At 45.0% G+C, this 284787-nt stretch overlaps 11 protein-coding genes and 1 long non-coding RNA gene across 31 annotated transcripts in view; 3 read left to right on the top strand and 9 right to left on the bottom strand.

The window, feature by feature from the left end:
• Positions 1–33474, bottom strand: part of EBF1 (EBF transcription factor 1) — a 275131-nt gene extending 241657 nt beyond the window's left edge. For all 8 annotated transcript variants that reach the window (XM_057411920.1, XM_057411925.1, XM_057411921.1 and 5 more), the window contains exons 1-6: positions 33009–33474; positions 31505–31661; positions 31152–31215; positions 30848–30903; positions 21746–21819; positions 14757–14825 (exon numbers count right to left, since the gene is read on the bottom strand). In XM_057411920.1, coding sequence (XP_057267903.1) covers positions 14757–14825; positions 21746–21819; positions 30848–30903; positions 31152–31215; positions 31505–31661; positions 33009–33142 — 554 coding nt within the window. In that variant the 5' untranslated portion in view covers positions 33143–33474. The remainder of the gene's footprint in view (positions 1–14756; positions 14826–21745; positions 21820–30847; positions 30904–31151; positions 31216–31504; positions 31662–33008) is intronic.
• A 17180-nt stretch (positions 33475–50654) lies between these two features.
• RNF145 (ring finger protein 145) lies at positions 50655–96539 on the bottom strand. Of its 4 annotated transcripts, none has more exons than XM_057411910.1 (11): positions 96514–96539; positions 86985–87198; positions 76074–76182; positions 70252–70343; positions 65327–65562; positions 61789–61964; positions 57918–58058; positions 56444–56626; positions 54374–54521; positions 53357–53713; positions 50655–52241 (listed from the first exon to the last, which is right to left on the bottom strand). In XM_057411910.1, the coding sequence occupies exons 2-11, from the start codon at positions 87166–87168 to the stop codon at positions 51816–51818; spliced, it is 2052 nt and encodes a 683-aa protein (XP_057267893.1). In that variant the 5' UTR covers positions 87169–87198; positions 96514–96539; the 3' UTR covers positions 50655–51815. The 4 variants fall into 4 exon arrangements, with proteins under 4 accessions (XP_057267893.1, XP_057267895.1, XP_057267892.1 ...); XM_057411912.1 differs by lacking the exon at positions 96514–96539 and adding an exon at positions 95964–95983; XM_057411909.1 differs by lacking the exon at positions 96514–96539 and adding an exon at positions 95872–95889.
• Positions 96540–103866: 7327 nt separating this feature from the next.
• Positions 103867–116603, top strand: UBLCP1 (ubiquitin like domain containing CTD phosphatase 1). 2 transcript variants are annotated; one of them, XM_057411950.1, is made up of 11 exons: positions 103867–103882; positions 106497–106651; positions 107054–107145; positions 107549–107634; positions 107726–107841; positions 108940–109038; positions 109983–110020; positions 112808–112906; positions 113340–113456; positions 114420–114547; positions 115567–116603. In XM_057411950.1, exons 2-11 carry the CDS (start codon positions 106498–106500, stop codon positions 115592–115594), a joined length of 957 nt encoding a protein of 318 aa, XP_057267933.1. In that variant the 5' UTR covers positions 103867–103882; position 106497; the 3' UTR covers positions 115595–116603. The 2 variants fall into 2 exon arrangements, with proteins under 2 accessions (XP_057267933.1, XP_057267932.1); XM_057411949.1 differs by lacking the exon at positions 103867–103882 and adding an exon at positions 103977–103992.
• Positions 116604–127876: 11273 nt separating this feature from the next.
• LOC130600539 (serine protease inhibitor Kazal-type 6-like) lies at positions 127877–132156 on the bottom strand. Of its 2 annotated transcripts, none has more exons than XM_057411956.1 (4): positions 131870–132156; positions 129704–129777; positions 128809–128921; positions 127877–128036 (listed from the first exon to the last, which is right to left on the bottom strand). In XM_057411956.1, the coding sequence occupies exons 1-4, from the start codon at positions 131925–131927 to the stop codon at positions 127991–127993; spliced, it is 291 nt and encodes a 96-aa protein (XP_057267939.1). In that variant the 5' UTR covers positions 131928–132156; the 3' UTR covers positions 127877–127990. The 2 variants fall into 2 exon arrangements, with proteins under 2 accessions (XP_057267939.1, XP_057267940.1); XM_057411957.1 differs by having other exon boundaries at positions 129752–129777.
• Positions 132157–134993: 2837 nt separating this feature from the next.
• LOC130600538 (double-headed protease inhibitor, submandibular gland-like) lies at positions 134994–140932 on the bottom strand. Of its 2 annotated transcripts, XM_057411955.1 has the most exons (8): positions 140861–140932; positions 139194–139401; positions 138014–138161; positions 137711–137756; positions 136676–136803; positions 136490–136535; positions 135636–135757; positions 134994–135169 (listed from the first exon to the last, which is right to left on the bottom strand). In XM_057411955.1, the coding sequence occupies exons 3-8, from the start codon at positions 138124–138126 to the stop codon at positions 135124–135126; spliced, it is 501 nt and encodes a 166-aa protein (XP_057267938.1). In that variant the 5' UTR covers positions 138127–138161; positions 139194–139401; positions 140861–140932; the 3' UTR covers positions 134994–135123. The 2 variants fall into 2 exon arrangements, with proteins under 2 accessions (XP_057267938.1, XP_057267937.1); XM_057411954.1 differs by lacking the exon at positions 140861–140932 and having other exon boundaries at positions 139194–139513.
• Positions 140933–144559: 3627 nt separating this feature from the next.
• Positions 144560–147700, bottom strand: LOC130600547 (ovomucoid-like). The gene is made up of 3 exons (XM_057411967.1): positions 146530–147700; positions 145187–145319; positions 144560–144752 (listed from the first exon to the last, which is right to left on the bottom strand). Exons 1-3 carry the CDS (start codon positions 146582–146584, stop codon positions 144707–144709), a joined length of 234 nt encoding a protein of 77 aa, XP_057267950.1. The 5' UTR covers positions 146585–147700; the 3' UTR covers positions 144560–144706.
• A 567-nt stretch (positions 147701–148267) lies between these two features.
• On the bottom strand, positions 148268–161678 carry LOC130600564 (ovomucoid-like). 4 transcript variants are annotated; one of them, XM_057411992.1, is made up of 11 exons: positions 161033–161675; positions 160699–160851; positions 156331–156392; positions 153556–153682; positions 152541–152560; positions 151604–151740; positions 151101–151158; positions 150685–150824; positions 150058–150118; positions 148917–149026; positions 148268–148449 (listed from the first exon to the last, which is right to left on the bottom strand). In XM_057411992.1, exons 2-11 carry the CDS (start codon positions 160724–160726, stop codon positions 148404–148406), a joined length of 789 nt encoding a protein of 262 aa, XP_057267975.1. In that variant the 5' UTR covers positions 160727–160851; positions 161033–161675; the 3' UTR covers positions 148268–148403. The 4 variants fall into 4 exon arrangements, with proteins under 4 accessions (XP_057267975.1, XP_057267976.1, XP_057267974.1 ...); XM_057411993.1 differs by having other exon boundaries at positions 150685–150821; positions 160699–161678; XM_057411991.1 differs by having other exon boundaries at positions 160699–161675.
• Positions 161679–165370: 3692 nt separating this feature from the next.
• LOC130600548 (ovoinhibitor-like) lies at positions 165371–176499 on the bottom strand. The gene is made up of 16 exons (XM_057411968.1): positions 176342–176499; positions 175528–175547; positions 174577–174713; positions 174339–174399; positions 173686–173819; positions 173176–173230; positions 172022–172158; positions 171528–171588; positions 170607–170743; positions 170097–170157; positions 168818–168951; positions 168682–168742; positions 166953–167089; positions 166509–166569; positions 166061–166176; positions 165371–165572 (listed from the first exon to the last, which is right to left on the bottom strand). The coding sequence occupies exons 1-16, from the start codon at positions 176481–176483 to the stop codon at positions 165527–165529; spliced, it is 1500 nt and encodes a 499-aa protein (XP_057267951.1). The 5' UTR covers positions 176484–176499; the 3' UTR covers positions 165371–165526.
• Positions 176500–182465: 5966 nt separating this feature from the next.
• Positions 182466–196579, bottom strand: LOC130600525 (serine protease inhibitor Kazal-type 5-like). The gene is made up of 13 exons (XM_057411940.1): positions 196568–196579; positions 196280–196407; positions 195709–195775; positions 193899–194026; positions 193675–193726; positions 191275–191405; positions 190596–190674; positions 190039–190106; positions 189127–189217; positions 186639–186766; positions 186209–186272; positions 183138–183190; positions 182466–182703 (listed from the first exon to the last, which is right to left on the bottom strand). Exons 1-12 carry the CDS (start codon positions 196577–196579, stop codon positions 183185–183187), a joined length of 954 nt encoding a protein of 317 aa, XP_057267923.1. The 3' UTR covers positions 182466–182703; positions 183138–183184.
• An 11760-nt stretch (positions 196580–208339) lies between these two features.
• Positions 208340–256934, bottom strand: LOC130600506 (uncharacterized). 2 transcript variants are annotated; one of them, XR_008972473.1, is made up of 3 exons: positions 256800–256934; positions 231952–232139; positions 208340–208616 (listed from the first exon to the last, which is right to left on the bottom strand). It is a non-coding gene; the product is annotated as an uncharacterized LOC130600506 (long non-coding RNA). The 2 variants fall into 2 exon arrangements; XR_008972474.1 differs by having other exon boundaries at positions 231952–232144; positions 256800–256900.
• On the top strand, positions 236399–241471 carry LOC130600505 (pancreatic secretory trypsin inhibitor-like). The gene is made up of 4 exons (XM_057411902.1): positions 236399–236629; positions 237966–238006; positions 238607–238719; positions 241314–241471. The coding sequence occupies exons 1-4, from the start codon at positions 236518–236520 to the stop codon at positions 241393–241395; spliced, it is 348 nt and encodes a 115-aa protein (XP_057267885.1). The 5' UTR covers positions 236399–236517; the 3' UTR covers positions 241396–241471.
• Positions 256935–272126: 15192 nt separating the features above from the next.
• The window catches only part of HRH2 (histamine receptor H2), a 12807-nt gene continuing 146 nt past the window's right edge, over positions 272127–284787 (top strand). The window contains exons 1-5 of one of the 3 annotated variants that reach the window (XM_057411897.1): positions 272127–272289; positions 277751–279275; positions 281957–282117; positions 282686–282847; positions 284685–284787. The exon at positions 284685–284787 is cut by the window's right edge and continues 146 nt beyond it. In XM_057411897.1, the coding sequence (XP_057267880.1) occupies positions 278173–279275; positions 281957–281996 (1143 nt within the window). In that variant the 5' untranslated portion in view covers positions 272127–272289; positions 277751–278172 and the 3' untranslated portion in view covers positions 281997–282117; positions 282686–282847; positions 284685–284787. Of the gene's footprint in view, positions 272290–277750; positions 279276–281956; positions 282228–282685; positions 282848–284684 lie in introns of those variants that run through there. The other 2 variants (XM_057411899.1, XM_057411898.1) reach the window with 2 other exon arrangements.

Raw genomic sequence — 284787 nt, 5'->3', positions numbered from 1 at the left:
TGAGGATTGTACCTCTAAAAGCCCAGAGTTGCCATTTACATTTTCCCCCAGCTGGGGAAGGAGGGAGGGGATGTCCATCCCTCAGGCTCAGCATACAGGGAGGTGGAAGCCCAATGCCTACCCCAGCTGCAATTCTCCATCTTTGCTCTAAATAAACCCACGGGGGAGCGAAGGGACTTGGATTTTACACTACAGCCCCTCAGGTAATTTGTTTACCCCAGTGCCATATTCTTGCACTGAAAACACATCAATGTGCTCGGAGGTGACAATCACAGGAGGTTTTGCCCTGTAGAATCACAGCATATCAAAATTGTCACCTATACGAACAAATCCATGATGGCTGTAAATATTTCCAAATGATTCTCAGCAGCAATTGGTGCTGATCATGCTGTTTGTGAGAACATAGCACTGATGGTTGCTGGCAAAATAAAGGCTCCCTTTAAGTTTCTTACAATCTGGAAAGAAACCTAGAGCAGCTCCTCAGTCACAGCATTTCCCCTTAACTGTTTACAATTGATCAGAAGAAAAAGATTAAGTATCCCACTGACAATATAGGATTTCCAACAATTATATGTTAAAAACAGCTATCGCTTAGCAGAGGAAAATCACTACATGAGGAAAATTAGTGCTTGTTAGTACATGTAATATTCAGAATCACGAGTAGAATAAAAGCAGCAATGCAGAAACTGTTATCAGCAGAGAGAAAATTATTCAAGTATGCATTTGAGTAATTCTGCATTTTAATTTAACCCTTTGAAACATTAATCAAACCGTGGCTAATTATAGGAATTAAGGAATTAAACGATGGAATCTTCTAAAAGATATTATTTAAAAGGCAGTTTATACAATTACTTGTATAGATGTTTGCTTTAAAGAGGGAAACATTTCTACTGTAATGAAAAGGGTCTTAGAAAATTAAATTAACAAGAGGGGACCAGGCTGATATGAAACTAAATTAGCATCAAATGCAAATTACAGGGTACTTAATGGTAGAAACAGGTGCAGAGCAGGTCCCTAAATGAGATAAATGAATAAAACATCCCTCTGCACAAATGTGGAAGCTGACACAAAGTCAATGATATGAATAATTCAGCAGCCTCAACACTGCTGTTGGGGTCAGCTTTCCTTGACCTTTGAAACAGGAAGTAAAATTCTGTCCAAATTTCAGTGACTGGAAATGCAGCAGTTATTTGTTGGGGGAAAAAATAAAAATGGAAAACCCAGACAATAAAATAAATAAATAAACAATGCAGACCCACAGTATATGGGTGTGTATATACACACATATAAGATGATAAATTGAAACACCAAATAAATGTATCAGCAGAAGAAAATGTGCACAATTGGAAAACCCCTCAGATGTTAGAGCCACAGTGGCTGCAGAGTATTTGTTTCAGCCTAAAATGCTAAAACAACGTGTATGTGAGAGAGATACATGAGAGTATTTAGGACATGGTATGATCTAAGCATGTTCAGAGCTAAATGGTTTCATCTTTCAAAAAATAATTTAGTTGTGCTAAAGGGGATATTAATAGAATCAAAGTCATTATATTTCAGGCATTAAAGAAATCAAATCATATAAAAGGATCTATTCAAAGCTCACCGATAAATTGTTTTCTTTGCTACAAACTTTGTTTAAGAAAGGAGCTGAAAGACTTCTTTTCTGGATGCTTTACTTAAGCTCCAGATTTAGGCACTATTGTTGCCTTAAAACCAGTGGAATATCTCCAGATTTACATCCTTACGACTAAGTTAAGAAGATTTCTGCTCCTTTCCATGTGATAAAATACTCAGCTAAAAACATAGGTCATGTAATTTCTGATTAGATATACAGTCCTAATTTCAAATTGAATTTGGCACTAAAAAAGATTAATAAGGTATGACAAATAAGTAATTTTTTCAAGTTGGAAAGCAAGGAAGAACATCACTGCACACAGCATGTCTTCTAGAGCAACAAAAGATATAAGGTAGCAGAAGTTAGCTCTGTTTGCTGTATTAATCTTTCTTTGCCTGCTTACCCATCACCTGTGGAACACATCTGATATAAGATTATCAAGCTTTGGGGATTCAGTTTGACTTTCTATGCTTTGGGCATGGTAAAGCCCAGGAATGGGACCACAGGGAGCACCTTTGCCTCCGGAAAGTTCCATGAAGAGTTAAATCAAGCTCTGACAGTAGCCACCCTGAAGATGCATATTAAGGAGATAAACAAAAATCAGCCCCAGTATTGCATAATCCCATGTGGCAAATGGAGAACAGGGAATTTGGGGGTTGAGTTCACAACTCCGCTCAGCGCTGGGTTTGTGTGCAAAGTGACTCCCTCCAAAAGCCAGCTCTGAGAACCCAGCTGGTTCTCATTTCCAAACAACCAGTTTCTCTATCCCCAAGTGCTAAAGAAAATAATCCCAGCAATCCATGACTACACGCTTTCACAGGGACAGCAGTGAGAATTTGATTGTAGAGATAATTAAAGTCATTCCTGAAACTTCCAAGGAAAAAAAAAGCCGGAGGGGGGAGGAGGGGGACCAAGGGGGCCAACGATGCTCGTGTTTAAATTGAACTAAGCAACTGGTTTGGCTTGGAAAAGGAGGGTGGATGACAACACTGCTTTCAGGGAATTAGTTCCCCTGAAAATTCTCTCTCCTGCACTCTAATAGTTATAATATTTGCAAAGAGAATGTGATAGACTGTGGAGAGTAGGAAGATTACAGTGAGGTTTGGAGCCTGGATGTTCTTAATTTGGCAAGAGTATCCAGAGGGAAATGCTTTTGCATTCTGGTAAACTTGAATGAAATTATGTACAGCCACTTCGATTAGAAGGTTTTAAAGGGAAATGATGCCATAAAAGCAATAAAACCAACTGCTATCTGCTTCAAACACTGAAAACATCTTTTTAAAATTAATGTTTCCTGCAGCCCTGCCACAAGTTAGGTCTGAAATAATTTTAATATTAACAGGACTCGAGAGCGGGTCAATCCAGAGCCAATTACATGACTGGATTAGTCCTCTATATCTTTCCAGAGCAGTGGAGTAATTTACACCACTCTGGCTGGTGTAAATCATCAGGGTACTCCTGGCATCAGGAGAGCTCTGAGGCTCTGGCCACACTGGAAATAATCATCACCATGGTTAAAAGAAAACTAAACAAAAATGACTTGCTCCCAGCAAAGCTGAACTGTACAACCCCCATGTCACATGTCTACTGTGACCCTCCTCATCCTGAAATCGGTGTGAAATTCAGAGATGGGGAGAAAGAGTTTAAAGCACTTGTAATCTCTCCGTCTGCACTATCTGCCTTGAGCAGGAAGGAGGGATCTGCTCAATGAGAGCTATTCAGGGCCTCTCAATTAACCTGATTAGTTCAGCACGCTGCTCTCATGAATGACACCTTATCTTGGAAATGAAGGAAAAAAACTTCCTTCCTTCTGGAGATAGAGTCAGCCCCTAAAGCCAGAGCAGCAGCGCCCATCGGGGCTGGTTCCCCCATCTCATCTCCCTGGGGAGCTGCTTTTGGGGTGGCAGGGCCAGGCAGCCCAGGTGGCCCAAGCAGGGAGGGGGTCCCCGCTTCTTCAGAGCCAACCAGGCACATGATGGGATTTTCTGCAGGGGTTAACCCTTCCAGCACTGCACAGAGCCCAGTCCGGACACTGCCTGCAGGTAAGAGGTAGAGCAGCCAAGGGGGGGGAACCCCCCCGGGAACACTGCCTTGTTTAAGTGTGTTGTAGTCTGGAACTTGTTTCATATGTGACAGATTAATGAGCGATAACTGGGTTACCATGGCAAAAAGCATTCCCAAAATTCTCTTTTGTTTGCCCAAGAACAGCCTCCCTTTCTTCCCCCCCCATCCCCCAAATCATGCCGCTTTACAATAACAGAAATATTAACTAACAGCATGTTATTCTCTCAAATGTGGATGGCTGTGAATGTCAACAAGGCTGACTGTTACATACAAACTCCAAGAACTAATCAGGGAAAATAGATGTCTCAACTGCAATTCTGAAAACTCAAATTTATGAGTGCCCAGCCAGCTTTGAAGGCATTTATTAGAAAAACTCCAATGACTTTTAAAGTATTAATGCACAAACGACACATTAGGGCATGATGTATTAACGTTCTTGTAATTTCTGACAAATTGAGTTACCATTGTCACAGCGGGGCAATCCCTCAGAAAAAAACAGTTCCTCTCTCCTGCCATGCGGTGTTCAGCAGACGACAATTTGTGTACACATAATGGGGTTCAGCAAGAAGTTTTCCTCCTACACCACACTGCAGTTTATTCTGTTTTTCAGAATGCCAGGGCTATTACACCACTCACTATGCTTTAAGAAAAGAAGGTAGATATAGCCTAGGGATCGTCTTGCCTAAACAGCTCCTTATGATAGAGGCTCTCTCTGTGCCACTGTGCATTCCCGAGAGCCAGGTCAGCCCAATGGAGCCCAGAGACCCCTGGAGCTCAGTAACATCAGACCACAGTGCCAAGAGGAAACCAAAACCCCAGAGATTAAAAAACCCTAAATTTTTCAGAGCTGCTTTTAGCACATAGACTCCAGCTTGAGAAACAAATTCTACCTAGACCCCAGAAGAGCCCAGGATTACCCAGGGTGCTCCTTTGTAACACAGTGGGAGTCCCTTGCTTTTATTTAAAAAGGGCCAAATCCTGATCCCTGCAGGGCAGCTACCACAAAACTTGTGCAGGTCGTTCTCTTCTCCTGCCTGCAGAATCCCCAGCAAAACATGTGATGGGGCATGTTCCCATCTGCAGCTGAATGCTGCTGGACTCTACAAGCGATGCAGAGGCACAAGGAGCAGACTGGAGATCTTACCATCAGATCTTAATAGCCCTGAGTGTGGCTAATTTCCTTCTTCTAGAGCAAAAAACATTTTAATGAATACAGAATACATTTCTTGTGTCATCCTTCTACACAATCTGAACTAGGTAAAGTGGGTTTTAACATCCACTAATCAAAGTGACTTAACAACTGGGAAGTCAGCCAATGGTTATGTAGTGGTGCAGATGCCAAAAAATCCAACTGAAAGATTATATTCAGGGAGATTACAGAGAAGACCTGACTCAACTGGGTGGAAGTGGATAGTTATCCTGGTCAGGAAAGCCTGTCAGTCTCCCTGCAAAATCATGGAGAAAATTAAGGAAAATCATTATGTTTTAAACAGCTTCCTTTTAACCCATTGTAGACATTGGCTGTATCCCATACAGATAACTTTATCCAAAGGCAAATTCTGGAATCAATGGATGAACAGCTTGGCAAAGTCCAAAAGCAGGTGAACGGTCTCTGACAGCCATCGAGAGAACACTAACAAGAGGAAGATCATTTTTTTTTAGTGCTAGATGCTCACAATGAGTTATCAATTCTTTCTAACATTTACTTTATATAAAATTTATCCCTTCCAGGGTCACAGTCGTGATGTCACTTTGGGGATGTCCTTTTTCTTTTTTAATTAATCTTTGAAAAAATGACTTAAACTTTCAGCTGATTGCATGATGCTGAAACAGTTTGCAACTCTGATTAGAAAGTCAAGGTGGGAGGAGAACTGAGAAAATCCAAGCCTACAGCAAACCTTAGGACCCTGGCACTATGTCATTATAGTATCACCTTTTTTTTTAACCCCATTTTTCATCTCTTTCTAGCCCAGCATGGCACTGGAAGAGTTAAAGAAAACAATAAAAGAACAACCGAGTGTACAGGGGAGGATTTACTGGCATTTACTTTTAATTCTATGGTCCTTTGCTCTGTGGCTTATCAGCCCTATGTCAGCCCTTTTTCCTCCTTTATATTTCATGAGGAGACCCACATGCTGGTACTGAGAGACAGAGCCCAAGTGTCTGTAAGCTTTTTGTCAGGTAAAAAGAGAAGAAAAAGGAAAGGAACAAGAGGAAAAGCAAAGCTAAGAGGCATCTATTAGATGTCACTAGGCTTTTGTATTCATGTCAATGATTCAGGATTAGAGTATTTGAAATAATCTTATTGAGAGAACTCAAAAGCCCCACAGAGGGAAAGCCTGCTCGGTAGCATATGGCAGAGCAGCAGACAATATCTTATTAAGGATGTGTTAGCTAACACCATTACTTTTTATATTACATTACTGAACTATTGTGCCTCAGCCGGTTAGCGAGATGGCATAGTTGTGGAATGCCGTTTTGGACATTTTACCACGTCGTTACAAAACCAGAGAGATTTGGCTGGGCATCCAGCCCCAGCCCAGCAGGAGGTGGCAGCAGCGATGCTGCTCTCTCAACCCCCCCGGACCGCTGGGATAAGAAACCACCCTTCTCCAGCAATGGGGAAACGATGTCCTCAAGCCCACTGATGGGCACGCTGCCCTCACACCATCCAGTCCCACCCACTCTTCCCCACCTCACTCCCCCCCAAATTCAGTCATCACCTTTCAGTTCTGGCTGCTCACTACTGCCGAGAAAAGCAGGGGTATAGAGGGTGGCTCCTGCTATATCTCCAGGAAAAAGAAAAAAAACCCAGACTATTGCCAAACTCAGCCTCTTGTCAGATGAAGGGAATTTAATTTTGTTATAGTGAATGCTGTTAGTCTGAAAAATCTTTCTTTGCTCTTGGACAAGAGCTTGTAATTGGAGAAATAGCTCTTTTTAAAGTTATCTTCATCTGCCTACACCTTTAGAGGCAGCAAGAAACCAAAGACAAAACAGTACTGTTCATAGCATTTCAATGATTGCAGTGAAAGGCTCTATATCTGGGTCACCTTATTACTGTCCAGTATATAATTTCAGTGACTTGCTATAAAGCCTTTTAATAACTCATTTCACATAATTCACATATTAACAGCACCAGAAAATTTATTTTCACCTTTCCTATTTCCAAACACTATTTTTAAAAAGTAGGTAGAAAATTATTCATTCTGCTTAAAAAAATAAACTCTAAAATACTGTCCTTAGTAAAAAGAGTAAACACTCATTTGATACAGTAATATATTCTGATCACAAACTACCTATGCAAAGTTGCTAATGCAACACACTGGGAACTCTGTATGGCTTTTCTGTACTTTTCCAGAACTGTTACAGAAAAAAAATACCCCATGATGCTGCAGGGAAAGAGAAAAATTCATACCAGTATTTACCACTATTACTACAGAGACCTGCTGCTGTCCAAGGACAGCAGTAAATCCTTTTCTAGAAAGTCATCTCCATCATGATTTACACAGGAACCTACACTTGTTTCTTATTCTCTTTTAACTTTATTAGTTAGATGTTGTATTAAAATTAAATACATCCAGCAGGCAGAAGTGAATTTGAGTTTAGCACAGTTTTTCTGTAGATGCGGATGATTACTTATAAGAATATATTTCTGTGGCTAGAAGATGCAAACATTTATGACTACTCACAGGAAGAAAACTACTCACACACCCCAGCTTCTGCAGAATAAAGCTTGGGTTATGTTTTTACCCAGTAAATGCTGGGATAGAGCTCAGATACATTTTTCATGTTCGGAACAATTTTAGCTAATCTGCATTAAAACTGAGGGTGATCTTTGCAAATACATTTTCCTATGACTCTTATTCATGTGTGCATTCCTACTGTGACAGGAAATATGGAAATAAATCAGGTGTTAAGATGGGACAGGAAATTTATCTACACCAGAGACTGTGTGTACATATATATTCAAATGAGAAAAAGCCACTAGCTTTTCCCCCCCAAAAAATCATTACTCTTGAGAAAGAGAAGAACTGACACTGAGCTGCATGGAGCCCAGTAACCCACTGCGCCGAGCACGTCCTCCCTGCTGCAGGACACACTTTGAAGTAGGAGTTCATATGAAGAAATCAATAAGTATGAAAAGCACATTTGAAGTTTTGTGACCAGAAACAAAGGACAGATCCCCCTGCCAGGCCCTGGGCTCCTCCTGGAACCAGTCCAGTGCACTTGGAGCTTTCCTGATGCTGCAGGAGGTCACTGTACAGAGGCAGCCAAACTTTTTTAAGCACCTCTAACCTTGGATGCTCAAACCTTGCCATCTGAATGGAGCAGCAGAGTAATCCAGTTATACCTTGGGCTGCTCCTCTGCATAAGAAAACCCATAGGGTCTTCAGGATGGACTTTGAGGACTTAAACCAGTGCAGTCTCCTAAAGCTGTCAACCCCTGCTAACCAAGACTGAGATTTTCAGAAAGAGCCCAAGGGACTTAACCAACTGAAAGCAGTAAGTGCAGAGCTGCACACCTCAGGCTCACCGCCTACCCAAGGCAGATCAGACCTATACAGACACATACTGGTCTTGGAGCAGGAGGTCCATCATACCCCATGTGTGCACTCAAGTCACTTTTCTAGACTGACAAGTGGCCAAGCCTCAAAGGGCTGTGGGTGAACACCAAGATGATAGTCAAATGCCAAAAGCAATAGAGTAGGCTGGTCTTCGCTTTCCTCATCCCCAGGATATTCAATATAAGCCTAAGGTTTTTATTCTTGACAGAAAAATCTCAATCTCCATTTTCAGTCTGTATCAGAAGAACCACTTCTCTTTGGGAACAGGATCATCTACCTACATAGAGTTTACAGAGTACCTAGCACAATACACCTTCTTTGCAAGAGGAGCCTCTGTTTTATCACTGTGATATTAAATAGTGACAATCAGGCATAAGATCACAGTGAAAATAAAGCCCAAAACATTAGCTGCAGATTCAAAAGGCATCACTGAGAGAAGCAAGCAACTATTAGAGTAGTGTGAAATGTTTGCAGTGAAACCCAAAACCACATAAAACTTGCCTGGTTTGGGATTTTATAACACACTGAAAACTCAGAACAGGTTTGCTAAGAAAATCACAAACCTCCTGAGTGAAGCTAAGACCAAATTAAGGTTTTGCATAATAGTTTTGAGATTATACAAAAATTCTTATACTTGGAGCAGAGGGGAGAGAAATCAAACAAACAATAAGCAGAAGCTGTTTGACCCTGACCAAGTTCACTCAACGCCAAGAGCAAAATAAATGAATTTTGAAGCAGCAGAGATATGTGCCAACCCCAGTAGGCTGAAACCAAGAGATTTTTGCAAGAATCCTTGCAAAGTTACCCCCAGCTCTAGTGATTTCATCACCAGAAAGAAAACTGGCACCCCATGTTTGAGGAGTGCTGATAGAGGGTTATGTCTGAAACTCTGTGTGAGAGTCATCTAGTGATCAGAGTCTCCCATTTATCTCACAAGGGCTCAAAATGCCTTTGGCTGCCGAAGTCATGTGGGAAATGTTTCGGGTAATGCTTCTCAGCTGCATCAATCACAACTAAACCCTCAAGGATGTGTGTTTCAGTCTCTCCCCCCTCAGAAATGTATGGGTTCAGAGGCTCTGGGAGCTTGCATGAAATGCTCAAGGCCAACTTCTGGCTGTCTGAATGCCCTGCTTAGAGGCCCAGAGACAGCATGGGAGACATCTCTGTGCAGTGCTGGGGGTAGTCTTCTGTCACCCAGTTTCTGCTCCCTGGACTGCCTCCCTGAGGTAACTCCCATCTGGCTCTGGAAGGAGTAGGTAATTTCCAGCACAAGACTCAAGAGAACAGCTGAATATTCAGGCCCAGGAGTATTCTGCACCTATGTCTTGAGATCTGTTAGAACATGTCATGCCTGCCTGCCTGCCTGCGAAGTCCACCCAAGGATCCAGGACGAATGGGATCCTCAGCCTCCTGCAGCCCTATCTCCAGCATGGGCAAGGGAGGAGCAGGACACCAGCACAGAAACCTTCTGATGACCCCACACAGCAAGGTTCAGGTACCACATATGGCGAGGGGGATCAAGGATATGACCAGGACATGTCAGGAACTGGAGGTCCTGCAGAGGAAGCACTGCCATAATGCCTGGCATCTTCTGCCACTTTGCTGTGACACCAGTGCTACAATGAGCACATGTCCCTTTAGTTTGGCTGGGGATCAGCTGCGGCACTGATCCCATCCCCTGCAGCAAAGCAATCCTCTGCAGCTCCCTCCCAAGCAGAACCAGCCTCACCCTGTTACCAGCACCTCTCCTAAAGCTGGCCAGATCTGCCAGCCAGCCTGCATCTCCATCACTCTCCCTCCAGCCATGGAAATCTACTGCAAAATGCATTAATCACCACATCTGCCTAACAAGTGTATTTGTGGGGAGGACGAAGTGAGTGTGGTACAGTCCTCTGTGTCATTTTTCCACCTGCCTGGTATTTAGGATGAAAAGATGATCAGGCCCGTAGAATACAATCCGCTACCTGATGACTTGTAAAGCAGTAAAACGGAGACATTGAAAGTCATTCACTCCTCTTTTCATGCCATTGCGCAGTGAAATTCTACCCACAAACATAAAGTTTTTCAGGTTAAAGGCTGAAAGATTTCAAAAACATATGCAGGTGAGTTGGCTCCCTCCACAGCCACAGCAGCTGGGTGTGCTGGGGACAGATGACTGAGAGCCTGGCTGAGCACCCCATACAGCAGGTGCCAAAAGCACATAGGCGTTTCAAACACTGGTAGCAGGTCATGTATTAAAATATACCTTGGTGTCATCTGATAATAAAGCTTAGAAGATATTACAGCCTCCAATTCATGAGTCCCCACTCTTGCTCCATAGACAAGAGCTCTGGTTGCGCTGGAAATGCATAAACCACCTCTTCAAAGCCAGAGTGAGCCTCATTGCTCAGAAATTGCATCCGAAACAGCACGTGAAGAACTTCAGTATATTGCCAGGCAAGGGCAAGAAAAGACCCTGCTCATCACCATGCTCACCTACCACCTAAGGGCACACAGTCTCTACCCGGGGGAGCTCCAGCACAAAGCCTGTTGACTTACACCACAACTAAAGTTTCTCTATCCAAAAGATAGACAGAGCTGAGATTTCTTAAGTAGGTCTCATCTGTCTTGGTAAATCTCAGCAAAGCCAATTTCAGGTCACTGTCATCTGCCTGCTTGCATACTCTGGGAAGCAGCAAAAGTTGGGATGAACCAGCAATTGCCAAATGGGCTGGTTTCAGCCCTTCTTCCATGCAAAGTCACAAGTTGGAGGTATATATATATATATATATATATATATATATATATATATATAGGTTCTAAATGCTGAGAGATTTTTCTCCCGCTATATTTGGGATTGCAGTGATTATTCCTATTTTATCAGTCACTAGGACTCCTGTTTACTGGATGCAGCCATAAAAGGTAAAGAAGCCCCAGCAGGCACAAGTAACACCATTAAATATCAGTCCTGCACTGGTAAATTGGGTTTAAAAGTTTGGAGCAGAATGCGGAGAGAGGAGTCTTTTTCCTGAACCAAGGAATAATATAAAGCCCCACTTTCTCCCCTATGTGACTTTTGTCATTATCATCTTTTCCGATTCTTACAAAGCAAACCTAATTAGGAAGCTCTCTCATTAGTCTTCCAGAAAAATTAGCACAGCTTATGCTAATTACTCCTGTAAAATTTAATAAACTCGTTGAAATGGGAATAGTCTAATGAGGTTTTATTTATTGAACTAAGATAACTGTAAGGAAAAAGGTTAGGACACCAGGATATCCAGAGTGGCAATAAAACTACAATTTATTCAATTTCTTCACAGGAATTTTATTGCAAACCTTTTAAATTCAAATATGAGTTACAATTTGAAAGTTAAATCAATCTAGAATTTAATTTAATAACAGGAAGTGCTCTGTGTTTTCTTTAAGCAGGATTACAATACAGCCCTGCCACTGCACTGGTAGGAGGAATTGTGCATTTGTATTGTGACAATAATATCCCTTTTAAAATGAGTTCCTGTTCATCAGATCTTCATCTCAACACATGTAACTGGATTAGTGATAAAATATACAGGCTATGCTAAGAAGATGATTCAGACCCACACAGGTTTCCAAGAAACTTCCCTGAAATGACTGCTCTATAAGCATAATAGGTTTATTTTGTTCTCCAGAGAAAATTTAGATCACTACATGAGTATAAATTTCTCTACGTCCCTTTCACTGCTGTATCTGCTGATACCATAATAGAGCAAAGTATAAAGCAATTTCATAAAGGATAAAGATATCCTGTTTCAAACAGACTTTTTTTTTAAAATCCCACATTTTGAAATGTGCGATTTACTTTTCATATCTAGGGTTTGAAAAAGAATACAACACATGTAACTTTGAAGTTGCCAAACAGCTTCTTTGCCAAGTTCACTAAACCACCACAAAGACAGAGTTCTCTCTACCCCAAGTTTCTCTAACCTCATCAAAGAGAATTAATCAATCCAAAATAGTATTGCAGCATGTAAGAGGAGGATAGCATTTCCATGTAAGTACATATGTCAAAAATCCCATGGACAGATTCTACGTTAAGCTCTATGTTAGGTCAGAGTCTGTGGATTCACAGGATTTGACGCAAGAGTTAGATTAAATCCATAGGCAAGACTTTATCGGAGTGTAAGGCATGTGGGAGTGCTTTAGCCCAAATGGTAAATGAATTCTCTAAGCTCACATGCAAATAAAAATAGCTAAATATGGTTTTGCATATCAATTGACATAATAGTTAAAAATTGCATGCATGGAGAAGTGACAATGGAGTACAATTAAACACATGTTCTGGCTTGTGCAGGCATTTTAAAGTTAGGACAATTCTAAAGGACTCGTTTTAAGGTAAAAAGGCTCCATATAGATCACTTCATCCTTTCCGAACCAAAAGGGAGAAAAAAAATGAATAGGATAAATGTCACAAGAAACATCACTAAAGCCACTAACTGTATAAAGCACATACTTATTTGGCCTAAATTGTTTGAACTAGCCCCAGCCAAGAAAAGGTTTTAAGTACCCTACTGGGACAGATGCGAAGCGGCAACAATAGAAGCCACACTAATGCAATCCAGGTAACACAATCCTGTTTCAAAAACACGGGGAGGGCTAATTACAGTACTGCTGAGTCAAATTTCTTATACCACTGCAACCCACAGGAACAGGTCAAAATCAAATGTTATTCAAACCACAGTCATATCAGCCTTCTGTATCAAAGTCACAATTTAAAACCAAGTGCAGAACTTAAAAGCTTAACCCATTCACAAGCCAAGCATGATTCAGAGCAGGTGGTGAGGTAGGGTTTGTATTATCATCTTCAAATTATGTTTAGCTTGCCTTTTCAAAATAATCTTCAGAATTCATTCCTTTTGCATCAATTTAGGTAAAGACTGAGAAATTGATCACTGCTAGGAGCCTAAATCTGTTTTTTCCATGTAAGAGTTTTCCTCATTTTGCAGAAAGTGTGTAACAGACAGCATCTCTGGCTTTCATAATCTGAAATGATTTGCAACTAGCAGTTTTGCATACTAGATAGTTAAACAAAATATTTCTGTAAACCTGCCATTAGCATCTTAACATCTCACTTTCCAGTACAATGAAAAATTCATGTGAATTTTGTAGCTTTCATGTTGCTCAAAATGCCACTCTAACACCATGTTTATAGTGTTCAGCTCTGTACCATGCTTATAAAACACATCTCCATACAGATTTCACTGTGAATTTTTCCCCACACACACTTTCTCTGCTACTACCTAATGCTCACAGAAGATGAAAATATGCCTAGTTAAAATAGATATACCTTCTGAGATTTAAACACTCTCAGGATCACTTATTATAGCTAATCAAAACACCTGATATAAGCTTCCAATATATGCACTTTCTTACCAAATTCAAACAAGAACTGTAAATCTGGATGAGCACAATGCTAGGCAAGGCTCTGCCCTATCCCTGGGCCATTCTCTGTGTGGGGCACCCAACGCACCAAACCCTCTTCACCTCTACATGGATGCCCTGGCACAGAAAATACTTTAAACTGAGTATAGCAAACCTTAACTCAGACAACAATGCAAGGAGAAGCACACTATTCTATGCTCTTGCCCCTATAAGTATAGGCAGTTTCCCTTCAGGCTCCCTCTATTCACAGATTAGTGCAAGGGTATTGCTTTCCCTTGGTGATGACAGACACTTTCAGTACTTCATGGCCATTTAACTCTTCTAGAGTAATGCTGCATAATAGCCAGGTTATTGCACATGGCTTTGTACAATGAGTTTGGACAATTAAAATGTAAAAATGACTATTTGGCTACCATTTTGCAGAATTTGCAAGCACAGAAACTATGCATGGCTCAGAACAACTAAAACAGATATATTGTACTACAGTGATTTACATGGTGATGTCAGATTAGTAATATGAATCTGTTTAAAAACACGGCAATTAAGACAGGCAAAAATGAATTGATCAGCTGACAATACAGTCAAAACAGTATTCCAACCACAGAAAATAAGAGGAGAAAAACCTTACTTTGCAGATCTATTTTTTAACTGGTTTTATGCATAAATAAAAGCCTTAAAATGTAGATGGATTGCATCCAACAGAACTACTGTAGCTAAGTGATAATGATTCAAACATTTTTCAAATAAAAGTTAAATATTTATAAGCACCCAACCACATTTCATAAATCACAAACTATTATTATTTTATTCCTGAAGCTTCCCTGGCATAGCATGTGAATTGAGCCACAGAAAGTCAGAAAGAAAAATCTCCTCTTTATGCACATGAATCAGTTACAAGAACTGAAGCCCTCCGAAGAGCAGGTCACTCCATTATCCTCCATATGGCCCTTCCATGGCAATCGCAATTGCAAAGCACAACTAATTCAGTATCAAAAACGAAATTTCATCCATACATACTCCTAATTCTTCCCCATTAGCAACACAGGGCAGGTGTTTCATTATAATGAGGAGGGGGGATAAAAAAAATGGAAGGAAACAATAGCAGTCCTTACCTGTCAATTATCACTGGATCTGATGGAGTCTCATTTCTGTTGCCACAGCTTTTCTTGTCACAACAGCGGCTACAGAGCAAAAGCGAAAGGATTTAGTGCAACCATTACACTGTAAAATCATCATTACGAACATGGTAGGTTCAAATTGCCGGCTAGAGTTACCGCTCGGTCCCTGCCTGGAAATCAGTCAAATGTAGTGGGTCACATATGGGTTAATTACTATGTTTAACTTCTTGCACAGCTGGTTAGCAACGGAAAATATAAAAAGAGAGGGGTTTTGGCCCTTTCACAAATAATATTTCAAGGATCACCCGAAACAGGGAGACCTGGCTATTCGTAGCCTCTTTGCCATGGGATTGAACAGTTGTGCCACAGACGCTCGCACACAAAATAAGGCAGCTTTTTCCCTGCTGAGCCTAGTTTTTACATTTGCTTAACACTTACATTACACATCCGCAAGATATTCCTACTTCTACACAATTCTCAGCTACCAGAAAACCTCCCCCCTGAAATCTGAAAACACTTATTCTCCAAGAAACACTGTTGTTAATGGGGGAGCCGAAATGCAAGTGCCATTGGCAGCAGTTCTTTTATGCTCGAGCGTGCCTGTTTCCCCAAGTTTTCTGAGCATGTTAACGATCCCTAATGCCACGGAGAGCACAGCTCCAGTGGCTGGTGCCCTGCGTCAGGTCAGATACAAAGCAGGCATGTGAAAAATAAGCTCCGTCTCCCAAAGCATTGCTCCATTGCTGACCTCGAGGCTGGGATTCTTTTGAAGTAAGGTGGCTCATTGTTTCCTAAGAGAAGTTAAATTGTTGTTTGTGACAATTCCTTGTCAGGGATTACTGTCCATTAGGAGCCACAGATATATTGCAGGTAAACTCACAGGCAGCATATACATTTCTGCTCAGGGTGGAAATCCCTCCTGGTGCATCTAGAGCTGTGGCTGAGTGACATATAGGCTGCCCTGCTCACCCTGTAGCCCATCCAAACCCATGAGACCTTGTCACAGCTACATAGGTGACCAATCCTCAGGCTTCCACCCACCCGAGGGGGGAAACACCCATCTAGCAAGGAAAGCTCTTGTTTGCTGATGCCTCTTGAAACAAAATCCTCCACTGAAGTCAAGGCTTCAAGGAATAAAAAAAAAATTAATCAAGAACTCCTGGTCTTCGCAAGCCCTCCTTGGTCCCCCCCAAAGAGCTTCTGGATCAAACTTGGGCAGCTTCTATGCAGCTGCAGGGACCCCATCCCATGGTGACAGGCAGCAAGGACCACTCTGCTCTCCCTGGCCAGACCTGAGCACATGCCTCCATTCAATAAACTTCCTGGTAAACCTCAACCACACACAACCAGATCTTTGGAAACCACCAAGCTTGTTCCAAATAGTGTTCCAGGGACCTGCGCATCGCTTTCATTTCAGTGGGTGGCTGGCAAGAGCAACTATGGCTCCCACTCAGATGAACTACTTTCTTTTCCCTAGAAGGTGGAAAACATCAGGGCAGGAAGAAGCCCTCAGAAGTGCCACGCTATATAAATAATCCTGTTGGGAATATGACAAAGGTTCTCTTGTGTTGCTGAACAATAGAGTGAATAATATACAGTTACCCACCAAGATTAGCAATAAAGCAAGTAACCACACTAAAGATAACAAAAAAAAAAAAAAGGGGGTGCCTTTTACAAAACCAGCCTGTTTAAACATGGCTTAAAAAAAATAAAAAAAAATTGTTTTCAAAGAGAGGAAAATACATAATTCTTTTCACCGCAAAGAGCTTCAAGGCAACTATTCAGGGCTGAAACTTTTCACAGTTAACACATGTGCGGTATCTTCATTTCGGTGGAAGTTACATTGTCTGGGATTGCCAAAAAAAACTGCTTAATTTTACAGCACAATACCACAATTGATCCACCAGAAAATGCAAGAGTCTTGGCACCCAGAAAGCATTAAAATTTAGGAAGGAATAAAATATGCTGTAGGTAAATAGTCATGTGGACGTTCGGGGGGCTGTTTTGCCTATAAAAGGACTTGTCGTTGGAGTGCAGCTAGAATGTGTGGGGTGAGAAAATTTACCCACAAACAAGGCAATAAAAACTGCTAATCATTTTTAAATGATTAAAATGTAATTAGAAACAGAGTTGGCACAAGTTAAGACAATGCAGTTCTTGTGACTGAAGCAAATCAGGGCTAGTCCTGACATTCTCACAGCAGACTGGAGGGACAGAAATTGCCACATTTACTCAGGCGAGCAAAGGTTCCCAGGCTCCCAGCACGAGATGGGCAGATACCACCATCCACTTACCGCAAGGCTCAGAGCACCTTCCAGGGGCACTAACCTAGAGGGAGAAGTGGCGGCAGGGGCCTGGAGATGGGGACACCTTGGACTCACCTCCTGCTGCAAGCAGGATGGAGTCAGGCACTGGCCAATGGGGACAACCCAGCTTCAAGAACTGAGTAAAGACTGCATTGCTCATCGGATATCCGCCCCATTTGGGCAGGGCTTCCAAAGAGTGCACCCCATAATCCTGAGCAACTGTAGAAGTCCTCACTCCTTGCACTGCAATTTGAGGGTGGTGTGGAAGAGGTGCACGTCTGACACATCCTGCTCTCTGAAAGGAGGCTCCAAATGTTCTTTCATGTTCTAGATAATTACTTTTTAAACTTTAGCTTGTCTTTGTGTTTTCATCTCTCAACAGCGGAATTCAAGGCTTCCTCTACCCTAGTTTTTCTATGCAGAGAATTAAAACATCATGCAAACCCTGAGTCTGAGACCTGCTTGCATGAGAAGTACTTGCCTCAAAAGTTTTAGTGCCTACTTAACACTTGGAAATAAGATCCTAAATATTCAGTGCGCTTTTCCCTGAAGGAATTTAAAAATTCCCAGGAGCTTCTCCAAGTCACCCAGAACCCTCCAGCTCCCAGCAAGGCTCTGAAAAAGCTTAGGAAGAGGTGCTGAGTGCCAGCTCCTTGCAGCCAGGGGGGCAAGGTCTCGTCCTCTCTGTTCTTCCATGACACCTCTCCCCAAGTGGGGCAAGGAGCCAGGTTTCAGGCACAACGCTATGTTGGCCAACAAAAAAAAAGCCTACAAAACTTAGTATGTTTGGGGGCAGCTCACTTTTAAAACAAGTAATTCTAGACAGTAATGCAACCTCTTCCCATCACAACCTCATCCTGCTCCTGCACCCCATCTCTGTCTACCCCACTCCAATTGCCATCCTTGCCATTCACAGGGCTCATGCCCAAGCCTCACACCATCCCCTTCACAGGCCTCCCCATCTGCTGGCTGCCACCACCACTCCCAGTTTTTATTGCTGCCTTTGTCCTCACCCCACATCTCTGGGGACCTGCTGCCTTCCTGCTGTCTTGCTCCCTATCTTCCTCTTCACTTCCCTGTGCTGGACCATCTCTAGCCTGCACTTCTGTGGGCACACAGGAGGTGGCCTGCTCACCCCAATGTCTGGCACCCCCAAATCCTCTCATCCCTACCCTGCTGTGGTGGGCAGGAGCATCACTCGCGAGAGGAGCCCTGCTTTGTGTATCTGTGCTTGGGCTTTCTGTGGGGACAATAAACAATGAGAAATGACGGGGCGATGGCATGTGGCCAGCGCAAATGCGACTTTCCGATCACTCAGCTGCCAGGCTCTAACAAGTCGTTAGCAAGTCCATGTGGGAGATTTTGCAGGAGCTCCCAGTGAGGTGGCTTTCATCCTGAAGATGATGCGGTCGGGACGAGCCCTGCCCCAAAAAGGCTCCTCACCCTGAAGCGTGGAGGTGCAGGAGGTTCTTGCCAAGATGGCTCTAAGACTGTATTTTACACAGACAAAACCCATATTTTACTCCAACCTCATTCTCAGAAATCACTGAACCATTTTAGCTGAAACTTTCCAAAGAAAGTCAGCCTGAGGCTGACACCCTGCAAAGGACGTTTCAGCCAGAACAGTTTAAGTTTGGCAAAGCTGTAAGCCACTGAAGGTTTCATAATGGAAATTGTTGAGGCAATATTAACTATAGATGTCCCTCCCCATGCTGCCTACAATACTAATAAATTCCACTGAGGCTGTGAATTCTCCCCAGCTATTAACATTTTCGCCAACAGTGTTTTATATTTGACAAAACACAATGAAATCCTTCGAAATAAACCACTACCTGAAGCAAACATCAGCCCACTTTCCTACCACAACCAGGATTCTCCTGTACATTTGAATTCTTTGTCTTATCCGTGCCATAGTTGTCGTATACTATAAATACCCAGCTTTGTCACATAAATGCAAAGTTTTATTGTGCAGTTAGCCTTGATAGAGAGCACTGCTGAAAGTTGTTTAGAAATTAAATATCTAAAACAAGCTATTTTAAAATACAGAGCCCTCACTATTTCATGTCTGAAATGAAGAAATTTCATCTTAGGGAGAGCAAGCTGTCTTTCACACCATATGGCTAATGGTAGTGCATAGCAATTAGCTGGGCTGATTAATGGGGAACAGACTCTAATTTTATGCTTATAATTGAGGCTGCATTTGCACCCCTGGTGCAAATTCAGCACATCCCAACTTCCACTTACAACAGGCAAGAAATCAAGAGAAACAGAATGGTGTGGAGAGAGATTTTTTTTTCTCCTTCTAGACCCCTAAAGAGCATCAGATTTGCAATTTAAAAGAGTGTTAGCAGCACAATAGATGACAGATTTGTGCAATAGGGTCAAGCGGCCTGGTAAACAAACAGCACCCTCTTACACATGTATAGGCAGAAAAGGAAATGGGTAATATCTAATATGAGCTATAAGACATTTGAATATATCTCCCCCACCCCATCAGGCATACAACATTTACCTGCTATGGTCAGATTATTATTTCTTTTACTAGTGCTCTGCCTTATGCTTATGAAACGCAAGGCAGCAGCTAGCAGTAAACAAATAGAAGGAGAAGAATAAACCTCCTGATCCAGTCAATTTTAAGAACAAAGGAAGTGTAAAGTGCTTTAATAAAGGGAACGACCGCATATATTTCCACATTCCCAGAATGGAAATAATTTTGTCTCAAAGTATACTGAATGTCCGTAAATCTTTGATGTGGTTATTTGGTCCTCTGGTTAGAACTCAGCCCTCCATAGGAAGTTTTAATTTACTTTTTACTCTTTATGTTTCTAAAGTGTTAGTAAGAAAATTAATACATTGAAGTAGGCAGTCTTTACCCTTGCATGGATGGCTCAGAGCGGCTGGCAGATGTAATTCCTAGCTCAAAAACCTTGTCGTTTAAGTATGAGGAACGAGCAGCAGTTTCAGACCTGACACTGCAGGCACTTGAGCACGTGCTTAGTTTTACTCACATGGACGGCCCCACTGTTTTACTGGTTTACTACTAGAGAAAAGCTAAGCACACACTTCAGCCTTATCAGGTCAGGGGCCTCCTGTAATATTTCCATGAACTGGCCCTAGCTAGGTATCTAGTGTGAAAGTGGTGCTGATTGGGCCAACAAATTTTAGGGCAATTATGACTTGTCAGCAGGACTGGGTTTCCATTGGGAAAGGGAGAACTGGCCCAGAGTCCTCAAGCAAAGCAATACTGCAGCTCCCACCAGCAGCAAGAAGCTCTGGCACCTCTTGGAGATATCCATGCACTCTGATAGTTCTTAGACTGCAATGGGGTATCTCTGGTTTCCTGGAAGAAACCAAATCATGAATGAAGCAGCCTGGAAAAATACAACATGGAAACTGAAATCCCCAAATGCTGCAAGGAATAATTTGGAGGGGCTTTGTGGGGTTTTACCCAGGCTGGCAAAGCAAGCGGAGCAGCTCCTTCTCTGCTGGCATCGCAGGGTATTGCCCTGCAGTAAACTTTTATCAGGGAGGAGCTGCCATGGAGGACAAAATATGGAGATACCCAAGACAGAAAAGAAATAATATAATAATAATTAAAAAAAATAATAAAAATCAACCAACAGAGAAGTTTCCATCTGAATACTTTTTTCTAAGTCTGTCCCCCACCAGGAAACCCTCATCCAAGTTTCTCCTCTTAGAAGTGGGTACTAGTTTTTACCCTCAAGTTACTCCTTTTTAGTAAATGCATTTTGTAAAAGTTACAACGCATGCAATGGCATTTTTACAGTCTTAAAACAACTGATTGTAACAATGAGCTTATGCAAGGACGCCTCATCTTCCACAAGGGAATTCTTTTCTGCCATCGAATAACATGTAACAAATGATTTTTTTCAGACATGCAAAAAATATCCACTAACTTTAATGGGACCATGAGGTCAAGCTCTCCTAGGTGCTAGAAGGTTCTGTGGGAAGATGCTGCCTTCTCTGCAGTAAAAGGGGAGTAGAAAAGGCTTCACCTATTTCAATCGGCCAGAAAAGAGAACAAAGCATCTGCAGAAGTATCGTGTTCAGGAGAGAAGATATTTGGCTGTCCTGAATTCAAGTGACCAACCCCAAGCAGGCATGTTCAGGGGCAGAGAGCACAAGGCAGAGCCAAATCTGCACAGGGCCTTTTATAGAAAACCAACAGGAAGACATCTTTTGCATGGAGGAGTATCACCTGCCCCGCTCCAGCTGAGCAGGGACCTTGCATGAGCGGTAACTGGTTAAGACTGGCCCTCCTGACCTCGAGTCTCATCACATCCAGAGAAAAAAATACAGAAATTACTATTTTGTCATTCTACTGAGGAGGTTCTGTTGGGAACTGGGGGCAGAGACGTTTAGTGCTAGAAGACTATAATCGACTGTTAATTTTGGTGAGGAGACCTTTTATGGGCTACAATGTCTAAATGAAAACCAGTAGTGTTCTGCGAAGAACAACTCTTTATAAATAATTGAAAACTAGTGTGACGGCTGAGACCTTGCTGCTAATTACACAAACTGAACTGGGTTATTTTGGGATTGTTTAATGCAAGAAAGATAAATTTAGGTCCGAAAATAGCTGCAGGTTCAACCTAGATTTTGAGAGACAGATTCATCTTCTCATCACTAATTAACTGGAAGAGGGGTATTTCTTACCTGCACATTATTTCATGCGTGAGCAGAACTCGGCACATTTCTGGGTTCTTGTCTTGGCCTTCGTATACTATCGCCTAGAAGCAAAACACATTTTTAGCTGTGCATCAGGTTGGGTTTGGAGTAAACAAAAACACATCTCTGCAGCCAGTGGCACAGCCCAGAGATGGGAGCCAAGCTGCAGGCTAAAGGGACAGTGCCTCCATCGAACCTGCTCCGAGACCTTCAATTGGAAAACAACAGAGTGCAAGTACAGCTAAATTCCCTCCTCTCCGTGGCACGTCTCTGAAGTGGTGTGTAGGATGGGGTTTTTTAGTAGTCAAGACAACCACAATTTTCTTTTCAATTCAGAATAAAATATAAACCTAATAGCATTAAAAGAAAAAAAAAAAGGCAAAAAAAAAAAGGGCAAGGCTGGGTATACTTTGGGCCCTATTCATTAAAAAAGAAATAAAAATAAGGACAGAAAAGAGAGTGCTCATGTATTTTTAATTACAAAAGCTGCACAGCCCAAGCATTTTCCTGGTAGCTCCTGAGAAAGCGCCTGGGCCTGATTCTCCCCTTGAACCTCATGATCCACCACTTCCCAGAGAGCGGCTCTGGAGTTACAGGGGTATAAATAAGTGAGAAGCAGGCCCTACCAGAGCAGAGGATACCAAAACAAACCGAGGATCAACCAGCTTGAGAAATTTGACTCTGAGACAGCACAGGGAGAATCCTTAAAGTTGAAACTGTGGAAACCCTGCGTTCACATTGCAGGAAGAGTTTACATTTGCAATGCTTCCAGCAGCAGAACCAGCAGAGACAGTGAGGGATCGGCATACACACCAAGTGGATTAAGCACTCACAGCCCGCCCAGTACAGGGTTTCCATCTGATCACGACAGAGTGATATTTTCTAACCACCCCTGGTCCCAAGCACCACACCCCCAGCCACAAAATAAAAGTGTAAAGAAACTGCCTTTACAACACCATCTTTTGATGGCATTGAAGTTCCTAAATCTTTTAGGGTGCCACTGTAGAGATAGGATCAATGGTTAGAGCCCCAGACTTGGAGGGATGACCGACCCTATATTTGAGCATCAGCTTTACCCTGGACCTTTTCAGCGTGTAAAATACAGACTTAAAAAGAAGAAACTGGGGGACAAACTCTGCAAATAAAATTATATCTGATATGGGTATACATAAAGCTAACTATAAACTATATATTGAAAATAAAACCCAAAAGTATGCTATGTGGATGAAATACATTTTATGGAATGAGACCACTGTAAAATGGAAGTGTGGAAAACACTGAGAAAAAATAAGTTATCTTATTCGTGCAATAAATACTGGAGTAATATCATACGAACTGCTTTCCCAGCCCTTACAGATATAACCCACCAAGGGTAAGAGGTGCTGTACCTGCAAAGGAGGCACAGATCTCAGGACATACAAATTTGAGGAAGCATGAGCTGATTCTTAACACCGTTTTAATAGTAACAAGCAATATTAATATTATGCATTATAAATTATTTAATGATTAAAAAACAAAAATCAGGAATGGGGCTGGGTTAGCTTTGCTAGTTTTAATTTTTTTCATTTCTGTTTTGCTAAACCCATTCCCCTAAAGCCTGAGAGCCAGTGGGGTTTCTGTTGATAAAACAGAGGCCAGCGGTGTCATTGCAGCTAATAGGTAAAGAGTCTCATTCGACTTCTACCCCCTCATTCCCACCAGTGAGGCACAAATCCTGTGAACCCAGGACTCATATGAAGGGGACATAAAAATTGTCACAGGACGAATGTAGTCACTGCAGCACAGACACCAGCAAGCCCCCCTGACACCAGCTGGGACCCTATGTCCTTGCTCAATTGCTGGCCCACACCTTGAGGCACTTCCACTTCAGTGCCCAAGACAGTTATAGATGGTTTGCAAGAAGCCCTGGAAGTTCATCCATGTGCTTTCAGCAGGAGGTGGGACAAACTCTAACAATCCTCATTTCCTGCATTAAAGGGGAAGATGGGGAGAAGAACCTTCAGCCAAAACCAGGGAACCAAAGGAACCAGCTGACACTTGACGGGGTTGGTCAGCGGGGACACTGCAAACATTCCAGAAAACCCCAAAATCAGGTCCCTCTTAGCAGTAGGACAGGGCAGGCAAGGGAGAAGCTCATGGCACTTTTCAGACTTAATCAATAATTAAAGAATAATCTGCCTCTGAGAGTGCAGAGCATGGGGGTAAAGAACAGATCTACCCCTGAGGCTATTAGTGGAGACAAACACCTCCAGTGCCCATTCACCTCTAGACAATCACAGCATGAACAGTGCCTCAGAGAGGACTGCTCAACTTGGCCTGCTCTTCTTAAGACTTCAGGAAAATAAAATAAATTTACCCACTATGGGTTATCTTGTTGCCAGTGAAGCCAAGGAAGCGCGAGAAATGACAAACCAGAACACAGCATTTACTTTCTTTTTTTCCCCTCCCCTCTCTCTTCCTGCTGCTGTGCTTACTTAACCTCCAGGTACCCGCTTAAATAACTCAACTAAATAGCAATAATGAACGGGCAGAGTCAACACTGTGGTACATAATCACCTTGTCTATTGTGTTTAGCATCAGTGATCCCTTTCTTTGCGTGCATGACATTCTTCTGCCTTCCTCTAACGTTACGGATTTGCTTTTCACTTTATTTGCATTTAATTACCGATGTTGCACCCATCCACATTGTGTTTTTTCCGCATTAAGCACAGATACTCCCGCATACCCTATTCCTGCTGGAATTCCTAGGACATTCTAGGAAGCAGGAGAAATTGCCGAGCTCATTTCCAAGCAGCTCATCCCCAGTTCCCATTCCTATGTCCTAATTTACTTGCGCGAACGGGTGTGTAAAGCGCCAACTGTTTACTTCCATGAATGGCTGCCTGAGAGCATTGCAGCTACTCTGCCCTCCTGCAAACTGCGTTGCTCTAAAGCACTAATTCTACAATTAGTTTCAAAAAGGAAACAGGAACTGCTAAAGTTTCAGATCATTATAGCTGCCAGGAGTATTTTTACAGGAAGGGTCTACAACGTTGTTGTTGTGAAGATTTTTCACTGCAAAATCTGAAAACTTACCCTATTTAAAAATACATATTTTATTATTATTGTTATTTTTTTAAAGTTCAGGCTTTAAAATGGGCTGGTGGCAGCGGGATTCCTTGTCGTGCTGACACCATCGGGATTTTGTCAAATAGGGATCACATTAATGAGAGATAAAGTGAAAGTTATAGTGTATAAACTTAGACCACAGCAGAGCTAAAAATAAGCCTGCAAATACACACTGGTGTTGCACAACAAAACACCAGCGAAGGAAATGCACGATTGTAGACTTTGCTTTTTTCTTTTTGTTTACTTTGCGTAGTTTAAACTCGGTGTTGTTTCCTACGTGGTGCAAAATAACTTTGCTCCTCATGAACAGCTTAAATATTTCCCCACAAAATTCATCTTCCATTTTGGTAAACCATTAGTCCTCCAAGTAAGCTTTCTACAAGAAGCCCCAGTGAGTAACGATAACTCGGGCACCAACGGACTTAAAAAATGAGACCCCAAAAAATTAATGTCGAAATAGAAGGCTTTTTCACTTCCATTTAAATAAAGCTGCATAAAAAGTTGCATCAAATGCAATTCACTGCTTGCCAGCAAATAAAAATACTAAACTGAGCCCTCCGCAGTCACTTCTAGATGACAAGTGCGTTCAGTGGTTTGCCTAAACTTTACAGCAGTGAAGTTCATTAAAAAAATGTCATAAAATGAAATAAAAGGAAGGGGGATAATATAAAAGTCAAGAGCACAGTTCTCATTTAAGCCACTTTTTCCCCAGTAAAGATGGCAGGATAGAGCAATAAAAGAGTTGATGAATAAGCTGGAAAAATATAAAGCCAGATTTTGTCCTTAACTATTCCTGACTAAATCCAGATTTATGCTGATAGAAGTGAGGGCAGGATCATTTCATGGTGTCAGTTTGCCAGTCAAGCAATCCTGCTTTCTGAACTGGACGAAAAACAATCTTGAAGGAATGAGATCATGGTCATTATATTGTTCAGTTATGGCCTTGATTTTAAGAGAGTAAGAGAAGGAGAGAAATCAGCAACATGCACCGAAATCCACTTGCTTTCAAATTCCTCATCTGTTTCACAAAACAAAAACTATCTTCATTATTGAAATAAAGGAGAGAGAAAAAGTTCTTTAAAATGAGGGTCCTTTCAAAAACAGAACTAGAATGATTTGGAATGACGTATACAGCCATACACACAGAGAGAAAATAAAATCCTGGCCCCACCGAATTCAATAGGAGCTATGCAATTGACTTCAGATGGGCCAGAATTTCACCCAGAGAGGATTAGACTTGTATCCGCTATATATCTACGCAGAAAATACTGTGAAATACATTTATTTGGCTTTGAATACTTAACCCTTAATCACCCAAGCTTTTACTCTTTCCCCAGGCAGAATTTTGACTCATCCTAGTGAGGTTTACCCCAGACAAGTAGCACAGCACTCGGTCCTGGGGCGAAGACAGTTAGTTCTTGCTGTCTCTCTCAATGCACAATTCAGAAGCATCTAATTATTTTATGCAGGCTCCCTCTGCCTTTGATACACAGCCTGCTTATCGACGTATTCACACAAATTAAATAAATTTATCTCTCCTAATATGTTCATTTTTAATGGTTTTCAAACATTCACATGGAAACAGCTCTAGCGTAAATATCCCAGAACAAATGGCTGTATATTATACAGGAGGGAGCAGTTGGGCTGCCAGACTGGGAATGCACCAGGCCATCTGGCTCAGGCAGTCTCTCCAAAATCCTCAGCTTTGTTTTCACCCTCAGACTCCAAACAACACATTTTCCACTGTGATGAGTTTACATTTTCCCAAACACAGGTCCTGATCATGCATGCAAATTCCAAACTTCTCCATTCCTCTCTGTACAAGAAAATTAATATCACCTGCGCTTCTGACATCTCACCAAAGGCACAAGAAAGCTGCTAAAATCTGGCACAACATAAACTTTCCCCGGCACAGGGGTTAGGTTTTGTTTTATGTTTGTGTGAATTTTCTCCGAGTGTGCTGAGGCTCCTCTGAACTTATTGATAACATTTTTTTTTCCATGTGTGTAGCTGCCAAGAAGGGCCGTGCTATGCACAGAATAGAGAGCTGATCAGATGTCTGCAGACATCAGAGAATGATAGAGAAGTCAACAGAAAAAAACATTTGCATCCAGTTAAAGTACTGGGGGGAAAAGCAAAATATAAACAGAGTCGAACTCTGAAGGAAGGATTTTGACTCATGAGGACTCACTGCAATAGACAATAGCTATCGTGCAAAACTTATGATTTTTAAGATGCCTGAGCCATATTAGCATTCGTTATATCTTATGGATGAGAACAGCTGAAGAAAAAATGGGTGGGGAACAAGTATTGCAGATTTATTTCCTCCATCTTTCCTAATAGCGAAATATATCAACTTTATGAAAATACAGCTGAAGAAATAGAAGGCATCTCTTCTCCGTAAATACATTAAAAATCCTTAGACTGGCCTAAAACCTCCGTTTTTATTAGAGCAGACATATTTCACGTTTTGCAGGCAATTTCAAAATGCATCATTGTTAGAGCCAGACCTACTGCGGTAAGAGCTGCTGCTTTACGGAAAGCAACGGCTATAAAGTTTGGGATCCTACAGGGTTTTGAACACATTAGGAATGCGATCCCAACATAAAATGAGGTGCCAAGATAACATAAAAGAAAATGTAATTAAAGCAGTATTGACACTGAATGTTGTTACTGTAACTGAAAAGAACTTCCCTGCAACACTAACGATTTGTGCGTAGTATTCACTAATTTTAAATGACAGGGACACATTCTGGAAATGTAGCGAGACCCCTGAAAGACACGGAATTGCCATCTTACCCAACATTGCTCTGGAACCACCACCCAAAGCTAAGCACATTAGCCCCAGTATAACTCAAAATAATGCACTTTGAGACCGATCCTGCCTGAGTTTCCCATTCAGAAGTCCCACAGCCCAGGCTACCATGGAGCAGACATGCGGCAAGAGCTCATGTTTTGGGATAGCACACACAGGGCTCACACCTAAAGCCCAGGTCTGCCCTGGGATGCGGTTCATAACACAATTCTTGGTCCTTTCAGTCATGCCACTCTCTAGCCCTGCTTCCCACACCGCATCACTGCAGACAGAGAATAGACACGCGCGCACCAGGACACATAGGTCCCTGTGCTCCACCTATGAAAGGACTCTCACCATGAGTTTCTTAGTTGGGTACAGACACACAAACAAGCCCCTGACTTATTCGTATCGGGAGCATCTATACATACACAGCATCTAGCACAGCAAATCCCTGCCTGTCTACCTGCAGTTATAATACATGCTGCTAATGGGGTATTTATGTTAGATCATGAATAGCGATCCTACATACAGAAATCTGGGTCTGATTCGGAGGACGGATTTTATTTTATCTTACCTAACTTAATAATCCACTATACAAAACCTTGCAATTTATAGCTGTGAGACAAAGAGAATACATTTAAACCTGATGTGTCCATATTTAAAAAAAAAAAGCATATTTAATATGAAGAGCCACAGATACTTTCCTGTATGTTCTGAGGAACCTAACTCACACGAGCTTTGCTTCTGTGGGATTTTTAATTTGCCACCAGAAACCTCAGAGTATCTGTAATTTCAGTCTGAGAATTTACAATTATTGAGTGTGTGAATGTGCACGTGAGAGTATCGAGAAGATACTTGCCAGCTGAAACATGTACGCTTCTGCAACAGTTTCATTTAAAAGTAATCATTTCATTATCCAGTTTGTTCTGAGCGTCATGCATTAAAATACTACACCTTCAAGCAGACTGACAATACATTTAACTTTCATTAAAAATTAAAGAATTTTCAGACAGTCTTTGCAATATTTAATTGCAGTTTGATGATTTGAAAGTTACTCAAGATCTTCTGTATAATTCACTGTCGTGAACTATAAATGATATATTCAACGTTTGGGTGAGCTTCTGTCATGTGTTGTACTTCACTTCCTAATAAGCATTCAGCCACCAAAGTGATCCCAAATCAGAAATAATTTCACTTTCCAAAAGGAAGAGTTAAAAAAGAAGAGGGAGAATCCAGCCCCTGGCCCCCCAGAAAATCTGGGAGCCGCACATGCCACAGTTTTGACATGACAATGCCCTGTTTTTCATAAGCAATTATAGTCCTGCCTAATGAAATTATATACATGAAATTACTGCGTAAGCAAATATGTTTGTGGCTAAAATAGCCCTTCACTCCCTGTTTCCTAACCTGAGTTCGAAGAGCTTTTGTTCATAAATCCTTCCTTCTCAACCCCACTGCACTTTCCCCAAAATCTGTAATTTGTACTAACTTTGTTATCCTAAGACTTCCTGAAATCAGACAGACTTTTCCCCCCCACCTCCTTCTTCATTGTGAATGTGCTTTAAAGCTACATGGTAGGTTTTACAAATAAATTGTATCTCGGGTTTTTTTCCCCTTTCTTTCCAAAGACCCTCTGATGACTTGATAATAATGAAAGACCAAGAGGTCAAACAGTGCCTTAGGATGAACTCTTCATATGCAAGATGCCTTTGTTAAGAAAATTATTTTGAATCCGCTGCTCTACATGAGTTCAGGGCTCTGTTTTCAGTAGGGTTATGAGCAGAGGCTTTTGCATTTCCGTAACGATAGGAGAGCTATTTCGAGATGATATTTATTGATAGTCTCTCTCATATGAAAGACATAAGCCTCAAAAGGACTAAGAGTTCATATAGCAGGAAGATTTGTTACTTTTAGCACAAACGAACCATTCCGTGCCTCAAAAACAAGGAATGGCAGCAAATGCTTTCTCAAGATTTGTTATGAAGAAGAGCATGTTGCTGCTGTTTTAATTCCTGCAGGGAATGGGCTGTGTTTAGAAGTGTGTAGTTTAACAGAGTTCAGACACATAGCGGATTGTCTGGTAAAATTCATCCAAGTTCCCTTTTTCCTTTTTTTTTTTTTTTACTGTTGAAAGACAATCTTCAATAGCAGGAAAAGATGTTTTGGGACCATCAAAGAGAGTTTTCTAAAACAAACTCAGCCCTTAGAGCTTTATGTTTTGCTGTAGAGAAAAAATACAAGCCAAGGGTTTTTTCCCTACAGACAACATACAGGAGCTGACTTTTCCTACCGGTACAGAAAAAGCTGGATGTTTTTTCCTAAATAAAATTTAAGAATTTTCTTTAACAAGTACAACAGTTTAGGAGGGGGAAAAACGTATCTTAAGGATTAAAAGACTTAAGAGCACCCCAACTATTTAAAAAAAAAAAAACAGAAGAGGAAAATGTTCTGACAGAAGCAGAATATGCTGGAGTAGCAATGTTTTTGAAAAAGGGAGAATCGATTTCTTTGGATACTCCCTTTGTAAAAATGCTGTTTTCCTACAGGAAAGTATATTGTACAGGTAGGCACACGCCGGGGGCGAAGCTAAAGAGCAACTTACAACTAGGGGTAAGCCACTGCCGGGGTCTGAAGACCCGCAGCCCGACACGCATTTCGGGAGGGGGGGGGGGGGGCTGTTCCGACAGGCGAACGTGCCCCGATCTGATCGCTCCTTTCACCCGGGGCCCGGCGGAGGCGCGAACACAGGACGAGCGGACGGACAGACGGAGCCCCCGCGCCTGGGCAGCGGCTGGCGCTGACGGAGCTCGGTGCGCCGGGGGAGCCCGCAGATTAATGCTTATTAATTAAGCTGTAAACTCGGCCCCAGCCTGAACAAGGGCGGCCGCAGCATCGCCTTTAGGAGCACCATTTTCCGGAGCTCCCTAAGCGCTGCGGTAGGCAGGGTCCAGCGAGGACCCTCTGCACAGCCCCATCACCGGGGTCGGCCCCGCGGCTAGGCCCCGCAGCCCCTGCCGCTACAGAGCAAGGACCCACTTCCCCGCAGCCTTTTCACCGTGGTGGCAGGGCCACTCCGCTCCGGGGGCGGGTTTCGCCTCCGCGGGCCGCCCCACTGCATTCCCTGGGGCCACCCCGACGGCTGCCACCTCCCCAGCACCCCTCCGCGGGCGTTCCGCAACACCTACCTGCTTGGTCATGGAGTCGATGAGTCGGACGTAGAAATCCTGCTCCGTCCTGATCCCTGAAACAAGGCACAGGTGTGAGGAGCGGGGCCGGCTGCCGGCAACGCGCCGGGGCTCGCCAGAGGGCTCGGGCCCGCTGGGGCTCCTGCTCGAGGCTGCCCAGGTCCCAGCAGCGCTTGGCCGAGGCCGCAAGGATGCGCGGGGCGAGGGGAGTAGTGGGAAGCTGCTTCCCAGCCTCTGGTGGGCTCTGCAGCCGAGGAGGCAACAGGAGGTGATGGGGCTGACACCAGGGGCTCCCAGCCCTTACCATTGCTGTAGAGCAGCTGCAGGCGATAGTGGATCCCGTTGTTGGTCTTTTCGCTGTTGGCTTCCTGAAGTCAAAAAGGACACGGGACGCCGGAGGAAAAAGGAAGAAAAAAAAAAAACCAAACATATGAAGCTTCTCCATCACTCACACATCGGGTGTCCCCAGGGGTGGATAGAGCGGCTGTCACCCCCTCTTCCCTGCCCCGGGCATAGCAAGGGATCAAGGAAAACCCCCTCCCTGGCTGTCCTTCGGGACTGGGGAAGAGCCAGGCGCCAGAGACGCGGCCCCGGGGAGCAGAGTGGGGAGGGCCCTGTGAAGGCGGCCGAGCCCCAGCGGGGCGCAAGGCTACTCACCTTCTCCTTCTCCACGAAGCCCACGAAGGCGGTGCGCTCGATCTCCACGGGCTGCCCCTGCCGGTCGTACAGAGCCAGGACGAAGTGGAAAAAGTTGGACTTCCTCAGGTTGGAAGGAGGCTGCTTCTCGAAGTGAGCCCGAGCCAGACCCACTCCGCTGGGACCAGAGGGACGCGGGTTAGCGGCAGCCCCGACGACGCGGCCTCACATCCCCTTCTCCACCCCCACAGCCGGCTCCCGGGCCCGTGCCTTCCCCCGCCGGGCCCGGCTGGGCTCCGCCGGAGCTGAGCATCCCGCACATACACAATGAGTCCCCCCGGGGCTCTTTTCTCCGGGCAAGAGGAAAGCCGTGCTTTGCCACACTGAATCCCTTGTGCGGCCGGGAGCGCGGCTGAGCCCGGAGCCCATCCCGCCCTCCGGTGATCCCCGAGCCGCCCCCCCGGCACCCACCACCCCTCCCCGGGGGCCGTGCCCGCCCGCCGCCGGCCCCGCATGGAGAGGAGCCGCGCTCAGCCCCGCCGGCGCGCTGCCCCGCGGAGCGGCATCGCTCCTGCCACTTCTCAAAGTCGGCTCGGAGCTGTCAGCCCAGCGCCCATGTGCCTGGTCTTTCAGTTTCGGTCCTGCGAGCTTTCCTTCCCCTGGCCGGGCGGTGGGTAAAGAGCCGAGGAGACAACTTGAAATATTTCAGGGTTGTCCCTGCAGAAACTTTCCCTTCCTTAGAGGGCTCCAGAGGGAGGGGTGCGGGGCGAGGTGGGAGACACCGGGAGATGTCAACATTAAACTGCTGCCGGCTCCAGGGCTCAGGCTGCGAATCCGCATCAGGGTTTCCTTCTATTTTTTTCCTTTTTCTTTATTTTTATTTCCTTTATTTTTTTTTTTTCTTTCGAAGGGAAAAAGATGAGGAGAAGGGGAAATGAGAGAGAAAGCGACTCTGGGCACAGCTTCGCCAAACCCACCTCCTCTTTAAAAGGATTTCTTGTTAAAAATCTAAGATAAGTGACAGTGGTTTTACAAAGGGACTTCGAATTAGATTTCTCTCCGACAAAGCTTTGCAAAACTCCAGCTTATCGGAGGAGGAGAAGGGAGGCTGCTGATTCTGGGTAGGATAAGAAAGAGAGGTAGGGAAATATATTTTGGATACCTCCGTGCACAAGTCGCTGCTTATCGGAGGAGAAAAACGTTATTTGGAGATCTTCAGACTAAATCAGCAGCAAACATAGTTTTGGAAACTACTTCCTCCGCGCGAACACAGTGGGTTGGAGAGATTAAAACACACCTATTCTCGCCTAGCGAGGCTGGCTGCCTCCTCTGCTGTCATTATTGTCACTATTTGATAAAAAGTCCTTGCTACGGGACAGGAGGAATAAATATTTAACTGGCCACTTCTACGCGAAGCTCCCTGCTGTTAGCAGAGCTCCAGAGCCGGCTTTTGGGCTGGTGCAGGGGGGAAAGGGCTGCCTGTGGGGAGCCGCGCTGCCGGGGCGCGGGCGCGGAGCCTGCCTACCTCTGAGCGGCCGTGCTAGCGTCCAGGACGCCGGCTCCCTGCATCCACGTCCGCACCGCGTTCATCCCCGCGCCGAGGGGCTCTTCCTTCATGCTGCTCCCACTCCGCTGGATGCTTTCCTGAATCCCAAACATGAATCAGAAACAACAGCGCAAATCTTCCTTCTTTACTCAAAAAACCAAAAAAAAAAGTGATGAAATCGCCAGCGGGCTGTTACACAGGGTTTTTTCTGTCTTTCTCTCTCTCTGCAGCTGATCTCTGGAATCAAAGCAAGTCAGAGAAAGCGAATACAGGCACGCACATTAAGGGGAAAAAAAAAATCCAGAGGCAATCAGAGCCCGGTTTTGTCGCTGCTGTTCGCTGCGTGTGCAGTTTGTTTGGGTGCGTGGAGGGGCTGGCGGGGTGCTGGGGGCTGGTTGCAGCTCTCGCAAGCCGGAGGAGTACTTGAAGTCCCTTTTGTATGAAACCCCCCTTTCGGATGGCAGCAGGAAAAAAAAAAAAGGAAGAAGAAGCAAAAGGAAAAAAAAAATCTCAGATGCAGTTTAAGAAACAATAGGACTAACGGGAGCTGCGGCAGGCTCTGCTACATCAAGTGTCATTTTCCAGTGACAAGAGAGGCAAGTTCCCCCCCTTCCTCCCCTCTCTCTTTTCTTTCTTTTCTCCCTCTTTCTTCTCTTCTCTCCTCTCCTCTCCCAGCCGAAGCGCTCGCTCCTCGCTCCTCTCTCCTCCCTCCTTCAGCAGCGCAGGAAGCGAGTTGCCGTAGCCGGGCGCACGCCGGGAAGGGAACGAGAGGGGCGCACCCGCGGCGGCGGCGCGGACGGACGGCCGGAGGGAGACCCTGGGGCTCCCGGTGCCCCCTCCCTCTCCCGCAGCGCCGGGCGGACTCGCCGTCTCTCCCTATGGGAGCCACTTTGACTGTCCCCGCCGCCGAACACGAGCCCCGCAGCCCCGGCGGGCGGGGGGCGGGGCCGCAGACGCCACGCCCCCTCATTTACATCGCGTCAGCGCTCCACCCCCGCGGCGCAGCAGCCAATGGCTGCCCGCAAAGAGCCAGAGCGGGGGCGAGGCCGCGCCCCTCTCATTAGCATAGCCCCTCCCAGACGGCCCGGGGGAAAGTTGCCCCGAAGCCCCCCCGGGGCGGGGGGTGCCCCGGCACTAACGGGATCGCGCCTTTGTTCATGGACGAGGCGGCGGCGCTGCTCGAGGGACAGCCGGGGCTGGGGGTGCGGACACCCCGCTCCCCGCACCGCATCTCCCCCACAGCCCCCGGGGCCGCCCCTCGCCGGGAGGGCTCCGCGCTCCCACACAGCCGCGGGGACAAGCGGCAGCGCTAACCGCGAGGTGTCCGAGCTCTCTCCGCTCCCTCATCAGCGCCAGGCTGTCCACCAAAGCAGGGGATGCCCCGCGGTCACGTCCCGTACAACGGGTTATCCCCAGCACCGGCGCCTCTGGAAACACGAGTGGAGCCTCCAAATCCCCACTGAATCCATCACCCTGCTCTCCCGTCCCTGCCCCACTCCCGGGCAGCGGTGCGGGGCTCTGCAGGAGCAGCACATTTCCTAACGGGACAGCTCAGGAAGAAAGTCCGGTTGTTTTTATTTCCTAGGGAAAATAATAACACCAGAACCAGCTCCTGCCCTCCCTGGGGAGCCGCTGGGCTGGCGGAGGGGCGACGCAGCGGGCTCAGTGCCCGCATCTCTCCGCGGGCTCCCCGCATCAGCCTCCATTGCCCCTGCGGCACAACTCGCATCCTCGCCAGCGGCTCCAGTAGCCGGGCTCTGGCCACCGCCTCCGGTGCCGGCTCCTGCCGCGGAACGGGTTGCGCTGCGCGGGTTTTATCCCCCCGAACAAGGGCTTGCGAGGAGTTTGCGCATGTAACGAAACAAAACACGGCGCATCCCGGGCTACCCTCCCTCAGCCATGGCGATGTCAAACCGCGGAGGGGTGACGGGGACCCCCGGACTGAGCTTTGGGGCCGGTAACCACTGAAGTGCCTGGGCTATCTCTGCCTGCTTCAGTGCCCCGCCTTTCTCCTCCACTCCGAGGTGCAGAAGATGCTGCCCGGGAGCTGCAGGGGATGGTGGGGCAGGCGGCTGCCGACCGCCCCTTCCAGGGTCCGCGCAGAACCCCGCTGGGCACAGCTAGCCCAGGGACAACACGCTACAAAAGCGTCGGGATACAGCTCCGTAGGCGCCCTAAAAGCAGTCTGACAACTCCCTAGGGCATTCTTCCAGTCACCTGTACATCACTTTGTTTGCAGCGGAATCTGAGCACACAGCCAAACCTCAGCCAGAGATACAAAGATCCCCAAAGCAGGCACACAATCTACTTCCAGCACCTCTCTGGCAAGGCTAAACTGCGGCCGAGCCCCAAAGCCGATGTGGCTTTAGGAGAGTCCACACACGAAACATCCACATCCCAAGTATGCTGCACTCTCACACGGGAACCGTTACAATGAGCAAGTTTTCACATTCCCTGCAGATGATATTTGAATCTTCACATAATGCTACTGTGTCATATCTCAGGGATACGTGGAAGAACACAGCCATACATGAATATTTACGCCATAGGTACTGCATAGAAATAGTTTGGTCCCTGCAGTGCTCTGGCATATTGGTTTTCCTCCGGCTGCTGCTCTATCACTTGTATCATATCCAGCATAAATGCCTCCATGGTGAGATACATTTTGCAATTAAAAGCTATTTGCACCTGCACTGATTGCTCCTTTCCCAGGATCGGGATCTGCCCAGGGAGGAATAATGCATTTGAATCAATATACTAAGCAGTTGGCAGATTTTGCCCTTCAGATCTGTTCAGAGGATCAGGGGACCGTTTCCGTGCCTTTTCCTGGATGCTGCAGGGAACACCATCCCAGGAGCACTCTGACGACAACTCCACCGGGCAGGGACCGCCAGCCACGACAATAAAAGTGACAAGTTCTCCACTGTGTTCCTCCTTGCACACACACATACACGTTCCTCTGTGCTCAACACGCAGCCAGCTCCTGGAGGCTCCTGCTGAGGCTGGGGGGATGCTGCACCTGGGTCTTAGAAAGTCTCAAAGCCACTAATTGCTGCAAGACAGAAAGAGTTAAACACTGCTCGACCCCCACAGGACGAGCGTGAAAGAAAAGCGGGGCTGAAACAAGGAGGGGGTGAGAAAGTCAGGACTTTTTAGGGGAAAAAAAAAGAGAGAAAAAGAAAAATAGGAGCTGGCAGGAGACTTCTGTGCTCCATCCACCCACAGGGGCCAGCCCCAGGACATCGGAGCTGGCATTTTTAAGAATTCCCAGTTGTCTTTAGCACTCTACACTCCTGGGTCCGGTCTCTGGATCAAAACCACCGCACTCTGACTGCAGCAGAGAGGCTGCTGCGTGTGCACCACTGCCGGTGCTGAGGCCGGAGGGTGTTTCATGTGGAAAGCTGGGTTTGTCCTTCCCTCAGCATGGCAAAGGAGCGGGAGGATGCTCGCAGCCTGCCATGGGGGGATCCCTGGTGGGCTGCTGGGGCTTGGCACTGAGCTGGTTTGCTGCAGAAGGACATCGGGCACGTTGCAGAGAGGTTCCCTGCAAGTGAAACGCTCCCAACACACAGTGCAGAATTAAGCACACACAGACTTTGCAGGCTGTGATTTGCTCCCAGGGGTGAGGAAATGCTTCTCTCCCAAAGCAAGCAAGAGCCACACAGCTGAGCTGTGGATTTTACCCCAGCAGTGCAAACCCATAAACTGCAGCTTTGCAGCACAAGCAGGAGCAGTTTATAAACAGGACCAGGACATGGTCCCCAGGCATGACAGATAGCTGGGATGGGGTGACACTGGAAAGGAGGAGGGGAGGAAAGGGCCAGCCCTGGCTTGCATGTCCTATACAGGAGAAAACAGGGCTCCTGGGGACCAGCTGGTTTTGAGGTCTTTGAACAAGGGGCCATGGAAGGAGGCCTAAATCCAGGAGACAAGCACAGCCCCTGTGAGGCTGGAGGCAGAAGTCCCAGAGCACAGGAGTCTCCTGCATGGGGAGAGGCCTCTCCCTTGCCCTGACACAGTTTCAAGTGGGCCCAAGGCCCCTCTCCCCTCTGACCTGGAGTTTATCCAGAACAACTCCCTCCTCCTGCCTCCAGTCCCTGTCCCTGTGCCACGGGGCTCCCAGCACAGTGGGACAAGTCAGGCACTGCTTTGCTCTGCCCAGACCCTAAGGGAGGAAAGAAGTGGTTGGAAATAGGAATTTCCAAGAGAAAAGCCTCTGCTCCCTCCTCCCTGACCTTTGCAGCTGGATGAGACACCCCCAAAGGGACCATGCTCTTTCCTGCTCTTCTCAGAAGGAGGCAGATGAACAACGGAGCTGTGCCGATGAGGGAAAAGGGAAAAGCAGCCTCTCCGCTCAAGGTGGGACCAAAAGCAGAGCACTCTGAGCACATACCTGCACTTTCTGCTGATGCAGAGGTGAAAGGGGCTTGGGGGTTTGGGAGCAGTTCACCGTATCCTCTGCAGCAAAGGCACTTTTCATGACTATTTTCCTTATAGCAAACAAGCTCCTGTTTCAATTCAAAACCTTCCCATCCACAGATGAATCCAATGCCCGCCCTTGCAGGTGATGACACTGCTCAGCTACACAGGGTGTTTTATTCCTTGTTCCCGGCTTGCTCCTGAGGAAAAGGAGAAGAAAAAGGCTCAAAGGACTGAGGGCTGGGATATGATGCTCTGATTAGGAGGAAGGGGCCTGGATGTCTCTGGGGCGAGGCAGAGAGTCTGTCCACAGCACGATAATGACAGAACCCCACTTTTACCCCAGCTGCCTTGAAGAACCAATAGCAGGTGACCAAGATGGAAACGTTTCGAGTATGAGCTTTTATCCTCCTGCCCCCCTGCCCCTTGGGGACTGGGGACCCCGGGTTGCCCTGCCCGGGGTGGGGCTCACCTCTTTGCTGGCCCGAGGCAGGGTTAACTCCCGCGGGTGGGAAGCAGGGGGCACTGAAGGAAATCTCCTCCCGCCTGGCCTGCAAGAGGGGGGAGGAAAGGGGGGACCCCAGCGGGGTGCCCGGGACGGGGTGTGCGGGACCCGGTGATCCCCCCTCGGTGGAACTGAGCGCGTCGGGGCCGTGCGCGGGGGGGGGGCGCGGTGCCGGGGCCGCCGCGCCGTGTGGTCACGGCGCCACCTGGTGGCCACTGGGGGAACTGCTCCCGCCGGCACCGCGACGGGCAGCATCGTGGGGCGGACACGGGGTTGGGGAGCTGCACCCTCAGCGCCTCCCCCGGCCCATGGGGACCCGCGTCTGACACCAAGCCGACCGCTGAGCACCGGCGGGGCGCGGCAGGGCTCGGGGAGGGGGTTGCCATGGGCCACCCCACACACTGCCGGTGCTCACACAGCACGTAGTGCTGCCGGTCCGGGCCACGGGCGTCGGGTCCTGTCCACCTACGAGAGTGTTACTGCCGTTCCGGGGTCAGTAGGGCCGCCGGCTGAGTGTCAGCAACGAGGACACGACGGCCTGTCCACAGAACACACCCTGAGAACTTCCTGGCGGCCCTACAAGCCCCAAAGGGGCAAACCCTCTGCTTTCACTCATCAGAGCAGACGAAACCTGTTTTGTTAGTTTATCAGTGGAAATTGCACTACTCTACAGCCAGGTGAAAATTCCCGCTCCCCACAGTACTCACACAAGCTTGCAGTACGTTCAAGGCTAGCTTGTACTTATTTGCTCATGCTGGCAGCCACTGGGCAGATAATGGTTATTTTATCACACAAAATCTCGCTATGATTTTTTACATTGTCAGTTCAGCAAAGCATGTAAACATCTAATCAACTGCTATTGGCTGCAGGGAGATGTAAGTACGTGTCTCCCATCTAAGAGGGAAGGGAGAAGCCCAAAGACATGTACTCCCTCTGAGAGGATGAGTTTAAGCACATTAAATGGAATGGATTTAAATATCTCCTAAAGTTGTCACATGCTTTGCTGAATCAAGACTGAATATTATCAGAAGTATTTAAGTGACTCAGGAATCCATATCTCCTGTTAAATGCCTACACAAACTCCGAGGACTTTACATATTGGGATTTTGACTTTAAAAGGTGCACAAGCTCTTTTGAAGGGCATCCTCCAAAATCTCAGGCTCTTCGTTCAAATAGGGGTGATAGGAGAGGCAAAATGCTTGCTAATGCAGCAAGGTCAGCTCTCTGTGTGTAGGATCTAAAGGCTCAGGATTTGGCTGTGTTTTTTTTCGCTGGTCATTTTGAAACCTGTTTTCTCTGGCATTCATGGTAACATCAGAAGGTCTTAGTTCTGTTTCTGTTGAAATCACAAGTTCATCATCTGGGCTCAGACATTTTGCCTGGAGCCAGGAGCATACCTCTGACCAGGGAGATTTTGCCAGGGCACAGCACTGAAGCACTTTAGTTGCAATGACATTTAAAATATAAAAGGTACTCACTTTTATACGTACTTTCCAGAGCTTTGGACAACTCAAAGTTCAAGTCTCCACTTTGTGTGATCCACAACAGGGGATTTCTTTGGTTTTATCTTTGTCCAGGATCTGTGTGACTTGAGGAAAACCACTTGGACTTCTCATGCACCTTCTCAGGAACTTTCTTAACTATTCTGCCTGGGTGAAAAAGGAAGGTGAAGAGAAAACCAGAGAACAGCCCATTGAATGAGAAAAAGCACCACGCTCATTAGGAACTTGGGTTATTCTGTGTTAGAAAATCTGTACCTGTTTTAAAGCCTGCATTTTAAGCAGCACTAAAGTGTGCTTAAACACTGTTCCCAATGGAAATTTTGTTGGAAGCTGCTGTTTGCTACCAAGTATTTGTGCAGGGAGTGAGGCATTGCAGTCTTTATTCACACACAGCTTGCTCTGACTTGCTTAGGAAAAGGGCAGCTCGTCTGAGCAGGCATCTGTGTGCATGTGTGCCTCTTCCATATGCACACACATTCATTATGGATGATATACAAATGCTGTTCATGCTTCCTGAGCAGATTGTTATGGAAAGGTTCCCATCCCACTGATCTCACTGCAGGGCTTAGGAAGCATTCAGAAGCCTCCCAAAAAATGTGTTACGATCGATGTTAGAAAGAAATTACTTCCTCCAGCACTGAAACAGAGTCATTGTCATGGTGTGATGAAGGAACTGTTAAACAGACACAGCAACAACACTGGAGCTGGATTCTAGCCAGGGTATTTCAAACAACTTGTAAAAAGTTCACTGATTCTTTAATGACTCCACCTGGTTAGAGCAGGACCTCTGGTTTATGTGCCTTCCAGAAGATGTGTTGCAAGAGAAACGTGTCGTAGATGATATGAATCAAGCCGGTTCCTCTAACATGTTGGTCTGGAATAGCTGTTGACCTGATGGAGTGTTAATGGGAACATTTATTTGTTTCTTTATCACTACAAAGATGTCATATATACTTACCCTGCTGCTGCCACTGTTCCCAAAGGGCTGTCAGCACAAGAGCCATTATAACATGACTGCCGGAGGTAATTCTTTTTTCCCCCTTCTCACACATTATTTCTTAAAATGATTCTGTAAAGAGAGAAAGAACTTGGATACAAAAATTGCTGCTAAAAGAACAGTGTGACGTGAGCCAAAGAAGCTTTTCTATACGCCTGTCTCTGTTTTTATTGCTTATGGAGAGCAGCACACACACACAGCCCGCATCCATCTTGGCACAGGATGTGTGTGAAGCATGGTGAGGATGGGATGGGGTGGGATTTGCCACCAGGATTCTCCACCACTCTCCCCAGTCAGGGGGACAAATGGGTGAAGTTTACATGGCACTGCAGCACCGTGTCACTATCCTTGCAGAGGGCCTGCACTTGGGTGATGTACCCAGCTTTGTACTTCCTACCCTTTCCTTTGTATTTGTGATTCCTTACATGGGAGCATGAAGGCTTCAACACAAAATGTTTTGGTAACACAGTCAGTAAATAAAAACTAGGCAGAAACCCATTGCCCTTACCTGTGGAAAAAAACAAACCTATCACATTTCATTCCTGTTATCCAAAGACTTGACAGTTTAAGGAAATTGCTAATGGGATCTTTTACTGCCAGGTCACTAGTTCAAACCTGGCTCTGTCAGTACTGACCAAGAGTATCTGGTGAATGTTTGATGATGTGAGATTACAATATGGGTCTCAATCCATTTATCAATAGAAAACCCCTTCAACAACTTGAACCCCCTAAAGCTAATGCCTATAGGAAAGCCTACAGGCTGGAGCATGAACGACCTTTCGCAGCCCTACAGTAGATCAAGGTCAGGATGGGGGCATGCAGATGGAAAAGCTTACAGCAGTGATGTCCGGGCAGAACCTTTCTGCGCCTAAACAAATCTACTAGTTAGTGCACTAAAATACTCCAGTAACAGTACAGTATGAAAGTGCCAGATCCGGTATTGTTCTCAAAGGGAAAATGAGAGGAAGATGCAAACATTAGGAAATCCAGGATCAAGAACTGGTTTACACTAGTGCCAAAACCTCAAATTCATAATTTTGCAAGCTGAGAAGCTCTATTTGAATTTCTCAATATTATAACACTACCGTAAAGTTAAAACTCAAATGTCGGGGTAATGGGTAAGGAGTCAAATGTCTTTATTTCTATGAGATTGACAGGAAAATAAGTTACCACCTAATTCACTGCTTCCCAAACTGTCCCTTGCTCTCAAAAAGTATAAAGCATCACTGGCAGCATCTGGCAGCTGCTGACAGCAAAGACCAAGGGCAAGAAGCAGCCACCTGCCCCTGGAGCCCAGCACCTGGGCAAGGTACATGTGTTAGACATGGTCTGTAACCCCCATTGCAGGGTCCAGTTTAGCAACGTTTCCAGCTCTGCACCCTCCTGAAGTCCCCCAGTGCTTCTCCTTCTGTAGGTAGGACTCTACCGTCAGACCCAGGAAAACAGGGGGACCACCGAGAAAGGCGGGGGAAGGAGGCGGGGGTCCGGCCCTGGCAGCGTTCGGGACTCCACACCGCATGCTGCCGAAATGAAGTGACGGGAAGTCTCGCATCCCTCGTGGATTCACCGAGCGCCCGCGGAGCGCTCCCCGGCCGCTTGGAGTGAAATCAAACGCGTGAGGGCCACCTGGCGGGAGCAGGGACGGGATTGACTTCACCTCGTTGCTCCCCGCGTTTCTCCTGCGGGCTACATCCAGCTGTGGAGCCCGCTGGCAGGATGCTGAGAGACTGGGGAATGCTGGAGGGGCCGTGCTGGCATCACCTGCCTCGGTAACGTGCCCCTTCTTTAAGGGAATTAGTCTATGAGGACCCTGACACCGCTGAAAGGCAGCATGCTTCTGACAAGTGCTTCCGTGTAAGCGACCGAGCTGCTGGGGCTGGTGCACAGGGCCTGCAAAAACACATGAGCACTGACTGCAGGCCAGATACCACCAGGGATGGACAGACAGGTGCTGCAGGCAGGGAAAGGCTCTTCTGCACCATTTCCAGGGCTGGAACAGGATTGTTTCTGCTCAGTAAAGCTCAGCACTGACTCACTGAAATCAGCAGCATTTACCTGACCGCTGGATACCCTGAAGGACAAGTGAGAGGTGTCCCTGCCCATGACAGGGAGGTTGGAACTAGATGATCTTAAGGTCCTTTCCAACCCTAACTATTCTATGACTCAGCAGGTACGGTGTGTGCTAAGTGTGAGCATTGGAGCCACAGATCCCGGACTGTAGCCTGCAAACACCAGTCCAACAAGTGTGTTCTCTCACAACTGAAAACAGAACTGGCAGTCACCTTCTTCAGGGTGCACAGAAATTATCTGCCCCTCCTGCGTGCATTTGTTATTCATCGTTCTGAAGTATCATTTCTTGGAGAAACAAACTGTATCGGAGAAACCCAGAGCGTTAACCACCACCTGATGACATCTTGCCAAGGACAAAGAATCAGTGTCACTGAGAAATAACATGAACTGCTACCAGCAGCCCTGATCCTGCTCCACCTGTGCTAGTACTCACTCAATATACTATACAGGCTTTTCGGGCCAGAGATTCAGCACAATGAATCCTGCACCAGAAGATAGCTTTGTAATTCAATATTTGGAGTAGTCATCTTTTTGAACTCAACACCTTCCAGGTGGAAAATGAAAAAGGCAAACCAATTTTCCCTGTTATTCCAGGAGTCTCAGATGTGGTAGGAAAGGGCTGGACAAACCCACAGCATCTGTACTGCACAAATAACCAGCAAACATGCAGCAAGCATCACATCCAATACTGCTGTTCAGCTGCACAAGGTGCACCTCACCCAGATCCCACCCCACCAGTTCCACAGCTTCAGAACAAAACCCAGAGTTAAAAAGGCTCCTACGGCCCTTCAACTAAATCACTTGGCATCAGCAGTCTCCAAGACTTTGGAGTTGCAAGTATAGAGAATTTTATTCCAATTCTAGTATTTTTCCCCAGTTATATATCATTTTATACAGAAGACACAATTCCTGTGCTTCCTTACCAATTTGATCCATATTGATCCACACTGATCTACACACACTTCTTCTAGGATCTTTTAAGGCTACAGAAATGACAATTTCTGCACTAGTTACAAAATAATTACCCATAATAATTTAATAATGAGCTTTCCCTTTAAATTATTAACATGAGTAGCTGAGGAAATTGTCAATTTCAACAAGTTTAAATTCAAATGATAAATGCCAAATCTGTGTTAAATGAGACCAGCAAATTAGCAATTAAAATATTTATGCAAGAAGGCAAAAGATACTGTATTCAAGGAGCTGAAGAGCACTCTCCTATCGGGATGTTTGACAATGGCATGTGTTTGGATATCCCAGCTCCAAAACCCTGTGCAAAGGGAAGACAAAAAAATATCTAACCCCATAATTGAAGCTGAACAGCGTTGACTGGTGCCCAGTGGGATTTCAGTAGAATCCAAGCAGTTCTCAGAATACCCTTGGGTTATACTGAGCAGAAATTCTGACCCCAATCGTATTATTTCTATCATATAAATCTTTATCTGTGGGAAGCTTGGAAGAAAGAAGCTGCTTCATGGCACCTAATTGCTTCGTCACTGAGAACAGAGTTGACCACACTGCTTTTTAAGAAAGAGGAGGGACAACCATCTTTCAAGCTGAAAGTGAAATACCAGTGTCCGGGGAGATCTTGGAACCCTGTAAGTGCAAATCCCACTTTTCCCAGCTAACTTTGCAGACACAAGCCATTCACAGAGCGCCAGCATCACGGGAGCCTGCTGCACCATGGTTTCACTCCAGATTCAACTGGTGGATTTAAATATGGAAATAATTAGTTTTCCCCCTGTTTCAGTGTTCTCTGTGATTTCTACCTGCAGACCCAGTGACAGCACTCCCAACCCCAGCACTTTCCCACCACAGGGGCTGCTGCATCTGGCCCCAGGTTCCCCCTTCCCAACCTGACCTCCTAACTTCATCCTCTTCATCCCACTCCTCTGCCACATTGAAAATGAGAGAAGCGAATCCTTTGGAAAGCAACTCCAGGCTCTTGGGAAGTTTGGAAACCCATTGTACAGGGCTTAATTTCATCTTTTGGACATGTGTTTAAAGGTTTGGATCCCCAGGAGGAGTGAAGCACAGGTTGAGGGATGGTTTTCTGCCCAAGGAAAAGTTTGGGAGCAGCATCACATGAGCATGAACCTGTCATAGCCAGTGCCACCCACTGCCTGCTAAAAGCACAGCACAAATATGGAGCCCATTTGCATCTGAAAGCAGAGGGAACAATTCAGGACTCATCAGAGCACAGGCAGACCCAGCCAACAAAACCACACGAGGGCAAGACTTGTATTTTCTGTTGAGAGCGAGCCTGGGAAGGAGATTGCACAACCCACCAGCAGCTGCACATCAGCCCAGACCTAACACCTGACTCCACGTGAGGCAGTTTTCAGAGCTCAGTTTCTATTCCTTCTCCATACCAAGGGAAAAAGGTGACCCTGCAGCTTCCTTTATCCTCCTCTCCAGCTCCAGCTCCTCAGAATAAAAAGCTGGGGACCTGGAAGCCACCAGAGCCATGTTAAATGCAGCTGTAACTCCGATGAGCAATGGCTGCATGGGCCCAGGTTCTGTGAAAATGCCTCTGAGCACTTCAGTCCATCCCCACTGCCATGTAGTACAGCTGGATACAGACACATGCACAGACCTGGGCCACCAGCTGCACCCATAGAGCTCAGGAAGGGGCTGACACACTTGGCTGCATCTTCTGCAATACTCAAGATTAATATTTGAGCACATCAAAGTGTAATAAAAAATCCTAGTAACAGTCTATGGTTGGGTTTGGGGTTCTCCCACTGATTTCCCACCACCAGTGCAAAGGAAGGTCATGACCAAACCTTTTTCCAGCAAGATGAGCACATCAGCTATAACCAAAACTCCATCACACACGTGCCAAGATTTCCAGCTTGAAAAAGAGATGTGTCTTCACAGGTTACAACTTTTCACTTTAATTCACTTATCCACACGTACTTTCTAATATGGACGGGCCTTTGAGAAATTAATTTCCATCTGAAAACAAACAAGGTCTGAAACAGTTTACAAAGGGACCCATCTTTCAAGGACGTTTCCTTTTAAATTGCACAATGTGGCTCTTAGCAAGGAAAATAAATAAAACTTAATCCCTCTGCATTCCAGCTGGCATTTTTTCCCCGAGCTAAAAGCGAACAATCAATTTAAAGAAAACTCAGCCTATGGTCAATTAAGGAGCTGTATATCATTGCATTTATAAATACCAGGTACCTATTCCATTGATTATTTTGATCCAGTTAAGTCTGTTTTACCTTTTAAATTCCTAAGAATGAAGTCATTTTCCCACATTGCAGTCCTGGGTTTTTCACATCTGTTGCTGCAAAATTCTGCAGATCGGCTGGTCTTTGGCTGTGGTACTTGCCAAAAGGGTTTCAGCTACCAGATTTATTTAAGGATGGGGATTATAAACTGCCAGGAAATGGCAACCACTGGGAAAATTTGTGTCTAATTACTTGTAACACATAGAAATAATTTCCCTTTATTCCCCCTTTTTTAATCTTTTTTTCTTTCTTTCCTCTTTATTATTTTCTCTTTTTTTTTGTTTCTAATTTGGGTTGGTTGCTTATGCCTACAAACTGTTTTCATTTTACATCTTCTCTCTTTAACCAGGATGGGCAGCTTTAGGTTTATGTGTGTGCCAGATGGACTCTCTTAGCACTGTTTAATCCCCTGCCAGCACCACCCAACCTCTGCTTCTCCCCAGGCTTTCCCCCTCCTTTCCAATCTCCCTTTTCCTCGTGACTTCATCCTCTTTATCTTGATCATCTCTGTCACTGAAAAGGAGAAAAGTGAACCCTCTGGAAAGTGAACCCCGTTCTTGGGAAGGTGTAGAGAGCTCACCAAGCTTGCAGGGTACCTTTTTCTCTAAAAGACAGTGCTTGTTCTCAAGGACATAATCAATACCTCAGAGCCACAGAATACATTTGCCAAGCAGTTTATCAAATAAATCATAACTTCATGCAAACAGATGGAATTTCCCTGGGCAGAGTCTCCACATTGGCACTTGGCATTCCCAGGCACAACCACCCGATGGTGCAGCACTCAACAGCACTGACAAGAAGAGTCACCACGCCTCTAGGCATGACTCCAGCAGCACGCTGCTAAGTACAATAGCCATAGTTAGAAGAAACAGGCATTGCCGAAGAGAAGACTGGTACGTCTGGAGTGTGAGGGAGTGAGCTGTGATCCTTGATGTGATTGCACACACACATCACAAAAATGGGGACCAGTTAACTTCTAAACTCAGTATTGTAACACTGAGAAAAATTGAGTTTAAAATTGCATTTATCTTTATATGTGCAAGCAAAGCCAAAGGGATTAGTAGGGAAATGTGTTCGTCAGTCTTTCCCACAAGTGTTTTTGTGGAGTGACACCACAGGCAAGACTTAGAATAAGCAATCCTTTCAGGACAGATCTCACTAATACACAACAGCTCCAGATGCTGTGGAGACTGAGAAGTAGCTCTGGAAAATCATTTAAAGGTCTCTTTGTACACATGTAACATGCAGACGGAAAGAAGTCAGCACCAAACCACCGCCACCTCCACCAGCCTCGGAGCAGAGTGAACCAGCAGTGCTTCCTTCTTGACAGGGTCCAACCCTGTGATCCAGCACAGTGCTGTGACATCCTGCTTGCTCCTAACCAAGCAGCTTCTGCCTCAGCAACAGCAGCTTCACTCTATTTGGTTCCTTTCATTCTGAATGCAGCTGGCTTCCCAACAGCACAACGTGCTTCAAACAGCCAGTTCTCCCTCCCAAGCATGGATTTTTCTTTTTAGACACTGCTATCAACTTTTTATATCTTATTTGATAATTTTAATTCTGACCCAACTGAAATCAAACTCCTTCACTATCCATGCCGGTTAGGAAAAATGTTACAGGTCTGTTCTCAAACATTCAGATACTTTGAGCCCAAACTGGCTGGTTTGAGGGGAAGTATTGAGTTAACTTACAAATTGAATTTAAAATTAACCAAGAAAGAAGGGGACTCAGCATGAAGAGGTTTTCCCATGCTGGAAAACCTTGTGCATTTCAAGAACTCTCTGTCCTGGCATAAAGTGAAGCGCTTCCCTAGGAATGAGGAAGGAAATAGATTCTTCTACTGCAAAATAGCCAAAAACCAAGGGAGCCACAAGCAATGCAATTCAAGCTAAGGCTTTCAAATGAGATTTCCTAGCCACAGACTTGTTTGCTCATCTCATGGAGACATCTCACCTTGCAAATACATTTCCCTGAGCCCAGAGCAATGGACTTGATAAATCAGCAGCCCTGGGATACTCGATAGGACTAGCTAGACACACACTATCATCCCATGCAATGAAGTGCTTCTATTTCCAACAAAAACCACCCCACCGTAAAATTCCAAACTGTTCCCATTATATCACCTAGCTGGAAACATCTTTTTTGAGTCCAGATGTTCGTCAATCACACCACCATCAGAAGGAGTCCACATGAAAATGATTTCAAGCCTCAGCCTACACTTGTACCCTGATCATAAACACTCAAAAAGCATTTTTTCCCCATTTACTCATGCACAGCTGCAGAGAAAAAGAAAATCAACTCAAAGCAAGCAGCGTCCAAGAGGGAGTTCTGCACCAAACAAAGCTCAGAGGTCAGGATCATTCACCCAGATGCTCTAGAGAGCATCAAGACAGAAGGCTCATTTCATTTCATTCCTTACCTCCCTGCTCCCCCAGAGCAGCCTCCCCCTTTTCCTCATTCCCCTTCCGGTTACACAGTTCATTTCTTCTGCAAGATCTAACTTGGCACGAGTTTTGGCAATTCTCACTTCATCCCTGAACTTCCTGACCCATAACATGCAGCCTGCTTGGCTTATCAGTATTTACTTCCCAACCACCCCCATTCCTTGCAGGCTTCTTTTTAAGCTCCTCCCAGAGCTCGCAGTCCCTCGCTTCTCAGAAAATGGTGTTCTGTCAGGATTCCGAGTGGGGAAAGAACACAACCAAAAAGCAGCAAAAAAGAACACACTTGCACATCCCGCCCCTCTTAACTTTGCAGTCCAACAGATTCCAGTACCCGGTGAGCATGAACCATGCACAACATCCACACTCCACCTTGGCTGGCTCTAACAAACAACTCTTTGTAATGGTGTTGGCACCTAATGTAGGGAACTCCCATCTCTCAAGTGAAGTTCTGTTCCTATGAGCTCCCCAAGCCAGCAGCCTCCCCTCCTTTCTCTTCTCTCCCTCTTGAAAATAACCTTCTCAGTAAAGAGGTGCAGCTTTCATCTCCTCCAGCCCCTCTTGCCAGGATGCTCAACTCTGCTGACTGCCGGAGCCCCCACACCTTTGAGCACCTTCTCCAGCATGGAACAGTTGCTTTTGGTTCACTCCAGTGGGAATCTTGCAGCATAATTTCTCCTGAGAGCCAGCACGTACCTTCCTATCCTGTCAGGCTCCTCTCCAGCACCACATCCATGTGTCCAACCCACAGTCCTGGATGACACTGTGGTTGTTGAACCTGCTGTGGGACTGCTGGTTCTCAGTGAGGAGTCTCCAAGTGCACTTACCTCTTACCAGTGGTGGTGTGAATCCAGAGTTCTTTCTTCTAGTTTTTGCATTACCAGTGAGCTATGGACAACTTAGGGTAGAAATGGAAAGGTTCATTGCCAAGGGGTCAGGCTGAGGAACAGCTTCTCAGCAGAAGCCATGAACACAAACCTTATCTTTTTGCTACTTTCTCACCACCACTTCCTGTATTTATGAAAGCGATGATGTGACACAGTGTCGGACATGGAGGAACTGGAGACAATGACCCCTGTGATTCCCTCCTGCCCCACTGCCCGCATGCAAGTCCTGTAGGTGAACACAAGTTCCTCTCCTTCCTTCCCTGCATTCACCCCAAGGTATCTGTAGAGTGGTTACAACCCCTCCAACCTTTATTTCACAAGACAGACCAAGCCTGGCTTTTCTCTCTTCCTCATCATTTGGGCATCACTTGCTCCCTACCATGTGAGGAAGAGAAGGCTGCGTAGAGACCTCATGGCAGCCTTCCAGTATCTGAAGGGAACCTATAGGGATGCTCAGGAGGGACTCTTCATTAGGAACTGTAGTGACAGGACAAGGGATAATGGGTTAAAACTTAAACCAGGGGAAGTTTAGATTGGATATAAGGAGGAAATTCTTTCCTGTTAGGGTGGTGAGGCACTGGAATGGGTTGCCCAGGGAGGTTGTGAATGCTCCATCCCTGGCAGTGTTCAAGACCAGGTTGGATGAGGCCTTGGGTGATAAGATTTAGTGTGAGGTGTCCCTGCCCATGGCAGGGGGGTTGGAACTAGATGATCTTAAGGTCCTTTCCAACCCTAACTATTCTATGATTCTATGATCTTACACAAAGGAAAACCTTCCCATTGCTCGCTTCTGGGATCATTTTCCCGCTCCTAGGGACAGCAAGCAGATTTCACAGGGCATCCTTCAAAAACATGTTCTGTGAATTGAGGGAAAGTCTTTGTTTCAGAATACTTCAGAGCCTCCTGTAACAGTGCTGCCCCCCCAGACCCTCCATTTCCTGCCTCCACAGGCTTTCAAGTATGGCTGGAATGGAAGCAGTCTGAATTAGTAGATTAAAAACTTGGATACATACACATTGCTTTGAGGGGGATTCAATTCCACAGAAATGCAGGTGTGGAAGAGCAGGACCTAAAGCGCTGACTAACAGGAGTGAAAAAGAAGAGCTCAAGAAAAAAGCCTCATCACAATCTTCCCCCCAAACACACCCAAGCTGTTAATAAAAGCTTTGCAGTGAAGTACATGGAAAAGCTACATTTCTGATTAATACACAAGAAAACAAAAATGAGATACAGAATCACAGGATGGTGCAACTGATATTTCCCTCCTATCAGGTGAGAAGGAAATAGGTTTGGGTTTTGCTTGATATTCAGCAGCAGCAGTCACAGCCTCTGGGAGCAAATAGGCCCCAGTGCTCTGTTATTGTGGACAAGATCTGGTGGCAAGGCCTGGGGGAGGCCAGGAGGTATCACCAAGACACACAGCACTGAAATGGAAATGGGAGTAGAGCGTGTGCATCACAAGTTCCACTGAGCTCCAAGGGGAACAGACAGCTGCTGTTGCAGGAGAGCCTCTCCACACATACTTAATCGATGGCATTTCAATGCAAGAATCACATAACCAGGTGTAAAAATCTTCAAATGTAATTTATTAAGACATTCAGCTATGTCTGTCAGTCTACATCCAAATTTACTACTAAAAATAAAATAGTATCACATTTCACATTAGGAATACCGACTTTGAAAAACACTTGAGTCAAGCCTATCGTATAAATAAGTGACTAATTTCTCTTCATATCAAAATTCACATAAAAAAATTGCCTGCTCCCTACTCCCACCTATTCCCCCACCCCAGTTCCTAGTTCTACTTGAAGCCATGATGAATGTAAAAATTTAAGTATGGACATGTCCTTGTCAAAGAAAAAAAGGTGCAAACCTATTAACAGCTTTAAAAGTGGCATTTGCGGAGTCTGATCATACACAATAATGTACTCATTCCCAAAGTGCAAATATCGCCAGAGTTTAATACTGTTTTAATTCAGCTGCAAGAATTAAACATTACACAGCACAGTACTGCAAGGCCTCTATCTGTGCCCTAAAACTCATCCCACTTGCCTCCTGCACACGGTAGCAGAGGTCAAAGCGTTCATTAGAGCTTTAGTTTACTTCACGCAGCCCAGACTGTGCCCATTATTAGCAAAAGTTTCATATACAACAAAATATTTAAGACTCCGTCATAAAAGTCAAGAGTCACTATAGGTTACATAAATTCAAATGCAACTGCCCCACCAAGAACACCCAAAGCATAGACATGACGTATTAAGAGTGCTTCCATCTTCTAGTACAATCACTGCTGTTGTAGCTTTGATTTTTGCTTACGTGCCATAAAAAATTGTCAGCAACCAGGGACTGGTAACTTGCTGCATTTAACATCTCTCAGGTAGCCCGGGACACGGCTGTATGTGATACCCTCTTCCTGTCTGTCAGCAACCTCTCACAGACCTCTCGTTCCTGTTACCCCTCACCTGTGTCTTGAAAACACTTTTTTCACTGCAATTTGTTTCCAGACATCCTTCCTATGCCCACAGTTCAGAGAGCTTCTGGAGTCATTTCTACTACATCTCACTGGAGTTACCACTACCAAGCAGCCCATAAAAATCAGCATGGGAGATTACATTTTGACCAGCATTAATAGCTAAACTTCTTTCACAGCTGTGGAAGGATAGGTTTTCTTCTGAGTCAAACTTGATCTCTGAAATGTGTTTGTTCCTGCGTCATCCTTCGTCACCTTAGAGCTGGACACAAACCCTTGGATCGGGAGCGGGGCACCCCTCTGGAGCTGCCATTAGTTCTGCAGCACAAGCTGCTCCCTGGCTGGCCTCACATGGGCCTGTGTCACTGTCCATGCTTTGAGACCCCTCCAGGCCATCCTGTCCACCAGTAACCTGGCCACTGCTCTTGCTAGGGCTGTCTTTCACATCTGGCCCATTGTCAGGTTCAGCACCAGGTGGCTCAGCTGCATCTCCAGGTCTGGTATTCTGCTCTGCAGTAGGATTTGGCTGTTGAACTGGCTCTGGTCCCAGCCCTGGTAGCTGTGAAGGGCTCTTAAGTTGGCAGTGGCACAGAGGGCAGGTTTCTTGCACATACAGCCATTTCTTAAGACAACCCGCATGAAAAAAATGGCTACATGGTGTGATCACAGCAGTCTTCATATCCTGAAAGACACAAAAAAAGAAGGAAGATCACATTATTTGTAATTCCATTCCTTTCCTCTCACCCAATGTATCTGATGGGTCCATCAGCCACAGAAGAGACTGAAGCAATCTACAGGTAAATAAAAGAATGTTCCTTCCTTCCTACCAACAAGCCTCTACATTCAAATACAAACACAGGCCAGGTCTGGCTGTTTATACCACAGAGATTAGAAATTAGGGAAAACAACTTTGTTTATAAGGTGTTAAGAGTCACAGAATTAGTTGGTTTAAGAAATAATTGCGCATCTCAAAACCTGCACACTTACAGATCCAACACGTAACAACAGCAAGCCAGAAATTAAATAACCCTGAACTCTGTCAGCTGAGACCCACATGTTACTGGTCTGGTGTTTCAAACACCCTCATTCAATCTGGCACCTGTAGTTTTACTCTTCAAAGAGCCTGGAGTATCAAGTTTGGAGTCATTCCAACTGCTCTCCAACTACATGCTGATCTTCAGGTGGTTCTTTCACTGTCATACATAACTACAATTTCTGTCCAAGAGAAAGAGACCTTGGAGCTAGAAGTGTGATAAAGATACTACTTTCAGCATTGACTTCTAAGGTACTTGCATCTGCTGGCTTACATTAGAAAGACTTTGATAATTAGGTTTCTGTTATAAAACAGACATTGCACATGAAGTTGAAGTAGCGATGTCTGTAAATACTGGGCTACTTCTATGGAATAACAACAAATTAGTTCTAGAGTACACATTGTCTTTCACTAACAAAATCTTTCACTAATGAAAAAAGGGCACATTTGCTGTTACTTTTGAGACCAAATCAACCCAAATACAAGAGGTTTCAAGGAAGTTCTTTTGTGTAACTTGATTAAGAAAAAGCAATAAACACTTCCAAACTATCTCTTTATTCATAAAAGACTCTGTGGGTGACAGCACTCCAAATCAATTTACACAAAGCAGAAAACTGGGTAATTCAAGTAATTTACTGAGCACAATATTACTCGTTAAACATGATTCAAGTAACTTATTTTACTTAAACATGATTCAAGTAACTTATTTTGACAGTACAGAGATGTCTAAATTAAAGTCAATCTTCTGACACTTTCATTCTTACCTGGTAGCAGATGGCACAGATATCATTGTGCTGCTCCAACTGCTCTTTTGTGGCAACAGGCAGTGATTTTATCTTATTCACAGCATCTCTACGAAGAAGGAAACTCTTCCATCCCAGTTGGGCCCGCAACCACACATTGTAATAGGAGTGAATGAAGATGATCACAGAACCCATCACAGTCCATTCACCAAAGATTGTCTCCGAGACACCATATGCCACCACACAGAGAGCGACGAGGAATTCCAGCAGCCGGTATGTACCATTCACATAATAAATTACATCATCCATATTTTCTACAGGTTCTTTTCTGAACTCCTCCACCATAAACAAAACATAAATGAAAAGTGTTCCAAGCACCTGTAACAGTGAAAAGACCATGAGCTCAGCATTCAGTTCTGAACCAGAGTTGAAGTCATCCAGCATTGTCCATTGAGCTCTATACAAACCAGATAGAGAGGAGGTGAGCCCCAAAGGAGTAAAACTGTTGCTGAGCTTCAAGACAAATAAAAGTCACTCTTTCTTGCAGAGCATGTAAGCTTGTTCCCAAGTACTTCCCCTTCCGTACTTTTCTCAGTCCAGAAAACAGCTCAGCTGATTCAACAGAAGTGCTGAGCATCATGAGCAGCAGTTTTATAGTGTTACAACAAATATGCTTAGTAGAAAACATCTGCTGTATTTATACTGCTGTGTTATGAACATCAAATCACTTTCACAGAGCCACAGCCAAGTAACAATACATAGATAAGTACTCTGGGAGGCAAAAAAACCCAACTTTTTTTACTATGAGAGTTATGCCTTCAAAAGCCTTCTGGCTTTACAATTTGAAATTACTTTCATTCACCTCTATTCCTAGCCCTTAGCCTCAGTTACAAGCTAATGAAAGAGATTTTATACCTTATCTTGTACTTCTGCCCTTCTGTCATCCCTGGTCTTTCCTCATTGTGCATATCCCCCTCTAGAGTAACAGGATCACAGGTTAATGCAGAGCTTCAGTTACTACAGGGCTAGCATTCTTACCTGAAGAGAGGTTAGAATACTGCTGGAGATAATGATCAACAGCCAGAAATCCATGTGGAAAAATTGACAAATCATGTAGGCCATGTAAGCGGGGAACACAAGTAAGAACAAACAGAGGCTGACTGCTCGGAAGTGCTTCCACAGACTCCTGCAAACACAATAGGGTTTTATTTTTTACGTCAGGTTTAAGTGTCAGGATAAGAATAGGCTGGCCTGCTCAATGTAGGAACGTTAGATGTTTGCTCAAGGCTTTAACTTGTTGAAAGAAGTTTCTATTTGACTCAGGCACACTCTCATTCCAACCATAGGTTGGTAGGCATGCCCACCATGCATGCCTACACCACATAGAGTATGAAAAGTTCCCTCTCATACGGCCTTTTCTGTTTTCAATACAAAGACAAAAACTATGGGCAAAAAATTTCACCCACAGTAATTGCCATAATGGGTCTGATCAGTGGTTGGACAAATGAAGTATCTGAGATACTAACTGCTTCAGATGAAAGACCAGTAAAGAAAATTACTAACTATGCATGTAACTGTTTGTATGCTTTTCCATATAAACAGAGTTTACCCAGATTATATACTTACTACAACTCCTCTGTGTCTTTCTGCTAATACACATGGGGCAAAGGTATTTCCTTTTGTCACTAAGTTTAACCCTGTTGCCTTTAGAAGCGTATTTCTCAATTCAGACATCACAAAAGAAATGTAGCAGGGCTTGAACATCCATCTCTGCCATTCCTTACTCTGCTCCTATCATTTCTTCTTCCTCATCTCCTCCCCAACCTGAATATACCATCAATCTTTTTACACCCACCCGTTTGGAAGGCTTTCAGGATATCTTCAGTAATTTACTATACTACCTCTGCATGTTCCTCAGGTATTTTAACCTCATTTAGGTTAAAATGTGGTACAGGAATAGCAGAAGCTGACTAAGAAACTATCTGAAGAGAACACTGCTATGAGGCATGCAAGTCTGTGTCTGTAGGTGAGGGAGAAAGGCAAAGCTGAAGTGGAATTTGTCCTGATTTTAGCCGATTTAGAACTGTCTGGGAGATTTGGCAGAAGAGAGTTACAACTCAGTATCACCACAGACTGCTTGTTTAAGCTGGGCAGATGCTCATATCCTGGCGCTACTCCCTCTCCCTGTGTTACTATATTTGAAGTTAACATTGCTGCAGGCAGAACATGCTGGCTACAAGTAGCCTCTAAGCTAAACAAAATCTCTATGTCTAAACATCTCTTTCATTTCTTCACTTACAGGTTACAGAAAAAAACACAAACAATTAACAAAGATACAAACAGACTAATACAAGAACACCAGATACCAATACAGCTTTTCAAATCAGAAACTGAAATTAAACAACAATCCCACATCATCAGAACATCTGGTGCACTAATGCAAGCCTTCCACCTCTTATTTTCTGCCAGTAAACCCTCTCATTTTGGGATCAGTCTCACAGAAAAAAGTAAAAGGGTTTACAATATTTAACAGGAGGTCACTTTCAGAAACTTCCCACCCTGTCCGAGATCTTCTCTTCTGAGATCTTCTGACAACTTCTCAGCAGTCTGAGATCACTGCATAAGAGGGAAACCTACCCAACCACAGAGGAGGTTAAGCAAAACCATTCTGCAAAGCCACACAATGGAGGGTGGGTGGGAAGAGCACTGGAGTCCTGGATTTGCTTAACTGAGACCACAGTGCACTGACATTCTTGCTAGGGAGAATAATCACTGAACAGTGCCATGCTCAGGGTGGGCAGCCAGCAGCTACAGAACAGCAAGGCTTTAAAAAGGCTGGATGGATGCAGTCCTGGGCAGGAGCAGGTGACCAAAGTCACCTACTCTTTGCCAGTACTCAGCATGAGGAAAAGTATTATACTATGTGCTCTTGAGAAAACAGGATAGGGAGGGGAAAGCTACAGAATTTAGACTGGAAAAGATATCTGCATACAAAAGACAGGGTAAATTTACAAGCTACTAAAAAGCCAAATCAGGCCATCAATTACTAGTTTATCACCTCCTAAACCAGCATTGAGTAAGTCTCATTTTAGGAAACCAGTCTCTTACTTGTCCCTTGAGGCTCCCAGGGCCAAGACAATGGGATCAGCGATTTCCAGCATGGACTGAAGTATGGATGCCACCACGATGAAAAGAATAATACTGAGCAGGAACGCCCGATGCACAACTTGGAGCTCAATCAAACCTGTCTGCACAGCCAGGATGAGGAGTGTGACGCCTTCAGTCATTCCCCTGCAGATTAACAGAGTCAAAAGAACAATCAATCACATCTTTCTGTGTATCAATGCTGGTTCAAAAATACATCTAGAAACACCAGGAAATAAGCTCTCTCTGCCACAATCCTTCAAATGTCTTGTTTTAGCTTTTACTGATGTCCTTGCTAAGGTTTTAATCAGAGGAGTGTTTTCAGAAACACTGAAGTGCTGGGGGTTAGGAAGCAGACTTCAGACTGCTCCTGCCTCAGTGCATGGGCTACAAGCAACTCAGCAGACATCACCCGAGAGTCCTCCCCCAGCACAAAGCATTGTAAGGATCCACGCTGCGTCTTAAGAGGAGGAACCCACCCACCTCAGTGTTGCCTACGCAAGCCCAAAGCAACCCTGCTATGTCTACATTTGGGCAGCAGTCGGCCTCATTCCTACATCTCCACAAAAACCCCCTCTACCGGTTACATTTCCCCATCAATACCCTCCTGTCTGTCCTTGGCTCAACAACCCATCCAGTGACCAGTTCAGGCAACCAGCAATTTAGCCATTTTTCAGTTTATCCTCTCTGCACCTACACACTGTCCTCTTCTTCTTGGCTTGGAACCTCAGACTGAATACCTCTGAGTTCCACAATTCAGCACCAGTACTTGACACAGTTAAGGAAGAGATCACCCAGAATTGAATTCTTACCCAAAAGATACTTTCAGGCAGACTACTCCTGGGCACCTCCAATTTATACCATTCTCACTTCCACATCACAGAATCCAAAATGTAAAACACTCTTTTGCATATGGTCTCAACTTTCTATAGAGTTAAGGGCTGGAATAACTGAGAAAGGTACTATCATACCTAGGATGCCAATTTCATATTGGACAAGTTGGGACAAGTGTTAAAAAAAGGCAGTTTCCATATTTTGGCTATTTCCCATGGTAATTTACAGGCAGTCTATAAAATGCTGTTTTAAGCCTCACAGATTAGAAATGTTTCACACATGACTACAGGGTAAATGAGGAAATGGAAAGATGAAGTGATTATCCAAGCATGTGAAAATTTTCCAGTGACTCATGAAAATGAAAGCCCTAAAACAATTCAAATCCCAACTAAAAGCCCTGAATTTATCACAGAAAGTAACCATCTCCCAAGAAGTCTGTGACAAGCTGTATTTTCACCTCAAATCCTTCCTATGCACAAAGATTGGCATACAAAAAGCCTGTCAAGGATACCCAATAGTTCGTAAGTTAAAAAACTGCAAAGCAGCCTGCATGTTTCTGTATAAATCCCTTCTTTTTAGACCTCAGGCACAACAAGGCACTTACCTGTTCATAGCAGGATCATTCATGAATGCTCGATAACCCTGCAAGTAAAACTTGCAGAGAGTCAGAACTCCCAAAGCAACAAAAGAGACTGTGAAGACCAAGCCCAGGAGCGAGTACGGAGTGCTACAGCATTCGGCAATACTGGGAGGAGAGAGGGAAAGAAACAAAAAGAAAAGGTCTATCAATTAAAAGCAATGTGCTGAGCTCTCCCCTTGTCCTGTTAACTGTGCAAACTGCTTTGAAAGCAAAATTGGATTGGTTTAATGAATATATTAAAAGCTCTAAACCACCATGAAACGCTTCTATAAAAAGAAAAAGATGAGATGTATTCTGTTACTTCTTCCCAAGACACAATTTCATCTCGGCTAATGCTGCTGTCAGGGCTGGGCTATGGGGTTTCTCTGGTCCCTCTTCAGCGCTGTGCCACACGGTGGCACTGTCCTGCTTGCGCAGGGTTTTCATCACCTAAAGTCAATCTGACAACCACAACGCACCCAGGTTACCTGCTGAAATTTCTGCCAGCTACCAGAAGCAGAGTTAAAAGCAGATGGATTCATTAAGGCGCTTTCCACTCAGATCCACAATAATGCAAACAAACATCAAACTGATAAAATTCACACCAGGTTCAGGAAGGCAATGCCTGTCTTTCATATGGCTGAGCCAGAAGCAGCAAAATAGACAGCAAAGAGTATTCTGCAGGAGGCTTCTTCCTCTTTTGCCACAGCAGTGAAGTCAGACAGACTGAGACCCCAGAATACATCTGCTGATGCTGAGAATAGCTGCATTACTTCAGCTCCCTCACCTTCTGTTGATTCTGGCACTGCAATGTTTGGAACAGCCTAAGCCTCAGAGCATACTCTGGCTTCTGAAACACAATGCTGTCAGAACAAGGAGAATGCAGTGCAGTGCACCACATGCCCCAGCACTACGTAAAGAATCAGCTTACGTAGAAACAGAAATCCCTGTCAACAAGGGATTATACATCTGGAAATCCTCACATATATTATCCAAGGTAATATACACTGACACCCCCATTCACAAACAAAATAATCTCTTGCTCACCAGGACAATAGCCTTGTGAGAGAAAATACGGTGGTCAAAACCATGTCAGGTTAATTAACCAACTGAAGAGTGAACTAGTCCAGGGCTCTGACAAGACGAAAGGACTTTCAAGAAACACATGCCTCAAAAATAAACAAAGCTTGTCCAAGAGACATTTAGTTTGTCTCTTTTAATGACCATTTTAACTGGAAAACTCCTTTGAAAGCCATTCAAAACAGAAAATGTTGATGTGTTTACATATGCTACTTGCAGGGCTTCTGGTAAGCCTTCAAATTCTGCCTGGTTACCAAGCTGGGCAGGGCTGAAAAGGTTTTCAAATATTCCTGCTGCATAACGGCAGTGAGAAATGCAATATTTAGAGCAGCTATTTCTGCAGGATACTTGAGGAACTCTTATGTTTTCCTTCAAAATAAATTACGAGAAACCAGGACTCTGTCTTTTCTGCCTGATTCTTTTTCGTCAATTTTAACACCCTTAAACTTACTTTCAGATGATCTACTAAGCAAGGGTCCCAGAGGAGATTACGAGCTCAAAGAGAAGCCTGGGGAGCTCTGAGTGTTATATTCATGTGTCAAGCACATGTTCATAAATTGTCCCAAATTGCTAAACTCTTCAAGGCTTCTCAAAAATCACAGCAGTTACACACCCACAGAAAGGATTCTTGACAGGAGCAAGGACAATGAAAGGTAGGGAACAGGTTTTAAACAGCAAACATGCAAGCAAGAGCTTTCCAGTCTGGGAAGAACAAACTTATGCTACTCCCAATTTTAAAGAACAGAACTGTTTGGTATATGTTGCTCTCCCACCCCCATACATGAATCGAGGAGCACTGAATGAAACTATATGGATTCAAACAATCAAAACAGATTTTTTTATCATACAGACCAAGCTGAGCTGTGAAACTCCTTGCTCGGGATCTTTCAATGATGCAGGTGTACATGGGTTCAAGGGCAGCAAGCACAAACTGATGGAAGAGAAGTCCTTTAGAGGGTTACTGGATGCATATTAACCATATCCAGCTAATACAGCTTGACAGCTGAAGCTGGATGCAGGACTGGAAGAGTACTAGGAAGTGTCCTGTTTGTCACATTATGAACGGGTGTTTTTCCAGGTATTCATTTACAGCCACTGCTGGAAACTGGATCCTGGGCTAGACAGCATTTGGTCTGAGCCAGCACAGCAATTCTGATATTCCTATGAGAGCTGGACACAGCTGTTCTGCACACCCCAACTGCTCTCACCTGAATTCCAGCTATAATATTTTAAGAAAAGGGAGAAGATGCAGAATTCACTCACTCTCGTGGAAGAATGCATCTTTTCTTCCATTTTGTTGAACAGCCAGAGCTACATTATTAACTGCCCTCACACAATATTTCAGCTCCCTTCTAGGGGTTAAGAGGCTATTAGTGGTATTGGGTTTTTGCTTTTAAGATGAATAAGCATTTATAACCTCTCAACTGCAACAGGGCAGAGAACATCTGCACCGTTTTTCCACGTTTTTCCGTATTTTTCCACTTGCAGGGAGAACTTCACAGATCAACTGGTACTCAGGCACTCACAGATCAAGTCAATGCAATCCTGCAAAGCAAGTTCCCTGTTTTGCCATGAAGTTACCAATTTGGTGTAGGAATAAACTCATTTATAAGGAAAAGAATCACTTTCCCCACCTCTAACAGCAGTACTCTGTTGTAACAAAGCTAAAATTTCAGCAGAGACGAACAGGAGGAAAAACTTCAGAGACCACTGGTTTAGTAAAAAACCAGGTAACATAGTCAGCACTTTTACATAATGCAGTATGACAATGTAAGCAATTATAACACTACATGCAACAAAATCTCTGGCATTTCTCCTTACTGATAGTGAATTTTGACAGCTTACACTATTGCACCACAGATATACACACAGAGAGGCAAGAAAAAGGTAATTGTAAAGTCCAACTGGAAGACTGCAGTGATGAGCAAGTTACTCAATTTGCTGCCCAAATAGCAGAATTAATGGCATATGGTCTCTAAAGAGTATGTCCTGTGTTGCCTTTGTGTTTCGGCAACTATTACCTCTTTACTTCCCATCCCAGTATTACATTATCTAATTTGTGTAACTGATCCTTTGCAACACACCCAGTTCCTCTCTGCCCCACGCTCCCACTCCCTTTTGTATGCTGTCATTTCTAATTAAAGAACAGCCAGCAAAGGCACAGAGGTTCCAGACAGAATCCCCCAAATGCTGCCTTTCTCTCAGAAACAGCATGAACACAGGCCTCTTCTTTATCTCACAGTTTTTACAAAGCTTTTAGGAATTTGGTATCTAAGATCTTTACACCTCTGCCAAATTAACCACTGGACTCAAAAGTACTTTGGGAGTGGAGTACTTTGGCTGCTTGGATGAAGTCAAGAATGTGTCCCACACCAGAATGATGAAACGAGACATACAAGGCTCAGAAAGCAACACAATCACAAATATCACTTGGACTGAAATTCAACTGAAATATCTCAGCCTTAAAACCAATCTCTATACTGAAAACAACTTCTGGACCAAAGCTCTAATTATACGTATTTCCTCATCAAAGGAATATTTTGTTTTCTCTAGGAACTGTCCCACAGTTTTACTAACGTTGTCTCTTCTGAATGGGATCCATGCCTCTGAAAGACAAGCTTAACAGGGTTTACACATGTGGTCGCTGCAATAAAGACAAGTATTCGTTTGGCATCCAAATGCAATAAAGCCAACTTAAATACTCAGTGCCTAAAAACACCACATTCATTTCAGAAGACAGTAACAACAGAAAACCTTTTGCAGACTAGTTAATTACCTTGTCAGGAAGAGAAAGAGGAGCCTCTCTCTTGAGGCAGGCTGGTCCCGTGTACTGAAATAGGAATAGATCTGAAGAGCAAACAAGACAAGCCAAAACACCATGAAAAGAACTGGGACGACCAGCTGGTTCCACAGAGACATTCCCAAAGCCAGGAGACCATACACCTCCACCACCTGGGCAAGACAGAAAAACGCAGTTTGTTACTGGTTCACAGCACCCACGATTTGGTATCAAAAGCACAATCAACAATATAGCCACAAGGAAGCTAAGGATAATTCACATGGCACTAGCCATCCCAAAGAAAAGGAGATATATCAAATTACAGTCTGACAAAGGGAGAACCCAGATTTAGCAGCGAGATATTACCACTATCTAGAAGTAGAGAGAATTACCTGACTATGCAGCAAACTATCAGAGCAGCTGAACAGATCTTCCTACCAAGAACTGGCTGGGAGCTGCTGACTGAAGCCCACTCACAGCCAGAGGGGTGAGGACACAGGCCTCTAGTTAACACACAACCCTTTTGGATCTTTTCGTCCAGCTTAAGTCACAGCAATGTTGTTCTCTCTGTAGGTACTGCCAAGTCACTGCACTCACAGGTATTGAAACAGGAGCCACATCACTTCAGTACAGTAAACCTGCTTTGCTGACCTGTTTTTAGGGAAAAACTTAACGCCTCAGACATTTTAAGTATCTCCAAAAGAACATGTACGAGACTTCTGACTGCTCCTAATCTACCAAGTAGTTTGAAATTAATGCTTAAGAGTTATTTTAGAAGATTCTGCAATACAAAAGAAGTCATTTGAGCTTCAAAGCCTAAATTACAGTGCAGTCATTTCCAAGAAGCTGGAACTTCATATAGCTGGACTTAATACAAAAGCTCAAGAGGAAATCACTCATAATTACTATTTCCTCACCACCTGCTTCCCATAGTGACATACAATCTATAATGGCTAGCAAATTTTAGCTAAACAAAAAGCTGAAAAAGCTGCCTACCTAGTCTTTCATGACAAGCATGAGGGATATTATGTTCATAGGACCTGCTGCAGTATGTACTGTGGCCGATGGACAAGCATATGCTGCTGGCAGGGATATGGTGCCAAGCTCCTGCCTTTAGCTTTGCACACAGACATGTGAAGGAAGTGTACCAGCCCTCAGGAGATCTCCCTGGGCTCTCCCTTGGTGTGGGACCAACACAAGCTATCCTATGCAGCTCCTGGCAGAGTGCTTCACCACATCGGAAAAGGGTCATGCTGTGCTCATAATGTATATTCATAACCATGAAGTATTTCTGGCATCTTCTGCTACAAGTAGGCAGCCAGGGGTTTGGACTTGCTTTTAAATTATACCATTAGGCATAGCCTGAAACACACACAAAGCAGCCCTGCCCCACCTTTTAGGGCTGTCTCAGAAAACACTCCTGGTGATTAACATCCTAATATTCACCAGTTTTGCCACTGGTATCAAAATAGCACATGACTGTATTTGCAATTAAACATTCATAAAACACTGAAGTGTTTTAAGCACAAGTGTCCTATAAAGAAAAATAGATACAATACTCTCAAACCTACAACCAATCTGAATTTGATTTCAGGAAGCTAAATGCTGCATTGTTCATGCACATGAAAACTGAAAGTGCTGGTTCCAACCTGTTGCAAGTGTTACGCTGTACAAAGACATGCAACTGGTTTACCCCAAATGCTGCCACAGTATGTGAAGCATGACTTTCCTATTCTCACTGGAAAACAAAGATACTGAAGCTTTGCCAGTTAGCTCCCAAATTAGCTTTTAATCAGCAAATCTACAAGCCAGTTACGGGTGAGATCAGACCATGGTAGGTGCTGTACAGACAAAGATAATCCTGCTCCAAAGACCAATTACATACAAAATAAATAACCAGACAGTAATGATCAACATGACAGGCTGAGACCTTGGCACACTACACACCTACTGCTGCCAAGTTTTTGTTTGTGGATGACGGATATGACAGCAAAGCAGAGCTTTACAAGAGCTTAACAAGTTAATTTTTCAGATTGCTTAGGGACTGAAAAGCAGAAGTCAGAAAACAGTGTCTTGGTTTGAAAAGAATCCAGCAAGTGGTTCAAGCAAGCATCAAGCTTTATATGTCAAAATACACAGAAATATTCATAGAATCATAGAATAGTTAGGGTTGGAAAGGACCTTAAGATCATCTAGTTCCAACCCCCCTGCCATGGGCAGGGACACCTCACACCAAACCATGTCACCCAAGGCTTCATCCAACCTGGCCTTGAACACTGCCAGGGATGGAGCATTCACAACCTCCCTGGGCAACCCATTCCAGTGCCTCACCACCCTAACAGGAAAGAATTTCTTCTTTATATCCAATCTAACCTCCCCCTGTTTAAGTTTTAACCCATTACCCCTTGTCCTGTCACTACAGTCTCTAATGAAGAGTCCCTCCCCAGCATCCCTATAGGGCCCCTTCAGATACTGGAAGGCTGCTATGAGGTCTCCACGCAGCCTTCTCCTCTCCAGACTGAACAGCCCCAACTTTCTCAGCCTGTCTTCATACGGGAGGTGTTCCAGTCCCCTGATCATCCTTGTGGCCCTCCTCTGGACTTGTTCCAACAGTTGCATGTCCTTTTTATGTTGAGGACACCAGAACTGCACACAATACTCCAGGTGAGGTCTCGTAAGAGCAGAGTAGAGGGGCAGGATCACCTCCTTCGACCTGCTGGTAACACTCCTTTTGATGCAGTCCAGGATACGGTTGGCTTTCTGGGCTGCAAGTGCACACTGACGGCTCATGTTCATTTTCTCATCAACCAACACCCCCAAGTCATATTCACACACATTTTATTTTTATAGAAAAACATGGTGTGATGTTTCTGTACCGTTAACAAAGTGTCTTTTCAACTACATATATATTAGATGTCAAAGTGTTAACAAAATGGATACATGTCAGATCAGTCTCCTCTGTTTCTGCTAACTCTTTTGTTCGCGGTCTCAGCAATGCTGCTGTTCTAAAGAAAATACTACAGACTTTTCAAATCACTGTCTACAAGTTACAGATCACTGACTGTAAGTCAGTGATTATTAGTCAAAATGAGCTTTAGTGTTACTCCCACTTTAACACTACTATAATTATAAACGCTTTTCATACACAAAGCACCTTTTGAAATGAACAGCTACTACAATTAACGCATGGGGATTACTTTGCTCACTTAATGAGGCTTTAAAATCCCATTCTGCCACAACCTTGTCTTTTAGCCTGAATTTGGGCAGGACTAAGCAAAGTCCAAGCAAAATGGACACGCTCAGCTGGCCAGCAGCATAATTCTAAATAACGTCTTAACTGCTCACCCACACAAATTATAAGCTACCATAAATCAAAGAAAGAAGATGCTATAGATAAGAACATATTTGGTTTGCCAAGAAAAAGGAACACACACACACAGTTGCACATAGAAGACAGCCAAAGTACTTTTCTCTTTCTTTTCTGCAAAAAAGGCTCAGGCCAAGGAAAATGAAATAGTTATGTTCACTGTCTTACCTGGACAAGCTCTCTGTATGCAGATTTTGCCAAATTATAGGGCACCAGAAGATTTGATGCCAGAAAGTAGAGAACTTCCAAACCAGTGAAAATCATGGCAAATTTGTTGATGATGACGATGGTTTCCAAAGGGACCAGGCAAAGTCGTGCCAGCAGAGGGAGCATGTGAGCAGAGAAAAGCCAGATCTGTTTCGTTTTCATGACGCAGGAGCAGAGCGTACATACCACCAGCTGACCTGGAAACGCGACACAGTATTTTATAATCAAGCTGATTATCCCCTTCAGAAAAAAAAAAACATTTTTTAATACGTTATCTTTCCATAATGCAGTTATCAACATCCAGCATATTATGACAGTTCTAACTAGGCCATATCTGTTATGAAACCAGGCTCCTCCGCATCCTTTGCTGGCCCACACCATTTTCAACCTACGTGAAGTGCAGCCTTTCACTTTCATGAGATGTAAACCCGAAACACATGCAGAATCATACTCAGATTAATATGAGGTCCCAGGAATAACATTATGCAGAGGAGAACCCTGCAACTCATCCCTGTTCTTCCTTAATACCCCAGTTCGACTTCAATAGTGGTGGAATCTCTATACATGCAGTCGCTTTTCTGAAGCACAGCTATACTACTCTTTCATTCCAATCTGTGCAAAAAAAAGGTAATCAGAGGTCCCAAATGGCTTTTACAGCAACAATATTTCTCCTGTCAAGAGGAATTACTGGCCAAGAAGAGCAACAGGAGGACAGCCAGGTCAGCAGCTGAGACTTCAATAATTTCATAGTGCTTGCGGCAGTTGCACAGACTGAAGCTTGCAAGTGACAGGTAATTAATGATTAAATTCTAGTTAACAGTTGGCAGGGACACCAGCACATCTCCCACACACCCAGATATCTGGAGGCTGGTATTTCCAGAACAGACCACTCCAGTGTAACTGCTCCCATGAGAGTCACTGGAAGTTGTACCCTTTCTCTCAGAGGGAACAGAATGGGAAGAAACCTGGAAAAGAACAATTCTCACTCATCACTTTGCAGTAAGGAAAAAGTTTATTGAATAGTACTTAAAAGCAGAACCTTGTTCACCACCTGTGTTAGCTAACATCTGAAAGCCACAATATGTGGCTCTAAACCCAAGTGCTCATCCTGTTTTGGAGCTACCTCCACCAGTGTTTGTATCTCACAGCTTTTCCCAAAACTGGGAATTAGCCTTAGCAAAACAGAGATTAACAAAATCAAGGCCGTTACCATCTCTACATCACTGCTAACTCCACATGTTCACATAAGCTTACTGACCTTGTAAGCCCTTCTGGATGGGTTGGGGAGGGAAATAGCGAGAGGAGAAATAGCAGTAGCAGGGTTTTGCTTTCGTTCTGCTCAGCTTCCCCACCTAGAAAAGGACTTCTGCTTTCAAAATAACTGCAGCTGAGCTGAAAGCAATCTCTAATCTCTACTATTTAAGCACACAAAATTCTTCCTCCTTCACACTGTCCTCTTTCAAGTTGAAGACCTACCACCAATTTGCTAGATGTACTTCTGAATTAGCAGATTTCATTTCAGAACAAGCACCCTTGCTCTCAGCAAGACACTATCAGCATGCTGGGGCTTGTAAGCCTCAGAGAAAGTTACTCTACTCATCTTTTCAGAAGTTCAGCACACCAGCTCTGAAGCATTCTCTCTCTGCTTTGTTATTCTCTACCCACACACACGTTGCTACAACCCTATTTAAGATACCACCAGCACACTGCTGTGCTGTAATATTCAGGAGCCTGGCACAGTCAGCTTGTGAGGATTTCTGCAACTCATGGTAACTAAGGCAACCCAGGTCCACACACAAAGGGATACAAATCCCAGCATCCAATATGTTCTTGGGTAAGCATGTCATCTTCTGAAAAAGTATTGCAACAACATCACGTTAAACTCAGCACTCTTTGGGACGACTCTGCAGCTCTCCAATCACAAAACAGGACCTCCAAGTTCAGTTTCATCTCACACAACAGCAAAACCTGCTTTCCTCCAGCAGTGATGTGCCAAGTATGCTGGTCATCCCTGCTAAACTCTGACCCTCCCACCTTTTTTAATTCAAACTCTGATCAAATGTTCCCTGTCATGGGAAGGAGAGCTGTACAACATCAAAGGAAATACACGGAGCACTTTCTCTGGAGGTCCCAAAGTTCTTCCTGAAGTCTGCACCTTGTCAATTCTCAGCCCCTTCAGGAAGGGCCTGAAAATGCCTCCAGAGGAGCTTTTAATGACTGGTACTTCCCATTTTAAACTGGGGTAGCAGTACCTTAGTTCAGGACAATCTCTCTCTGCAGTAAATCATAGCTTATCTCCAAGTGGGGCTGTACACTGTCAGTCTTTAATGTAACATCACAGTGTCAGTAGAAATTAGCTTGTACCTCATATCAAATCACAGAAAGATTCTAACACTTCAGCTATCTGCTAAGATCAGCAAATCCAGCTGAATGTTTGCACTCCATAAACTTAAACACCATGGACTGAAAACTGCCAGACACAGGTAATGAGCACAACAGCCAGAATCCTCCTGCAGGACACCACGGTCTTCCGCTAGAGAATGAGGCAATAAGGAAGAAATTTATTGCCTAAGTTTCTGCCCATTCTTTTCCCTTCCCAAAACATCCACAAATACATTAAACATTGTTGACAGGTAGCCAAAGCCCCCCAGCTCATAAGCTAATAGAAAATGTGCAAGAAGAAAGGCTATGTGGTACAGCCACTATTCCAGGCACTCTGACTTATATGGAACTGTATTTCATTCCCAATTTTAAAAAGCTGATGTTAACAAATTCCCTGGCTACATCCTTAAATGCTACTAAAACCCCAGGATATATTATTATATACATATTAAATATCTAATCCCATATTGTGCACTAAGAAAAAGCAAGTCTTCATGGTAGCATCCAAAACCATGCAACTTTACACCATTCACACCCTACTTGCTTACAAAATAGCACACTCATCCAAGGGATGGTCTTCAAAGATATTTATTTCTTCCATCCAGCACTTTGCAATGTTAGTAACTCTAGTCAACAGTCATCAGACTGAATTAGATGCAGGGAAGAAATGACTAGGAGAGCCCGTTCAAAAAGCACTAATGAAGAAAAGCACTAACAAAGATTAAATCTGTGAAGCCGTTGGCATACTGTACATCATCACCTTAATTCTGACCAGGACTTTAAGGAACAAGAGCTGGATCAGCAGCACCATTATTTCCCCAGGTACCTGCCTCACTGCCTTTGTCAACAGTGCTGCAGCGCAACATTGAAGAAAAAGATGGAGCACAGCACTTGTATATTCATTTTGCTGTGAAGATGACAGTTCAGCACAGTACACTCCCGAGACGTGGCAGATTGAACTGGATAAATACCTTTGTATGTAACAAATCTGAGAAAGTATTTCATATTTATACAAAACATTGTCAAGTCTCATAGCCCACTTGCACAGGTCTTCCCCAAAGACAACTGCTTACGTACACATTTGCTAGTATTGCCAAGTACCTACTTTTAAAAAACCATTACAATATGGGGACATTTTAGTCTGACACCCAGTACAACCCAAAACTGTATGGTGTACAAAGAGTATTATCTTTTTCTCAGTTATTCTTAATCCATATTAAAACCTGGATGAAGCATAATGGGCTTGACTCTTGGTTTAGTTTCTGCCTGTGAATGACACACCACCTCCTGACCCCTTCCTGCCTAGGCCTCCCTCATGCCTTGTGAAGCTCTCTGACGGATTCTGCTTTATCACCGGACCCCACATTTCACCCGAGATTCAAAGGGCTAATTACAAACATTTTGTCATAGAAACACATGAAAGGCTTTAGTTGTACTTTAGTGTCATTTGACAAGATGGGAAAATGTATTTAGAAATTCATGAGAGTAAAAAATACATCTGAAGTTTCCCTTTCACTGAAAAATACCAATGTTATTTCTATTAAAAATACTAAAAGCAAAGACAAATGCTACATTTGAAAGTAAGGATGCAGGCAATCAGGAGATGTATATATTCTGGTAGACCTAACACACTAAAGAAGTAAACCCATCTATATCTGCCAGTAGCAGCTGCAAGTAAACAGAAAGCAGATAAGTTTTGCCAACCATACATGGCTGACTAAATCTGTCAATAATCTGATGAAATCCATAGATCTTCCTTAATTCCTCTCAGTAAGATTTTTCTTCCAAGCTTTTCTCAGGCTTAATTTTAAAACACAAATGGAGTATGTGTGTATTCCAATATTCTCTCAGTAGAACATATGGTGTGGTATAGCAACCCTAACACTGAATTTAGTCTCTTCCTGTGAAAGTTCAGAGGGTAAGTAAACAGTCTAGAAAATCCAGTTCTTTGGGATTTATTTAGGATTTTTAGTTAGAGAAGTCATCTTTGCCATTAATCAAACACAATTTAAATGTAGTTTTGACTTGTTACTCCTTACTGTAGTTGCGTGCAGATACCCACAAATATGTATCAGCAGGTTTTTTGTGAGAATGACAGTGCTCACCTATAAGGCAAATGAAGAATACTTATACAACACTTTCATTGACAAAAGCCCTATATATATAAGTTATTGAAATGTCTACAGTACTTTGCACCTAAAGATTATTACAGACAATCTAGTCATCCTGAATCAGATGGCGTGTCTAAGAATGTAGGGGCACAGCATGACAAACAGACCTAGAAAATACTTCAATGCTGCAAGTACAAGAGCATTGCTAAATCAGTGTCATAGAAAAAGCCAGGCAGGATACACCTAGCTTCCCATGCTTCTTGCATATTAATGGCAAACACAGCTACTAAAAGCGATGAGAGATTTGAAACCAAGACGTAAAATGTGCATAAGTTTCAATGAAGAGAATTAGGCAGAACTCTCTCCTGCATCACAGATATTTAGAGCACTTACCTACTAAAGCAGTCATGAAGCGATTCATAGAGAGAGGTTCCAAGTACATTGGCCCTTCATATCCTGATTCCAATTCGCTCCTCACATAATCCCTAAAAAAACCAAACCAAATGCTATTAAGATCCATCCGATCAGACAAGAAGCAATTTATTCATTCTATACATACACAGTTTCAGTGTATGCTACAGTCAACTAAATTACACATAGCAATATTAACACTACTGGCAGCAGCCTCACTGGTGTAAGTCATGCCTCAGTCAGATCCTTAAGTGAGACAAGTATTAGCTGTAATTAGACTCACTAGCATAGCTGCAAAAATCCTTTGGGATATCCAAGCTGTTCTTCAGAGCACGCCTGAAATCGCTTATTGACAAAGCCTCTTAAGCACCATTCCATTTTGAAGTACCCTTATTAAGTGTTTTTCTTCCAAATAATAACTGCTTTTCCCACCAGCTCCACGTTAACAAAAAAAAATTAACTCGAGCTTGACAGACAGGACTTCCAATTTCATGCTTATTGTATTTTGCACCTAACAACCTCTTTGCAACGAATTAAAAAACAGGTATGAAGGAAAGGTGACAGTCATAGACTAGAGTCAGGAACAGAGTTGCTACATAATCCTTTTACCCAACATAATTTAAAAGTTTAGCTCTATCCTGGGAAACCTGAGGGACAAACCAGATACCCTCAAACTGACAGACACAGGAAGGTAGTCTGAAAATCTGACAGGGTATTTGTAATTTCTCTCAGAAGCTGTGTGAGCTCAGGCAACCAAAGAACCTAAAGACACTGGGCATTTTTCTGCTCTTGGTGATTACCCATCAGCTCTGCCTTCAAGCAGGCTAACATATCTAACAGCAATATAACTCAAACATGAACTTCACAGTAGGATCAAGCATTCTACACTTTCAGAAGGAGATCCTGGAAGAGGACCGTAGTAATTGTCCAGCGGCTCCTTAACGCCCTGCCACAACACAGCAGGAAATACTCGTGAACCTTTGCATCATGATCCAATACTCCAGACCCTTTTTCTGCCTTGCCCTGTGACCCTTCCTTCTCCACTCCTAGGACAGCTGCTGCTCCACCCTTACTACTACACGACCAATTCTGCCAGCAGCAGCACAACTAAGCCTGTGCTCCAATCTGGCCGATATTGTCCAGGCACTTATGTGTACACACTTGATCAGATCCTGCATGGAGGTAGCAGACTTTGTTTGCTCAAGGGACACGGTATTTCATTTATTATTTATTTATTTGTATTAGTGAGGCAAGCCACACTGGCTGGGAACAGATGCAGTCAATGTGAGGCAAACAGTACCGGAAACCACAACCAATACAAGAATTGCTCTTTTGAATTCAGTGAAGAAAAAGATTCAACTCAGGGCTCCTAGCAGCATTCATTTCTCCCCAGAAGTGTGGAAATATACCCTTCTAGTTAAGGTATTCACATTTTCATTTGCAAAAAATCTCTGGAATTGAAGACATAAATCTCAAAGTACTAAAACAAACACTTCAAAGCCTGTTCTTCATAGCTGACAGCCTTCCTACTCACTGTAGCTTTTCAAGTGTCATAGTATATGCGAGGTATGTTGAAATGGGTTCTTTAGACTGTAACCTATAATTAAAAACACATGAGGATTGAAAAGCCACTTAAAACAACTGATTCTAGATAGAACTTTCCCCTTATTATCGAGGCGTAGCTAAGCACAAGGGTTTTTTCTCCCTTCCACCATCTGTACAGATGTAATCTTTGGAACAAAGTTGATTTCAAGACCAGGTTGGACGAGGCCTTGGGTGATACGGTTTAGTGTGAGGTGTCCCTGCCCATGGCAGGGGGGTTGGAACTTGATGATCTTAAGGTCCTTTCCAACCCTAACTATTCTATGATTATTTTAGTATTTTTATTTATTTCACATGAACCTGCAGAAAGCACTTCCTGAATGTGCTGGGTTCAGCACTGAAAGCATACCAACAAACACAATAATCAGAGTTACAAAGGGAGAAAACAGTAACACCATTTGCAACATGCTGAAGATGGCTGGATTAGCAGTATTATGCTCCATCCTCAAATTTAGGGTGAAAACAGCGGCTGTTTGTAAACTGCTAGAAGGAAAGCAGTGAAGACATGAAGTTTCTTCTCTATCTGTTAAGAAACAGGTTACAAAATCATCCAGCATTACCAACTGTAGCAAGATGACCTTACACAACTTAGCAAAGACACATCAACAAAGCTGCACTTACAGTTGCTTCTTCAACACCGGGAATGTGCCTGGAGATTACCCAAATTCCTTCAAGCTACATGTCTTGTCATTCTCTAGCTGAATCAGTCACCTGCACAGAGGTCTGTACTTGTCTTAATTCTTTAAGTAACTCTCACTAATTGAGTTTTAGGCTTACCAACTTGGAGAAGCAGTGTTTGAAGGCCTCCTAATTTTTTTTAAACAGTATTTGTAGATGGTGTCTGAATAAAGGAAGTCAAAGCAGTGATTCTCTTATTACCAGTACAAACACAATGATCTTTTGGCACAGACACCAATCAGAAGATGCCTCGAACAGCTGCAGTGCCATACAAGATGCTGAGAAGAGCAAGCGCCTGCACTCAATTTTGATCAACTAAAGCTGTATTAAGCTGCAGCTTTTACATTAGAGAATTGTTCACTCTACTGCAGCAGCGTAAGAAAACAAGAATGCCAAAATCATTATTTACAAGTTAATGAAATGACTGAAACATTACTATTTTAGAAAATTAGGATATAAGTATAAAACTTGGATCAGATTGCCAGCTATTCATTCTGCAGGCAATGCACTGACAGCTTCATATAATCAAACTGCTGGACTGTTAACATAAACTCATGCACAACCAGACTAACATTGCTCTAAAAAGGTGAAGAGATACAGTGCTTCACACACAACCATTTTTTTGTTACTGAAAGTGCAGAAAGGTCTCATGTTGTTAAAAATATGCTTTGTAATTGACTGACATAAAGCACGATGGTTATCTGACCTAATTGACTCATATAGCTGACGTTTACTTTGGCTGATTAATCTCTGCAGTCAACATCAAACACACTCTCATAAGTTTTAAATGTCCAAGACAACCTCAAAATTAAGTGTATTTTAAGATTATCTGTAAGAAACAATTGAGGTTCCTGCTCCCCCCCTCTCATTCTCAGCTGTATGAGACTCGACACTTGGAATACAATCAAAACAAAACTACAAAACTTGAAATAACACCATGATGCAGATTCTTTTTTTTTCCCTTTCTTTAGCATAATTAATTGCATTGTTTCTTTTCTGCATAACTGCATTGTTTATTTCCCCAAGTTTTATTGCTCGAAGTGGGGAAATGTGATCCTTTTAAGCAAGTCGTTTGTACAGCTACACATCAGCTAAAACCAGCATCCATTTTCCTTGTCAGGAGCAGCAGGATTTTGGCTTTTAAAGCTGACTTCTTCTTTTTCCATAAACAGATGGTGTATTATCTCCAAATTGCCAGGTTAACACACTACATACAAATGTAGCATCTTCTCAAACTCTCCAAGCCTTCACAAACATTAGCTAACCAGTCTTTACACACTGAGTTAATTCTCAGTCTTGCAGATAAGGAAACAAACACTTAAGAAATCAGGGGACTTGTCAAGGTCACACAGACCTGGAAATCTGAAGTCAGAGCTTAACTGTAAAATTCAGATCTTCTTATTCCCAGACTTGCAGCTGAACCGCACGCTATTTCTGGGGTGGAAAAAAAAGCACTGAAAGCTGAAGTCTTTCAACAGCTCAGAATTTCCAGGACACTGCAGAGTCACAAGTGCCAGCTGATTCTGGTCTGGTTCTATAATCTGCACTAACCAAACTGGCCTCAATATAAGACCTCTTCATCTGTCTTAAATAGCATCCCAATTGGTAGTGCTTGCAAGGAATCCAACTGGAAGTTTTCAGCTCTAAACACAGTTATTAACAAAACGCATTCAGGAACAGTTTGCACATGTGACTACTGTATGTCTTGTTATGATCAGTCTGCTAAATGAAAACATCAGGGGGAATTGGGTAGCTTTGGCAATAAAAGGAGTAGCTCCATTAGCATTGTTTTTGTGTGTTACACTTCACTATTTTCAACATTAAAACTAATGGGATTCAAACATTCTTTTGAAAATCTAACGCAACCGTCACTCCCCACACTGTGCAAAGGCTGATGCTGAGAACCTCTTGCAAACCAAGTCTAGGTTATGTCTATGGAATTGGTAAGCTCACTCAGAAGTGTTAGCAACTACATTTGCTTTGCAAAATAGCTAGGGAATACTGCTGTACTATTTGAATCCAAGACATCTTTTAATTAAATGTATTTTTTGGTGCCTGTTGATGCAAGATTTAATTGAAGTCTTTATTAACTCGCTCCAGAAATATCAAATAGAAAAAGCTTAGCAAGAATATGCCAAATAGTCCAAGCAATAATTATCTAACATGTTTCAAGAAAGCCTGTAAAAGTCTCAAACTTCACAAAGCACAGAAGTCACAACTCACATTACACAGAAACACAAAGAAAAAAGTTATTAAAAACACAAACACAGTGCTAGCCCATAATGGATCAACCAAAATCCATATCATCTCTCTCTCAAAAAATTTAAAAATCCAGAATAGCATAAAGATCTCTAGAGGGTAAATCCTCTGGACCAAAGCCCTGTATCTGACTGGAATTTGTTACCAGCTTTATTTCAACACAAGTTCTTAAGTAATGTTTAGGTTGCTTTTTCAATAAGTAAGCCTTCAACCCTATAAGAAACACCCCCAAACTATATCTATAAAAACTCAGGACTCTCCTGAGGGTGATAAAAAATCCTCTTTCCTTCCTACCCAGGCAATAAGAGCCCATAATTCCCCTACTGCACCTTCATCCATTCAGGAAATCATTAACTGCAACTCTGACAGCCATAACAGTGACATGCCAAGTCGCCACAAAACCTTCATTAACACTCCCCTGAAGAGCAATATACTAAGAAAGAAAGTCCTGAAAATGCTTTGAAACAACAATTTTGACGAAGAAACAACAAACTTATCGCTTCAATCAAAACCACTTTTTAAGTGTTTCCCATGGGCAGGCACCAAACTACGGCAGGCTCAAGTTTGTATTTTCAAAACTTCCCATGTAAAGCCCTTAATATGATGGCACTCGTTGGTTCCAATTAAGCATCTGTCAGTAAGAGTTTACACTGGCTTTCAACAGATTTAGCTGCAGACAAACAAATGAGGAAGGCCTTGTCTTGCCCAGCCTGGAGTCCTCCACTCTCTTGCTCTGTGTTTTAGATCCACAACACCTGTCTTTGTTTTCATTGTAAAACATATTACACAAACAAAGATGAATTGAAGAATAAACTCCACTATTACTTTACTTTTATGATCTTCCATATCACTATTTGCTTTTATCCTAGGGGCCAGGAAACTAAAAGTAACATCCTGTCCACTTGCAAAACGCTGCAGTGTTGAAAGCATGTTAGTTGAACCACTGACTAACTCAGATTAGTACATCAGAGGCCAGATTTAATCTTGTGGTAAATCCTTTCTCTTCCCAGATGAGTGGACATTATACCCCACAGAAAAGTAGCTACAAATGACTTAAGTCAATGAAAATACACCAGAGCTATCTGACTGCATATTTATTTCCATAAATTTTTTCAAGACAAAGAACAGCAAGACGTATTTATGCGTCTGGCAGAGAAAAAAAGGCCTCCACAAAAACAGACCTACCCCATTTATATCAGATATTAACAAAATATCAGTTATTTTCCTAATCCCCAAACTATCAAAATTAATCAATTTATTCTTACCGGGAAATTTGGTGCCCAGCATAAAGCAGCAGTGCAGTCAAAAAGTACAGGTAAAGCTGAACCAGGTGTTGTCTTGGTAAGGTTAGGAGCACAACACTTAAGATGTAACCTGTAACAAAAAGCAGAGTTGAAATTTCAAAAAATGCTACCTAACCCCAAATTTCTTAAAATACGACTTAACACTCATTCAGATTTCTTTAACCACCTTTATATTTATTTGGTTTTAAAATTCTTGTACCTACATTTTTCTGTCATCAAAACACAGAAAGACCACCACCTTTTCTTTTATTTCCTCCTGAATAGAAATAGCTTTGCCAGCTTCTGTAAAACCACATCTAGAGGTCAAGAAGCAGACTTGATCCACAGTATTTTAAAGAGATTTAATTAATATAACCTACGTAACAACTGGAAAACAGGCCTAAGTCTCCCTCTTCTTCCAAGTGCAAGCAAGTTTCAGTGTAGCAGGGAAAAAAGCCTATCCAACAAACTCAATTGATGTAAAAATCCTTTTCTTGCAGCAAAGGACACACAGAACACTTTTCCATGCTGATGAGCATTATACCTTTTAATTCTTCCCTGTATCTTCATGGGTTAAAGACCCGTAATTAGAGATGAGGACACAAGTGCTATTCTCCATACTAGTAATATTAAAGCACATTCAAGCTTTCAGTGTTGCATAAATCTAGGACAGGACTTGGCACAGCCCAGGATTTGCAGGCATTTACACTGGCAGCTCTTTCACTTCTTGTCAGCATTTAATAAGACTGGAAAAAGACTCGATGCAGATACAGCTTTACTCTCCAAGACCACAGCCTGGGTGCTCAGCAGCCTCTCCCACAAGCAGTATTCCCGTGTTTTTTTTTCATACCTGCTTTCATTAGGATACTTAAAGCACTACTTTGAAGTTCACAAGTGAGTGGTACATGTCCATCTTTTTTCCCAGACAGACTGCAGGTCAAAAACCCAGCACGTGGTGCCCTGAGTAATCACCATTTCTAACCTCTCCCTCACAACGCAGTGCACCCTTCTGCAGGTCTCTACATGTTTTCTGAAGGTCAGCTTACATATCTGGCACTGAAATCCATTTAGGGGAAAAAAACCCACCACAAACAACAAAACAACTGCAACAGCTAACAGCTTCCCTGCAGCTAAGAACAAAACACTACAGAAGAACTTACCATGACACTTAGAGCTATACTAGTCACATTACCTTTAGACTTTCATCCCTCTATTCAGCAACACTAAGCACAGTGTTTTTAAGGGAGTTAATTTATACTTGAAGCTTTAAAAAAAAAACTTAAAAAATAATGTAACTCTACATGAAGCACTCATAAGTAGTGCAACAACCAGCTTGAGAACACAGTATGTTCCAATAGTTGAAAAAGATTTTAGAGTCAGTTGGTATTTATGCAGAAGTATTTCAAGGCTGTCATCCTCAAGAAGCCACCTCTAAAATTCCATCAACAGTCAGGTCTTCAAGGTGGTAACTCACAACATGCTCCTAGAAAAGGCATCAGACCCACAGGATGCCAAGCAAAGATCATTTCGGATATGACAAATCACAGGAGTGATATAGACAAAGCAATCCTGTTTACCTACCTTTTTAAAAATACAAATATACAACATACATGTTTAGCATTAAAGAAGATTTTTTCAAGTACTTTCATAAAGTCTGTGTGACAAGCTGCGTATCTGAGCTTTTTAAAAGGTGTATCCTAAACCAACGGATAGTTTCTTTGATTAGAATGAAGTATCATACAAGTCACAATCACTAATTCCTGTACAGTATCCATGTGATCATTTACAAAAGTGATCAGAGGGATAGAACGCCTCTCCTATGAGGGAAGCCTGGGAGATTTGGGGTTCCTCAGCCTGGACAAGACTTTGAGAAGACCTTATTGCTGCCTTTCAGTACTTAAAGGGGCTTAAGAAAGATGGAGACAGACTTTTTAATGGGACCAGTATCAACAGGGCAAGTGATAATGGTTTCAAACTAAGAGGGTAGATTCAGACTAGACAAAAGGAAGAAATTTTTTACAGTGAGGTTGGTGAAGAACTGGCACAGGTTGTCCAGACAGGGGTGGATGCCCCATCCCTGGAAACCATCAAGGTCAGGCTGGACTGGGCTCTGAGCAATCAGATCTAATTGAAGATATCCCTGCTCATTGCAGAGGGGCTGGCCTAGATGACCTTTAGAGGTCTCTTCCAACCCAAACTATTCTTCAGCTCTGTGATTTTTATTTTGAGCTTTCTGAAGGGGCCTGAAACACAACAGTACAAGTTTCCTTCTAGTAACTGTTTTATATGGAGTAGCACGCTTTAGCTAATACAACACAGATGTTCTACATCATCAGTTTTCTTAGCAAACACATGTGTCTTATCATATTCATCCTCTTTGTTCACCACCTTCCTTCTACCAAATACACAAATGACAAGAGGAGGAACTCCTCAGCAGAACCTCCATGAAGACATTTAACTAATTGGCACCACACCACAGCATCACAAACCAGCTCCAGCAGCTCTCACACCATCTGCAGACATTCTTAACACCTCATCTCTGCTGTACTCACCACCTTCCCTTGATTGCTTACTTAGGGACAATTCTCTCTGGGAACAACCCACGTGGCACAACCATGTATCATTCCAGCACTTGAGTCAAATCTCTAAATCTTTCCTTCTCACTGTAGCCCATGACTCACCTTCAGAGAATTAAATGGAGTTTATTATGCAGTCCTTTATTCCTCTAGTACTCTATAAATAGTCTAAGAATACCTGTTTACTGCATCTGCATTTAAGCTCTGCCATGTTCTTTACCTTATTCTATCACATGAAACTGTGCTCCTTGGCCACATGATGATGTACTTTTTACTGTAAAAGGAAGACATTTTAGAGGGCAGTAACTGCACTCCAACACAGCCACGTTACACATGAGTATTTCAGAAGTGAACTAAAATACATAAGAATTCACTGAAGTAGTGAAAAACAAGGTCTAAATACAGATCACACAATGACAAGATTACTGTCACATCTGTGCCTTTAAAACAGAGGGCTTCCAAACAGCACAGATGGTTATAACACTGCACAGGGAGGCAGCACAAGACAGCCAAGGTTACTGCAGAGGCTTGAGCAATGAGTTCCACTGTTCCTGAGTTTGGGCTGGAATTTAAATGTTCGCTTTGAAGCAGTCGTTTGCTCTAATTGTTGGATTTTGAAGAGAGGGAGAGTGAGAGACATTTGAAGTAGTTCCCTTTCACTCTTATTTACAATTCTCTCTTGTGACTTGAAGAGAGAGATTTCAACATACTTCATACTGCAACATTTGCATTTTTGCTGCAGAGGCCCTATTCCCAAAGTGGTTCCAACCTCATTTTTGTCGACAACACTTCTGCCAAAAAAGAAGGCAAATAATTCATTACCAAACTATCTCATTGCCTAAAAGGAAGACAAAAGCTCAAATCAGACATACCAGCAGTAATAGTCTATTCCCTTTGTTCTTGCCCAAACAAATGATGTAATTAGGGTATGGTATAAGATTCTACTTAAAGAAAAAAAAAAAAAAAAAGACCGGGAAATGAAATTTTTCACAGTGGCTTTCTCATCTAAATCATTACATTCTGTTTTCATTTGCACTTCCTCTGTCAGGAAAAAACATGATGTTGAGAACATACATCCCTCTGGAGAGATCCTCCACACACACTCTTGACAGTCTGAGAAACAGTCATGCTTTTGGGTAGCCTTCAGACGTGGGTTAACAGTAACTAACGCCCACTTCCATCCAAAGCTTTTTGAGCTCTGCACCTACAATAAGCACTCCCCTCTCTTGATTTAGGCTGCACTTGCTATTTTTGTTCTTGGGACTTGGTGTATTGTCCCTTTTGACTCACCAAGTACGTTTCTGCTCAAGTGTAAGCAGAGCAGGCTCAGTGAAGCCCAATTCCTGCCCCAGTAAAGAAACCATTCTAACGGATATTATAAAAAGATACAGACAAGAGAGAATAAACTCCTTCCTGAATACAGTCATAGTGCCCTAATGCCAGGCCACCAATAAACAGAACTGTACCATTATGCTTCAAGCTATAAGGAGCCCAACAGAAGACATTCTGCCAACCTTACAAATATACAGCCCCCACACACAGTACCTATTCAAGAGCACCAGGACACAAAGAACTTCTAGTGCCTTTCGTGTAAGATGTTACAGATTTAGGCCCCACTGAATAAACTGTGAATCACAGAAGCACAGAATGGTTTGGGCTAGAAAGGATACCAAGACCATCCAGTTCCAACACCCTGCCTTGGGCAGGGACAACTCACACTAGACCATGTCGCCCAAGGCTCTGTCCAGCCTGGCCTCAAACACTGCCAGGGATGGGGCATTTACCACTTCTTTGGGTAACCTGTTCGAGTGCCTCACCACCTTCACAGGAAAGAACTTCTTCCTTATATCAAACCTGAACTTCCCCTCTTTTAAGTTTAAACCCATTACCCCTTGTCCTATCACTGCAGTCCCTGACAAAAGGTCCCTCTCCAGTACCCTCTTAGGCCCCCTTCAGATACGGGAAGGCTGCTATGAGGTCTTCACGCAGCTTCTCTTCTTCAGGCTGAACAGCCCAAACTTTCTCAGCCTGCCTTCATATGGGCTATACTGTAAACACAATAATAAGTACAAAAGTTAAGCTAAACATGCTAGAACACATGTATTAACTAGCTCATGACTTCATTTACAACTTGTTGATTCAGCTACATGAAAACCTCTCACTGTGCAATACTCACTGTTACTGTAAGCAGCAACTCAGACTGCTTTTCAGCAATCTCTCTCCATGTATGTACCACCAAGGTGTTTCCCAGCTCCTCTCACCCCGTATTACCTCTTTGCAGATTCAGGTGTCTGAGTTTTATTGACATCCTGCAAACAATGGAGGCTTCTGGAGCATGATCAAAGTTGCAACCCATCCTCTTTATGAAACATTTTAGTGCTCATTTGCATGATTACAGTTTCCTTGTGTCCACTTCACATTATTACTCAGTTTCCTGCAGGTTTAGTCTAAAAATGAGAACTCTGCACATGAAAGAGTTTATAACATTTCTTAATAAAACCACACCATCTCCTGGAGTGCCAGAAAGTAAGAGCACAGTAATTTGGATTCTACCAGGAAATTAATTTGGCAGGCCCTAACTTCCGACTCACCCATATCTTAAAAGGGTAAAGGGTCCAGCTTACAGGAACTTGCAAAGCAACTTGCTGTGAAGCAGCAAGTCGTCATTCACAGAATACCACCAAAACTCCTGTCTCCGTGCAGGATGAATGCATGCCTGAGCCATTCCATCTCAGCCTAACCTTTGGCTGTCCTTATTTCAGTTAATTCAGACAACTATCTGGCCACAACATGAAAATACCAATAACACAGGACAGACTTCTGAAAGACTATTTGATATGGTAGAAGTACTAAAACAACAACTGGCACCTTTATTTTCAGTGTGTTTAATTCTCAGTATAACCAGTCACCAGACTAGTCACACAAGAATTTTCACAGAGATTTAATGTATTGTTTGTCTAAATCATCTGTCCTGAAAGCAGATGATTATTAAGAGATTCACTTTAGAGCTCACTTTAGTTAAAAGACACAATGCAGATGTTACTAGGAAGATTCTGTGGCCTATTCATCAGAGGGCAGCTAAAGCCTAGAAAGAACCCTAACTGCCAGTTATTTTTAAGTCGCGTAAAACAAAGAGACAAAAAGCTCTTGTACATCCTCAATTCATACTAAGCATCCTTTGCAGAATGAGTCAGCTAAAGGCAGTATTCTGAATTAACTGGGACAGCTATGCTGTCCTTCTGAGAGTGAGACTAATTCTTCATCTGCTCTGTTACAAAAGGCAACGTCATGCAGAATGTCTACCACCGGGCAAAATGACCTCTCCTACATCGGAGGTGGCTCCAACACACAGCTCATGCAAAATTCACTCCACTGAAATCAACATAGAAATAAGCCATTCAGAGAGCATTAAGTGTTCTCAGTCTCAAGCAGCCACCGAGGCATTAGTATTACCCCACCATAAAGGGTAGCTTTCATCTAGCTTGTCTCATCACTGCCAACAGATACCTGTTCAAGACAGCATAAGCATAGTAGGTCTTAACATGTATATCATTTTGGGGGAGTGATGTTTTTGCATGGTGATGCCAAGGTACAGCTCTTCCTTACCCTCCCCCTCAGCTATAGCTGATCGAATAAATGTTACTCCAAGTAGTTCTACACTTTGAACTAATGTGCCCTTCAGAAAACATTGAAAAATCAGTTCTGAACTGAGAAAGCACACATCTAAACACACTTACACACAAGGAAATTAGTGTTTACCCAGTCATGGCACCAGGCAACTATAAACAGAGCTCAGAAATCCTGTTACCAACATCTGCACATCTCAGTGAAAATAATGCCAACAAAACAATTTACTCATTACTGTGGTACTGTCATGTCCCAACAGCTGTTTCTTGAATTTTTAAATGCATAACAGATCGGGCACTTTAAAGTATAAATAATCTAAGAACTGAGCTCCTTACAGAGATTTGCAGTATTCTCTAAACAAATCAAATGGACTTCTAGTTCTGCCACATGATTCAGGGAGTGTTCCTGTAACATAGCATACCTAATGATGAGAATTCTGGGCCCCAATTACAGACATGGAGAACTTGAAGAGCTCTGGAAAAGAACACGGAAGCGGAACCATAAAAACATGTCACAATGTACTCTAAATTGCATACACAAATTGCCATGTTGCCATGAGACTGGTACTCAGAGTCCACTGAACCTCAGCATTTAAGTGCCTCCTTTCAAGCAAGCCACTATTGGCTTTTAAAAAAAAGTGATGGAGGTTGCCAAGGAGAGATACCAGCTTAATACAGAAAAGTTACCTGCAAGTATCCATATGCTGAGAAAGCTGTTTAGTAAAAGCTATGACACTAAGGCAGCAGTACATGAAATGGCAGCTCCTAGAGTTGGAAAGAGGAAAGAAAGGGTACACTGTGTTTTAAGCACTGCGGAATCCCTACCCAATTCTGCGTCTACCAACTGCAGTATACACTGCATTTTATCCAAGAAGAGAATATGAAGACATAGAAAGTATTTTTTTAAGAAATGGAGACCAACTCCATGTCATAAAATTGCATTTGATTAAAAATAGCTGCAGTTTAATATAGTAACTCTCAGAAAATAGTCCTGGTAACCATTTATCTAAACATGTTGGCAAGAGGAAGATAGAAGACACGGCAGAGCAAACCCAAAGATGCTGAATCCGAGCAGTATCTCTCTCATCTTTATATGCATTAACTGCATTTACACATCTAGTCATGCATCCTCACAGTTTTGGAAAATTTGCTTCTGGAATGAACTGTGACTGCTTCTTTATTCTCGCACTGAAGCTTCACATGGCACTTCTTACTGTGTTTGTATCAGAGTACTATATCTTTCCTTTTAAGAGAAAAGGCATCCCAGAAAAACCAAAATTCTAATTAATGTACAAGAGCTTAAAGAAAAATGAGCAGACTGAAGCAGAGAACAAATAGCAAACACAGTGGCAATAAGCTCAGGTTTCTCCTCCCTGACCCCCCCCTATATAAAGGCAGCATTCATAATAAGTACTTCACACCCAGCAAGTGATGTGACCAAGCAACTAAGGTATTAACCTCACAGCTCAAGAACAGAGTTGTGAAAGATGACACGCCTTACACCTAGTCCAAGTCTTTAAATAGCCCCTCACTTTTTTCACTGAAAATTCCTTTTTTGTTTGTGTAATGACAAGGAATATAATTCAAGATAAACCGCTCTTATTTTTATTCTTAGGTAGGAAAACACTACGAATTTAGTGCAATTCTGTGCCTCTAGCTTGACAGTGACTTAAATTCTAAATCTGACTATGATTACAGGTTAAGCTTGTGACTCTTCCCATCTAGCCCAGAGTGTTTACCAATTAGTACAAATAGCATTGCTTTGCCCTTCACAGGAGGAAATTACGTGGTTTCAACTGTTTCCACCTTCCTCATCAAAAGAATGGAAAAAAAAAAAAAAACAAATCCCCAAAACAACCAACCAAACAAAAAACCTGTCTTCTCAGAGCCACTCTACAGCACAGAAGAAAACACTCAAGTCTGGCAGTAGAATGGGCTGGTCTACCCTACACAGAGGTTTGACATAAAAGGCATTTTAGTTAGCACAGATCTTTCCTGAAGCAGAGGCTATTCTAAATTTATACAAAATTATTTTACTGAAATCTTAATGAAACCACATTATACCTTTAGCAGCTGTGGACAAAGAAGTTCATTTGCTTTCTAAGCTGCTTTCCCCCCAGATCCTTCTACCTGGTAACAGCATACCAACTAGCAGAATTCTATCTGGTAATACAGCACACTGCTTGCAATTTACTGCATGCTCTACCTGTAGTTTGCTTTGCTTTATACGTATTAAGTTAAATTTCATGCAGTTGAACCCATGGCTGAGTGGTTACCAGCACTGAATAGTTTCTCCTCACTGAAGTAGATAAGGTCTGTTTCATGAAAAGATATGAAAGGGAAAAGCTGTATCAAACGACAAATTGCATCCTAGAGGCTTTTATTATATTCCCAGTACTGCTGGCTGGAATGTGAATCATACTTGCTTAACAAAAACAACTGGCTTTCCAAACTTTAAGTCAAATGGATGGAAGAAAATAAGTGCATTTAAACAGAAAAGATATCCCTGGTAACCCCTCGTGCTGAGCAGATTTCCAACTTTGTATCCTTAGTTCCAGGAAATGGTTCGCTATATCAAACTTGGTACGGTTTATTGATTTTTATGGGTCTCTAATCAAATCGTACCTTGAGCATCTGCCCAAGATAGATGCACCCAATTTCCTAAGGTGCTAGAAGCACTTCTGTGATATGGTATCTTACACTGCCTATATAAGAAATTCAATGATTGTTTGATATTGCAAAGGGCACTTGATGATACTATGTTATATAACTGCAAATACGAACAGAGCATTTTTTTCTCCTAAATAAAACAGACTAGCATGTTGAAACATATCCATGGTAAATTGTTATTAAATTACATACTGGCAGTTATTTTCCCTCAGTATATCTTCAAAGAAGCTTGATTTCCCAAACTCATGAAAAAGTACTTTGTTTTCATTACAAATCAAATTTATATATTTTGATGTCATTTTAATTAAGGTTATACTGTAACCTGACACAATTAAATCTATATAAAATCATGTGTAGGCATGCAAATTGATTTATCCCAGCCTCACACTGACGCAGCTTAAAACCACCTCAACACCCAGGGAACCATAATGAATCAACTTCATTTTAAAAACACTAGCAAAGTTTTGTCACGAAGAATTGCCTGAAAATATTTTAAAACAGGTAACTTGTTTGATGATTTAGAAGCCCTTCTTGATCAGTTGGAGCAGTAAAAGTACAGACACCCAATATCGTAAAAGCAAAAAGTGAAACAACTGTTGATTGTGTACCAGCACAAAAGCACCACTTATATGAGGAGCACAAAGTCAGAATCCACTGGTTTAGTACTAAAATAGCATCCAGGTGAGAAATACTTTATTAACAATACACCCATCAAAAGTGCTATAGAGAGAGTCATTATCTCAATGGAATTAAGGGAGGACAAGGTTGTCAACTGGCTATAAAGAGGGGTTCTGTCACAGCTGGAAATTACCACTGGCATCTTGACAGCCTACTGCACACCTGTTAGTGCTGTGCTAGAAACTGAGCTGATAAACTGATTTCTAGAAGATACTTATGGACCTACAAGCACATGAGAAAGGCAGCCCATCACAGTCTTGTGTCGTACACACCAGCAACAAACAAGTATTCTCTCCACAAACGTATGAAAACGGCACAGAACTGCAACACCAGCTTTTTGCACTAGAAGTACACTTCTATTCCACCATGAGGAAGTGGAGCCATAGCAAAGAAAGCCCCATGCGTTTTTAATGGCAGTAAATAATTTCCAGAATAAAGAGTCACATGCCAACCTGGACAGACCACTTCAAAACCACAGTCCTCCAACTCCTTAAGTAAAGGGTGTTTTCTTTACCTGACTCCAGTACATCTTTATCCTCCAGAGCCATCTACAAGGAAGAAACACCGCAGAGTGGGAAAATTATATGCTAGCCGTTTCTCTCCAAGCTAGGCAGTACTCATGCAGATGTCAGTGGCTATCAACCTCAACAGCCTGGATCCAATCCCTAATTAACCCCATGTGCAGATGAATCACATACACACCTGGAAAGCAGGTCCCAGAACATCAACCCTTTCATCTCCCAAAATCAGATGTCTAGCATTCCAGAGCTAGACTTGCTGGCCACGGTTCAAATCTCAGCTCCCTGAGCTGTGCTAGTAATTTCATCCATTTATCTCCAACACAAGGACTTGTTACCTGCTCTAATCCACTCACAGCATATGTACAGTTCATATAGTTCTAAACTGAAGAGCTGTACCCATGCAGCAGTGAAAGAGAACCTTCTGGTGCTGTGATCACAGTCCAAACCAGGCAACCTTTTCCCTAATCTCTTGTTTGATGACAGTGATATAAATTACAATACTTCTTGCCTGCACAGCATTTCACAGCAGCTGTCTCATCAGATACTGGCCAAAGTCACTGTGCTATTCTTTCAGGGCACAGATCCTGTTTCCAGACACTATTTACATTATCAAGGCTAAACATCAAAGTTGAGTAAAAGACCTTAGACAGGATTTTTACAGCTAATATAAACAGACTCAAGCAGAATTGTAATGAACATATCATCATGCTATTTGTTGTAATCAATATATTATCACACTATTACCAAGTTCTTAAAATTCTTGTAGTAAGCAAACTGGTATTTACTACAGCAGTGTTTTCTCTCAAACACATGTACACTTACCCACATAATGCATATTAAGGGCCAAGTACTTGTACTGGAAGAGAGGGTTGTTGTGCAGGCTACTTCTTTGGATCTGCTGGAAGAATGAGCTGACATCCCATCTGTACAAGACATCCAACAGCATGATGCTTGGGACCCTTAGGGCCACATTTAACACTGCCTCCAGCTTCTCCTTTGCAGCCATTCTCTTCCCTTTACGTGAACTGGCAGCAGACTGTAAATAGCACAAGAGAGAGAAGAGTAATCAGATCAATCTCACTGTACAAACAGCTATTAGGCTTTGTGATCATATGAATGGGGTTTTCCTGTGTGTCCACAAATGACTGAATGAATCAACTGAGTTAAATTCAAATCCAGACAGGACAACTTCTATTTTTGCTATATAAAGGTCAATTTGCTAGCAATTTTTCCATGGTAATACTATAACATGAGGGGAGATTAATTTCATTAACATGGTCAAAGGGTATATACTGAATAAACCTTCATTCTTATTTGCAATAATTTTGCATTCAAAACCTCAGCCGAAAGGCACCAATGTATTAGGTATTACATAAACATGAACACAATAAGCTTTAAAAAGCAAATACCCGATAAGCCTTAGAAAGCAAACGCCAATAAAATTCAGATGCTACCTCTACTTAGCTTAACTTTATGCCTCTCAAATGAAATAACCACTAACTAAAGAGTTCTTAAAACATTTCAGCTTCACTTCCTCAGTGCAAACTAAAATAAATAATTTCCCAATATCTAAGCTTTCAAAAAATAATTTACAGCATTCATTAACATCTAGCTAATATATTTATGGAATTTGAGGGCTGCATGTTTTAAAGATTAGGACCAACAATGCAACAATGATACTCATTTTGACATAATTTATACAAACAAAAGACCATCTCCTCACTCCACAGTACTAGAAGGTAATTTACTTTTGAAGCTTGCTATCAAAGAAGATAGATGATGTAAGACAATGAAGGGTGCCACCTTTTTTTTTTTTTTTTAACAGGAAAAAAATGCTGGTCCACAACAGCATCTCTAAAGAGATCTAGTCACCAACAGGACCATTCTGAAGAGCAAAAGGATCAGTTTCCACATCCTGTCAGGGCACTGCTTTCAGCTGAGACTGACAGTTGTTCCTAAATGAAATGTGCTGTTCTTGCCACATGCCACCTTCCCACCCTAGGAAAAGAATTCACCCCAGGCAGTAGTTGGAAGCCACCAATTATATACATTCTACTACAGAAGTGCAGTTGAAGTATTCAGGGCCAAGGTGGGGATGATCCAGCAAGTTTTTACCCACAAGCAGCCTTTCAAACAAGTAAAAACAACTACTTTCAGCACAATCACTCCCTCAGTGAAATGAGAGTTAAAAGAAGGCTCCTGATCCCAATTATTAGGGGGACAACTGGAGAGAACTGCAACCTGACTAAAGAAATAGAAAAATCTGCACTTGGAAACACACTTTTAAAATAAAGTTTTAAATTACTTTATTCATATTGTCCTTGTGTAAGTTCTAAAAGCTTTTGCAGTTATACAAGTTCTACACTATCAAGCCAATGTGGAAGTTCAGCATGAAATGAAACCATGCTAGCAGACAGAAACAAAACCAAAAATCTTCCTTCTTGTACAGGGACACCCATGCAGTATCCTCATGTGAAGTTTTATTTGTGTTGCTATGGGCAAGATGACACCATAAACTGACCATGTGCACACCTAAGGCCACACTGACACTTACCAAGGCATGATGATGTAAAATTAATTCAGCTCAGGAAGTCAGGACAGATCAAAACTGAGATCTGGCTCAGTAAACCACAGGTTACAGGGCTGCTGCTTATCATTTTTTAGTCCACAGTCTAACCTTTCAAGTTACGTAAATGCACTTTTTTGGAGCTCTTGCAACAGCTCTATAAACCCTAAAGACAGCACTTCCTTCCTCTCACAGAGGAAGTGCGTCCCCACTACATCGGACATCCCACACAGTACCAGCATTCCACAGTGCTTCCCAAAACTAATCAAAGGGTCAGCCAGAGACTACATACATTCAGAATGACCAACCAATACCACTGCCAAGCAGCGACTACAGAATACTCGCATTCATCATTTAGTGTGAATAAAAGATGGGAGTTTAGACGTATGGTATTGTACAAACAAAAGCTGGGAGCTACAGAGATCGTATACACTGTTTTGTCAGGCTGAGTACTGAACTACAAGCCTATGCTCAGCACAGAGTTTAAACAGCTCATATACAAATGTTTTGAATGTCCTGGCATCCTCAAAAATCTTTGGGTTTGCCAAGTTTGCAAACTCATTAAAACTTTGAAATTCAGCTACCTCCTGTTTTTTTGTTAGGGCTCAGGGTGGGTGGGAACTGACTTACAGGTTTTCACTCTGTCATAGAATACCCATGAAAAGTGACAGGCAGCACCTAATCTCAAAATACATTCTCGTAACTGTCAAACCTTTTCCAGTCATCAACAACAACCAAACATGTAGGACAAGAAGGAAATTTTCACTTTCCTTAATTACTCCAAAAGCAGAATACTACGGACAACTTCTAATACTGAAAGGTAATTGAGGTTCAGCACATCCAAATTAGGCTGAAAAATGTTACCTCCCAAATTCACAAGCACATACTTGAGAATGGAAGAGAACTGGAAGGGACAGCATTTATGTATCTAATAAAGCCAACCAAATTTCAAATCCTGTTAAAAGCAAAACAAATTCTGAAAACCACATTATGTCACAATGGATAGGCCATAAGAAGCAGCCACTGCAGCATATTCTGTCACTGACTGACAAAGCATCCAATACAAATAAGGAACCCTTTAAAATTAACTCCACTAGAAATGCGGATGTGTTAAATAAAGCCTCGGTTGTAATTGCTGCCAAGTTCTAACAGAACACAGTACAGGCAAGCAACAAAGTCCATTGCTCTAAGCTCATTATATTGTAAAGAGCTCTCACAATACATTATTTTGATTGGTATAAAAACAAACAAAACCCAAAAAACCCACCACAACATCAAACCTCTAAAACCTGTAGATAAATGATGATGACAGGAGTTGCCGGATGCTCAGACGTTAGGAAAAAATAGGTCACTGCTGTACGTAGCTAAAAAATGCACTTAAGAGCAGGAGTGGGAAGCCACTTATTTGAGTTTCAAAAATGCTTCCCATGTTTTCAAACATCTACCTGTTCCAGATCAGGATAAGAGAAAGAAAAGTCTTAGGAAGAATGTCTTTGTTAACCTCAGCTGCCAACTGAATACCATGGAGCTGGTTGCTCACTTGCACTCCCTCCCCCCCAGTAGAATGGGGAGCAGAATCAGAAAAAAAAAGTAAAACCCAGGGTTGAGACAAGAACATTTTAATGTGTATGTACTAAAATGTACTAAAATATAGTAACTGTAATGAAAAGAGGGGGGGAAGAAAAGCCAAAACCCAAGACAGACAAGTGATGCACAATACAACTGCTCCTGGCCAACTCCCCCCAGTTTCTATACTGAGCACGATGGGCTACAGTATGGAATATCCCTTGGTGTAGTTCAGGTCTGCTGTCCTGTCTCTGGTCATTCCTCACTTCTTGTGCCCCTGCTTACTGGCAGGGCATGAGAGACTGAAAAGTCCTTGAGCAGGGCAAGCACTACACAGCAGCTACTAAAACATCAGTATGTCCAACACCTTGGCTGACATGGTTTAGTGTGAGGTGCCCCGCCCATGGCAGGAGGGTTGGAACTAGATGATGTTAAGGTCCTTTCCAACCCTAACTATTCCATGACTCTATGTTACCAACATTATTCTTAGACTACATCTAAAGCACAGCACTGCATCAGCTACTAGAAAAAAATTAACTCTACCCCAGCCAAAACCAGAACAAAGAACTTCAGGCTTCACATCCCGTGTGAATGCTAGCATAGTTGTGCTATTTGACCAAAATCACCTTTTAAAAACGTCCCATTATAGCTGATTGTTCATAGAAACATTTTTGGTTTTAACAACCTTTACAAAAATCCCTCCCTTACCTGACATAGCCTTTTTGTCAAAACGATACTTCTGATTAAACAGCAGAAGTGGCAAAGCAAAATATTTATAAGTGTGTGTATATATATATGTATATGTTTGCCTAAAACCACCATAAGCCTGTCCCAGCTCATTCCATTAGCAAAACAGATTAGCAGTAAACTCAGAGGAAAAACAACCCAAAACCTCAACGATAACACACGTTTTCCTTTTAACAAAATTTTCTTTCTGAGGATTTGTCATTACATAAAATGTTACCATTTCAGCTGAAGCTGTGAATTATGCCACTTAAACCAGCGTAACTGTTGTTTATGCACCAACATAAATAGAAATCTATTGCATCACAGGCAGAAAATACTCACTGCTAAAGCAGTACAAGAGGCTGCACAAAATCTGCATCCATTTATCCAAGCAGGTGCAAAATTACATTAACAGACTAGAGTTTCTACATTAAGAAAAGCATTACTTGTAAAGTTATTTACTAGTTACAGAAATACACTGGAATATCTGCAAATTTAAGAGTTATTCTAATATTATGATCAGCAAAAATCACCATGTAAAGATGCAGAAATTCCAGTCAGGATAAGAACTTCAAAACAGGACTTGATTCTGCAACTTTCAGCCTAACATCTGTGAACAAAGTGCTCATTCTCCTACAGGACTGGAACCTAAAATACTTGGTAAGACCGACTAGAAACCAAAAGAGACAATTTCAATTTCTGTTCCTCACATCTACGAAATTCTGAGTACTTTGTTACCCAGCAGACTTTGATCTGTAATCCAGTTTCCACTTGGAATTATTTTTCAGTGATACATTCTGAAACTGAAAATGCCCTAGCTAAAGCTTTTTATTTTCCTATAGGATAAACTTTGGTAGACAGATCTTAAAGAGGGTGAAAAAGAAAAAAAAAAATAAATTCAACCCAAAATATATAACTCCTACCTGTAACTACAGAAAAGTTCAGCATCACAGTTCAAAAACTAAAATTAGACCTATCAGGTGGGCTGGATTCATGTACTTCCCAGAGCCCTTCCTTCTATACACCTGTCCTGCTCTTGGAAGCAAATTTAAAGGAATCTGAAGTACAGAAGAATCCCATTCTTCAGAGATGTAGATCTTTGTATCATCAGTTTGGGAGGGAGAAAACAAAGAGAATAAAAGGGAAGGAACAGGATAAAAAGGTCTATCAGTTACGCACTTAGAAAACAATTTCCCTGTGTGAGTCTGTATCAAAAAATCCCCTAGAACTCCAGAGAGTATGTGAGTCATGGAGCCATCAAAACAGCTCCTTTCCATGCAGTCAGCAGCAAGGAAAGCAAAAGATGTCTCGCTCCCATACAATTTAAATTGGCTAACAAGGATAGCTCTCTAAGATTTCTGCTGAGAAGGCCAGATACAGTGAGCGTACCAAGTGCACTAATGAAACAGTGAAACATTGCAGACGTGTGTGGTAGTACTGTCATCAGCATCCAGTCAGCATTTCCAATACTACTCAGGTTCTGTAGTTTACAATAGAGTAGTTCAGTAATTTCAAATAAACAGAAAGTATTTAGCCCTCAATTTAAGGATTTAGAGAGAATCAGGCACCAAAGACTCCTCAATCCTGCTGTGTAAGAAATTAACAAGAATAAACATTTTTTTTTCTCCTTTCTTCCCCCATCAGGTCTAACAATACCGACTGCTGTAGAGCTGCTGCAGTGGTGTGACTAGAGAACTGTTACTTCTACCTAGAAAACAAATTAATTCCTCAATTCCTACTCACCCAAGACCATTCCATTGTGAAGTGTAGCACAGGTAGGGTTAATCACTCCAAACTAATACATACCATACTTTGCGAAAAAACAGCTTTTACTGCAAATCAAATTAGGTCAACCTCTTATCTGCCCATAGGCATTTAAGTGAACATGCATTCACGTTAAAGACATAAGATAATGAACAAAACCAACTCGAAACAGTTAACTGTATCAGAAGGAAAAACTGCATTTCCAACTTTCATTAATTCTAGCAAGTTTTATATGAGAGAGAAGAAAATCAGTTTGGGAAATGAGGATATGTATCACAGACCTGTTAAGCTCAGGTTTTCTTTAAATATTTATTTCTGGGGTACATGGATACGCTGTGAGCAGTTCCAGTACGCTCAATTATATAGCAAATGTATAATTTATAGTCAGCCTATAAAACATCCATTGCCTTTTATTTTTCATAATGAGCAGGTAAGACCAGGGAACTGAACTCATGGGCCGACACATGTTAACAAAGGTTAACAAATCCACCAGGTATGCAGCAAAATCTCTCAGGATTCCTACAGAATTGTCAGTCTGCCTGAATATGATCAGTTCAAATACAGCCACACTAAGGGGGATTGCTTGTCATTTTTTAGATCACAGACTTGCACTGGGCACCTGAATGACAGGAATCCAAGTCATTAAAATAAAAATATAACTAATCATAACTTTAAGTAGAATAAATCTTCAGGAAAAAAAAAAAATCTAGATCAAATCCACAAACTGAAGTGCTCTGAGGTCCTTTTTGACTCTACAGTTTCTGCCCAGTCCCAGGTTTGGTTTATTAACTAGTTATTCAACATTCTTTTTTCTGCCGCCACAGCCATGTTTGCAAGCCTACACCTACAGTCCTGCCTCACCACATTTGTATCAGCACATTCTGAGAAAATCTGGGCAGCAATCCCAAAGTGCCTCTGCAGAGGAGAGAATACCCAGAGGACCTGCACACAGAGCACTAACGACAGCCCAAGATGATGCAGTCTGTGACAACCCATCCCAAAGAATGGATTACAGGAAGACCAGCCATAGAAGTGAAGCTGGCAGACCCCATCAAGCTCACAAAAAACCCTGCAAGCCAAATGTGTTACCAGGATGAACTTACATGACAGGATGAAATATGTTTCATTCTCCACAGTTGCTCATTTAGTTTTTTGCCATTTCAGATACAGACAGAGCCTGTGCTTAGAATCTGCAACGCCAAGACTAGTTACCTCACTGGTAAGAAATTAAAATACAAAATAAGACTTTCAAGATTTTTCTAGGTCAATAACTGGTAAAATTTCCATTGCTGCTGCTGCCTTAGCTAATTGAGGTGTGTAAATAAAGAGCATCAGCTTCCAGGCCTGTGAAACAGGCAGCTTAGCTTCCTGCAGTAACAGGCTCCTGTGACAGAAAGATCAAACAAATAGTAAAAATACTGAGAAAAGTCCCTTTTAACACATTCAAACTGAAGACATAAAACCAAAAAAAATTTCCAGAAAAACTCCATGAGATGAAGTACTCACTTCTGAATGTTCCTTTCAAGTATGCAACTAATTACAAAGCAGCAGGGCTTCTCTGAAGTGAAAGGAAATGTCATAAAAGCAAAGGCAGGGCAACTGGCACAAATCTCTGAATCATACTGAAGGCACTAGACATGAACATGCACTTAAAAAGCAAAACGACAGTAAACTGTCCACTCTATAACCACATCAAATGCTGCCAGGTGTATCTGGAGCTAAAAATGGATTCAGGGAGTAAATAACCATACAAATATAAACAGATCCGGACAACTGGAAGAGAAGCCATCCGCATGTCTGTGTAAAGGAGGAAACCAACTCAAGCTGAGCCAAGAGCTTAGAAAATGTTTTGAGAGCACAACACAAAACACTAAGCAGGCTTATACCGCTTTCCATGGCACACCCATTTGTACACATCTTCTTGGCATGATGTACCCTTCTGCATCTGCATCATGGAGCCCAGCTGTTGAACCAGAGTGAGATACTGATCTCTTTCCACCATCTCCAAAGAAGGAAATCCCCTGTATGTCACTTGGTTCACACCTCCATCAAAATTGAGCTAACATCAGCAGCTCCTGACAAGACTGACATAAACAAGGTGAATCCTGGTTTTGGACAAGCAGCAGCTCTATGTTTTGACAATCCTTCCACATAACAGTGGTCACAAAGACAACTATTTCCTAATGCTAATGAGTTTAGTAATTAAAGCTTTTCATGACATTATGGTTCAAACACCAGCAGCTGAATACAACAGTTACTAAGGCTAACTAGAAAAAAAAAAGAGACAGTTTCTTACACAGCTCCTTATTTAAGGTAACTGGCAAAAATAAGCCAAGGTTACAGATAAGCCAAAGTTACAGGGTGCAATAGCTTAACAGCTCTAACCTTAAATAAATTTCAATATTTAAATCTACATTCATTAACCTAAAAAGTGATCAAAGACAGTAATTAAAAATTATTTCCCTCTTTCCCTCCTAACTTTCGTCTCTAGGGGTGCATTATACATGCAAAAAACCCTAACACAAATTTAACTAAAAGTATCCAAGTCCCAAGTCCACAAAATAAGTTAACAGAAAGTCTTATACTAAAAATTGAAGAAACAAATATAGCAGCACCTTCACAGTTTTTTTAAAAAGGATGTATTTTGAATAAGATCACAAATGGCTAATATTTATTAGTCAAACACGTTACCAGAATCTCCTTTTTCACTGGCAATCTTTTGCCTACAATGCCTGCTATTCTCGCTTATTTACCAATACCTACATGCATTAAACAGAAAACCCTACCTTCTTTTTTTCCACTTTATTCTCCCAATCACATTCTTTATGCACCAGGCCCACACACCCCCCCAAAAAGGGCAGTGCAACCAAGAGATAAGAATCCCTCTAAGCCCAACCATGTCCCAAGTGTACTTAGTGCCCAGAAGTACTCTCGTTCACAGAAATAGAAATGAAAATTCTCATCACAAACCTTATTTTAAAAGACTACAGAAGGTCTCCAAAAAATCGCCTAACATGACATAAGTAGGAATGATAGCACAAGCCCCGTTCTTCAAGCCACGGAGGATGGTTCTTACATAAGCATTACCATATGCTCCAGGGCCCGTCTCCAGCAGGCAATGGCCGGGCCTCCCCACTGCCCGCCCGGCTCCCAGCACACGGCACCGCTCCGCCTCTCACCCGCACGGCGTGCAGCGCCAGGACACCAGGAAAGCGGTGTGGGAATATCGACAGCTGGCTGCGGGAAGCAGAAAGCAAGGCCAGACCCCAGGGAGGGAGGGGAGCACCGCAACATCCACAGCGAAGCGAGCACCTCCGTCACGGCTGCAGCACCGAGCAACTCATCCCCGGGGCCCGAGGCGAGCCGCGCCGCCAGGCCGAGCACACGTATATGCAGGCTCTACGGCCACCCCTCCGACGCCCTCCACACACCCTCCCCAAAGGGCGACTTATTTCCTGTCCGCCGCCAGCGCGGCGAAACCCTCGCGTTCACCCCCGGCGCTGCAGAGTCCCTCGCATCCTCCCCCGGGCCCCGCGCAGCTTCGCCGCCTCTGAACTCTAGTAACCCCCGCACAGCTCGCTGCGAGGCACAGCCGGCGGAGGGAGGGGAGAGAGGATGACGGCGGGCGGTGGTCACTGCGCGCAGGAGAGGCCGGGGTAGCCCCGCACACGCGTGAAGCACCGGGGTGCGTGCAGGGGCGCCCTGAGGGGCGGCGGGTGGGGAAATCACCTGGGCCCGCGGGTTCGCCTCCTTCTCCTCCTACCTCCTCCTCCTCTTGCTCCTGTTCCCCGGTGTCGCGGCGGAGCTCCGCGCCTCACAGCAACGACTGTGGCGGCGGCTCGGTGCCCGGCGGCAGAGCGGCTCCTCGAGGCACCATGGCCGCGCCGCGCACGCCTCAGGGCGCCGACTAGCTCACGGCCCTACAGACAGGCAGCCATTGCCCCGCTGCTTGCTTGCGCGCGCGCGCCCCCTCCGCTCCGCGCATGCGCCCGCCCCGCCCGGGACCGCCGGCTATGGGTCGCGGTGGGGCTGAGAAGGGCGGCTTGCGGGGTCCGTTCATTCCTCGCAAACGTGCGCGGGGAAACGGGGCAGGGGTCGACAGAGCAGAACGTGGTTTTTGAGCGGCAGGCGCCGGTTTGGGCGTAGGAATGTGGTCAGGGAGGCTCCGCGCACGTTAGCTGCCCCTAATGCCGGCTACCCCCGCACCACGCTGTTAAAACACCCCCCGGAAAAGGCAGAGGGTTGGGGTTAAGTTCGGTGGGGAAAGCAGGGTTTGGGTTCTGGGTCCTCCAGGGACGTGAGGACTCGCCAGGCAGCTGCGAGTCTGGAAGATGACTCACAAAGGCCGGTCAGCAAGATCTGAGGTAGCGTCTGGGCAGATGCTTAAAAGGCAGCTCTGTTATTTTAATAATACTCTTCATTGGCCTCATGGAACACAAAGAGCTGCATTGATTTCAAATGCTAAGGTTGTCTCTGTGCTTTTTTCCAGTAGTGTACTGTGGAAGCTATAGTCACCTTTGGTGTGAGATCAAACAGAAAATACCGGGCTTTTTGTCTCTCTGCTCTGACATTTTCAGCTGGAGACCTGTGCTGGGGCAGCTCCAGCAGCTCAGCGCAGCTCAGCTCTGTTTAGGAGCTCACACCTCACACCCTGTGCTCACAGCCCTTGCATGAAAAGTCCCTCTGATGTGGACCCATTCTGTAAAGGCTGTATGGCCACACCACAGCATACTAAGGAAAAATCGCGGCTCGAGAAATAATGTTTTTTACCTTAATATTTGAAAAAATTACAAAGCCACATTGTCTGGGACAAGAAATAAAGCTGCAGTGAGGAATGAGGGAATACACTGAACTGGAAAATCCTGTAGTTCACAAGGGTTGGGCCAGCCAACTTTGTAATTGCTTTTTTCCATCCATCTCTAATGAGAACTGGAACATTCATAGGCGTGGGTATTAACAATGTGTAGCCTCAACACAATGTCTTTAACTGTGTGAAGATACTAAAATAAGGGGGTTGGGTGCCCATCCATGTTCTGCTTTTCAAAATTACCCTTGTCTGAATACCCAAACGTTTTCCAAACACCAGAAGAGAAAAGCAGTTTGAACGTGCCTGTGTTAACTTCTACCAAATCCGGGATTAATCCAGGACCTGTCCTCTGCCTAACTCCAGTCAGGCTGGAGTGCAGCAGAAAGGAGCCCAAATGGCACAACTGATGGAGTTCTCCTAGACATAAACCTTTGCTCCAGCACCATAGGGGAGCTCAGCTTACTGATACAATTCTTCACAAGCTTCAGATTTACGTGTTGTTTTTAAAATAGCAGGCTTTTATATTGTAAAGCTTTTCATTTAAAGCTATCAGTTCATGCATTGATTCCCTGGATTCCCTAAATCAGTAATTCTTCTCTTTAGACAGAACAAATACGCATGTTCAGCCAAACTAAGGACATGCATGTCCATGTGGTTATTGCTCACAAGTACTCTTTGCTCTGGTCAGGCTCATGAGGTTTATGGAGACCCTTCTGCACAGGGCTTCTCTCGCTCTCCTACACAGTTAGCTTCCTCCTTTGTCACTTAACATGTCCCTGCACTACAGGTGCTTCAAGCTATAGTTTTATGCATCTTTTTATTAATAGTGCCACTATCACCTAATTCTTCTGTTGTATCTGGGGTAAACACACTGCTCCAAACCCTGGACTCCTGCAGTCCATGGGAAAACAATGGTTTCATGGCCTCCAGCCACTCCATTGTTCCTGACTCTGCCACAGCACTGCTCACCAGCACCTCCTGGTACTCTGCTTCTTACCACAAGGACTCTGACCCAACTGCCATACCAGGTGTAAGAACTGCAGCTTTATTTCTAGGGCTTGCTTGTCTTCTCATGCCATACATGGAATAAAAAATCATGAGTTGATTATTTTCTGTTCTTTGTGGGCTTGGTTCAATGCCAACTGAGGTCAGGGTGATGGTGCAGGATCTGCAAATTCCACCACCTGTCTGCAGTACTACTTCTCAAAAAAAAAGCAAGTGGGAGAGAAACACAAATTACATATTCACAACTGCAGGCAGCAGCAGGTACTTAGAGGAGATGGACTGGTAACCTCTTGCTATTTTAGAAGTAATTATATAATGAAAATATTGTAGCAAGTCACCAAACTTCCTCGCTTCACTTTGCAAGCAAACAATAAGAAGTGAACCCCACCTTTACTTCATGTTATCATCTCTCAGCATTTAACTGTGAAAATATGTTCCTCCACAAAAGCACAGGTTCTCTATTGGGCAGAGCAGGTATGTGGTGTTACCACTGGCTTGTCAGGCATGTCTTTTGAAAAGCACCTCAACTTTCTGCCTCATTTCTCTGGAATTTTAAAAGCCTTTCCTCCATTTGACACTGGGTGGCTAAGAATTCTGAACTCAATGACTGTTTATTTCTCATTATTAACAGAGGCATTTGGATTCCAAACATTCAGTGATCAGCACCAAAGACTGACAGGGGCTACTGTGGTGACATCTCATTAAAACTCTCAAAAGCCCTTCTCCAAGTTCAGATATTGTGGAAGCTTCATTTGTCCATGTGGATGGACAAATGCCAGCACCCCAAACTGCTTACAAAGAAAATTCCTCATAAGAATTCTCAAAAGCAGGAAAATAGGCTGACATAGGACACTGCATGCCTAAAGTGGACAGTAAGATGGGCAGTTTTATTTGAAGCTTTTTACAAGCCATTGTTTCAAAAACAAAAAATCAGACATACGTATGTATAAGCAAAGGAACATCTTAACAGGTAGGTTACATTACATCAAGTCAGACAAAAGTTAAATAAAGCAAGAATTAAGATTGCCTGCAAAACCTAATCTGGTGCCTCATGCTGATGCCTTACAATGGTGATGGCAGCCAACCCCCAAAGCCTTTGTGCTCTCTTCTTGCAATTTTATCCCATTCACTAAATGAAGGAAAAAATAAACTTTAATTGCTGCAGAAACAAATACCCGGACACAGGCATTGGGACCATTACTGGGTCCCACAAGGGCAAAAGAGCTGGTGCATCTCTTTCTCTGATTTACCTTCTCTCACTCCATAGCCCCATCTCAGAAATTCCCCAGCTTTTCCCTAATCTGTGACCCTATTTCCTAAATTTCTCCCCATCACTTAGCTTCTCATCGACTCTCATTTTGCCTCTCATTCTCGCTGCTTTTCAGAGCTTTTTCTAGCCATTCAGATAGTTTCAGTTTCTCAATTTCATATTTATTTTCACTCTCTTCAGGAAACACTTATGCAGTATCTCTGATAATTACATATCTCATATGATTACATACATTTTTACCACTTTTATAACACTGGAAAGCACTGACTCCAAGCAAATGAACAGCTGCTGTGATTTACAACTTACCTTTAGGAAGCCATACCAATCTCTGTGTTGAGATGCTGGAGAGCTGGGTGGTGATGTAAGGAAAGTGATGAATCAGGTTTTGTTCGGCGAACAAAAGCATCACAGTTCTCTCCCGAGATCCCTTGCCAGTGAGGCATAATCTAAAATACAAAGAACTGAAGTAAATAAAATAAAAATAATTGGGCTGAATAGTGGCAGAAGAATAACAGTTGTATTCAGAAAGTGGAAATCATTTGGTATACTGGTACGAGCATCTAGTATTTACAGCATCTCACAGTGCCAACATTAACTAATCCTGAAAAACCTGCTGTTATGAAACTATATAAATATTATTCTAACCTTCACTTTACTGATAAGGAAACTGACAGAGACTTACTGTATTAGTGATAACTTGAAAACAGGTTTAATTTCAAACTTGAGAGATTGCCATGTCTCTAACAGAGATGCCAGCTGCTAAAGCACACCACATTACTGAACACTGGAAATTCAGCTCTTGGTGTTCACATTCCAAAGCTACATTGCTAGGGCACAGTGATGGCAGTGTCCAGTAAACCATGCTGCCTGGTGTGGAACACTGAAGTGGTTATGAACAGCACAGGCAGCTCGCACATGCATCTGCATTGGGCTGGAACCGCTTGGACACTACTGACTTGAAGAGTCTGACATTCTTGGACATCACTGCTTTTACTGCTTGCTTAGAACAAATTATGAAAGCAGAAGAGAAACTGGGAAAAAAGTAACAAAAGTATTGTAGGAAATAGAACCACAGAATAGTTAGGATTAGAAAGAACTTTAAGAACATCTAGTTCCAAGCCCCTGCCATGGGGATGCCTCACACCAGACCCATATTGCCCAAGGCTCTGTCTAACCTGACTCTGAACACTGCCAGGGATGGAGCATTTACCACTTTCTTAGGCAACCTGTTCCAGTGCCTCACCACCCACTGGAGAGCTGGGTGATATTCTTCCTTATATCTCTCCTGAACTTCCCCTTTTTAAACCCATCACCCCTTGTCCTATATCTACAATCCCTGATGAAAAGTCTACCTCCAGTATACTTGTAAGCCCCCTTTAGATATTGGAAGGCTGCTATAGTAAATAATAGCAAAAACAGTCAAGAGAGGAAACAAAAAAGCATAAAACAGATCAAAATACACTGGTACCGCAGTGTATTTTAAGGATTCTTCTATTCCTAGTGGAGAACATGGCCTCTGCTCTAGATTTTTTCCTAACATGGGTTCAATTTAGAATTGCAGTAGAGACTGGGGTATAGTCAAATAAGTTCTCTGAACAAAAAAGAAATTTGGGGAAAGGAAAAGAAAAAAGGTGCAAAATCTTGAAATCTGGGATGTGGCTCATTCATAGCCTGCATAACGTTAACATCTGCACTGACCCTCCACCATTAAAGTCACAGAATAGAACAAGGCATCTCTCAGCCTGGCAATGCCATCATTGTGTGTTTTCTCACTCATGAGATCCCACAGATGTGACAATCTTTCTCTTAAATCTCAAAGCAACTTTTTGATCTTTCCATACAGTTTTCAACTTTAAATGATGATTTTAAAGGATTCTTACCTAACATCCCCTAGAGCTGCTAGTAGGAAATTTGCTCCTACATGCAGCATGAATAGAAATTTAGGAGATGAGCTCCTGGGCTTCAGCAGTTATGCACAGAAGCATATTCCTCAAAACACTTGCTGTGAACATGAGGTACTGGAAGGGATCCAGAAGGCATCAGTTTGACATGCATTTGACATTTTATTTCACCCTGGAGCATCCCAGGACATAATGCACATCAAGGTGAAAGGCAACATGCATTTGCTTCAAAAGTCCCCCACTGCTTTTCCTTTCTCCTTGCTCTGCTAGTTTACCACAGTGCAAACCCAGAATACCACCATAAAACAAACTCCTGAGCACAAAGAAAAGATGATGCTGTTTGGGCTCTGAACTATAATTACACAGCCTTAGTCAAATTACTGTACCACTTTGCCCTTATTACAGTTGGGATTGAGCACCACCATGCGTTTTCACAGCTAAGTAAAAGGACATATTTGTCTGTGCCACATGAATGTGGGCAGGATCAGAGCACTTTTCAACAGTGCCTAGCACAAGGAAATCCTAGTCATAGCTTGATACTAAAACACCAGTATCATATCAGAAATGAAATATGCATAAATACTTATACTTCTTCATATTACTCCTCAAATAGGAAAAAAAAAACAAGCAAACCCTGCTGCCTCCTCAAGAGAGCTTTTTAAAAGTGAAGCAGAAAGTAATTAAAACATATTTTAAAAAGAGTCAAGGGAAGTGGTAACACTATGTATCATTTTCATAGCTTGAATTTTCAAATAGGCCTGGAGGGCGCATAGTTTTATGACAGGGTGTGACTTTAATTAGGAGTTGTAGCTCTGTAAACTTTCCAGCACTACTGTAATGAGCTGCCTCTGTGCAGAGGACAACTGTGTACCATTAAACGAAAAAGCAAACCCTTCATGACCAAGACACGCACATACTGACTGGTTTTACATGGATTTAAGTGCAGTCAGAAGCTAAACTCGACATGAACAGTCACTGCAGCAGTCTCCAATTTGTACCAGTCATTTGGAACCAATGTGCTTTTATGCTAAAACTGAATATAGAACAGAACTCAAAATGCATATCCAGACAGGAAATGCATTGAATTTGTACCAACTCAGGGAAGAAAGGCTTCTATGCAGTTTTTGTTTATACTGCATTTCTTCACCAAGATTTACTTGCACTAGGAATAGCTCTTAGAAGTTACAGCAGACCTTCTAAAGGAACTTGTACTTGGTGCACAGCTGTTCACCTTTGCTCTTTTGTTCACTTCCCTATTTATCACCAAATGACAGAGAAGAATCATCTAACCTCTCCACAGAGCAAGACGTAAGATGACGGAGGACCTAAACTTTCACTTCCTTCCTCAAATTTAACACTATCTTTACTGATAGCAAGCAAGACTGCAGTCTGCATCATTTCCACTTTATTTCACATCTGGAAGAAAAGACTTCACTGCAGAACATTTTTTTTCTCCTTCAAACTATTTCTGCAAAGCAGAATACCGAGTACAGAAGGTCATCTTTATGCAAAACGTATTTTTCCTTTTTCATGTCCATGCACAAAACTACTGCAGCTGAAGCCCAAGAAGCCCAACACAGCTGAGCAGTGACCCTTGATTCAACAGACCCGGTAAGACAACATGCCTACAGTCAACTTAGGAGGTAAAAGCACACCGAGTCAGGACCCCCAGCTGCAGAGAAATCTTTCAGTTAGGCATGAAAAAACCACACGGAGGAGCAACCGCCGCACACAGCAGCTCCCTCCACAGCCCTCTCCGTGGCCTAGGCCATGCTCTACCAAGCTCCAGCCAGTTCGGCAGCACAGTGGCCGTGACGAGAGAACGGGGGCTCGGCCGCGGTTACCGCGGATTTTACCTCACAAACCCACCATTTCCTGCGTGAGCCAGGCAGGAGCAGCCCGAGGAACTCTCCCCAGGCGGGCATGAGGTGAAACATCCCCCTCGCCTCACAGCCTGCCGCGACAACAGCGACAAGGTCTCTCCTCCCTCCCCACCACCACTCGGTCAGCGGGACACCCGCGCCCATCCGGGCCTCCCCCCTCGCCGCTTCCGGTGGGCGCCAATTCCGCTTCCGGTGCGGCGGATCGCGGGACGGTGCCGGTTCCGTTGCCAGGGTGAGGGGCCGCATCGCGCTGCCGGGGGTGCGGGCAGCGATCGGTCAGCTGCATTGCGACCCGGTGGGCTGCGGGAGCGCCGCCGCGACCTCGATCACCGGGGCGGTCCGGTGGGTCTGCGCCCGAGCCGTCCGTGTGCGGCGGAGGCCGGGCTTTACTGGGCCGGGGTGAGGCAGGGCCGGTCGAGGATAGATGGGGCCAAGTGCGTCTCGGCCGGGTCGATAACCCCATAATGTCTGCGGGGCGGGAGCGGCTTCCCCGGGGCCGTCAGCAGCGTGTGAAGCTCCCCTCTCGCCTCGCACCGTGTCGGTGCCGGGAGAGCTCCGAACCGGGGCCGGGGGCAGCGAACCTCATCTTGTGAATTCGCGGGTGCTGTCCAGGGACGCGGTTGCGGTGGTGGCTGACCCGGTGCAGCTTCGATTCGAAGCCCCGTCTCTCCACCTGTTGCTGGGTGGTAGAAAGGGCTGCGGTCCCGCCAGCAGCATCGCGCATCCTATGTCTGGGGTTGTTACGGTTGTGTTTGATGTTGCTTAGTGAAACTGAAAGATGCGGATGTTTCTCTTTTAAATATTCCAAGACAAGGGGCGTAACGCAACAATTTAACCACAGCAACACAACTTTAGCACTTTCTCTGACCCAGTGACCTTCCAACCCGCAGGCTGTTGGTGGTAAGGGCTCTGAAGATGTAGCTAACCAAACCGAGCTTCAGTTTTGCATTGCATCCAGCCCAGATGGTAGAAACTTTGAAAATCCCTGTGTCTTTCTCTGTTCCTCATCTGTTTTCCTCTAGTCATCGATTCTGGTGATCACACTTAATCCCTTAGCATCTTGACATTGAATAAAGGTATCATTTCTGCTCGGAGTTGCTGATAACGTTCATCCCAATAGGACTGTAATTCAGTAAGGACAGGTGTTGGGCAGGTGGTCACCTTTGGAGGGATGATCTTTTCAATTTAGCACTGGATGGAGACTTGAGAAGTTTTCTCACAGTTCTTGCCCTGTGCATTTTCTTGCAGAATAATTTGAAGTGTGTGGTACCGGTGAGAAAACAGACAGTAAACTCTTCTTGTGTAAACTTAGTCTAAGGATTATGGGGAGGGATAACTTATGAGGATCAACTTGCTTGATGCTATGCAGTCTGAACGTCAGATGAATTTCTTGGTACTTCTAGGACCCCTTTTTCATGAGTCTCTTTTTTCACCGGGTAATACCAGGTCCCTTTCTGAGTTGGGAATATTGGGGGTGAGGGGGACTGAGAAAGAATTTCATTTTTCTGTTACTAGTTTTCCTCTTTAATTTGTTTTCAAGGCTCTTAGAAGCAATAGTGTAGAGTTGTGGCTTATTGTGTCCTCAGCAAGCAGGTTTTATCTAGCTGTCTGTTTCTCATCTGGTCTGAGCTTCATGGATACACCTGAGTTATAACTTGTTCATTTCTAATAGACTGTACTGTGTGAATGAGAAGTATTTTGTCAGAGAGCAGGTAACGTCTGAGAATACAATGCTAGAGAGAGAGAGGAATCAAAATTTTGGATTTGGATTCTGAGATTTTTCAGAATTGCCAGATCTGTATTTCTTGGTCTAATGTATTCGTTGAAGGCTGATAGCCTTGCAGTTTTTTTTCTACAAGTGTGCTCTCTCTAGTTCTTGAATACCAGTCTTTTAAGGACAATCTCACCATTAGTGGTGCAGAGGCCTTTTCTGCATCCCTTGACAGTCTGTAATAGCCTTTTTGTACCTATCTCCTTGATTCTCTGTTTCTAGGCTTTAATAGGAAAAAAAAACACATTCTTTTTTCTTCTGCATAAAGCTAGAAAACTTGGCTTTCTGCTGTGTTTAATGTAGGACTAAACTATTAAATACAGTTTGTATAAACAATGCTGTGTAAGTTAAAGACAGTATAATTATGGTTGTCAGCACTGCAATGAAAGTGCTGTTCTTACAGTGTAATGCATTGTGTAGGTGTGTATTTTGGCTTTGTTTTCAAACTCCTACTTCGATATTGCTACAGTGAGATGTGACCTGGGGTGTGTATTACTGCAGGTATTGCACAGTGAAAGTGATCAGAGAAAACCAGTGCTAAAAATGAACTCTTGGCTTCAGAACTGTGTTTATGGGTTTATATATTTTATGTAGTTCACATTTGCCATTTGTTGTTACACATGTGAGGACAGCCATGACTGGTTCGGTTGCATAATTATTGCAGAGGACATTTCTGAGCTTTGAAATGACTTTTATGATACTGCAGTACTCTGCTTGGGTGCTGGTTATGCAGTGAACATGCTGTACCTGCACAGAACACACAGCAAATGAGCATATGCTGGAGCAAATGGTGAATGTGACATTGCTAAATACATTGAAGTGGAACTCGGAGTCCCAGTTTTAGTGCTGTTCTTTCTCCCTTCGTTTCAGCATTTAATCAACATGTTTATTATCTTCTTATGCAAAACAAACAGCTCTTTGATGTACAACATAATGAAAGATCAAAAATACTTTAAACAGACTGTATGGTTTGTCTCTTGAAAAGAGCAGTTTTCCTGTTTCCTCCTTACATGATCATTGTATTTTCCTCCTGCAGCAGATTTTTCAGAAAATAATACTGAACATATGCTTCCAGGATGTCTCTCCCTCTCATAATAAAATGGGGTGGACAGGAGTATACAATAACCTCTCTATCAGAAGAAGACACAGTGTTGGATCTGAAGCAGTCTCTTAAAGGCCTTACTGGAGTGTTACCAGAGCGTCAGAAACTACTTGGACTTAAAATGAAGGGTAACTATTCATATTTGCTATTCATTGTGGATACGCCTGAAATGTTCAAGGACAAACATCCTTTAAACCTAGCCAGGATGTGTATACTAACAGGTCATCTACCAGAATGAACATGAACATAGAAATGTTATATATCACGGGATGTAGTTTATTATTGATACATCTACCCGGTCATTTTTTGATGGCTGAGATGGAAATGCTGCAAACGTATGTTAAAAAAAGTTAAATTGCTGCAAGCCAGACCAGCAACATATCTGTATATGGAAGAAGATGAAAATAGAGCTTGGGGTGTTCTGGTGTTTAGAGGGGTAGCTTGTTTCAATTAACCATGAAAAGTTTCAACAGTTTTCTAAAATCTTTCTACTCCATTAAAAAAGAAGCAATTATCTGCTTGCATTATAGGCAAACCTGCTGATGATGATGTTAAGCTTGGAGCTCTCAAGTTGAAACCAAATACTAAAATTATGATGATGGGCACTCGTGAAGAGAGTTTGGTAAATATTTTAATTATTAACTTAAACAGGAAAAAATGCCTATAGGTCTCCTAATTATGATTACTGGAATATTCAAAATTTAAAATCAGCTGAAAAATGGTGTTACAGTAGATTTCTGTTGGTGTTTATTTTTCTACATAAAGCTTTTCTGCAGAACTCTGCTGGCAGTGTATTCCTGAAACTCCTGTATTGTCCTGCATTTGAAGTACAAATCTATTATTATGATACTGACTTCTCAAATCTGAACAATCTTTGGTGTATTTCACTAATTCTTTCCACTAATAAAATGAAATAATTGTGGTTAAATAGTACTTTTGTCCTGTAATGTGCAGTAATAGGAACTTGATACCCAATGTTGTTTTCCTTCAGCGATCCTAGTTATCTCTTATTATTATTCCTCTAGGAAGATGTCCTTGGGCCACCTCCTGATAATGATGATGTTGTCAATGACTTTGATATTGAAGAGGAAGTTGTGGAAGTAGAAAACAGGTTAGGAATTGTAGCTGTTAAAAGACAGCCCTGTTATCGAATGTTCAGTATGCATTTTAATTAACTGGAACTTTCTGCACTGTTACATTAGGGAAGAAAATCTACTAAAAATTTCCCGCCGAGTTAAAGAATACAAAGTGGAAATTCTGAACCCTCCTAGAGAAGGAAAAAAGCTGCTGGTGCTAGATGTTGATTATACACTATTTGGTGAGATTTTATGCTACTTGTGGGTTTTGTTTAAGAGCTCAGTTTATTTACCAGTTCACATTCCTTGATTTTTGCTTTACAAATCTACTTCACTAACTTTGATATGTCTTGTACTGTAACATTTCTGTTTTGTAATATTTTGGGGTCTTCTGCTCATATTTTAAAAAACATTGGGCATTTTAAGCATTGCATATTGTTGATTTTAGTGCAGCAACTGTTTACTTTCTGCAAGAAGACTTAAAAAAGTAGCGATTTAATGTTCTATCCAGATAATCTCTCTTGACCAACTTATGTCTTGGACATCACAATGACAGTGAGATATTGTAAACTAACATCTCTGTCTATACTTGATTAAGTCCATTTTGGGGGGGGGGGGGGCGTGGGAGAATAGCTTCAAATTTTATTTCCACATTGTTACTAAATGCACATAAACATGTTTTACTTGAAAATTCTGCCAGACTGGTTTCTTTGGAAGCCAGAATTTTCCTTATGACTTAATTTTCTGGGATGTAGGTATGTCATGGCAGCTTGACTATAAGCAGTAATAAGCTTGTCTTATTCTTCTTCCTTAGCTTTCCTTTTTGATGAGATCTCTTTACAATCTGAGATCAATATTCAATCTATTAGTGAGTTTAACGTTTTTATTTAGAGGTCTTCCGCTAGCAGAATTAGACATCAGTTTTCTAATTGGAACAAGCAATGTTTGCATGTCTGAAATAAGCTTGATATGTGTTCACAAAATTACTGGACTAGGTTTAAAGGAATCCTTTTCATATCTCTTCTAAGTGCATAGATGAACTAGTTGGCTTGACTCTTCAAAGATACTCAGACCCACAGATCTCCAATTTAGTTGTTAGCTGAGCCTTCAGATACCTGTAAGGATCAAAGACCTGCAAGATAAATATGCCCTCTGTTTCTTCTTTCTACCTTTAAAATGTGAATGGTAGTTTGCTATGAGTTCCTTCATAATTTTAAAGTGCCTCAGTGCTTCCTTCATGAAACCTTTAGGTTTCTGGATAGATGAGAAAGTAAGAATGAACTTTCATAACTTAACCTAAACTTTAATAATGGATTGCTTATCTATTACATTCTATTTAGATCACAGATCATGTGCTGAAACTGGGGTAGAACTGATGAGGCCATACCTTCATGAATTCCTGACATCTGCATATGAGGATTATGATATTGTAATTTGGTGTAAGTTTTATATTCAGTACTTAAGATTTTATTGTATTGTCAGAGCAGAGACTCCAGGAGGGAATTTTTTATATTGCTTTTTAGAGTGAATCACAAGATCTGAAACAATACATGTATGTTGAGTATTAACATTCAGCAGGAATGTTCACATAGCTATTAATGCTATTATAGAAAAACAGTAATTTTTATGTAAAAAACCACCACATATTGCTCATATGAATGGCTCTAATCACAGTATAAAGCTCAACATCACACTAAGTGTGACTTTGTACAAACAAACAAGTGCTTGAAGTAGCAGAACTGCATAATCAACATTCAAACACTGTTTGATAGCTATCTTTACAAATACTCTGAATCCAGACAATAAGTAGTGAACTGCCAAATGAACCAAAGTGTCCTGTCTACAGACTTTGCGTACTGTTCCACTTCCTGTCTACAGCTGGAGAGCAGACTTGAACCAGTGCAGAGTTTACACAATGTTGAAATTGTATTACAAAATACAGTTTCTGAGGTCTGAAACAGTGCTTCCACATACCCTTAGATCAGTGGGCAATGTTGACACTTTGTCCTTTCCAGGCCTTGTGTATCCTTTTCACTGCTTCCAGAAGAAAATCCTGCACTGGCAGTATGATTCCTCAAACCAGGTGTAGCCCACTTCTTATGGTCCTGCAGACTGTAGTTAGTTGATCTAGAAAATGGTTTAAATGCATGCAGTGCTTCATCTAGGTTTTCATTTGAAACATAAGCTTTTCCAAATAACAATAAACTTCCATGAAGGAAGTCTGGCTTCAGGGCAATGAACCCTAAAAGCTGTAACAAGGATGAATCTTTCTGAACTAAAATTATATGTAAAAAATTGATATGAACAGCTTCTTGGCTTATTTCTTTTTTCCTGTCAGTGACTTGATTTGATAAAGAGTTCTGTTTTCTCGCTTTTGTTTCAGCTGCCACTAATATGAAGTGGATTGAAGCTAAAATGAAAGTAAGTTGTTCTGGAAATGTATAATTTCTTTCTAGTCTGATTAGCTGTTCATGTAGTTCAACTCATGCACAGTGTTATAGAGCAGGAACTGGTCATATGGATCAAAACCTGAGGGTTTTTAATCTTCAGTCACTTTAAATTATCTCTGTCACAAAACTAGATTAAATCTAATTTTAGAATTCCACACAAACTATCAGCAGTAGGTGCTAAATTTAGCAGAACTAAACACAAGTCACTACCTGGTGAAACTGAGATTAGTCACATAGCATTCACAGTTGTTTTCATCTTTCCTCTAGAGTTCTAATCCTTGAGTGTAACATAATTTTCTTTTTAAAGGAGCAGACAGATGTGGCATGCTGGAATAGGTTATCAAGAGGAAACTCTTTTCATATTTATCTTGTACCTCTTGCAGCTGTGTGGTTCTGTTTCTTCCTCTGTCTTATTAAACATCCGTAAGAACTGCTCTTTCAATCCTAGTTTCTCCGTACCTAAATCGGGCAACTAGCCAGTTTTGCACAGCTGACCCAGTGATAAACATATTTACAATCAGGCTTAGCTGTAAATCTAATGTGCTTACTAAGAATTGCTCTATGTTTGGTTTGTGGGGTTTCTTTAATGCTTATAAATCAAAGTTTGTTTCCATTTCAGGGAAAACTTTTCCAAATCTGAGCTTTTATATCTCTATTCTTCGTTACAGACTAACCTTTTTTTTCAGGTTTTAACAGAGCAAAACATATTTTTGGTGTTTTCTTCCTCAAAATAATTAATTGCTACATTTTTTTCTAAACGGAGGAGAGATCTCAGAAATGAGAACCTTTAATCACCCATGAAGTGGAGCTAGCTCAAGTAAAATTGGTGTTGAGCCTTGCAAACATTGCACTTCTTGTGGCAGTTATATCTCCATTTATGTCGTGGCTGTCAGTATAGTGCTAGAACTCAACCTTGTGGAAAACCATTGTTAAAAATTTCTTCTGCACTGGTTGCCTCTCTAAATTTCTAGGTCACCTTTCCAGCCCTTTCATGTTCTACTGAATCACAACCTTTCTAGGCCTACTCCAGCATCCTGATGAGTTGAGATTCCTACCACTAGAAGCCAGCTGCTATTTCTCTTTAAACTGATACCACCAGGGGTGCTCACCTCAAAAAGTTTCACTTTTTGTCAGAAAGCAATGGTTCCAGCAATACTTGTTTTACACTACAAAGCAGGAACAGCATTAAAAAAGAAAGGATTATCAGATAACCAAGTTTCATCTCTCACCATCTATTTATGTCAGGAATTCAAACAGTCTAGAACAGCGAGCTTTTTCAGTGTAACAGGACACTGACCCAGGTAGGCAGCTCTTTTCATTTGCAAGATTCACTTTTTCATATACAAGCAAATCAGTTAAGTGTGGCTGGATATTTGCAAGAGAGCTGTTGCAGTGGGTATTTTCTCCTTGTTCTGTAGCTTTGCATATTGCTGCTGCTGCACACACCAGAAATTGTCAGCACTATATGTGTTATAACATGTCAGCAGATTTTGCTATTCCTTTTCAGCTTTTGAAAGGATTTGAGATGGAAATGGTTCTCTCTCATCAGAGTTTTTTATTTCTGAAAATTGTGTTTTCCTTGGAGTCTTTATTTCAGGAGCTATCAAATCTTTGAAGTGCAAATTGGCAGATTTCTGATACATTGGTTATCTTGGACACATTTAGGAGGAAAGGGTAACAGTGAACTGTTACTGTATATTTCATCTTCGATTGGGCTGTGATTTACTGGAAGGAGCTGTCCTAGTTTTGGCTGGGGTAGAGTTAATTTTCTTCCTACTAGCTGGTGCAGTGCTGTGTTTTAGATTTAGTATGAGAATAATGTTGATAACACACTGATGTTTTAGTTGTTGCTACGTAGTGCTTACCCTCATCAAGGACTTTTCAGTTTCCTGTGCTCTGCCAGAGAGCAGGGGCACAAGAAGCAGGGAGGGAGCAGAGCCAGGACACCTGAGCTGAACTAGCCAAAGGAATATTCCATACAATAGAACATCTTGCACAGTGTAGAAACAGGGGGGAGTCGGGCATGAGCCACCAATCACTGCTCATGTTCAGGCTGGGCATCAATCAGTGTGTGGTGGGCAACTGTGTTGTGCAACACTTGTTTTTTGGGGGGGGTGGGGGGTGGGGGTGGGTATTTGTTTGGGAGCAGGTTTCTTCCTTCCCCTCTCTCTCTCTGTATATATACACTTTTATTATTTTTATTATTATTAGGTTTTATTTCAGTTATTAAACTGTTCTTGACCCATGAGATTTTTACCTTTTTTGATTCTCCTCCCCATCCTGCTAGGGGAAGTGGGGAGAGTGAGCAAGCAGCTGCATTGTACTTTGTTGCTCTCTGACCTCAAACCACAACAGGAAAAAATAGCAGACAGTACTCAGGTGCTGTCTTTGCTATGTATATTTAGTGAAGTTGAGGCATGCAGAACTTGTGAAAGATTATGCATGAAGGTACAGGCAAGACCTCTCTGTTTGCCTTTTCTGCAAAATCGCTTTGATTTATGCTGACAGTTGATAAGTTTATGATAGTAAACCCTGAAAAAATTCCTATTAGTTTTTTTCTCATGATAGAATGCCGTACTTTTATGATTCTCATTAGGTAAAAACATTTAAAACCTCCCAGATGCCTATTTTTAGTGTGTCTCTGGTGATCCCCATCAACTCAGGCTTTGACAAACAATGTGTTATAATTGTAGTTCCAGTTGCACTGCAGTAAAACTGTCATAATTAGAAGCTTTAATAATAAATCTTTGTGATGCAGGAGCTTGGAGTGAGTACCAATGCAAACTACAAGATAACTTTCATGTTGGACAGTGCTGCCATGATAACAGTGCACACTCCTAGAAGAGGACTTATAGATGTAAGTGCCTATTTTTTCCTGATCTTCTACATTCAACCAACACATTATCATGCCAGTTTGAATAATTCAACAGTAAAGTTGTGCTGGAGTTTTCATGCAAGAAAACTAAGAATCTTGGAAGCATACATTTGGGTATTTTTCTACTGAAATTCTTGATGTTTTGAGTAGCACATTTGGATGACACTGCTTTCAAATCAAATAACTGTTGCAAGGAGATTTAGTACCAATAGAAAGTTTTCTTTGAGGGGTGGGGGGTGTATTTACTATGTTATACTATTTCACATCTCTTATTAAAGCCAAACTACCTGATAATTTTTCAGTGAAAGAGTATAAGTGTCCATTCAAGTCTGCACTCAAGTTCCTGTAGACTGGTATTGTCATCACCTGCAGTTCTAATTTACCTCAGGTACCTTGGTTGTCTTATTTTTTTCAGGTGAAGCCTCTTGGTGTTATCTGGGGAAAATTTTCAGAGTATTACAGCAAAAAAAATACTATAATGTTTGATGATATTGGCCGAAACTTCCTAATGAACCCACAAAATGGACTCAAGGTAATTTTTAACTGGGATTTTAATTTACTTCTTTTTCTTATACTTCAAGTGGCACTTTCTCATACTTTATCATAAAGAAAGGCTGTTCTTAACTAGCAAAGATGCATGTTGGGTTTTTTTTTTATTTAGATTGCCATTTGTCTGGACTAATATTTCCCTGACATTAGTATTAAACAAGCTTTGTCTCACTATTAACTGAGCTTTGAAGAGACTGTTGAAAATCAAGAAAAACATGATTTCTGCTTAAATTACACCTGTGAGCTATAATCAAGCTGGGCATTGCTGACAGGCACCATTGAAATACGTAATGGTCAATCTCAATAGTGGTTATAGTCAGAAAATAAATATCTCACTGGGAGAGGATTATCCAGAATGCTCCCTCTAGCTCAGATTTGAAAGATGTTTGTCAAAATGTTAACAGAGCTTCAGACAAGAACATTGAATCACTAAAACAAGGCACAGGTATAATGTATTCTAAGCTGAAAACAGTTGTCAGATAAGCTTTATTTCTGACATCTCTTTTCACAGAAGCTATGATTGTAGTCAAAGGCTTTTTGTTGAAAAAAGCACATCTGGTTCCAGTGATGCCATAGAACTCAAAGCAGAGCTGAAAGCCCCTCATGTCTCCTGCAAAAATAACTATGAAATCATATCACAAAGTGTGGCAGTCCCTTCCAGATCATTTTATCTTTCTGTCTGACTGGGAGGGGAAGGCTTGAAGTGCAAGACAAAAGAAATGTCTTCCTTGTGGGCATGTCTCTACAGTCCAGTTTGCATGAATAACAAGACAAATCGGATATGGCCACTAGTGGAAAAGGTTTTTTTCTTCCTCTTACCCAAGAGAAGTTCTAATTTAGAATAGTACTGAAAATGTATTTTAATTAGTTGGTAAATGAAAGAGAATTGAAAGCATTTTTCTTACTTTGAGCAAATGGTTCTACCCAGTTTATTTATTTTGTATAGATAAGACCTTTTATGAAAGCACATTTAAATCGGGATAAAGACAAGGAGCTTCTAAAGCTCACTCAATACCTCAAAGAAATAGCTAAATTAGATGACTTCTTGGAGCTGAATCACAAACACTGGGAAAGGTAAGAATAAAGTCAAAATAATTTCTTCCTTCTGTCCCTGACCCTACTGTGTTTTGCTTGAGATTGTCTGTACAATGATCAGAAACATCTGAGCTGATGAACTTTGACATCGCTTACAGTTATGAAGATCCTTTACTTTGAGTGGGATTTTAATAAGGCTATAGTGTTTGGGCTGCTTCCCTAAAATGATAAGATTTTGACAGAATGGAGCTTTTTGCATCCTAATTCTTGCTAGAGAATGATTAGCTAAAGTGTTTGTGCAAAATTGTTGATGGTTTCATGCAACAGCCTGAAGTTACAACACATGCAAGAAAAACGAGTGCAATATGCTATTCAAAAAATGCTCATTCACTCCTTAAAAGAGCAGCCTTGCAAACTTCATACAATTTTCTTTCTTGTTTCTGATTAAAACAGAAAGTCAATTGTTACACTTTAAAAGCCGTGAAATTCACTGGATGTTTCACACTGTCAGTTGAATTGGTTGGATTTTTTGTTCTGGAGTACTTGCAAAGACTTCAGTGTCACCACATAAACCAATTGCTCCAGCTATAGTGGTAGCAGAACTATGAGATCAGAAAACAAGCATTTTAGAGTAACTCAGATCCTCTAAAGAAGCTAGTGGAAGGCCATTCTTTTCAGGTTATTCCAAATGACTGTTCATTCAGGTCTTGAGTGTATTTGAAGGAGTGCCATATCTAATGGGTCTTTTTATCTTCAAGGATAATAGCTGTTTTTCCAACTGATGTAATTTTCAGCCTCTTAGAATAAAATGTTTTCATTTCCTTCCTCCCTTTTGCTAAAAAACAAACAAACCCCCCAAAAACCCTTAATAGAGCCTAACTCTGTTTCAAGAACTTTGAAATAAAATAAAATCAGAAGTAGTATTGATCACGTTTCTATTATTTTGTTATCAATAGGGGGTTTCCTAGTGAGAAAAGCAAGCAGGTTCATACTTGGAACTTATAAGACATACTAGATATATTTGTGCCTATGAAAAACTGTACTTTTGTTTCTTTCAGGTATCTTTCAAAGAAGCAAGGACAATAACATTAATAAAATTGTGTGGCACTGAATTGAAGGGAACATAACTAAGATCATTGGACTTTTCCTTGCTTTTACGCTAGAGTATAATAGTGCTGGACACTGGATCCAATGCCAGAATGACTGCTATACTTGGTCTTCCAGTTGGTTGGTTATGGGTTGTTTTGTTTTGTTTTTTTTTAAAGATCACAGCAATAAGCTCAAAGTGGGAGAAACAAATCAGTTACTTTTCCTTGCATTCAGTTCTGGTGTTACTACTTAAAATACTTTCCTCTCCTTTGCTGCCGAAAATACAGCCATAACCATTAAAGACCAAAACCATTCTGAAACTAGAAAAACAAATATTTAGACCAAAAAAGTTGAGTAAGGAGCCAACCTTGGTGGTGTATGAATTGTATAAGCCCTCTATTCCCTCCATCTTTAGAAACAGCCTCCCTCTCCCATTCCAGTATTTAAGTCTATAAATTACAAGTTGTCTAAGTTTGGTATGTATTAGTATGTCAGTGTTTCTCTGTGCAAGACAGTAAGATGGGAAAATACCACCTCTGTGGCCAATTTACCCCAGTGTGTGAACTTGTACTATAAAGCAGTGTTTACTGGAAAACAAAAGACTGAAGTTTGAGGGAGAGAAACCCACTCTTATTTGGTAAGTGAAAAGCAGTCTGCCTGAAAAACTCTCATACGTCAGATAAAGGGTTTAAACCTCAGATGGGAAAGTCACATTCCTAACAAAGCATGAACAAAACCCTTGTTCTCTTCTAGCTAAATCTTGTCAAAGTGCAAACACTGTGTTTAAATACAATATTCAGCCATACTGTTCTTAAAATATCATTTACTTGCGCTGCTTATGCCTGCACTATAGAAGTGTGATGTGACTGCTGTTTGGCATTACCAACACTTGTGCATTATGCAGTTCATGTATTTGAAAGAAGACTGACCCTTTCAAATAAAAATGGTATATATTGTTCTTAAGGAACTATAGCAGTTGTGTAAATAATAAATACCTTTTTCATAACATGTGTCTTGTGCTGTCTTAGATATCTGGTTTGCATAGTAGAGAAGCTTTTGATGATTTTGGGCAGGGGGATTGAGGGGGTTTCTTTGGATTCCAGAGACACCGATTTTGCAGTTAAGTAAGAGACTGGTATGTGCCACTGCAGATTAGAGCAGTGGTGTCAAACACTGAAGCGCCTCCGCCTCCCAGGAAAGAAACCTTGACAGCAAATGTCAGAATGCCAGCACAGCAGACACAAATGAGGGGAGCAGGTTAGGCTTCAGCTCAATGACCTGTCAGAAAGTATAGTTTCTTTTCTGCTGCTCTTTGTGATTCAGTGTCATCCCAAACTGTTTTAAACTAGTAAACCAGAAACCTGATGCATAAAAGTCTTAGTTTTAGGTAAGCATGGAAAGTGAATATCCAAAGTTTTGTCTCCTAGAGCTGTTTTTTTGACTGTAAGGCTGGCTCACTCATGTATGCAACAGGGCAGATCAGTCACTGAGGTTAGAACATTGATCCTTTACCTAGGAAGGCAGCAGTAGCATAGATGCTGGGATACAGGACTCATATGTGGCAGACGGAACACCTTTAAATTTAAGCAACTGAAAGAAATCAAGGCATTGCACTTGGATCACCTACAGAGTTTGTTGTGTTAGTCAGATAGAGCAGACTGAACCAAGGAAATGTATTTCAACATGTGCCCATATCTTTTCGCTCAAAGTTGGCATACAAGGAGAATTTCACAGTGAATGAGTGATACTCCTTTCTTTTGCTTTATACAAGGAACATTTTAAAAAAGATTTTAATTTAATTGACACTGGGATTTCATCCCAGAATTTCAAAGTACAAGTAGATGTGCACTCCCCTTTCAAATATTTTATAAGCTGAGCTGGAATACGTGAGAGTGGGATCTCAATGTGATGGTAACACATAGCTGTTGCTGACAAGTCATTATGTCTTTTATGACTAATGTTGTTTCCCTTACCAGATTGTATGTTTGAAGACTAGTCTTGCAATCTGATTTTTTTTTCCCACAACAAAAAAAAATAAAAGGAAACATATATTTTACTGGCTATCTTCTAAAAACACTGCAGTGATTTACTTGGCTGAGACATGACGGAGCTTTGAGCAACCCAGTCTAATGGAAGGTGTCTCTGCCCACCACAGAGGGTTGGAGCTAGATGAGCTTTACAATCCCTTCCAACCCAAACCAGTCTGGGATTCTATGATCGAGATGTATAAAATCATGAAGCTGTGTATAAGGCAAGTGCAAAACTTATGTTCATCAAATCCCACAATACTAGGGTGAGGGGTCACTCAGACAAACAGGAGAGTGGCTTAAGAGCAGCAGGTCGCAGTCTCCTGGAATTTGTTTCCATGGTTTGTTGTGGAGGCAGGTGGCATCAGCAGGTTCAGAAAGGAGTTAAACAGCTTCATGAATGAGTACATCATCAGGTGCTAAAGGGAGCGCACTCAGAAGGCCCAATATCTGTAATACAAGAATTGCAGGTGCACAGGAAGGTAGAAAGCACCTCTGCTGATTTTCTGTTCCTGCTTTCTGATATGGAAGGCAGTTTTGACCTACTTGTATTTCCAAAGTGTAGCTGATCCTTGGGAATAACTATCAACAGCAAAGTTTAAAGCCTCATTCCCTGATAACATTTAGTTTTCTTTTAGATTCTGTTGAGGTCCCCTAGAAGCATTTGATCAGTGGCTTTCACAATCTTTGTTAAAAGAAACAAGATTCAAGCATAATCAGGGGGAGCGTGTGGCTTAGAGTTTGTAATTTACTGTTCTGAAAAACTCTGGAGAAGCATTAAATGGAGTCTGAAATATTCCAAATATTTTCATGTGTCAGAGACTGTACTGGGCTCCCAGTACATGTCAAGCATTTTGTATATTGTTCTGTCTGATTATTCGTGTCAAAAGAGACAGTCCATTTTAAAATGAAGTTATTTCTGTAAGCTCTGGATATCTGACAACTCTAATGTCTCACTGTGGCATGAATACTCATCACTGGAGGTACATGGAGTGACAGCTGAAGCCAAGAACTGAACTGCACATTCAGCTCCACAAATCCTCCTGCATGACTGTGAAATCTACAGCTAGTTGCCAATTTTTATTCCTGACTTGACATCCGACTGACAGCAAGTGGATGCCAAAGGGTTTAAGACAATTTTCCACTCCGTCTGTTCAGGATGCATTTAAGACTGACGGAAGAAGTGCTGAATACTTTCTATCAAGAAGATGAAGCCGTGGTAAAAACTGTGTTCCAGAGGGTAAAGTACACAGTTCTTCTGAGTCATTAAAGCTGATTAAAACAAGAAATGCTGAATAAAGAGGTGTCGGAGGGCAGAACCCCCTGACATTTCACTATTGACATTGCAACCCTCGTAGTGGATGCCAGCCAGTATTAGCACTGACGACCACTACATCCCAGCATAGGGTGGCTGATGAAGTGCTTTGGCTGGGGGATTGATGGAGAAAGATTTCAGTGAGAAGGAAATGTTGAAAGAGAGAATTACAGGACTAGAAGAGAAAAATACTGACCCGTCCTGGAGAAGACAAGGTACATCTTTCAAGTGTTATGAGTTTCTTGTGTAAGTAATATTAGCAATATCTTGTGACAGCCAAAAGTTATCCGAGTACTATACTGACATCTGTGCTCTGAAATGGCTTCTCACTAATCAGGACATGTTTTATATATAAACGACTCAAAAGACTCAAGGTCTAAAGGGATTGCCTCATGGCGAGAGATGAACAATTTCTGTTCAGTTAGGTTTTCCTAGAGAATGGAGAAAAGTGGCTCTGATGGCGTACAGTGCTAAGTGTGACTCTGACTTTATCTGCTGGACCTTTATTTCCCAGCCCAGCTGTATTTTCCCTCATCTCTTAGATTCCCCAATAATCACACAAGGCCTCAACCTCACCATCGATATGTCAGCCCTTTCCTGTTGGTGTTTTATAACAGAGGATTTCAAAATGAACTTTTTATATACCTATGAGCTTTCTCATACATCCCTGAGCATTATTTATGCTTACTTATGAAGTCTCCTCATTTCTGGAGATCCTGTGATGCTCCTTTGACATCACAAGCATTTTGATGCTCATTTAGCTCTCAGTAGTCTGTGTGGAGCTCGTCATGTTTCCTTGCTGCACAGACACATACAATGCCATGCCATTAATTTCTTTGTCTCTCCTAGCAAGTAGTTTTCCCACCAACTCATTTCTGTTGAGAACGGTGGGTACAAGTCAAGTGGAGCTTTGTTCTCAAATTGCATAAAGCTCTTGGTGCTATGGGTGGGGTGGTGGGCACAGCAAAGAGAAGTGCACCACTAACACTTGATTTAAAACTGTGTTTTCTTTCAACTATGTAGTTGAAATTACACACCCACCGTTTTCGCCCAAGGTGTTTATATATCAGGAAAGAGCAGCTCTTATCATTTTCACCATACCAGGGGCCAGGGTTGGCTGGAGCAGAGCCTCCATGGTCACTGATGCTGAGCCATGTCCCCTCCTTCCCTTGCAACACCCCAGAAGATTTTGACTTCCTAGAGCAAGCTGAGATGGCTCTAGAATTGTATTTAGCAAAGCTTACCAATTCCTTACCCTGCTTTCTAGATTCAGTCCATGTTTCCTGACATATATGGGTATGTAACATCTCATCTGTGATTAGTCAAAACTGCAGCAGCAGTTTTGTAGGTGAGCATGAGCAGAGTTTGAAACACATGCTTGAAGTGCAACTGATGCACTTTTGGGTCCCTCTGCTGTCCTAATGATGGCTATTCCTTGAATCAGGACCAAAATGAGCATGTTTTTGGAAAAGTTAAGTGTATTAAACTGTGTCAGAGATAAAAATGATAAAGTGATGTGGGTTTTTTTAAATCTGATTAGTCCCTTACAGATGTGACTAAACAGGAACATTGTAAAGCCTTCTCCTGTAAAAGAGTAACAAATTAAAAGAAATTATTTGTGTCTGACACTTGGAAAGAAGGAAATTCTGAGCTGCAGATGCATGTGGCTTTGTAATTACATCTGAGCAATATTCCCATCAATAGGAAATTAGTTGAGATAAACATATTCAGAAGCTATTAAACTGGGCTGCTTTGGATCTAGTGAGTAGCTGCAGCTGGAAGAAAGCAGGCAATTAATTGAAAATTAACTCTTTTAATAAGAATCAAAATATTGCATTTTGTATGTGCATTTCTACTTTCAAGTACTCTTAAATTTTAAGAATTTAAGTAACCTAAAGTGATTTTTTTCTTCTGAAATGATTGGTTTTGTTGGTTTACTGAAAAATCCCAAACACCCCCCTAAAAAGATATTTTCTTTAGATAGACAGACCAAAACTGAGTAAATTTAGGTAGATTTAGTTGTGAAACTAGAAAACTAGGTAATAACTGGTTATATGGAACTGAACTGCACACATGCACCATTGAGATGGAACTATTGTCACTGACAACACCGAATTCATGGCTCTTCACTCACTCATTACAGCAATCCCTGGACAAGTTACACAACAGTTTGTCTGGTTTTCAGCTTACAGATGCTATAAAACAGTTGTCCAGTTAAACTCACGTCACTGATGCAGACCTCTCATTACTCTCCGATGCATGGGAAGATGTGCTGAAGCATGTACACTGAGAACCCGACAGCTTGATGCTGGTCCTGAAGCTTCAGCTGGGTGCTGGGAGCCCGACTGCACAACTGGGGGTCAGAGATAAGAGCAAGTTAGGGTGAGACAGGCCGGTAGAAATGCTTGCCTGTATCCCTGCTCACCGTGCAGTTAACCCTGCACATTGCAGGCAGAGGGTATGGGCAGCCGGCAAGATGAAAACATCAAAATGAGCAGTCGATCTTGTGAGATTAATGCATCAAATCCCTTAATGGATTTGCAGGTAACAGAGATAATTACAGATCCACAGAGCATGACTCAGTCAAACACAGGGCACAGCTCCAGAAACTGTGAAAGGAGAAGAGCTGCAGTATTACTGTCAAAGAAATTTGAATCAAGCCAGAGACCAACACCATTACTAAGTTATCAGACTATTTAGGCAGTAAGAGGGCAAATGGAGACTTGTGGGCAGAGTTTCCAGTACTGGTCCCTCTTCCACAAGAATCTGTTGAACTTTATTCCCGCCCAATGCCTTGCCTTTCCAGAGGGTTGAGCAGAAACCTTGGGCCAGGCATGGGACAAGCAGTGTAGCAGAAGGCTGGGAAGGAAACCAGCCAGGAGCTTTCGAGCCAAAGCTTCTGCCAGAGCCAATTAATGTGCAACTGCTGGATTGCACCGGCTTTACAGCGGTTGGAGACAGCAGAGCGACCTTATCTTACCTCATAAATAAGCATAAATAATGCTTAGAGTGGCTATATATATATATGTATATATATATTCAGGAAGGTAGAAGTTTAGGTATCACCTAATCATTATACTCCAGAAGCTGAGGCTTTGCAGAAAAGCCAACAGCAAGAACCGCGGCCCGCTGCCAGAAGGGCTCAAAGCTGATCTGCGCCGGACACGGTACCACTGCTAAAACCACCCGGTCTGTGGCAGCATCCAGTGTCCACCACAGGTACTGCACTCTCTCCCCTCCATCTCCCTGCTCTGCTCACAAGAGCAATAGCCTTTCCCCGCTAACCCTTAGAGAGATAACGCTGAAGCCTGGACCATTCCAGAGGATTATCAGGATCTGGACAGGCCACCAAGACACAAGAGCAAACAGGAGAGCACCCTCAGGAGCAAAAATTCCTCTGAGACCCTCTCAGGGTAAAGGGTGCTTGCACTAATTCTATGGCTGTGCCATGGCATGCCATAGCGGCTTGAACACAGGGGTGGGCAATGGCTTTCTCCTTTGTCACAGAGTTAACAGAGGGGAAGAGCTTCCCAGAGGCAGAGTCCAAGCCTCAGCTGCTGCTAAATCTCAATGTTTGCATCCAGCTACAGCATAGCTGAAAAGTTCTTCCCAAATCCTGGAGATACAAAGCCCAGCTCAGCTGCATTTCTCTGCCCCCAGACTTCTCCTTCTGGTGTCTGCAAGGGAGGTGAGCAATCCCCTGGGGAAGACAGGAAGTTGAGTGGTCTCAGGGCAAAGAAGTCATTGATTAGAGACACCTTTTATCTGTTATGGTGAAGGGACATGTTAGGACTTCACCCTGTGCCCGAGCTCTTTCATGAGAGGTAATGGGCCGTGCAGGACTACAGGAAACTCATTCAGAGCACCCTGACCAACAGCAGCCAAAGGAGATGGGGAGAACTACTGCCAGGAGGGAAGGCTAAGGGGCAGAGAACAGACAGAAACAGTTTACAAGGAAGTTCAGAGTGCCAGTGCCTCCCTGCATGGATCTCTTGGTGTAACTCATTGCAAGAGCAGCCGTTGTGCTCAGCAAAAATAGGCTAATGCAGACACCCAACCTGAAAAGAGGATGGGTGCTGCAATACAAGGAACTTCTGAGTCTGTGAGGGTGAACAACTGTCACTATTTGGGCCCAGCCCTGTTATGGGCACCTCAACCTAAATTCCAACAGGTCGAAGATGCTCTGTGGCCGGGTGATGCCTCCGCAGAGGGCGGGGACCACAGGACGGCGGGTTACTCATCCAGCGGAGCTGACCTGCTCCCGAGGCTTGGCCCGGGGGGCTTTGGGCCCCGCTCCGGGACCCGAGCGCTCTCCGCCGCCAGAGCGGCCGCAAGAGGGCGCTCGGCGCCCGGGAACCAGCGGCAGCTCCGGGCGGTACCCCCGCCCCAGGGATGGCGTGACCTCCCGCGGCCCCGCCCAGCGCCTGCATCATCGTCATCGGCACCGCGGGAGCGTTCGGCGGCTGCAGTAACTGTGAATAGGGGTTAAGGGTACGTCTGGGAGCAGGGGATGACAGGAGAACGGGTCACAGGGCAGGGCCCGGGAAGCTGATGGCTTTATCACGGGTGACTCCACGAAACCACCCTCCCAAAAGCACGGCATTCTTTGGGAAGAAGGCCACAAGTGTCACAGCCAGCCCTGGCCACCATACCAATGCTCCTGTTCACTCCTAGTTTATTGAGCAATTTTAGGTCGGAAATGTGAACAGCACCACTGCTCCCCACAACCCTTGCTCCACAAGCTGGGTACTAGGTCCAACCCTACCGCAAGCACTGCAGCCACTGCTTGGGACCAGCCTCAGGTTGGTCAGAGCAACCCTCCAGGCCCAGCAAAAGCTCAGTTTTAACCTTATCTTTTAAGTTCTGATTGAGGCTCTTCCAAAGCCCTGCTCTGATAAAGTTTCTGCTGACCTTGTTGAAGCTTTTATCACTCATACACAATGAATGTCAAAGCTTTAAAACAAGCAACTCTTGTTTTAAAGGCACCTGCCTTTCTACAGGGATATTTATTGTGCTTCCCCCCATTTTCCCTTTATGTATTGTGGTAGCTCTTGTCTTCCATGTGCTTTTATAAGCCTTCCACAGCATTTTTAGAGCAGGTTTATAAGACACCATCATCAGCCACAATTACTGCAGCTACTCATATGAGGAGTTCCTAAAACACACTGCTAGTTTCAGCAGGGGGCATGGGGAAAGGAATCAACAAAACAAACCCAAAACAATCCACACACAAAACCCAACTAAACAAAGCAAAAAAAAAAAACCCTTGCCACCCCCACCCCACCCAAAAAAAAAAAAAAAAACCAACACCAAAACTCTCAAAACTCTCACAACACAAGCAAACCCCTCACCTTCTGTGCTCTGAAGTCAGCCTAACAGCCAAATGCTTCTCCTGGGCTCCTACTTAAGCACTTCAGCAGCAATGGGGTGGGGGAACTGTTGGCAGATTCCCAGCATCTGGGAGCCATTTCACCCCAGAGCAGGCTCAGCTGCTTCCTAATCCTTAAAGGACCCAATACACCTGACACTGTCTTGCTGCTCCCTGAAGCTGTCACCATCTACATCTTTTCAGTCCCTTGCAATACTCTGCAGTTCTCCCAGCTACTCTCTGAGCAGTCCTTTTACATGTCCCCATAGCTCAGCCTTCCCTTCTGTACTCAGTTTTGGGCCCTACCACAGTACGAGAAAGGCAATGAAAAACTGGACTAAGTTCAGTGAAAAGCCACCAAAAGAGCTGGGGACTGGAGCTCTGCAAGAAGAGGCAGGGGGAGGTGGGCTTGTTCAGCCTGGTGAGAAGGCGGCTGCAGGGGGCATAGGAGGAGCCTGCCAGTTAACAAGCAGGTTAGAGAGCACACAGATCCAGGCTCTCATGGTGGAGATGAGACAGTTGAAAGGACAGAGATTGAAACCAGATACAAGGAAAAATTTCTGTACCATGATGACAGTGAAACCCTGGGACAGGTAACCCAAGGAGATGGTGCATGCCCCACCCTGGGAGGTTTTCAGTTCTACACTGGATAAAGCCCTGAGCAGCCTGATGCGACCTCACAACCGACCCTGCGTGAGCAGGAGGTTGTACCAAAGTGCCTCCCAACCTGACCCAGCATGCCTTCTCTTAGGGAAAATGGGGTGAAGCAAAATGATAACCAAGTCCAGAGCTTCCTTTTCAGCAGGGCTGTGGGAGCCCTGCATTCAGCACCACCACCCTAGGATCATCCCATGGCAGCTAGAAAAACCTTGTCAAACACTGTGAATGTCAAGGGAAAAAAGTAGGACAAAGGACTCAACTGAGTTGTGACAGTGACACGTGCCTGTGCTGGGGGAGGAGGAGGAAGTGGTGGAGCACACAAGTTAAATGGGCCAAGAGCCTGGACACAGTAATCTATCAGCTGCATCACCGGCAGAGCGAAGCTGTGAGATGGCAATACATCCTTCCCCTTCTGCCATGTGCATAGCCCGGTCACAGGAGGGTGCTCAGCTGTGAGCAATGGCTTCTTTCAGTAGGGGCAACCATGCACAAATTGAATTCTTCCATTATTTTAACTGCCAAGAGGGACTGAGTGAGCCGCAGGGAATGCAGGGCCCTCATTCTGCTGCAAGGGACAGTGGCTGAGGTGCTGGGGCAGGTCCCACCCCAGCCTCTGCCCCTTCCTCCCTAGGCAGAGAACAAGCTGTGAAGATGCTCCTGTTCTCCTGTTATCCAGTTATCTTTCACTCACCTTTCAAAGCTGTCAGAACCCCCAACAAAACCCAATACAACTTAAAAGGTGAAGGACGGAAATCTCTTGGCCTCTCCTGAGGAGGAAGTCTGGGAATTTTTTCCCAACTGGGGGAATTAATTTCCTCAAAGAAGACTACTCCCATTCTCCACTTCCCTGGCACAGATGCAGGAGATAGCAGTTGGGTCTGTAGAGGTACATTATTTGCTATTTGCTTTGAAAAGCAAAATGCAGGATGGTTGTCAAGTAGTGAACTCCTGGAGTTTGTGTTCTCTTGTGATCTGTCCTTGTTATCTCAGCCTCCTCCAGATTAAAATGGATTAGATACAGGAATATGCTGTGAGCCACTCAGACATAAAGATGTTCCATACCCCCTCACTCATTAAAATGTCACTTTTCATCTTAAAAACGGGGTGGGTTTGCTCCTGTACACTGAATATGGTGCTGATCCAGAGCCATGCAACATAGTAGGATCACCTAAGGATAGGTCAGTAAGGAGAGGACATGCGGAGGTCATCCTGATCCAAGCGGGAAGAGGAAGGCCCTTCCTCTTTCCCAACATGTCCTTCACAGCCATTTGTCCTTGTGCAGGAGATGCTGCTTGCTTCCCTCGATCTCATCCATGTTCCAGATGTCTTGCTGTTGAATTTACGACTGTAACGTCTGAATGTGAAACCAAGCAGGTGTACTTCCCCTGGCTGTACCAACTGCGATACAGAGATGGTAAGTCTGCTTCCAAGAGAGCATGGAAGATTTTGCAAGAATCCAGTAGGTTGGGATGGGAAAAAACATCAGGATCAAAGATAGCTGGTCCGAAAGAAGCTCCAAACCAGCCAGCATGGAATTCTGCCTGCGTGGTTTAACCGCTGCCGCCTGCATCCTGCCTGTAAAGTTACCAAATGACAAAGGATTTGCCAGAATTGGCATCACAAATGTGAATTATCAGAAGAGAAGCCAGCATTAGGTGTGCTGAGAGCACTGCTAAGATCTCTCTTTTTAGGCATTGTGCACCAATTGAGTTCAAAGCCTGGATTGTGGCATGATAGGCAAACACTCCAGCTCTGTCCAAACAAGGTCCAGAGGTTTAGATGCTCAGCATTTAGGTGCTTGCAAAAGATGTTGACCCCTGAGGCTCATGATAAAATCTAAAGCTCCCTTTGAAAGTTAAGTGTTTAACATGAAGGAGCTGGTGTCCCATTGATCTGCTGCCAATGTTTTAACAAGGGGATGCCACAACTATTTCCCTGTGTGAATTTTGCTCAGTGAATGGGGAGAGACTATAGAATTCATTCTCTCATGTTTGCACAAAGGAGGAATTTACAGCCAGCACCAAGAAGAGAGAGGGCAGCATGGTAAAATGTAAAGAAAGGAATAAAGCCTACTTGCATTAAAAACTGTAAATAAATACAAATACTGGTGCCTGGAAAATCAGGGTCTGTGTACGATGAAGGGGGAGTTTATTCCAGAGGTGGGGAAGGAAGCCCACAGCTCTTCTCCAGGGAATATGTTTGGGGGTTTTTAATCATTGACACTGCATGCAATCTAGTGCTCTTGTAAATACAATTTTATTAGCATGAGAAGCCAATGGCTGCAGGAAATTAATGCTGGTGAGTTCAGCTTCCAAGACAAAGCATTCTCTTAGAAGGAAGAAGAAAGAGACCGATTTGGAAAGAAGAGCCTTGCAGCTTCTGCCTAAAACCAGCCTCCACCTGCCATCTTCTTGTTGCAGGCTTAAATGGAGCAATATTCCCTAGTCTCAGCTTGCTTGTCTCTGGTTTCCAAAGGAGATGAGGCATATGCAGTCACGCTGTTTACCAGCTCTCCTGTCACCCTCCCACAATAACCTCTGAGAGAGGAAAGAACATGTCTATGGAGGCTGGGTAAAGAAGAAAGGCACCCGCTGTCACCCACCCGCTGGGATGGGGAGAGCTGGGCAGGAACCCCTGAGGTGATCGCACTGCTTGGCTGTCCAGCAAGCGTGTACCAATTTGCCAGGCAGGATGGGACAGAAGAACTGCTGTGGACAGGAGGACACAGCCCATGGGAGCCGTGGGAATTGCCGCTCCGGCACAGGGAGCGCCTTGCTTCCCAGGAGGAGGGTGATGTAATACCATGGTATAGCAAAGCCACGCATTAGGCTCCAGCATGGCTCTATCAAAGCACTTTCCTGGGAATTGCAGAAAAAGGAATCCAGCCAAAGAATTGCGCTGAGCTTTATTTTATTGAGCAGAGATGGCGGAGATGAGGGCAAGCTGCTCTCCTGCCCGTGAACAGGTGTCTGTGGCTGTTGCTGATGGGGGGTCAACTCTTGCTGCTCGGTGACAGTGAGGACTCAGCATTTCCCCAGGTGCTTCAATCTTATTTTCCCTCCGCTTCTCCTGTAAAGGAGCAAGACAGTCTTAGACAAAGCAGTGTAGGACAGATGCAGCAGTGTGGGACGAGGAGCTCATCCCTCTGAACAGGACCATTTGCCTGACTCATGCTAGTGTACCCTGGTGCCTCACAGGCAACATTAAGACATTTTCTCCTCTCCTTACTCCTCTCAGATTTCCCCTAGGATAAGGCAGCCTTGAGTGTGCACCAAAAGTTAAGGACTTCTAAGGAAAACTCAATATTTTTCAAGCACATTCAGTCCAAGCATGTGGCTCCGATTGCATCTTCTTTAGAAGGTGGCAGAGCTCAGCAAAAGGAGGAACTCAGGTTCCTCCACTGAGATTTTATGTCTTGTTCCACAAAGTCCATTCAGACTTTCTTGGAATAATTTGGCACAGCTCAGCTCCCGCATTCCTCCCAACACTTCTCAGTATCCAGAAGAGTGGGCAGTGAGAGTTGCAGCCTGTGGCATATAGTGGGAAATGTGCATCAAATTAGTGTGTGCAGAAGGTACAGGCAGGATGCAATTGCCTCCCAGGCCCCGTGCTGCCTCTCAGCATGGCAACTAGCAGCGTGCAAAGCCTAGAAATGAATTTAAATTAACTTGCATTCACACAGCTTCATTCCAAGGAGGAAATATTCCACTTGCACGATGCAGGGGCTGATCCCTACAAGAGGAGCAGCCTGGATGCAGGGCATCCCCTCCATAAAGAATATCATTACAGACACAGAAGGAGCTAATTCTCTGTTATTTCAATCCCCTCTACTTCCACTTACAGCACTGCCTTGCAGAAGGCACACTTGTTTCCGTATGTGATGCCATCCGTGCCACAGTGAGGGTTGGACTCCCTTGTGCAGTACACGCTTCTGTTTACAAACTCTCTACAAATCTGCAAAAGGAATAACAAAGCACCCTTGCAGGACTCGCATAGTCTTTCTTTCACTTTCCACATTGGATAAAGGTCACTAGTACAATGCCTTTTCTGCCAAAAGGACTAAAGCATCAGTGATGACACTACCTATTTACTGAGGGAAAAAGCCCTGTCAGAAAGGAGCAGAAGCAGTGTTTCAGGGGAACTTTTGCCCCATATTTAAGGAGGGAAACTGCAGTCACCTGGGAGAAGTCTTGATCTCCTGAAGACAGGAGTGGATTAGCCTAGGCATGTAGGAGAAGAGTCAGCACAGATGCTCTTTCAGGCGTTTGGCGCCAAGTTAGCTCAATGCTGTATGGCTTCATGCACCTTGCGAAACCATCACTCAGCGTGGTGCTTGCTGAGCTTTCTGCCTTCCCAGTGAAAGGAGAATAAAACCATAGTCTATTTGAAATCAAAACTGGTGTCCATGAAATGTACAGGTACTTTGTGTCTGGACCTTGTTTGGAGGGGTAGAACACTCTCAACGGTCCATTTGTTTCATGAGAAGGTTGGAACAAAGCAGACAAAAGTGGTGCTGTGTATAAACACAACCCTGTGCAAGCAAGCACCCTAGACCTAATCATGAGAAGCATTTGCTAAACCAACCATCTGTTTCCTTCACCTACTTGCTAATGTGGCCACACATAACATCTCTGGTACAATGGTGGACTCCCCAAACTGTTGGAACTTCTTGGAAGCACCCACCTGCTCCCAGCAGATATTAAAACCTCTTTACCATGCACCAAGATCTTACAAACCCATTCCTCCAGACAGTGCAGATTCAGTAAGCAGAGAACTGCGCTAACCTCTTCAATGTCTTGACCTGCAACATCTGCAATAACAAAAAAAAAAAGAAAAAGAGAAAAACAGACATTTTCCATTTCAGCATTATTTTCTAATGGAGGCTGAACTAAAGCCACAAACCCTTTATGCAAACAGTGAAACACACACCAGGTTTTTCCTACTCTGTCATTTGGTGCGGCGGAGGAGGGGGCAGGAAATGCATTATCTGAATTGCTTTTCAGTATTTTGCTTTTTTGAAAAATGTTACTAAAATACCATGTAATCAGTCATTCAGCTGCTAACTGCACCTCAGACACATAACCCAATCTCCTGGAAGGCAGCCACTCCCGGGAAAGTGAGCTGCCATATCGGATCTGGAGCCGCACTCAACAGAGATTTTAAAGCTGTATTGACTTTTAAGGCTTTTAAGCTCCTGCACCTCTGAACAATGAAAATGGCTGGTACTGCTAATGAGAGGGTACTGTGCAGGAGACCCCCTCCCATGCTCAGCTTTCCAGCCATCCTCAGCATAGCACAACCCAGAGACTCTCCCAGAAACAAGTCCATCCTGGGCAAGATACAAAGAGATGTCATGGGGTGATACAGAGCAGAACAGGGACTGCTGATCAGTAAGAGTGCAAAAATACACACTGTAAGACTCTGGGCTTGAAGCCAATCAGTTCATCCTTTGTATATTTCTGCACTGCAAAAACTGCAGCCAGATGCGTATGTTGAGTCCTTGTTGTGAGACTGAGCAACCCTGCCGTGTCTCTAAGGGGAAGCCTGATGCTCAAGGGTGGGTTGAATGCAGATTTGCAGAATTTGGGTCACAACACTGGGGAATAAATAGCCAGCATCTCACACAGGAGTAGAGATTCAGTAGTGAGGTCACTGCCCCGTGTTGGTGCTCTGGGCAGGAGATGGGAGGAAGCTGTCCTGCAGTTGGGCTCCCACAGACTGGAAATCCCATCCAACCCAGTCAGCTAGAACATCATCACCCATCAACCCACCTGACTTCTGCTGATTGTATTGCTCTTTGATGTTTTATCCCTGGTGCTGGTGTGTTTATCATGTCCCCAGGTTAGGCTGGGCTGGCTTAATTGTAAAGTCACTGTTATGGCTATCTGCATATTATTTACAAAATAGCTCATTAGATAGTTTTTATAAATATTACATGTGGCTACAGAAGACTTTGTGATGATGTCTCTTGACATCTGTTTATTTTATAGGAGATCACAGAATTTGCTGCTATTCTGCCTGGCCTTGGAAGGAAGCTTCAGCACTCTGACAGAACCCAGACCCAATTAAAACTCAATTAGAGACAGATGAATATTTCATAATGAATAATGTGTACAAAGTAATTCATCTCTTTTCTCCATGCACAGCTTGCCATTTTCTCAAGTGAATTCTTTATTCAAATTATTCACAGAAAAACAAGTAGGAATAATTCTTGTTCTGCACGCTCTTCAATAACTGTCACCACAAACTTTGCAGAGCTGGGTCAGCTGGACATAAGTAATTGTTAACACTGACGTGACCTATAGGTTCAAAAACCATCACTCAGCTTCCCCAGATCATCAGAGAGATGTGTAAATCTCCAGATAAATAAATGCTGGCTCCTTTTAATTTGCCCTCTTTGCTCTGACTCCTTGAGGACATTCAAATTTAATTTTAAAGCTTTTCTCTGCCACATAAGCAAAAGCTGAAACTTTCATCTAATTACGTTTTCACATCTCCAAGGAAAACACCAGTACCAAGATGCTTAGGATCAAAACAAGAGCTGATGACCCTGAGGTGAGTGAGTTTCTTCTCTAACTGGTTCAGCAAAACTCTCCAGTGAACATTTGCACCAAAAAAAAACCCCTCATCATTACGCTCTGCTTCAGTACATTTGTTGAAAGAGCAGCTTAGGATTTGCTCGCTGTGTCTCCCAGTGACACCTCCACTGCGTTATTCACTGCGGAGGCACATGAGGAGCGGAAATATGTCATACGAGTGAGCAAGTCCCGCAGATATTTTCTACTTGCTCAGCTTTATCTTCAAGCCTGTCATCCGGTGATGAAGGCTCTCTCAAATTTTATGTTGTCAGGAAAGGTTTGGGATCTGTTTTTCTTTTCTAGGCTAGGGAAAACATCACTTACCCGAGAAGAAAGAGAGCAGCAGCAGGCTGAGAAGCACTAAGGCACCTGTTGCCTTCATGCTGCAGGTAGCTGTTTAGTCCAAGCCAAGCAATGTATGCAGGAGGTGTCGTCTCAGCACTGGAGGCCACAGTGCACACACAGACCTGCCTTTCTGTGTATTTATGCTCCCATCCGTAGCTGTCCTCGTTCTCCACCTTAATTGTGAGAACTTCTCCACTTCATTTCTAAAGCCATTATTGGTCCTGGCCTTGTTTATGGTGCTTTAGGAATGCTGCCCTGTCCACATCAAACCTAGAAAGGGATAATTATATGAGTGATAGATGGGCTTGTAATATCTTTTTTTTTTTTTTTATCTAAATAGTCACAGGATTCTCACAAGGGTGAATTTTCAAAGCAGTGATTCATCGGGGAAGCTGGTAATTTTCATTCTCTGGGCCCTCACTGAATGCCAGCTCTGAGGCTTTGAGTGCGGCGTGATGACACTCACTAGACGTTACGAAATAAATCACACCATGAGAATGTGTTGTCTGTGAAACCAATTATACGTTGTTCCCTGGCTATTTTTGAGGATGGATCTAAATTTGTTGGGTTGGGGTGGAGAAGCTCTCCAGTGTGACATGCTCTCATAGCTGTGTGCACAGTCCCAGATAGGACTGCTGACTCTCCCCCCTGAACTATTTAAACTCTAGCTGTCAGTGTTTTCCAGCTTTTCGCATTCACAAACATATGTTAGGGCTCCTCTCCCACAGCAAGTAGCAATGCAGGGAATTTGATGGGGAATTGGGAGATTGAAGATCTATTTCCAGCTGAATCTGCTTGAGGATTTGTGTTCAGCTCCACTATTTGCAAAATATATGTCCAGATCAGAATAAGCTTTAAATTTTAATATATTTGCCTAAGGAGACAAGGCTTAGGAGAGCAATGAGTCTAGATATATCTGATTATTAGTTTCCCCAGTGAATTTTGAATCTGCAACTAATTCTAACCATAGGAGTAAAAAAGAAAATAAATAAAAAGTACATTCTAAGACATTTTTCTAACAACAGAGGAAAGATGCTAGTAACATCCTCAGCCAGCAAAGGAGAGAGATTCTGAGTGAGATCAATGTTATGAATGTCTACACCTGGGGAAGCATTACACTTTGCAGCTTGCTAGACATCTTAAAACCCACACAGCAGAGAAACCGTGACTGACAGGTGAATTCTCAGATGTCTATTAAGGGTGAGCTCACGACCCAGCCTCTCATATAATTTAGTTATCAAGGCAGTCAGCCGCAGCGCCGTTCAAAACCACGCTCAGTTCTGCCGCTCGCAGCACTACTTGTTTGCCTTTTCTCGTTTCATACGTCACTGCTCACGACCACAGCCTTAGTACCTCAGTCCTTTATCTACCCAAGCGTTTCAGTTGCTGCAGTGTAATCAAGTGGCTAAAGCCTCAGCATACGCACCATAGGGACCAATCACTTCCATGCTAAGGAAAGGAAGAGACTAAATTACCAACCAGGTGATTATTGTTATTACCCCTTTCCACTTCTTTACAGCACTTGAAACAGGCTACTTGCTGGCATGGGTGAGGGCCTCTTTCTGTTCCTCTGACTCCTGTGGAAATCAGGAACGGACAAGGGCATATGTACCTTCTTTTGCAGGCCAAGGGGTGTAGCTGGGCAGTCTTGCTGGTGTCAAGCCAAGCACTTACTGTGCTGGGCAAGTATTATGTGGTACAACCTTTCCATCTTCCAAAGAGTTCTTGCTTAGAGGCTCTCAAAGCATCTTGGATACAGCCACATACCCAGTACCTACCCATTTGCCCTCCCTGTCCAGTAGATGAGCAGCTCTTGTGTGGGCTTTTCCAAAGTCTTCTGAGCTCCTAAGCCAGTATCTGTCTTCCTCAGGCAAAAGCTACCACTGCAGAGGAGGTTCATCATAGAATCTTGCTGTTGAAAAAAGTATCGTGCTATAACCAGAACTCCACTAGTCTGTGGCCACTTTATAAACCTCATGGCCAACAAGAAATGATGAGAGATGTCTTGCCATCTCTGTGTTCACCTCCATTGGATACTTAGATTGTTTCTTACTTCAGGAAACAAGAGCTAAAGAAAAGGCTTAGAAATCACAGATTTTGCCCTAAATATCAGCTTTAGCAGCAGATATTCTTGCTAAATATCAAGAGAATGGGAGGTGGAGAAAGGGAGTGTGTGAGCTGTGGCTCTTGAGACTTTTTGCCTGGGATGTTTGCCTATTAACAGCTTGAGTCACCCAAAAAGATGGCACATCATCATGAACATTCACATATATCATTGCTCCTCCAGTGCACCCTTTAGGCTTCACAGAGATGTTATCTCCATAGCTCTTTTCCCAAGATAGAAAGCATTTTGGAGCTACCAGCACATCTTCTGGCCCTTCTTTTCAAGGGTTAGTAAATCCAAGACCTTTTCTTGAAGGGTGCTTTATCCTACCCCCCCTGCCTCACATACCCCCAGCACAACTTTTCACATCTCTCTCCCCAAGAAGCTGAAAGCCTGAGCCCAGTCTAATTTCTCCTCAAGTTCTCATTAGGCTCATTACAGCCTTACCCAGCTTGCTGCAATTTTGTGCTGATCAACACAGTCTCAATGGGCACACCCTTCAAGGAAGCAGCAGTTCCTAATTTTCTTTCCTATGAGATAGCCTCCTCCCTTTGCCATAAGCCTCCTTTCTATAACACACTGCCAGACCTGTCTCTTGCCCAGGTCTGACAGATAGGGCTGACTACAGCCACCTTTCCCCTTCACTCTTCCCCAGGGACATCACCTGTGCCAGGGACCCTAAAAGAACCAGTTCCCCCAAGACTCAGTGCTGATACAAAGACAAAACCATTTTCACTTTATAAGACATGGAAACTGGGAAAGTGGCAGTAATTTATAGCAGCTTGGTTTCTCTTCCGATGGTTTGGTATGGAGTGACGTACACCCATGACAGCTTGGGCTGGTGTGTGATGGGTGTTACGCTTTGCTCTTTATTGTGGTTTGTTTCACAACTGCTCCTGACTGACAGATAAGTACCTAAAAGCCTGAAGACCATTACCCCTGCCCTGGAAAAAACAAACAGCAAACCACCAAACCAAAAACCAGTCTGTGGCAAAGAGAGTAGTTGCGTTTAATTTATTGATCAATCAAAGCAGAGACCAATGAGCAACAGTCAAAGGAGCAGGGAGGATGGTGTGTGTTCTCAGGATTTGTAAGGGAAAAATCAGGGTGAAGGGCACAGCTCCAGCGCTCAGCATTCGCCACGGTGCCTGAGGAACAGACCTTCCTGGCTCAATCTGAAGAGAAAGAGGGAGAGCAAAATTACAGACGTGGATCTCAGTTTTATAGTCTAACTTTACCCAAATAAGCCAATGCTCTCCGACTTATGAAGTACTTCACTTAATATTTCCTGATTCCCCAGGTTACATGCTTTCTCACATTAAAGAGATTAGGAAAAAAAAAACCCATAATTTCAGACACCTTTTACAGTTACAATTTAAATCACTTTGTCAGGGAGGGAGTCAGCAGTGCTATGAGCCTGCAAATGGGGATCTGGATTTAATTGCAAGGGAAGTAGAAGACTCACTCAGGCTTTAGATGTGCAGTGCCTGGGGGATGACAGAGGAGTGAGAGGAGCATGGAGCAGGGATGGATTTACCGAGGGGTTAACAGGAGCTCCAGACCTTCCACACCAGCTGCTGCTGTTGTGTGTGTGCTCCAGCTCCTCTGGTTTCATGGCTATATGGTGAGCTCCATACTTACGAAACTGCATTGCAGAAATGGCACTGGTTTCCGTAAGTTCTGCCATCAGAGCCACAAAGGGGGCTATATTCAGGAGTGCAGACGAGATTGCCGCCGTTCTGTTCGCTGCAGTCAATCTCCTCCTAATAATGGAGCAACAATGGAACAAAACCAGGTTTTAAAGCTTTTGTTCCCTGTCTTTTCCTACATGATGCTTTATGTTTATTTAATGTTTATGGTATGGTAAAGCATGAAAGCACTTTTCAGGTGCAGGGCTCTGTTGTTCTAGCAATTTTGCTAGCTCAGAGGCAGAGAACATGCTTGCATGGAGCATCCTGAAGCAGGGAGAAGGCAGGGGCCAAAGAATCTAATAAATACTATTATAAATAACACCATTCTATGAAATGGTGAGATAACCATGCTGATGTTCCCAAGCCAGCCCTCTCACTGGCTGCTCTGGTTCAGCAGGCTAGCAGAAGCAAGTCTACGGAAAGTGGACGGTCACAAGCCACGCTGCAGAAAGCATTCCCACCTGAGAAATCACCACTACTAATAGTGCTGGCAGTACACAGCCCTCCTGCTCTCCTGCAGAAAGGATGAGACAGCACCTCTTGCTCATCCTGTTTCCTGATAAATGTAGGTGTCAGCACCCACTGACTGCTGTATTCCTAGGTCAGAGGGGCAGCTGCATATCTGAGCCATGGATTTGATTCAAAGCCCTTTGACACTGGCATACTTTAACTCTTTTCCTCGAATCCTTTTCCCAGGCCAAATGCACAAGGCCAGTGTGGGCATTTCTATTAATTAGTTAAGATTCATTGAGTTTGTGTTGTAAAATGTATTGTAACAGCAGTGTGCAGATTCCTGCTCTTTACCCTGGCGCATTCTCCAAGATTGTTCAGGTCCATGTCCAGTCCGCTCCTTGGGGAAGAAAGCAAGTTAAGAATGAATGAGCACAGTGTAGCTGCTTCGTGAGTCAAACTACCTCGTTACACTTTAAATACCAACAGGAGCACCTACTGATCCAGACCCCGCTCCCATAACCCAGGCCCTCCACTTACATCACAGCATTGCAGAAGTGGCACTTGTTTCTGTAGGTAATCCCGTTGGTGCCACACATGGGCATGTACTCCATGGTGCATGGGCTCATACGACCCCTGATTGGTCTCAGGTAGCCACTACAGTCGAACTGAAACAGTCACAGAACAGCATTTTAATCTCTGCTCCCTTTTGCATTAATAATGGAGCAAAGTGCAAGAGACATCTTCCCCTCTCCCCAGAGCTGCAAGGGGAGAGCAGCCCCAGAGTGACTGGAGGAGTCAAAGGAGCCTAAACCATTGAAATCCTGCACAGGGGTACAGCAGAATGCTGGAGGATCTGGTTTTTTATTGTCCTGAAGTGGGCTGCATCCCTATCATCTTGTCTGTTTTCACCGTGAATGCCACCATGAAGGATCTTTGCCTAAAATGCCTCCTGCAGCAGCAACTTTTGCTGCGAAATGTCAATGCCACTTGAAAATGGAATTTACGCTCACCCCGGTGTTTCTGCAATTACTCTGAGTGTACTGAAATGGAAGTCATTGTATTATGTTAAATTGCACAGCCGGAGTGTTTCTTTACTTCCTCTCTCTAACTAAAAATAGAGATGCTTCTGCACTTCACAGTAGCTCCATACATTGATAAACAAAGTTTATGTTAAATGTTTTGATAGAGTTGGTTTTTTCTGTTACAAAATTACCATTTAATCAAATTCCAAACTTTCTCTGGGAATTTCTTGGCTTCAATGAGCCTCTAAGTCTGAAGAAAACTGGTTGGGTAATGCTGAAGTGTTATTGAAAACAAAAGCTTCCATTCTGAAGTCTGGTTTTACAGAGAAGATAATGTTTTAAAACTCACTGAGTTTAACAGTTCATACAAAACGTAAAAGGAATTTTTGTAAATCTGTAATTCTTGTTTTTCATTCAACTTCTGACAGTTTGAAATTGTGTGGGTTTAATACAGAATTAATCCTGGGCAACTTTTTTGTCTAGCTCTCTGCCACTGTTTCACCCAGCACTGCTCAGTGCACCAGGAGAAGGAGCTGATCTCAGACCATACCTTAACACATCTTCCATCATGCCTCTTGTCGATGGCTTGGTTACGGCTAGAGGGAGAGAGAGAGAGAAGGAAAGGAAGAATTATTCTGCTCATACCATGCAGTCATCTCACTCACTAAATCTCTCCGCTCATAAAGCCCCAGTAATTAATCAGATTCAGGAGCTCTGACACGGAAGATCGCGGGCATTAAGGCAGACTGAAACTTACAAAAAATCTAGTCCACCCCTGATTAGTCACAACCCCAAAGGCTTTTGTCTGCTGCTTGAATTGGCATTGTAGGCAATCAGGAGACCTTATACTCACAAGATTTCTCTGCAGAGGGAGCACTCATTGGGGTAGGTCACACCGTCAGTCCCACAGATGGGTTCGTAAGCAGTGGGACAGTTAAACTCTGTTTCTCCAGAGAACGGGTACATGTCGCAGGAGGCCTGTCAAAGAGCATTTGTGATGTCTCCAAATGGAGAGAACGGTGTTCTTACGTGGATCCTGTTTTCTCTGCTTTGGGAGACTACTGTCAATCTTTTTTTTTTCCTCTATCTTTCTTCCATAGTGAAAAAGAGAAGGAATAAAATGTAGCGTGTTTCTTACAGCATATAAAAGCACCTTTTTGCTATTAAGACTTAAAGTACTTTCTGCAAGAATTGCAGCCAAAAATGATCATTCCCTGGGGAATCAAGACAGGGAAGATATTTAGGCAGTTATTCAATAGCTGTATAGATTTTCTGCTGGCACCCTGTGCTGTGCTGGCTCTCACTCTGCATTATTAATCGCTGTCTTTTTTGTCACCAACATGGGAAGTTATCCTTCTCTGACAAAGGTCATTTCTTATTTTGGGGAAAAGAGGTGGCATAATACTTAAGGGCACTTTTCTTCTTCCTTTTGGTCTCACTCTCCGTTTTTGTTCCCCTTCAGCCTTTCCTGGGATACAGTAGAAGTATGAATTATTCATCTACGCTTAGACATCAAGGCTAAATGACAAAGAAAATCTACTACTCACCAGTTGTTGAGCAGTAACAATATCTACAATAAAAACAGAGATTATAAAATATAAATACTGCACAATGTCCTTGAATAAAATTCCCTTGGAATCATCAGTTTCCCAACAGAGTAACCAAATAGACTTTCTCATTCCTGAGAAGTGATTGTTTGCCCAAGTTTTATCGATTCCAAATAAACAAGATGTTATAAACTAAGATTAAAAAAAATCTATTATTTGTGAAACCAGAAGTTTTGACTCGCTAAAGAAGAAATAGGATGTAAACTTTTCTATTTTTGCAGCATTATTATCCCCACTAAGGTACATAAGCTTAAATCAGACAAATGCATCCTACCTATCTATTGGCAGAAGGATTAATTAATTAAGTTCATTAAATGAGAATGTTTATCATCACATCTCCAAAAGGCTGAACTCTCCTTTAGGATGTATATGTAAAGGCAAAGGCTCAGGAGGACTGGAGATACAAGCATAGCAAAACTGGCTTACCAGAAAGGCAGCTGAGAAGCGCAAGCCCAAGAAGGGCAACACTTCTTGTTGTCTTCATAGCGGAGACGGTTGTATCGTCTCTTACTTGCAAATCTGTCGCTGTTGAGTTCAGTGGATGATTCTCAGCTTTCTCTCTCTGCACTATATATATATATACATTCCCTGGCCTCGTGAAGTCAGCCCAGAAAGTAATTATTTGCTCTGTAAACTAAGAAAAATGTATCGATTATTGAGTTGAGATTTAAAGAATACTTGTTTGATAGAGATGCCCAGAGGAATTAAACAAAAGCTACACCAAGCTTGTTAACAAAGGCGCCCTGCTGTACAATGAGTGATTTGTACTTTCCAAACAAGAGCACTCTCTCAATAGTAGATGCTGTGAAATTACATATGGAAGAAAAAAACCTCCATTTATTGAAAGCATTTGAATTTATGCCCACCACAGATGGTATTTGGGTTCCAGGATATATGCATGCTACAGGAGAGCTGGGACACTCTAAACTTTTAGTGACATAAATCTGGGTTTTGGCAAACATCAACATACTTTACAGATACTGAGGCCTCAATGAATCTCTCCCTACTCTCTCCTGTAGTTTCCTGGTGCACTGGATTTCTCACCAACAGGACAACGTTACCTAAAACTTCTGAAGTTTAAAATACATTTCTGTGTAGGACCAAGAGTTATTCATCCACTGGCTGTGGGTATTATTAAGAAATCATGAGAATAAGTAGCCTTAAATCTGGACTAGTGTAATGTTTCCCCTTAATGGCAAGCAAGTGGTATTCTGTGCAGGTAAAATAGGCTTCTTAATACCAAAGACATTCAAGAAAAACTTGCAGCAACTGCAAACAGGAGTGAGTCCTTAGGCTTTCTCCTCCCTGCTCTGTTACATGGCATAACATTTAGAGAGTCAGCTGAAAGCCATTATTACGGAAAACAGGTGAAGAATAATGTACTAGGCACTGTTAGTGGTTCAACTCTATCACAAGCATATGGAAAAACAAATAAGGAATATTGCATAAAAGAATACACTTTTGATTTAAGGCAGTCACGGAAGAAACTGTGGGACAGAACATGTTTGTGCTTTAAAAGAAGCCTGATTCATACATGTGGCTTAAAGGCAGCCTGAGTTTTAAATAGAAAATAGAATTGTTTTTCTTATTATCCTGGGAGATGTTCAAGACTTGGTGGGCAGATAAATCATAAAAATGTAACTGAAAGTGTAAGGGAACTGTAGTCACGGAATGGAGCTTGCGGGATTTGGCCTGTTTATATCAATGAAATCATTTTCCTGAAAAATAAATGAATAATGCTATTTGGATCTCATTCACAAATACCACAAGTTGAAGGGTTCCTTTGAAAGTGGTTCCTGTTGTATTCTTAACATCCTGAGTAACTTGACTTTCAGATTCCTTGAACTGATTGTGAGCTTATTTGGAAGGGAAGCAATAATCACAGAAGGATTAATATTAATTATTCTCCAGGTGACAAGAATGACAAAGCCTGAAAACAAGGCTTCCTCAGAACTTGCACCAGCCACTGATAGAGATGGCATTTGCCAGCTCTGCAGTAGTTAGCGAGGCTACAGGAACATAGTTTGTCCCCTCTTGAGCCCTGCAACCCAAGGCTCTCCCTATCCACCTCCACATCTGAAATCCCCAGTTACCAAAAATTGTGCTGCTTCTTCAGTTTGCCTCTCCTGCCTGGCTGAAATCATCCTGGTCACTCAGGAGTTGTGAATGGCAAGGTATCCGTTAGCAAGCAGCTTTGTTCCCATGTCTGATCAACACCTACCCTTTGATAGGTCCACTGGGGAGATCTCCCTCTGATCCATGTGCTGTTTCTGAGGGCCTGGGTAGCCAGCCAGGACTGCTCCAAAAGCAGCTCTTTTCTTCCAGTAATCCCTGCTACTCCATAGGGCAGCAGGGAGAAAAAGAGAAACAAGGAAAGAGTCCTGCTATAGGGTCCATGAGAAAGAACAGGAGATAACTGGCAGCAGGCAGAGCAGTGAGAGCTGTTGTGCTAGATATGATGTAGGATTGCACAAGGAGCTCCGTTAATAAGAAATAGAGGGAATGGGACAACAGTAATTGTGTGGAAGCAGGTGGGTTGAAAACAGGCATTAGGAGCAATCAAAAACAACTTGTCTCCATGCATTTGGAAGGGTGAGCTTCGGGAAATGTCAGACACATGTTGCAAATGGGAAGGGCAGAGTGAACGCACCTGGCAAACACCCTCTGTGGTATTCAAGAGTATCTTTATGGTGGGCTCAGTAAAGTGACTTTGGGCATAGGAATATTTTATCATTTCTACAGATATGTGCTCCACATAGAAGTTTAAATAAAAGTCTTCCTGCTATTTCAAGTTCTTAGAGGGCAAACATTCAGGGAGGTTATGGCCACGTGGATGCGATAAACATTGGTAGTCATGTGATGGATCCTTTAGTATTAAGATAATTTTTCAATAAGTCTGGAAAATCTACCCAGTTTCTAATCCAGCATTGTTTCTTCCCATAGCAGTAATATTTTCCTGTGAATCTTTTCCTCTGGCTTTGAGAGTCCCTATCTCAAGTGAGTCTGTAATCTACCAAGACCTAAAAAATTCTTCATTTATCCTTGGTTTAGTTAAAAACTTATCACAGGCTTCATATGGCTACAAAGAGAAATTATGCTTTTGGGGGGGGGGGGGTTAATAAAAAAGGTGAATGTGTGCATGCAAGACTACTTGTTGTTATTCCAGAATTACCATTGTCCTTGTTCCTGTATCCTGCTGTTACACACCACACTGTAATCAAGAATAAAGTGGTTTTATGCTCCACTCTATGCTACTGTAGGGACAAATGTAAAATGCATTTCTTTGCTGTTGACTAGCAATGTGGCACACTGCAAGAGCTCCAAAACAGGTTGCTGTTCCCAGACCTCTGCACAGGGGGGCAGAACTGGATCTTCTATGACAACATGAATTCAATTTACAGCCAGCAAAGCCCCTGCTCTAAGCCGCACTCATCTAATATTTCTCGTTGTAGTTCAGCTATCTGATTGCTGTCTGCATATCACCAGTCTCTTAAGCAGAGATGATATCACAGGCAAGGGTGTCTGGAATAATTTGACTATCTGGGAGCCACGTACTAACAGCAGAAGGCTGAGGATCTGGCCCTGCGCATCCCAAACGCTCAGTAAATCTCAGCTCTGCCTCACTGCAATAGCTCTGACATAGACAGCCCCCAGAAACGATGTCTCCAAGTAATTTTCTTTTAAAACATCATTTTATTTTTCTCTGCATCGAGAAAGAACGTAGTAACAAACCGATTATCTTGACTGAAGCCTCAGAAAGAAACTGCATTAACAGAAAGGTCTAGACTGGCCTGAGGTATATTTTGGCCAGCAACAAGTAGAACAATACACTAAAACAGAAGCATTGATATAAAATAGAGCAGAACAAAATAACTACATGCAATGTGTTAATCAGATTGTGGGGTAATTGAATGGCACTTCCTAAATTCACAAACATCAGATAATGACATAAAGTGCCGAGGCACTGCTTAAAGAATTGTACCATAAAATACCTCGGCAGGCAGACAATGTTTCCTGCCTTGCATTTCCTGGAGGGAGAGTTAGATTAGTAATGGTGAGAGGATTTTGTGTTGTTGTGGCAAGATTTTATTGAGCAGCAACAAAAAAATTATTTCCAAAGAGGTGGCCATAAAAGAGGACTGCCTTCCTCTCCACCCTAAATAGCTGCCCCCCGGGGCAGGGAGCTGGGCATGCGGCTGGGGTCCTGCTCTGCCTTCGGTTACTCCAGGGTAGGATACTGCATAACTCTGCATCTGGGTGGAGGCTTTGTTCCCATACATTTCTACTCGCAGTTTCCCTTCAATTGCCTGGTGGACTTTCCCATTTAGTGGACATGGGAGTGGACCCCCGGAAGATGCCCTCTGAGGAGCACTGGGATCTTGAGTGTGATCAGATCTGCTTGTCTCCAAGGCATCATGGCTCCTGGAGCCATCCTCATCCTTTCTGCTGCTCTCCCGAAAAGAAGATAGGTGCTGGAGTTCTCTTACACCCGACTCCTTCACCCAGATGAGTGGGGCAAGAAGGTGCATGACGCCCCCGAGCTGCACACCCTCCCAGAGCCTCGATTTGTCTTGGTCTTAAGAAATGGCATCCAACAATGAAATGCCTTCCCATACACAGACCTCCCTCTCACAGGAGGCACTTTCCAGCCCTGGGAAGGGACTTGGCACTAAATGGTTGTAGAGAGTCATGTCTTCTGGAAATAAATTGCCTCCCTTCAGATAGCTGCTCTCTCCAGTCTCTGGGAAGTGACACGTTGTCACTTAAGATCATTAACTATTTGACTGGGAGACTGCTGCTGTACAGCATCCCTCACTGGCAGCGCTTTGCTGTTAATGAATAATAAATTAACGCTACGACTCTGAGCCTTTCCTTTCGTCAGCCAAGGTTTCTGGAGGCCGAAGGATCTCAAAGGATCCTCTACAAACAAGGACAGTCGACGTAATTACCTACAAGCAGCAGCTAAGTGGTGGGTGAGGTGCAAAAATGGGCTGCAATAGCAATTGCTAGCAGTCCTCTGAACATCAGGTCTGTTAGGACTGACTGCCCACTAGTTTTCTGCAATCCCCCACAGTGATGAACACTGCAAACACGAACGTGGGCAGCCAGGTATCTGCCTGCCCAGAGAAAACATCTTGTCCCATTGCTTTGGGAAGCTGAGCGGATTGCAAAAGAGCTTCTCTCACCAAAAGGTGGTTTTCCAATCCTGCTTGCAAGAGGAACAGATGCAGCTGGGAAACTGCCCTTCTTCACTTAAGAAATTAGGGGTAACACCTGAAACTGAAACAGGCTTGAGCAGCTCTTGGTGACAGCAAGATCTTCTGTGCCTGCATAGCTTTTGCAAAGCAGCCACAAAACACCCCCAACCATAACAATCTTGAGACTGCCTCTAACTACGTGTGTGTTCAGGCTTGCTTAGGGTGTCTTCATGCTCCCCAAGTCTGCCACACAGTAATGCAAGGGAGAGGCAGCAGGTATTTGACAGCAGTGGTTAGGGAAGCAGCCAGTTCTCCTAACCCAGAGAGTGTCTGTCCGAGATGCCCTTAGTGGAATACATCATTTAGACTATTGCACTAGGAATCATCTTCAGCCCCGGTTTTCTTTTGGAAAGCTGGATGACGGCAGATGCCCTCAAGATCTACCCACTGCCTTTGTGGTTTTGTCTATTTCTTTACAGAAACCTCTTCCCTGTAATTTGCCTGTTAATATCCGCACCCCAGGATTGTTGCAGTGATGTAATCATGCAACATCTTAGGTAAAAACAGAATGAGACATATTATTAAAGCAAAACATAAATGCTGATGGCTTTTTTATTAAGCAGAGGTTTTTAGGATTCAACAGGAGCTTTCAAGGTTCAGGGCAAGGCTTTAGGGGAGCATCTGCCATGGGGAATGGCGCCAGGGAGGATTCCTCTTTATGAGCTGAAGCCTGTCGAGAAATTAACACTTTCGAAGAGATCTCAAGCGAAGAGTCCGACGGCTTCTCCTGCGGAGAAAGAAATCAGTACCTCAGAGACAGAACATCTGGGCTTTTACTGTTTGCCTCTCCCTCTGGTGAAAGATATATCATACAGAGGCTTAAACAAAATAGAAAACTTCTGAATGCCATTCCAGCTATTTCCTTTTATTACTAACATTCAAAGACAAGATGAAGACTTAATTTAAAGGAAGAACAAATAGTCTGCATGAAATAGACTTTGTTTGCTGAAAGAAAGTTCTTCAGCAAATTACCTAAGAGGGAAATGCAGAACTATACTAAATTCTGGCAAATTCTCCCAATAAAAACTTACCCTTGCTTTTAAGAGAACAGATAAACATGAAGTAAGAGAACTTCAGCTCTCCAACCAGTCTCCAAGACTGATTAGTTAGTTTAAGCTAATTTGTTATTTAGTTAGTGAAGAGACTTATATTCATACTTACAGGAATGCATTGCAGAATAAGCATTTATTGCCATATGTTACACCATCAGACCCACAGTGTGGGACATATTCCATAGTGCAGACATTGCTGGGTACCACGTAGTTTCTGCAGTAGCCCTGTAGATAGGTGCAATCTATGTTTACGAAAAAAGTTCTCAACAACAGATATGGAAGAAAGGTGACATTAGGAGATCAGTACTGGCCAGACAGATATGGATTGCCTCCAGAATGTGGAGCCTGTGTAACATTAAATGCTGCTGCAGTAACTTAGACAATAACTCAGACATGAACTGAATACTGCACTACTTGTTAAAACTACCATCAGGTGAAAATAGCAGTTTCACCCAATAATACCTGTGGCAAATATTGCTCAGACAGCTGAATGGCTCAGGATTTTCAAATGCTTATCACAGTGTGATTAGTGAGGATTTAAACAGAAACTGCTTTAAGTAAAGAAATGATGGAAAATAGAAAGATCCATCCCTTACCTGCAGTGCACCAACATCTGTAAAAAAAAAAAAAAAAAAGAAGGAAATATGATACAAATGCAATTCATGGGTTCTGTTAGAGTTAAAATCTGTGAATGCGTGCCCTGAATATGCTACTTTCAACTCACTGTTAGCAAATTACTTCTTAGCAAAAAGAATGTCAGACAAAATGCAGTGGTTTATTATAGGTTTGCAACATTGATTCTGTAGAATAATGTTTTTTAATGAGAGTTATAGCCAAAATGGAAAAGGGTGTACAAGATGGAAGAAGAGAAAAACATTTTTCATGGTTCAAAGGATGGAGCAGGACATGCACTCAAAGCTCAGAAAGTTATTGAGGCTAACAGGGTCATAAAGATGGCAAGTACTTGGAGGTAGCATCTTATATGCATTGCCACAGTAGTTCTTAAGTACAAGGAGTATTTAGTGCGATGTAACTTTTATGAAGCTTCTACAACTGTTCAGGCTCTTGGTTTGCATCTCAGCTCAGGATGACTACAAGAAATGTTCTCTCTCATTCAGTAAAATAATTTGTGTTTCTGCAACATTTCAGAGGTTAAATACTGGATGTCTGAGTCTCTGGGTTATACCACGTACATGTCACTTCTTTCATTATGCATAAACTAGCGCTGAGAGTAGAGCTGTTCCCACAGTTGTTCTTACCCACTCAGTTCTGTTGCTAAAATATTACCCCATAAGTGATAGTCTTTGATGTCAAGTCTTTTCAACACTATCTTTCTAGGAGTAAATAAGTCCTTGTAGAATGAAGCTCTTTCCAGTCTGAGGATGTTTTTGTGGTTTTAAAGACAGCCAGCACTTACTCAAAAGCAGAGCAGGAGGCAGTAAAGCTACTCACCTGGGATGCAGCAAAGGGCTAGAGCAAACAGCAGCAACACGCCTGCTGTCTTCATGGTGGCTGAAGTGTCTGCGTGCAGCGGAGCCTGTGTTTTGCTCAGTAAACATCACCTTAATTCTGCCCTCAGGTGGTAACCACGCTATATGTGCTCATGTATGCACATGAGTCTCTGCGCATTCGGATTTGGCTCTTCCACCCTTATTCTGAAGTAACATTCCTGGTTGTTTGTCAGGGTGGCAGTCTCGACAGAGGTTAAGCTCTGCTGTAAGCCAGGAAGAATGCTTCTTCATCAACAGGAGTCACAAGAAGTTTAGATATGTTTGATACACCCTCTGTGTTGTTATTTTAAGTGAAATACAGGACAAGTTCCTTCTGAAGGACCATAGAAAACTCCTGCAGGCAAAAAAGCAACTGTACAAACCGCAGCAGCAGCTGCTGTCAGATTTCCTCTGTGTGCACCTATCAGCGCCTATTCATGTGTGGTGCTTTTTCAGGAGCAAAACATTGAATGAACAGCTTCCAGAGTGGAAAGTCTCTACTTGTATTTTCATGCTTCATCCCAGTAAAGCATCATGAAGCTATAGTGAAACTAGGAAAGCAATGAACTGGGAGGGCAAGCAAGAGGGTTTCCCAACAATGAAGGGAGTCCTTGGACTGAACAAGAGATGAAGCAACTTTTATAGGCATATGCAAAGAATTTACAATTGTTATTTCCCCTAAAAACCATGAGAATTGTGGGTTAGATTTACCCTAATGTACTGATAGACCAATGATGGCAGAATGGTGTGAGACCCTAGCCTGGATCCTGGAAAACTTGAACCCAATCTGGAAGTGGCTGCTTCATCCACCTGCCCATCTCAATATAAATCCTTCGTTTTACCACCAAAGCATCGCTTTTTTGGATGACCTCATTCCATCAAGGAAAACAAGCATCCTCCTCCCTTCGGCTCCCAGAAGAAATGCATGTGGGAGACACTACTTTTTAGACGGAATATGCCCAATTTATTTACGTTTCTCTTGTGTGGATCAAACCCCCACCAATTCAATACCCGAACAGTGGACAAAAGCAAAATAAATGTCATGAACAATACGCCAGTGACAGGTCACACTCTCACAAAACAGAAGGATATTTTGTCCTTGGATTGTGAAACATTGCTGAGATACTCCTTGGGCTGGCAAAGAGTATGATGTTATTAAAGACTAGGAGAGGAGACAAGTAGGCAGGAGTAGGAACCGTCCTTAAAGCACTTGAAGGTTGTTAAAGGAAATAAGTCACTTGTAGGACCCACAGACATAGGCAGCGTCTGAAAAATACAGGCTTTGCTAACAGACTGCCCTTGCAGGGTGCTACACTTCAGGTGAGGGCTGTGTTCAGCTCCTGGTGCAGACCCCACCACAGCCTGAGTGGGTTTTGCGCAGGGAAAGTGCACCAGCAATGCCTTAGGGGAGATCAGCTGGTGTCATCACTTGAGAGCAGCATTTCAGCTCTTTACAATGTCGAACGTCTGAAAGGGCCTGAACACTAATGTAGGCTGACTATCATTGATGTGAAAAGTCACACAGCTCCGAGGTTTGTGCATCTGTATTTAATTTTGTGCTTTTTATGAGAGGGAAGGGAGCAAAATGCAGTTTTTGTTATATCCCAGAGCTATCAGCACATAACCTATTCAGCCTGGCATCATCATTCAACAAACCAGAAGAAAATGTTTCATGAAACACATGAAACAAGACAAAGAAATGTTGCTGATTTAGTTTATTGAGAAAGAAAATCAGGAGTGAGCTGAGTTCCCCAGAGGGCAAGATGAACTGAGGTGAGATTTTTAGTTGGGATTTGCCAGTGGGCATCCTGTGGTGAATTCTCTCAGCACTGATACTCAGCATTTTCCAAAATGGCTTAAAGTGAGAGTCCCATTGCTGTCCCTGGAAGAGAGGAGAGGAAAAAATGGATTAGACAGAGTCCTGTCTGCTATAATCTGTCCGTTTCCTTGGCTCCTAGAGAAGGCAGATAGGATCCTGCCCCAAAGACAACTTGCAGACTCATAGTCCCATTAACTAAGAGATGAGTGAGATGATTTAACCCGTTCTTAAGACTGAAAATATTTTTTGGGAAACTGTGATGAAACTCTGAATTTCATTTCTTTGCAACATGCAAGAAAAATTCCATGAAGATTAATGGTGTTCAAACAATTCACACTGACAAACCGGACACAGCTCTTTGTATGCTCCAATGGAAACAAAAATGAATGGTTGGCATGATGGCTGGTGTTCTCTCCTGCCCCATATTCCTACTCAACACTGGTCAGCAAACAAGAAAGTGGCAAAACTGTGCAAACTTGCGCTTATAGAAGGCAACTGGTAACAGGAATGGGATACATGTTTGTACATACACGACTGCATTGCAGAAGCTACAGCTGTTGCTGTATGTTTTGCTGTCAGAGCCACAGAGAGGCAAGTACTCAAGTGTGCAGGCGGGTTTAGGGTAGTCACTGCAGTCAACCTGGAAAAGAAAAAGTCTAATATGAAGGATTATGAAGGAGTCACCAGCAGAAGGGCTTGAACCCCTCACTACAGCTGCAGTGCTAATGATAAGAATCTAACTGAAAGTAATTAACTTCCTTGCACAATCTGATATAAGCGGACGTGTCGGTTCCTCCTATGCCAGAGAATTTTATAATACAAAAATAGATCATAATTTCCTGTTTGAAGAGATGTGTACGATACCCTGGCCATAGCATTTCCAAGCAGCAGCAATTCACTCTGTGAATGTGCCATGCTCATAATCACATTGTACTGTGTTCCCAACCAGGCCAGGAAATTAAATGGAAAAACCCTGCTGTCTGGAGAACTGTAAGTGCTGATGCACTGATGCCTGTGTAAGGGTCCAGTATCACTCCTATATTCTTAAAACGGGAAGATCAACATTTAGCTAGGCACGGTGAGAGAGGGATTTTGTTTCTTATGCTATGAGTGCTACAGTTGCTGAGTATTGTAATGCAGAAATGCATATGGGTCCTGGAAGAGGCTGAGGAAATTAATGGAGAAGAAATATATCGATGCTTATTGGCTACACAGAAACTGCAGCTAGCTGAGGTCCATCACCCAAAAAATAGCTGGAGGTTGAAAGAGGAGAAGTCCCATACATCATACATACCCACTCTACCCTTACTCTCTCCTACACAGTCCTTACAACCCCTGCTAAGAGTGGGCTCTGCATCAAGCCATCGGGGCATGCTGGACTATTGGTCTGACCCCAAAAGGCATTATCTGTTCTTCTCACTTCTGCCCTGATGAATTATTTCTGCTACTACTCTTTCACTCATCCTTTTCTGTGCAGTTACCCTCTTCCTTTCCTGTAATTAGTGTGGATGTATTATGTGTGGAAGAAGAAAATCTTCCCTGTGCTGAAGCACAGCAGCAGCTACACTTCTGTGGGATGCTACTGGTCTCGGGGCTGCTGCAGACACTGACAGTACTTAACCTGACATCAGCAGGACTGAAACATGGTCCCTCATCACAGAGTTCACTTACTGTAGTGTCTTCCTTCTTACATTCACCGTCATACTTCTTGTCAACACTGGTTCCAGCCTCTCTGGGAAAGGAAGAGACCCACATTAGGGAGTTCTGTGAGAAACCTGCTCTGCTCCAAAGCATGTCCCAGGATTGCTAATCAGCCTCAGGTATAACAGACAGAATACAGGAGACATGCGACTTAGGTTGTGTCCACATGGCTCTAGATTGCAGTGCAGATGGTGTCACAGCCTGCCAGTGCTGGTTTATAGCATGATGTGAAGGAAAAGGGAGCATCCAGGGTGTTAGGGTGAACGACAGGGTAGGTTGTGTGACAATGTTGATGCACCTTAGGTCAGTTGCAAGGCAGCATCTGCCACATAGACCCTTTTAACTTCGTAAAGAGAAGCGTTCTGTCCTGTGTTAGATCTCCACCCAGCCCTCTACTTCTCTCTCTAGATCAAAGGCAGTTTTCTTTCTATTCACAAAGGAAAACAAGGTCTGGTTACCAGGGAAAGAGGAGGGTCAAAGTCCAAGCACCTTAGAAAAAAGACCTTGGTGGAAGTCCTGATATTCAGAAAAGAAGTTGCCAGGAGCGCTAAGCACTTGCTGTCCCTCATAGGATAGCTCTGCATATGCAGTACTCACAGATTATGGGCACACAGCAGGCACTCGTTGTCATAGGTGACCCCATCAGTACCACAGACGGGGCTGACATCTTTGTTGCAGAGCAACACCACTTTACCTTCTTCATCTGTTGTGTTGGGATACCCACTGCAGTCCACCTGCTGAAGGAACACACAACAAAGCACTGGTGAAGGCTTACTTATAAGAAGCAAGTAGATCTGGCGAGTGTGTCTGGCCGCCTAGGATACTACCACGGCAGGAAAAATTGTTTTCTCTGTGTCACTATGATGGCAATTCACTTGAAGATGACCAATGCAAGATTTTGACATCTCATATGTCCTCTTATTTAGTGTTTGAATTCTTTCTTGGGGGAGTCAAGCAGCTCTGGCCACTGAGAAGCAGGACATGCCTCTTAGTTTCCCCTTGGTTTCACTTACAGGGACAGCTTCCTTGCATTTTCCATCGTGATCTTTGCCAACATTGGTTCCGTTTTCTCTGGAAAGTGAAAGACAAATATTAGGAAGTTCAAAAAGAAGCCTTCCTACATCCTAGGTTCTGGAAATATGTAACCAATACAAGGGAAAGCTGACTATCAGTCAGGCTTATATATAGCTATTTTTTGAGAAGGGGCTTTGGGACCATTTGGGGCAGATCAGAGCAGGGCATCTCTCCATCCTTTTGCTCTGCTTTGCTGTGATGAGATGATGCCCTAGGGGTTATCATCTGGCTGATCCTTGAGCTGGAGAAGAAAAATAAGGATGAATTACACCAGCAAGAGAGAGACACAGTGGCTAAGGCAATATCTAGGCGATGGAGTGCCATGCAGTGATATCCAAGCTCATTTTGAAGGAATTGACATTACTGACATATGTCAGATCACTATTTGTCAAAAAGTGGTGCTTCCAGAAATCCTAAGAATTGCTGCCTATGAAGTACATACATGTTGTGGGCACAGAGCAGGCACTCATTGCTGTAGGTGACTCCATCGGTACCGCAGATGGGGCTGAGGATCTTGGCACAGACCAACACCTCTTTGCCTTCCTCATTTGTAGTGTTGGGGTATGTACTGCAGTCCACCTGCCAAAGGAATGTACAGCAACAGGGTGGAGAAGACATTTTACATTCACCACTCTCATTTGGCACGAGACAGTGACCAGGTACAACCTGCAGTGGGTTTTTCACTGCCACTGCACACACTTGTGCTGGTGGGTCAATGTGGTAACAGGCAAATCCTTCCTGCAGAGACCTCCCCACACAGCAGAAAAGGAGGAGGAGGAGAGGGCTACAGCCATACAGCTCCTCAGATAGGGTAAATCAGTGGTGGTCTCTCATGCTTACCTGAAATTCTTTTATAAAGGCTATCTGTTGCTCTCCCGTTTTTATATTCTTGTGGCACCTCCAGTGCACTTCTGTTATTACTCTTTCATTATCAAAACACTCATTATGTTTTTTATTCAGAGGAGCAAGGCTAATGACATGGCGCATGGAATCTGGAGTACCTTGGTAGTATTTTGTTCTTCCAGCAGGCTGCTTTCAGGTAGTTTCTGATACCACAGCTTATTCCTGTCCTTTTAAAGCCAGTCAGATATGACCCAACTTACAGCTTAAACAAGTTTAAAGTTGGTGAAAAATGAATTAATAAAAATTTTATATTGTTACTACGGCTACTACACTATTAACATACAGCATAGATGTAGAGCCAAGGACAGTATAATTTAATGTTTTATACTTTGGAATCTGATTACAATGACACTAATTTCACGCTAACTGAAAAACAGATAAGCATCTGCAGTCCTGAGGTTTTTCCTGTTCCTTCAGTTATGTCTTTACCAAGCCGCATACCTGAGAAAAGTGACAGAAAGAAATCTTCCACTCACCTCAACCCCAAAGGCAGCATCTGGAAAAGAAGAGAGAGGCAGAAAGTGTGAAACAAAGCCAATATGATAAGACCTCAGTTAAAGCTGGAATTCTAGATGTAAAATTCCTATATGCAGGACCAAACTGATTTCCAGTGATTGGTTTCCTGAACTAAATAAACTATGTATGATTTTTTTTCTTTTCTGTGTTGATAAGTATAATAACATTGCTTGTTGCTGGCTGCGATGGAACACGTTTTTGAACAGCTTTGTTCTTTTGTATTTCAAGATAAGTAGACATATTAGTTGAAAGTAGAATAACTTTTCCTTCCTTATCTTTCTACACACCCATTTTGACCCTAAAGAGCTACTGTTAGATATCTGAAAAGAAACTTGAATCAATACAAATGTAAATGCAAATAGTCACCTACAGGATAAGCAAATACATACAGCATCTCTTGTCAAGCTTATGCATTTTAAAGAAGCTAAGTGTGAAATAAAAAATTGTCTTTGACTTTATCATTTCATCAGATGGAAATATGCAATGACAACATCAGACCCTGGCTTGTTTTCATCTCTTGTTTCTCCATTAACAGAAAAAGAATTGCACAAAAGTTGCCAGACTCCTGAAAAGAACTTGCTGGTGCTATTGCAACATTTTTGTGATCAGTTACTGAAGGTCTGACTACCTTGTTACAGCCTTGTTTCAAGCATTTATCCACTTTCTGTAATTGTAGAACAAGTGTAAGCAGTGTAGCAGTGTTAAAGCAACAGTGTAAAAAGCATAAAAGCACTAGATACCAGCACAGAACTCCATTTGCAGTTATTTATATTTATGACAGACAACCAGCTACAACAGTGATCCATTTAAGCCTGTCCTGAAATCTGCTCCCGCATCTTACGTGATGCCAAAGCACCAGGGCATCCTAGCTCTTTGTAGGAGAAGATTTTCTCTCCTTGAAGCCACTCTCTTACCTTTTTCGAGACAGCCAGGACTCAGATGTGAAGCCTCTGTGACGCCATAAGAGTTACTTACCTGGGAAACAGCAAAGCACAAAGGAGAGGAGCACAAAAACACCCGCTGTGGTCATGTTGGAAGTATGTCTTGAGTCTGCAGGCTGCCTGCTCCTGCTCTGATCATGAGATGGCCTCTCAAAGGCTGACTGCAAATATATACAAATGCAATGTCTAAACTGTTCAACTGTAACATAAAACAACCTGTAGAATCTGTCACCAGCACAATGAGGCTGGTAATATTTATTGAGGTCTTGACTTTCAGGTAACGGTCAGCATCTGCTACGCAATTGATTTTGGCTGGACATCTGGTTAATAGCTTGAGACAATTATCACATGTCCTCAGTGATCAAAACCAAACAAACAGCCTTTTAGACAAAAGAAACCTCTTTAGGATTCAAGTAGAAATGAAGAAGCACAAAATACCGAGGGGAGTAAACAGCAGGTCCTTCATGTGTCTCTGCAGAACAACATCTCCCATCAGAGAGCAGCTCATGCAGAGCATGCAGTACTATCCTGATGCAGATCAGGCTAAGACTCTCTGCTTGCTTTCTTTTGCTTTGGGTGGGTTTTTTTCCCTGCATTCCCAGATATCCCCCTCTAGGTATGAACATGCATCAGGTGTGGCTTTGCCGTCAGCAGAACTGGTTAAGCTTTGCCAGGTGAGTCCAGCAGGACTGTGTCTAACCTGTGCAGCTAAAGGTATTTAGCATTGATTTGATAAGTAAAAGGGTTTCTTGACAGTTTCACTTCAGCAGACTTGAAAGCAGGTTATATTCTGTCAAATGACACCAAAAATGTCACTTGGACCTTATCCTGAGGGAGCAGTTATTTACAGACCTAGCCACAGTGAAACACACCAACCAATTCAAAGTGTTCCGCCAAGTCATCTTGAGAACAAAACACAGTGAAGGTTTGGGAGCCTATTTACATAGCACCAGCTATGTTTGCAAGTACAGCAAGTCCTTTCCCCCTACAGATATTTTAGAACATTATACTTAAAACATAGATCCTGTCCCAATTTTCCTGTCCGTCTCACACCTCCAGCATTCATGCGATCTCCAAGTGTCTCCTTCCTAAGAGGAGGTCTGAGCCTCTGCAGCTTTAGTAGGAGTAATTTTGCAGAAGTGGGTTCTCCCTTTAACCTCAGTTTCTCACCGTGATCCCTTTCACAGGTCTGAAATGGCAAGAATACCCAGGGTTTTCTGCCATGGGAGCTGAGCACTGTGCTTAGGATAGACTTCAGCATTATTGGAGCTGCAGAGCAAAAGATCTTTTACCGATGCTCCCTTGAACAAACAAGGCACCACCCATTAATCAAATGAAATTCAGTTGAAATCATTGAAAATTAGCCCAAGAAATTTTATTGGTGTCTGATATGTCGCAGTGGTCTACAGGATATGCTTTGACCCTTTAAAGTATATATTGCATGTATTGTATTCATGCATTGTATGCATGGAGTCATCTATTCTGGGCAATGGTGAGCTATGAAGGCAGCAGCATGGCTGTATGGATATATAGGTACATTTTTACCTGGAAGAGATGGGTTTCTTCACAGGGAGAAGCATTAAAATAATTATGCTGCTGGATTTATTTCTATAAATTACAGAGAGATGCATGAATATTTTAGAAGGATTGAGCACACCTTCAAGATATATTGCCCTAACGTGCCTTGTGGATGGTGTCCCTGGAAGCCAAGTACTTTCTCTAAGCGTGCACAGAATCATGCTGAGGCCGCTGTCACATGCCATGCCTGTTGCCTTTATCGGTTCTCTGATGAAGAGACATACAGTCTCTGCACAGTTGGAGGAAGGTACATCTTTCTGGGTCAAACATGAACTTTGGTACTACCTTCTCCAGCCAGGCAGCAAGTCCACTGTAAATCATCCTCACCAGCCCTGACCTGACAGCTTTGGACAGGTTGTCTCCTGCCCGGTGCCCACAGTGCTGCTGCTCCCTGCCTCAGATGGTGCAGTTCTCTAGGCAAGATGGACCTCTCCTCGGGTGGGTGGAGAGCGCCTTCCTGAAAAAGGCTGGTGAGTGTGGCCTGTATACACCAGAATAAGATTTTCCACTGCAAATGCCAGGCTCAGCACTGGGTCTGGCACTTGCCCCAGGCAACCCAGATTCATCTCAATCACCACAACACTTGTCTGATGTTCAGCAGATCCATTCCTTCACTATCTCACCTGCAGATGTTCTAGGGAGACTCAGGTATGTGACAGTTAAGTCACGAGTCTCCCCTGAGCTGCTCAGGTGCCCCCTCAGGCAAGCCACAAAAACAACACCCAGAAATCACCAGGTTTCAGTCTCAGCCAGCCAACATCCATAGCTCTAGATTATCCTGCCTCTGGTAAGGGCACGGAAAAATCCCACAGCTGGCTCAGCTCATGCTGTGGGACAGGTTGCTCAGCTCGTAGCTACTCTTGGAAGAACAGTTAAAAAGAGGATTGGTCTGCAACCCTGCCACTGATCTCACGCTGTAATCTACTTCATTACAGTCTTCTAATCCTCAAATTCAGACGTACTGTATGGCTGATGACCATTTTGCTAATGGAAAATCCTCATCCATGCAGAAGCCAGCACAAGGGCAGAGGTCTGCTAGCAAGCAAAGGCAGTACCACATCTCAGGGTACCATGTGTTAGTGCTTCAGGGCACAAGGGCAGAGGTCTGCTAGCAAGCAAAGGCAGTACCACATCTCAGGGTACCATGTGTTAGTGCTTCAGGGCACCAGGGGGTCTGCTGGCAGACACCAGGGCAGGATTTGGCCATTATACAACATCCTCTCTCACTTACACAAAGACTTCCTTGGTCTACATTTTCCATTGAAGTTTTTGCCAGTATCGATTTCATATTCTCTGGAAGAATAAAAACCAATGTGGGAAATTTTCTTAGGCGATATGTGACTTCTCAGTAATAGTAAACAGTAATACCCTGATAAATGAATGACAAATTACTCAATACACTTTTCCAAACATTCCTGGGTTTTGTCACGTTATTTAATTAACAAATTGCTGTTGTAAAAGTGGGAAATAATAATAATTAGTTGTAGCTGTTTCATGAAATTGCCTCTAATCACTCCAAAATGCCTGCTAAATACAATACAGATTGCAGTTTCCATCTTTGTCTTTCTCTTGGCCACAGTATGGTCAATAACTGCTCGCACTGAACCACGTGCCCAGAGAAACCAATACAGAACAAATGGAAGATCTGCCTCTCACCTACTGCCCAAAGGTGTTGTTTGAACTAATAAATAAAGCAAAGTCACTGATAGGATTAAAACATATCAACATGGAAACATATCCAGGTGTTGATGAGCTTATTAAATAGAGCTTGATTCAGGTAATGCCGGTGAATATTTTTCTGAGCTAATAAGACCATGCGTGGAACTTTGTACCCTGTAGGTGAAGGCTAACATGGTGTCACATTACTTATGCAATGAATTAAATGTACTTGGCCCCACTGCAAGGACAGATGTTGACACATAGGAACAAGTCCAGCCGGGGCCACCAGGCTGGTCAGGGACCATAGCACAGGGCATTTGGGTAAGCTGAAGGAGCTGGAGAAGAGACGGCTGTGGGAGATCACCACTGAGGTCTGATGGGGTTCTAGAGAAGACAGAGCCAATCTTCTCAGAGCTGCACAGCAAAAGGATTACATTCAGACAAATGTGAGGAGTTATTCTTTGCCATGAGGTTGATCAAGCGGTGGCACAGGAATCAGAGAAGGCCATGCATGTCCTTCCTAGGTGATACTGAAAACCCAGCTGAATAAGGAAAATCTTGAGGACCCTGGGCTGACTTGGACTTTGGCCTTGTTTTAGACCTCTAGAGAGCTCTTCCAACTTGAGTTATTTTAGGTAAATGGTACTCATATAATGCTCTCTCCTACGGATAGATTTTATTAATGATCATAATATTTCTCCACAATCCAGGAGAGCAGCTTCAAAGTTTTCCTGCCGCCTAAAGGGTCACAGATAAGAGCTCCCAGACACTTTTATAGGGATGACCAGTAACATGTACAATGAAAAGAGTAGATTGTAATTATCATTAAAACACAAACACACTATTCAAATATGAGAATGTTATTAGCTTGCGATGATTTCAAAGTCTCTCCATTTCTGCAACAGCCCGGGCCCCCTGCCATCACAATGCTTCCTCAGAAGGGCATCAGTATTTGAACCTACAGAGAGTTACCTGCACCACAGAAGATCAGCTGCCAAAATAGCAGCTACTTCACTGCTGTGCTGTAGCATCAGCTCTGAGCACATACCTTCAATTCTCGCCACACCAGCTCATGCTGTGCTTCAGCCCTGGGTGGTTTCTGGATGATAAGGATGTCAGGTCAGGTCTCAGTTGCACAGGGCAAGAGTTACTCACATGAAAGCAGGAAAACACTAGAATAAGCAGCAGAAAAAGGAGGCACTAAGGAGCAAAACATTTGGCTGGACAGTGGCCCAGCCTACGGCTCTTTGAAGTGAACATACTGCAGAGAAGGTGTTTTGGAGGTAATGCAGGAGACGTTATTCTGCAGCTGGTCAGAAGAAGAGGAAATCATTGGTTTATTCCGTTTTCCTGACACTTCAGTGATCTCAGCTGTGCCTCAGTGAGTGCTCGTTTCATCTTTGCCACAGCCCAAGCAGAAGCAATGAGGAGGTGGCTGTGGGAAGTTACAGTCAACCTGGGATTGACACCATTCATGGCTGCCTGGCAGGAGAAAGTTAATCTGGCAACTTCATTGCTAAGGCTGGGAAGGCCTCCTTCAGTAGCTGGGGTCAGGAGAAAATCTTCCAAAGGCAGGAAAAAAAATAAAAGGTCAATAAATTCTTATCTGCAAGGAGACATTATTTATAACTCAATGCACAGTTAAAATAGAATGAATAAGCATTTCTGCCATGAAAGCAAATTACTTTGAGGTTATATAAACCAGGGGAATAGTTGAACACGTCCCTAAAGGACAGCAGATGAGGCATTTTCAAGCTACCAGACATCTAGCAACACGCACATCATCAGAATAGCACGCGACAGGGGGATCGTGGCTGTGTCTTTTGGATTCCAGACAGCTATACAAGCCACCAAACAGTGTCATTGCCATGAGAAGCTTATAGGCAGAAGGTATTTTAATTGACTAACTATCAGGGCTGGAAAAACTAATTCAGTATGGTTGGGATGAGCAGTTGCTGCATGCACTGAGCAGCAAGGAGGAATATGAAGGCTTCAGGGAAGATCACTTGATTCCTGGACAGCTGCAATCAAGAGCTTGTTTACAGAGGGATAAGCATCCCAGATGCAACTGCAGTACGAATGCTGTGGTAAGGCTGGCTGGGGAGACAGGTTATAGTCTCCTATCGAGCACAGGAATCACCTCTTCACAGTGAGCTGCCAAGCCTCATTAATTTATCATAGGAACATGCCTTCAGTGCTCGCTCCCCTCAGTTCTGTTTCCTAAGATTGACAGACATGTCTAAAGACCACAAAGTGTTCTTGGCAAGAGGGTAATTAACCTTCGATGTTTACATCTCCCTCCTCTTGGTAAGTAAAACACCAAGTTGTTCATTTCGAGGAGGTCTGGCTGTAAACAAGTCATAGTTTCCTTTTATGCTCTTGATCAGAGGTCAGGAGGACTAGAATAGCAATTATTTCTGAGCTCTATCTGGAATAGTAAGTAACAGAGGAAGAATTTCCTTGAGTAAATGTCCAAAGCCTTGGACTCAGGGCTTTTGTACCCTTTTCACAGCCCCAGGTCTTTGAATAAGATCCCCATGAGGCTGTAGCTCCACAACAGTTTGGGCCAGGATCTGGAACCTTCTTCATGCAAGCTCAGGACAGGGTGAGCTGAGGCTCTGTCCAACTTGAGGGAGCTAAAGGGGAAGAAATCTATACACAGCTAATGACATGTATGAGAGAGGAATTATTCTAAAGTGGTTTTTAAGTTAGATAAACATTCCAAGAGTGTCTCCCCCTAAACAAACCTCATATGGGAGGAAACAACAGGGACAGCAAAGCTGTTCCTGGAGGTGCTAATCCACTGCTGCAACAGTAACCTGGAGGCATCACTGCCTATTGACTGCCCCAAGAAACATCAATGCATTGCATCCCTAGGCAAAGTTTTCTTTCCATGTGACACCAAGGTACAAGGCAATGAAGAAAAGGAGCAAGTAGAGCATCAAACAAAAACATGTTCCCAGATCTCATCAACCAACAAACTAGCAAAAATTCATACAAGAAACAATGTTTGGAAAAGACGAATGAAGGTGGTTGCTTTCATTTAGGGGGAGAAAACACCAAGAGCAACTCTGGGATTTGGGAGGAATGGTGGTTTGCTTTTTAAGACAGATCTTGCAAATAAAGCAGCAAGAAGGGATTTTATTTCTGAGGGATAGGTGTGCAATAGGCTAAGAATGAAAATCCACTGCTCTCCCCTATGGGAAAGGGAGAAAAAGGGTAAGAGACGGAATGCATAATGGTGCCATAACTTGAAAACTTGGCTGGAATAGGAGGTATTGGATGGAAAGAGTTTCTACAGCTGAAGGACTATTAGCATCATAACCACTGAGCACTTTTTCCTTCATTATTAACATCAAAATAAAGGGCAAAAGTTTCATTTATTTTGCAGAGTTGAGCTTTAATGAGACCACTGGCTGATTCTTTGCAGCTGGACATGGGTGAAGCAGAGTTGGTTCTGACAGAAAGCAGCATGCTGCCAAATTACAGGATTTTACTATTTCAGAGAAATTGAGGTAAATAGCAGGACTTCTACCACCTGTGAACTATTACACTAGCAAAGTAATGCAGTTATTTACTTAATACATGATCATATGGCTCCTACATCCCCTGGCTTGTGCACCATGCCCCATTTGCAACCTGACAAAAATTCTTATCTCAGGAGAGCAGAACGCACTGATACCTGCAAATGTTTTGTGTGTCTCCTTTTCTGGTCTTGAAACAGGTTATGCTGCACTGTCCTGATGCTGCCAGTGAAGGTTGCTTGTGCATGCTTGCATAGCAAAGAAATATTTCTCCTACTTGACTCATATTTTGTATCTTTTTTGCCATCCTTCTCTTCATACATTTGAATGAAGCCTGTGGAGAATGGCATTATTAGAAAGCTAGCGTTAAATCCCTGCCAAAGAAAATGTCAACAGAAGGTATATGCATCACTTACGTCCAATCGTATGCTGCCTGCTCAGCATCCGACTGACATTATTTGGGATGATGCCACAGAGAGCAATGGGAGATCAGACTGCTTCTTAGTTTGCCTGCCTTCTTAGTCACTGGGATGACTGCTGTTCCTGAGACTCTGGGTGTGCCATCTTCCCTGAAGAAGGAAAAGTCTGATATTAGAGACAGTATGACCATTTTCCCAAAGGGGGTTGGGTGCTGGGAATGTAAATAAAACTCCCAAATAGTGCAAGTGAAGGAGAGTTCATCTGAGTTAACCACCAGCAATGAAGTGGTTATACTGTCTCTGGCTATTATATTCCTACCAGTCAACAAACCTGTGCCATCTGAATATACTGCATCATCTGGATTTCCACTCCAGCTATTTTCTTTGACTGTTTTCTCCACTAAATCTTCATGATTTCCCTCCAAGCACAAACAGCGAGTGAAAAGGGAGAAAAAGAGGATAAATTGGAAAAGAACAGGGAGAGGCCAGGGGCTAGGGGACTGTCACTCGGAAAGCACGTTCTTTCCATCAGACTGACACATTATGGGCACATATCCCACATTCACTGGTGTAAGTGAGACCATCTGTGCCACAGATCTGCTCCAGCGCCTGGCCAGGGGGCCCAAACCGGCCATCCTCAGCAGTGCCCCCGGGGCTGCGCTTTAAAGGGAGCAGAGTAGAAGAGCTTAAAGCAATACATTTCCAAACGTTCCTCATTATTCAGGGGGCTTGAATGAAATTCAGGTTCTACTTCTATGAAAGAAAAATAGGCAGGAAGCACCACGCTATGCGAATGCTCTTTGTTTGCAAATTCACAGTATATTTAAACTTATGGGGCTGCACCTCAGCTGGTGAGATTCTGGAAAACCCTCCTAAGCAGAGTGGATGTCTGCCAGTTGGAGACAGGCTGCTTTCCACGGCTGCTGTCTGCTTTTCTTGTATCTACTCATTGATCAGCAGAGAGCACACAACCGGAACCCAGAGCATGGCAAAGAATCAAATAAAATTGTATCAAACATTAAATTACAGCAAGAGAATGGACATTTCTGAGTGTGAATGTATTGACGGATGAAACAAGTGGATACCAGGATTATATTTCTTTAAATATAGAGGTCTGGGGAAATCTTTCCAGTTCCCAGAGTATTTTCTTTGCTATCAGACAGTTAAATAGACCTGTGCAACTGACACAATGAGTTCGTATAATTATTTCTGTATTTCTTTTGTTTTGAGGAACATGGAGTTCTAAAAGTCGTAAAAACCATCCCATTTAGATATTCTTCTGAAAAAAAAGAACATTAAAAAATCAGTGGGATGAGCCTTGTCACTCTCAAGCACCACTCAAGAGAGATTGACAGAGTATCCAGGCCCATCTGCATGCCTCGCTAGAAAAAGCAGCATACTAAAAAAAAAAGCTAAAACAAGGTAAATCAGCAGACATAGTTTTGAAAGGCATAGAATTTTTGCTAAAGTGTTTGACTGAAGTTTAGGTACAGACACTATCAAGAAAAAGTTGTTGTCTGTTGGGTTCTTTTTCAAGTCACAGATAGGTGAGTGCTGATAAATAATGGAAAAAAATGTTTGGCTCCATATGAAAAGACTAAGTATTGTTTTCTAAATCCCACTTATCAATCAAGATTTCAGTGATTCACCTCATTCTTCCTCCTCTTTGTGCTGCAAGAAAAATGACTGCAGATTCAAAAAGACATTGATAAGGCTATAAAGGTAACCAAGACAAACAAGGAAGGAGAGAGAACATTTATATTTTTAAAGTATTGCCTTTGTAATATGTACCAGTGCATTCACAGGTCACGAATCCTGAGGTCAGACCTTGGATGAAAATACAGCAAAGTTCATCAGCCCTTGACATGGCTTAGGAGCTTGGTCACTGATATCCAGAGCTGCAGTAGCGGCTGCAAGGCAGTGTGTGGGGCTGGATCCTTCCCTGCAGCCTTGACTGAGGATATAAGGCTGCACCTACAGCTAGTTCTGTTCATGAAAAGAGTGCAGAAAGAAGAGTTCACTGAAGCAGGACTAAATCCATGCTTGTGTCTGATCCTTTTAGTGCCTCTTTCCAAGTTAAAATACAGGCTTTCTTATCATGAGAAGTGAATGAGTTTTGAGAGTAACCTGACCATTTCGAAGCTGCTCAGGCTTTTGTGTGAGGTGACTAAGAAAGTCAGCCTTGGCATTTTGCAGCACTGTGCACCCAAGAAGCAACGGAGCAATGGGCTAAGCAGCCCCAAAGCATCTGTCGGCATTGTAGTGGAGACAGTTACTGAATATATTTGCAGTCTGGCAAGCACTGAACTCATGAGATGATCTCTTGGTGCTCTATTTGTCCATCTATCCAGCCATTCCTCTAGCTATGAACAAACAGGCATCCAACTCACTCAACCATACCTCAAAAGCACCTTTCAAGTCTCCTAGTGGCACTTTGAACCTGGCATTGTCCTACCTGTCTCCTAAACCACAAAAATTCAGCGCTTCCTCTTGAATGTGCTTGTCTTTGCCTGACCCTTGCTTCTTTGTCACAGAATCCATTTCATTGGAAAAGACCTTTAAGATCATTGAGTTCAACCATTAACCCAGCACTGCCAAGTCCACCACTAAATTGTGTTCCCAAGTGCCACATCTACAAGTCTTTTAAATACCTCCAGGGGTGGGGACTCAACCACTTCCCTGGGCAGTCTGTTCCGATGGTTGACACCCCTTTCAGTGAAGAAATTTTTCCTAATATACAATCTAAACCTCCCTTGGTGCAACTTGAGGCCAGTTCCAACACAAAGAAGAAAGAAATCATGTAATTAGCATGCACGCAGTAAGTAACCCTGCAACAGCTGAAAAACAACTCCAAGGCACAGAAAACAGCCCTGTCCCTGAGAAAAAGACTGCTCTACTTTTCTAGAGTTATGTTGCTTCATAAAACACCCCCTGAGCCTGAGGGATATTTAAACTCCAGTGTCAGGCTTTTCTCATTTTCTGGCCCAGTTTTAGTGATTATTCCATTATGTACTTTTACCCGAAACCTACTGGTGAATACTGCATGGAAACCTCTGTCTAATGACTACTTTGGCCTCTTCCCTGGGTTGCTCTGACTTGGTCTCAACATTATACCTCCCTGAGTCCGTGTTTGCCTTTGGTGTCATCAGACAATGAGCTCCACAGAGGAGGCTTTGCCACGGCTGTGCCCAGCTAATGTTATTCAGTTGGATCTTGACAGCTTTACTGCAAAGGCTTGCAAAAGCCAGCAGTCAGCACTAAGTCCAAGTGAAAGTCTGCCAAAGTCCACAAGAAAAAAAATTACTCAGGTCTTATCCCTGAGGGTAACCAAGTAACACTCAAACAAGACTAAAGCAGCATGTTCTGCAAAAACAACTTGACTGAAAATGGCAAAAAGGTTATATAAACCAAAGGAGTGTTTGCATTAGGACATAGACCCAAGAGAAGTACAATAAGCCATTGTTAGCCGCAAATCGTCTCAAAAAGTACATGCCAGCCACAGACACTAATGGCACAGAGGTACTCTGGCCTCATTCCCTGGTACAGTACCCACAGTATCTCCAACTCAGGAACACTTGCCTTCAGCCTATTCTTCTAGCCCGACAATTCAAAGAGTGCCTTTCCAAACCAATCCAAATAATTGTGTTATTCTCTAGTAAACTACAATGGACATTGAATCAGGAAACCATTAGCTGTAGTCCAGAAGAAATCTTTTAATCCTGAAATACTGGATTTGTAATAGCTTTGATGACCTGGTGTAAAGCTACTGGTAGTAGATGTAGCTATGCTGCCAACAGATGAAGGGCAGCCCATATATTCCCCCTAACTCCCTGACATCAATACAGACACCAAAGTGACATCAATTATATCACCAGGTCCTGAGCTCCTTGGCCTTAAAAAAGTAGACAAAACATGACTATCAGGCAGAACCACTTTCCTATGACTTGTTATATATTGATTTAAAACTGGTCACCAGTGAACCTCTGCACCTTTTTCCTTCCTGAATGGCTTTAGAAGTCAGGCAGCTGCAGTGATGTACCAGGGCTGTCCCCCACTCCAGGTGTGTTTTCTGCCCACCAGTCCTGAAGGTATTCCGTTGCATTAATAAATCAAGACATTTTGTGAGTAGACACTTCTGTCTGTGACCCTGGAGGAATCTTGACATTCCCCTCCTGTAGTTTATATCCTATAACAGCACTTGACACTGAGGACAAATTCAGTGGAGAGAGGCTGCTGCCTCTTCCATGAGACAGGCTCCACAAGCAGTGGAAGCCAGGACCAGCCAGGTTCCCTTTCTAGCCCGCAGCAAGAAAGGGCTTTTCTTGAGAGCAAACCACCACCTGCATCCTAGACATTGCCCTGTGGAGAATGTGGACCATGCCCTTGAGTTAAACACCTCCTTGCACTGTGAAGTCCATGGTCAGGTCAGGGAGAAATATTAATGTCTGGATAAAACTAATACTGACAAAGAGACTCTGAAGAGTAAAGAAGTGCCTGGGAGCTCCAAGAAAGGTCAGGCCTTATCCAGAGCAGGGATTACACTGTCACATGGCAGGAAAATATTTACCCACAATGTTTGATAGAGCAGGATATCAATAGAAAAATACATACGCACCTCTAGAAGTACCATGTCAGGGAAGCAAAGGGGCAAAAGGAATGAGACATGGAATTAACATGGAGAAATGTTGCAAAGTGAGTTTATTGAAGAAGTGTTTCAGGAGCTAAGGAAACGAGACAAACTGAAGGAAAGCTGTTGGGGAAGATCAGCCTGTAGGAAGCCACATGTAAGGGAGTTTGTCTTCCTGGGCTGGACTTCAGCACACACTTAGCATTCAGTCATACTCATGAGGTTCAGAGTCCTGTTGCTTTCCCTGGTGAGAAAAGGAAAGAGAAGGATTAGACAGAGGATATTCAGTGAAGAAACCCTGTTCCTCACTCGCTGGCTCAAGTGTTAGCTTAGCATTGACTGTAGATAAAGAACAGTCTCAAAAGCCTTTTCATTATTATCATTAAAGGAAAGATGAATAGTTTCACACATTTGATACAATCCAATTGGTTTGGTGAAGTACTTTCCACATGCCCTGATAAGCTTGTGGGGAAGATTACATGCTGATGAAAATGAGTAAAATATCTTTCAAGTTAACAAACGGGAAGCCACATACAGATCACAGAAATGGGCCCTTTGTGTTTTCCCTTAAAATGCAAAAACACCCACGTCCTTGAACAAGTCATGGTGCATCAGAAATATTCAGTATATGCCCATAAGCAGTTAGTCAAAAACCCATTATGAAAACAGCCCTGCGCTCATAGCAGGTATAGGAATTGATCATGAGAGGAAGAGTTTTACTCTTGTACATACAGGTAGGCATTGCAGAAGAAACATCTGTTGCTATATGTTTTGCCATCAGAGCCACAGTGGGCCATATATTCCATGGTACACAGAGCAGAGGGCTGTTGGAAGTCCTTGCAATGCTCCTGCACACAGAAAATAGACGTGAGTCTACCTGCGAGGAAACCACATCCCATCCCGTCCCCCCCAGCATAAGGAATGACACCCCACTGAGAAATTAAATTGTAACATCATAATAGCAAACTCAGTTTCCTCCTGGTGGCAGATGCGATCTTTTACTATTCCTTCTCAGTGCCACATCTTTTTCTGCACTGTTACAGAGCAATGGGATAGATATTGATTATGACCAGTAAGCACACCACCGCTATCCCAATTCCTAACCCAGAGCAGAGGACAGTCCCCCATGAGTGTAGCAGGCACTGGACCTCACTCTTAGTTCCCATCCTTTCCCACTCACTTTCGTAATATCCTCTTCACAGCGTCCATTCTTTCTTTTGCCAACAATGGCCTGACGCTCCCTGGAGGAAAGAGAAACCATTGTTGCCACAACCCTCCCCATTACAACCACAGTGCAAGAACAAACCTCACTCCTACACAGTGCACACAGGAGATTTTCAGATAAATTTGCTTGGCACTGCCCACACATCACTAACAAGAATATGCGCTTATGGACCAGGCATGTGTCTTCTGGAATAACATTCTTCCCAGCTGACGTGTCTCCCTTTGCGGGGCTCTGGGGTTGAACACCCGTGTCAAACACCAACCGGGGGGAGCAGGAAAATGGGGGTAGACAGGCAGGACCAATTCAGCACAGGGCTTTAGGGGGAGCCCTTGCACACTACTTGACATTACAGATCCAACCACCACCGCTGTGAATCCCCCAGGGAGAATGACTACTTACAGGTTGTTGGCACACAGTGTACACTCGCTGGCGTAAGTGACACCATCAGTGCCACAGATGGGATCATAGATCATGGTGCAGGCCATCAGCTGTCTGCCATCATTCAGCGTGGAAACTGGGTACTGGCTGCAGTCAGGCTGGGGAACAAAGACACAGGCTCAGCTCTGCGTAACCCCCATGCTCATGCTTCTGCCCTTTGGTGTCTGCCACAGGACAAATTATGGTTATACATTAAGTCGTTCTTCATGGAAAACTAGCAATTTCCTTTCATAGTCTTATGCTGGAGAAGACTGAATCAAGGCTTGGAGGTAGACATTACTCATTCAGCTTTGTATTTATCTCGATGTCCCTATACTTTGCTGAACAGACATAATAGGATATTGCAAAATGCAGCTCAAAAATAATCTGCAAATTAAAATGGCATGATTTATGTACATCCTGCAAGAGGGCCGACTGTGACCAAGGTGTTTTTCATGGCCCACAAGAATGGATCAGATGTGCTGACAGGCCTTTTGTTGCAACAGGATGGCTCCGAGTGCTGAAATCTGCCAACAGAACTGACAGCAGCTGAAGCTGATTTACACCAGTTGCAGAACTGGCCTTGTATTTAGCACTCCCAGTTTCTCCAGTGTGAGCTCTTCCTCCCTGATTTATGTATCTCACCCAGTCTGAGCACAGAGCACACTCAGGAAACAAAGGAACGACATTTCATAGTTTGTTTGTATAGAAATGAAATATCTGACTCGGGCTGTTGACTCTTTCAAACACATGCTAATGAGATGGCTTTGTTCTTCAGTTCCCCAGAGAGCGTAGATAGTTTAGAGCTGGCCAAATATAGCTAAACTGGTATTTTTACAAGATTCATTGTTGGTATACATTAGATTACATTGCATTTACAATAAAAAACCAGAAAGTGGTTTGAATGCCCTGGTACATTAGGTATCAGCATGCAAAACACAGGCAATTTTCTAATCTTTGCAGAACATCCTTTTGTAAAACGCAAGCTTCCAGAAGGCACCAGCTACCCTGGGCCCTCTGCATCCCCCTCCTGTATTGCCAAAACAGACTGCTCAGTCCCGGCGGCAGCTATGACTGCTGTGGGAGAAGGATTTCTTCTTGTAAAGCCTTAAATCATTTATGCTACCTGTCTCATAAGTCATTCCTCACCTGTCCTCTCCCCTTTCTGTTCTTGACTGTGTGTAGGAAGCACACAATGTTCCTACTGCTGGGAGAGTGATATTCACCCTCAGAAGGAAGGACAGCAGAAGCTGCGATGCTGGGTGAAGGCTACACCACCAAAACCAGCAAGCATTTATTGAAGTTATGCAATCAGCCTCCACTCAAGCTCTTAGTACCTAAAGGGCTACACCTGAAGTATCTAAAGGGGTACGCGGGTATATAAATGCCTAAAAGGGGCCTCAAGAAATATGGAGAGGGACTTTTGACAAGGGCATGTAGTGACAGGACACAGGGGGAACAGCTTTAAATTCAAAGAGGGGAGATTTATATTAGATATTAGGAAGAAATTTTCACTATGAGGGTGGTAAGGCAGTGGCAGAGGGTGCCCAGAGAAGCTGTGGCTGCCCCAACACTGGCAGTGTTCAAGGCCAGGCTGGATGGGGCTTGGAGCAACCTGGTCTAGTGGAACGGGTTGGAATTTGATGATCTTTAAGGTCCCTTCCAACTCAAATCATTGTGTTATTCTTGGCTTTCTTTACATTTTACTTACTTGGGGAACTTCTTCTAAGCACCTTCCATCATGCTTCTTTGCAACATTAGCTGAAAATGCGCTGGAAAAGAAGGCAGAGTTAGAAATGCTCAGCAAGTCACTCTGTTGAGATCTCAGGGGTGACCTCCAGGCTTACGCATTGTGGGCACACAGCAAACAGTCATTGGTGTAGGTGACACCGTCTGTCCCACAGATCTCACGCAGGATTAAGGGGCAGGCTGCAATGGCTCCCTTGCTTTCGGCACTGCGCAGGTATGTGCTGCAATCAACCTGGAGAGAGAAAGTAACAATGCTGGGAGATGGAAGAGTTCCTCATCTGCAGTCTGTCCACCCTGCTCATCCAGATTTTAAAGGCTTCTGCCAGAAAATCAGAGGGGTTTTAAGTTCAGTCTTCCATTATAAATGAGTTAAGTAATTGTAGCTGGGGTTGGTATTGTCTGCTAGCAGAGGGAGGAAAGGAACAGCTGGCCAAAAAGATTCTTTTCCCTCCAGTAGTTCACATGCAAGTTTTAAAACAATCATTTAACCCAAAGAATCTGATTTTAAATGTTTGACATTAAGTCACAGTTAACTAAATCTGAGATTTTGTTTCAGCTTTTTCATAGCAGCAGCAAGAACTGTTTCACCAGCACCTGCTGAAATATCTAATTTATGGTATATAAAGTCTAACGTTTTAAATATCTGAGGATAAACAGACAAACTCATTGGAAGTCAGTCTACATGAGCTAAGCATCAATGACACTTCACTGTCATTTTGCCTAGTTTCTCCAGTGCAGTGTCTTTTATTACCCATATTTCCCATGTGGTCCAAGAGCAAATTAAAGACAGCATCTTAAAAATGTGTCTTTAGTATAGAAAATATATTGCAGTCCCTCAGGATGCATGAAATTATTTTTGGTGCTTTAGAGCTGCTCTTCATAAGCAGAATAAGTGTGTTGAGATATTATCAGCACATATTGTTACTGTGCAGGATAATAAAGCTATTTTTGCATCCATACCTGAGAGCAGATTTTTCCTGGCCAACCAGGGCAAGAGGAATATTTTAACCTGCCTGTCTAGTGCAATGGGAATCCTAGCACCAAATGAATACACTGACATCCAGCACAACCTTCTGTCTTCCTTTCTTACTGTGCTAAAAAGGGCTGCCTCTGATGATTTCAGTGCAGGGATCTGCAGCACTGGGACATTTTGTTTCTGAAGTCCTGGCCTGTTCCCATTCTCTCTTCCCCTCATGTGCAGCGCATTGGCAGCAGGCACTGTGAGTGGTCCGGGAGAGCCGCAGCGCCATCATGAGCCCTGTGCATCACCGTTAGGTGTATCCAGGAGCGCTGCGGCTGCCCTGAGCCCAGCCAGGGTCTTTCGCAGGCTGGAGAGGGAGTGGGAGATGATGTGTATTTTACAGCAGTTACACTTACAGGAGTACCTTCTGCCGTGCACCTTCCCTCATGGCTTTTCTTAATGTTAGTCCCATGTTCTCTGAAAGGGAGAAGTTGACGTTAGTGTGCTCATCAGCTAAGCCTTGTGCCACAGAAAGCAAACCAAACTCATGATCAAATATATATGATAAAGGAAGCATCTGATTGCCTAATGAAGCAACCTCTCCCGCTCATTAGTATGCACAATCCGAAGCAGTAACAGACCTATCAGGTCTTCTCACTGTGTGCTATGTAGTAGCCCCATCCACTCTTTTCTCCACCCAAATACCACAGCCTTCATAGTGTACCCAGACTGAGAGATGGCTAGCCCACAGCTTTCACAAGGAGCACAAACAGCATCAGGGGAAAAAAAAACAGGGTGACAGGGTCTTCATGAGGTGAAAGAGAAACAGAAACATACATATAGCTATGTTGGTATCAAAAGAAAAGCCACCTGAGCCCTAATCATGCCTAGTGACTCCAAAATAGAGTCCTATGTACAGTACTCACAGGTTATGGGCACAGACGCCACATTCATTGTCATAAGTGAATCCGTCTGTGCCGCAGACTGGGAGCAGGATCCTTGGACAGCGTATCCGGGCTTTACCATCCTCATATATTCTTGATGGGTACTGACTGCAATTGATCTACAACAAGCAGGAGTGTCAAACCCAGGGAAGTCTTTGTTCTCTGAGAAAAACCACCACGTAACCTCCTGCCAGGTCTTTCAAGCTGGGATGCTGAGACAACACTAGTGCTACGACTCAGTTCTCTCAAACGCAGGCTGAGTCAGTTCTGCATGAATCCTCTCATGCACAGAGGGGACCACACAGCACTGCATAGTTTGGGAGATGTGAAATCACTAGAGTGGGTATCTCAGTCAATCCCACATGCAAGATGTGCCAGAAAAGCAAAGAGAAAAAGTCCCCTTTTCATTCCACACTATAGATAGAAACAAAACACCAAAATAGTGAAGGAATTTGAACTTTGCTGACAATGCAATTGAAGAGCATCCTCAAAGGAAGATCTAAGCCCAGAGTGACCAGCTTCTACATGTATGTGGTGCCATGTTCTAGACACCAGCTCTGGAACTTCTCTGTTATATACACTCGGATCAAAACTTGTGTGCTCCATGTACCAGAATATATCCCCACCCCAAAGGTTGTAGATATGAACTTGTAATGAAAACTCTGTGCATAGCTCCCATGCAGCTCATTTGCCAGGGCTGTGCAGACAAGGAGGGCCCAAAGGACACCTGCCCCAGGACAGATGGGATCTGTAGGCATCCTCAACACAAGGTGCTGACAAGATTTAATATCAAGGGAGAAAGCCAGACTTCAGGCCAGCTCACTTTCAGAGTAGATGTAGCCTCAGGGAACCTTTCAGTTGATAGAGCCAAAAGGAGAAATATGCTTTATATTGAATACTTACCTCAGAAGTCTCCTGTCTGCATTTTCCATTATGCTTCTTGCTAACATTGGTGCTGTGTTCTCTGGAAGAGGGAAGCAATAAAGTTGAGGAGCTAAATACTTAACCTCTTGTTCAAAGTCATGTACAAAATGAAGCAAACCACAGCTTCTAGCTCTTTAGGAGTGTATCGTAATAGCTTCATTACTTTAATCATTAACAAGCTTATCACATCTTCTCATAACATGCAATTTAAAGCAATATACTGAATTATTCCTTCCTCAACTCAGTCACTGCCAAGCCCAAAGACTAATCCAAGGAGCTGCTGTCTGACTCTTGAAGGTTTCCCCTCATGAGAGCAAAGAAGGTACCATAAGGAAACTAAAGGTAAATCCAGAACCAATCCAGTTTCTAAAAGACCTGAAGAAATAGGGATAAGCAGAAATACAGATGAATGGTCTCAGGACTGCAAGGCATTGCTGGCTACTTAGGAGGAGTGCTCTGCATATTGCACTTACCCATTGTGGGCACAGATTCCACATTCATTATCATATGTAACACCATCTGTGCCACAGACTGGACTCAGGATCTTTGGGCAGGATACTAATACACTGCCATCTTCACTGATTATTGTTGGGTACTTACTGCAATCAACCTGTCAAAATAAGGAGAATTAGCTCTGCTTGAGCCCTTACTATGCAAGAAAAGTTGATGCTAAACTTTAACCTTTGACCTTTTCATTCCATATCATAGCCACCATTGTTTCTGCAACAGGACAAAGCCCTGATACAGTGAAGCTAAATCTTCAATCAGAAAGGAGCATTCTATGTTACCCTAGTTCTCTAGCAGCCAAGAAGAAGGACTAAGTTGGAGAAAGGATCCTTCAGGGAGACAAACATGTACAAAATTTCAGGCCCATTCTCATGAAAAAAAAAAAAAGCTGTCTTGGATTTAGAGGGAAATGTTTTTCACCAGCTGGAAATTTTACTAATACTGTTTTGGTTTGTGCTGGGTTTCTCCCCAGTTCTCCAGCTCTAGAATTACTTATTATTTTGGATTCCTTGTAGTTAAGCACAAAGTTTGGAAGTATATATAAAATATGATTATTTCTAAGTTGGAGAGTGAACTTTCTACATCCCAGAATTTTGGTGCTGATATAGAAGCTTCTCTTCCTGAGGCACCAGACTGTGGGTCTCGTATGAATATACAATAAACTATACTCTATAAATATGTATACTTAGTGCTCTTGTGAGTCTCATTATGGCTGTGAAAGCACCCAGCATGGGAGTTCTGATTCCCTGTTGCAATTCCTGTAATCTCCAGAGAGAAAACTGACAACCTGCACAGCATTTTGGCAAGTGAAATCTTGGGCCTCCCCTTCTGCTGGGCACAAAAGCCAGTTTAGTACAAAGGAAGTGTGTTCTGCAGCACTGCAGCTTCTCATTTCATACCCATCTCCTTTATCCTCCATCATTTTGGGGCTGATATATATGGGGTGATGCTCTCCTTGGAGCAGGGAGGGTGCAAAATCCACCCTCACTGTGCAGAAAACAAAAGCTTGGATTGGGACCCTCGTAAGCCTTGTCGTATGGTCCTCTTTCTTCCTAGGGAAATCTGTGGGGTTATCAGAATTCTATCAGCAGCCTTAAGAGATGACTTCTATTGCACTTACAATCTGAGGCTTGCATTCTCCATCATACAGTTTGGTAAGGTTGGTCTGATGCTCTCTGAAAGAAAGGAATGCTTTGGTTAGGAAGCCTTGAGAATAACTTTCCCCATAACACTCTAGGCACTGGGACAAGAAAGGAAGGTCCCACCTGCCTTGTGGGTCACTACAACTGCTTGACTTGTCTGAATGCACCGCACAGATGGTATCAGTAAATGCACAGTATTTCCATATCACACAGTAATCAAGTGCTAGGAGTAATTAGGTGTTACAAGTAACACTTTGATCTGTTCCTAGCTTTGCTGGCTGTTCTCTGCTTCTTTTGTGATTCCCCTCATGAGCACAGACAGCAAATGTAGAAGAAAACTCAGGCTGGCTGGAGAATTACAAGCAGCCAGCTCCAAGGAAACCTACAGAGACACTTGCCTTAAGACAGGCCAGTGTCTTACAGAACTGTTTCTGAGAGCCTTAACTATCACTGATTATCCACAAGGACATTCTATGCACAAAACTTACGCATTATAGGCGCAGATCCCACATTCGTTGTCATAAGTGAGGCTATCTGAGCCACAGACTGGTGTCAGTATCCTTGAGCATGCTATCAGGACTTGACCATCAACTACACTGCTTTGGTACTTACTGCAATCAATCTGTAAAAAGAGCAGGAATAGAGAAAAAACAAGTACACATTTTTGATATAAAGATATAACACTCCTACAAAGTCTGCTTACTCTCCCTCTGCCTTTGGGAACCAATCCAGCATCAAACTAATTCCACTAACAAAAACAGAAGCCAGAGTCATGGATGCATGGAAGCAGAAGTCAGGAATGCTATCCTGCTGACAAAAAAAAAAAAGGCACAGCAAGCACTGTGATTTGGGTTTTGTGAGGCCCTACATAAGATACTGCTAGAGCTATTCAGGTGGTGAGATCCAGCCTTCAGACAACACATTTTTGTTTCATTCCCAGTTACAGAGGCTAGAAGTCTGAGTTAGAAAAGCACAGAGACATGGTACCAGATACCCCATAAAAAACCCTCTCAGCTTTGATTATCATCAGATTCCTGTTGGGCTATACAGACTAGGTGTGCATGTTCTGTTTTCCTTTTGTGTCATGTTTGAAATGTCCCCTTTTACAACCAGCTGAAGACTTCCATGGACTTTATCTTACCGTAATAGGTTTCTGCTCACATTCTCCATCATATGCCTTCTCCACACTGTCATTGTGTTTACTAGAAGAAAGCAGACCTGTGTCAGGGATTACCGAGCATCATCTTGAGGCTGGTAGTGTCAGCCACCCAGCTTCTAACTCACACTCTCTGCCCAGTCCCCCTGTGGTGGGTGAAGCTGCCATCTTTACCATGAGCCCCTTGCCCTGAGGCTTCTGCTAGGTTTCCAGCAATACTCACTGGTTGTGGAAGCAGATCCCACACTCGTTGCTGTATGTGGTATCATCAGTGCCACAGACTGGGTTTATGTTCCTTGGGCAAGCTACCCAGACTGTCCCATCCTCACCAACGCCATTAGGAAACTGGCTGCAATCAACCTGGGGAAGCAACACAGAATCAGCCCCAGTGCTGACTCCCTCAGCCTCCCACCCCGCAGCCACAGCACCCGCAGCTCCTGACACAGGGTAAGTAAGACATGTTATTTTGAAAGTGCTCAGGCAGTCAGGAGGAGTGAATCTAAGGAAGTTCTGATTAAGCTTTCCTGCCAGGTCTGGACATGGAGGAAGGATTGCTGTGTGTGAGACAGTGCCTAACGAAGGCAGGTGATAACTGGGAGCCCAGCTGTATGCCAGAGCCCCTCAGCTCAGACTCTGATCACTTCAAATCTTGCTGCACTCCCTGATGAGTTACAGGAGTCTTGTAACTGCGTGGGAAGAACCTACAGATAAATCCATCGCACAGACCCTGCTGTTTTCCTCTCTGTGACGCAGGTACAGGAAACCTATGCAGGGAATACAGTTCTGCAGGTCTTACTGTATAGAAAAAATGATCAGAATCAGTGTTTGATGCTTTCAAGCACATCATCTTAAGGCAGTATTCCTCATGAGGAGGTAACCTACCGCCTTTGGCTTGGAGTAATTACATTATGTCTAAGAGTTAATATAATAGGATCGTATAATTACTTCCCACTTTCTTCATTTTATTTAATGAACTGAAAATACTGGGGAAAAAAAAAAAAGAAAGGGGGGAATTTTTCTCATGAAATTGCCAATAGCATCCAATCATGGCAAATATTATTTGAACAATCAAATTTGCATTAGATTTAATCCACTTGCTCATCAGGTATTTACATACTGTTTCTGTTTTGCCAGAAACCTGCAATAGAAGAGAATAAATAAATCTGTAGCTCACCTGAACTCCAAAGGCAATCTCTGAATGAAAATAATGGGAAAAAAAATAATCAAGTTATTGATATGCAGAGAAGGTCTATGCAAATCTTTTAATTAAACTGCTAAATTCAGTGACTGTTTCTGTCTAATTTATTGGGTTTAGTAAAATATGGAGGTTTACATTATGCCACTAAACAGTCACAGCATGCTTTAAGAGTTACTAAATAAAGTTCCATTGTACTTTCAAAGGGAAAAAAAAACAGGGGAAAGCACACATATTAATCCATCCCCAAGATGCTACCGGAAAGCTATACAGGTACTCTAAGTTCAGTACTCTTGGATTTTTAATCCTTTCTAAGGGATTTTTTTATATTTAACTTCAAAAAGTTTGGGCATTTGTATTTAAGATGACTGCTGACCACTGGCACTGTTCATCTCCAAACACATCCTTCTCAGTTGCCAGGAGTGGGCATAGTAAACTTAGAGAGCAATCCTAGAGATTACAGTTTGCATTTGTATTGGATAACAATGCCATTTTTAACAGTTTTACTTTGCCCTTATACGCAGTACTCCCATGTACAAGCTGCTGCCCTGCACTAGGACTGCTTATCAGCAATTTGCTCCTGCAAACCAAGAAGATGAACAGTCATCTGTATGAAGTTTGCTGAAACCTCATTCTTGAAGTCTAACTTTTTGCTACAGTCTCTCAGGAAGAATATTTCTCCATGAAATAAAGGTTCTCCTCCACATTACAAGCCCCAAATGCTTTTACAGAAATTAAAATTCAGCTCTGATTCAGCTATATCGATCTCTGCAATATCCCAGCAAATACTCACCTAAGCAGCAACAAAGGGCTAAAGCAGCCTTCACGAAAACCCCTGATATCTTCATGGCAGACAGAGATACCTCTCCACTGCAGCCTGCTAGCTCTTTGTGTGGGAGAGGAAGATTGCAGGTAGGAACAGGAATATATAGCATGCCACGATACCAAGTGGTCCCACCTTATTAGGTAATGCTCCAAGCCTGTCATCATCAGTCAAAGCCAAAAAATATATTTACCCAGCCCTAGATTTCTAGCTAATGATTGACACAAGCACATATACCAGGAAGGGGCCTTTTGTGTGACTTGAGGGGAGTGTGGAACGTGCCAGGATGCCTCTCCTCCTGAACAGGTCTGCCCCATCCCTAGGCTGCCCCTTGCACAGCTGCAGCACATGGCAAGCTCACATCAAACCTGCAACTGGGTAAATGCAATTCTCCTCCTCTATAGTTTTCAACTGAGCTGCCAGCCGATAGCCAAACCCCTCATTACTTAACCTCAGAGCATGATTTTGTACTCTTCGTTGCAGTATTTCATCCCAGTTTGAGCCCAGGCAATTTCAGCCCAGAAGGTCACCCTGTGCTCTGTGGGAGAAATCCTGCTCTTCTCCTGTTTTAAAAATCTCAGCAGTGCTCTGCCAGCTTTCTCTGTAATACAGCAAGGAGCAAGAATACTAAGTTTGCTTCTAAAATCCATCTTTTTTGGCTGTTCCCTGCTAATTGTCATGGTACCCTCTGCTCATCTACTGCCATCTCCCCCATGGCCAGTTCCTGACCCACCTTGCCAAGCTTAAGTGACGCCATCCCACAGGGCAGCAGGCCAAATGCTTTTGATGTTTGCATAGACTAGATGTACTGTATTTCCTTTATCTAGGAAGTCAGCCAGCTTTGCAAGGATTGATATTAGCCCACGCATGGTTTCCTTCGTGAAAATTCATTGTGTACATTATCCCTTTATGCTTTACATCTTCAGTTTTCTTCAAACTTCTCCTGAAGGTTTGCCCACTATTAAAGTAATGGAACTTAGATTGGTCCTTGACACTTATTTTTTTTTGGCCTTTATTTAAGGAGATTTTTGACAATTCTTTGGATTGGTCTCAATCCCAGGCTTCTTAATCCAAATCCTAAATTCTCCAAATTTCTCACTAACTTTTAACCTTTCAAATTCTGTACTTGCTAATCAAAATCCTTACTTACAGGTCTATTTTTGACATAACTTAAACACAGTCAGTTCATGTTGAATCATCCCAGTTTTATTTTCTAGGAGAAAGGCATTTCCAACATCTTTCTTACTTGAAAAATAAATCCACAATAACATGATTTTGGGGATTACCTAGTGGAAAATTTGATTTGCTTTCATACCCAGGAGCTCTGCTAATATTAGTAATTTGCAGTGTGCATCTGCAAAACTGAAGTATCCCCATATACCAACATTTCCAGCTATGTTAATCTCTAGTGACATTACAAAGATCTCTCTTCATCTATCTTATTTTCATTTCTTCTCCCTGATATTCAGCCCCAGTGCCTCCTGCCCTGTCCCTTATTTCATTTCCACCAAGTGTCAAGGACTCCAGACTTTTGGACCAATGCAGGCCTCACCTATAAAGACCTCTTTTCATCCTGATTACAATATCCATCTCTAAGGACTTATTCCTGCCAAGACTACCATCCATTAATGCTTCCTGGCTGAGGAAAATGTATCTTGACAACTTAATTGCCAAACTCTGTAAAAGCTGTCATGGTCAAGCAAATTCCTGCCAGTGTCCACAGAGATGACACCTGAACCTTATCAGAAAGGAGATGTTATTTGCAAACCAAATCTGCAGTTAAAATAGATCGACTCAGTATGTTCTGTCAAGATCAAAGTCATTCTCTTCCGGCTATGTTATTAAATTTGGGGAATAGTTTGCAATAGAAGACAGATTAAAGGGACGGAAGAGCAAACACCTATCAAGGATCTAGAGTGAGAACTGGGATCTAGACTATATCACCACAGCTATAGAATGTGCCTGCTGTCCTCCATGTCAGCCAAGGCTCAGTTTTGGGCTTCTGCCCTGTGCACAAGGAAGATCAATGCTGTGACCCTACAAGCAAGTCACCTGCTTCACAAACAGCAATTCAGCAGTTTTCCCCACCAGCTGTTTATCCATCAGGACAGAGCCTTTCGGGACCAGAGCACAAGGTGCAGCATGTCCCTCCCAGGCAGGACAGGGAGCTGCAGGAGAGGAACACCTTTGGTTGTCCCCATATGTTTACACCTTTGTGTTTGTGCAACCCCTCCTGCAGTCACGCTGTGTTAACATCTACCTATTTACCCCTCACCAGCCATGCCAGGAGAAGGAGGCTCTGCAAAGCCTATCATCTGGCCAAGCAGCCCTGGGCACGAGCACTCTGCTCCCTTCTTCTGCTGCCTCTCCAGGTTACCTCTGGTACCCTCTAGTGAATCATCTGTCACTATTTCTGCAGGATTTTACTGGCACTGGCCAAGAAAGGGAGCGACCCCTTCGAGGCCAGAAGGTGGTAAAGCCAACTCACCTGGGTTCTCAGGAATATATGCAGAAATTGTCCATGCTTCCCATCCTCAAACCAAGTGTGTTTTTGTTACTAGCCCTAACACTAAACTGTCTGTTTAGGGACCTTCAATATCAAGGATCAGGATTTGTAACTTCCAAGTAGTTACATTTATGTCTATTTGCAGTGGATAATTTGAGTGGAGTTGCTCATACCATTGTGCAGTGGAAAGCATTGAACACTGTTTTGTTGCAGTAGCAGTGGAAGGGCTGTGCAATGGGAGGGCTCCTGCCAGCAGACTGGAGCAGGAAGATCCCAAGGAAAGGGACCGGACACAAGCTTCCTGTAGCAGGAACAGCCTTGCAGGAAAAGACAGAGGTGCTAACAGATGCCAAACAGGAGCCATAGAGGAGAGAGAGACACCCATTCACTGGTCCCCAGGGTAAAAGCAGATGGGCCATAGAGCAGAAGTTGTGATAATCAAGGCAAATAATGCTAAAACCCCCAGGTACTCTTACACAGCGATTATTTAGTGGGATTGAACATCATAGGGATGTAGGGAGAGCCAGAAAAGAGCTCTGCAGCAGTCCCAGAGTTGCTTTACAGAGCAAATGCCATCAGGCTCTCATGTCACAGCTCAGTTCTTAAAGCAAATGCCTCCCAACTGCAGGATGCCTGGCACTGTGTACTATAGCAGATCACAAGAGCTCCCCTGGCCAGAGCACACCGTGCTGCCACTCACAGGCTCTCCCTCCACCTTGGCTGTTAGACCAGCAGGGATGTGGTGGGCAGAATCACAAGGCTCCAAATCGACAGGGCTGCAGAGGACTGAGAAACACCACAGTGAGTTCAAGGTCTGCTGAGGCACCTGCCAGAGTCAACAACCTTCCCTATACACCATAAGCAGCATTTGCACGTCCTGAAGAATTGCATAAATAGCCAACACTTTTTATGGGAGAGAGAAAAGTAAGCAAAAATCAAAGGCAGGAGACTCAAGGTCCCTGCAGAGAACAATTTAGTTCAAAACCCAAGCATGCAGAGAGGCCTGGAGACCAAAGCTCTTGAGTCATAATGCCAGTTCTGCAAAACCTCAGAAACTTCTGTGAGCCGCATGGGGTCTGTAGTTACTGGCAAAAGACGCCCTTAATAAAGCATAATTTACAGCAAACTAAAGAATCCCCAGAGTGTTGGTACCTTTCCAGTTTTGTAGAGGACTGTTTTGGCCTCATCATTGTATTAGAAGGCAACACAAAGGGTAACCAAGAGCAAACGGAAAAGAAAAGGGAATAAATCCCCAACACACCTTGAGCTTTTGCCTCCTCCTCCCCAGGAACCTCATAGAAATAACATGCGGCATCACTCACGCATTGCTCCACCGCACACAGTGCTGCTCAGGACAGACATTATTGGTGAGCCCTTAGAGCCATCTGCAAAAGGAGGTTGGAAGCAAGAAGGGACTGATCAGGCAGGCTGCTGAGAGCAGGAAGGAGTCAGCATTGTTACCTCTAGTAGAGCCATGAACAACAGCGGTTTTAGGTAATCAGGGTCCTGCACCACCTCAGCAGACAGGTTTGGAATCTGATTAATGATCCCTTATCACCAGCTGTGATTTTTGTGGAAGATAATTTCTGCTGGCAGCAGGAGAAACTCAGAAGGTGATCAAATACTGGTACAAAAGGCTAGTGAGGAACCTTCTTCATCAGCTCATTGCTTTTGGAGCACGGTAACGCAGGGTTTATGAGTGATTATTTCAAAACTTAAATGCTTGAAATCACTACAAAACATAATAGCCTTTGAGTGCGCTGATTTTCATTTGCAAGAATTTAGCCGCAAATTGTGCACTGCTTTGATAAAATCATGTAGCTGTCCCTGCACATGATTTTAGCTGGAATCAGCGAGCAGAAATCATCATAGAACATTTTTACTATCTGATATTCATCATTCCCAGGCTGCATAAATAACATTCAAGAATTTACTTGTTTCATCGTAGCTCAAAGGCAAAAAACTTTCACATCCACCAAAAGAGCTAACCAGGACCAAACTGGTGACTTTGCCCCTGCATGACTGTACTTAATGAGGGGATTTTCCACGTAGCAATAGGTGTTCATAATTTATTTCTAAGTCATAATATTTGCTCACATTAAAAGTCCGCAAATAAAATATTAACACCTATTTATGTTGGTCTGCTGATAATAAAATCCAATTTTATTATCAGCAGAAATAAAATGTAACAGGTGCGTAAGCATTTTGAGAGCTCAAAATCAATTCTCATTAGCTGCAGTAGAAAAAAAAGAATTTGATAACTTCATTGAAAAAGTAAAATCCATGTCTTTGGTGGGAGAAAAAGTAATTGATATTAGGCAAAATCATGCCAAAATCTGAAAAAAAGTCACTGTAGCCTTATCTGCAACAAAAAGTGTTTACATATTGGGTCACAGCTAAAATGGACTCAAACACTGTCTGTGTTCATTCAAGGTCTTCTAGAAATGTTCTGCCATAAAGTTTAGACAAATAAAGAACATATTTGCTTTAAGTATCAGCTATAAAGTACAGGAAATGCATGCAAACTGCTAGCAGGCTTCGGTTAACCCGCCATCACAGTCTTCTGCTCTGCAAATCTCACCCCATTCTCAGATACGTTGTCACCAGCAAGCCCCTTAGCTCAAAGACCTGGCTCCATCTTAAAACAGTTTCAGATATAAATGACTTAGAACTGTGTGTTAATCAGTTACATCTCGGAACAATGATACTTTGCATTAAATAGCTGAAGTCATTCAACACCCTGGAACTTCCCTACTTCATCTTCCCCAGCACCAGGACCCAGGAGGAAGGACCTCTCTCCCTTCAAGATGGGGGTGAACACTGGCTTAGCCCTTGTACCTACAGGGTCTGGTTTGGGAGAGGAAGTTCAGGCCAAAGCAGGAGGGTGACCAAGAAGTGCATAGTGAAGGTCCACAGGCCACCAAGATGGCTTCTGCTTAGCCAGCACTGCCTCAAGGACATCAGTACTCCTGCACCCTCAGAGCAAGAAATCCTGCTGGACAAATTCACACCTCCAGTTCCCAGAGACCTTCTCAGCTGCCTCCAGCTCCAGCTTCACCGGGGCAGGACTCCGCACACCATCCAACGTGATCCATCAAGGTATATATACTTCCACAGCTGCTCAGAACAAAGTGGTCTGGATTTCCCAGTGCCTCAGATGAGGATGCTGGAAGAGGACACTTATTGCAACAGCTAAACTGCCAGCCCAACATCTGTAGTGCTTTACAACCAGTTTTCCTCTGTGAGTTTCCAAATGTAAACCAATCAAAATCTCAAAACAACCCTCTGAGGTAGGTAAGTTATCTTTTAATAACTGTTTTACAGACAAGAAAAAAGTGCTGAAAGGGTGGTGAAGTGATTGACCCAAGACCCCACATTGATTTGGAGAGAACCTAATCCCTGGTCCCTCCTCACAAAACCCCAGACCATGCTCTTCCTCCTTGGGTCCAACATCTTCACTGAGTATTTACAGCAGCTGGTGCACCCCAGGGGCCTCTGCACTTACTTATTGCCTAAGGGACATGCAGTGTAAATCTGGAGAGGGGACTGGTGTGTCCCTCCCATGGGGCTCAGTGAAGAAAAGTGACATGAAGATGCTGAGTTATCTTTATTGTAGAAGCACGTTAAAGACACAGCGAGGCAGCAGAGACCGCGACGGCGCGCGTGGGGCAGATCTGGGAAGACACCGCTGCATCCCCACAGCCCTTTGCCCTCCACCTGAGCAAGACAGGGCCCATTGGCCGCAGATGGGGATGAAGACAGCTCTGCAGTCCTGGGGACTCGGCAGCTCTCCTGATGCTCAACATCATCTCTTCCTTTACTTGCCCTAGGGAGACAGGGGAAGACAGTTTATTACTATAGTCCCAGAAAGTGGAGGGACCTGAAAGGACTATGTGAAAACCTTAACGCTGAGGCTTCCACACTCTGTAGGGGTTCTAGGCCACCCCTGCCTCCCCATGATGGGGGACAGCAGCATGCTCCTCTGTCAGTGTCCTTCCCAATCAGCAGGGATTGGAAAACCAGAGCAGGGCAAAAGGAATGGGTAGGGCCCACCACCACAGCACTAGAATGTTTGCATGTTCCCACGGGCTCAGCCCCACCATGCCCTGGCTGTGATAAGAGGGAAAAGCACTCTGCAAGAGCCCTTTGCACCATCTCTACAGCCTGTCCAAGAACAGCAGGACACTCCAACCCTTGTGAAACACAAGCCCCAGAGGACAGACTGGACAGAAGGGAGTAAATCACTGCCAGTCTCGGTACCTTCGGTCACAGCTGATCCCTGGTGTTTGCTGGCAGTCTGAGCTCCATTACTTCTGGAAAGAAAGAGCAAAAAATAAGTCCACCCCCAAGCATGACCACTTCTGTGTGACACTTGCCAAGCATTAGTATCAGTGTGACAGCCCCTTTGGTTAGTTCAGCAGCCACATGGAGCTACAGCAGAGCCTGGCACCAGGGTAGGCAGGCTGGGTCACTGCCAGCCTAGGAAAACAAGACTGATTTCAGCCTGAAGCTAGGTGGTTTCCACACCTACTATATAACTGGGAAAGGTCCCGCTTTACACCTACTCCCCCCTTCCCCCCCCCCCCATTCCACCATCTGAAAAAGAAGCATTATGAAACAACAGGCATTGTAAGAAAACCAGGACTTGTCCACTGCAAACCTGGGAGTTGTCTGTTTGTTAAGAAACAGATTGTTTTAAAACAGAGAAACTGGATATTCCCTTTGTTCCCTGACCTGTTGACTAATTGGTGACTATGGATGGATGGATCTTAGAAAAACCTTAGAACAAATACAGGAACCGCAAGATACGCAGCATTGAAAGTGAAATGTGCTGGAAAACCCCACAATTAGTTTATCCACATGACATAGCCCTGCAGGACCTCCTGGCCAGCTAGCTTACCAACAAAGATATCTAAACCCAGGACTCAAACCTACATTTATCTTCAGTAAAGCAGAACAGGATCAAAGGAATTTGGTCATGGCACAGACCTCCCAAGGAAGGTGGTGAGCCTGAATTCTGGCCAGCCTGAGGCCCCAGGGACAGGATATCCCTGCATGCAAGGTTTTCCACCACAGCACTGTACAGATACACCCTCTGGTGTCAGATCCCTCTCAAGCCCCACTCCTCTCACCCTTTTCTACAAGCTTCCCCCCCCGAAGGCAATGTGGTCACCAGGCAGGTAGTGTGGAAATCCAGTAGGAGGTTTCCCCTCAGGAATGGATGCAGACACTGAGCTGCAAAGGGACGAGGTGACTTGGACACACATTTTGTCAGGCAACAAAATGCTCTCCATGGATAGTTTCAAAACACAACTCAAGGAAATATTACATTTTGGAGGTAACAACTTCTTATCTTCCCCCAAAGCTTAAAGAGGGGCCTTTGCATTTTCATTCTGCACATTGCAACTGTCTAAAACCATTTGTGATGCCAAAAGCACTGCTGGAGCTGGTTTCCTCTGGGTTTAAGTAGCATATATTAAGTGCCTGACTCTTCAGCAGAAAGAAGAATTCATCATATTGAAAGTGACCATGAATTTCAGCGCTGAAAATAACATTGCTCTGTTTGTCATTCAAAAGCTTCTATAAATTTCTAGTCTGATTCTTCGGGTGACATAATATACATAAGTAAAACAATCCATCGTGCATGGGGGTTTGTTTCTCTTGCCCAAAGGAAAAAGCTTATCACTTTCCCTTTTAATTGCATTCAACTCTCCTCGGAATACTTAACACAGCTACAAGCTGTCTGACTTTCAGTAAATGGCGTATTCCTCTAATTGCAAAGGCTTGAGAGCTGTAACAGCTTGATAAAACACAGAACAGCACGGAATCCCAGACCAGGCACAGTTTTGTGGGAACCCCCTCTGGTTTTCAGCTGCACAGTACGCCCAGTCTCATCTGTCTTTGGCAGCACAAGCCACAGGCTTGCATAATGCCTGGTCTCCCTGTGGCCCCAGAATACACAAGCCAACAGTGGCTCTATCACACTAAAGGCTGAAACAGAAAGGCCTCCACTATGATCACAGGCAAAATAATTTCTCTCTGCACTGCAATTTATTCAACTTTCTCAACAACAGAGAGCACTCTGCTGCTTTACAGAAGAGAGAAAGAGGAGCTGGGATGTTTACTTCCTAATGTTTTGGGGACCTGCAGGCATCCTGACAGCAAGCAGAGGAAGGCATGACGTGACCCTATGGCATGATGGTTACCCCGCAGAAAAGCTCTTTGCTGCCTACAAGCACCTTGATAGCAAACTTGTATTCAGAAGCAAAAGCTCCCATCCAAAACTTTACAGAACTTCTCTTTGGCTAGCTCAATGTTTTCATTCTCTTCGGGGAGCAATTTTCAGTATTTCCCTCAGGATTAATATTCAGTTTCTCAAGAGTTCAAGCCAATACAGAGGATGCTCCTCTCAGGGCACTGCAGGGCATCCTGCACACTCAAGAGACACAAACTGGGAAACCCTGGCAGCAAATCAAACTGCTGGAGACTGACGAGCTTCCATTGGTGGAAAGACAAAGTACAGCTGATGAATGTTTAACTCATCTGCTATGTGGGATCACACAAGATGTCAAGGCTCAAGACCTTTCCCAAAAGCGTGCCACCTAGTGAATAATTTTCATTTCCCAGCCATCTCCCTGGGTATTATTTGGGAAAAGAGCCCTTTATGGTTCACACAGTTCTGGTCTTTCTGTCCTCACCAAAGTCCCAAGAGGAAAGCCAGACGTTTTCTCAGAAATGTCACACTCCTACCATACAGCCCAGGTTATATATTAAAGCCAAGTGTGAACCTGTATTTAAACATCTGGACCACAAGCACTCCACTCTTGGGGCTCTAATGATACCATTGCAGGTGCAGGGACCAGACTGGCTTCCCGTCATGCACTTGGAGTGAGAAGTGGGGTGCTATACACAGCAAAGATGCACTTTGGTGATTTTCTCCACCTCTCAGCAACATCTCACCCCAGAAGAATTTAAAAAAAAGAAAGAAAAGAGGAGATGGAGTGCTCCAATGCTTTTGGTACAACAGAGCCCTCCCAGCCTGCAGGATGCCCCGAGCTGACCCTGACAATAGCAGTGTGCTGCACCAGGTGACTGAAGAGCAGTTGCAGACCACAGCTTTAACCTGTTGGTTCAGTAACTTGTTCATTCAATTAAGCTGTTGGTTACCCTCCCTGCAGGGTCTAGGCCTGACAACTACTTCTCATTTTTCACTCTCCATTGTGGCTCCCCGGATCAGGTCCCCACAAGCCGAGATGGTGCTGGCAGGAGAGTTTCACAAGGGGAAAGAAGAGATTGATGTTTCCCCAGCCCAGCCATGGCATGCCGCTTACCACTTCAGGAGCAGGCTTTTTGCATTCACCTCGATAGTTTACCGTGATGTAGTTTGAAGCTTTCCTGCAAAGTGAGGACAAGACATTGCTTATTATTCACTTGCAATGCCACAACACTCTGCCATCAGGATGACATTCCTCTGTGGGCTCCTTAATACTTTGATGCTACTTCCAATATGATGGCATTTATTAGTCCCCAAGCAATCTTACAATCGGGCAGAAAGGGAATAGGGGACTCTGGAAACTTGTGTATCTTAATTAGCTGTCATCAGATTAATCTCAAGCATTTTGATCTATGTTTGCTTAACAGCAAGGCACCAAGGACACACTTGATAATGAGTCATGATATATCAAAACAAACACTGTGCTGCAAAAGACACTCGGGAATGGTGGATGGCCCTGTATTACTGAAATCTCTCCGCCTACTCACATGGCAGCTGAACACAAGTCACATTCATTTTTGTATGTTTTCCCATCAGTGCCACAGACTGGTTCTGAGGATTTGCTGCAGAAAATCCTTCCACCCTTTACCCCGTGCAGAATTCGATCACAGTCCAGCTGAAGAGAGAAAGAAATCACATTTGGCGCTGGTTCACTTGCATGACCCTCCTCTATGTGACTTAAAAGCACTTACAAACCAAGCCTTTCCATGGGGCCCCTCTGCCCTGGAGCAGGTCCAGCACTCCTCCAGCAATGCCAGGCTTGTAGAAGATAGTGTCTCTTGCTGGACCGGCCAGCCAAGCTTTTAGGGACAGAGCCTGCCCCGCCTGTCACAGGCCCGCTCATCAGATTTGCCTTGCACAGAGCAGGTTTATTTCTCTCACCAGGGATCCACAAGAAGATGAGAACTGCTGCCTGACCCTAGTCCTTATCAGGGCCTTGATGCTGTTTCATCTCCAAGAACAAAGACAAAACCCATCAGCCGAAATTAAGGAAAACCCTCTCCAGCAGCCTCGCGCTGCCTGAGGGTGGTGAGACACGCAGCACAACTTCTGACACCCACTGTATGAAGAGACACAAGCAGATACGAGCAGCTATGACTAATTAAGGGTGCCCTCTTGTTTCCTCTTGAGCACGACAACGAGAACATTTAGACACAGCTTTCCTTACAAGCCACACGTGGCACAACCAGGACAAACTCCAAGAACGAAGAGCCCCTTCGGGAACCAGAAATGCCTCTCACACTTAGATGCCCATGCTACAAGCATGCCGGAATGGGTATTGGCAGAGTCATAGCAAATTTCAAACAGCAGAGGTCAGAGATACTGCAGCCTGGCACACACACATCCCCTTCCTCAGCCTGGTCACCCACCGCTGCTCCGGGTGTTGAAAAACAGACCAAGGAGGACTGACTAATGGGTTCCCATCTCTAGGAGCTACAGAACATGGTGCAACAACTGCAAATTGTGCAATCAGAACAGAAATGCATCTGAGATGGAGAGGACATTCCTCCCCCTGTCCCACCTGGAGATGCCGTATTTAGCTCAAAATGATGGCTTATCAGCAGTGCTACAGAGCAGGAAGCCCCAGAGGCAAGGAAGGTTTCAGACCAGGTGGCATAGGGAGGATGGTGATGTTGGGATGCTGTGATAGCACCTGCTAGTTAAGCATCACTTGCTAATTCCATTAATGTGTTGCTTCCTCCCTCGTCTGGGTAATTACGGATGACGTGAAAGCAGACAATGCTGACCTTTGCAGTTCTCTGCTAGATGCCTTCCTACATGCCAGACTTTGCTACCCGCAGCATGACCCGTGTGCCTGCATTACTGCCACCCCACCGCAGCCCAACACATCATCGATCCCAGCAGCCAGTGCCACTATCCCTTTGGCACTTAGGAATTCCCGTGACAAAGCCCACAGGTGGCCCTGGAAAGAGGAGAGGAGGAGATTTGCTCTCTGAATCACTTCTTGTCAATCAGGCTCATCAGCATCCACTCCTCCTCCGGTGCTACCAGGAAATACCACTAAGCGCTTAAGCACACTGGCATTGTTACACCTCATGCCTCCTCTGGAATGCACCAAAATTGCTGTACCTGCAACACCTACCAGGGTTTTTAACTCAAATATCCCTTTACTATAAGTAGTCAGTGGAAAAGGCTTCACAAAACGTTAAGGCAGTTTGTAGTAAGATCCACAAAAACACATTTTCTCTCCCTTCCAGAATGTTAATTAAAGCAGTCTATGCAAATGCTAGAGGGGTTAAAATATCAGGTAGTATTTTTAGTCATCCTAGCCCTTGACAACACCCTATAGCAGCGAGATCCACGGTTTGGTCTCCCTTTTGATGGTAACTTATTTTTACTTATTAGTTTCATATTTTCCACTTTTAGCTCTGTTGAAACTATTGCATTTTCATGGAGACAAGGGACAGCAGACACCCCCATCTTCCTCCCACATTATTCCATACACAGGCATCATCTATCACTCAGTGTTTCCCCTTTTAGCACTCCTTCCTTCTGCCAATCTTGTCCTCATCCCCTGGTCAGCTCCATCACACTGTTCTGGCCATGGCCTTTAACTCAGCACCTTTTCAGCATGAGGAGAGTGGCACTCCTCACCCCACTTTCACTACATGTGGGGCAGGCACCCAGCCTGAGGTCAAGATCAACACCCCCATAGCTGATGTACTTCCATAAGGAGCAAAGCCCAGAAGCAAAACTGGCTTAGGAGGGGCCCATATGGGCACATCCAGCCCCACTCCCTTTCCCTCTGCTTCCGTACTGTGTGATATAGGAGCTAGCATTGGCGTACAGATGATTCCACTCGTTCAAACCCTTCCAAGAAGCTTTAGGATCACAGCAAGGAGGAGCTGCTGGGAAAGGAGCTGGTAGGGACTCAGCACTAGCAGAGCAACCCATGGGAGCAGTCCCCGTTTCTGCCTATGCAGATGCCACCCGAGATGCAGGAGGTGGGATTACCAGCCGGTAGGCATCGGTGTCCCTGCTCTGTGTCTTGCGGCCAGGTGCTGTCTTGCAGTTCCTACCGCTCTGAGCTGTGTTTCCTTCTGGGCTGGAAGGGAGGAAGAGCAGAGAGACAGCTCATCACACCGCCTGTCCTGAGCAAGGGGAGCACAGTGCAAACCCACCCTCTCCACAGACTCCCACCCTCTTCACACACCCACTGACAAAGGAGAGGGTGAGAAACCCCTCAGTCACATGCTAGCAGGGAGGCAGCAGGACAAACCTTGCCCTGCGCTCAGCCCAAGTGCCTCCCCTCCCCAGGGCTCTGGCATCACTTGGTGGATGGGGAGACAAAGGAATGGCACCAGCTAAAAAGTAAGAAATCTCAGAGGTCCCCAGCAAAGGCTCCAAAAAAACAGCAGCTGGGTCCTGCTCAGGTCCAGCAGTTACAAAACAAACAGAAGTGCCTGACCAGTGCCAGAAAGCACGTGGTACACCAGGTGCTGACTCCAAGCCAGCGGGTGAGGGTGAGCCAGGGCCAGGCAGACACGTATGCTCTGCCAGGAAGCAGGGTTTGCTGAGCAAAAAGGTGTCCCAAGAGGGATTTTGAGCACCAGCAACCACTGGTGCTTCACACACAAGAAAGCTAAGGCCAAAAAGGAGCAAAGGTTGCATGAGAACATGCTTCGCTCTATGTGCCTCTTCCCCATCACCAGCTCAGCCAGTGATGTCGGGAAGAATTGCTGTACTGAGCATCAAAGACCCGTGTTCAATTCTCTACCCCAGATAGTGCGGAACCATTCTGGCTCCAGTTAGTGTCCTAACCACCTCTAGGGAAAAACATGTAGGTGGAAGGGGACAGAAACTGATGCCAGGGCTTGTGGGGTGGCTGGGGGGACAGGCTGTCATCCCAGGCACTGCTGAACTTACCCTCTACTCGATGAAAAGGGACGTCTCTCATTCATATCCTGCTGTGACCCTGAACCACCGCAGCCCTTCTGCAAAAGGGGCAGGATCACATTCAACAACCAAACACAGAAACAACTTTTACACAACTAGAGAATTCGCAAAGCTAAAGCGGCTCCTGTCCTCCCCTTCTCCTCCCAGAAGCAGAGATTTATGGGGTTGTTCTTGGAGAAACAGGTTTGATGTTTGCTCCATACCCACCCGTTGGCTTTAATACCCACCAAACATTATCATCTGAGGTCTTACAGGATTGTGGGTGCCTGAACCTGCCCTTTATCTCTCATATAGCATCACACCACTGGGAAAGTGAGAGGGGCTGTTCTGTCAAGTCCAGACATGCCCACTTCGTGTGCTTACACACAGGTTCATCCCACAGATGAGTGAGGCTTTGCAACACAACCTGTTTCTCCCCCATTGTCAGCTGGCTCCAGCCTCCTGAACGCCCAAGCTGACCATCAGGATCCCAGACTCTTACCAGCCCCATTCTCTGAGCTCAGAGCAGGCTCTGAGCTCCATCTCACCTGGCTTGTATTCCCTGAAGCTTGTTTGTTGAGCTGGCGAGTTCCACCAGACTGACCTCCTCTTTGGGCTTCCTTTTTTCTAGAAGAAGGGGAGAAAAGGAAAAGGTATTGCTATGGCAGTGTGACTGCCACCAGCACCCAAGGCTGCCCTATAAAAGCTAATGTCATGACATGAGGCACCACCTCCCCATCGCAGTCCCTGTTTCTGGTGGTCCTGTTCCTAATTCCCACCCCTAAGCCTTCTCCCTTCTCCTCACCATTCCCACTGTACGCTACATCCTGGATCCAGGTGGTTGCTTTCATATCAGGGCTGCTTCTGCATATGCTCTATGGGAGTAGGGAGAGAGCATCTGGAAGGCAAAGTACACATGTGGGAAACTCCTCAGGAGCTGCCCGTGCCCAACAGTCCCCTGGGAAAGGGTTTCCTCTCTATCAGCCTTGTTTCTCCTTCTCTGCTCCACGCTGCTTCTCACCTGCCCCTGGCCCCTTTGCGCTGAAAGGGAAGTGGGAAGAGGGGCAATGGCTGGAGCCCTACTGCCGGAACCTCTCTTGAAGGGCCACTGGGATTCAGGACTCTCTCCCAGGCATTGCTCTGGTGCAGCTTCAGAGGCAGAAACTGCAGTTTTGCTGCTGGAGGTTTCCCTCTCTGCTGTTGTGGCTCAGAGGAAGCTGTACTCACAACTTCTCAGCGCACATGAGACATTTGTTGATGTGCTGTTTGCCAGAGGAATCCCGAACAGGGTCGTTCTCCCTCGTGCAGGACAGTCGTCCACCAGCTTCAAACTGGGAGCGAAACTCACTGCAAACGTCCTGCAGAAGGAGGGCAGTGATTAGGGTACCCTGTCCTCCTTGTCTTATTGATCCAGTTCCTAGAAACGTGATATTTCCTGCCAGAAAAGTGTTGCAGCATCACAAACGCATCACAGGAGAGCCTGGGTGTGGGCAAGAGAAGAGGGTGTGCAGTAGCAGTCACTTAGTATATAAGAGAAAAGTGAGTCAGAAAAATTACGGGTCCTTCTGCCTGCACAGCACGTGTTGGGAGTTTTCTACTAATTATTATGCTCCAACTAATTATTATTCTCCTTGTTGGGCTATCCAAAGCATGCCAGTGATGTGACTGATACAGTATTGAAGTCCCTCCCACTTCTCCCAACATACTTAATACACAGCTACAGCCTATTCCCAGATTGTAGCTCAGATAATAACTTACAAAGCAAGTAGTATCCCCAAAACCAACCACGCTTTGGGCCATGTCAATCAAGAAGCAGTAGTTAAAACATAAAAGCACCATGTAAATATACCTAATAGTCCAAGAGCAGTGGGAGTCTGTTTGCAGAATGGATGATTAATTTGTTCCCTGTTCAAAATCACTGTACAGAAACCATGTTAATTTTCCCCTGTTATGTAACATGGGGCAAATGTAAACATTCAACCTCCCTAATTTCAACTGTTTCAGGCGCTGCAATAGCTGATTCCAAACAGCAAGTACAAAGGGTAAGTAACTGCATCCCACGTCCCATTTGGGTTTTTTACAGGTAGGTTTCAATACTTGTACTTTTCTGCCTGTTTTGTGTGTAGGAGAGTTTTGGTTAGATTGCAGTAAGGTCCTTAGGGGGTCACTGGCCTCATCCTTTGCTTTGCTCAGAAGTTTCCAGCATCTCATCCTCTCTGCCAGGGGAGGATTTCCCCAGGATTATGTTCTGCATCCCAGCCGGGGCATCTCAGCTTTGCCAAGACTGGACTAACCTCAGCAAAATACCCAGAGTACAAAGCCCCACAATTCCCTAGAGCCAAAAGAGCCATGAGGAGGAGAGACACAACCCCAGCACAGGATGACCCTGCTCTGGTTGTGGCCAGCAGCCACCTTACATTGCTCCCATCAGAAATAACTGTTGCACCCCAATTCACCTGAGACCCTCACTGCTTCTTCCCATCACCAGCCTGTACTCACATTCCTGTGCAGCTCAAGCAATGCTTTCCCTCCCCAACAAGCCCATGAAAACTCTCCCAGCCCCTCTGTGCCTTATTCCCTGTGACAAACCCAGCTCTGCACCCCAATCCTCTGCCTCTAAAACAGCTCTGCCTTCCCCTAATAGCCTCCCTCAGTCTTCCTTTAAATTAGCATATATGGAGCTCTCTTAGTTTCCTGACCTCTGCTGCAAAAACCTTGCTGCGTACATCCAAGACTTGCCTTTGCCTTTTTCATGGTGTGCCGTGTGCCTGACCCACTAATAAACGCAGGGCTTTCTTATCCTTTGTCACTTCTAAGTGACAAGCAGGAATTCTTGTTAATCACTGACTCTGTGATCTCCCAGTTATTACATTTTATCCTGTTTCTATTACTCCAGGCCTCAGCGCTATCCAATTAGTCTTGAGTGATCTGCTGATCCTCTTTGCTGATGCTGCCTCCCAGCTTTGTCATCAGCAGATTTCACTTACACTTCCAAAAGTCATTAGGAAAAGCACTGAAACAGGATTATGCCCAAGACTGAGGCTTAAGGAGACCACTCCAGTCCCTACCATAGGAGAAGTCGAAAGGTAAGTGTTGGAAAACAGCTTTTTCTCCCCTTACCAGGGAAACACCAGTGTGCAGGAACATGGTGGCTGCAGGGCTGTAAAGATAAGGTGACAAACGGCATCACCAAAGTTTCCAACAAGGAAAGCCGCAAGTCCATGGAGACAGCTCAGGGCTGAAATCTCCCAGAATACAAGGATCTTGTGAGCTTTGCAGGGTTCAGATTTAGAGTCTTTCTTTTTCACCTAATTAGCACCTTCAGCAGCACTGATTCTTCACCCTTGAGCCAGGTTCTAGGATAGCACAGCACACCTGGTTTCTTATTCTGATGGGATTTGCCTGTCCCTAGATCCACAGGTCAGCAGGATAAACTGTAAAGTTCAGGCACAAGTTATTCACTTGGGGGATTTGAGAATACAAACACGAAATGAGGGAAAGGAAAGTGGATCTCAAAATTAAATCAGTGGAGAAAGAGTAACTGAGTAGAATAATGTTGCCTTTTCTCTATCGTGGGTGAAAATCCAATAAAGTTTTATATTGACCTGCCTAATACTTTAATCTCACCTTATCTTCCTTTTGTCTGTTTTTAGATGACTCCTGTCCATTCTCCCGTTTGCTGGAAGAGAAGCAAGATGAGAAAGTGAATACCACAGTGCTCCAGGGAGCAAGAGGCTTTCCCCACCATCGGCTGCAGGAGAAGCAAGTGATGCCAACCACTGGCATTGGCAACAGGGTCCCTCCAGCAGCTGTTTTCTCAACAGAAAAGGCTGTGTTTTTCCTCTACTCACAACTTCTCTGCACACATGATGCATTTATTGCTGTGCTGCTTCCCAGAGGAATCACGGACAGGGTCATTTTCTCTGGTGCAGGAAAGTTTTCCTTTCTTGAACAGGTCCCGAAACTCTCGGCAGTCATCCTGTGGAAATGCCAAGAGTGTGGGTTGACACAGATACACTGACAGGGATGCATCTCCAAGAAATCCACAAAGGATTATCCACCCAACAAATTACATTTCAAACACTATTTTGTTTCCTTGAGGTGTAACTAAGTGGAAAATCGTAGTTTGCCTGATGTGTTCTCTTAAACTATAGCATGCAACATAAACCAAATGAACTAGTATGTTTAGATGAGCAGATCTGTCTTTTGCAGCCAGGGCAGCCTTATTTCTATTCCTAATAGATAAGACATGCAGGAGCCTGCCTAAAGGACCTAGGTTCTGCTCCATGTATAAAAGCTATAATTTCCCACTGAATTTTGACTGAGGAAGTCATTTTTCCCATCTCTCATGACTGAACACAGTACCAAGAATTTTAAAATCCACACACAGTAAAAAAGATGAAGCTGCAGGCATTAAAAATAAAATAAATCCTTGCACATCTGACATTCCCAGGTATTCTGGAGGAAGAAGTGGGTATTTTTACCTTCCACTTAACATGACATTATGTGTTATGTGAAGCAAAGCACTCCATTTCACCAGAGGCTTTTGCAGCAAAACCTGCTTAAATGTTTAAACCTGGTCTTTGTTTTCCTCTGAACAGCTTTTCTATAACTTTCAGGGCACACAAGCAGTTTGCAGCAGAAGAAACATGCTATATGTGAAGTCTTTAGGTTCTTTTATACGGCACTTTTAAGGTTATCTGCCAAGCGTATATCCGTAATGCATTATTCCCCCCCCCAGTGTGTAGAGGAGATGGTTTGATAACTTATCCCAGCTCTGCAGATGGGGAAGTCAAGCCCAGAAAATTACTTGCCAAAAGCCAGACAGAAAATCTATGGCTGAACAAAGAAATTCAGTGTAGGTCTCTTCCTAACACTGAAAGTGTCCTTCTGCCTTCAGAATCACACTTTGCCATGTCAGGTGTTTAAAGAAAGATCTCCCTTAGGACAGCTGTGCTTTACAAAGCTTTTAAATTGTCCAGGCACACAAGAGCTAGAAAGCGACCCTGCTTAACCAGATGTGAAGAAAAAATAAATCCTGCAGCCAACACTATCTGATGGAAACCAATTCACTCCTATCTAGAATAAAAACCCAAGGCTCAAAAGACAACTCCCTCCACATAAAGACCTGCTATCTAGAAAAACAGCTATGGGTAAAAGAAACCAGCCAGGTGCATCAACAAGATAAACAAGGGACAATTAGAGTCAGCCTGCTCCCACACCCTGCCCTAGTCAGAGCTCACATACATCATCATTGCTATTAATTATTTGTCAGATGCCAATGGTGTACCTTATAAACAGGCAGGTATCCCTTTAGCCTGTGCTCTGGGTCAGACACGGACCATATATGCAATGTTAGTAATTGCCTGAAAGGGACCAGATTGCCTGTGAGGAGCCCCGAGGAGTTTTCGTTTCTTTTATGCTCATGGATGGCACAAAGCCTTGAGCTCCTTTAGACCATCTTCCAAAGGAAGAGTATATTTTCCCTGCTCCCATTACAGGCACATAGCTGGGACCTTCCCCATTGGCCAAGCCAGCATTTCCCACTTCAGACAAGGAAATGCACTCAGCAAGTGGGTCAGAGGAAGACACAATGCCACCACATTGTCCTGCTCCCAGCATGCCAATAAAACTGGCTTTAGTAGCAGCGTTTCACCTCACCTCTCCCAAGGAGTCCGCATTCCTGTTCACCTCTTCACCACTCCCTTTGTTTTTTGAGTCTTTTTCCCTGCAAGAAAGGGAGGATGAGTGACAGAGCAGCATGCAGTCTTCGAACTTAAAACCAAAATAGCTAATGTTTAAAGTCCAGTCCTGCCAACCCCACCTCCCCGTTTGCGCAAGGCAGTGGGATGGACCAGCGCTGGGACTCTGGCCCAGTGAGACCTGCCCAGAGTTTTCAGCATCTCTGCACTGGGGGCATTTTGCCATCCTTTCTCTCTGCCTAAGCTCCAGGTGTTTCCATCCTACTAAACACCATCTATGGAATCAAGAAACAAGTGTTTTCACCCTGGATTTGCTCTTCACACCCTATGTGAGGAGCTAGAGAGCGCTACTGAGGTCACAGGTTTTCTGAAGACCTACTACCTGGTCTGTCTAGCCCAGAACTATGACTTTACACCACGGACAAGAGTCCTGAGAGTGGGCTCATTGCTATGGGAGAGGAGGACGTGCTGCAGATGGGCAGTGTGGCTACCGTAGCCAGCGCACGAGCCACCGGGGAGCCGATACTCACAGCAGCCTTTGGCACATCAGGCACTTGTTGAGGTCTGCTTTTCCATCCGGGCTGCTGATGTGCTCCTTGGTGGTGGGACAGGAAAACTTCCCACTGCGCAGAAGTGACCAAATTTTCGTGCACTCATCCTGAAAAGCACAGAGGAGAGCAGTCAGTGGAGGCCCCCTGAGAGGCCATCTTGATCCTGAGAACAGTTTGTTTAAGCTTTTTTGGGTTGACTATGTGCTCTCAACACAGTTTGTTAACACCAGCCCTGGGGCTACCACACTCCTCATCCCTATCCCTCACTGCACACCACATGTGGTACAGGCAGCACCCAGAGCCCTGCTTGTGACTCCCAAGGTAAAAAAGACAAGGAGAAAGTTCAAAACATGTTGAGAGGGCCGTTATTAATGGGAAAAGGAATACATATTTAGTTTGCATGCAGCTGCAAATTGCTATCCACTGCAGGGGAGGAATCCATGTTATAAAGTTAGTCAAGAGCGGAAAATATAGCCCTAGAAGTTCCAGTGGGATGAATCTACTAGGGTGACTGAAGAGCAATTCAGGTGAAAGACTGAAGCACAGAAAAGGACAATCCTCTTAGGAAACACAGCTGCAGCAACCAATTGCCTCTTCTGCTGGGTAACCGAAATGCAGGAGAAGGAGAATCAATGAAGCATTTAGTTATTTTGGGCTACTATGTTTTCCAAAGGGTCTTTACTATGGAGAGACAAGCTTGTTTGATTAAAACATGAACAGAGCTGACTTCTCAGTCATTGGATCACATAATTTCCTGAGACTCAAAGGACTTGCCTTAATTCTTTTAATTATCAAACTAGGAAGTTATCCAGCAGAAACCCCAGCTTCTGATCAGAAACAAAATCCTGAAATATCATTAGAAATATAATATATGACATTTCTAACTTCATCTCATGAGATTTCCAGCTCAGAGCTGCTCGGGTATGTGCTCAGCATAGTGCACCAAATATACACTGTCAGCTAGAGCCATTGCTGTATTACAAAAGTATTGTCTCTCAACATGAAGAAATTCACTGCTTTTTCCACCACTGAAAAAGTGTTATGATATCTAAGATTAGCCTGCCTAAATGGCTTTGCTCAGAGCATGCATTAAGCAGTATAGCTGGCAAAACAAAAGGAGAATAAGAATAGAAAAGGTTGGACTTGCCTTAATCGAAGCTTGGCTGGCAGCATCTGCAACAGAAAAACCAACAATGAGACCATACAAAAACCTTTGAAGGGAAATTTTAAACCAAAAGCATTTAATTAAAATACTTGATGCAGTTTCCTAATCCACCCAAATAACCTCCAGATAAGAGCTAATCCAGTGCATTATTGCACACTAATAGAAAGGACTGGGCATTAGAGACTTTCTGGAACATTGCACTTTTTGTCATTCAAATGCAAAAGCACATCTATTTGTTGTGTCTTTGTGTCCTCCTTTTACTGTGTTACTTTTCTCAGGCTTAAAGTCCAAATTCCAAGGATGATTCACTGTTTATTATTATATCCCACTGCCTCAGTAGTTGCATCAACCTTACTCAAATTTTTTTGTTGCTTTATCTTCATCCCTTAAAATTGGGATACCAAAGCTAGGCCATATCATTGTTGTTTGTCTAAAACTTCAAATTCCTTTTCAAGGCCCATTCCATTTGCAGTACCTCACATAAATTGCCAAATTAATAATGAGTCAGCAGATAAGCAGCTGATATATGTTTCTTTTTACTACGCCACTTAGAGCCCGTATAATACATTTCATCCTTTCCTCTTGCATCATCTGTAGCATCACAGGAAGCCATCAAGAAATCCTCCACCAGCTCTTTTTCAACAGAAATAAGCAGTAAAGACCATTGCATCAAGCTTAAACTCCTGCTAAAATCTCTGTTGTAGGCATGCTAAAATCTCTATTGTAGACATACAAAAATGGAGTCCTTAGCAAGTGTGACAAGAAATTCCTGGCTTTCTGAATTTACCAAAAATTGCATTACACTTTTTTCAAAGTTAATCTTTTAACATAAAATTCAATCTGCTTGGAAATTTGTATTCCTCCACTTATACAACTGAGTTTGTTTGTTCTTAAGCTGCTACATCTACTAATAATAGATACTCTCACCTATCAATAGAACTTTTCACACGCAAGAGAAAACATTTTCACACACAAGAGAAAGAGCTGTTACCAAGAATGTGTTATAGCAAATCAATACAAGTAGTACAGTAAGAAATTATGGTCTTCCGGTTATGTCACTATGCTTTTTAAAGAACGAGGGCTCTCTAATCCGGTGTCTCACTGCCTTTATGGGAGCTCCCACGCTGTGTCCTCTGCTAGTCCCACATTTCAGCACAGAGAACATCAGAAGTTACTAACCTGAGAAGAAGCAGAAAAATGCCAGAGCAAGGACCACCGAGGCACCTTCTATTTTCATGGTGAGGGTGGCAGCTGTTTGCCTACGTTGACTCTATTAGTGCATTGCTCAATGAAACCCAAAGAAAGGGCTCAGGTCAGATCACATATATATAGATGACCAGATTCTCCGCCTTCATTATGACATAATCTTCCCAAGAACCATCATTAGCTGCAAAAACCAGTTTGATGACAGTAGTTCTAAATTCTAATGATCCCATTAACACAATTAATTTCCATAAGGATGGGACATATTTGAGTCACTCCCTGTATTTTGTCAAGGTAAGAAAACTATGAATAGATTATTTTAGTTCCCCCACATAGCCAGAAGAATTCTTGCCATCTTTAGGGTGGTTCATAAGACAGAGGTACCCCAGTTGACATAACACTAATACCCTTTTTTATCTCAACAAAATAGCTGAAAGCGTTTTGCTTTGGTAACTTGGCTCCAGCAAAGAGAACAGGAAGGCAAGATCACTCAAGGCCTCTGGAAGTTAGTCTGCTTTTAATAAAACACCCCACTATGAACCTGAACAGTAAACTCAGGCAAGGTTGAAAAGCATCAAGTAAGGTGCCTTGTTGAAATTCTGAGTTTGAGGCTATAGTTCACATAGCAGCTGTGCCAACAATAAAACCATACTGCCAAATTCTCATCCCTTTCTTGTCTCTCCCTTGTCTTCAGAAGGGACCACAGTGTTATTAGTGAAAAACCTTTTCTCAGATGAGGTGGGACCTGGCAGACCATACTGCTTCAGCAGATCAGTGCTCTGAGATGGGCTGTTATTGATGCTAAAGGGTCCAGCAGTATGTAAGTAGCCCTGCTCAGCTGCCTCTCAAAGAAGAGGTAAAAACGAAGGTGTCATCCTGTGCAGGGTTTCTCAGACGACTTGAGAGAGGGAAATAAAGATGACATCAAAGTTCTGGAATGTGATTTACGTGGGAAGAAGCAATGTGCCTTGTTGTCCAGTTAAAAGAGAACTGGGAAACAGAAACCATTTGCAAGGTTTGAAACAGGTGGACAAGTGAGTCAAGCAGAGCAGAGGGATGAGGGACTCAAAGACAAGCAAGCAGGCTGCGACTGTGCACAGAGTCGGCTCAGCTCCACCTGAGGAAGAAAACATTCTTCTGCATGACATATGCATTCATCTGGACTGGTCAACACAGCTCAGCATAAATCCTTGTGATAAATTGCTGCCGTATGTTTCTCAGATCAGAATAGTTGTTAGTAGGGTCCTAATTTAGCCAAGTAAGGTCCTAATTTAGCATGTGGTCATCCCTAACATTTCTTTTTGACTCAAAATTAGACTACATGCAGGTTCACAGTGGAGATTTTGGAACAGAGAAGTAAACTGCCTATGGTTCGTGGCAGATCTGAAGAGCTGCGTGTTGCCCTGAATCATGAGATAATTTCTGTATGCGTATTTGGGCGTGGAATTAGAGGGGAGGCCAACAGGAAGAGAAGAAAACTAACCTGATATAGCATGTCTTGGTAAATCCTTGGGAGAAATTGGAAAATATCTGGAATGGGAAAGGCAAAAAATGAAATGTGCATGGTTGCTGGAAAGTGGATAGAGCTTGGAATGTGAAGGACAAAGCCAAACAATATTCTTTGTTACTGAGGCATCTTCCCATGATGTCAGCCATGAGGTAGAGTTTGGGGAAGAGAAGGTGCATTTTTTAATTGGTTTTGTTTTTAAAATTTTCTTTTCCTTCAAAACCTCTATTCCTATGGACAAGTGAAACAATCCTCTGATTCAGAACAGCTGGCTGAAGTACAGCAGGCACCAGACCTGGTCAGACTGGCCAGGTGAGAGCAGCTTCCAGCCTGGCAGTGTAGACAAAGTCAAGAAATGAGAGAGAAAGGAGACACCCAGGTCTTGACCCTAGATCAGCTCTGCAACCACCACACCTCCCTCCCATCATCTGACCACTGGAGAACACCGTCCCCTGAGATGCTCAGAATGGTCCAAACACACCTTGATACCAAAATTAGAACCATGTTCAGTACCAAATCTCAAAAAAAAACCTAAAACAAAATAGAAAGAGAATTAAGAATTTTAAATGAGAATGAATTGAAAGCTGGAGAGGGACTTTTTACAAGGACATGTAGTGACAAGGGGGAATGGCTTTAAACCGATAGAGGGGAGATTCAGATTAGATCATAAGAAGTTATTTACTCTAAGCGTGGTGGGACATTGGCACAAGGTGCTCAGAGAAGCTGTGGCTGTCCCATCCCTGGCAGTGTTCAAGGTCAGGTTGGACAGGGCTTAGAGCAACCTGGTCTAGTGGAAGGGGGTTGGAACTGGATGATCTTAAAGATCCCTTCCAACCCAAACCATTCTGATTCAAGGATTTCCCTCCCAATTATTACTGCATAGCTACAACCTCCTGAAACACTACCAACAGTATGAAATGTGATGTCAGGGGATGGGGAGACCCCTGAAAAGCCATGTGGTTTGAAGAGTTTGCTCTTGTGGGCCCAAGTTACACAAACTGAGCAGAATAATGAGGGATAGCAGCAAGGGTGTATTAATTATAAACCTTACCTGACTCACTTGATTGCCTATATTGATGGATTTACACTTTATTGATAGATTTACACAGTAACATCTCAATCCTGTACTGGAATCCAGACAGCCCATTAATTTCCATAGGAGATATGTAGAAGACAGCCTATGCTTTAGCAATGGGTTTAGTACAGCACCTTCCTAATCTTAATTAAAAAATGATGCCAAGCAGCTGAAGAGCAATATGCTACAGGGAAAAGCAGCTAAAGGCAAGAAGAGATATTCCAATGACTCTTCTGTTCATGTCAGTTAAAATTTTGGAAAACAGCATATAAATGATGCTATGCCTGGCAGGACAGCTCTCACTGGGTCCATTTTCCAACACATTCTGGTAGGAAAACAGGAAACAGGATAAAAATAATCATGGAGAAGCAACTAGGAAAATGAGAGCATAATATTAAATTTAGGCAAACTCTTGTCAGGTGGAAACTGGAGAAGTTGTGAGGAGTTCTAGGGACAAAGTCCTACAGCCACCAAGCTGGGCAGGACACAGCCACAGGGACATTCACCTCTTCCCTCTTCAGGGTCCTGAGGAGTATGGGGAGAGGAGCCCAAGAGGCAGCTAAGTGATTCACACCCCAGTTAGTGATGACCATGCTCACACTCCATTTCCTATGATGTTCCCACACTTCACTCCTTCACAGGCTGTGCCTGCACAGGGATGTGTCTGTAGATATATAAAAATAAATGAGATGCCTTGTCCACTCTGAAAACTGATTTTCTTCCCTTTAGTGGCATGGCACTGTTTTGCAGATGGGATCACCTCCTGTCTAATGGGTTTAGCATCACCTAGGGATGGTTTTGGCAAGGGAAAGCTTCCTGGCAATATAACCAGCTGGGGGCTTTGTTTTGAGAGTTGTCTTGGGGCGAGAATGGGAAAGTTGTTTGTGATTGAGGGGAGGAGGAGGTGTGTGTGTAAGGACAGTGAAGGTTTGTTTGGGTGGTTGGTTGGGTTTTATTGTTGTCGGGTTTTTGTTAGCTTTCCATTGTTTGAATGCCAGTCTCCAGGCTGCCCTTAATGCTCAAAGGCATGAACTTATGCAGCCCCATTCTTACCCTAGAGGAAGGCAGCATTTTGGGTCAGGTATCCAAAGCCACCACAGCAGGACAAAACAAACTCTGATAAGCATCTGCAGCCCGAATTTTACCTACTTTGGCACTGCTGTGAGGGGGTATGCGGGGGTGGCCAGGGACAGCCCCCTTTCACAGCACTGTCTTTTCTCCCACTGGAAAACACACACCTCTGCACTCACTGCTGTGACTTCAGTATTATCAACATAATTCAGCAGGCAAATGGGACTTTACCAGGCATCACTGTTGGGTCCTTAGACCAGACTGGGAAAGCAACACATGCTTGTCTCTGTGCTGCTAGCACAGCTCACTCTTCCTCCTGCCCACCAGCCAAGCTCACACCACCACAACCTTCGCAGCACCTGCTCTCAAGTGATGCCATCTCTCCAGGTGTCCCGTTCACACAAGCACAGACAGCCTTCAAGACTGTCCCATGGCCTGCTCTCCTTTCTCAGGGAATTAAACTCCTTCATACCCAGTGGAAAGTAACACTAGTAGGAAAACTAAATCACATGTATTTCCAATAAAACCACAGACATGCCTATATTCCCACCATAGTTGTCCTTTCCTGTCCTGATTGACACACTTGTTACTTCCCTGCCATCTCTTCCCTCTCAGAGGAACCCCATCACCACCACTGCTTAACGCTTGATTTCTGAAACACTGAAACTTCTTTTTCAACTGACCACTACACCTCTCTCACAATCCAGAGATTCTCAGGGCTAAAAGAGAAGAGGAATAGTTGTTCAGCCTGTTTAACAAAGGAAACCCAGACTAGATGGTATTTGGCTTCACAGCCAGAGACCAGAGCTCTCAACTTCATCAGCGTTTCATGAGTTACACCTCCAAAGTGAGACATTTCAAAATGCAAGGACTAAAGTCACCCATTTTTAATCAGTTTCTGAACATTATTACACTTCAGGTTCGGAGCCAGCACCCCCTTGCAGCTCACTTTGGGCAGCTGTCAAATAAGAAATATCAAGGGTATATAACTGTGCTGTCAGAGTTGTGGTTTAACCCCAACCAGGAACCATGCACCACCCAGATGCTCACTCACTCCTTCCTGGTGGGATGGGGGAGAGAACTGAAAGAGTAAGAAGTAAGAGTGAGAAAACTCGTGGGTTGAGATGACAGTTTAATAAGTAAGGCAAAAGCCGCGCACACAAGCAAAGCAAAACAAAACAAGAAATTCATTCACCACTTCTCATCACAGGTAGGTGTTCAGCCACCTCCAGGAAAGGAGTGATCCATCACACATAGCAGTGATTTAGGAAGACAAACGCCATCGCTCAGAACATCCTCCCCTTCTTCCTGCAGCTCTGTATGCTGAACATGATGCTCTATGGTATGGTATATCCCTTGGATCAGTTGGGGTCAGCCATCCTGGCTGGGTCCCCTCCCAATTCTTTGTGCAACCCCAGCCTCCTCATTGAAAAGGCCTTGACTCTGTGCAAGCATTGCTCAATAGCTAAAACACCCCATCCCCAAATTATCAGCACTGTTTCCAGCACAAACCCAAAACTCAGCCCCATAAGCTATTATGAAGAAAATTATCTCAGGCAAAAATCAGCACACACATTAACACTGTAAGCTAACTTAGCTTTTTGGGCTCCACCTGCCTAAGCGCTGCCCAGAGGTCTGTTCTGCACATCTTCAGGATTCATCTCTGTTAGCAAACAGATGATTTCAAGCCTCCCACAGACACCCAGTTATGCACCCACCATGGGTTACACAGCTGCAAGAAGAACTACAAATCTCACTGATCTCCTCCGAGTAGTCTGGGAGGCACTTCATCCATGTAAAAACATGGCATCCGTTCCACGCAAGAACAAGGTTTATGACAGTGGACAAGCACTTCTGTGACCAAAGCCCAGCTGCTGAACATCCAGCCACTTGATGGAAATGAGTTGGAGTCTCTAGACTGCAACTGTTCCAGAGCTCCCTTGTTTGTACCCGCTATTGCTGCAGCTCTGGTGAGTGCTGCCCAGATCTCCAGGGAAACAAGTCTTGGTCAAGCTGAAGTACCACTGCCACTGATCAAGGTCTACACCATGGTCCTTTCCCTCCAGCCAGGATGAGCCTCCTGAGCTCTAACAAGAATTCCACCGGCCTGACCCAGTGACAAGCCCATCCCAAGAGGCTGCTCGTTTCCCACCGTCGTGTTGGGAATACAACCCAGCTCACCAGCACAGGAGCTGGCTCTTCACGCCACCTGGCTGCACCGCGGCAAATGCAAAGCGTTAACTCGCAGCATCCCGGAGCACGATTCCCTGGCGGGTGACCAAGGAGGGGGAACTGCTAGAGGCCAGGAGAGGAATGACAGGAATTCCCTGATAGCATCCACTTCTGGGAACCAGGTGCACAGCGAGCCCCATGCATCCCAGCGCCCATGGAGCCGCAGCAATAAGCATTTCAGAAACATGCCCAGAGCATGGCAACAATCTTTACTGAATAATGTATAATAATGATCTGTGTCAAGTGGACTTACTGTATCAAAAGGAAAGGAGGCAGATGAACTTAATGTGGATCAGTTGCTTTGCACAGCTTTGCACCCAATCTACCAATTTCCCCTAAATCCAGCATCTACAGCATCCTCCGGAATCAGTGTCTCTTCCCTGTCATCAGGTTTCCTCCTGCCCAAATCTACATATACCTCTGATCTAAAATCCACAAAAAGCACCTTGGGTTATGAACTGCGTTACATGACATTAGTCCATCCAGCACAGAAAGTCCTGCGTCTCCTTGTCACATCTGCAATGCAAAGACAGCAATTTCTAGCATTCTGTACTTGAAGTAGAGCATGGTCTCATCTTTGCAACCCTTTCAGACCATAAGCCACCATGACATGTGTCTGACTGTTCTGGACAGGCCTTTGCCCTGCTGACTTAGCTTGAACTGTGCCAGGGAGGAGGGGGAAATAAATCAGGAAGTGAGCAACAGTGAGATGTGTATGTCCAAAAGGCAGGGATGAGGCCAACTTTGGAAGATCACAATAACAGTGTGTAACACATGCCATCTTCAAAGGACTAATGAATCCTTACAAGGTTCCCCTATTATTATTTGCATTTCACAGATGGGTACACTAAGATGCAGAAGGCTGCATTATCCTCTTGGTCACACCTATTTCAGCCTATTCATCCCTGGTCTTAGACTGAAACTCATCCCTGTTGTGTGAGGGATCCTCTCACAAGTCAAAACAAAAATGCTATCTCTCAGACAGGCCTGGTACAGGAATCTATGGGCTGATCTGCACGGCACACCAGACCAACTGGTCCTATTTATCTCTCCTGGCATTGAAAACGGATCAGCTTATCAATTCTTCCCTCCCATGAGGCTGAAGGGTACACAAAGCTCTGGCTTACTGCTGAATTAGATTTATATATATATGTATATACACACATACATATACAAACATACACACTTATCTTTTTCTGTATGTGAAATATAAGACGGAGGAATCCATGGGAGAGATACATCTTAGTGTCTAACACACCATCAGGCCTCATTCCACCCACCAGTCTCAGTCTGGCCATGGAGAGGTCCCACCTTCCAGCCAGGAGCCTCCCCCAACTCAACAACTTTTACTCACAGAAGAATGCAGCTGCCTTGGGAAACTGTACTTGCTGGGGGAGAAAAGTTGCTCCCCAAGTTATAACCAAAGCCATGTGGGGCTGGGGATGCTGGAATCAGTCTCTACATTCAGAGGGAGATCCAGTGTCAAAGCAACAAGCTCACCCGGCCGACTCCAGGGAAGCAGCCTGCCATTCCTGTCAACACTTTCAGGGCATTATTTGCTTGTTGAAAAGTATTAGGCTGGAGACGGCAGGAGTTGGGTTTTGATCTACAAAAGGCCACAGCAAGTAACATCTGCACAGTGAAAGGATTTCCCATGGCAAAGCACCACGACATCCCCCAGAGCTGCAAAGGACTTGCAGCCTCAGAACGTCACCAGGATCTGTGCTTTGATGAGCCTTACCAGAGAGGCCTGATTTCACTGCAGTTAACAGTATCTGTAGCTTAGACAAGGGTAATCAAAATCTCATCATTCGGGGCATAGATTGATCGCCTGCAGGGGTTACAAAGGAATTTCACCTCGTGTGCAGCATTGCATAACCACACAGATTCTTTGTGGGTATTTTCCAGCCTCAGCTGAGCACCAGCTATGGGCCACAGATAGAAGTAAAATATGGCACACAGGCTGAAAAGCCAGAGTCATCATGCAAAAACACACAGCCCTATTGTTTGGGAACAAAGTACAATATTTTTCTGACTCTGGCTTCAAGTCACACATGGAAATAAAAGACAATGACTGTCATTGGGCTACTGAAACAGCAGAATTTCAACAGAGGAAATAAAATCTGTCCTGAGATTGTTTTCCAGTGGACAGCAAGAAGAGTGCCTGGAGAGCCTATGAACACAGTGCACTAAGGACTACAGAACAGAGAATGACCATTTTGAGTAATGCTGCCCCATCCTGTGCTGCCAGCTGGACCCTGTAAGTGCTACTCCAATGAGGAGTACTAAAACCTGCCCTCAAGTGAGCACTGAGCCCTTCCATGTCACCCAGCAACCTTCATCACCAGCCATCCCCACCTGAACAACAAGGGGCAAGAACATAGTGTTTTTCCCTCTCCAAAATTATTATTTATGTTTTATCAGTAGCAAAGGCTCCAGTGTTGGAACTGGCCGCAGGGTGTGGTGGCCCAAGTGCCAGAACCCATCGCTGCAGTAGCAGCAAGAGGCCAAAAACACGCCCCGTGTGGGTGTTGGTTGCTCCTAGATTATAGTATCACCGCACCCCGCTCCGCTAATTGCGCTGTGAAACTCTGATCTCTACCCTATCCCTGTGCCTTCAGCAGGTGCCTTCAGCCACTCGTGATCCTTCAAGGCATGAGCTGCTCCTCTGAAGATACCTATGGGAAAGACAGTATCACAAATGTCTCTGCCTTGTAGAAGGGAACTGAGAATAAGGCATTTCTGTGCATGGATGTGAAAGACCACACTGTCATTACTAGAGGCACCTGCTGCCATGGGTTGTGACTAGAACTGTATGCCAAAGGGGATAAATTCAAAAGAGAATTATCAACTTTTCACTAAAAAACAAGCAACAGCAACTGAAAGTACAGAATGCTTGCATGAGAACTACAGATTTTCCATAATCTTCTGTTTCTTCTTTCATATCTCCCAAATTTAGGAGCAAGTACACAACTGACATGAATATCTGCATTTGGTCAAAGCTCCTTATTGTTAAATTGAAAGCCACAGAATGTCTTCATACACCCATAACTATTACTTTACAGCCACTGTACACCCTTCCCCCGATGTGCTGATGATGTGGCACTACCTAGGGAAAGACTTGTCCCTTTATGCAAGAAGTAAAAAAGCTTAAACACCTTCCTATGGGAAAGGGAGGCATACCATCAAGTGGCATCATTACGTTCAATAGCATCCCTCTGGTTGCTAAAGAACAATTCAGCCTTACCAAAGATAATTGCACAGCCCTTGATGCTTCAGCAGGGAAAGGAATCACTAGAAAAGCATTAGGATTTCAGGGAATTACTTTAGGTCCAACACACTTAAAGAAAACAACTCAATTCAGTCCTTAATGCTCAGCTGTCTCCACTCACACATCAAAACCTAAGTTTCATGCAGGCATTAAATGGGTAACCCTGGAGATTGCTCCTCTACACTGTGGTCAGATACTCCAGAGTACAAGTCTGCAGTCACTAGATTCCTTGCAAGTTTGTACCTTATTTTCAGCTAATATGCTTGCTACTGAACTGACAATCCGTATGCTCTGGTGGGAGTGTTTGCCTTTTTGGCAACAGTACTAGGATACTATGGCAAATTCCAGCTAGCATGTCTTCCCTTACCTGCAAACATAAGACTTCTGACATTAATGTTCCACGACAAAGCCCTCTTTAGTATCTGACACCAGGACTTGTCTACTTAATACCTTCTAACCAGACACCAGCAGCTCTGCTCATGCTGAGTGGAGAAGAGGTTACTCCAGCTGTGCTCTGAACTGCACAAAGGCTGAAGAAACACCCCATCAACATCTGTCTACATGGCCAGTAAGCTGGGGCACACCATGCCCAGGAAACATGCTCCAAGTCCTGCCTATCCCACAGGTCCAGCCTGCCTCTGGACTTCCCTACAGGTATGGAAACATGCGTCCCAAAAAGAGTGCTAAACACTTACCAAGTGGTGATCTCCTGAGCTAAAGGCACCTTCCATCATCTTCAGCAGACATGGCTGATTGCCGTGGCTGTCCTGGCCTTTTGTTCCAGCTTTTCTTCTGGAGGAGATAAAAGAGAGGAATGAGCCATTTTCCTTCTCTACATCACCAGGGAATGCACCTACAATGCAGCTCCTCCTTTCGTCCTGCACTTCTCTGGCCTCTCACCCTCCATCACAGAGGGGGAAAGAACCCTTTCCAAAGTGTTTCTGAGTCCTTTTGGCTCTTTCATCCTGTTTGGTGCCATCTGAAGCCCCTCAGCCACTGCAAGCCATCCTCAGTCCTTTTGTTTGCTATTGAAGCACAAGCACCTCATGGGAGTTCAGCACACCTTTAACCCAACCCGTTTCCCCAAGGACTGTTATAAACCATGACTTTTCCACAGGCACTCATCCACAAACAGAGCTCTGTTATCCCAGGAATGCACTCACTACATCCTGAGGTTTACCTGGTTATTTTTAACTACCTGATCACTTGCATTTAATAACACAGTTTAACACAACACACCAGCCTATGCACCCATATTCGACTTAATAAGCATCCCATTGCAGCCGGATTGCCAGTCTAATGGTGGAGCAGGTGAGCTAACAAATGCCTAATGTCAGCAGCGGGAAGGAACACACAATCAATGATTGATTAGCAAATTGGCTATTGGGAGTGGCATGTAGCAGACACCAACAGTATCCCAGAGCTAAAACAAGGCCAGGGAAAGCCTTGTTTTTCAAGGAACATCTAGATCATGATCTGGCCCTTTTTTATCACCACTCAGTGCTTGGCAGAAGGGTAAAAAAAGCAATAAAACTTCAAGCAGGCAGTATGCAGCAAAGGACCTCAGCTCCTGTTTGTTTTCAGCTTGTCCTAAAATATCCAGTGTCTCAGCTGAACATACTTTAACTGTTCGTCACCAAGACCAACAGCAAAATTGCCTTTCCTGGTGGACTGCTGGGATTTCCCAGCCTGTGATCCCTTCCAGTGAATACAATCCAATCAGGGAAGGGATTGTATTCACTCTTTGTTTCCTAATGGAAAAGAAGGCTGTAATCCAACATTTGGACTATGGGAATGGAGCCCTCTGAAGAGGATTTAGTAAGTTTGCATAAAGGTTCTATTTGCACCTTGTGTGGGAGCTGGTCATACAGCTGAGGATGCCACATACCAGCTATTGCATGCGAGTACATCTGTACAAACATGGCTACCCTTTACATACAGTGTGAACCAAAAAGGAGATCTTCCCCTTTGCAGCACTGAAACAGGAAGCTCAGTGACAGACAGAGCGCTGGGGCCGGGGAACAGGGATGGAGCTGCTGCCTCAGGAATTCCCCCTTCGCTTCAGTAAGTCTATGCTTGTAGCAAGGTAAGCATCCTGCATTTGCAGTGTCCTTTTCCTTTCTCTCCATTCTGAATCTGTTATATGCAAACTAGATCTGCGCTGCTGCCTGTTCTACCATCCAGCTGCCTTTACTGCAGAGGTTCATCCCTGTGGGAGTTACTGGCTGTCCAGAATGTCTGTCCACTCATCACTGGCTCAGGACCAGATGCAGCATACAACTCTATCAGTGTCCAAATACTATATTTTTATCCTCTTGAATTCATTGCCGTACATGTTTGGTCCCATGGGGTGTTTGCCTGGTGTGCTGACATTAGGGAACACACTCTACCTTGTTAATTACAGCTGTTGGAGCCATGGAGCCTGCTTCCAAAGATGTAGGACAGAGATACATCCATGATTCACTCTGGCATTAACACTGCGCTACTTCCATGGAGCAGAAAAGTGGAAAGGACCTTCCAGGTCATCAAGTTCATCTGCCTGTCTTCACTAGTAACCACATCACTGGATCAATTAGGAGATGTTTGATTGGCCTATCACAGCTAATGGGCTCCTCAGTCTGACAGAGGAATAACAGGATCCAAAGGCTAGAAGCCAAAACTAGCGAGATCAGGCTGGAAACAAGGGGTGACCATTTAACGGTGCCTGAATCTGTGAGGGAGAAAAGCAGTCCAGAGCATCCCACATCACAGGCAAGTTTTCATCTAGTCTGAATGTTTTGTTAAGACAATTTTATCCCCTGGCTTTCTGCCCCAAATCCAGAAGTCCCTGGGAATCTCTGGACTGCTGCTACATGGTTTGTGAGAGGTAACAGAGAGGAGTTGCCATCACTATATAATAATGCACTTAGTGGGACTTTCTATTTTGCATCTGCCCTGTGAGACGTCTAGAGGAATCCACAAACTGAAAGAAAAGGTTAAAAAAAATAAATCACTGCTTAAAGTGAGACAAGAATTAACTCAAAACAATCCTCTGGCTGCAGCCAGCTGGTTTAAATCCCACCCTAAGAGCTACATTCATCATCACGTTTACAAAAGCAAGCAGTTAAATGTAATTTAGCATTTGTTTTCAAGGTATGGCATCAAATAAAATTGAAAAATGCCATATCCACATGCCCTAGGCATTTTCCCACATGCTTTTGAAGATGCTCTCCTAGAGATTAGACTGACATCTAAGATAATTAACATACCTTCAGGACGGAGATTTAATTAATAACAAATAAATAAGTCTCTCATTTACTAAGAGACCTGGACAACTTTTGTTGTAATATTTTCTGACTGAACACACACACTGCACCACAGTTATAGTGGTACTAGTACCCACTTTGTGGACACCATCAATTCCGGGGGTGGAGGGGAGGGAAGAAAAGTTCAGGTGAAGTTAAAAAACTTTCAGGCCCACTGTGAGGTTTTGCTTCATTCTTGAGCTTTTCTACACTCCACAAAAAATCAAAATATCTCACTTTTAAATTATGCAAATCACCGCAACAATGACTGCAAGTCACTGCAGCATTGCAGAAACATTCAAAATTAACACTTGCATCGCATGTGGTTCTGTTTCACATTTGTGTGGGATGCTTAGACTATGTGATTTAGTGCAACTGCCCAGAATTCACAGACCATTTCTCACAAAGGATGCTGCATTTGCGGTGAGAACGTAACGGAAGGGATTTTGAATCACTAAGTGACAGGCTATTACTTCATCTTGCCATGGAGCAACAGAACAAACAGTTAAGTTCTTTTCAGGAATGGAGGTACCCTGGAGGACACCAGCTTCTTGTTGGTATTTGTAGGACCTCTCAGAAAGCAGCTTTGGAAAGGTGTAAAGATCCTATGAAAAGAAAAAAAGTCTAAGTGTTTATACTTGATTATAGCACTGTTCCAGCGAATAAATTACTCAGTCTTTCCCTGTTTAGTGGATGCTTGAAACCCCCTTTCAGAGGATTATCCCATTCAATCTATCTTGATGGGATCACAAGGCCTGAGCAGAGGATTCATGCTGAGGATTTGAGCTGCATTTGACTTGTTGCACATACTCAGCTGGGCAGGGCTGGTCCTGACCAGATCACTCAGGTCTACACATTGGGAAGGGCACCCATGGACCTTAAAGTGCCAAGTCTTGCTACAAGAACAGGCAAAACAGACATCTGCTGGGACCAGAGAGATAGCAGCGACACATTCAAGAGCACCATGGAGCACTCATGCAGACCAGCAGCTCCAAAAAACTAAGGAGGAGGGAGGGGTATTCTTTCATATTAAGGATATGCCTCTGAAAAACAGTTATTTCTGTCAATAGGATGAAAAAGGTCAGTGCAATGGAAACAGACAACTGAGGACCAGAGCATCAATTGTCCGCTGGATGCTAACAGGGTGGTCTCACATCTGGACTGCCCCCTACTCTGAGCTGGGGAAGAACTCATGGTGTGGTCCACATGGTCACCACCAATGCGGGATGGAGAGAACAATCTTCAAGGCAAGATTTAGCTAGTAGCTACGGGGCTAAAGGCCAGGATCAACTCAGTAACAGAAATGCTTCCTCTAATGCCGTATAATGAAATCCAGAGTCATTGCAAGGTTCAGAGTATAGTACCTTGAAGTCAGGCTTGAATAGGTAGAACCTATACAGTAAAGATCCAAGTACTAAATCTACATGAAAATGGATCAAGGCTACTGGCACATAAAAAAGGTCTTTTAAACTAAATATTGTGGGAAAACCAACAGTTTGACAAGACATGTGGTTTGGGAAAATGTGGTCTCCAGTGGAGAAGTCATGAAAATTTTGTATCTTTGAATAAAAGGATAGGAGAGAAGCCAAAAATCAGTCAGGGAGAGAACAGCAGCCTGCAGCCCCAACAGACATCCCTCTCTGGCCTGCAGAGAGAAAGAGAACAGAACAAGACACCATATGTGCACTTCTATCCAAGCACCAAGGGTTTAAAAGCAAGGTGAATGAACAGCAGTGCCCTGTTTTCAGGTGGGGCTATTCACATAACCAGCACCTCAGAGATCTGGTGGAGGGAATATAAGCAGCAGAACATGGTAATAAGTGGGTACAAATTATATAGGAATGAGAGTAGGCTGTGCAGGTGGAGGAGCTGAGCACCAAGGAACTGTGTATTAAGGTATACATTAAGGTAAGCTCAAAGAGCACAACCGACCTAACTGTATCAACAAGTGCCATAGAGTCCCCAGGATTGCAGTCCCATGCCCAGACATTAGAGCATTAGAGTTACTCCATCATCCACCCATCCAGAACAGGGCAACTGCAAAACCTTAAGGGAGAGGAGTGAGGCTCTGATGGATATAAAAGAAGACAAGCACAAACAACAGAAGATGCCTGTCTCCATTTACAGATGGGATAACTGACAGCAGTGAAGATGTCTACATTTAAGACAGGAAGCTACTGCTCCCTCCAGCAGTAATTTATGACATCTGAAGCAGAGAGCCTCTTTTTAAACACATCCTGAGCAGCACGCAGGAACTAGGGGATTTGATTTAAGTTATATTGCCTGTGGTTCTTTGCACCCTAAAACTGACAATCTTGAAGGTAGCCTTGCAAACCTGCTACTCAAAGTTTAACTTGGGGAGGGAGTCACCGAAAAGCACAGACACTTTTAAAGTTAAAAAGGAAAAACCAATAAGGAAAAAACACACCCAAGAGATGGGAAAAGTCATTAGAGTTGGCATGCACCTCTTAACAGGGAAAAAAAATAGGGTAAAGCTTAAAGTAGGTCTATTAACAGTAAAATGATGTTTTCTAAGTAGAAGCACTGTCCAAATAATAAAAACATAAAAACAAAGACTAAAGTGTAAGATCTGCAACTATGCAAAAATACACAAAAGATCTGAGCAGAATTTTCCAAGTCACAGTCACTAATAACAAAATACATTGAAGAATCCGTGATCACAGGGCTAAGGGAATCTCAAAGGAAGGTAGCGCCATGGTAGAAAGTCTAAATTAACTCTTATTCACAATAAACTGATAAATCCTGGTGACGCAGAGCAACAGTCAGGGATTAAACTCCCCCTGCAGCACTAAAGGGGCTCAAACACGCCATCACCCAGCACAAGCTCTACAGTGCACTTTTGGGGGAGAGGAGGGAAAGCTCATATAAACAGAGTAATGAAGTACACAGAAGTGGAAGACTGGGGAAGACTCATCACAGGTTTTGGGGAGGCAAAAAAAGAGTCTTTTCTCCAGCTCAGAGTGGAGGGCAGTCCAGACGTGAAACTGCACTGTTGGCATCCAGCAGTCCCTTACAGTGCCCCCAAGTGTGGGCAAGCAATGGTACTGCTTGACACAATGACCTTTTGTTTCTAATGAACCCATTTCAAGATCCTTCCTCTAAAGGCTTCTGAAGAACACAAGGGACCATAAAGAAGCAGCTTCTTTGATTTAAAAATGGTTAAAATTGAGAGCAGTCACAAGAGGTGGAGGCGAGACCCGACAGGAATTTCTGTAGCTCAGCTTTTTGTAAATGACTCTGAAAAGGCAATTAGCAAAGGGACAAATGGAATGATTCAGAAGAGTTCAAACCTGCAGGTCAACTGAGAGAAAAGCACAAGTCACTCATGACACAGTGGCTGGACAAGAAAGTGGCAGACATTTCAATACTGAAACACAGAGACAGGGGAAAAGGCCAGCTGTATTATACCTGCATACACAGCTCTACATTAGCCATCACTGGCAGGGGGCATATTAAGGAAACATTGTGGATAAGGTCACAAATAAATGTCACCTCATTGTTAAGCAGCAATCAGAAAGGTTTAGCACCTGATAAGAGCTGTTAAGAACCAGAGACAGGCTAAAACAAATCATTTCTATCATGCGGCTGTACAACTGCTGGGTCTGCTCAGCTGCATCATTCTGCACAGTTGCTGCACCATGGCCTTCATCATTATCACAACAGGGATGTAGGGAACTAGACAGGGCACAGGCATTCTCCCTCTCCTGGCAAGAGAGGGCAGAAATAGGAAGGGCTTTTGTCTAAACTCACAGCAACTCCCGTAGTGTAAAACAGGCTACAAAGGAAGGGTATGGTTAAGGCAGAGTCCACAAAATCAGGAGTGACCAAGAGAAAATGAACAGTAGATGTTGTTCGGGATTACTCATAGCACTAGAATTAAGGGATACTAAATAAATTATCCTACAGTAGGCTTAAATAAACAAACGGAAGTTTTTTTTCCACTTCCCATACAATCTAATTGCATTGTGGAACTCATCGCCCCGGGATGTTGTGGATGCCGAACACATCAAGGGAGTCAAAAAGTCAATTAAACACATTCATGGACTGGTCCATCAGTGGCTATTAAACATGATTATGGAGATGCAGCCTCTGGCTGACAAGTCCCTAAGCCACATGAAGGTTTATCATAGGAAGAATTACTTTGTGCTCGCCCTGTTTATTTCCTTCAGGATCCAGAGCCAACCATGGTCAGACCCAGGGCCCAGGTACAGAAATTATCCCAAGATTGTGCAGGCTCTAGGAGTTCATGTAGACATTCTCAGGCCTCAGCACATGCCAGTTCTGGTCTAGAGATCTGGACTGCTTCTTTGTCCTTGTCCCGAACTGACACTAAACCTTCTGAAAACAGGGTGGATTGCCAACATCTTGGGCTAAAATTTTGGGTTTTAAACCTCAGAAGAGTCCTAGGACATGAAATCCAAAAATCACACCCAGATGTCAGCCCTTTGTTTGGATGTCATGATTTATATTTCAAGTGACACTTCCTCTTCTGTCTCCCTAACAATGACAAAACAAAGAGCTATAAACAAATCCTGGCTCCAGATGCTCCTTTGCCCTCATTAGTGACCAGCTTGGCTAATGCTGTTTCATCAGCCCTTTGTTTCAGGGTGGCAAGCCAACATCAGCAAGTCGAGGACACTTTGATGGGCTCCCCCCCTTGGGATGCAACAAATTCCCAGGACACTCCTGCCCAACACTCACTACAATAACAAGCATGGGGCTGAATTACTGCCCTCGACAATGTTTGGTACATGGAAAAACTTGTGTTTGCTAATTACCACGATTGCTCCATATAAATCACCCGCAGGCAGCCACATGCAACCCCGGTAAGCCACAGCCCTGGCCCTCGGCAGCCTGCAGCAGCAGCACAGGTAGGGATGATGTTTCCTCTCTTTGAAGAGCCTCCCCAGCATCAGAGGTGTCCCACCCACTTGCCAGATCTATTCCTAGACATATCCGTTTCTATTTATTTTCCCACTAACTGTTACACTGGTGCAAAGAGACAAGGTTGAGAATCGGTCAGGCCAGACACATAAGTATGCTACAAAACAAAGATTTTTCCCTCTTCCTTTGAAGCCTACTATCCATTATTTTTGATAAGAGGTGCAGCAGATTTATTTCTCTGGTTTGAGCACTCCTAAGCCTCTTTCCTAAGCCTGGCAGCAAGAACCTCAAAGCAGATGCCAAACCCTGCAATCTTTTTATGTATGGTAGAAATAATCCCTTTGCCTGCTGCCTGGGGGAGCTGAACCCTGACGTTCACACAAACTGTGATGGACTGGCACTCAGGAGCTGAAACAGAGGCAGCAGCAGGGTCTCTTCTCCCTACAGAGCACCTTTTCTCTGCAGCCAACCAACAACCACACACTTTGCTTTTGTTTAAGCTCCACCCAGAGTCTCATACTGAGGTTGGAAACAGATACACAGCTCTGATCCCAGAGCCCATCAGACCTCCCCAAGCCAGGTCTCCACAGGGAGATTTGGGCAGTTTTCTCCCTGCAGAGGATCCTTTTCTCTTCCTCCTCCTGCAGCTTCATTTCTACCTTTAGAAACATTATGAATTGAAGCATAGAGCCCAAAGTAACCTTTGTAAGAGGGTAATGCAGCCTCCAAAGCCACCCGTGGTTCCAGATAAACATGAGCCAATCTAACAAGTTCCTTTTGGCTGGCTGGCTGCCTTGAACTGATGAAGTCAAACTGCACGAGTCACAACAGCATAGCCAAATCCCAAGTACCAGCATAATTGCCAACATTTTGAACCAGAACAAGCTGCAAGGGCAGAGGGAAGCTAATAGGAAAAGGAGTAAGTCAAGGGGAAATACTTGGCACTTCACTTTTGGCAGGGAGGAGCTGTTCGACTTTTGCTGTGGAGGAATAAGGAGGAGCAAGAGAGGGAAGATCCACTTTCACTTCACTCCCAGGATGCCCAAGGACTTTCACATTCCTGCACAGAGAATAGCTGCTGTAAGTCCTTACATTTCATAATGATAGATTCCTCATTTAAAAATAAATCAGTGCAGCCTGGGATGCATGCCAACACATTTCCCCAGTTTTCCCACATCCTACATTTTAAAGGCAGCTGATGAGTTCCATCCTTCCTGATCCCTCATCCTTCCTTTAATAACTCCCCATGTTCCCATAAAAAAAACCCGATGTATTGCCCTCCTCACCTTTACATTTCCCCAGACCTGCAGCCCCCTGCTTTGGCTGCTCTTGTTCAGTTTTGCATCACATTGCATTACTGTTTCAGCAGCACTAGCAATCTTTGAAATTCTTTTGGTAACTTCTACCATAGACATCACCACTGAACCCTTTATGCACCAGGTCTAAAAAAACACCTCTACTGAGTTTATCTCCAAAAATGCAGACAACCTTCAGGTTGATATTGTTCTCCAAAACTTACCTAAAGGGACCCAAGGTTTGCAAACAGGGTGCTCAAACACACCATGCTGTGCAACATGGGGGCTATCAAACCTGGGATCTCATTACACCATCTGCCTCCCACTTGGGGTTACGTTCCCATGCCATATCTTGGTTCAAATTAGACTGGAAGTTCATGATGCCAGTGGCAGTGGCACACTGTGGCACCACTTCAGCAAACAGGATCAATAAGCAAGACTAAAGACAGCTCTCAAGCACAAAAAAAAAACAAAGAGGAACATCCACAGGCGTAGGAAAATCTGTGCCCCTGCCCTGAATAAAGAACAACTCTCAAGATGCTTGAATAACTTCAGAATATCCATGAACCTGACTCCTCTGTCATGAACTTCCTTTTTCACTTCTAGCCTCAACACTTCACAAATTACATGAACCTAAGTGAAAAGATGCTTTGCAGTCTGAGATTTGTTTTTTTTAATGTTGTTTTATCAGCACAGCTCAAAGATTTGACTGGTCCATTCAAACTGGGTCATTTGCGTTGCAGACAACAGGGCACACTCAGCAAGCAGGGATACAAGGATTTTAAGTAGTGAGAAAATAAACAACCTGTTCTTTGTCAGCAGACTGCTCTGTGGCAGCCCAGAATCTCACACTCCGCAAAGCCTGCTTTCACCAATGCCTTACTCCCCTGACTTCTGTTGCAGGACTTACCTTTGCACTTAAGCTATCCCTCCCATGATAACGCTAATGGGGAGGTGCTATCTGATCAGCTTTCCAGCTAATTACACCCAGAGCCACAGGTGCTGCCCTTCCATTAGGGCATACAAAGACCTGCCATTTATATAACTGCCCATCATCTCCCAGGGTCTTTAAAACAACTGAATCATTGAAGAAGCCAACCTGGGAGTCTGTTTTTTATCAGCTGGGCTGTAGGGAACGGAGTTATTTGCCACTGGCTGCCAAACAAGTCAGTGGTTAAGGTAAGACATTTGTCTTCCCTGGAGCCGAGGCAGGAGTTCAGTCCACTATCCCCCATCATCTCCCCACACTCATCAGCTCAGGTCCATAATAACTGCAGTGAGGCTTGGGAGGTGAGGTACAGCTTACATTCCACAGCTACTTCACCCTGCTACAACAGAGACAGTTTCATCCCTTTTCACTGGACATGATTTCTGTAACAAGAAGCTTTCAGTAATAGAAATTCCCAGCCCAAAAATTGTAATTCTAATAGATCAGGTGCACAACAGAGATCACTGCTTCCCAGGAGGCCTTAACTCCTTTTCCCCCCTGCCCACCATTCCTAAAAACCATAATCTCTAGAGGTCCACCTTTCCCAGACCTAGCATATGACCACTGGATTTTCCTTCTACAGGAACTGCTGAGACCAAAAATAAAGCCCAAGAACTGGTTCTGGTGATTTTGTATAAGCAGGCATAGTGGGACTACCCTATGGCACTACTACTTTCAGAGCAGCTCGTCGTTGGACAGCATTGCTGTCACTGGCAATACAGACCTCCAGAGAAGGTGGCTCTCAGGGTTGCAGGGTTGCCATGCCCACAGAGGTGGGCACACTTATTCACAGAACACAACAGCACTGGAAAGCAGAGCTGTCATTCCATGGGAAATCCCCAGCTTCAGACAGGATTAGCTTTGCTCCTTTAATCATTCTCCATCCAACTGGTGCTCAGGACAAGGGGACTCGCAGGCAAAGCTTTAGCCTCCCCCTCTTACCCTTTGGTTGCAGCAGCAGTTACAAAGACCCACAAATGAGACCACCATATTTGCATGCCATTTAACTTGGCACTACAGTTTTCCTGCTAACAGGAAGGGTTCCTCCAGCTGGGTGGGGTAGGGCTATCCAGGAACAAAACCCTTTTGTACAGAAAAGGAGGAAGAAGTTAGTTGCCTCCTGCCTCATCCCAGAGCTTTGGAGTGAAGGCGCTTATGGCAACAGCAAACAAGTGCTCAGCAGCACTGCAGTGATGTGGTTTAAGAAGAAAATAAACTTCTGAGCATGGAGCTAAGCAGGCCCGAGGCAGTAATGGGTACATGATGAATAATAAACCCATCTAAGCAACAAGCATGAGTCAAGCCCAGATGAAGAGTTCCTCATATTTCCCCCCTGCTTTCGGCTGTTCCTTGGAAAACCCATATGTTTTATGGATACCCTCATAATGCAAACATTTGGCTGCTTTCTTGAACAAACCTTGGAGAGCCCAAAACTGGGTGTGTGGGCTGAGTCCTCAGCAGGGTACAGTAACCAAAGCAGAAAGAAACCTCCTCCGGGGCTGCTACAGCATTTGGAATGGGGGAAGTGGAACAGAAATCTTTGTAAAAAAGCTATTTACATCTGTTTGACCCTTGTAAGACAGGTCCCCAGGCTCTTCCCCACTTGGAGGCATTTGGATCACAGGCTGCAGCAGCAGTTTGATCCTTCCCAGGGGAAAGGAGTGCATAGAAGCCACAGGTAACCTCCAAGCCGCATAGACAACCTGTGGGGAGCAGTGGGTGCAGGCATAGGGGTCCCATCTGCTTTGCAAGTGTGGATGGGGACCACAGCAGGCTCCCTGCAAGGACCAGGGTGCTGTCCGCTGCACTGCCTCTTGGCTCACAGTCCCACATTTGCAGGAGAAGCCAATGAAAGTGAAAGATACCTGCACCTTGCTCCAGACTCCACCTTGCCACCCCAGCCTTCCCCGACAGGCTGCTCCTCCCTGGGAAACTACTCATCTTCTCCCACTCGGATCCCTTGATCTGCTTGCCAAAGCCCAGCCTGGTCCAGAAGGGTCTGGCTGCTCAGATACCAACAGTCACTGCAGGGCTGCAGCTCAGCTCTGGGTTACCACAGGGCTTCTTTGCTTTGTCCCAGATGCCCATTGGAGGGTTCACCCATCCCAGTACCACCTGCTTGGCACAGTCCTGAGAAAGCCAATCCCATGAGGTACACAGAAGGGGGTGTCCTGGGTTCAGCTTATACCACAACAGCAGGTCCCATGTACTAAAAACAGTAGAGTACAAAACAAACACTTCCGCTGTTGCTGAAACTACTGTGGATGCACACAAGTGAACAACACATCCAGCAGCCAGGCACAGCCCTGAGCAGATCCTGCTGCTGGTTTGAAGCCAGGCTTACACAGCTCACTGCTCCAGCTGGCCTCCACATTTGCTACCCCATCCTTCCTTACCCAGAGGCCAGCACCATCTCCAGTTTTCCCTGCATCACAAGAGGGACAAAAACAGGACTGTGAAGTTTGTCTGCTTGCTAGACCACAAACAGTGGAGAAATGGGACAAGAAGGGCAGACTGGCAGGGTCCTACATCCAGCAGACCACCAGCAACTTTGTGCTATTGGAGGCAGACAACAGGGTCCACAAGAGGTAGCAGGTAAATGTGACCCACCTCCACATGCTTTGCCCTTCCAGAAGGGACGTTTCAAGTGTGGTCTCATTCAGGACAGCACTGACAGGGTGTGACAGGAAGCTCTGCTGCTGGCTTCTGTCACTACTCCTCATCCCACAGGATGAAGTCTTGCCCTGTCCACTACTTCAGCAAGTGAGAAAATAGAATTTGGCCCCCTCTTCCACTGTGAATGCCCTGCAGCACACTGACAATGCATGGCACATGGAGGGCTTGCCTTAAGGGCCAGCACACAGACCCCAGGAGTCCTCTGCCATAAACCCAAAGCCTTGTCCACCCCATGGCAGGAAACAGGACACCCCGTTGTGGCTGGGGCTCCCCACCAGGCTCAGCCAGCACCATGAGCTGCCAGGCAAACAGTGCCTCCTCCTCCTTCAGCCTGTTGAGTAACCACACCAGTGGGTGGACACACACCCAGGCTAAACACAGCTCCGGTCCCACCGCCCCCACCCGCCGTGGCTTATACCCAGGTCTCCAAACACATTCTTGCTTTGGGTGCGCAGGTTCTCACGCTCCTCCCCAGGACGGAGCCCGCCTTGCTCAACCCCGCTCTAACTCCGGTTTCCCCTACGCTGAACCCGGAACCAGATTCCACTCATCACAAAACGTGCTGGCTCTTCTTGCCCACACAGCTCTGCCCAAAGGAAGAGGAGGATGCGATGCTGCCACTTCTATAACAAGAACTGGCCAGCACCTTGCCATTTGGACTGCAGCATGATGGCCTGTCCCCCCAAGCAGGGGTGCAGGCTGGCTCAGGACTTAATGGGGAGGGAAAGGTCTCGGTGTTGCAATTGCCGTTCTCTCTAATCCCTGTATTTGACTGCCTCTGAACACAGGTCAAGTCGTGAGGCGCCCGACATCTGAAGGACAGAGGGCTTAAGACTCACAATGCCTACTCAGCACAGCCTTTACCTCCACATGACACATCCAGCTTTTGCAATCCAGGTTTAGCACTCATCTGCCCTATTTCAACTTCAAAGCACTTCATAAACATTAACCAATTAATCCTCTCACCACCCTCAGAGGGAGGTGAGCATCTTTATTTTTATCCATTTCCCCATCAGTGAGAAGGAGAGAGTTAAGTGCCTCTCCCAAGGCCATCCTAGCTGACTCCCAGCTGACTGCACTTGACTCCCAGCCCCAGGCTGAGGCCGTCAGAAGAGCACAAGCAGTACACCCCAGACAGTGGAAATGCAGCAGAAAGAGCCACAGCCACCTAAGCAGAGCTGTCACCAAGCACCTTTTTCTCTGTGCCACACAGGACTTGGCTACTTGAGTACTTCATGTTCATCAATGACCTGCAAGAAAAATGATCCAAGACAACTAAGACAGAGCAGGCCACTGACACACAGCAACCAGGACCAGCTGAAGAGCTATATGCACATACACAATAAATGCTTTTAACAGGCCTGTAAAAAGTCCTACATCTTGCAATAAAAAGCAGAGGCTGGTGAGGATGATACCAGAGCGTGGCAATAAACTTTGATGTGACTGGAGCTAGAGAGACAACTGAAACACAAAATAAGCTACTGGCAGTGCTTAGCTTTTGCTATAAACTGGGGCAGAATATTCCGGCTCATTCTGCACGTGAAATCACACATCTCCTCCAGCTCAAGCACAGCTTGGTTTAGGGAACACCGCAACCCTCTGAGGCATTAGTGAGGGCAGGGAGCTGGGAAGGGATGCTGGCCTTTGACTGGGAGACTGCAGGAAGTCAGCATGTGTCACACCAGGGTGGTGGCACCTCACTCAAGGTGTGGGACATGTCACCAGGAGAGATGCTCCCCCTCAGCTATCCTTCACATCAGTCAAGACTCACTCAAACGCTGCCAAGCAAGCGGCATAGCACCCACATTCACCAGGTCCATCATGTACCTCCAAGGTGTAACCAGCCAAAAAAATATTTTGTCACCCAAAATTACTTGTACTTTGATGAAGACCTGAGCTGCACTCCTCCATCACCACACAGGCAGGCAGAACTGCCATGCACATACACTCAGTAGAAGAGAGGGAAACACCTTGGTCCCCACCAGCCCTGAGAGACAGCAGGCTGTGAAGAGAGAAAACAGGGTGCCCACATGCACAAGGAAGGGTTGCACACCAGCACCAAACCCCACCATCAGCAAGGGTTGCGTTTATCATAGCCTCACAGATTCCACTACTCGGGACAAGGGGCCTCCTGAGCTGCAGGAGTGCTCCGGCTCTTCCACAGCTGCCTGAGACAGACCAGGCAGGGCTGGGAGGTTGCTCCCAGCTCCCTTTCACTTCAGCATCCATTTCTATCCCCAGGGTTCCTTGGAGCATGCAAGTGAAAGTCTGCCTGCTTTTGCAACACCACGACGCAGAGTGGGACTCCTGCTCCTCCTCCTCCGCCTCTCCGGTGGCGGGGAGAACCCACAATTGCAGGGTTTACAAGGAAGCGCCGCTTCATTTTTCTCACCGTTTCCAATGGCTGTGGCTCAGAGCTAACTGCTGACAATTATTCATTACCACTCATCCTGAGGTCCCAAATTGCTCACTAAATCCTATGAAGATGCAGGGATCCCAAACCCCTTTGAATGGAGAGGGACAGCCTTTAAATAAAGCTCTGCAACGTCAGATCAGTACTGGAAAGAGCTGAAATCAGTCCAGCATCTCTCTCTGAAGCAGCAGGAGAATTTCAGGCAGACGAAATGCAATTCTCTAACTGCAGTTATTAGAGGCAGCGGGGGTAGGAGCCTTACTTCTGTTACAGATACAGTACCATCCCAAGGGAATGCTTTTCTTAGCATCAAGATTCAGTCTGAGCACCCATTTAAAACAGTACAAAATGTGCCTTAAATTCCTTTCTAAGCACAGACCTCAAGTCAAAGTAATACTTTAAAATGCCAGACTTACAACATATGGAGGGGGAGTCACATCTTTACCTATAATATGGTTGGAAATGGGCCCTGGGGAGGGGAGGGCAGAGGTATGGCTCCCCCAGGAGCACCCCAAGGTGCAGGGAAAGCCTGGGGCTGGCTCACAGCAGACAGTGCCATCTACTGACACCCAGTCCCCTTCCCATCCCTCCTGATAGGGCCTCATGCACCTTCCCAGCTCAATTACCTCTCATGTGCTAGTCAGACCCCAAAAGCAGCAGTAATTCTGTATAATATTCTTGGATGCTCATTGTGCCATTCGCCCTTTCCATGTGGTTGTGTGGGGCAGACACTGAGCTGCTGGACGACCCACTGTGTGGCCATCAGTGTAGCATGAGATTTTCCACCACATGCCAAGACTGCTCTTCAATGATAAAGGCTGTGGGGTTTAGGCTGACCCCATAGTGAAGCAATCTCCTCACAAAAGCCTTACAAACTCCTTCTGGCACCATTTGCAGCATGGTCCGAAACAGAATCACAGAGCGGTTTGGGTTGAAAGGACCTTAAAGCTCATCCCCTTGCCATGGGCACCTTCCACTAGACCAGGTTTCTCAAAGCCCCATCCAACCTGGCCTTGAACACATGGAGCAAAGCCACCAAGTTCAACAGGACTATTAGGCCCTAAGTGACTGGGAAAGCCCTTGACATTCACTAAAAGAATGGATTGGTGTGTTGTTAATCATGCCCCCAAACTTATGAGCCTTTAACTTGCTCTTTTTTTTAGTTAAAAGTGGCTGGAAGATAGAATTCCCTTCCCCAGGAAATCCAATTCCCAAGCCCAAATTTGCTATTCTAGTAAGTGGTCACCAAGATACTTAGGTTACAACTTCATTCCTTGACCAACAGTTCATTGACCTTTGTCTTCTCTGGGAAGTGAAAGAGAGGCCAAAGGATTCACCAGGACACATACCTAAAACGACATACAAAATGAAGTTCAAGCTAAAGGAAAAATCTCCAGAAATGAGAGTGTTGGCATGTTCTACCATTATTACTACCATTATTACTGATTATTTATCCTGCAGCAGTCACTACAAGCCTAGTGCCATTGTGCCATGTACTAGATAATATGTACATGTTAAAAGGCAATATTCTTTTCTGTAGAAACTAAAGAGAGAAAAGACAAAATGTAAGAGAGCATTGTTCTCATGTGAAAGCAAAACCAGAAATCAATTGACTACCCTATGTTATATAATGAATAGCAATACTGAGGCATACTGTGCACGCTAATTTGTCTATAAAACATGCTTATTAGATATATTAAAGGCCTTGGGATGCTTGTACTGGTCTGTATAAACAGCACCAACCTGTACGACTCAATTCCCACTTACAAAGCATACCCCCAAATCTTCCTTCCTCCTGCCCTGCCTTCCCCTCACTGATACTCTAATTTTAGAACTAATTAAATTAAGCCTCTGACTCACCCCAGCTCTCCGATTTAGGCTTACATGATCTTTGCTACAAGAGCTTTCCATGCACTTATTTGGCAGCACTCCCCCAAACAGAGCCAGCTCTGCCTCTTCCGCAGCCTGGCTCTGATCATCAGCTCACAGGAACATGCACAGGGCAAAAACTAAAACCCAAAGACCTCTCTGCAAAAAAAAACCCAGCCATAACATTATAGACCCGTGGTCAGTTTGCATATAACACAGCAGCACTGCACTGCCCTGACTCCATAGGAAGGATGCTCAAGGATTTAATTAACATGCAGGTCTCATTCCAGAAACCAGGAAGACAGCATCCAGAACATTCTGCTGTTACCCAGCCACCTAACATTCAACCAGAGACTGCAGCCACACTCTGGATGTGCTCAAGAAGGAATAAAACCCCGAATTCTATATTTCTCATAGTCAGCCTGCAAGGAGTGAATGGAGCCCACTGCCCACAGACCCCCTTCCCAAAATCGTTTTCTAACAGAAATACGACTGACACAAAAAGGAGTAAAGTGACCTGTTTCTAAAGAGCACACTCTGGCTCTCTTGCTGTGGGAGTTACTGGCAAGCACAAAAACCAGTGCAGGCACCAGCCTCATAAGCCTGACACGCACCAAAAACCTGTCTTCCCATGAGCAAAAGCAGATACACACACAGCTCTGATGGGAGAGATTGTTCCTGTGGCCCATCTGAGTGAAGTCCACCCTGGAAAGAAACCATGTACTCAAAAATCACTTCACTGCCCACACCCCCCAAACATATGTTTTTGAAACTAAAAATACTATCAAAGATCACACAGCAGCTTTCAAGTAAAGCCCTCCAAAAGCAGGACAACCCCAGCGAGCATACTTAATTCCCTGCTACCCCAAGTCTCATCATTACATGGAATTCAACTTAATTTAAGAACTCACATTCAGCCTGCAGATCTCTCAAAGCCCAATTAGAGCAGGACGTGCTTCCTCCCAGTATGGTACCCAAGGCATTTCCCAGCACAACTCACTGCTGCCTGCCCAAACCAGCCAACCTCCTTTCGTGGTGTAGGAGAGCACATATTTATAACATCAGGAGCAGTGACCAGCCCTGGGTCAGCTGAACTTGTTTCCCAGACTTTTTCTTTTCAATCTCCCTCCTTCAGCCTAAGTGCTAAGTGGCACAGGATTAGTAGCAATTAAGCCCATATTGAAGTCAGGGTAGTGCTCTTTAGGCCTGGAAAAAACCTGCATGTCACTGCAGCAAGATAAGCAGCAGGTGATGCCAGAAGCTTTTAATTTCCAAGGAGAAAAATTAGTTGTCTTTCTGCAAGCCTCCTCCTCCTCCTCCCCAGTCAGAATTTGTCCCAGATGGAGCCAATTCCCTTCCAGCCTGTTCATATCTCAGCCCTGCTCTTTGCACATGGGAGAGCTCAGCTTCTTCTGAACACCAGTTATAGGGGCTGAATAAACCATCCTAAAGCAACTCCTTTGCTATGTTTGTATTAAAAAACCCCTACCCTGTCTCAGAACATGTGTGGGAAAGAGCAGAGCATTTTGATGGGAAGCAGAAGTTCCCTTTAGTTTGCTTCATCTTGGATTTGCTCATGACAGACTAACCCCAGTGTGCAGAGAGGCTCTGAAAAGAGGACCAGTCCCAACACTCTGGGATGTTCCCACTCCTCTGCCAGATCCTTTCCCACACAGGGTCCATCCTTGCAGGCAGGCAGGGAGTGTCACTCTGGCAATTTATCCTCCGGTCTCAGCCTGTTATCACAGCATCTTGCTGAAGTTATTTTAGCTACAGAGCAGCTTTCTGGCTTCCTGTGTTGTCCCTCAGTGTTCTTCCTAATTGAAGGCTTTTAACATTAACAGCATCTAGCAGCTGTTCTTCTTCAGGACTGGAGGGGGGGGCATCAAATCTTTTGGTTAAACTTCTGTAAGGAATGGAAATGTGCCTAAGTAGATGTCCTTCAAGTGACAAGCCATCCCCACTCTGCCAGGGGCTCCTTTTAGCCATGGTTCCCATAAATTTACCAACCATACATCATCCCCAAGCATGAATCAGTGATCTCTGCTTGAATATTTCCTCCAGGGCCAGTCAAGGGGTTACACATAGTTTGGTGGGAGTTGAAGGCACCCAGGTCCAGTGCTGCACCATAGAATCATAGAATAGTTAGGGTTGGAAAGGACCTTAAGATGATCTAGTTCCACCCCCTTGCCACAGGCAGGGACACCACACATTAAGCCATGTCACACAAGACTCCCTGCTGTGCCACCTGTGGGTAATATACTGGACAAAACTGGATGGTTTCACAAGGGGCTCCTATGCATGGAGAGGCAGAGCACATCCCTGGCCAACAAATGGAGCAGCAGCAGCTGGGAGCTGCGGGGTCCCACCTTGGTGGGTCTTGCTGCATTGCATGGAGAGGAGCATGCTGTGAGCAGCAGCTGCCAAACAAAATAGAAAATGGATGGGACGGTAGCCAGCTGGACACACTGTGCTTTGTGCCTGCAATTTCTCTCCAGCCAGGGTGGGATCTGCACAGCAAAAAAGCTGCCCGAGTCCTCAGAAGAGGGCTAGGATTTACTTTTGTCAAGGCCTTGAAAGTTTTGAAGTCCAGAGAGAGACAAGAAGCAGCATGCTCCACCAGTGCCCAGGGGAAATTGCAACAGAATCACCAGTCAAAAGCATTCAAAGATCACAAACCAGACCCAGATGATCATGAATCACAGCTTAGAAACCGCAAACGGTTCTTAAGCCTCTTCAAAATTATGGCATTTACCAACAGGCTCGTTTGGGCTGGTTCACATTCTCCAGCCTTCTTCTGAACCCAACAGAGAGAAAATGGGCTAAAGCAAAAGGAGAGCTTGGGCGATCCTGGGACTTCAGCCAGAGCAAGACCTATATCCCAGTAAAGTCCATCCATAAAGCTCTTAGGTGTCATCAATGTTTTAATCCCTGTTTTAAATATTAATATAACTGCAGAGATAAAAGCAGTATCCCTGAAAGCACAGGGTAGTCCAGTCCAGCACCCTATCCTCAGAATGGATCCAGAGACTTCCTCCAAGTTTTTTGCCTCTCCATTCCATTGCTGACTTTCTAAGTTTCATAATGTTAATTCTAATTTATAATAATACAGCATCATAAAAGCAAAGCTGGGCATCATGATAATTATTTATGACTTATGCTTCTGGCCGACATTGAGTGTTTCTTTAGAGGCTTTAATTATCATTTATGCATCTTTGTTCCTCATCCATAAAAATCCCAGGGCTCTGTATGGCTGAAAGCTGAATTTATAGGATCCTGGAAACAGCAGAGCCTGGAGTCAGTGAGAAAGGCTGCTCCTAACCACCACAATGCCAGATCCTGTGAAAGAACACAAATGTCGGCAGGGCACAAAGAAATGAAGCAAAAGTGATAGTCCCAGCAGGTGGAACTGTAGCTCGTGGAGTAAAAGGGTCTTGTGAAGGCTGCATGTGATCCATGTCTGCACTAAGATGGAGATTTACAGGGATAGGTCTCTGGACCTGAGGTCCCAAGCGGGCAAGAGCTTGGCAGCACATATATTTGGGCTCAGGGGCACTGGCACCTGGTGCACCCTCCCTCCTGTGGCCAGCAGGGTATCTGCAACCACGGCTGCCCAGCCTTCTGCCAGCAGTGTCTGATCACCCTCCAGGTAATGCAGGAGGATGCTTAGGGAAAGCCTGACCTCAGACCATCAGGCAGCTCTGCAGCTCAGCCTGAGCAGAGGAACAAGAACAAAGCTCAGGGATGTCTCAGCTAAACCAACAGATGCAGGACAACATAATCAGCATCATCGCCTGCCTCCAGCCTGTCACTGTCTGCTCCTGGCAAGCACTTCAGTACTGGAGGAAGGCTGTGCAAGTCCAGGCACTGCAGGGCTGCATTGAGCTTGAAAGCAGGATGGATTTCTTCTTCCAAAAAAACACAGAGAAAACTTCAGGATGCAACATCTCTGAATATTTCCTACAGAAACCACAGCATAATGTGGGAACCTCAGCCGGTTTTTAACAAGTTTCTTGTCAAGTGGGGTTTGAAACTATGAGCCAGGGGCTTCCAGAAGCTCAGAAAATGGGAAGGAATGAAGAAAAGAGGATCTTGGCATGGATGAATAAGGATAAGAAGGAAAAGCATACTGCAGGCAGCAGCCACAGGCTTTGGCAGCCACTTCCTCATGTAGAAGGAAAAAAAAACAAGTTAAAAGCTGCTTGGGGAAAGGAGGTTCAGCAGTGGATTATTTCATCTCCATTACCACAGCAAAAGCACTGCTGCTCCTCATATCCCTGATGGGCTGCAGACAGTGCGTTCACTGCAAAGCACCTCACTTCCACAACCAGGCTGAAAACATGCAAGGCATCAAAAATAATGTCATATTTATTAGGGAAGCACTTCAATTGCAAAGCTCACAGAGGGACGTAGTGAGCTGACTACATGCAGAAATCAAAAGGAAACCCTTGATCGAAAGGAAATGTTTAGCCACTATGTTCAAAGGCTCCCTAAAATCAAAGACAAAACCCTTCTTTAATCAGGGCCACTGACCACAGCTGAAAGCACACAGAGCTGCTAGCAGTGCCTTCAGCATCACCTTTCACAGCACAGCTACAGGTGCCAATACTCTTACACCCCAGCATCTTTCCCCAGTATCCCATATCTGTGTCCTGGGAACAGTTCTTGGAACCTGAAACGAAGGCCTGTTTTGTAGGGACAACAAACATCAGCCATCAACTATGGTCCAAAACATCACAGTGTCCCTAGCTTAGCTTTAAACTTTCAGCCTCCTCTTTCAGCTTGAGCCATTGTCATTAGGAAAAGAAGCAAGAGCTAATTGGGCCTTATCTAATCTTAGCCCAACCCAATGGTCAATAGCAGTTAGCCAAAGTTTATCAGCAGTGTTTAACCATCATTTATCAGCTTTGGGGAGATTTTACTCAGGCAGGTGTGTGTCATGCTGACGCACAGGCGGGGTCAGGGAGTATTGCTTTTCCACACCCCAGAGCAGATACAAACGATTAACACAACAATAAGGACACATTTGTTGTGGCTAAAGCACCCAGCATTAGATGCGGTCAGGGTAAGAGTTCACCAAGAATAAAGTTCAAATGTAGAAATGAACTTCTGAACTAACGTGGGTCTCATGGTTCCCTGTGGCAGCAGAACCATGTCTGGAAGCATGCTCAGTGTTTTCACATCTGAGCTTTTCCCTCCTCTTTTTGGCACATTCAAGATCAAAGTCCAGCAACAGAAACATCACCAAAAGCTCTAGCCCACGTCCGCTACTTTTTTCCTTTTCCTCTCAAAATCTCATTTCTATCGGTCTGTGAAGGAGTGCACTTCTCATTTTAAAACCTCTCCATAGCTAACAGGGAGAAGTGTTGTCAGAAATGAAAGACTTTTTTCATAGTTTGCATTACTTTTCCCTTCCTTTCCACACCTTTCTATTTTTTTTAACAGCCAGTTTTTCCCATGGAGCTAAGCAAGCTGAGAGCTCTCTGCTGGAAAAGTCTCTTTGCCCCTAATTGAAATGGTACAGTGAGATGGACCTAAGAGTTTCATCCTCTTTGAGCCACATATTTCATTGAAATCAGAAGTACAATAGTGTTTTCCAGAGTCTTGGAGAGGTGACCTAAAGGCAACAATAACTGGAGGCAGACGGGCTCTTTTATCCAAACAGGACAGGGCAATAGAGACCCAGGATCCTTATTAAGAATGCTTAATACCAGAGCTCCCTGTTGAGTTACCCCACACACACTTCAGAGCAATGTCCAGCCTTGGACAAGGGACATGTGATCCCTGGGAGCAGGGACAGAGGTGGTCTGAACTATGCAGAAGGTCAGATTAGACCAGGTCATTTTCCAGGAGTCTGTGACACTGAAAGGAAGGTACATACCATATATTCTATGATCCTATTCTATGATTCTATATGCTTCCCATTTGTATATTGCTGTGTGGCAGAGGGCGTGGGCAGGGAGTGCTACTTCTAGTTCAGAGAACAGGGGGTGCCTTGCTGGAGGAAACTGAAAACTCTGTTTGCACAATTATCGGCCGCAGCACTTAATCACTCTGCCCTGGATCTCTGACAGCCCCAGGGGCAGTCAGTCGGATACAGAGGTGGGAGGCAGAAAGGATTTAATAAAGAAGCATTTTATGAAGAATTCTTTGCTTTTGGCATTTTCTGTAGGAGTGGGTAAAACGATACTTTTCCTCCAGTGCTGCCAGGGAAGGCAAGAAGAGGAGAGCTCCGTATTTCAGCTCCTGGGCAACCAACCCCATGTGCTGCCACTGCCTCCATGGAGATCTCACATGGGAGCCAAGGAGATGGGTACAAGCAATAAGGGAAGAATGTCTTCACAGGAGCCAGCACCCACTGCACTGTTCCTGACCTGGGATCACTCCCGGGTGGACAGCGGCAGCAGTTGTCCCATCTGCAAGGGACAGAGCCAGGAGGCCCCCACTGTGACCAGAGTACACCACAATCCAGACGTATCCCCACCAGTTGCGTGCCACTACCCAGTAAGCGACAGCAGATGAGGGAAAGGTTTCTGCAGTCTGGGTCCATGGGGTTTGGTATCAGGGCAGTGGTGGAAGAGCACAGGCAAAGGGGCCAGAGGCTAGGATGCCAGGGTCCAGGAACTTGCCCCCACACCAGGGAGCTGTGCAATCACACCTAGGCAATTTCAGCCAGTAATCCCCACAAACACATCACCTGTCCTTGGTATGTTCATCCTCTTCAGGAAGCATTTGATGGCCATTCAGGCACAGTCCCTTCTGAACAACCCAACAAGCTATGATTTATGTGATGCCTTTGTCTTCAGACACTGCTGTCAGCAATACCCATTCTCAGACAAAGCTGCTGATGACTGCAAATTTCCAAAGGTCACTGTCATGGACACGCTGCCCTTGCTGAAGGTTAAAAACAGAAGCTTTAGTAAAAGTAGAAATGCTAATTTGATAATTCATTAATTTTCCCCTGTGGCTATCTTCAGCCGCCTCCCCAGAAACCAGAGGCCCCAGGGGCAATGTTTCCAGGACAGAAAACAGTATATACTGTTCTGGGCTCTAAAGACACCTCTACAGCTGCAGAAAAGAAGTGATATTTTCACAGCAGCTACTCCCAAGATCCCTTTTCCCAAACTGTCAGAGAGTTCAATATCTTCCATGTATCCAGAGCAATAAAATAGCTTTCCCAGCATTAATGGGAAAGAATCAATGACAAAAATCAGTACAGACCAAATTATGGTTGGGTTTGGTTTGGCTTTCTGCAGGAAAATCAATGTTTGATCAGTATCTCCTGGGTACAAGAGCAGCTGATCACTGCACCCTGGCCAGCTATCACCTTGCGGATGCAACAAGTCTTGAATGGATGGTGCCTGAAGGGATTCAGCTGCACCATTCCCTTTCCTCCAACCAGCTTGCAGACACCTCCCCATGGGCTCCTGCATGTGTTGATGACCTCCTCCTCTCTATGGGCACACCACTGCACAGGGCTTGCTCTTCTGCACTTTCTGTGCTGAATGCTTTCAAAACCATCTCAGGTACCATAAGCAAAGTCCTGTGTACCCCTGCAAGCTTCAGGCCCGGCTAACCCAGCAAGTAACAGAGCTTTGGGAATTTTTAGCCTTTAAATCCAACACAAGTAGCTTTTTGGACCTGAGAGAGCTTTGAGCATCTTAGGAGCTATCTTTTGTGACACCCTGGGCTTCACATTTGCATCAGCCTTTCTGCAAACTTCACTCATCCCACTCATCACAGGGCAGCAGCAAACTCTACCTGACTTGTTAACCATCCTGAGCACAAGATCCTCCTACAGGTCCCCAAAAGTGCCTTCCTTTCCTGTATCCAAGAAAGGTCCCTACAACCTCCACCAAGGGATGCCACCAGCACAGGGACATAGTGTGGGTTTTGGCTGCATAGTCACTCCTTGGTGGCAGAGCATGGAACCCTGTTGGGATAAGGCTGAGGGGTCACATCTCATTTGTACTCCCAGCCCTAGCACCACCAGTCAAGTGTCACAACATCTCCACTACCACCCCAATTCCCAGTAGCTGGGGCTGCAAGAGGAGCTCCACTTTTACTTTAGTCCGTTTTCTCTCTGTTGGGTTCAGAAGAAGGCTGGAGAATGTGAACCAGCCCAAACGAGCCTGTTGGTAAATGCCATAATTTTGAAGAGGCTTAAGAACCGTTTGCGGTTTCTAAGCTGTGATTCATGATCATCTGGGTCTGGTTTGTGATCTTTGAATGCTTTTGACTGGTGATTCTGTTGCAATTTCCCCTGGGCACTGGTGGTTTTTCTCTCTACATAAAGTCTTCAGAAAAAGCAAATTCCAGCCTTGGTACAACAAGTGCTCCTCCAGCCTGTCATAGATGGGCCATAGCAGGAAAATAAGGTTCCTAAATTCTATAATCCTTCATGAAAATCAAACTTTTTCATTTCCCTGCAATGCAATTTTTTATTCCTTTGCAATATTTTCCTATTGAAGATAAAATGTAATTTGACAGTACTCAGACACTCATCCTGAAGGAAAATCACCTCTTCCTGTTGATCCACTTAGACGCAGACCTGCCGCCTTACCCACCACCCCTTCCCTGCATTCCCGTGTGTCGATTTCCCCTACAAGTGCCTTGCAGAAGCCAAAAGACACCACCAGCAATAGCAGAGGTCTTCCATCCCACACCGTGTGTGATGGCCATCACCCAACAAGGCAACCAAGGGGAAGCCATCCCATAGCAGCACCGGCTCTGGGGCCTGCTTGTCTTCTCCATTTCTCCATGGCAAGTGTTGCGCTCGGCGAGTCCCACCGCACGGCTGGCAGAGCCGCCTGACTCATTTTTCTCTACTCCTCCAGCTGATGTGTTCAGAGGAACACGCTGCTCTGACAAGGTGACACATCCTGAGAAAGCCCACACTGATGAAGACATCTCCCTGCTCCTTCTACCAGGAGCACCCAGCGCAATAGCAGTTCGCAGCTCTTTTTCATTCCTCCCCAGTCAAATCAGCCCCAAGGCATCTCTGATTTTCATGAAGGATATAATATAGATGTCAATCAGGAGAGAGGAGCCCTGAAATCCCACATTTTTGAAGGCATCTCATAAACACACAGATGTCAGTAGAGGCATTTGGGAAGGAAGAGCAATTGCTATCGGAGAAAACTGCATTAAAAACCTAGTGTGGCTGCTGTTGGGCTGCAGCAGCATTAGCAGCCTATATGGGAGGCTTCTTTTGACAGAGGGAATTGACCTTGACTCAGTTGGTTTGGCTCAGTTTGTGGCAGAATAAAGTTCAGTCCATCGTAAGCATAATCTGGAATTTCTTCAACCTTCTTCAGCAGTAAAGTACTTCATCTCCTACAGCTCTGAGAGGGGTTACAAAGATTAAGTCAGTGCAAATCTTTCAGGAGCCCAAGCAATAAGAGGATAAAGACAGAAGAGTCCAGGAGGCAAGGGCTGGTCAACAGCCTGTCTCTGCTTTGATGCTTCTGACTTGTGGAGGAAGGACAGGAGAAAACCACAGGGTTGTACACACTTCAAATGCCCCAGGAGACAACGCAGTTCCCATCTGCAGAGCAGCTGTTGTAAACACTGAGGATTTACCCATCAAATTCAAGTTTGGAAATGTGCCTAGATGTTTCTGAAGAACCTGAGAAAAGATGTTTCTGTTTCTGGACAATCCAAAGTATCACATTTCCTGGCTACAGCAAGGATCTCTAAACTGAAAAAGGTGCAAACGTGTTTTACCAGGAGTGGGCACATCCCAAACAGGGGTAATCAGAGAAACTCTTCAGCACTGCTCTATTTGCATGTGTTACAGATTGAAAAGTGAAATCTTTTCCCCAGTTTCCCTGGCATATAACCATCAACACTCTTGCTAAGTCCCCTTCCAGCTTTGGGAAGTGAGACAAAAGCACCTATTGGCACCTACTTGGCTTTACTTACACTGGCAGGTGTGTTGGAGGAGTAACAGGGGACAGTGTTGGATCCAGATGAACCTCTTTCAGCTATAAAAAATGATCATACCTCCCACCCTTGCTCCTCAGAGAGTGATTACACCACAAGAATCTTTATCCCAGCCGCACTAAAGTACTGCTGCTTGCTCACAGAGATCCACTCACACCCAGCCCAAATATTCACAGCTTTACTCTCCTTGTTAATAAAATAATAGATAGCATTAACAGCAGTTCTTTCAGCCTCATGTTGCAGGTCCCCCCGGGAGAGCAGAAGGAATTCCAGATGACAGCAGGGAAACTCTCCATCACCTCCAAAGCAAACTCACAAGGGTTGTTTATGGCAGAGGAAAGGATTCTCCAGAGCCACATTTGGGCAGGGGTCTCCCTTGGACAGTGGAGGAGCTGCCGATTGAGCTGAGATTTCTGTCTCCCAAACAGCTCCTTGAATTGCTCTTGGCATTGACTTTTTCCTGTTCAGCTAATTAAAAATCTGTCTTTGAGTCATAAGCCCCCATTAGTAATAATTTGCTTTGCACTTCTCCAGTGATTTATGGCCGAGATATCAAAGTGCTTTAGAAACATTAATTAATGCTTTAAACCCGAGGGACTGATGCACTCTCTGCAATGCACCACTGGTGGAGTAAACGTAGGAAATCCCCAGGGTTTACACCAACTGCAGGCAGGGAGAGGGCAAGGGAGCATCATCTGACCCAAGGAGCTGGTTTCAGCTGCCTGCCCGCAATCAGATGTGCAGCCAAAATAATGGCACAGAATGTGCAGCCACAAGCGAGCCTGACACCTCCAAGCTCTCTGCTCTCCCGTAGCAGTTCCTACTGCTGTCCCCATTTGTCTACAGAGAGAAGAGGAGCTGCAACACCCCAGTTCTTCCCTGTGGATCACACCAGGAAAGGCATGTGTGGACCACATCCATCTTCACCTAGAGCTCTGCAAGTGGCAGTGACAGGGTTGTTAATCAAGGCCACACTCCTCATGCTAACACATGGATTTTCCTTGCCGTCCTGCCCATTTCCCCAACCTTCTTCCAAAGAGTCACTCTTTCCCAGCTTGCAGTGCAGACCCAAGGCTGTCTCCCACACCTGAGATGCAGCTCCAGTCCTTGCAAGCGATAAGGATCCTTACCTCCATTGGCTTCTGAGAGGCTTTCATCCTTGCGCACACCAATGAGCCATTTGCCACCTGGTATTGTCCCTGTGATTTCAGTGTTGTCACCACAAGACTGCAGGGTGCAGCTGGCCATGTAAGGTGGTGCCAGAGGTGGGGAAAGGTATAAAGGTGCCAGCACAGACTGCCAGAGACAGGATCTCTAAATGCCTCTAAGTGTCCCGTTTCCTCTTTGCTGTCCCCAGCAAAGCATCACCTTGACTATGAAGGCAACTGGTGTTTTCCTGCTCTTCTCCCTGGCACTCTGCTGCTACCAAGGTGAGTGAAACAATTTGTTCAAAAGCCATTTCCTTTCCTTGCTAAAGCTCTCATGTCTGCTTCATGCGGACATGAGCCTGGGAATGGGCCAGCTGGTGCTGGGAATTTGCTGTGTCCCTGGGCAGGGAATACCAGAGAATGCTGCAATGGCCAATGTGGATTAAACCAGTGGTCTGTGAGAAAACCTAAAGCAAAGGATTTAAAGGGTTGCCTGGCACCTGCTCTCAAAGCTGAGCAGACCTCCCAGAAGCGGGCTGACACTCTCCCTTCAGGGCTAGGGCTCGGCCTGGAGCTGATGGTTTCTAGGGCAATATGGTTCTTTTGGAGTGAATAGGTGCTGTTCTGGTTTTAAAAAAGCAAAGCTAAGAAGACAGGAAACGCATCTGTGCGAGTGAAAATGCAGCTCTCATTACCAAAGTCATCATTTAAGCCAACTGTGTTTTCAAAATCCCATATGGTGCAGAGGGGTAAGAACATGAGCTGCTGCTGCTCTTCAGGTCTTGCTCACCAGGGATTTCTGCATTAGTGGGTTCATTTGGAGGAGGAGGGTGCTTCTGAAACAAGTCCTCCATCATCCTATTTACTGTGCCATTGCAGAGCTGTCTCAGCACAAAATCTGCACTCATTTCACATGAACTGAGCATGCAGCGAGCTCCTGGGTCTGGACCAGTGCTAGTCCAAAGTCAAATCTCTGAAATATTAAAAGTGTGGCTATCCAGCCTTCAGCACCAAATGGTTTCACTGTACAGACCCACTGCTATTGGACCACATTGGTTGTTAATATAGATAAAGTCTAAATCCCCCATGTAGCTGACTTATGGATCTATAAACAACCCAAAGTCCTGGCTTGCTCCCACCAACTTTGGCACAAGACCTCAGGGTCCAACTATTTCTCCTTCTAATGGAGACCTTCAGCAATTTATATTTTGCTTTGCTTCCCTGTAGTACAAACCCACTGACACCAGAAAATCACCTTGGATTTACTCCAGCACTCATCCAGCTTCAGCAGGAGTTTCTCGGTTACCCATGAACGTGTCATAAGAGATAACAAAAGCCACCTTTGTTCCCTAGCAGCTGGAAGGGAAAGTCACTAGAAATATGCATCTGGCATTAACAGGGCTTTGCACCATCATGGTGTTTCTGCCAAGGGAAAGAGGCAGATGCAGCTGGGAGGGACCCTAATGCAAATTTGGGGAGATCCAAGGGAAGAAATTGTTTGCTGGGACAAAGGTGTTTTAGTGAAGACATGGTCTTCAGCCTAAAGCATCTTTACTAGGTCCACCTTCAAACCAGCCTGAGTGATGGGTGTTGTCTTCTCTCTTCACTCTTTCCCTAGGAAGCGCTGAGATGGATGGAGCTGCTGGCAAAGGAACAGAGGTGAAGGCTCCTACTTTCATGTAGCACAAAGATATGCCCAGCTTTACTGAGACAGCACTAACCCATACACTGGGGAGCCACGATGCTAAATACAGTGAAGTATAGTGAGATGCTGGGTTGGGACCCCAGAGATGCCAGTGGCTGGGAACCTCCTTCTACCTGCTATGCCACAGCAAAATCCCAGAGATAGTACTGGTTTCTCACTGCATTTCCTCACACTCAGTGGGAAGCTATTAATAAAGAGCTGAATATCGCTGTTACCTGCCAAGAAGATAAGTGCTCCCCTTTCTCTCTGGCTTGCAAGTGCGAGGGCAGGCATTGTTGTGGCATAAAAATAAAAACTGTGAAGAACATGATCAGGCACTGTCCATGGACCATTACTCAATATTGTTACTCCTAAGGGTGTGCAGCAGTGCCCAGTGGACTTCAGCTGAGCAAGGGACTGGTGACAGGCAGTCACAGTGGTTCTGAGAGCTCAGAGCAGAGCTCTGGGCAAGTTGTGATGGGTTATTAAGATATACAAACTATGCGAATGCAAAGGTCCTTTGGTAAATTGAAAGCATATTTAATATTTCCAGCATTACCCTTTTGTGTCTCCAGGCAGCTTGTGGTGATTATTCCCTAAGAAAAGGTTGTGCAAAGATCTTTGACCCCATCTGCGGCACAGACAACCTCCTATATGACAACGAGTGTATGCTGTGCTTTCAGAACCTGTGAGTACCTGGACCTCCTGCACATCTAAATACCACACAGACGAGGGCCACTACAGATGTCGGGGATTTCCTAGAAAGTGAGCTGTTTGCACGCAGCTGGGTGGAGCATGGGCAGCGAGCCTGGCAAATCTGGCACGGATCTGGCTTTCTGCATGGATGCTGCACCCACTGCTCCAAACATGTGGACACTGCCTGTGAAATAGCTCCCACACAAGCTGCCCATAAGCAGGGACCGCACAGCCAAAATCTCCCCTTACCTGCAGCTGCCAAACTGCAGGGATTGCTCAGACTGCTCTGGAGGGTGCCCAGGAACTCAGTATTGGAGTCCTCAAAGCCTGCCCAGATCAAGCATGCAGGCAGAAAAACATTTTTCCAAGTGACCTCAAATGTGTGGTGGCTGAGGAAAAACTATGGGTTTTCACCCCAGTAACTTATAGCTGAGCTCTGCTTTCTGTTCTTCTCTGCATATGAAAAGGTACAATTTGGGTATTTTTAAGAATGAGCCTTATATTTAATCTGTGCTAGTGCCAGATTGCACCGTTTTAGCAGAAGGCCAGGTCCAAATGCTAGCAATGTCTCTGGCAAGACTTGATTCGTTTAATCTGGCTTGGGCCCTAGCTAATTTTGAGTATATTTATACATTGGAAGTGCTCTGTGTCAGACAAGTGAAGGAATTACTTCCAACTCAATGATATTAGGTGGTTCGAAAATCTCTGTTGGGAAGATTGAGTCTTATCTGTAGCCAGCTGCCCCAGTCTGTGGGGCTAAGGGAGCTTCATCCTTGACTTCACCTGGTGGAGGCAGGGATTTTGGGTGATCAGGCTCACACACCCATCTGCCATCAGCAGAGACATTTCTAACAGAAGCTCAAATTCCAGTTTTTCTACCCTTGGATGAGTGGGCTTGTGGAGCCAAATTTTGCTTTTAGGAGCAGCTCTGCAGTAACAAGAACAGAGTCCAGATCACCAGGAAAAAAAAGCTTGGCTAACAATTGTTGGTCTGGTTGTCTCCTCTTCATTAAGCCAAGCTGCTGCCCCGTATTCTGCTTCTGGCCTGTTCAAATGCTGGGTTCGCATTTATAAAGGATGCAGTCAGGCAGAGACATGCTGAGTGGGATCTCCTGAACAAAGGCGCCATGGTTAATGACCCAGCATGCATGGCAGGGTGGTAATGACCATGCTGGAAGCCAGCAGCCCAGCACCAGCTGCCTGTTGTATTGCACAACAGATGGGGGTGGGAGGTTCGTCAGACACAACATCATTAGGACTTTGGCCATGAACCAAGAGTGGGGTAAAGAGAGCAAGGAAGGCTTTAAAGCCAGCTTCACAGGGAGTGAAGTGGCACTGCGGATGCTACATCCCTCCCTTGCAGAGCCAGAGGTGGTCACAAGAAGGAAAGCTTGGGGTATAGAAAGAAAAAGACTGAGCCAGTGATGTATCCAGAGCTGGCCAAGAGTCAGGGGAGCAAAGCTAGTGCTGACGCTCACTTTGCATCGATAGGCACTTCATCCCCGTACTTCTTCAAACTCCCATTTGAGCAAGCTCTAAGGAGCTGCATCTGGAAATGTGCTGCTCCTGCGGGTCAAAGCCCTGAACTTTGCAGCTCCCCTCTAATGTTCCCAAGTGAAGAAGTTTTAGGGTTAGAAACAATGGCTGTTTGGTCTTCTTCTCAGGGTGATGTTGGCCAGGCAGCAGGAGTTTGAACCTGCCTGGTGCCAAATGTCTCAGGGGAGAGATAAATGGAGCATCCTCATCTATAAAGCTTTAGTCCATGGGGAAAAGTCAGATAGCCAAGAGGCAGATGAAGTGTCATGTGCAGTTCTGTGTGTGCAGCCGGTCTGACAAGAGCTGGAGGCCTGCAAGGAGTCTGGGGATAACTACTGAGAGAGCATCTGGCTGGTCCCTGCAGCACCAGCATCTCACTTGTAACCTTTGGTCGCTTCACTGTGACCAGCGTGCAAAATCTTTATGCAAAACACAAACCAGCTTGAAAATCATCAAACCAGCATTTCTCTTTGCACCTGAGACACGGGTTTGTCTTTCCAGAGAGAACATCATGATTCCACATGAAAATGGAAAAATTCAGGGCAATTAGGTCTGCTACAGTGTGAAAAATAACAGGTGTGGTTTTTTTGCAGGTGCCTTTTTAGTATTTTCCTTGCTTTTGCTGTGGAGGCAATTGGAAGGGGAGGCTGGGAGAAGCCCAAGTCCAAGCAAGGCACAATGGCAAGCATTTGCCTGTAAAAATCTACAAAACAAAACCACAACCTTTATCATCTGCATCCAGACAGAGATTACAGGTGTCTTAGTGCTGTCCTATAGCACAGAGGTGAATTATTCTGCCAGGAGGTGTCAGAAATCACCAGCTCTTGAGCTTCTTGGAACCAATTAATACATGTCCATAGCAACACTGAACTCCCTGTCAAGAATATGTGGCCTTACTTACTGTGAATATTACTTGAATGATAATATAAGCAGTATTTTCCTTCCTTTCTTCTGTCCTTTCTCTCTTTCTTTCCTTGTCCTCCAAGCCAGGGTCTTCTGCGTATCAGGGACCTGAAGGCATTCTCTAGCATATTTTTACATTTCTTCCAGGCAAAGAAACACCAATGTGCGCATAAAGAACAGGGGAATGTGCCAGAAGCCCTCTGCCTGCTCCGACTCCACTCAAAACTAAAAGGTACAGCTGTTCCAGAGAAGATAGCACAAAGCTGTCCCTCACCTGTACTTCTAATAAAACAGGAGCATTGCCATGTCTTGCACTTGGACTTCTTTCACACACAGCAGCCCCCTTTCCCTGACATTTGGAATATCTTCCTAGAAAATACAGTTTGTTTTGGTAATGGCCATAGGAGCTGAGATAAAATTACTGGTGGAGCCCCACAGACAAGGCTAAGACATACCCAAAGAGAGAGCCAGGCTCCAGCATAACAAAGAGGCTCTTCTTTTGCATCAAGAATTTTGATTTCCTTTCCAGCATCCAAGCAATAAGAGATTTTAGCATTCTTATGACTTGCAATTCCGTTTGTTAAATAGAGGGCATTAAAGCCGTTGCTCCACGACGTTTGCCAGGAGGAGGAGTTCAACAAGACACCTCCATGCAGACCTGCCTCCAGCCTTGTCCATACACCAGCGCATCACACGGTCCCTGTACCCCGAGAGCCACCAACCGCAGACTCGTCCTGCAGGTCACAGCTACCCAGTGCATCGGAAAACCAAAGGCTCCGTTTTTCCAGGCAAACCCCATTTTTTTCCCCTAGCGGCCCCGGTGAGCTTTGCTGCTGGCACCCACAGACTGCGGGCCAGCGGGCGGGGCGATGCGGAGCCCAGGGCAGCGGGACGAGGGGTGAGAGATGGAGAAAGGGATGTCTCGGCACTGGAGGCCGCTGTTGCTCCGCCTGAGCCGGTGCCGGAGCCGATCCCGCAGCTGGAGCTCGCAGCTGGAGGGAGGCGAGGCCGGGGCAGGCGGGGAGCGGCGCAGAGGGATGCCGGTGCTGCCCCTTCCAGCCCTGCAGCGATCCAAGAGCCGCTGCGGTGGGTTAGCGGAGGTGCTCAACTCAAACCAGGCTGGGACAGAGCTGTCGGCGGTGGGGGTTGAACACTGTCGGGGTCCCCCGTGAATTACAGCCCTCAACTATTCATACTTTTGGACAAACCAAATCCTTAGCAAATGCTGAACTTCGTTGTGGTTATAAAGATGCGTTTGAGTTCTCTTTATTATCCTTAAAGGGGCTGAAACACACAAACCTGCAGGATCAGCCTGAGAGAAGGCTCTAGCTCTCGCTTGAAATTTCAAATGCAACCAGCTGCAGCGGGGAGGGAGGGCAGCACGGGCTCCACATCCCAGATCTGCCAACAAGTCTGGCTGCGGTCGAGGGAGAGAGGAAAAACGACTCACTTTGCCCATATGTAAAATTAATGCACTGAAGGTGGTAGCCCCAAATAGGCTTGAGACTGTAAATTGCCTTAACATCTTTGCATAAAGGGGATCCTGGAAGTATGCCTCCCGCAGCTGGGATATTTCTGATTCTGCTGCGTCATGAGAAACAGAGCATAGCTTTTAGCTGGAGAGGTCTCTGCAAGTGGGGCTGGCAGGAGGGGAGGCTGAGCATCCTCACGCTGTTTGCTCACTGCTTTTGGACTTTGTGGCATGGCTAAACCCAGCTTAGCTCCAAACTCATCCAAGTTGGCTTCTTCCACTCAAAACACTGAAGAGAATGCACCGAGGCCATTTTATGCCAAGCAAAACATCTTTCCTGTCCGTGCCATTTCTGGAAAACATCACCCTGCATTAGCCAAGAATATTTCTTTGATGAAGCAAGGTGCTGACCAAGCTTGCAAAGCAGCAGGTTGGTCACGTCAGTTGGATGGTTGAGTGCAGACTGCATTTCCCCAGGCACTGCTCGGACACAACTAGCATTTCTGCTAAATGTCAGCCACATCCATTCAGCAGCAAGGTCCACATCAGGCTGGAGATTATAGGAGGCACCAGGTCAAGGGCCACCCTGTAGGTACTGCACAGCTGGGATGCAGGAGGCAGAACCAGCAGCAGATTTCCTGGAGGGAACAGTTGCTGTCCATATTCTGGTTTTGGCTTGACCAAGTGCAAACCTGAGGAAGCTTTAACAGGTGCAAAGATGTTTTATCGACCCCTAGACCAGGTTTAGTTTTACTTATAGGAGACTCATCCTCAAAAGCCAGTCTTCTGCCCCCATAAAGATTCTTCCCTAAAGCTGAGGAGAGAAGCACTTCATCTCAGCTGCTCCCCTACCATCTGATCACCAGCAGAGCCTGGAGCCATCCTGCTGGCAGCCAACATGACTTTTCTGAGACACCAGCTTGCTTCCCTGTGTCTCCTGATGCTGTTTCTCAGTGCTGGTGAGTTGACAGGGATAGAGCAAAAGGAAGAATGATGGGAGGAAGGGTAACGGTTTCAGTTCTTTTCTTCATTTGCCTAAATAGCTGCAGCCTTTCAAGCCACGTTCCAAGGGCAGCACTTCTGGCAGTGGGTGTTTGGGAGAGCCATAAGCACATTTCAAATGATGCAACTGGGGAAAAACAGGACTCGCCAAAACACAGGAAGAGCTCAGCCATCCGCCTCCATCCTCCTTCCTTTCTGGTTGTTGCCAGAGGGCTCAGCCAGGCCAGTCGGAAAGGCCAAGGGGTTCACAGGCACACAGTGGATGAGAAGGATCCCAAAGAATGGTACTAACAGAGGGGCAGCATTTATTGCCTGGGAAAGCAAGGGCATGGAGCAATGCAACGTCAGCCCCGCCACCACATTGCTCAGAATAACAACTGCTTGAATGGCAAAGTGGGAAACACCAAAAATAACCATGCTGGTTGCAGCAACCGGGAATTCACAGAGAGCAAGATACCCGTATGGCCCAGCCCCACGCCAGCTCCCTGCCTGCCCGCCCTGGGGAGCGCCAGCACATCTATGTAGAGGAGGAGCAGGTGCTTTGGACAAGCAATGCATCCGTTCCTCCTGCCATCCAGGGAGCATCTCTCCAGAACTCCTTTGCCAGGATTTGCTGTTCAGGTGGAAGCTTTTCAACGCAAGGTCCCATCCTGCTCAATGCCTCCAAAGCAGCTCTGGATTCTGCCAAGCCTCAAGAATGTCACAAGAGTGATGAAAACCAGACAGCAAGGACAGATGGCCCAGGGGAGCATTTCCTGATCACAAAACCATGTTTCTTTGAAATTGAGACTTTTCTGCTGGTAAAAATTGCTGTGAAATTCAGCCAGGGAAGTTCTTCCCCCTCTGCCTCCTGGAACACTCAACTGAAGCTCCCATCTGGGAAGGAACATCTACGTCCATTGAGGTGGTTTTTTTGACTTTATAACATCATGATAGCAAACTGAAGTCAGAATTAGACCTGGACCAAGGGACTTTAGTGACACGCAGGGCCACAGCTGAGAAGCATCTCTGGATTTCTGGCAGTTTTAAAACACTCCCATTTTCAGCCCTGTTTGGAAGAGGCAGCATTTGCACTGCCTTCACCCACTGCAGCCTTCCCTGGCCTTTCTCCACTAAGAAAGCTTCTATTTTAGCCACATTTTCAACATGAGATTCATTTTTCTAGCCCTGGAATAATCAGAGGCTTCCTCAGATGTGCTGCAGCTGCCAGAGAGTACTTTCCATGGGCTGTGTCCAGTTCCAGGAGGCTTTTATTGGGAGGGAGCTGCATTAAGCCCAGTTTGGCCAGCTGGCATAGAGAACTTCGCATTGCAGACACCACATGGGCACCTGTCAGTGAAAGGCTCTGTGTGTGCTGCCACGTACCACCTCCTGGATCTGGCCTTTTGCAAAGGGTACAGACAGCAGTGTCCCCATGCCCAGAGCAGAGGCTCTGCTCTCCTTTAGGTCAGGTCTGCACAGACCTACGTAATCACTTCAGCTGCTGCTGTTGCCACAGCCTCAACTAAAGATGTCAGCAACGCCAGCAAACACAGTTTTATCATTGTGGAGAGATGGCTGCCTGTCACAGTGCAGCAGCACTGCTATGTTAGAGTGTTATGCTGCCGAGCTTGAGAAAAGAGAAGGAAATACTAACTTGTCCCACCTGAGTAGGAAATGATGGTGTTAAGTCTCTGCAAAGCAAAAGTCTCACCAAAATGGAAGGATGCTTTTAAACTGCAAATTTCCCTTCATCTAAACCACAGCTTAGGCTACCTAGGTGAAAAGCTGGTCTTGACAAATGTATGGGAATGAGCTAGAAGTGGCTCTGTACCAACACAAACTGTCCATGGGGCTTAATATGGCTGTAGCAGCAGCATCACTGAAGAGTGGACACTTCTCACTGGTGGGCTGAAAACACCACAATAACCACAGACAACCACAGCCACAACTAGAGCTGCAAGTCTGAATCAAGATCTCAGCCTTTGCTTTCGAATGTCTCTCTGAGCTGTTACAGACAAATCAAATGGCAGTAATAGTTTGTATTTCTATCAAAAGACAGCAAGCTTCCAGGAATGATGAGCATCTAAAGTGCTCTGCAGCCAGTGCAGACATCAAGGCAGCTATGCTAATGTATCCACACCAGTTTTCTGGCCTTCATCCTGCATCAGGCACACTCCACTTATGCCAGGGGACAAAGGGGCCTTAAGTGCCAGGTCTGCAGGGTGCTGGCACATGAAGCTGCATTCCTCACACTCTGCATGCTGTCGGAGACCTCCCAGCACTGCAGTTGGCATTAGCACTGCGGGTAGATTCAATGCTGAGAAGTTCTGCTTCCTTCCAGCTAAGCACAACTCCTGGAAAGCACCCAGGCAGAGGTCCTGTCCTTCACCTATGCCAGAACAATAACCTGCTGCAGCATGGCTCAGTGGGGGCAGATGGAAGGCTCTTCCCAAAAGCTTGAGCCCTTTGCGAGCCACAAAATGATGCCACAAATAGAAAATCACATGTGTAGTTTAAACCCCTATAGGGGTTGCTGGCCCCTGGGAGAAGGTCACATCCTTCCTGTCCCATCCTGGCACAGAGCATGTGAAGATCCACCCCCACTCCTGCTCTGCAGGGTGCTGGGAAGCTCTCCTTTCCTGGCAGATGGTGCTAATGCGGCTTGAAGCCACAAAGACATTAGGTCAGTGCAAGTGTCCAGCTTGCAGGTGGACACTTTCAGGACACCAAGATGTGATGCATTAATCAGAGACCCCCATCAGCCCTCTTTTCTGAAGTCAGTATGCATACAGGGAAACATCAGCCTTCCCTATGCACCCTGTCACACACTCTGGGGCACTCTGCCCCCCACCAATGCCCTCAAGGGCACAGACTCTGTTTAACTCCAGTGCTAGGATGCCAGATCCTGAAAGCAAAAGCCAGGACACCACCAGTTGGGTTTATCAGGGGCTGGAACACAGTGGGGACTGAAGCAGTAGACAAGGCATAGCAGAGGGGGAGAAGGACATCCCACAGCCCTTGCACCAATGGCCATGTGCTGGTTCGACAGCAGGGGATGAGTTAAATGGGGATTGAAAGGGGATTTGAAAGGGGCTGGCCAGATGTGACTCTCCCAACCTCTGCGGGCCTTCCTGGCTGGTTCAGAACACCACACCTGCATCGCTGCCAGCCAGCAGCGATGCAGCAAAACATGTGAACTAGGGCTCAGCTCCTCTCCTCCAACTGCCAGCAGAACCTAAGAGGATGTAGTGCAGGGCAGGAGGAAAGCATAGGTCTTGGCCTGCCATTGTGGACAGGATGCTTTAGAGAATGGTGCACACATTCACCCTATTTGGAAGGCTCCAGGAACATGAAAGACTGGACTATAATGTCATAAAGCAAACCAAGTTAAAACAGGCAGGGACAGAGCCACTGCATTTCTGCCCTCTAAGCCTTCCCTGACTGCCCTAGTGCTGTTTGCTCAGCCACCCAATTCAACAAGAGTTTCTAATTTTGGTGCCTAGAAACAATCACTAACATGCCTGAGCTTTCCAGTCTGCCTGATGGTGCAAAAGAGATGAATATAGCAAACAAACTACAAGTTCCAGGTCAAGGTGTTCTGGAAAAATTGTTTGAAAGATTAAGCATAAACTGATTCAGTCATAATGAGTGCTCTATTGTTTCTGCTGTTCCTTCTTACTCCAGAGCCACAAATATCCCCAAGTTCTTGGCAAAGGAAAGCAGCTATCTGGTTACAATTAGCTTCCCCAAAAGCCATTAAGAAAAATTCAAATCACCTCTGTAGACATCAGGGCAGACAAGCGCCTTCTGGTTCCAGCTCTGGCATGTTTGCTATCCCAATCCAACTGCTTTCAGAAATAATTCCTGCCTTGGAGGCAGCTAATTGACTGGAAAGGCATGTCCGTGCTTTTCCAGGCAAAGTGCAGGCTTTGGCCTAAATAGGACATCTGGACAAGGAAACACATATTTAGAGTTGCATACTCGAACTGCCACTCTCGGAAATAAGGCTCATGAGAGCAAAGTCACCCCCAGTAACCAGCTCGACCAGCAGAAGCCCTTTCCCATGCAAACAAGTTGCTGTTAATGGGGGCAGTAGATGGTATTTACAGCCTCCATAAGTGATGCAAGATCACTTTTCAGGATCTTGCAACTAATCTAGGTCCATAATTCTCACTTGCTCCTGGAAAACAGTGCTGGGATGACCTACTAAAGTATAAACAAAGGAAATGAGCTCCAAAGCTGGGTCTTCAAAGATTGCAGCTGGAGAAGGTACATGCTGGAGACAGTGTGGTTACAATTCTGAAACCCATGAAGGCTTCCTCATCCAAAACCCTGACCCATATGTATAATAGCTTCTAACGTACATGTAATGGCCAGAAAGGTCCTAAGCAAAGTGGAAGATGGAAAATAGTACTTTTGTCACATTATCCTCAGTAGCCCAGCAAACCTGCTGCCATACACCTGCAGGGTCATCATACCTGCTTCCACGCTCCCTCTCTGCTGCTCCTATTCAAAGCATTGAGATTGAAGAATCCTTTGAGAGAGCCTTGGCTCCTGGTCACCAGCCTGACACACACACTCTGTGCAAAAGGGTCAACACAACTCCGTGTCCTCATTCGCTTTGCACACATTTGACTGCACCATGAGAAACGAGCCAGAAATCGGACCAGAGCACAAAGAGTAGCCACACAGGCTGTTTTCTTTCAGCCAAGATAAAGCTGGAGACAAAAATGAACCTCAGAGGAAAACTAAAAATATCACTGCAAACTCGTAGCCTGGCAATACGCCTAATTGGGCATTGCCTGTATCATGAGGAGATATTCCTGTGAAAACCTGATGCTGGGAAACTCACTGGCCACTCTGTAGATGGGATCTTGCACTAACACCTGCCTCTGGAAAGCCAGGAGGGGAAATATAACAGGAAGCGGCAGGAGGTGTATAAATGTAATTTTCTCTTTCTCGGGTGGAGCATGTTGAAGAATAGCTTGCCCATGTCGAGACAGAGTGTGAAAACCTCCGTGTCAATAGATAGAACTCATGAGGCTCTTGCACCAGTCAGGGCAAGAGGTTTTATTTCTAGACCACCAAGGGAGAAATAATTCTTTAGAAAAATCAATGAAATTTAAATGAGTACATAGGAATGGCTGTTCTAGCCCCAAAGGTCCATCTAGCCAAGCACTATACTTCCAGCACAGTATGTCTTTTATCACAAGAACATACTTGTACAGTTCCCAGGGGCACCATGAACAGGAAGAGACCTGTAGATATGTGAACTGCCACACAAGGGACTGCCATCCACTCTTATCTTCCCAGTCCCCCCTTAACCCCCCCACCATCTGACCTCAAAATTGGGCTGTTTGAATAGTTTTGCTGGCAGGTCTGACCGCCTGGCAGTCCACTGTGTACTCTGGTCCCTGACAAGCTTGGTCCCCACCCAAGGACTCAGACAGACCACATCCCCCTCAGCAGAACCAGGCAGGAGTTATGTTGACAAGGAGCTGCTCCTTGAAGGAGGGGATCCCATCCCCATCTCATGTCCGGATACAGAGGATCTTAAACTGTCTCCAGAGACCATGTGGATCATGTCAGCTGGGCTAGAAGCCTTGGTCACAATCTGCCACCCCTCCTTGAACCAGGAGTCAGAAAAAACTGTATATGCCTGGCCACATTGAAACCAGTGAAGTGTCTGGTGTCCCATGCATTTGCAAGCAACCTAATTAAATACCAAGAGATGCTTTTCTCTGTTCACAGCTTTCATTTGCTACTCAGCGCTCAGCCATCAAGGTCTCTGGTCTCATCTCAAAACTGTCCTCAGAGCTGGTTCTGGCAGTGTCCAGCTCTGGAGTTGAATCTCTCTGACTTCATAGCGATAATCACAGATTGATGCACTCATGAAAAATAAAGCTTAAAGAAGCCCAAGGAGCTCAAGGCTCAACCAGCTGTATCACGTGCCTTTCCCATTTCTTTTTTAAGACTTTCAATAACAGCTTTCTACAACTTCCTCAAGAAACCGTTTCTCAGATCTGTGTCTTTCTGGTTTGGCTTATGCTCGTGGCATCTTCCCCTAGCCATGACAGAGAAAAAAAGCCTTTTCTTTCTCTTTTTTGTAGCTTTCACACACTTGAAGAGCTTCTCATTAATTCTCTTTTGCCTCAGTCTTCAGTAAACAATTTTATTTCCATCTCTCCTGCTAGGTCAGAATTTCTCTCCTTCTCCCTGTTCCTACTGCTGTCTTCTATTTTTACCCTAATCCAAACCTGAAATCTACAGCTGGTGCTAAGGGTAAGCTCCATTGAGCCCTTTCTACCAGCCTTCTCACAGGAGGCTTTGACCTGCAAAGACCATTCATTATTCAGAACAGTTCTTCGGCATTTCTGCTTCACTGGCACACACAACACAGCACTGATCATTTCACCTTTATAGCTCCCAGCAAAGCCTGTTAAACCTCAGCCTTGCTCACAACTACTACTTTAACATCCTGAAAGCATCCAGAGCTCCTCAAAGCCTTATGTTAAAACTGGTGACTTCTTGCTCATCCAGCCCTAACGATGCACACTTCAACTTTTAAGACTAACAATATCGCTACAAAGGAGAGGTGAGAATTTGCTTGCCCTCCTGCTCTTTAATTGCTGTCCTTGCCCCCTGCAGGTCTGTGAAGCCACCAGCCATGACAAAATCCTGCATTTCTCACGCCTGTAAATAGTTCTTTCAATTATATTTTCTTCTAAAGACTTCAAAAACTGGGCCAAAAAGAACAAGTGGGATATTTAAGAATCGGATCTGCCTTTGGCTTTTTTTGATCAAGGCAGCTTTTAATGGGCTCAGCTGTCAACATCAGGACAAACTTAATAATAAATGTCTGACATTTCAGTCATTATTCAGGGTTTTTATCCTTTCCCTCCCCCCAGTGCCTGCCTGTTTAAAGATTCACTCGCGCTGGTGTTGCCACTGTGGGCACAGGAGCTGAAACAGGAGCAAAGCTCCTTGTAAACACCCAGCAGCCTCTCCCAGTCAAGTCACACACAAAGGTCAGATGGCAGCAAGTACAGAGGAGAAGAGGATGTCCAGGGAGGGCAGTGCTATGGGAACCTGCTAATAAACCCAGTGCAGCAATCATGGCCTGCTAAAGCTTAGGCTGGCTGCCACATGAGGATTAGTGCTGGCGTGGTGCTCCATGGGAGGGTAAAGCGACAAGCTGGGCTTTGCTGGTGCAAGAGCCTTTGGCTTTCTTCTCTCTTGTGAGCTCCTACTTCACTGTACAGGCTGTTTACTGCTTCTTTTGGGCCTAAGGAGTGAGCCTGAAAATCTCAAGCTCAAGAGCTGTCTGAGGGTTAGCAGAGCCTGTCAGGGCCAGGGACCTGCAACATCACTCTGGAGTGAGATAAGACAAGCAGGAGGGGACTGCTGCAGCCTCAGCACCTCTGCACCACGAGTCATACCTGGAGGTGTCAAACCACGGGGACAGCCAGCACTAGGCCATTAGCTTTCATAAAGCACATAATAAATGTTCAGGTTGTTTAAACTTTCCTCTCTTACTAATAAGGTCCTGGCTCAATGCGTTCTGTGTTTTGGGTTTTTTTTTTCATGTTGTATGTGGCAGCCTAATTACAGTCATTACATTGCCTCAAACTATTTAAAAGTAGTTGCTACATATAATTATGTGCATGTGAGAATAATGCCATGTCTAATACCGTGGGACTCCATCTACACTGGAGGAAGCAGTCCATGCTCTCCCACCAGATACCTAAAAAACTTGACATCACAGCTTGCACCCAGGGCACAATGCAAGTTTTCAGCAGCATACCAGATCAGTTAGTCCATCATCTCCACCCCACAATACATGTGTCATGCCCTAGGTATTATTTGCTCTATTTAACAAAACTAAACTAAATGTCCCTGCAGGCAATGCTAGCACGTAATCGCCCACCCCAGCGGAGCCACTGCAGGCCAATCTCCAGCAGACCTGCAGTGTGTGTGTTATCCATTCAAGAGATGGTGAAGAGCTAAATTCCTGGAAGTGTTTCTTTCAGTTGGCTCATCTTGTCAATCTCACCATAGCCTAACAGGCTCCCACCTTTCCTAATGAAAAGAAAATTAAGTTGCATGTTGGTGTAGCTCGCATCCGCTGCTTCCCAGGGGAGCCCACATGGCTGGCAGCACCAAGCATTTGCAGAGACACGTTTCCCTAGGTCAGGCTGCACAGCTAGCTCGCTGTAACTTCAGCTTATTTGGCTGATCGAGATCTGAAATACCACATCAGGCTCTGGGTGTCCTTCAGTAATCACAGCACCACATCACACACCCAGGGCAAATACAGGTTTTCAGAGGGGGGTGCACAGCTTGCTTAAGGATAAGGATGATTGCATGCCCAGATCCATCCCTTTACCTCTGTGACCAAGATCTTTCTAGGATGGAGACTTAAGCACCAAGGTCAGATCCTCTTTTCACGGCCAGGAGCACAGTCCCATTATCTTCTCACTCTGCTTCTCCATGTGGTCAACCAGCTGTGGCAGAGACTCACCACCCACTCAGCTGGTTTGTTGCTGTTTGCCTTGCTGAAACTCTACCCTGTTTTGTTATGCAAAAGATTGTACAAAGAGTCCCTTCCATGCAGCAGCAACACAAACATTTCTAAATGAGACCAGCCAAACCCAGAGGCAGATACTGGTTCAGTCTATAGGGAGATGCAAATTATTCCACCGCATGCTTGACTGCCAGGAGGAGTTTTGCAAATGCTTTAATGAAGCCTGGACTGCACCAAGGCAAGGATGTCAGAAATTAATTCCTGATGTTCTCCAGTACTGAAGCAGCTCTTCATCTCTTTTTCCATCCAACTTGTTTTGTTTTGTTTCTTTTCTCTTTAGGAAACAAGTGCATAAGTGATTACATGGACAGAAACAAAACCAGTAAAAAGAGTACGAGAGAAAACGCCTTCAGCCAACTGGTGGAAGTTGAGGCAAGCAACGGTTATAAGGAGGCAGCCGCCTTGCAAAGCCAGGACTCCCAGGGCAGAGTTTGGTCACTTAAAGCTTTACCACAGCAGACTGACTTAAAAATACATAAACCAGCTGGCCCTGAAACGCCTGTGTTCCGTATCTACCCACTGCTGACAAACACCAGCCATTTTTACATAGCCTTAGGAAAGCTCATTCTCTGCAAATCATTAGTTTATGCAATTATGGTTTTCTCTGTTGAATGTGACATGTGCAAAGGTCATTGCTGGAGATGGGAAAGGAGCTTCTGTTCCCAGAATAGGCCAAATTCCACATTTGGCCAGAACAGGAGATATGCTTGTCCTTTGGCTGGCAGAACACGTGTTCTCCCACACATCACCTGCCTTTGGCTGTCTGCTTTGCTGTGGCCCCTCTCCCAACAGCCATATGCTCTCCCACTGGGCCTCACACTGGGACTTCAAGTGAGAAATGTAATGCTGTTAATAAAAGCTGCTTGCACAACTTATTCACATGCCTGGAAGGTGTGAATGGCATCTCGGCTCCAGTGGCCTAAGCATCAAGTAGCAGTCACTGGAAATGAGCAGGTCTCCCGGAACCTTAGGGGTCTTGGTAGCCTACTTTGGGACCAAAGGGTGAATGTACCACGTCCAGCTCTATCAATAAGATACTTACACCAGACTGGGATTTAAATGTTTGAAAAATCAGGACAAAGGTCCTGCTCTGGAAAAACACCTGAAACAACCGAGCAGTCAAAGATAAAAGCATAAGGACCAGTCTTTGGGATCATGTTTCTCTAGTTCATGGAAGGGCAGGTGAGAACGTGGCTGGACTCTAGGCTCAGAACACAGTGCCAGATCTTTCCTCTACATGGGACACTGAACAGGGTGAAGACCAAGCCCAAGACCAACAACCAAAGAAGAACTGAGCAGATACAGCTCCTTTAAAAGCTTTACCCAGTGCTATACTTGAAATCTGGTGCTGGCCCATTCCTTGGTGGTGTCCCACCAAGGCCATACCCCTTTTTTTTCTCATTTAGCACTGCCAACACACAAAAAACCAAGTAAACATCTTCCTGCACGGAGTGGTTTAAAGAAGCTGTGCCTAATAGACCATCTATCTCATTGCTATTTGTTTTGGCATCTTTGACTATTTTAAATCCTACTTAAAGCTGTCTAACAACCAAGATTACACCAGTCACAACTTCCATACAAACATTTCTGTTGCTATCTGTACACTGGAAACACTGTGATTTTTTTTTTCCCTCTACTTTTGCTAGTACAACACTGGCAGCAAATCACACCAAGGTAGGAGAGTGGGGTATGATGATAATTATGATGACAGAATCCACGGTATGACACCAACATCACCTGCTGGTACCAGACACTGTGGAAGCCTGTGTAGGCTTGTAACACACAGGCATACTGAGTAGGATCCACAGGTACTCAGTTTAATAGCTATCGCTCAGCACTGCTATCCAATTCCCCTCTGAATAATCAGACAGGCTTGGCTGGTGCCAGGCATAACAGACATCGCCTCTCACATCAGACCCTGCTGAGAGCAGCTCCAGAGGGGCCGGCCTTCCTATACAAGGACAGGATTTGAGCTACGAAGCAAAGTGTCCAAAAGGATTTTGACAAAGTGACATTTAAATCAAGGTTGAAAATCCATCCAACCGTGTTGCGTGGCTGCTGCCAGTCTCTGGCTGTTTCCAGTCTCCTGGATGCATGAACAAAGCTACCCCCAGTCTCCAAAAAGTGCAAGGAGGGGTTTTGTGATGCAAAATTTAGGGCGGTGAGCCACGTGAGTTCAGTTGACATGTGTCAATGAAATCACCTCCTTGCGAGCATTCCTCTGCCTGCCTCGTGCAGCCCTTCCCAGCAACTCCCCAGCTGCACAGCTTTTCACAGGAAAGGCTGTTCTGCAAAACAGGGCTTTTGTATAGAAATGCTTTGATTTTGATGAAATCTCCAGTTTACTTCTTCAGAAGTTTGTTTGTAAAAACTGAATTTCCCCATCAGTTTTCCATTTCAAAATTATTCTGCCATGTATTTTACCAATCTTAGAAATGAAAAGATTCATCTTGGATTTAGAGTAAAACATTTAAAAAAAAAAAAAAAAAACAAAAAAAAAAAAAACCAAACACTAAAACTTCCCAGATTTCATTAAAGGAAGTAGCTACTTTGAGTCAGCATCTAGGATTCAATCTAGAATTCCTAGGAAACTCTAAAATGGGACATTTCCTGCCATTTCACATCAGGCACGCTTTGACCTCCCAGACTCCCGACCACAAAGTGCTCTAGCTCCTCCCCTGTTTTACCACAATACAGTCCTCACAATTGCTCTGTTTCAGACTGTTTCCGGACACTCAAAGCATTTGCTCTGCACAGGTGTGAATGCACAGGGATGCCTTGCAGAAGATTGCCAGCAGCCATCACATAAATGCCCCTACCTCCAGGCTGACACCCTCCTAGCGAAGGAACCCAGGGGACCACTGAAGAAGGGACTGCAGAAGGAGATGCACCCAGGGCTGCCCCTAGCAGCTGCCAGATACTCACTTCCCAGCTTGTGCCACCAGCATCTGGCCTACAGCATATAGTACAGTTTTCCTAGGAATGCGTGAACCTAGCTCAAAAACCCTCAAAACCACCACGTAAGGTCTTGTTAGCTTTGCCTTTACCAACAGCACAAGTCCAGACCTCAGAAGCCAGCATGTGGCTTACAGCACACCCAGGGCCCTTTTTTCCTTTAAAAAGCTCCATCTCTTTGTGTCTCAACTTGCTTGCTTTGCTTTGTGGTTGTTGTTTTTTTTCCCACCTAAAGTCAGGGCAGGAATTCTATCAATCTCCCAGCAGTTTGTTTGGTACAAAATACAGAAGGAAACATTTATTTTTCCAAACTAGTACAGCACAAAATATCTTCTCAGTTTTACAGCAGACAGTATGAGGTTAGGGTGGTTTAGACCCCTCCTTGCTCCTGGGGGCAAGGACCAAATGTCACAAATTCCCCCTGCCTGACAAATCCAGGCAGATGCTGCCAGAACCTCCACACTCACTTGGAATCATAGAATAGTTAGGGTTGGAAAGGACCTTAAGGACATCCAGTTCCAACCCCCCTGACATGGGCAGGGACACCTCACACTAAACCGTGTCACCCAAGGCTCTATCCAACCCAGCCTTGAACACTGCCAGGGATGGAGCATTCACAACCTCCCTGGGCAACCCATTCCAGTGTCTCACCCCTAACAGGAAAGAATTTCCTCCTTATATCCAATCTAAACTTCCCCTGTTTAAGTTTTAACCCATTACCCCTTGTCCTATCACTACAGTCCCTAATGAAGCGTCCCTCCCCAGCATCCTTATAGGCCCCCTTCAGATACTGGAAGGCTGCTATGAGGTCTCCACGCAGCCTTCTCTTTCCCAGGCTGAACAGCCCCAACTTTCTCAGCCTGTCTTCATACAGGAGGTGCTCCAGTCCCCCAAGAGCACTTCTCCAGTACAAGAAGGGTTTGGGATGTAGAGGGTTAATAATAAGCTCTGCACCACCTCAGTCAGCGGGGAACTGCAGCCCCTCTGCACAGGATGAGAGCAACATGGCTTGCCAGGAAGTGCAGAAGCCCTCTGTGTTTCCAGATAAAGCCCATCTCTTCCAGGCACTGATGCAGTGTTTGATGAGCTCTATGAGACTTCGCCACCCCCAAAAACCACTGCTGTCCGAGAGCAGTTGGGAAGGAATATCGGGAATAATGAGCAGTCATATCCATCCCATTCAGCAGCGCTGTGCTGTCACCAGCACACTATGTGCCAGGAGCGTGGTCATATCCCAAAGAATGCTTCCCCTTGAGCCCCCAGAGAAAGAACTCAGCTTTTCTCTAGAAAGTGAAGTAACCCCAATACTCCTAGCCCTGCTGTCACAGGAAAGAAGTTTATTCTATGTTAGTCCTAGATGTGACTAAATCCCTGCCCAGAAGCACACTCTTCTTTGCAAACCTCCCTTGGACCCTGAGGTATACACCCACCACTCTCACCCCAAGGAGGTGCTGCAACTGAAACAACACTGTGATCTCACAGCCAGCTCGCAGGGACCAGACTACCAGTCCTGTCCCAAACCATTGCTGCCTGCCACCCACCCTGCTCCATACACACAAATAGCTGGGCTATTCAGCCTCCAGCACAAACCAGTAGCATCACTTAGGTCAAGAGAGCAAGAACAGGTTTCCCAGCCCACCTTCCTCACTTGTAATATCCATCAGTGTCAGGACTGCAGCTCAATCAGCAAAGAGCAGCTCACCAGCTTCACACCTACATCTTGCTGCAGCTTATTACCACGGAGGCCTCTGGTGTTCATCTTACCCTCCTCTACTTCCCTGTTGTGGTTTAAGCACAACCCACCCAGCCACAAAAACACTGCAGCAAACACTGTGGCCCATTCTCAAGAGCTCTTTCTTTTTTATGTATAGGGAGACTATGCCCATCAGCTCAAGACACACACAGAACAAAACCCTGCTTTGCAGTGCCTGTCCGGGGCTGTGGGAGGGACAGTTTTTATTACTTTTCCCAGCTGTAGATGTTTGGTTTATTTCCATAAGATGTTTCAATGAGGCATCTCTCAAAGCTCTCTCCTCCACAAGAATCCCACCTGCTCCTTGCTTTTATTTCTGTTAAGAAGGAAACAAGACCTGCTAACACAATCACTGTGCTTACTTGCTTTGACATCCACAGAATCAGAGGACATATGCCTGCACACAACTCCAGCACTACACAAGAGCCATTTCCAAGTCATCTGCTTGGGTGCATATTCCAAAGTATGTTTGGTTTGGGTGGTTTTTTTTTTTGAGGGGGCTTGGAGTACAGATGCTTTCAAAATATGCCCATGAATCCCTGTGGAGAAGGTTGCAGAGCAGGCTGTTCAGACACATTATAGAAACTGTAATCAAAGGTGTGGAAGAAAAGAGCCAGAATTAGGATCCTCAAGCCAAGAAATAGCAGAACCCCACAGCACTGCTGCCTCAGTCTCTGCAAAAGCTTTACAACCCACCTCGCCCTACAGTGTGGTGAATGGTGTTCATCATGCTGCTGTAAGGAGCCTATCTAATGCTGCAGCTCAGGCCAGCTTACACACAGGAAACCCAGTGTCTGTAAACAGAGCATCAGGATGAAAAATACAGCACATGATGCTCCAACACAAGGGCTGGAGCATCACAGCGTATTTCTGGTGACATGACCTCTGAACCAGGACAGGGGAACCCAGGCCTTCCCGTGGCAGATGGCTGAGGAATAGATGTTGAACAGTGATGAGCCCATGAGCACCTCCTCTGCACAGCACCGGCCACCCCTGTGCCTTCACGGTCAGGATCCTTGGTCAATAAAAGGTTAAAAATCCACTTAAAAACCCCAAATGCCTCAAGACAGAGAAAGTCTTGATGCGCAACCCTCTTGTGCAAGAAGTACTCAAGGCTAAAAAACCTGAGAAAGAACCAAACCACAAAGTAAACTACAGCAAAGCTTTCTTTTTTTTTTTTTGCATGAGCTCCTTCAAACATTTTTATCACAGTTTCTTTTGCCCACATATTTTGAGGAAACAACTTGTGGATTCTCTCACAAGCAGGAAAGGTCCCAACAGCAGGGGTAAGCAGCTCTTCAAAGCTGCATTTTTTAATACCAGAGCTCTTGTCTATTAAACTGCCAGATTAGGCTTATTCTCAGCAACACACCTCAACCCAGTCCAGGCAGAAGCAGGTACTGCACTGAGTTCCCTGCCAGACCTGCTGCAAAAAAAAAAAAAACAAGAGAAAAATGTAATTTTGCAGCTGGGACTCTTGACTGTCTCCCAAAGTAGCATTAATCCACCTTACCTTCCTAAACTCCACCAGGAAATAGCTGCGAGGAAAGGGGAGGAGGAGGAAAGAGAACCACTTATGAAGCATCAGCTGCAGTCTAATTGGAGCTATTAGCAAGCTCTTAGTGGTGTTTATTAGCCTTTACCCAACGTTGCTGAATGAAGCAATCCTGACATCAGCCTTCTGGCTTGGAAAGCTGTGTTCACAACCTCAGCTCGAGGAAAAGAAGCATTCAGAAAGGTCAAACTGGTTATAATCACAGCTGTAGCTCTTCTACCCAGCTCTGAGCTTGTTTTGAGTTCATAGAAACCAATGTCCCTTATAAGCGGAACCACCCTGCACTGGGGAGGAATAGGATCTTCCAGTCAGAAGTCCATCATGGTACTTGCTGAGATGGAGGCCTCTTGCTCTGAGTTATGGCTGTTGAGTCATTTTGATTTGATGGCATCATGCTGCCTTTGTTCTTCTGGGAGCTGGGGATTGCCAACCGCCTGCCCTGGTGACTGGGGTGAAATGCACTCAGAAGACAAGGTAGTAGCAATCCATAAGCCTGGCTCATGGCAAGCTGACCATGAGTCGAGCAGGATTAAAATGAGATTTTCATCTTCTGATGCACAAAACATTCATCACTGGCTGCTGCTGGATGTCTTCAGCCTGTGAACAGTTTGTCTAACATGAGGTGTTTCTTAAACATGTCATGCCTTTCAAAGGACATGCAGTCAAGAGCTGCATGCCTCAAGCAGGGCTTATCTCCCTGGTGTCTCTTATAGTAACATATTTCAAGGAAGTTTATCATATAGAAGGGACATTTAAAAATATATGAATGTATGCTATAAATCAGCCTCTGCTGGGAAGGAGCAGGAGGAGGAAACCTGGGGGATTTAAGAAGACCTTAGAAGTAATGCAACGTGAAGAAAATTCTTGTGGAGGAATCTTAGCTATGGGTTTGCCACAGCTGGTAGTATCTAGTATGAGTGGGGCCAAAAACCACACGATAAATGAAAGCACTTGGTGAGTTTAGAACATCCTTAACCAGAGGAAACACTGAACTATATATCTTTCATAAGTGCATACATAGGTAAGATCTTCCATGTCTCTGTGCTGGATAAGCTGCCTTGCTTTTGTGGTCTAGCTACCACAATTCACAATCTATACAACAATTTCATTTCCAGATAAGCAGAAGCAAGTCTTTGTCATCTCTATAGATGGGTCTGACATGCCACAGATGGAGGAAACCCAACAAAGTCTTAACTCACCCAACATAAAGTCTTAACTTTTAGGGCTGACTGCCAGATCCATACTTGAAAAGCTGAGCTCTGACTCATTCCCAATGTGTGTAACAAACAACTGCTCTGGTCACAAGGTTTTGCAAGACAAAGATGTAGTCTTCAAAGTTTGTGGTTACAAAGAACTGCAGTTTGCTTTTGCAATTGCTTTGCAGAATGGCGTTGGTGGAAGCTACCTCTGGGACCTGGCTGATGTGACCACCTACTGCAGGCTGTTGGCTGACTCATGCCTTAGCCACCCAAAACAACAAAACTTGCAGTGTTAGCAGCACAGTTTCCCCTCTTGACAAGCAAACGTTGTACACCATGAAGGTGTTGCCGCAATCACAGCAACCTACAAGCAGCAGCAGCTCTTTTGGAAGACAGAACGTGGCGAAAGGAAACTTTGATTTTATCTTACTCACAGCTCAGACTCATGGCTTCCAAAAAACAGTCATGTTCAGCAGAGAAAGTCTGTGTCCAAGCTTTGCTCTCACCATTTCCTTGCACATCCTTCAGCCTGCAGGACACAGTGCTGGAAGGCGGATCCAGCCTGGTGGCTTATGCTCACCAAGCAGCCATGCCAAGGGCTGGTGGGAGGGAGAACCTGATACAGCACTCCTGACCATGGCCCTTCTGCTGATCCATCCTGAGCATCTTGGAAGGGAGATGCCATATTCCTCGCTCCAGGTCCAAACATCACAGAGGTGCTGGGGAGGATGACCCATCAGAAAGGAAAGCGAGCTGTCTATGGGGAAATCTTGCTCCCACCACCACGCTGGGTACCACTGCAGAGGTCTCAGACCACATAATCTCATCCAGCCCTGGGCACAGCAGCTCTCTGTCTGTTACCACTTCAGCCCTGTGCAAACCACCCTGCCCTGCAAGGAAGCACTGCTTGGTATCAAGGATGCCTGCAGGTGATGATGTGAAATGTGAATAAGGAAAGTAGTTTATGCAGAAAAGTAATGATCCCTTCGGGATCTTCCCAGTTTATATGCAATTATACCAAGCAGCTAAAAAGGAGGAGTGCTCAGCAGAGAACGGAGGTGGATAATCTGCTGGTGTAAAACCCCGCAGCTCCCTGAAGCAGTAAGCAATGTAAACCAGAGCTGACATTTGAGGATGCATATGATCTTCTAGTTTACGTGTGTCAGGACATCTGCTACCACAGCCCCATACAGGTAAAACTATCTATCTTCACCTGCGGCTGCTACTGAGTGTAGTGTAGACTAACTCATTGAGCTGAGCCTCACGCAGGGGATTCCACTCCTTCATGCCAATTTATAGCCAATTCAGGACTTAAGCAACTATTATTTATCACCAGGGCTCCCTGCTAACCGTTACCACATCAGTGAGGATTTACTCAAAATGAGTTTCCAAATTAGCAACTCTGCATTCATTTCTTTTATGTTCGTTTCGGTTTATAAGGAATGTCAGCAAATCACAGGATCCCACTCAGGGTAAATTACCTGGGGATCTTATGCATGACGGCTCTGCTGAGCGGCAAAGGCGGTGTGGCAGCGAGCTCGTCATGCTCACAGTGCCTATGCCACCAGGGAGAAGGAGCCAAACTGCTTCCAAAGGATGAACAGGTTGGAAAGATGCTTAAAACATCTTGCAAGTATTGATGAGGCTTCCCCGTGCAGACTAAAGCATGCCCAGGCCATGCACCCATCTCCCAACTCCTGCAAGTAATTCCCCTCTTCCCAAATTTATCAGTACTGAATGAGAAAGGAAACAAGAGCCCACTGTCTTTCTGTCTGACTTTATTCCCTGAGACAAGAGCTTTTCTCCCTGGCAGAAAACAAATTATGGTTCGTTTTGTTTAGAAGTGAAGAAATAGCAGGTCTTGACTCCATAGATTTCTGGCAACAGTTATGCCTTGGAAAAACACTTGTATTGGCAGAAAAGTGAAAGACTCCTGTCTGCTGCAGCAGCCTTTGGCCTCTGTGGATGTTTCTTCTGATCCCAGGCAGATGGAACACGTCTTCTATCCTGCACCACTCCATCAATTTCTGCTCCTGGATCCCTGTGCCAAGTCACACTGGCCTCAGCAATGGGGCAAGAGTCAAAGCCACCAATTCCCACGAAGAGGGCTGGGAACAGGAGGTAATGTGCAGGCAGCAGAGTCAGAGATGCCAAGGGATGTCACTTCTCTTTGAAGAGGCGGAGGAACAGGATGGCCAAGATGTGATGACAAGGACCGGCTGCTCCATCATATCAGACGGGCAGCACAACCATCAGTTTTCTCAGGATGCAGCTTGAAGGTGGTGGTCCCATGCAATAGCATGGGGTATTTTCAAGTTGGGCTTTGAAGGACAAGGGCTGTCTGGTAAGGTGAGAGACAATGCAGAAACACAAGGCAGAAAGACCAGAACTAGATGTTTGCTCCAGGTGACATAGGTTAAAATGAAATTGTCCCTGGCCATGCCCAAAGGTGCAGATGAAGACATAGGGGGGATGGAGCACCTCTTTGCTTTTCTTGCAGTCCTGGCTGGGATGTGGTTTAGACTCCACTTATCACTAAGGATGGGTTTAGCCTCCAGTACCAGAATTACAAGTGTCTCACTGGTCATGAGCAGCCAGCCAGGACCTAGCAAGTAACTGAGCTGAGCTTTGCACAGCAGGGCACAAGCAGCTGCCCTGTAACAGCTTCCATGACAGCAGAAGAGGAGCCAGCATAGACACAGCCAGTGGGATGGCTTTGGATGTAGGGAGGGAGGACAGTGCTGCTGGAAGAGCTCTGCAGCCCTCATCCTTCCCAAGGCAGAGACACTAATGATTTGGGTAGGACACAGCTCCAGATACCAAGATTGGCCTTCCCAAAACTCTGGTGGGTTTTGACAAAAGCTTTGACCTTTCTTTTTTTCTTCCTTTTTTTCTTTTTTCTTTTTTGTCATGTAGCCAACTAAACATTCCTGTCCAGCCGCCTTCAGCCTTGTGTTACCATTCCTTCCCTAATGAATCTTTTGGGACATACAAGCCCCAAATCCTGCACAGCTCTCATGCTCCCTTTCTGCCCTGCAAGATGGCTGCAGCCAGTTTTCATGTTAAATTTCCCAGCCTGGAAACTCAGCAGCACGAGGAAGGGCCGGTGATGTTCCTTTCCATATCCACCTTCAATGTAAAAGCAGGGCAAATCTTGCCGAGGGGCCGGAGTGGAACAGCCACCACACTGAGGCTCTGAACATCGCTCAGTACATGTTTGTGCCCCAGAAACAGAAGAGCAATGAAGACAAAAATAAACCACTAGGACTATTTCTCATCTTGATCCTTGGGAATGAGGAATTTTGTTCCTTTTGGTCCTTATTCCACCCTGTGCTGCTGCTGGGGCCCTCAGTCCCAGCCCAACACTGTGCTGCTGGCTGTACTCCTGATGGATTCTGTGTTCCTAAGTATAAAACCAGCTGCTTGGTGAGTCTGGAGACTTGTACACAGATGACTTGGAGTCTCCTTTGGTGGTTTTGCACCTTTGATCTCTGGAACAGGTATTTCAAGACCAGAAAGGGCTTTTGTGCTGGCCAAGGAAATCACTACATAAAAGGACAGAGAGAGCTGATAAGGAATGGGGTAAAAGGATTGTGCTGCAAAGGAAAAAGGCAGCCTACTCCTATGCCTTGAAACGCCCAAGACATAAAGTGAGAACTGGCAAGGGTCAGGCTGAATTGGCTCTTGCAGGGGATGGCAATAACAAGAGAAGTTTTAGCCATCTACATCAGAGGAAAAGGGAAGGAGAAATGGAGCTGCTGTACAGAAAGGATGGGGTATAGATCAAAGTCAGTCCAAGCATGATCCAAAACTAATGAACCCTTCTAATGTCCTGTCACTCTGCAGAGGACACAAGGATAACAGGAACAAGGAAATGGACATGGAAATGTCACATCCCTCCAGATAAAGAATCAGAGGGCTGCAGGCTCATATCACGGGCACGGCTGGTTCCTATCCCCTAGTATTGAACACCTGACACTGAATCCTCCCCATCAAAATGTTCACAAAGCATAGGGAAAGAAGAACATAAAATTACTTAAAATAGGGAAAAATGCCACTCCACCAACTACAGACCATTCAGGTGTCCCATGCCACATGACAGGCATAAAGCAAAGTCCAAGGAAAGGGGGAATTGGAGCTTAGAACATATCACCCGGTTTTCTACTCCCCCAAGGGTGCCAAATAGCCTGATAACACTCACAGATAAAATATTGCCTCTGTAAATGGGAGAAATGGAGATCTAATCTACTTCAACAGCAGCAAAGTGTTTGCTAGAGCACCACACCACTAAGTCACTGAGAGCCTGGGGGGACAGGAACTAGACTATGGGCTGTGAGATACCAGCATCCAGCTCCTGGATCAGGCTTGGGACAGGTTTATGGATGATGTCAGCCCAAAATCAAATGGGCTCATGGTGTTCAGAGGCCTGAAATATCCTGGGTAAACGGAGAGCCAGAAGCAAGAGTCTTCAAGCATCGATGTGGGAGTACCCCAGCTTCAGGACTTGGGACCACTTTTGGTCCGAACCAAAAATGCTTGGAGGAACATCTCATTCTGTTCAACTCCTGCCTGCCTGCAGCATACACGTGAGTACTAATTCTCCTTCCCGTAACTGAAGCACTTGACTTGCCACCTGATTTCTAGACATTTCTAGGAAAACCCTAGCTCTGCTAAGCAGAAAGTCACAACTGCAATGTGCCTAATCAGAAATGCTAATCTAATGCTGCCACGCAGAGCCAGCACACATAGCTCCCATTGCTAGCAGGCTCTTGCTGCGTAGTCCAGCAGCAGCATCAGTATGTTTATTTGGAGTGATTTACCCTTGAATTTCTCACCCTCCTTCTGAGAAGGTGTCACCCCCAAACACGAATTGCGCCACTGCACCTACCAGTGCATCTCCAGGCTTTGGAGAGGGCTGGGAATCAGGCTGGGTGCGGGGGACTCAGCTTGCAGAGGGCCGCAGGGGAGTACTGGAACAACAGCAGCTCTAATTCAATTTCTACCCATTTTCCATTTTGCCTTCACTTCATTACAGATTATTATTTTTAAACTGAAGCAAACAGAGTCGATTCTGCTTCCAACTGAATTGCCCACAGGCTGGCTCCTCTTCTCCATCCAGCTGATAGAATCTTTACAGCAAGCTTCTTCTCAATGGACCTGCAGTCTTCAGGGAGCAATGCCTTGGCTGGGGACAATCTCTCGGCTTTTACAGAAAGCAGCATTTAATTTCCAGTTACTGGCTGTTTCATGCAGCTTTTCAACTAGATAAGACATGGCATCCATGCACAGACTTAAAAGAGAGTAATTCTCAGCTTGAACTGGGACAAAAAGTTGGGATCTCAATATACTTTGCAAGCAAGGGGGGTCGTTTCCTTTCTGTTTCCAGCCTTTTTACAGGCCAGCATAACTGTTATGCTGCAGATGAGCACAAATTTCTAAATAAGTTGTTTCAAAGCAAAACCCAAACCATTCTCCTTTGAGAAGTGTCAACGTGAGACTTCACAAAGATTTCTAAATATAGATACTTCAAAAGAATAAGTGCAATAAGAAGACTGGTCAAAACGTATCTTTTTCTGCACAGACTGGCAGCTTTGAAGAACTCGTGCTGTCTGACGAAAAGATACTAAACTGCAAATGTTCCCTGGGCACATGCACAGCCCCAGCTCACCCACTGAGGCTGTTTGTCCCAGCACAGGGGACTGTGCAAGTCCTGTCCCTCCACCAAGCAATGATGACGGCCTGACAGCCTTTCCCTGGCCCATCATGGTTCTCTCTCACTTTCTTCACTACCTGACTCACAGTCTGGGGTCCCACTGTGGGGTACATATAGGTTGGAACAAGGGGAGTGCTGAACAAGTGCTGGACTTGGCTCAGCTGCCCAGCCAGGACCTCTTGCAATTAATTGCTCCACCCCTTGTTTCTTGTATAACTGAAACTGGATGGATCTTCCAAAGGGCAGCAGATCACAGCTCTGATCCCATCACCTCCTGGAAGGCTGCAAATGTTACTTTAGGTTCCCCCAAATCTCATCCCCTGCATCCCTTTGGACATCCCACACTGCACCAGTGAGAGCCCTGCAGGGAGGGTATCAGCTCCTGGGCAGCAATCAGCAATGGGGACAGTCCTGCCTTTCCCAAGCAAGTCCAGTTGAATCTCACTAAAAGATTTATGAGAGTTTTTGTACTGATTTGAGCTGTTCAGGAGCACTCCCTACAGACTCCAGCCGGGTTCCTGGGGAGGACGTGCTCTTCTGAGATGTTTCCTATTTTTGTCGGCACGTTGAGCATAGCCCCTAAATTAAAATCTTCTATTTCAAGTCTATTTTGATCAACTCCACTTCCTTCAGTTTAAAAGATACAATAAGAAGAGATGAGCTCTTACAAATTAAAAGCCTCTCTTGCTTAACAAATTGTATCTCTGCAATAATTAATTGTCTGGTGAAAGATTCCAGCCCTACGTTTTTGGCCTCACTCCAGGCTGTGTAAGGTTAAAGAGAAAAAAAAACATATAGTTGGGCATTTGTTGCCTCACCACGCCTGCTCTCATGCATCCCATAGAAAGCAGGATGGATCTGACCAGTCCACATGGGGTGAGCCCATCCTGCGCACAACAGTGTCTGCTCTCCTCCATCAGCACGGCTGTCACCAAGTGTCTGTCACAAGCCTCAGCTTGTGGTTTGCAGGGAGGAGGCTTCAGGCTCATTTCACTGCCTGCTTTGGGTTTTTTCCATAGGTGATTATTAAGACAGCAGGTCTTCTGCTGTGAGCTACTACTGCTGTTCCCAAATTGATGGTTCCCAGAAGCTGATGGTGTGTAGGAGTTGTATATATGGAAGATGTGAAAGCAATGCATGGGTTCGGGGGGGGCTGCTGGTAGCGATGCCTCCTGCCAGCTGCTCCAGGACTTTGGGACTTTGTCTAACCTAAACTTCCCTAAGAAATTCCTTCCAGTGCATGAATATCCTTATGATGAGTAGGTCTAATTAATCTTAGTTTCTGCAGGCTAAGTCCTTAGCTGCTACTTCTCCTACCATAGGGTAGGGAGCTTCTACCTTCCTTCCCTATGGTAAAACTGCAAATACATGCAGGTTATGACATCTGCTCCTTCAAAATCTTTTCAGTCTGTTCCCACAGGACACATCCTCCAAGCTTCTATCATCTATCTTGTGTGCTCCTCACCCTTGAGGCTTTTCAGCCAGAAAAGCCTCCATGAAGAGGAAGGTTGTAGTTGGCTTTGCTCACCCTGGTAAATGCTCCAGGTCCTCCTACACACAGGAGACAAGGGGGAGGCTGGTATCAGCCAGGACTGTAAGAAATCCCACCTGCAGCAGAGGACCTTCACACTGTGGGTCAGGACAGAAAGATCCTCTCTTTATTTACCCCATTCCACGTGCAGCTGCCAGGGAGCAGCATCCCACAGCCACAGCTCCTATTTTTACAGTTACCTGCAGCAGGACATGAGATGGAGATTGCAGCAGTCTGGCACAGAGGCACAGCATGTTGCAGGCAGGGTGTCACAGTCTCTGTCCTGGCCTGGCTGAGCTTGCCCACACCACTCCAATGCTGCTCCCTCCCCAGGTGCCCTCACTGTCAGGGTCTACGTGCAGGGATGTGCTGGTGACATGCATCCACACTGGTGCCCAGCTCTTAATCTCATGCTGGGAGCAGCTCAGCACTGCACTGGCTTCAAAGATTCATAGAATGTTTGGGCTGGAAGAGACCTTAAAGCTCATCCAGTTCCATGCCAGGGACACCTTCCACTAGACCAGGCTGGTCAAATCCCCATCCAACCTGGCCTTGAACACTGCCAGTGATGGGGCAGCCACTTCATGGTCCCTCTGCAACTCTTGGTCTTTGCAGGGCCTCCCCGTGCCCCATCTGTCTGCACTGGCAGGTCAGGCAGGACCTCAGCAGGGTCCAGCTCAGGGCCCTGGCAGGGTGTGAGCTGGCAGCAGCAGGCGGCAGCCTGCCTGGGCAATGCCCATGTTTGGTCCATGCTCCGAGCTTTGTGCTCCTTGCCAGCCCCATGGCGGTCCCGCTGCAGGGGAGCGTTTTGCTAATCCTTTCATTCCTGCCCCCATGCCCAGCAGCACAGCCTCCTGCCAGCTTTGCAGGGAAATGCTTCAGAAGCACCTGGGGCTCAAGCAGGCAAACCTCCCTGTGAAGCAACGGGGCAGGAGCTGGCTTCCAGCCCTCAGGAATCCTAAACCACTGAACCAACGTCAGAGCAGGATCTTATATATGCAGACCAGAATCCACTGGCCCCAGGCTAAAACCTGACAGCTCATTCCTGCAAGCACTGGCAGACCTTTCTGACACAGGGCCCAAAAATGCCAGGAGGGTGTGAGCAGAGCTGCATCCCAAAGCATCCCATCCTCCCACTCTGCTCCTGGACTAAGAGTAACCCATGGCTCAGCCTCCTCCACACCCGGAGGGGGCAGCAGCTTTGCACAGCCCCAGATTAACCTGCTGCCCCAAGATATCACCCCGGCCACGATCTCAGCAGCATTTGGAAGAGGATTAAACATTTATCTGGAAAACAAGGACATGTACAATTGCATTTGGCAGGATTAGTGCTAAAGCCCATAAAAGACCCACTCATCGGAGCCGTAACTGGTTGCTCCCTTCCTGGGGATATCTCATGCACACCGGTGGGTACATGCTATGCCAAGGTTCCCACTGCCCTCCCAGCCTCATGGCCTGGGGGGAATGACTGTCACCTCTTCCCACAGACCTCAACATTTCCTTTTTCTCTTTACAGTGCATCAGAGAGATGAAACCTCCTGTACTGGTGTTATACAAACTTCTCTCTCCCTGTTCTAGGAGTCCCAATGAATTTAGTACCCTCCTTGGCCCTTGGACATGCTAGAAAACATGTGAACCCTCAACTGCCTGAAGGAGCAATGTGTGAGTGTGAAGCCAGCCAGCACCCTCCAGTCCTCGTTAGAGCTTGGAGAGCTTCGTATAACACAGATAGACTGACAACCTGGAAACAAACCTCTAACATCCTCCCTCTGCACTAGGAGAAGCTTAAGAAATATATGACAGACTGTGTCTATAGTCTAACACTGTATCACAGCAGATGGGGTCCTGCTAAGCCTCCTTGGGATCAGCACTGCAGCAAATAGAGGGGTGGGAAAGGCCCAAGCCTCCTTTCCTTCTCCAGTACTTGTCCCTGCCTTTGGAAAGAAACATTCCTGGAATAGCCAGGGTTTATGGCATGCCAAAAATACACACACAAGCAGGATGTTGCTCTGGACCTCAGCCACAGCACAGCGAGGGTCTCCCATCACTGCGCAGAGCTGCTTGGTCTGCAGGCAGGACCAGTGCCTTGCACGGTGCCAGGCTCCCATGTTGGACTCGCTGGAGCTGTTTTACGTGTCTTTCCCTTGCAATATTTATTTCCCACAAGTGTGCTCTGGCTTACACAGCCCCGACAGGGAATATCAGAGATTTCTGTCATAGTTCACCCCTTTGTCCAGGACAAGATTTCACTGGAAAGTATTTGTTTAAAAAAAAAAGCAGCATGTTAACACATTGGGAGGGTCTCTTATTTTCACCATGTACATAATCCACTGGAAATCAAAGTCTTCAGGTGATTTGAGTAAGATACTGCCCTCTCCCATATGGCCGGGAAGGGCAGCGGTCTTTCCATGGCTTTTTAGGTTGGATTTTTCCAGAAGAAACAGCTCAGCACAAGTCCCAAAACCCAGCCCTGGATCCTCTGCCAGAGTTCACATAAATGTCTCTGAAACCCAATGGGACACCCCGCCAGCTCTGCCCAGCCTGCGCTGCCCCAGGAGCAGCTCCGCACCCAGAGGCTGTGTGTTCCAGGTATTTTCTGCTCCTCTTTCCCCTCCTCCTTTGGCTTTTCCAAACCCAGCCCAGGCTGAAGAGAGCAGCACAGAGCTGCCCTTCCGAGCCCTGCTCAGAGCTGAACTGCCATATGTGGGCATAACTTCACCATCTGAAGCTTTTCAGGAGCTCCCATGTTTGCCAAATCTCGCATCCCTGTTCTAGGAGTCCTGGACTTTCCCTGTCTTCTCCTGTACTTCCCCACCTTCCAGCATTGTTAAAGCCTTCAATAACACAGGACATAGAAGACCTTTCCTTGCTATTCCCTGGCTCATTACTCACTCCATGGCTCAGCACAGCCTGCCTGGGGAATTTCCCAGTTACAAGTGTCTCTGGTTGCTGCTCACTCCATGCAGCCCAGCGAGCCTGGCCAAAGTGGCCACACTGCCAGGGCACACACTGTGGTTTGGCCATCAGGTCTGATGGGTCTCAAGTGCCTTCTTCCTTTTTGGGACTTGCCACCACTCAGACTTTCCATCCACAGCATACACAGGTATTACATCAGCCACTTCCCAAGTTGCTTCTGTAGATGTGCAGAGCAGAGTGGTCTGTGCCACCAGGAATGCTCTTGCACAGCTCCTTTTGGCTCTAGGTCCAGCTGCTTTCCTGCACCTCACTGCGTGATCTGTGCAGGCTGTCCTTCTCACACCTCCAGTGCTACATTATTCAGTTAACTCAGATCTAGCACACCAGGCCATAGAGCCCCTCAGAAGCTCCATAGCCACCCAGCCATTGCACAAGGTCAGAGCCCTAGGACCTCCTGTGCTCAGGGGTTTCCAGAAGTGTTGGGTTCCCCCGATAACCCAGACACCCCTGCATGCCTGAGGCTGTTACACCACTGCAACCCCAGCACCCTGCATGCAGCATCCTTCTGTAGAGCTGGGACCAAGGGATCCAGCCTGGGGACAAGCAACGGCAGCCTGGCCCCAGTACCAGCCACCAGCCCCATCTCCAGCAGCTGGGGGAGGCAGCAGGGACCTTTCAGTGGGAGGGATTAGGGCAGGGAGGCTGGAGAGAGGATCCTGCCCCGGTAACCAGAGACCTTTATCCCTACATGGCACTTTCCATCCTGACACTTCCAAATGTAAGATCGCTCCTAGAGCAGAGCCAGGCGAGGGGGCCTGGACAAAATCAGCACAACAGCAACTTGAGCTGACGCAGACATTCCTGAGCAGATTTCAGTCTTGTTTTGCAGGAGGGATCCCTCTGCGGCCGCACATTGCACACACGCCACTCGAGAAGCTCCCAACAGCCAGTCCCTAGTTCTGGTACCCAGACACATCACAGGCTGCTGATCAAGGAGAAAACTCTCCAGCTCCAACACATCATAAGCTTATTAAAGATAGATCCGTGCTTTGGTCTGCAATGATAAACACATCAAAGGCATTTTGTTCTGTGTGCCAGTGCCACTGGTATCCCCGTTTGGAAGAGATGGAGGCTGGGATGTGCTTTCCATTCCCAGCATAGGTCACTGGGGGAGCTCAGCCCAGTGAGCGGGGGAGCAGCAGGACCTGTCTTCTTCCAGTTTAGGGAGCCCAGGGCCACATCCAGGCTGTAATAATTCAGTCCCTGGCTATTTGCTCTGAGGACTCAGAAGTGGCTGGTGGGGACTGAAGCACCTCTCTCACAGTGCGTCACTGCCAGCACTGTTGTCCCCAGGCCATGCAGAGCCAGAGGGGTGGCCAAGCTTCACTGGAGTTCTGCTGGCAGCCTGGGACCTGCTCAGCTCGAGGCAGAGAGCTAAAAGAGAAAGCAGGTCTTCATTCACACAGCTGGCCCAGCAGCTGATATTCACACAGTGCTTTGAAACCCACAGATGAAAGATTTGAGAGACATGAAAGGCTGTCACTGCCTGTTTGTCATTTGTTTTCTTCCCTCCCTGCCATCACACACGTTCAGGGGACAGTTTTCAGTAAAGGCAAATGCAGCCTTGTGGGAAAGATGCCCAGCCCGGAGCATCCCTGCCACTGATCCACCATGAGCTTCTCCCCACTGTGGCACAGAACCCCCAGCATGTTGGCATGGGCTCCTCCTGCCACCTTGAGTTGCACAAGAAACAAATTTATACCCCAGCATTGACTGGGCTCCAGTTTCATCCTGCTTTGCAGTTACACCCCCTTTTTCTTTATATCTCCCCAGTGCAACTCAAGAGCCTCAATCCCCCCCCTGTGGCCTCTCAGCCACCTCCAAAGGCTTGGCTTTCTTGCTCTCAGGGTGCTCACACCAAATGCAAAGTCAGGTTTGCATTAGGAGCAAGTGATGGCATCAGGCCTCCTGGCAGCAGGGAAGTTTGTGAGTTTGTACCTGCAGCCACTCGGGAGGGAGGCTTCGCACATGGCAAAAGGGCCCTGAGACCTTAATGTTAGTGAGGAAGGTGACGGGCATCACCCAGGAAAGCAGCAGAGGGAGGCAGCAGGCATCCCGCCCTGCTCTGTGCCTGGCACAGCGCAGTGGAGCCCGACACACTGCGTGCCCCGAGCACGGCTCACTTCCAGCATTTCAAATTTGCCGGATGATAACCTCAGTGTGAGTTCACAGCTCTGATCCCACCCACTTGTGGTCTGACTCATGTTGCAGTCACCGCGCTGCCTGGATATTGGTGCGAGGAGGGAGGGAGGGAGGAGAGGAGAGGGAGGGAGGCAGCATCCCGCAGCACACGCTTCTGCCTTCACAAACTGAGCCGCACGCACCGGGGGAAAGTTGGAGGCAACGCAGCCACCGAGGGCTTCCACGAGCTCAGGGTGGTGAGAAAGCAGCATCTCTCCCAGGTAAAGCTTTTGCCTTACTTTTCACTTGGTTGTTACACTGGTAAATCACTTTCTAGTTGAGATCTCAGCGGGGTTGGTGGGTCCTCGCTGAGGCTGGGGTGTGCAGTGGGATAGCCGGGTCAGAGCAAGAGGGTGTTGCTCATTGGACCCTTGCGCTATCATCATCCTGCTGTGCCTGGAGCAGAGGTCAGGTTGGGGACTTTCGCTGGCTGCTGCTGCTGGGACCTCTGAAGCAGAGAGCACCAGGGTCAGAGGGAGGACACGGGTGGAGTGTGTCCAGGCCCTGCCCTGTCTAAGCATCCGTCAGTGTGCAGCATCTCTGCCCAAGCAGCCTTCCCACGAGGTTCACTGCTAAGACAACTTCTTGCACCGAGCTGCCGGAACCCCTTTCTCTGGGCACCCCAGCCCCTCCATCCAGCCCTGCACACCCTGGCAGATGGTGGGAATCTGCCGGAGCAGGGGTTGCCCTGTCCATGGGCAAAGCTGGCTCTGTGGTACAGGGTATTCCTGGGGCAGGGTACCCGCAAGCTGGGCTGTAACACGGCCACAGCAGGGTGGATAGTCCCCAGGGGTGTGCAGTGCTCACCATCCCCTGACCAGAATAAGCTTCAGCAGAGGCTGAACTCCGGGACTTCTGCTGGGAACTTGTGCAGCTCCAAGCACGCCCATGAGCCCAGCACCTCTGTTTTCAGTTCTTATCTTTTCCAGGCACCCTCCAAGTGCTCTCTGCAGATTAAACTTCCAAAATGCTGACTGCTCCGCTGGTTTCTACATACCCCTTCAGATTCTCTGCTTTCGAGGGCCCCAAACTCCCTCTTACCCACTGTCCTGGGGAGCCCTTTTTCTCCTGGGGAGAAGGATGGAGGGCTGGTGACTGTGTTGGAAATTGTGTCCTGCCTCCCCCAGCCCCTCTGCTCATGCTAGAGACAGTAATTGGTGCTATGTATCAGTCAGGGTTCAGGCTGGGATGGGGCAGGCAGAGCACCAGGCTCCAGTGGAAACCAAGGAACAGGGAGAAAAGTGGGGATGCAGCCAGGCAGGATCCCACTGTCTTCCCCCCAGTCCCAGAGGTGTAGAAAGGTTGCAAAAGGGGTCTGCAAATACGAGACTGCAATTGTCTGTGTGTACCTGTACGATCACAGGGTAAACTCTGTCTACAGACATGAATGAGGGCACAGGGCACCTTGAATGTGTGAGCACCCAGGAGCAGCACATCCAACAGCCTTGCCCCAGGGAGTGGAGGGGAGATGAGCAATTGCAAGGAAGATATGGAAACAAGGGAGCAAAAGCCTTCAGCAAGTGCAAGGACAGAGGCATGCTGAAGGATGCTATGGGGTGCAGCACCACATGGGAGGCATGGGGAGGAGCACAGCCCCTCCAGAAAGGCTGTTCATAAGTAGAAACAACCCCACAACCTCACCAAAGCCCTCCACAGACAGCAGAGCAAGCTAGTTACTACATCACTCTCACGTTTGTCCCCTCTCACATTGCCTTCAAGCCCCAACTCTAGCAAATTCAGTCTTGTCCCATTGTGAGGCAGAGGATCAAGACTGCCCTTTGCCAGGGTTCCTGCAGCTCCCAGCCCTACCCGCTCCCCACCATTGAACCCCAAAGATCCTCTTTCAGACCAGGAGAAATCCCACCCCAGCTGCCTATCTCAGCCTTGCCTGAAGTACATCTTGCAGCGTGCCCGGATGGTTAATCTCAGGAAGCACTTGGATATAATTTTGGAAAGGGCCATGATGCTCTGCTGCGAGCTCTGCAGGGCCAGGGAATGTGCTTCTCTCCTAAGTGACTTCTGTGAGCTCTTTGCTCGAAAGGAAGCTAAAGCAGGAGGCAAAGAAACATTTCAGGTCTGCCTGAGAGCAGAACCATCCTGGACAGGCTTCGTGCAGAGCCTCTGCTGAACCCACAACCATTGCTCTTGGTTCCCTTTTGGGAAGCAGGAAATGCTTTCCAAAGACAGGCTGCCACATTCAGACGCTCGCCGAATGCTCCTTTCTGCCTATGTACCATGCTGATGTACCTAGGCTTTTAACAGATTTTAAACAAACCTATTTATTATAGAACCAGAACTAGAAGCGCATGAATGGAGAGCAGCACATGTACTACCTGCGCTGCCGGAGCGGGTGCTGCATCCCATTAGTCTTGCAAAAATGCACAAAGGGCTGAAATAAACAATGCTGAAGGAAAGGATGCTGAAAGACGGGGAGGAGGAATAAAAGGCTAAAATGCAACAGAAACATCCCATGGATAAATCACAGCCCCCTCCCCAGAAGAGATAATTGCCATTTCAAAAGGGAACACAGTGGATCAAATGTAACATGGGCTGCAACAGAGCAGAAAATGTCTATTCAGGCAGGAGAAGGCAGGAATTACTATGAGAGTTATAAGGAGGCTAATGGGGAGACAATAGTACATTAAAATGGGAAGATCATCAATGCTCTGAAGAAGGCTATTAACAGAGTTCTTTAAAAATCAGCCTAAAGAGAAATTTTATTTAATGGTTTTCATTGGTGATCTTGGCTCAGAAAATGGGAGTTTCTCTAAGAAAGTGCATTGGTGGGAAATCTGGGAGAAGTTTTGAACAGGACAAGGGACTAAGTACTATAGGAGAAGAACCAGAGGATCCAAACAGCGACAGAAACACAATGGACTGGCATGAGTTCACATGCTTAGGGACTAACAGCAAAAATTGCTACTCTAAGCAGCTGAAAACACCATAGGAAAACTATCTGGCTTTTAGGGGACCCCAGGATAACTGCAACAAAACAAATGCAACCTGACAAGTCCTCACAGCAGAGATAGCATCCATCACAGCACCAGTGCCACGGGAAAAAGCACTGGAAGATGACCCAGAAGCAATGCCCTGCTCTGGTCCCCCAGTGTCAGGAGGGTGATTCTGACCCAGGAACAGGTCCCAGCTGTGATAATGAGGGTAATCAGGTAAATGTAAAGGCTGCCTAGTGAGACAGGGCTGGAAGGATATCATTTATTCAGGCTATTGCTAGAAATCCTGCTATGGGAAACAGCTGGTCCACTCATACATCAAGGAGGAAATGAACTTGCTCTGCCAAAATGCAACAGGAGCAGAGGACACAGGACCTGGAATTAAAGGTGGTGACCTGAGCAGAAAACCAGAGGCAGATGTGGAGTCTGAGAGGGCTGATGCTCCAGGAGAGAGCCCCAAGCTAAGTGCATTGCTGCAGGGACTGTGCACTGAGGTCAGTGGGCTGAGCCACAGCCCCTGTCTACACCAGCCCTCCAGCCTACAAAGCCATGTCCAGAGGCTGTGATCATTCAGGGGAATGTTTCCATGAGATAATTTGCCCGAGGGACACAGGAAAGTGTCTCACACCCCCGCCACAGTTTGGGTTGCAACATCCCACATCTGAGCTGGCAGGTCATGCCCTGTCCCATGGAGAAGCAAACTCCCAAGGGTTTGCAGGCAGCAGAGCCCTGAAGCCCACATGTGCGCCCTGACAGCCAGTCCTCTGCAGGGATGGGGACACCTCTGTCCCCTTCATTTAGGAATCACTGCTCCCTTCCTTCCACAGCTCAGCCCAGTGGCTCTATGTCTCACTCGGGAATGCTTTTTACTCCCTGACTTGAATGGGAGCAGTGACCATTCCTTGCCCTCAGCTAATTAGAAAAAGCAGTAAGAAAGCTGTTTCTGGCCAGGTGTGTGGCACAGGGCTGCCCCATGGCACTCCCTGCACCATGGCAGTGCCAAGTGTGCCGATGCATTCAGAGCTGGGACCCACCAGCAGAGCCCGGGCTGAGCCCTGGCATGTGAGCTGCGAGAGCCCATGTGAGCTGCGAGAGCTGGTGGCAGGAGCAGGTTGTTGATGTGTGGTGAAGCAGCCACGTAGGAGGCTGTGATCCACCCACAGCATTTTCTAAGTGTGCTACTCCCCCTATAATTTATCCTGCCATTTCCACATGTTGGGAGCAACGAAAAAACATCCCTTTCACTTGGAAATACCGTTCTCCAAGAACAACCTGTTCTCAGCGTTGCCGTCAGTGGGCAGGCAGCGCTCAGCTTGTTCCACACTGCTTTTGTGCAACGAACAAAGAGCTTTCCATGGCAAGAGCCTGCGCTGCAGCAGGAGGTGAGGAACCACTCCGCGTGCTGCCGCCGCAGCTGAAAGTATCACAGCCCTCTCCCAACAGCTTTTATCCCAGCACCCAAATTCAGAGGACCCCCTGGCTGGCAATGAATTTGCTCTGCTCAGCAGAACACTTCCCATGGGGCAATTCATGAACTGTCATTCACTTTCAGCTCCTTTAGAATCAGCAGGGCTGCAGGTATCATCTTTAGTCTCACAGGTCCTCTCTCCACCACATGGCTCCTGGCAGTTGGTGGTTATTTACTCATGCAGTCTCCCTGGTATACTCTCTCCCTTGGCCCCCATGCCTTTAACCTTGAATCAAAGACATACATCACCTGAAGAGTATTTCAGCCTGTTCCACATCCTTATCTTGTTCTTGCAAGGTGAGTTTGACTTTAAAATCTCACCCTGCCCTCTGCCAAGACTGGACCTATTCTTTCTTCTGTTTGCTCCACCACTGTAGCTTGTTGCACTCTGTAAGGAATCAGTTCCACCTTCCTGCACAAGCCTGTGCACCACCAGGGAGGGCTTCACCACCGCTCCATGGGCTATGGGAGCCTGGGGAGTGGGGTTCTGCATCACCCATGAGGACCAGCACATCTCTCCCCCACCAGCACAGCAGGGAGAGTGAGGAAGACCCATCCCCTTGACTAGGAGATCACAGCTGCAGCACAGGCAGCTCCATGGGTGTCCCAGCACAAGCAGTTGGACTCCTCAGCCTACTCCCAGCCCCTATCCCTCTTGTCACTTCAGCTGCAGGGAACAGGACCTATGAAGCTGTTGGAGCCCTTTCCAGCCACCTCCTTCCCAGGACATCGCACCACTGACAGATGGGTTCCTTTTACCTGCAGGGACCTGAGGAGAGTGAGGATTTCCTCTCTGGGCTGCAGGAGCCAGCACAGTTGCTGATGGTAGGGACCAGCACAAGGCATGGACTTCTGCAAAGTGCAGATGCAAAAGCAAAGTTTAGCAAGGCTTACAGCCACACTTCAGAAATTACACAGTTGTGACTAATTTTGCTAGATTGCATAATAAAAGCACACTGCTTTCTCAGGAAAACTCTTTCCTTATCCTCCCAGTCCTCATTTTTGTCATAAGCTCGTAGAATCTTGGTGCCTCTAGAATCCCTGCCCTTCCCTCAGCATCCCTACTTCATGCGGGCACCCCCAGGGTTGGGGGGATGCAGCTGCAGAGACATGAGTGCCTGGCTGCCAAAGGACTTTCTAATACAGGTTTAAGTAGGCTGAAGCATCCAAGGGAGGTGCAGGCATCCCATTTCCAGAGGGGTTTGAGGGACAGCTCAAATAACCTTCACCCGCTGCAGCTCTGTGTTGATGCTTTCTTTGCAGGTTGTCCTCAGGAAGTGGCAAAGCTCTGTCCCAGCTGGAGCACTGCAGACCGCTGTCACCAACCAAACATGCAGAGCGCATGAGACCCCTTGGTTGCTCAGAGGAAAGGAGAAGGCAGCAGAAGAAAAGGGAGCAGTTGAGACCCACCAGCAGCTGCCATGGGGGATTGGCTCCAACACTGACCTCGCAGATGGGGCCAACAAGCATAAGCAAGTCACAGGGCCACATCTTTCCCTGGGTCATGTCACTCTTAGCATGCAAGGAGCAACACTAAATGTGTGAATTGACTCTGCAATGTTCTACAAGGTCACTGTAGGTCCAAGGTCACTTTGGAAAGGGCTCTAGAGCTGCCTTGTAGAGGCTCACACCAAGAAGCTTTGGAGCCAGTGAGAGCAGGACTGCTCCATCCATGCAACTGCACTATGGATCCTTGTTACAACCATACAAGCTCTCAAAAAAGGATGGACTTCCCCCTGCAGCTGCTGGTCGGATCCTGCCTCACCATCCTCATCGTGATCACTCTCTGCGGTAACATCATCGTCTGCCTGGCCGTCACCCTGGACCGTCGGCTCCGCAGCCTGACGAACTGTATCATCGTCTCCTTGGCCATCACTGACCTGCTGCTGGGCCTCCTGGTGCTGCCATTCTCTGCCTTTTATGAGCTCACCAAAGACTGGCCCTTCGGCAGCACCTTGTGCAACGTCTACACCAGCCTGGACGTCATGCTGTGCACAGCTTCCATCCTCAACCTCTTCATGATCAGCCTGGACCGCTACTTTGCTGTCACCACCCCACTCCGCTACAGCCAGCTCGTCACTCCCTCCCGGGTAGCTGTGAGCTTGGCTGTTATTTGGACCGTTTCACTGATGGTTTCCTTCCTACCCATTCACCTGGGCTGGAACACCAATGGCACAGCAGTCCAAAACACAGTCCCCAACTGCAACAGGGAGTGCACACTGGAGGTGAACCCTGTGTATGGGCTAGTGGACTCGCTGCTCACCTTCTACATCCCCCTGGTCATTATGTGCATCACCTATTACCGGATATTCAAGATAGCAAGGGAGCAAGCCAAGAGGATAAACCACACGTGGTGCTGCAGCAGCAACACCCACATGCCGCCCATGGTGAGGGAGCACAAAGCCACCGTGACACTAGCGGTGGTGATGGGAGCCTTCATCGTGTGTTGGTTCCCCTATTTCACAGTGTTCACATACCGGGGGATGTGGGGGGACAGTATGGTGAAAGGCACACCCATGTCCATTGTCCTCTGGCTGGGCTACGCCAACTCGGCCTTGAACCCCATCCTCTATGGGACACTCAACAGGGATTTCCGGGTGGCTTACCAGCACTTGCTGCACTGCTGGAGGACTGGGGGCCCCAGGAGCTCTGGCCTGCCTCCCCCCCAAAAGGCCCATTCCAGGGGCAGGAACTGCAGTCAGAGCCAGGGCAAGCAGGAGGGCAAACCCCTGAAACTGGAGATGAGGAATGGGAAGGGGGTCTTGCTGACCGATGGAGCCCTCAAGAGGTAAGAGCCTTCTCACGTGCGGGTCTTTGATGGTAGGTCCATTCCCAGAGAGGAAGGCAGAGGTGGGGACCCCACGTTGCCCATGAACTTTTAAGCAACAAGCTGATGCCCCAGAAGGAAAACCCTTGCCCAGGCAACTCTTGCTCTTTGCAAGTCACTCAGAAATTCATCTGAACATCATCATTCAGCACATCCCTCCATGCTGGCAGCACAGCTCCAGTACTCCAGCTTCACATGTGGCTGGCTAGTCTTGCAATCGTCACCCATTCACAAGGAACACAAAACGTCCCTGGGTTTGTTGGGTAATGGGGACAGTTTTGCCATCAGAATTAGCTGTACAGAATGGGGACAGCCATTAGCTGCATCTGCTCCCAAAAACTGGACATGTCCCACTCTCTGCTGGTAGGCAGCCAGCAAAGCCTGGGCACACAGCAGAGCTTGGGAAAGTGACCGCCTGTCACAGAGGACCAACAGGGTGTTAGCCATAGGGCACAGTCAGGCTGCAAGTCCCTGCAGGAGCCAAGATCTGGGTCTTCAGCTCCCTGCTGAGCAGCTCAGCAGTCCCCTTCCCAGGCAACCCACACACCCTTAGCATTTCGGCTGTCAGTTTGCATCAGCAGCAAATTTGGCCAACAGCAAGCTCCATTCCCATCTCTGGAAAGGGACAGAAACAGCCAGAATTAGGTTGGCAAATGATCTAAGAAATACAAATACCCACATAAAGTTAGAGCCAAAAATTCCCACAACATCATCCCAAGCATGTCACAGGGGTCAGGATCCGCAAGGCGGGTAAGCTCTGTGCCAGGCGGTGGCACCAGTTCCCTCCATGGGCACCCATGTCCCCCTGGGGCTGAGCCACCCACACACCACCTTGCTCAGGAGCATTCACCCATCTGAGCATAAGGAGCACAGAGGAGCCTGCCATCTGCCACAGTGCAAACTGCTGCTCCCAAGACTTTAATCGAACTCTGAGGCAGCTCCTGATAAGCAGCCCTGAAACTTTCCATCCATTGATAAGGAGCCCTTTGGCTCCCTGTACCCCGTATACCAACAAAGGAGCCGTGCTCATGCTCTCCTGCAGCACATGCTCTTGATCCTGTCCCAGAAACATAGTCTCAAGCCACCAAAAGGAGAACATAGGGAGGTGAACCAAAGGGCAGAGCCATCCAAAAGGCTCAGCCGACATCATGCCTCCCCTGGGGCTCGGATGTACTTTGCCCAGGGCAGATGGGCAGCTTGAGACAGGGGAGTCTGCACCAGGAGACACGGAGGGATGGATGAGTGTGAACAAATACAATAACACAGCTTCTGCAGCTGCCTTTTCAGTTTCTGAGAAACTAATAAAGGGTGCAAAGGTTTAGCATTTGGTAAACGTGGTAGCAGGTTATATATAAAACATATGGAGAGCACGTGCCTGGCATGGTAGAGGTACTTCTGCAGACAGAGACAAAGGAGGAGCTGTGCTGTCTACTTACACAGAAGCGCAGCTCCTGGGCAAACCAGGAGCTCATCACTGCTGCTCTGCAGCCAGCCAGGGAGAGCTGCAATGGGGAATGGGGCGGTGGGACTTCCCTACACAGCGGAGAGGGACAAGAGAAGAGAAACATCAGTGACTTCTTAAAGATCTGCCTTATCACAGAGGGAGAATATGAGACAGAAGGAAAGAAAAGGGGAAGAAAACAGGTTTCTTCTTCCCCAGGCAGAGGTCAGGGTCATTTCCTCCAGGCTTTCCCAGTTAGACAAGGTCCCTGGTTCCCTGGCTCCCCACAGGGCCTGATCCTGCTACAAGACTTGCATTCAAAGCCCATGCTGAGCTCAGCAGCAGCCAGGGGACCTCTGTCCTCTAGCTCTGAGCATGCAGGTGCCTGGCACCAACAGAGCAAAACCCCCAGGGCAGAGACCCAGCATGTGGCTCCAGCCTGTCCTCACCCTGTGAGTGAAGCTCCCCCACTGCTCAGCTCAGCCCCTATGTGCCTCCCAGCTGGATTTGCTCCCAGGGGTGCAGGAGGCTGGAGGGATGATGGTGAGCAGCAGCCGGAACCACAGCGGTGAAGATACCTGAGAGATAGGGACCACGGGGAAGTGAGAGAGGAAGACTCAAGCACGGGGATGTTTTTTGACTGTTCTAAATCCAGAGATCTCCTTCCTGTCCCCAGCATTGCTGCTGTGGTTTCTGCTCGCAATAGATAAGAGTTGCTTGAGCACTGAATGATCAGTTATTGCTTTTAATTTCTCTACTTCTCTCCTTAACCTGCTCACTTGTGCAGAACTGATGCACCAAGGATCACATGGGGCCCCTTCCAAATCTTTTTTCCATAGTCATATATACAAACATCTGCTGTTGGCAGATGATTTGGATCAGCTAATACCACAGAAGACAGGTGGGCACAGGATTTACCTGTACACCAAAAGCCTGGCAGCCAGTTTCATCCCAAGCACAAAACAAGCTGGTTCCTCTCTCCCCTTTCCTTCTGCGCAGTCTTCCCAGTCATCTGCTCTGGATGTGTTAACAGAAAAAGATGAAAATGAATCACTCCACAGACTCATGACCCCCCAAATAAGAAGGGCCAGAGTTAAGAAGAGCTCTGCTCAGAGCAGCTCCACAGGGTCATTCAGGGGAAAGCACAACCAGCAACATTTGAACCATTGCCCATAATAACGATGTTCTTTCCTGTTACGAGGCATAGAGAAAAGACCAGCAATCAGGAGTGGGAATACTGAAAAACTACAGTCAGTCTCAGGGGCATCAGGAGCAGGAACAGAGTGAGAGTCACCACTGCCTTGGAAATCAAAAGGCCACAGGAGCACCACAGCCATTAAGGGGCTGGAGGCATTTCCATGGGTAAGAACCAAGCAGGGGTGCAAGAGAAGACAGCTGCTCCTATCTCCCCACCAGGCACTAAAAAAGCAAGGCAATTCACTTCACACAAAACCAGTAAAGGGAAGCACTTCTTGCACCTCAGGAACCTGCTTCACTGCAGTGGGACCCGACTCTGAGGAGGATGCCGAGCACTGAGCAGGACTGCAGGTTGTGAGACCAGTCCCTGGGGTCCAGAGAGATTAAAAGCCTGAAGGAAGGAGCATGCAGCACAAGCAGGGAGGTATCGGGCAGAAAACACCAGAGCTGAGCAAGTGGCTCTGGATCACCCTCTTGCACATAATCAACTGTGCTCAGGGGCAGGACGGTGCCCACAGTGTATGGGCAGAGAGATGGCAGTTTCCACAGGGCAGGACCAGTGTCCCAGGTACAGGGTGCCTGCCCGCTGGCCTCGGAGGGGTCAGACACCAGGCAGGCAGTACCTGGCACTCCACAGAGCAAAGCCAGGCTCGACCAGGCTGGCACTGACCAACTGATCTCTTCATTTTCTCTCTTTTCTTTCTGTCCCCATGTACAATTTAACCCTTTCCAGTGCCAGAGCTCTCCCATGAGCCTTAGCCAGCCTCCTGCCCTGGGACCCACAGCTCCCAGCCTTCAACTCCTGGCTGCCCTCTTCCAAAGTCCCATGAGGTTGAAAGGACAACACTCAGTTTTCCTCAGGGAGCAACTCGACAACAGAGGCGAGGGCTGCAGGGTGAGTATGGGGCCGGGGTCACTGCATGCAAAGAAGGGGAAGGGGCAGCTCTCCCTGCTGTGGCACCCACTGCATTTTCCCTGATTCAGCCATCCCACTGCAATGGTACTTGACGCAGAGGGTGGTACCATCAGAGGTGCATCCTCACTCCTCATTCCAGCACCATTTGCTCCCCAAACCCAGCCACAAGCCCAGGGTAGGCGCACAGGGCTGTGGAGGTGTGGGCTCACACAGCCGCCCTGTGATGCTCCAGTAGATGCCTGCGTCCTGCCTGTCCCCCCACACGCTGCAGAGGCAGCTGTGTTCAGACCATGGATTTCCAGCACACTTCATTTTCATGCAAGCCTACATCGGCTCCACATAAATTGCAGCAGCTTTCATGGGGATGCTGGCAGAGCTCCCATGGTGAGGGGCTGATGCTGCTGCTGCTCTCTCCCAGCGGTGCTGGGCTGGAGGACATGGCTGCTATGGATGGAGATGCCTCTCAGCTCCAGAGAGCCACTTAGTGCAACTCTTCTCAGGGAAGAGCCAGGCAAGGTCACCCTGACCTCCATATTCTCTCCCTCCAGTGTTGCATGCTGATAACCTGGGCTCTCCTGTGTTGACTGTGCCTTGGAGGGAGAAAATACAGCCACTCACATGCTGGAAGCTAGGTACACTTGTCCTTGCTGCACACTGAGCACTTCCGACCTTATCCAAGGTCATGGTGATGGTGAGAGCTGGTGCTGCCTGCCTGCACGTGTAGATGGGGCTGCAGCAGGAGAGCACAGGGTCCCCTGCCCTGGGACACAGCATCAGCCCTCACGTCTCAGAGGTTCTCCCCATGAATCAACCTGGAAATGTCACCGCCCATCAATAGGAGAATCGGTGGCTTAGAAAGCAAGGAGCAGGGCAATGAGATCCCCAGGGCCCCATTAGGCCCTGCTGGGCTGCAAGTCCCACAGTGCCACATACCAAGGCACAAGCATCACTCAGCAGTGCAGTGGCTGCTCCCCAGGGTGGCATCAAGAGGGAGCAGTGTGAAACCACGAGCCTGGAGGGCACAACAGCTCATAGAGAACCTGCCAGGCGGCAGACACGGTGCTCACCCCCCCAGCAGCGTATACACAAGGCAGAGTCATCTCTATTTGCTGTCATTTCCCAACAGCAGGGGCGGAGGGGATGCCAATTCCAGCTCTTCTGCTTCATGCTTTCCCTCTCTGTGCCGCACATATGTTCCGAAACACATTTAGTTTCTGCGAGGCAAAGGCAAAATACCAGCCATCCCTGAGAGGCTGCTAATCTAATCAGCAGAGTAAAGCAAAGGCGGTCTGGGGGAGAGGTTTGCAGGAGATCTGAGGTCCCGGTGTGACCACAGATTTCCTCCCTGCACCACGGGGGTGGGGACAGGAAATGTCACCTTGCACAGGGCACCAGCCTGAAAAACTCCCCAACCCATCTACAGGGGCAGGGAAAGGGCCGTGAGGAAAGGAGCACCCAGGAGCACAGCACCACCAACCCCAGGACATTTACTTTTGCCAAGCTATTTGCAGAGGAAAAAAACCCACCACTTCTGGGTGGCCCAAGCAGATGACAAAGAAAGCCACAAAGCAAAGCGATGTCACTCAGAGGGATGCCATTCAGTGGGTCCTGGAGCCTGCTGAGCATTGCCCACATGTCAGCACTCAGCATATAACTGTGCTCCGAGAACATCCTCACAGCATCGCACCACAGTCCCTCCCAGGCACAGAGTTCTTAATGCAGCATCCCTTACGGTGGGGAGCAGGAAAGAGGAGAGCAGGGAGAAGGACACCTGCATCCTGCACAGCTATTGAATCCCCTCTCTGTTCCCTTGCAGGATCCCTGCTCTGGCAAACAACATTTGCCCTGTCCCCAAACACTGCTGAGGAGCCTTCACCTGCCCAAGGGGTTGTGTTTGAAGAGCCCTTGGAGGAGCTGCA

The sequence above is a fragment of the Pezoporus wallicus genome, unplaced genomic scaffold (assembly GCF_028554395.1).
Source record: "Pezoporus wallicus isolate ANWC-B61680 ecotype Strahan unplaced genomic scaffold, APGP_CSIRO_Pwel_v1 contig_6354, whole genome shotgun sequence".
In the NCBI taxonomy this organism is placed as follows: domain Eukaryota; kingdom Metazoa; phylum Chordata; class Aves; order Psittaciformes; family Psittacidae; genus Pezoporus; species Pezoporus wallicus.
Note: the sequence above shows the minus strand (reverse complement) of the source record. Positions and strands in the feature narration are given on the sequence as shown.

What these genes read in the sequence shown, in the direction of transcription:
- RNF145 (XM_057411909.1), bottom strand. An exon ending in GCTGGGCACCAAATTTCCCG is followed by an intron (nt 70,344 to 76,073) that starts GTAAGAATAAAT and finishes TGGTTTTTTTAG; the next exon opens with GGATTATGTGAGGAGCGAAT. An exon ending in CTTCATGACTGCTTTAGTAG is followed by an intron (nt 65,563 to 70,251) that starts GTAAGTGCTCTA and finishes TCGCGTTTCCAG; the next exon opens with GTCAGCTGGTGGTATGTACG.
- UBLCP1 (XM_057411950.1), top strand. Translation starts at nt 106,498, where the DNA reads ATGTCTCTCCCTCTCATAATAAAATGGGGTGGACAGGAGTATACAATA. An exon ending in GTTGTGGAAGTAGAAAACAG is followed by an intron (nt 107,635 to 107,725) that starts GTTAGGAATTGT and finishes CTGTTACATTAG; the next exon opens with GGAAGAAAATCTACTAAAAA. An exon ending in GGATTGAAGCTAAAATGAAA is followed by an intron (nt 110,021 to 112,807) that starts GTAAGTTGTTCT and finishes TTTGTGATGCAG; the next exon opens with GAGCTTGGAGTGAGTACCAA.
- LOC130600539 (XM_057411956.1), bottom strand. Translation starts at nt 131,927, where the DNA reads ATGAAGGCAACAGGTGCCTTAGTGCTTCTCAGCCTGCTGCTGCTCTCT. An exon ending in GCTGCTCTCTTTCTTCTCGG is followed by an intron (nt 129,778 to 131,869) that starts GTAAGTGATGTT and finishes TTGTTATTGCAG; the next exon opens with ATGTTGCAGGTCAAGACATT. An exon ending in GCCTTCTGCAAGGCAGTGCT is followed by an intron (nt 128,037 to 128,808) that starts GTAAGTGGAAGT and finishes GCTCCTTTACAG; the next exon opens with GAGAAGCGGAGGGAAAATAA.
- LOC130600538 (XM_057411955.1), bottom strand. Translation starts at nt 138,126, where the DNA reads ATGTACCCGTTCTCTGGAGAAACAGAGTTTAACTGTCCCACTGCTTAC. An exon ending in CACTTCTGCAATGCTGTGAT is followed by an intron (nt 136,536 to 136,675) that starts GTAAGTGGAGGG and finishes TTCTTCCCCAAG; the next exon opens with GAGCGGACTGGACATGGACC. An exon ending in CATTTCTGCAATGCAGTTTC is followed by an intron (nt 135,170 to 135,635) that starts GTAAGTATGGAG and finishes CTTTCTCTTCAG; the next exon opens with ATTGAGCCAGGAAGGTCTGT.
- LOC130600547 (XM_057411967.1), bottom strand. Translation starts at nt 146,584, where the DNA reads ATGAAGACAGCAGGCGTGTTGCTGCTGTTTGCTCTAGCCCTTTGCTGC. An exon ending in AGCCCTTTGCTGCATCCCAG is followed by an intron (nt 145,320 to 146,529) that starts GTGAGTAGCTTT and finishes TCGTAAACATAG; the next exon opens with ATTGCACCTATCTACAGGGC. An exon ending in TTATTCTGCAATGCATTCCT is followed by an intron (nt 144,753 to 145,186) that starts GTAAGTATGAAT and finishes CTTTCTCCGCAG; the next exon opens with GAGAAGCCGTCGGACTCTTC.
- LOC130600564 (XM_057411991.1), bottom strand. Translation starts at nt 160,726, where the DNA reads ATGCTGAGCAGGCAGCATACGATTGGAC. An exon ending in GTAAGAAGGAAGACACTACA is followed by an intron (nt 149,027 to 150,057) that starts GTAAGTGAACTC and finishes TTTCTTTTCCAG; the next exon opens with GTTGACTGCAGTGACTACCC. An exon ending in AGCTTCTGCAATGCAGTCGT is followed by an intron (nt 148,450 to 148,916) that starts GTATGTACAAAC and finishes CCTCTCTTCCAG; the next exon opens with GGACAGCAATGGGACTCTCA.
- LOC130600548 (XM_057411968.1), bottom strand. Translation starts at nt 176,483, where the DNA reads ATGCTATATATTCCTGTTCCTACCTGCAATCTTCCTCTCCCACACAAA. An exon ending in GGGATCTGCGCCTATAATGC is followed by an intron (nt 173,231 to 173,685) that starts GTAAGTTTTGTG and finishes CCTTTCTTTCAG; the next exon opens with AGAGCATCAGACCAACCTTA. An exon ending in GGAATCTGTGCCCACAATGG is followed by an intron (nt 171,589 to 172,021) that starts GTAAGTGCAATA and finishes TCCCTCTTCCAG; the next exon opens with AGAACACAGCACCAATGTTA.
- LOC130600525 (XM_057411940.1), bottom strand. An exon ending in ACAGACAAAAGGAAGATAAG is followed by an intron (nt 191,406 to 193,674) that starts GTGAGATTAAAG and finishes CTCCTTCTGCAG; the next exon opens with GACGTTTGCAGTGAGTTTCG. An exon ending in CCCTTTTCATCGAGTAGAGG is followed by an intron (nt 189,218 to 190,038) that starts GTAAGTTCAGCA and finishes CCTCCCTTCCAG; the next exon opens with CCCAGAAGGAAACACAGCTC.
- LOC130600505 (XM_057411902.1), top strand. Translation starts at nt 236,518, where the DNA reads ATGCCTCTAAGTGTCCCGTTTCCTCTTTGCTGTCCCCAGCAAAGCATC. An exon ending in CTGCTGGCAAAGGAACAGAG is followed by an intron (nt 238,007 to 238,606) that starts GTGAAGGCTCCT and finishes TTGTGTCTCCAG; the next exon opens with GCAGCTTGTGGTGATTATTC. An exon ending in ATGCTGTGCTTTCAGAACCT is followed by an intron (nt 238,720 to 241,313) that starts GTGAGTACCTGG and finishes CATTTCTTCCAG; the next exon opens with GCAAAGAAACACCAATGTGC.